Genomic DNA, 286614 nt, shown 5'->3' with positions numbered 1-286614 from the left:
AGTAGAAAGCATCTTGAGAGCAACCCGTCAAGTGCTTATTCTGGGACCAATGTCAGAAAGGAGCTTTTCGGCTGACGCGATGGCTGGTTCCCTTTTGAATTTGCGTCATTCTTGTGAGCAAGCAAGTTAGGTCATGAAGGCACTGCAGCCACCATTTGAAGACCTGCGCCTGGTTTGAGCCTCAGACGTGCGCTTTGAGAAGACCAGGCCATCGTGCTAGCTCATCATGGGTGCGTGCAGAAAACATTGTTGTAAACAGTGATAGAGGTGCTGTAGTGGTAGGTCTAAGTAAGAGTGATGACTAAGCGGGCTTGTAACTGTGTTTGTGTTCCCGGAAGGGTCACTGATGGTTCTGTTTCCTACGCCCTCTCCCTTCCCTTTCCCCCTTGAGCAGCAAACAGACCTGGAGCCCGACGCCAACGGAGCGGCCACAGCAGCGGTGCTGGCCGGTGCCCAGGCAGCCGGAGCCGCAGCCGCAGCCAATGCGGCAGCCGTGGAGGCGGCCAAGAACGGCCAGCCCAAGCGGCTCCACGTCTCAAACATCCCGTTCAGATTCAGGGACCCCGACTTGAGACAGCTCTTTGGCGTGAGTCTTTCGACCCCGGCCTCTTCCGTCTTTCTTTTTGCTGCCCGCTTGTTTCACTGTGCATGGAGCCACAAAATGAAGCAGTAACACAGGGGTGGAATTCTGTTTTCTGCAATTCATGGCTACATCACGATTAAAACGGACACGACTCGGAATTCCGGCCGTGCTGCACGTATTTGGGGATGATGGTATTGTTCATTTACATCATTCATCTTCCATTGGCAAATTGGCTCAAACGCTTGCAGCAGTTTTTAGCCCACCATTAGTAGATCGTAATATGGTCTTGGGCTGAAAACCTTTTGTACACACATTAAAAATGTTTGCATTGGTTTGAAAAGGTGCTTACTCCAAGCACCTTTCCACTGTGCACTAACTGTGGAAATTGATAGGTCCATCAATCCATCTTCGGTCCGTCGGTTCAACTGTGGGCATCCTGTCCCTCTTGTGACATCTGTAGCACTCTCGCATGCATGCTTGCAAGATATTTCCTTATATTAACAGCCCAACTTATGTGCAGTAGGTTAAAAGGTAGGGCCCTGGGCAGGTCTTGTGCATGGTACATTGTATGATACAGTGGGGATGGGTGTCAATTGGTCGCAGTAGATTGAAGGCCCATTCCCACTGGCGACACGGGCATGTTGCACGACAGCCTGCGACGCGTGTCGCGCGATGAGGCGATGACTGCATTTAACGGAACTGTTTCCCATCCTGTATGGTTTCCTTCGTGCTTCCAACATTTGCACTCAAAGAAGAATATGCTACACTACTGCGACAAGAACAGGTAGAAAGAAATTAATCTGAAAGACGTGCTACTCACCTTAAAAGTGCCGTAACCATTGCAGGTAGCGGGAGGAACCAGAAATAACGACACCTAGCAAACTCTTTTCCACGTAGTATTGCAGACAGAAATACACACATTTGCTTTCACGCTGTAACACTTTGTCGTGGCCCACAAAGGTTACTGTTGCTTCTTTTCAAAAATGCGAAAGTTCTGGCGCTTTTGAAATCCACAGTGTTTACTACACGCCGATAGATGTATGAAAAGGCTGCAAGTCAGCCTACCGTCCCTCTACCCATCTAGCTATCTACGAAGATTAGTTGCTTTTACATTTCAAATGCATTTCTGCACACTCATCAGTCTCACGTTGTGCGTTCATTTGTACAACAAAGAACTGAAGGGCAGCAGCTCGTCACCATCAGCAATGCCAGAAGTAAACAGATGGTTGGTTTCCAGCTACATCAATGGACTTTGTGGCTATGCTTGGCTATCCAGTTTTGTGATGCCATCATGTTACGAGGGAATGGTCTGAGAGTGATTGACTGCGCCGTCGAAATGTGACTCCCGTGACCATCGCACCTGTGCGATTTGCAAGTGGGAAAGCAGTTTGAAGATGCGGGTCTTCCGGCAAACTGATTTGTGTACGTAACCGTAAGGCTGCCGACTGTGTGATGTGTAACTCCAAACAAACTGATTGATGTCACAGTATGATGCAATGCTTGGGGCATATTTAATATACACTGCACGTAGTGCTTGATGGGCATGAGGAACTGATAGTGTTTTGTGCTGCTGGTGCCTCAGACCTTGCCAAAATCATTGCAGTCGATCTGGATACGCACTTACATTATGTGGTTATTGTGCATTGCATTTTTTTGTCCATCAGCAGTCATATGTCTACACAAGTGCTGATTTGTGCGACTCCTCCTACCTGGAACTTGTTCTGTCGCGCACATCGCCTGCCGTTCTTACACATTTAAAAAAATCGGCCGTCTGTGGGTGTTGACACGATTGCACTGCCTGCCTTCTCTCTATCTCGCAGCAATTTGGGGCCATTCTTGATGTTGAGATCATCTTCAACGAGCGGGGTTCCAAGGTGAGTAGTCCCAGCCCGTGTTGAACCCAACCCCGGTTCTTGCCTTTATTTTTTTGTGCTGCGTGCTACCCCCTGAGGGATATGATGGCTTTCCCGGATTCCACATAACAACTGGCAGTCCAATGCTTGCCCTGAGGGCCACAAGCCGGTGATAGCCTCTGAAAAGAACACATGCTTTGCAACAGGGGCATTTACTTGTCTTATGCTTTCCAATGCGTGATGTCTTATTGCTGTGAAGAGCACCCATTGCCCTGGTAGCTTTAAATGCACGTTGAGTTGCATTAGTGAAGTCCTTGCAGTGCTATTATGGAATGCACCATTTTAACGCACAAATTGTGATTAAGAAGCAGTTGCAATGACACCAGTTGTCAACAGCTTTCCTAAAAGCTTGTACCAATATTGCAGAGTTCTTGCATAGATCGCCAAACATTTATAGGGATTGAGAATCCGGGCAAGCGGTCGTTTCCTTTGATGGGTTGCACAGGTAGAAAAAGAAGTGTATTGCTGACCCCAGCGCACCGTTTTTGAAGAAGTCCATTTCTCCTGAGGAGGCCAGTCAGCGAAGATACCTATTGCCTTTCTGCTGAAAGGCGATTAATGAGAGGCTCTGTTAGTGTAGTGATTAGGTACTCTTTTTAAAGCGTAGTACGTGTTTTGTTTTTTTCTTGTTACGTATTCATTCAGGCCTTTGAAACTTGCCGAAACTGTGATTGCGTGCCATAAAGTCTAAATTTGAAGACTGGCATTATGTGGGCCAGCAAATTTTATTGTTCCAAAAAAAAAAAAGGCACCCTGTTAAAGCTGTACAGCACTGGTTCTAGTAGCAAGTGCTTTAGTGTGGCTGCATACATTGCGTGGCAAGAACTTGTCATGTGACAATAAAACTTCTCAAAGGTCTCTGTGGCATTTGTATCTACCCAATGAAGGTGTCATGGTGTAGTAGACGGAAGATTTTCGGCAAAGGCTTTACTAATTTCAAAAAGACACCATCTCATATATTGAGGATTTCACAGATTTGAAAGCAAGCCTTGCAGCTCGATCTGCCAGCTTTGGGCCGCTCTCGAGAAATGGACTCCTTTTTCTTTTCTGTATCACTGGAGGTGTGTATTGGTGTGGCAGAATTTTCTTTGCCGTTTGTGCAGTAATAAAGCGAGCTGAAAAATATATGCGGGTTTGGGATCCCAGAATGCGGTTATTACTTAAGGTTCCTTGTGCATTGTTGAGTTGGGTTAGCGAAACACCGTTCTTGTGTGGCCCTATCGGAAAGTAGGCATGCAAGTGTTCCTGCTTGCGGCCGTGGCATGGAGAGCTTTGAAAATTCTGCTGTACGCCAATTCTAGCTTTCCTGTAAGTGCCGTGATTGTCAAGAAGTGTGGTTACTTGGGGGCCGAAATTCCTAGCAGCTTGTTCGCAGGACATCAGTAGGGGCTAATTGGTGCGGTCTTTGTGGTCCCTGTTCCCACTGTTCAAAGTTCAAGTGCGTTCCCCTCCAGCTAGCGGCACTGTCTTGGATTTCTGAGCCATAATTGACAGAAAAGTTTTGTTTGGAGCGTAAATACACTTGCTTGCTGCCCCTAGAAGAGGGTAAGATGTTGAGACTGGCTTATGGCCATGACAGTAAGCTGAACGAATAGCTCTCGAGTTAACGCAACTTGCCGCTGGAATTTCAGGCTTACCACTACCACACTCATTCTGACCTGCTACGACCGTCATGTGACCGCCATTTGGATAATAGTGTCTGGGAATGGCGGGACGCCAAAGTTGGGTTTATTAAAGGGACCCTGCAGCACTTACCGTCGACTACGCGGAATGTTTTTTGGGGTAAAGTCTATTGTCCCAGCTATCTCTCCCGCAAGAATGATAAAAATCCGTTCACTATCATTGAAACTACGCGCGATGCGAAATCACGCGTAATTGTTCCCTCTCAACTCGACCGCGGACAACGCAATGGAAGCTGTGCGCGCTATCCTGGAGAAGGGGGCGGCTCACGCCGTTCTCTTTGGTGGCCTTCGATAGATCACAGGCCGGGGAGTTCTCTGCTTTCCTCCGCAACAAGGAGGGGTCGTCTGTTTGCGGTCTGGTGCCACAAAAAGGCAGGCATGGCTGCCGGCTCGCAAGCAAGTGCTCAGGCTGGTAGGGAGTTTTTTAAACAATAAACATTTGTTGTCGAGTGGTCTCGTTGGAAAGAGAGTATTCAGTTCGTCACTCTAACTCCGCGCACACTCAAAACACAAAATAAACGACAAAACTGTGCGTACAGGTTCAGGCACAGAAGAGGTTGGTACACAGCGCCGATGGCGGCGGATTGTCACAGGAAATATAAGAAATAAGCCGCGAAGTTGACCAGCAACAGCCAGTGGGACAGCCGTGGCCGCAATGTCTTCGTTTAGGCCATGCTAGGTGTGCAAAATGAGGAAAATTGAAGAGAGCTCGGTTAGTTTTTTCGCGTCTTTCACAGAGATTGGTGCACTTCACGTGCACGTGTAACATTTGGCTCAGGTATTCCTGGCAGTGTAATCTAAACGTCGCGCAGGTTCACTTGCACTGCACTGTGTTGCAGGGTCCCTGGGTGGTTAGTGCACAGCCAGGCTGGTTTGAGGGAGAGCAAAGCTCGTTATATTTCCTTTAACATGCAGCATCAAATTGTAGCCATAGTAACTGGGAAATTTTCAGTGTTCAGCTCGCGTTTGAACTGTCCAGTGGACGTCGTAGTGGGTCAGAATAGGAAGTGGCTGTTTTTGCGCTGCATATTGGTCAGTTGTTCTTGATATCACTGTGCCTTGCTTGCTTTCATTGACAAATGTCTTCTCATTGCAGTGCTTCTGCCTGTGCCTTATTAATGAGTGTGAATTTCTTTTTAAGGCTATTATATTGCACCACTTTTATAGCAGTATTTCCCAGCCTAATGTTATTAGAGCACTTTTTTGTATAGCAATTTGTGTGTTTAGCGCAAGCGATCTTAGCGCTCTCAATTTTTCCTTTGAACAGAGCGTGTGTACTTTTGATAATCAGTTGCTTCCATGCTCCTGCTATGTTATAAAAGTGCTGAAGCGCTTCTTTTCCTAGCTTCTTTTATCATTGTTCTCTTTAACCTTTTCTCTTTTTTTTTTTTTTTTTTTTTTGACACATTAGTTGGCAATGTTGCAGACTTGGCACGGTGGTTGCGTGGGTGCCCACTCGCTTGCGCGAATCTTAACGCTTGTATTTTGTTGTAAGGTTAAAATTTTACTTGACACGCGTTCTCTACTGAGCAAGGACTAACATGTTGCTGAGGCTTCATCATTTCATCAGGCGGGCATTTACTCCAAATAAATTTGATCGTCAGGAAATGTAATAATGACCACATTAATTAGTGTAATTAGCAATATTCTGGTATATTTTTAATTGCTTGTTGATATGTCTGTGGTAGAACAGCTTAGGAGCAGGTATTGCACAGAGCTGGCCTAATGGATAAAAGTCCATAATATTGCTTAAAGTTGGAGGTATGCCTTGCAAGGCTCAATCCGAAACTCGTAACCGTTTCACGTTATTTTAGCATGTCACTGTACGATGTGTGGAAGCATATGTTAGGTGTGTAAACAGCAAGCTTAAAGATTTGCGTGTTATATTTGTCTCGCCCGCCACGGTGGCTCAGTGGATCAGTTCTGCTGATTCCAAAAACATGGATTTAGTGCCAGCCGTGACTCATATTTCTGATAGAGACAACAAAAAAAGGGAAACAGTTGTAAGTGTTCGGTGCACCGTAATGATTTCTAGGGGGTCGAAATTGATCTGGAGCCCTCCACCATGTTCTCAGATTCTCTGGGCTTCGGTCTCGACCACCGTGCCATGTCCTGCAAGAAAGCCGTTTTTCCTAGTTCATTTTTGTTTCTGCTTAGTTCGTTCTCTCTACAGCTTCTTCCGATTTTATTTTTCTTCTAAACTCCTGAAGCTTTCCAGCCTTTTTAGCTGGCCGTAAGAGATATCAACAAAAGTTAGGCTGTCAGCTAGTGTTTCTATTGCCTCGTTCTAAACTTGCTAGCAACCAGAGTGAACGGATGTGTGTTGCTCCTCCTCTTCCCATCACCCACGCTTCCCAGACCTCCTCGACCTTCCCAACATTCTCACCCATCACTAGGAAGGGAGCTTAAAAGTGGAGACAGCTTTCTAACAATGCGCCTTCCTCCCATCCATCCAACCATCCATTCAACCAACCATCCGCCCATCTCCCATGTTTCTTTTTCCCCCCCTCCTCCCGCATTTCCCTGTTTTTGCCACGTCTCACTGTCGCCTCTGCTGCATCTTTCGAGACTCTTCTCTCACACACAACACACGCCTTATCTCTCTGTAGAGCCTGTTGTCGTTGTCTCTTATTAAGATGTACCGTCTGAGAATGCCGAGCGTTTTACCGTAGAAGGCTTGCTGCTTCTTTGTCGTTTCATATCCCCACCCTAATCTCACTTTGTCAATTCCCCCATTTTTTTTTTTTTTTCCATTAAATATAAAAGCTATCTTCTGCTCTGGATGGCTTTCCCTTCTTTGAGGACATTCAACGACTTTTACCTGTTAGTGTTTATGCAAACCAGGTCCAGGCAACAAATTAAAAAAAAAGAAGCATCAGTCCTGGGATGTATGAAGGGTTGTTGCGCTTAATGTCCTCCTGCTATGAAATATCTCTTGTGACTCTTAACATTGGTATTGAACTGAACAATCTGCATTCATCTGCGCTGCTGCTATTCATGCATTCGTTGTCGTTTAATAGTGGCAAAGTTCAATACTTCCGTCCATTGCAGTCGTGTTTGTGTTTTCGTGCTGCAACAGATGTGAAGTTGGTGGGAAAAATTTATCATGGAAAAGCTCCACGCAGTTGCTATGCATTTCTTTGCAAAAGGGGCCCAAAATTTTAAAATAAAAGCAGTGATGGCAGCGTGACACCCTTACATCCCCGTGTTGGTGCTTTTTCCTTTTCTTTTTTTCAAGGGGCTTGTAAATCACAAAAAGCACTTTTCCTCCAAAAGTTCAGCTTGAAGTTTGCAGCCAACATAGCTCTCTCTCGCCACTCTGCAGCCCCAATCAACTAATATCAGTATTGTATATTAGTCAAGCAGCAGCAAAAGGCAGTGACGAAGGGAATGCATCGGGCATAGCACATGGGGCTGTATACTGATTTGGATTCATATTTTCTGGCATTTTTGAAAGATACACTAACGTGGTGATAATGAGCTGCTACACAGAAAGGGCGGTGTAATCGTTTCTTAATAGCCTTTTTTTTTTTTTTTTTTAAGTCGTCTTTAGTTTATATCTGAGGTGCTCTAAACACCTTGCCTTCCAAAAAGAACGCTACGGGAAAAATTTAACCTTATTTGATCTGATCGAGGGACATAGTGACTGGAGGTGTGATTCACAGGCTGCTGTGTTTTGGTGGGGTGTCTGCCAGGCGTAGCTCAATACCACTACAAGAATCTCTCTCTCTCTCTCTCTCTCTCTCTACTTTTTTTTTTTCATCTCCTTGCTCATTGGCATATTTGCTTTTACGAAGCTGTTGCCATAACCCCGTTCCTTCCCTTCCAATTTTCTTTAATCCGGTCACACTTACTAACACTTCTGGATCACTACCACCTCCATTCTGCCTCCCTCCCTTTTACACCTCCCCTGTTTTGTATTTTTTTCTATCCTTGCTGACGCAATTACTTGGCGCTTCTGTCATGGCAAATGGTGGTGGTTTGGCATTGTCTATAGAGGAGCATTTGCAATGTTAGTTGGTTATGGTCTCTTCTATTTCTCTCTTTCTCGCTCCCTTTGTTTTTTGATTGTTCACTCATTTTTTTTCTTTGACATGGCCTTGCTGTGATACGGTTCTTGACCTCTTGTTGACCCTGACAATGCTCTCTTTTGACGACACACAACACCTGTTGCATTGAATCGCAGAGCTGCCCTGAAGGCGATCTCTCCGAACGCACCTTATCTCTGTGCCCCCGCCTTTCGGCAAACCTAATTGGATCGCTGTGCCAAAGATTAAGCGGATGCCTTAGGCATCTTCTGTGCCATCGTTTCACACTCTGCCTTGTGATTGGGCAATGTCGAGAGCGGGAATGTGCAGCTTTTTAAAGCAAGGAGATGGAACGAGCTATCATGTGAAAATTTCAGAAGGAAGATTTCATATCCGTGCAGTTCTGAATGCTAATGTGGAGAGGGTTGGTTATGTAGTTTAACATAATAGCAGCACAGGAGGTGTAGAACAGAATCGGAAACGCAGTGCAGGTGTTGGCTTTCTTGCTCATATTTGCTTCTTGCTCTGTCTGTCACCTTTTTTCTATTACGTTAATTGATCTGTGATTTACACATTTACAGCTGAAGGAAAGGGACAGGTACTAGAGGAGTCACAGAAGATACGCTTTCGTAGCCATAACTGGTCTCCAGACTGTAAGGTGTAGGAGCCTCGAATTTAGTTTGCTTGCACTGGCTTGCTGCAGAAGGTGAAACGATGCGCGCTGCTATTCTGTAGAGATTATTTTTGGTTAACTACAGTTTAACTGCACCCTCCTCTTTGCTCCTGTATCTCTGCACTCTCCTTTTGCATTGCGTTGCCTCTAGAGTACGCCGACGTTTGTTGCCGAAAAGTGTTTGTGTGTGCGTTGTACCCCCCCTTTCGTCTGCAAGCTGTGGAAACGTCGGAGAGGTGTCTTCAGCTGCTCGTTTACTGTGGGGTGAGGTGGCGGAGCGTCGTTTTGCACGGTGGCCTTTTTTTTTTTTTTTTTAGATATTTTACTGGCAGCATGGGGTCAAAAACATTGTGGGGTGAAGACACGCTGTCGAGCTGTCTCTGTGCCCTGTGGCAGCATTTGTACAGCAAGCTGCCATACAAGTTGTAGGCTGCACCAATTTTGAACTAATAAGTAGCTTTTGTCATTCAGACAGTTGTTTGACTGCCTACCAGAGCAGTTCAAAAGACAGGAAAACCTGAATTGCTGAGTAGTGTATTTTTAAAGTAGAGCCGTGTGGGTGGTAGCTCTGTCTTTGTAAGGTGCATTTTGGAGTCTGTTTGCAGTCGTGTCATGTTATAGGAAGGTGTGAAAAAAAAAAATTTAAACTGCATTCTCCACAAGATGATTGGCGAAGATTGCTTTGTGTGTAGGTTTTGCTGCTGGAAAAAGTACTGCTGCGATTGGAGCATACTGCAGATTCAGCGAGTTTGATTGCTTCACCCTACAGACCACTCCTCTCTAATCCAGCTGTATGATCAGCCTCTTTTCCAATAGAGCTTTGCCCCTGACTGGCTGCACGCTAACGCCAAACTGCCTAGGCGGGCCGACATGACAAACGCCGCTCTGCCATTCTCACTCTCAAAAAAACTGAGCTTGTTTTTTCTCTCTTTCGTGTGTACATTTTTTTTCCCCCTTTTATGGTGCACGAAACGCAAGCGATCATGCCTTTTAAGAAAAAGACTAGAGCGATTCACTGCTGTTACAATAACGCAAGGACGTGCGAACCGGACCGGGCCTTTGGGTGACTTGCATTTGAACGCCGTGGCGCGCGTGCGCGGTGGCGGTCGCGGCTCACGGTCATGTCTGTGTGGAATTGGCGGGTTGCAAGAACGCCCGGGTTGCTCGGAGATTGCATGGCTTCCATGTGCCTCTCGTGTCTTCTTCTCTTGTTTGTGAGGAGCTTACCTTAGGCCTTAGACGCATCGGTTGCTTGTTGGGCAGCAGTGACAAGCCGTTCCCCCCGTTCTCTCTTGTTAACACTTCAGGGCTGCCATAATGCTGGTTGCACACGGCCTTCTTTTTCCTGCCTTACAGGCTACCTCGTTCTTGTGTGCGTGTGTTATCCAGGCGAGACCAAACTTATTTTTATAGCGATGGCTTTTTCATTGCGGGCATATGAGCTATTAACAAGTAGTTGGTCAGTAATCTGCCAGTGTCAAGTAGTATTTAATGCAAAACATGACTAGGTTTGCAGTGGCTTCATTCGTACAGTCAGGTACAAAGGAAACACAAGCACGAAAATATGAACCAGAACACACAAATAGCGCCATTTGACATAGCGCCGAAATGATACGCCTTAGTTACAAAAACAAAGTTGGGAAATGTGGCTTTCCAAATAGGGCGGCATTATTGGATATCTCAACGAAAAGTATTTATCGATTTTGCGTGTTCTGGTTGATATTTCCGTGTTTGCATTTCATTTGCCTCTGACTGGACTTGGTCTTCTAGCTTGCCTTCCCATCGTCATAGTGTGAAAGTTAGTTGTTGACCTGTTACGTCGTTACAGCACCGCTAAACTCTGGTACCTACTCCGAGTTAATTTTCAGGACGGGGGGACACAGGGGGGGTTCCCTCTGTGCTTCATACAACTGGGCGTCGGGGAACGCTTGTCACTGCCTGCAATTTTTCTCCCGTGAGCACACGACCTCTTAGTGTTAAAGATCACCGCTTGCGACCCTGAGCCTGCGACCCCGAGCGCTTTGCACCTTGCACTGCTTTGTCATCGTCAGGGCGGGGGCGGCAGCCCCCGGAGGGGGAGAGGGGGCGTCCCCCTCTCCCCCTCTGGGCGGCGGACGACCTCCCCCTCCCCTCGGGGTGTGTTGCTGCATTGTGCGCGGGTTTTCTCCTCACCCGGCCCGGCTCAGTCCGTTGCGTGGTGGTGCATGGTTGACATTTTTGAAACCTGTGGAGCGAGCGAGCAGTACACACCTCTGCTGCTGTCTGGAGCGCTGCCCCTCTTTGCCTTTTGTTCTTTCTTGCATGCAGGGCTTCGGTTTTGTCACGTTCGCAACTAGTGCGGATGCCGACCGAGCACGAGAGCAATTGAACGGCACAGTTGTCGAAGGCAGAAAGATCGAGGTGTGCATGGACGTCTTTTTTTACCTACTTCGTCATCATCTTTGGCCAGTTTGCTGACCCCCCTCCCCCTCTGCTCTCCCCCCTTCCCCCCTGTGTGTGTGTGTGTTTGGGCGTCCATCCCCACCCCAACCCCATGCCGGCCCTAATTGTCATCTCTGGCGTCTTCTCTAAACCTGTGACATGTTTTTATTTGAAAACCCACTGCCTGACTAAAAAAATGCACATGGTGTTCTGTTTTTCCATGTGTTCTTTCTCTGCCTCGAATCTCACCCGCCTTCACCTACTTCCCCGGCCCTGCCCCCTCTCATGAATCCCACCACCCCAACTCCCGCAGTCCCTCCCTTCTAAAAACATTCATTTTCCCCCATTTTGTTCATACCAAGAGCCGCTGAAACCAATCGCACCCTTGGTCCTCCCGAGGCGTTGGCCTTGGTGCTGTCCCCCGCCCCCCTTCAACTATACTCCCCTCCCACCCCTTTTTTTTTTCCAGGGGTTTTTCGTCTTTACTGTGCACCCACCCCTGTTTACCTGTGGTTACTCCCACATTGCAGTGGAGACTGGTGAATTCCTTCCCCGATTTGGGAGGGTCGCCACGCATTGTTTTTATTTGAGTGTGTTCCACCATGCAACCGTAGCTGAATTGAATGCTTCAATTCAGCTACAGGTGTCTCTAACGCGGGTTGCTTACTCTACCAAGCCTGCCTGGAAAGTGCGTTTGTCCCGGGACTCCCGTCAGCTGTCAGGCAGCGTTAGTTGTGCCACTTGAAGGTGCTTGCCTAGTTAAATAATGGCTGAGAGTTGTTGGAAAAGTGCGGAAGACAAGTTTTCTCCCCATTGACTGCTGGCAAGGTGCTCCCATTTCATTTCATGCAGTGTTGGTGTTGGGGTCCTCTGTGCCAGCGGTCACTGTGGTGTGTCAGTGTCCAGATATGCTGCCTTTCAGTATTGGGTGCCTTTTTCGTTGTGTAAAACAGCCATTCACGGCACGTTTCGCCAATCAGAGCAGTGTAAAGTCTTCTGGAGGCCGTAGGCTCGACTCCAAGCAGGCTTGGTACTCGTGGGGTGGCGGGGGGTCACTTGCTGGAGGGGGCAAGCGTTGTGTCGTATCTGCTGGTACCTGACGACATGCAGTGGTTGTGACCTGTGGCCTTTCGTTCCTTCAGAGTGTCTCGCCGAGCTCCGAGGCTTTAGAGGCCGGCGTTAGCTAAAGCGCTGGGAAAAAGTATGTGTATTGGGGGTCACAGGTAAGACCTCAGAGCAGGCCTCTGCCCACTCGCTCGAGAGAGAATGTTGCTCGCCTGGGGGAACTGAGAGAACTGAGAACAAACTCCTTCCTGCAAGTTTCTGAGAATGAGCGCACGGTTCACCTCCCGCGGGGGGCTCCCTGCCCGATCCCAGCATCCTGGCCGGGTCACTAAAGCCCGGGTGAAAAGGGGACTTAACGATTCTCGTTGTTGAAATGGAGAGGTGGACAGAAGCTCGTCTTGTTAGGAACGCGCAACAACGCTTGAAAACGTACTGGCTTCATAAAAGAGGCATTCATAAAAGTTCATAAAAGAGGCATTCGGTCTTGCATACGGGAACCTCCATACGGGAGTTTCCATACGGTGCTCCATACGAGAGATTGTGAGAAAGGCTGCCTTATGTGAGACCCGCCGCGGTGGCTCAGTGGCTAAGGCAATGCGCTGCTGAGCACGAGGTCGCGGGTTCGATTCCCGGCCGCGGCGGCCGCTTTTCTGATGGAGGCGAAAAGCAAAAACGCCCGTGTGTACGAGATTTCGGCGCACGTTAAAGATCCCCAGGTGGTCAAAATTCATCTGGAGCCCTCCACTACGGCGCACCTCATCGCCTGCGTTGCGACGGTGCGTTAAACCCTACAATCAATCAATCCCTGATGTGAGCTGAATTGAGTCTTCTTTTATGAACTTCTGTGACCAGTGAATGTTTTTAAGCATTGCCGCTTCCATTGCTGAATCTAGTGAGGAGAAATTTCACATGGTTAGGGAGCTATTTGGGGACAGCGCACAGCCACCAACGGAGCAGCAACCTGGTACTTAGTACTTCTTTGGGATGGGGCAGGGTCAAAGTTTTGTAGTTCAAGCTTACTCTAGACTTGTTGCAGCAGTAGGTAATGGGACTATAGCGTAGTGCAGAAGCTTTAGATGCCAGGGCAGGTTAGGGGAACAACCTTTGACAGGTCAAGTCTCGCTTCAGCTCTACTTGTACTTGGTGCAACACTTGAAGAAGCCTATGTGAAGGAAAAACTGGTCACAATAATCCCAAGGAGTTCTTGCCATAATGGGTTGTGAGAATACATCTAAAAGACATCTTGCAAAAAGGAAAATGTAAAGAAAAATTGTGCAAAATGTCTAAGACTCCTTACAGGAAATGGCTAAAGGATATCTTAACATCTAGAAGACTTATAGTGCAAGATGCCTACAAGAGTTCTTACAGTGAATATCTGAAGGATATCTTAGACCTAAAAGATGCCTTGCAAAAATTACGTGTAGAATGTCCGGCCAGCAGCGGTTAGGGGTTGTATAGCCCAAGATGTCTGGAAGATGTCTTGCAGAAAATTTTCAAAGGACATCCTAAGACATTTCGCAAAATAAAAATGTACAGGATGTCTGGCAAGGGACACCTGAAGGATATATAGCAAAGGATGTGTGGCTGCAGGTGGCTAAAGGATAGGTACAGCTTGCCTAGATCTCACTTCCTTGAGGCAGGCTTGGAATACCACCTTCCTAGACAATTTGGGTCGGCACTAAATTCTGTGGTGTGTTGCTTGCACGGGGAGGCCACGTTTCAAAGATTGGCTTGGCTGGGTTCCACGGCGGAGGGACGGAGGGTCAGGGAGCCCCCCGCCCCCTTTTGCGTCTGCAGCTCTCTTCTGCCTGGTGGCTGTGCCTTGAACGAAACACACACGCTTGCTCGGCTCGGGCCAAAGTTGCAAGGGGGCTAGCGTGGTTGCTGGATGAATAACCACACCCAGAGAGCATTGCCTGCAGCACGGCCCAGTCTTCTTCTTCTTCTCATTCGTTTGTTGTTTTCTTCATTATTACTCTGCTCTCTCCCGCCTCCTCCTCCTCCTCACTTCCCTCCTTGCCTCCCCCGGAGGGAGGGAGGGAGGGAGGGGGGTGATGGGGAGGTGGTGGGGTACCACAGTGGACGTTACCTTTGCTTGCAGGTTATGTGTGCCCTAGAGCACGGACGGGTCGCAACCTGCCCTGCCCACACAGACCCTGCCTCTTCCAGCGATGATCTGAGCGGTTGAAACTTTGGAGTGGCTGTCATGTCAGGATGTGTCCCAGGGCTGGAGGGTTCTAGTTCGCAGAATATAGTAGTGCAGTTTAAAATGGCACTTTGGGTGGGCATGCAGTACAGACTAGGGGAGGCACTGCTTCAGGCCCTGATAGACCTTCTCTAGAGGCACATTGCCAAACTTGGTTGCTTGACTCTGATACCGAATGGACCCTGTAAAACTCGGCAGGGCGCCTTTCTTGCCGGAGAAACTTGTTCGGGAAGCACAACTGCTGAGCAATGTGCTTCTTTCTTAGTCTAACCCATATCGGCTGCGTTTGGTAAATGACAGGTTAGAGTGAAGCCCCAGAAGCAGGAAGAAATCTCCAGTTTGAAGGCAAGCTGTGTTGTCCAAGCTGTCTAAATGCATGGTAAGCACAGACTTGCCCTAATAAACCCGCCGCGGTGGCTCAGTGGCTAAGGCGGTGCGCTGCTGAGCGCGAGGTCGTCGGTTCGATTCCCGGCCGCGGTGGCCACTTTAAAAACGCCCGTGTATACGAGATTTCGGCGCACGCTAAAGATCCCCAGGTGGTCAAGAGTAATCTGGAGCCCTCCACTACGGTGCGCCTCATCGCCTGCGTTTTGTCTGTGCGTTAAACCCTACAATCAGTCACATTCGATCAAGACTTGCCCTAATAAGCGTTCCTAGCCTTGACGAGCCCTGTCGTGCGAGGGCAGGGTCTGCTGTGTGGCGTGCGGGCGGGCTGCGTCCCCTGCGTAGATTCTCTCTGTTGGCTGCTGCTGGTTGGTAGAGGCCACGGGGTGTGGGGCTCAGGTGTGGCGCGTGTGCTGCCTCTCTAGTTGTCTGTGTGCCACGAGTGTCTCTGTCGGTGCCTGACGTGGTCGGTTGTCCGGCTCCCCCTACCCCCACCCGAGGAAACGACCGAGGACGGCTGGGGACGGGGACTAACTTGGCCGCGTCCAGAGCTGCTGCTTTTGAGGCCACCGCTGGGAGGCGGAGGAGTGTAGGGCCATCGTTTGGTTCAAATGTGATCATTACAAAACTACGTGAAGGTGGGCGGAGCAGCCATTGGACAGTGCAGTTCGGGGCAGGGCTGTTATAAGCGCTCTCTACTAGCTGCCGATGCTGTGACTGCCATTGCGAGCTATTGGTTTTCTAAGCTCAGTATTTCGAGCTCAGGCCCAGTTCCGAAACTGCGTCAGTAAGGCTGTGTGTGTGATAACATCCGTTAAAGATGACGAGCTCTTTGGAGGGTAGTTTTACCAATTAAAATGCGCTGCAACATTGGTGCACAGTAGGTTCGTTTGGTGTGCTTAGAATTGATGAGTTGGTACGCAGCTCTGAAAGATTGGCTTTCAAAATTGCGTCTAGGTCATGTTGGCAGATTGGGACCAAGCACCCCAAGACTTCAGATGTTCAAGATCTGTAGTGGCCAGGCCTAAGCAGCTAGTCTGCCGTTCACCAAAATCCAGCTGCAGTTGCGAAGGGCATTTAATCCTATACTTGTGCAGGTAATCATCCCCTTTTGAGGGAACGAAGCTCTGGACGCGGCCCCGTTTGGTTTGACTCTTGACGCGGCCGGCTACAAATCCGGCCCGCCAGACGTCTCGCCGGTTTCCCCGGCTGGCGCAAGCATGATTTTTGTGGCAGCGCTTACAGACGCACCATGCAGGCCTCTCTATCCTTCGTACATGTTAATGCCACACTGGCGTGTCGCTGCGTTGTTCTAATCCTTTGTGTCCCGAGCCTAGCCGTGTTTGTCAGCCCTTTTACCATGCTTGCCGTCAGCTGGGGAAACGTGTCTCTGCCGCCGTGCGGCTTCCCCCCCCTCCCCCCTTCTTTTTTCGTGTTTTCTTGCACTGTACACGTTCATGACGCCTTGCTGTCTCCCCCCTCTCTCCCCCACTCCCCCCTGTTTCTCCTGAGCTCTTCTTTCTTGCTGGCTATTGTGTGTGCGTTTGAACATGATGGGCGTGTTTTGTTCTTCAATTTGCCGGGGTGAGTGCTGTGCTGAAGGCGTGCTGGCGTCCCGTGGTGTAGTTTGCGAGAGGGCTGTGAAGGGACACTGAAGTGATTTTGTTCAACCCCAATTACTGGCTTATTGTGTAATTTAGATCCTTGATTCAGAACACGACAAATTAGTGGCCACTTTATGGCCTACTACAGTAATTTCGGACCGATTTGCACCTCTTTTTAGGTTATCTCATTGTTAGGAGCTTTGATATTTCCGATAATAGATACTTTCTTTCTTCGCGCACACTTTTTACAGGGTAAAAGGGCTCAGTCTACAGATTTCTGTACCGCAAGGTTGTTTTGCACTGAAAACAGCACTTCAGAATGCCCTATTTTTTATTCAAGAAACCTTTATAAAACATAGAATAAATGCAGAACATGGCATGCACATTTTAGGACTTAAATCAGACAATGGCCACAACTCTCTTTAGTGTCCCTTCATGAGCCAAGAACTGCTAACTGAAACTGAACAAGAATAAAGCTCCAAGGACCGATAAGAATTGTCGCAATCTGCGCCGTCAGGCCTGCTTTGACACAAACATGCACCAGTTTCCGAGGAATGGCATTGCAAATGCAGAAAATGTAGCAGGGTGACACTTTTTGGCAGAAATAATTTTGTTTAATCCCGACTGTGAACAGCAAGCTGATGACAGCACTGGTTCGGTTCAAGTCTTGATCTAAGGCAATCACTTACGTACACATTGAAGTCTTGCTAACAAGGCCCTGGCCTAAATAGCTTAGATAGAATAGAATGCAAAATCATACAAGGTAAAAAGTTCGTACAGCAAGCATTAAAACGTGTCCCGTGGAATTTATTTCAATATTTTTACGAAACTGTCCGGAAGGCTTACTACAGTCAGTCTGTATTCTTTACTAATGAAATCATGGTTAAAATAATTGGTGCAGAAGTCAATTCTTGGAGTTCAACAAGACCTCACAGTCAAGCAAGTTAAGTATAGTTTTTAGCCTTGGCAGTAATTGAGCCTTTGCCCGAGCTAATGGCGACGCAAGCATCTGCCGAGGGAAGGGACGCCCGCAGCACTCCAGCGCAGCACGCACTCCACTATGTGGGGGACATGTTTTTGTGCAGTGTTCTTGGAAAACTGGGCTTAACCACTGTTTTGAATGACCGGGGGTTACCTGAATGATGAACGGGAGTGCATATTTGAGAATGGTTGGGGGAATGTCCAAGGTGGAGCTTAAGTGGGACTAACACTGAACTTGTGGAGCGGCAAGCATGAACTGACGATGAGGCGAGTGCACCGCACGGGCTGGCTTCTCTCTGGCAGGGGTCGTGCCGAAAGTCGCAGTCGGAGTTCTGCGCACTGCTTGTTTGTACAGTTGAAGTTTACCGTTAGCCTAACCCTTGTAAATGATAGTGCGGTGTTAATAAGATTAGCACTGGAGCTTGATGTTTGAATGCAAAGCTGAATTTTTTAATCGCGCAGTGGTCAAGGGAGCTTTCGTAACTGAGTGTGGCAAAAGCATTTGTGTATGCCCTACTTGCGAGGATGAGATTGTCGCTCCTCCCCGGGTGATGTGGCGTCTGCCTTTAGGAGCAAGTGGCCATGGAGCACGGTTAGTTGCAGCCAAAGCTTACCGGGTGTCTTGGACTGCCAATTGTTTCACACCCAAATGCAGTTAGACCAGAATTAAGCCACAATGAAGAACTGACATTCAAGAACAAGTGATCGAGTTTTATTCAGAGCTGAAGCTCGCTGAAGTTGCGTTAAATTTTTATTTGGGCCTACATGGAGGCGATGTCGGAAGTGCATGCCGCGTGCGAACAGAGAGAAGCCAGCTCGGGGCGTGGCAAGGCGGAGGAGATGTAAAGCCTTGTGCTTGTCGCATGTCGAGTACCTTGCAAGGGGTGTGCACGCTGTCGGGGTGTTTTTCTTGCTTGAGCCGTCTGGCGGCTGCTTGGGTGTTTGCCTCTCGCCCCATTGTGGACTTGTCTTGGCTCGGCTAACGGCTCTTCTTGCTCCCCACGTCTAGGTAAACAATGCGACAGCGAGGGTTCAGACCAAAAAGACGCCAACATTACCCAACGGTGAGCAGACAGGTGATGCAATTTCCTTATTTCAACTCTGCAACCCCCCACAAAAGTGTGCCTGCTGCCGCTGTGTCGCTGCGCATGGCATGTGGCCCGAGCTGCTTGAGTGGAATGATAACGCAACCACTAAAGAGAAGTTGACTAAGTTTTTTTTTTTTTTTTCTTTCTCTCTCTCTCTCTCTCTCTTTTTTTTTTTTTTTTTGTCTTACCTGTACTGAGCTTGAAAAGCACATTTTTCGGAGTACTGCATTGCTTTTGAGTAAGCAGTTATTTTAACGAAGTAACCTCGCTTCTAAGTTACGTCAGGGTGGAAAGTTTGTGTTACTGAGTTGTGTAACTCTGGTGATAGCTTTAACAGTAACACTTAACAAGGCATGCCTTCTGTGCATCGCGACGAGATGTGCACGTGCTCTCAGACGTATTGAGTCAGTGCATGATGCAGATGCTACTTGCTGCGATTGCTTGCTTGTACATTTGACCGTGCGAGTGTCCTTTGTTGAAGATATTGACTCGTGGTTCGCAAACCTGATGTTCAACACCTTGGTTTAGGAGCGGCGCGGCTGTTAAAGCGGCTACAGTGGGCATAATTGGGGGGATTGTAGCCCGAACTTGGCGTGGTTAGCCTGAAAATTTGTAGTTACGATTTGAGGGCTTGAACGGACTGTGTGAATGCGTTGTTGCTTTGAGACGAAGCAGGAGTCACGTTTGTTAAGATTCAAAGGCGAACCAAAGCTAGGGTCAGTTATTTCACGTGTCACCCGTTTGTGAAACCAACTTGTTCGCAATAAAGTGTTGGTTCTTCCTAAGGGTAAAGTTCGGTGAGAGTCGGGAAAACAAAAAGGAGCGTCCCCTTATGTAAGGGCTCTTCTTTGTGTTTGAGAACACTCTTCCAGCCCTGTGTTAAGAGCAGCGTGTAATGGTGATGTGGTGTGCGAGTGTGTCGTGTCGGTCGAAAGACAGCCGGTCTGAAGCCCCGTGCTCTTCCCGTTTCCTCCCCTTCCCCCCCTGTGACGCAGTGGCCGCTCTGCGGGGCGTAGCGATCCAGCGGGGCCGAGCGCGAGGCGCGGCCGCGGCCCCCTTCGCAGCCGCCTTTGCTCGACACCCGTCACCACTCACGGCCGCCGCCGCAGCGGCCTCCGCACTCCACGGATACACTCCGTAAGTAAACAGCAGGCTCGCTGTACTGCGCACTGCCCCCACTCGTGTTGTTGTGTCCGCACGTGCACGTTCCGGTACTCGGGGGTTGTCATTGTGACTAGCTCCTCGTCATATTCGGTCGGCACCTTTCGTAACAATCGGGTTTCCTTGCCTGTACCGTAGCTAGAGAAGAAGCTCAGTAGTTGCAGCCGGGGTAGCCCATTCTGGCAGAGTGTATTGCAGAATGCTAAAGTGCGCATCGAATTTTGCGTTACTTTCTTCTATCCTTTACATTTTGGTCATAACTAAACATCTAAATTAGAACCATCCAATTTGCGTCTATTTTTATTCTCCCCCTCAAGCAAGAGGATTGCTTGAATTTGCTACAGAAGCTGTCCTGAATGACTGGCATGTATTGTTGCAGCCTGGAAGATTCTTTTCCCCAGCAAGGTTTTATTTTTGGTGGCTGGTGTGTGCCTCTTGTCTGATACGCTTCTCTCTCTTCTTGCAGGGTGTACCAGGACCCGTTCCTTGCGTATGCAGGCGCCGAGAGATACCAGCTTCCGGTGAGTACAGCCCGCTAATGTCCATCTTGGATTGGCTTGGCTTGCTAGCCTTTGTAGTGCTAGTCTCTGTAGACCATGATGCATCACAGCACTGCTGGCGCAAGCTCGTTTTCCGTGTTGCAAGGCTGTGGTTGCGATTTAGAAAGGGTGCGGTAGTGCTCAAGGGGTGGCAGCCATGACACTCACTTTCATTGGGATATTGCCAGTTCATTTGCGTCTTGTGTACAGTCAAACCTCGGTATCATAACCAGGCACCTTCTTTTACAGGGAAAGAAATTGCTCGTTCTGCAAGCTTGTACGCCCTGCCTAACTTGTGTTTGCTTTTGCCAGCCTCAGCCAATGCCACGGATGTGCATGTGATGTCATATGTTCAAATGCGAGAAATGAGCTAGTGGGTCGCGTGGCCATTCCCTTTTTTCCAAATTATGTAACCTATTTGAGCTAAGTTTACGTTAAAAGTGGTGTCGGTACGATTTTAACAAGGCAATCTCTCGAGGGAACCAAACTTGTGTTTTGTCTGCATGGCTCCTTTAAGCTTGCCGTAATGGCAAATATTGGTTGACCCGTTATCCTATCATTCCACGCCTGCTTTTCAAGGGAAAACACAGGGCTCCTTTTATCGTGCCAGTAGTGCCAGAGTACCTGAACTGCTATTTGGAGGGCTGAAATACAGGAGCCTCGACTTCGCAAATTGTTTCTGATGGGGGTGCAAAGCAAAAACGCTCATGTGTCGAGATTTCGGCCAACTGCGCTCAAAATTTCAATCTTGGAAACACTATTTCTCTGCCGTCTGCCTAAAAAGGAAGCAAGATGCAAAATACGACAGCTGAAAATACGCACGTGGACGCCGCAAGCGGTCAGCAAAAATCGGCGATTCTGAAATCGAAATAGAGGCTAGCGCGGCCATTGAAGTGACGTTGCAGCTGTCTAGCGAGCAGCCGGACGGTCAGCAGCTCGGGAGCAAGCCTACGCGCGCACGGGGCAGCAAATGGTTGAAGCATGCACAGCAGAGCTCGACCAGCTCTCCAGCTGTGTGGCTGGCCAGAGGAAGAAGCCTGTGACGGCCGGAACATCACAGGCGCGTCATGGCTGTTTACGCAATCCTCCGTCAGGTGCAGCGAGGTCTGCGGCGGAGCCTTTTTAAACGCTTCTGACTGATTTACGAGGCGTTTCACGGGGCTACCACTTGTATCCCAGGTGATTTGGGGGTACTTACAACCCATTAAAAACAAATTTGGTCGAGGCAAAATTTGAGTGCAGTTGGCCTTTAAAGATCCCCAGGTGTCCAAAATGAATCTGGAGCCATCCACTGTAGTGTGCCTCGTAGCCCAGGTTCAGCTTGGTCACGTTAAACCCCATAATCTGACTTTGCCAGTGGATGCGATGTTAACGGCTTAGCAAAATTTTCAATTCCGGGGTGGACTTTATTATATCGAGGCTCGACTGTAGTTGGACTTCAGGGGCGGTATTCTCGTCACTGTCCCTTTTGAAAACGTCCCTTTTGCGTCCCTTTCATCGTGACGTACTTCCGGTTAAGCAGTGGGCCTTTGATTCGAATACCGTAACTGTTCTTGGAAACGCATTTTAAAGAACTGAAACCGTATCAGAGTATCTTTTATGTGTTTATTGTTCCGCGAGCGAACCAACAATAAGGCTACGAAAAATCGTCTGCTCCGAGTAGCCATGGCTCCTAGCTCCGCCATGCTTGCATGGCGTCACATCCGGGTGTTCGCTTTTAGCCAATCAGGGCTCGCTCAAAAGGGACACTTTTGAAAGGGACACAAAAGGGACAAAACACGGGAATACCGCCCCAGCAGTGAACTCGTGTATCGTATCTGCTAGCGAACTGTGCAGAGGGGGCTACGTTGCAGCAAACTGCATGGCGTGCATTGTGTGGTTTCAATGCATGAGGGGTGTGTGTGTGTGTGTGCTGTGAGTGTTACCAGTTGCCCTTGAGGAGCCGTCCTGCGACCTCACTGGTGGCGACCCTGCCCCTCCCTTGCTAAGCGGTGTGTGCGGTTGTCCATTGCCGGCGGTTTCAGGGCACTCATGTGAACCTCTCGGAAATGCAGGCCACGTACGCAGCAAGCGCCGCCTACACGGCGGCCGCGGCCCGGAGTTACGCGGCTGCGGCTGCGGCCGCACAGCCGGCTGTGGCTTCCTACACCGCCGTGGCGGGGTGAGTCCCCGTCTCTTGCTTTAGCCTGCGGGGAGCACCTTGGGGGGTGCCTCTCAACATTGCGAGCTTCGGGGAGTCTGTAACAATGGAGAAATGGCGACGCCTGATCCGCTTCGGCGAGTTCTGCTCTTTCGAGCTCTCCTGCAGCTCTTGGAGTGGCTGGGCGGCCCGATTAATTTTATTAGGGAACGTAAAATTTTGTACTAAGTGTACCTCAGTTCTGGCAAAAAATGACAGCAGACGGTATTATCTTCTGCGATATACCAACTTGCCCAACTTTCAGCGTGTCATCATAAATGGCGACAACAGCACAGATAAGCGAGCTAATATTACTTGTGGTACTAGCAGTGGTGGGATGCTGGTTTCATTTCTCATTAATGCACACTACAAAAGCCTGTTTAAGGGCACAGGGTAAGGCAAAATTTTGAAAAAATTACTTTTTGTTTTTCATCGCAATTAGGGAAGTTCAATTCCTTGTGCACATTTTCCATTTTCACACTTTCCTTAAAAAAACTTATTTCTCGCTAAAAACCAGTTTTCCCGTAAGCAAGTAGCAAGTGCCCACATCCTCTTAAGAATGTTCTCAGGGTTTATTGTCATTTTTTTCATCAAAAAACTTGCAGTTTCAGATTGAAATGCTTTTCTGGAACCAGCTGTATAAGGAAATTGCTTAGCAACCATTGCATAGCTGATTTTTCAGTGAGGGCAATCCAAAGACCCTGTTGCAGGTTTTTTCCACATTTGCCCTTCGAAGCTGAGCACGAAAAATATCTTTTTTGGGCTTCACACTGTAATGATTGCAACATTGGATGCTGTTCTTTCATTAAATGATGAAGCAATGCATGAGCCAGAATTTTGAAATCATTCAGACCAAAACCTGGGCGCAACACCACCATCAAGTGGCTTAAAGAGGTTGACCACAAGCAAAATACTTTGTGAACAGATCTGTACGATGGTGCACAAAATAGTCAAGGAAGGACAGACGACCGGGTGAAAACCAAAAAAATGACTTCGACAGTGATTATGAAGCTGGTGCTTTTTAAATGAATGGCTCCAGTGGTGTTTATGGCAAAAAAGTATTGTTTTTCATCTCTTTTTTTTACTTTAAACTCAATTATCTCAAAACAATGTTTTTTCTTACATAGGTACCATTATTTCCTATATCTTCCAAGACGACGAGCTGATTTTTTCCCCCTGTCATCTACTTAACTTGTCACACCTGCTGTACTAGAATTAAAAATATGCACGTAAGAGTTTTTTTGGTACACAACTTTTAATACTAAAATAATGCCAAACTTTATGTACTAACGAACAAAAAATTATAAAAAACTTAATTTTTTAAGAATTTTCATAATTCTAGTACAGTTAAAAGAGCACGAAATTTGAAAGAAAATGATATATAAGTTATGTAGATACCTTTCTTAGATGCCGAGAAAAATGTACCTCAAGATGGCCAAAAATGCATGGGAAGTATAGGGCTTACCCTGTGCCCTTAACCTGCTACAGAAGTCTGAGCCTATTAAAGGGACACCAAAGGGTGGAAACAAGTTGGCCTGTATTGGTATATCGCGGTGCCATGAATCTAAATACACCATTCTCGCACCTACCAGTTGTTTAATGTAAGGTGGAAAACGTGAAAACAGGTGCCTACGGTCTGTTCGCTCTTGGGTACTACAGTTTGGAAAGTCGCTAAAGCTGTGAGCAGTGAGAGCTCATTGGAGAGGCATCAGTGGGCGTTTTTCTCCAATAAGCACATTCCCGAGTGGTTGAGCAGGTAAAATAAACACGAATCTGGTCTCGATTAAAAACCACAGACTACAGCTTGATGCGTTGTGAGGCAGGCTGCTCCCCTCATGCTTCAGTCAGCATCATGCTTTGTTTCGTTTCGCTAAAGCATTGCTGTGCAACTGGGGATGTCAGTAACGTGCGACAGTGAACTCCCAAGATTCTGCAAGCAATAGCTCCGGTAGGAAGTGGCAAAAGGAACAAGATGGGGTTAAGCGACCTGCCTGCACTTCTGATCTGCCGTTCTCCGCACGTGGATGTTGCTATTGGTAAAGCATGCCTGCACCCGGTTTGAACCTTACAGAGCGTGAAAGGTGCAGAGTGCTTAACGCCTGTGGTAAGCCAACCGATCCGACCTTGTGCTCTTCTTTTCTCCACAAGCTGCTGTTGATGGACAGTCCGTAAAGGAATGCATCTCTTAGCTCTACCCTTATTACGCTTGGTCCCAGGAACCCCGCCCTGTGAGGATTACTTGACACGACTGCTGGGAAGAGAGTTTATTTCAAGTTAGATTTGCAGAGCGAGAGGAGGGATTATGATTAGGTCATGTTGCCAAACGAGGTGAGGTGAAGGCGCCCCCGCCTGAATGATATTGCATGATATTCCTAACGGCGCTTGTCGCTTCAGAAAGGGCTTTGCTCGCAGGCGGGCACACCGGGCACGCGAGCATTTAAAAGCGTCGTTTCGTCGGTGACAAATCGTAGAAGTCTCTTAGCCAGAGAAATGTTGTCGGCGTCGGCCATGACCTGGAGGTGTAAAAGCTACCGTTACCAGCGTGAGAGCACGTAGCATCCACCGTTTGCACTCTAAACCACACTGGTGTCTCGCTCCTTCTTTGTGACACAATGGCTACATCACGAAAAAATGAAAGGGAAGCGGGAGAGAGAAACGCCAGCTCTATTTACTTATTTCTCAATGAATAACGCATCGTTGCTGTCGGACGAAAGCAAAATTTCATTCAGCCTTTAGTGTCCCTTTAACATCCTGTGTGCTGTACCTTGACAGCAGTAAGCGGCTTGATGGTCGAGTTCTCTGTTCTCTCAAAATAAGCATCGAGAACGGCTTAAGCCAGTATGCAGAGCCTGCTGAACTAGCGCTGATATCGTGTGGGTCAGCAGACAGGTGCACCTATCAGTAGTTCTATTGCAGCTTCATTAGGATCCACTGCGGCATCATTCTTTTGACTTCCTGTGTTTTAATGGCCCAGATGTAAGGACAGGTTTTGTCCGCTGTTACTAACGTGAACCGAAAAGACTTGTGCTGCTTCTTCAAAATGGGCCAAGTGGATTTGTATGTTTCAGTTTGCTCTCTTTTCTGATCGGTGTTCAGACAGGCACCTGCTGAACCTTTCAAAGGCTCGCACACACCTAGAATCGTGTAGATAACAAACCCAATGCGTTCTTTCAAGATGTCCAGTATCAGGGCTGTGTGGGTATTCAAGTCCTCATTGCTTGTTTGTGTTGCCTGGTTAGTAGAGCTTTAGTAGAGTTAGTAAAGGACCCTTTTCACCCATTGTTTTGGATATCTTTGAGTGGAGAAACACACACTTTGTAACAGATTGCAACTCCGATGTGAAACTTGCTCGTGCTTCTGTGATCACAGCTTTTCCCTAAACAAGATTTTGAGAAGCTCAAGCATCTGATATTTTCGGTCGGATTACTGTGACAATGGGTCACCATAAATTTTGTGTGGAAAGTGGTATTAACACCAATAACTAATCTGCGCCCCTTTGTATTGGGAAGTGTTCTGGTATTCTTTTGTGGATTCTCAAACCTCTTTTTTATTGTAGAACTCTCTACTCCTCACGGGAAATGCTTGTCCATACATCTCAGCACTGGGCTCTGATGAAGGGCTACTGTCACCTCAGAAGTTGCACTTTTGTAAAGCCGAATGAAAAACCGGCAAACTGTTCTATTCATTTTGCTCCAAAGGCATGAAAACTTCCATAATGTTGGATCGCAAGAAGGGCCCCCCACTTTGTGCCCAAAAACGCAATTTTTTGGCGTATTATTTTCTGGCCCGCATTGTTCTTACGGTCAGCCACTACGCTGAACGGATTGCGCAACGTGCTTGTGCAGTGCAGTTGGAGTGTTTAGATTACTGTTAGGTGCCCGGCACTTGGGTGCACTCTTTCTTCTTTTGTAGGATCTTGATTCACGAGTGAGCTGAGTAGCATTGTGTGCTTTGGCAGGTGCCTGAGCATTTGTGGATGCGCGAATAATCCGGTGGGCAATGTGTTTCTCCTCCCCCCGTGTTCCTGCAGTTCCCCGTCACTGTACTACAGCTATGGGCGGGAGTATGCTGACCCCTACCTGGGCCACAGCATAGGGCCTGTCGCCGGCTACGGGGTGAGTAGCAGTGGCCGAGGCTGCGGTTTCTGTTCGTTTCGTACATGGCTACTGCAGTGCTCATCACCGTCCCTTTTGTTAGCACAAGCTGCAGGTGGGGCGGGCAGAACAGCAGCAGTGGCTTATTAAGGGGAGACGCGGGTCTTGGAATCCCGAAATTTGGCCAGAAACTCGATTTTTAGAAATCGCCATTTTCGGAAAGTAAAGCTCTTTTTCTACCTGTTAGCAAAATATCCAGACCCAGGAGTACGTATTTGAGCCATAATATCAATTTATAGCACCGACGACCGCTAAAATCGGCCAAGATTCGACGCGAAAATAGCATTTTTTCGACGACTCGCCCCTCGGGTTCTACATGCGCCACGGCGTCCATCTTGGTCTCATTCGAAAGCGCATCTTTTCGTTTTCAATTCCCCGCCAGAACCACTCCGTTTCGTCCGTTGGTTGCGAGTAAAACCGGGGTAGAAAAGAGACGGAACGCGTCGCGTAATTGGCTACTGACTGCACGTGACCGCAGGGCGCAACGTCATTGGCTGGGCGCCGTGGGTCGTCAGCTCGGCACGCTCATCACAGTGCAACGGCTCATGTGTTCGTCTATGCGAGGACCGGCAAAAGCCCCGCATGGCGTAAAAAATAAAGTAAATATGTCTATCGATAACCGAAAGGAAGAACATGCATTATTAAAAGCGCCTGAAATACGATTTTCTGCTCGTGTGACGACGACTTATCGCGAGAACGGCGCCGAGACGGAGGTAGGCTTAGCGCCCGCGCGGGCTGCCGAGACGATAGCGTAGCGATATGATTACGCCTGCGGGGGCACTAAGGTGCGTCTATCTTTCGATCAGCAGCAAATAGAAAGAAAAGAAATGATAAAGTGGAGGATGCCGCATGCAGACGTCGCAAGGGAAGTGTGTTCATTCTGTTATCAACAATGCCGCGGCGGGTCGGCCCGCACTCCGGCGCGCGCTTCCTCGTCGGCAGTTTACCATATAGATGAGCGATTTGAGAATTATAAATGTTCGCACTGTGCACAATCTGCGTTGGTGACGTGATATACGAGTAGATTAAACCGAAAACGTGGTTAGCCCACCTAGCCAAGCGCATGCACGTTACAGAACAGTGGCGGGCATTCCGTTACCAGCCCCTTCGCTGCAACTCATTTCACGCGAGGCAAATCCGATTTGATTGCTACAAATGAAGCAGTAACATAACAAAATAAACATTTACAACTGTGGTGCACGATCGGCACCTCAGCCCTAGTCGCCAAAGAGTGACGGCGCGCTGCTAACAGCATAAAAATTGAAGCAACGTTCTGGCTTTGCTTTTGTTCAGTTTTTCTGCCTAGTGCCATCTGTAGACAGAGGATTTCACAATTTTACCATCAGCTGATTTCAGCAAACTTGGTATGCTCGTGTTGAGCGAAAAGCGAGCTACATTCTAGAACCTTTCTTTTTTTCATATGCTCAATAGATAAAACTGTCACTTGTAGTAAAACTTCAACTGCGATTTTCTCGGCTTCCCTTTTTTTGCATATGGGCCTAGCCTTACAGAGGTTTTGAGATAGTTTTTTTCAAGGGATTTCTACAAGTGTTATACCGTTAAATTCGGGATAAAATGAACTGCATGCTGATGCTATTTTAATTGGCTCATTTTGCCCCAAATAAATGTTATGAGTAATAATATGAGCTCATTAGGTTTTCTGAAAACTGTACTTGGCATAATTAGACTAATTTTATCCAATCAACCAGTTTTACAGGAATATAAATAGCTTCAGCATGCATGGCAGGTCTTAAGCTACACATCCATGCCATTTATTTTTAAAAAAAGTTGAATAAAAGTTCCTTAAAGGCCCGTAAGAAATTACTTAATTAGGCTCCAGTGTTTTCTTTATAACTCAGAAAATAATTATACCACTTGAAAACTAATTACATATTTGAAATGAGGAAGACAAAACACATATGCACAGTGATTTTCATTATCACAGACCAATTAATAAAAAAGTTCATTTCAAGACCCACGTCTCCCCTTAAGTACTAAGCAGTGTTGAACTTCTATGTTCTGGCATAGAACGACTTCTAGCTGCATCTTGTGCCTCACCTCTGGCACCTGTGGGGGAATGTCGGAGAGCTGCACTAACTACCAATCTTTGATAGTTTTAACAGCATCAGTGTACCGGACTTCTGTATCACAGTGGGGACGTGTAACAAAGCCGTGAGCGTTGCCGCTGCGGCAATGGTTCAGTGCTCCGTGTAAACTGCACTGTGCTTTTTAACTTTAATATGTGATAGCCAGATAATTGAGCCACTGATTCGTTCACTGCTCAGCCTCTGTGAATGTATGCGTGTGTCCTTGTGACAAGTTCTAACACGGCGTCGCTTGTTTCAGGACAGCTGTGGTAATCGAGGCCCACGCCGGCCTAGTACCGTGAGTTAGAACACGCAGCAGGCCGTATTAATTGGGGCTGGGGAAGTTTCCCTGTGGCGGTGCCACTTCGTACTGCTCTGTGGTTGATTTGAGTCAGCGTCCCCTGGTTCCTTTAGCGCTGTGGTTGGGGCCTGTTTGTCTTGAGGCGGGGGCTGCTCAGTTCATTGTGCACCTCAAGGGGCCGTGAAGACAAAGTGCAAGTTTGGTTTCTTAAAAAGGCTGATTCATCGCGATCACAGTGGTGCCCATTTTATCGCAAACTTCGAACAATTAACGCAGATATTGCATAATAGAAACGGGGAAGCAGTCTCAACTCCCTTGCCACTTCGTGGCGACTTTCTATGGTGTCAGAGAATCTGGTTTGTGCGATTGACCTAAATCACCACCAGGCAATTGTAGAGGGGCCTCTAGTTCCTTTAAATCGTACCACTTGAATGCTAACTTGCTGTTCACAACACCCTGGCAATTGTTATTATTCAGGGTTCGTTAAGGTCCTTGAAAACCCTTAAATTTACAAGTGTCAATTTCAAGGCCTGGATAGTGCTGGAATTTTTAAATGGTCCTTGAAAACCCTTGATTTTTCTGGTGAGAACCAATGGCCCTGTCTTTTTACAAGAATTTAAAGTGTCTGTCGTGGATTTTAGGTGTTAGCAAATGTAAAGAAACATTGTAACAATCAAGTTTCAGTGTATTGCGTGAAATTACAAGTTTGGTGGATTTTCATTATTACGAGACAACATTGGGAGCAGGCACTTCTCAATCCAATCAATGTCATAATACAATCCAGTGAAAGCTGACTTCTGTGCTCTATCTTGCATCTTCCATCTAGTCTGCGGACGCTCGCTCATTGCATGTGTTCTGTGCCTTATACGCTAATGGTGGACGTGTACATAGTTCGTCCTGCCTTGCAGCAACACTTGCTAATTTCAGCTGGTACTCTTGCTGACAAAGCAGGCGATGCAGGCAACATTAACTAAGTTTTCAAATCAAACAGCCTGAAAAAACACCAAGAAAAAAGAAAAACCTCTAAATACCAACCATGAAATAAAAAATAAAGCTGGGAGTGTGCTTAGGTATTGTGCAATGAAGAACTTTTGCATTGTGTTGAAAAAGTTATAGATAATCCCAGATAAAGCATTAGATGGGCACCTTGAAAATGTGTTTTCTGGTCCTTGAAAGTCCTCGAAAACCCTTGAATTTTTGCTTTTGAAGCCTGTATTGCTTGCCCATATTACATCATGAAAGCATGAAATATGAATTTGTTTCAATACTTTTTTCGTATTTTCAGTTGAAAAAATGGCTTTCTTGGGCTACAAACTTGTGTTTGTTTAATGGCTCCTTTAAGTTGAGCTTATAAAACCATATTTGAAGTTTTGCTCAACAGAATTTGGGCCTTGCTATTTAGAGTGGGGTAACGGGACAGAGACTGTCAAAAGAACCAATCGAAGATTATTTCATTACTCAGCTGACACCATTGCCTGATTAACCACATCTTCATTCCTGCTTAGTGAAAGCAAATGCCGCCGTACAGGTTTTATAGTTGAGCGTTCGGTGAATGTTCATTTGGTCAGACATTGTATGACGATACAGTATGCGGTCACTAACCAAGTCAAGAAAGGGAAAGCTTATGCCGTCGTGCATGTTTTATAGTTGCGGTTCATTTGGTCAGGCATTGTATGATGATGCAGTAATGTGGTCACTGACCAAGTCAAGAACGTCAGCGCCGCATGCTTCTACTCTACGTCCTGTCCTTTCGCGCTGTTTCTCACATTTTTAAGATGCGCCAACCAGCCCACTTGCTCCCCATTCTAAGATACATTTCTAGTACATCGGGCTCTGTCCTTCCTTTGCTGTCTCCTTCATGTCTTCAATCCTTAACCATCTACATCAACCTCAGTGCCGCGTGTTTGTCTTCTACTCTACGTTCTGTCCTATTGTGCTGTTGCTCACATTTTTATCCAGAAAGCCTATGCCGTCATGCATGTTTTATAGTCAGGGTTCATGAAAGTTCATTTGGTCAGGCATTGTATGACTATACAGTAATGTGTTTACAAACGAATTCAAGAAAGTGAAAGCTTGTGCAGTCGTGCATGTTTTATAGTCGGGGGTCCGATGAAAGTTCATTTGGTCAGGCATTGTATGACGATATAGGAATGTGGTCACTGACCAAGTCAAGAAAGCTTATGCCGTCGTGCATGTTTTATAGTCAAGGGTTCCATGAAAGTTCATTTGGTCAGGCATTGTATGAAGGTACAGCGATGTGGTCGCTGGCCAATTTAAGAAATCTTATGCCGTAGTGCATGTTTTATAGTCAGGGTTCATGAAAGTTCATTTGGTCAGGCATTGTATGACTATACAGTAATGTGTTTACAAACGAATTCAAGAAAGTGAAAGCTTGTGCAGTCGTGCATGTTTTATAGTCGGGGGTCCGATGAAAGTTCATTTGGTCAGGCATTGTATGACGATATAGGAATGTGGTCACTGACCAATCAAGAAAGCTTATGTGTTGTGCATGTTTTATAGTCAGGGTTCGATGAAAGTTCATTTGGTCAGGCATTGTATGAAGACACAGTAATATGGTCACTGACCAAGTCAAGAAAGCTTATGCCGTCGTGCATGTTTTATAGTCAAGGGTTCCGTGAAAGTTCATTTGGTCAGGTATTGTATGAAGGTACAGCGATGTGGTCGCTGGCCAATTTAAGAAAGCTTATGCCGTAGTGCATGTTTTAGAGTCAGGGTTCATGAAAGTTCATTTGGTCAGGCATTGTATGACTATACAGTAATGTGTTTACAAACGAATTCAAGAAAGTGAAAGCTTGTGCAGTCGTGCATGTTTTATAGTCGGGGGTCCGATGAAAGTTCATTTGGTCAGGCATTGTATGACGATATAGGAATGTGGTCACTGACCAATCAAGAAAGCTTATGTGTTGTGCATGTTTTATAGTCAGGGTTCGATGAAAGTTCATTTGGTCAGGCATTGTATGATGATATAGGAATGTGGTCACTGACCAAGTCAAGAAAGCTTATGCCGTCGTGCATGTTTTATAGTCAAGGGTTCCATGAAAGTTCATTTGGTCAGGCATTGTATGAAGGTACAGCGATGTGGTCGCTGGCCAATTTAAGAAAGCTTATGCCGTAGTGCATGTTTTATAGTCAGGGTTCGATGAAAGTTCATTTGGTCAGGCATTGTATGACGAATAGTAATGTGGTCACTGACCAAGTCAAGAAAGTGAAAGCTTATACCGCCAGGCAGGTTTTATAGTCAAGGTTTCCGTGAACGTTCATTTGGTCAGGCATTGTATGAAGATACAGTAATGTGGTGGCTGACCAAGTCAAGAAAGTACAAAGACGTTACAAAAAAGTAAAGACCAAGTCAAAAGTACAGAGCAACACGTAATGGTTTTGCAACACCTTTGTCTCTGGAGGCAACAAGCTTGCGCTGAATCACTTGTTCGTTAAACACTTACCACTTCACTTAGCAGCGAGTTTCAACCTCTTAAAAAAAGCCCCATTTTGTGTACACAGACATAAAAAGACTGCAAGGTACAAAATGACGGCTAACATGTGCATGCATGGTGCTAGCAACAAGCAAAAATTTGTGTGATTTCAAAACCGACATTGAGAATTTGGGCCTGGATGAAATTATTTTTGCAGTAGGCTTTTTAAGGAAGGGTTAAGGCTTGTCATCATATCTATTGAACTAAGCTGACCCCAGCTAGTTTGACCACTTGGGGTGCCCTAGTGTCTGGACTCTTTTTATTTCGAAACTATTATTATTATTATTTCGCATTCGTGTTGCCACGAGTGCCAAAATCGAATCAGTCTTGGTAGCTCCTCGGGGGTTTCCTGTTGGCTCTGCACTAGCTACTGAGTCTTGCTGGAATAATGCCTCATTGCTTGGCTTGTAGCCCTTCAACTGGTGCTTAATCACCTCGACAGCTGGAAAGATTAAGGGAAAGTTGCATTACAGGTGAGAGTGTGGGAAAACCTTCGGCTTCTTCGGGAGGTAACGGGTGCTGTAACTTAACAAATTACAGTGCGGATATTACCAGCATTATTTACACAATTGTTTGTAATTTTCGAGGGAATACGTGGCCTGTGTACATGGGGCGTGTTTCTACAGGTGCAGTGGAAGCTGTTGATGCATTTGGGGTGTCTGTATTTGTCTGGTACTGATTTTTTTACATTTATGTTTCACAGCCGTCTGAAAAAAATATATCGATGAGGTTCTACTGTGTAACAGACCAACCTGATGATGATGTAGCAAAATCAATAGCGTTGTGCGATCAAGTGCTCCTGTGTGTTTAGCCTGGAAGGAAGCAGAATTGTCCACAGCGCTGGGGACTGCTGTGCCACTGGGTGCGGCTGTGGGTGGTTTGTTATCCATGAGGAATGCCTCAATGAGCTGCTTTATGCTTTCACATTAAAACTCAAGTTCCACTGCAGTTGTAACTAGAGATGGCAAATGTGGGGAGTGCCGCTGACAGCCCTTTGTTTTTTTCTTGCAGACGGCTGTCTACAGGAGTGGCTACAACCGATTCACTCCCTACTAAGGGTGCCCAGCAGAGCAGCTACGCCGGGTGGGGGGAGAGGCGGCAAGGGGAGGATTCAAGCGGACACACACCCAAGCAAGGAGGAGGGGGAGGAGGAACAAGTTCGTCGCCGGCGATGCTACCCCCCTCCCCACCGCCGCCTTGCTTTCCTCATTGTCTTTTTATTTGTCATTCTGTTCCGGCTGGTCGCTCGATGCAAGAGGGAGAAGGAAACGAAAAGGATGGACTCATGGACGCTTCCCCCGCCTCCCCTCTCCCCCCGAGAAATGCACTCTTCTCTTTCACATGTTTCTGTTCTTGCGTGACTTCCTTAACTTCCACGCTTCTTCATTGTCACAGTGGAGGCTGTCTTGTCTCGGGGTTTGTCGCGAGCACTTGCGGTAGTAGCGCGCAGAAGTTTTGTCTACCCGATTGCCGTCTCTTTCGTCTCCTGTAGTCTTTCTCGTCGGGGGTGTTTGTGGGGAATGTGCCCCGCTCATTTTTGCCACCATCCTGTTCTTTTTCTTCCTTTGGTTGGCTGATAGTCTTAGATACCATGTACGGGCCACACAGTTCAGTTTTTATTCTACTGGGCAGAAGGTGTGTACAGTAGTGTTCCGAACCTGCTGCTGCCGTGCGAATTTCTGTTCGTTTGTACGTGCGGCGGTTACAAATGGCAACCTGGTCAGTGCACTCAGTAATGTCTGTTCAATGTGTCATCTCCTCCTCCTCCTCCTCCTCCCTTTGGGTCAGATTACGTATCGTCCCCTTTTTTCCCGCTGCTCCCCGTCAGCGCTAGACATCGATCATCAGCTCTCCTGGGGTTCAAATCGTTTTTTTTTTTTCTACCTGTCGGTGGTTGGCTGGGCGTCTCACATCCACATATCGCCTGTGGCTTCGGCAGCAGTGTAATTTAAGTGTTTTCTCTTTTTTTTTAAATTTTCGACCAAGCAAGGGTCGCTCTTCTGTGTTACTTTCTTTGCTCTCTCCCCCCTCCCCCTCTTTTTTTTAGCAGTTTCATCCTCTAAGTGTCATCGTCTCCTTTCTCCAAGTTCTTGGTCAGTTCCCTCACAACTCTGATTAGCTACGTCGGCCTTCGTTTATCAACCTTTTTTTTTTTTTTTTTTTGTCGTTGTTGTCTTAGTTAAGGCTCGTTTTTAGCATTTGTGTTGTCGTCGTCGTTGTTCCCAGTTGTTTTTTCTCCCCCCTTTTTTTGTCTCGTCGCAGTTCAGGTCACCACTTCTGTAAGCAGTTCCTTCTCCGATTAGAGAATGGAGGCGCAGGGAGCAATGGCAACTCTACCACTCCCTGGTGTTTTCGGTTCGGGAGAGCAGAGCATTGTCTTCGCCGCACTTGTAAAATGAAATGGGAACGCCTCGATTACCTGGAAAATGGGGCATCTGGCATTTTCGTCGCCGACTACGCATAAAAAATGGCGGGTTCTGCGAATGTTCAGTTTGCCAGTTGGTGTGGGTGTTCGTGTGTCTTGGGTGCCCTTTTTTTGTGGGTAGGGGTGCGAAGAACTGAGCTCACTGGACTGACTGCGGTGTGCTGCGTCAAGCGAGTCGAAATAAACGCCAAGGTGCAAAAACAAAACGCCCTTTGCCCAGTGTCTCGTCTTGTGTGATTACCAGAAGGTTCGATGTACGCGTGCCAGCACTCTGCAAATCTGGCGGGAAAACACAAGCTAAAGTTTGGAGCGCTATGTTTCAAGTCACATTTGCCCAAAAATTGCTTCCCAAAAACACAAATGAAAAAATTACAGGTGTAGGATCACAGGATTAAAGTCGAGTCTTGTACAATGCTGAGGTGGTAAGCTTGCTCAAATTGAGAAATGCATCAGATTCTAAATGTGAATTGCATAAAGGTGGAGCCCTGTTTGGCTCTGCAGAGACTGGCAGCTGCCTGAAAAAAAACTGGCCAGCTTACTAGAGGGAGACTGGAAAAGTTCAGTTTATGCGGCTTGCAGAGCAAAGATGCTGGTTGTAATTGTAACACTCATCACAATATGTCACGAGCACGTTTTGAAGCAGTGAAGTTTGGGCAGTCCTACGCCATGTTGCCAAAGAGAAAAATACTCTAGGAAAGTCTTGCAGCGCAAGCACTTTTTTTTTTTCTACCCATTTTCTTTTGTACATATTTATTGCCACAGCTTGTTTCAGTGACTCTGCCCGCACCTTCTGTTAACCTTCGTTGCAAAACTTGCGAAGCAAAGTACAACATTTGACGATTTTGTCAACATTTTCCGTTTGCCCAGCGGGGAGAGGAAAGCATATTCGAAGACTGTGTTCTTCTCTAAATTATTCGTCGTAGGCTGAAGCACCCTCTATTCCCAATACCGAATACACTAGCTAACCCTTTCATTTCACTCGGTCCCATTAAATTGTGTGTTCAGATGTATGGTATCAAGGCTTGTGCTTCAGTGACTCCTAGTCTCATTCTTAAGAATAGAAAGTCAATTGAGCGGCAAGGCTCTGCTGAAAGACCCCAAAAGGAGCACTTTCCCAGATTGCCAACATCCAATCCAATTTCACCGCAATCAACAAAGCTTTCAGCACGTAAAAACAAGTGGCGTTCAACCGGACTGCATATTGACTTTCCAGTGTCGGGAGTTACTTTAAAATTGTCTATTCTGCATCTAGCAAGAGTTCGTTTTTGTTGGTGTGTGCAACGAGACATTGCCCAAGGTAGTTAAACAGGTGTGACCATGACAGTACCAATACCGCCATGCATCGCGTAGATTCTCTCACTTGGTAATGCTTTATTAGCTGGAACTCCCAATGTCTAGAAGCACCCAAAAGCTCCCACCTATCTTTCCGCGTCTTTCTTCTGCGATTTGTAACCAACCGTTCGTTCCCCTTCACTTTACCGGCAGTAGAGCAGCTTAACTACCACTACTCTCGCGTGCGCGCGTTTTTTAATACTGCAGCCGACGGCAGGTTCGTAAAGAGACTGGCACCTTGTAGGTGTTGCATTCAAACCGCCTGGCACGGAGTTTGTTTCTGGTCTTTTTCCTCGCACCTTGTGGATTGAGTGTGCGCGTTCCTTGCAGCTTTCCGACAAGAGTTTGTTCGTCAATAGCTGTGCATGTCCGCCTATCCCAGCGCTTGTACATTTGCACCACAGCCTGTACTGTTTGTCGTTGGCATGCTTTTTTTTTAACCTGTCAACACAGCCTTCTATCTTTCTCTGCAAATTGGTTATATGGAACAGTGCTCCAGTTAGTTTCGCTATGTGGAACAGTGTTCCACTTAGTGTTGTGGGTCCTATGTTATCTGGAACGGTGTTCCACTTAGTTTCATGTGTACTTGTTTTGCAGTCTCATCTCGGAGGGATGTTTGTGTCTCGTGAGTGAGGAATTGTAAGAAATAAAGGATGTCGCTCCAAAGCCTTTCCTCTGAACTGTCATTTTTTAACTCCCCCAAAAAGTCTGGTCTTTCATTCTCCACAAGTAAAGGCGCTATTGATGCAGCAGGCATTTGTCTGGTTTTTCTGGCTTTTGTTATCGCTGCAGTTGTCGTGGGCAAGTTCATTCTTGGGCTTCTCATTTCTGGAAGTGTGTTCCTTCGCACCAACATCTTTTGTGTCGCACCTTGGCTTAAAATTGCCATCACATGCGCAGTTTCACCTAAAGCCTATAATTTGTGTCCTTGGGATTTGCGCCATTTTAAAACCAACGGTGGATTGAGAGTTCTGTTCAGAGGTTGGTTTGCGGAATCATTTGGTGGATCTTTTTTTTTTTTTCTCTCGCCGGCGCATATGTGTCTTTTGCTTCTAGTGTGTGTAACTGTTATGTTATAGCAGCAAACGGCAGCTTTGGGCATCTTTGGACGCCCTGTAGAAGTGTTTGCACTGTGTACTCCAGTGCACTGTGACATGTTTTCTTCCTTATGTTTGTTTGTGTGTCGTGTTTCCTTGGACAAGAGTAGCAACGTTTTCATTGCTTGCATTGTTTCTCTTATTTTTTTTTTCTCTTTTGCCTCACAACATGTACAATCTAAGGTGTAATAAAAGAACGTACTGGTTGTGTGAAATAAGCAACCATATTTTCCTTTTCCAATTAGTCTTCTATCAGTGTTTCAGTTCTCTAGTGTGTTTTAAGTAAAACTTTTTTTTTTCTGTCTACCTCAAGAAACGAGACTCACTGAGATTAGATAAGTTTTGCTCTTTTTGTGTGTGGGTTTTGTGCTGCAGTGCTTTCATTGCTTTGCCCCCCCAAAATTGTGTTAGTGTGCCACTGTAGCCTCGATTGCCAGCTTATCTACATTCTATTCAGTGAAGCTTGAAAACTGACATTGTTTCATCCGCTGCATTCATGCATGAAATGTCTGTTTAAGTATAAAGAAAAAAAACCCGACTGATTCTATGGAAGCCTGGTGGAAGGAACCACCATCTGTGCGCTTGTCAACAGATACCAGTGCTTGATTAAGTTAATTTTGAACTGTAAAACGACCGAAATGAAAATTTTGCCACTGACTGCTGCAATCTGTTTAAACTCTGGCCTTATTTTTTACTTGTCAAGCTAAAGCCCTCTCCCTGCCATCACAACTAGTTGTGGGGAAAATGTCGTGATACCTTTGTTACCTGGATGAGTAGTGTGTCATTCTGAGTTCTTCGTTTCACTGTGGTTCCTTGGAAGGAGAGAGGCAGACAATACACACGAATCTCTTGTAATTACACGATGCGGAAAGAGGCAAAGGAAGTGGACAAACTGTCTTGTTTTTCTCGTGTGTAAACATGTAATGGTTGAATAAACGAAACGGCCGATGTAAGCACCTTGCCTCCTCCTCCACTTCTTCTGGCATGCATTTTCTTGCAGAGGAAGAAACACTTATGATCGGCACTCCACAATGACCCGGCTGGATAAATAGGGCACACAAGCTGTCTTTGCATTGGTCTTCATCAGTGGGCATTGCTATTGCTGAATGCATTTGACGAATGCTGGCTGATGCACAAGCAAAACCTCAGGGAAGGTGCTGTGCTGTAGTTTGACTAGTAGTTTGACTATACCATCCATGCCTGGACAATCGGTCATGTCGGGAGGCATATAGGCGTTTCCTGGTCAGCACAGCCAAGCGACGCATGGCGCCATCTAGGGGCATGCTTGAAGGTATGTCCATGTGGACGTGGCCCTCAATTTATTCGCTTGGAACCGCTTGTCCCTTAGTGTAGTAGTTCCGCTCCTGCAAAGCAAACATGCTAACCCGGGTTCAAACCCCGTTATCGCTATATTTTTGATTTTCAAGGGTTTGTCATATTTGAATATTAACATTTGTTATCAAGCATATAATCTATTTATGGCACCTTTATGCATTATAGATGGGATTTCGGGTATTTTCGTTGCCTTTTAGTCGGTTTCAGCTACTGCTTGTACGCTTTTGCTGGTTTTCCCCTGTTCGGTCGGTTTCGGCTATTTCTGTGGAATATTTTTTTTCTACACTGGATTTCAACCATTGCATGTCCGTTTTGCTGGTACGTTTATGCAGTGATATAACCCCCATAAGCAAGCTCAGGTGACGGCTGGCTGTACTGACTAGGAAACGCATATACGTTGTCTGGAGCATTGTCTCAGTCGAAGAAAGGAACACAAGCCATAAAATGAACGAACAACCGAGGTTATCAGCCAGGGACGCTCTCTAGAAGTGCGCCCTGTACATCTAAAAACTGCTTGTGAACTTCCAGGTTTAATACGCGTAGGGCTCTCCATGCTGTCCGGAAACCACTCACCATGGCTTTATGATGGGGCCGTGACTTGCAGTGACAAAATGAACTTAACAAATAGTTGCAAATACCGAGGAATTACAGGTTTTCCTGCTCAATTTAATTCTATCGCCATACGATTTTATTCCAGATGCCATTCAATTTAATCCAAGCGCCATATAATTTAATCCAGGCGCAATGTAATTTAATCTGGATGCCAGCGAATTTGATCCGAGTGACAACCAAATTATGCCAGTTATCAGAAAAATGTCCAGGAGTGTTTTTTGCGAAATTCGGCGCAGCTTTGCGGACTTTGTTGCGCATGGTGTGGTGAAAACGTGGTGCTTCTTGAGCAATTGTGTGCAAAATATATGCGGGCAGCTTAATTGACATGTACTAACACCCGCAGACCAGGAGAGCGGTCTCGTTTGATCCTTTGCTGCCGTGTGCTGATCGTCCGCGAGATCATCAAAAGTATTGTCTGCTCGCGTATTACACAAGCAGACGACACTTCGGTCGCGAGCAGGCAATATTTATGGCGATTGTAGACGGTATTATAATTTGGAAATACTGCTTAACGCTGCAGAAAAGCATTCATTATTTGAAAATCAGAATGCAAAGGGCATTTGAGTAGTGAGGGAGCTTCTGAAGGCATTGTTACGTGAAGAGCAGGCGATTCTTCTGACGTGTGTTATCTACGACGACGTTCTCGCACACGATCAGCTTAGAAGAACACGGCACCAACGGTCTGCGCGTGTTAGTAAATGTGATTGATTGATTTGATTGATTGTAGGGTTTAACGCGCCAACGCAACGCAGGCGATGAGGCGCGCCGTAGTGGAGGGCTCCGGATTAATTTTGACCACCTGGGGATCTTTAACGTGCGCCGAAATCTCGAACACACGGGCGTTTTTGCTTTTCGCCTCCATCAGAAAAGCGGCCGCCGCGGCCGGGAATCGAACCCGCGACCTCGTGCTCAGCAGCGCAACGCCTTAGCCACTGCGCCACCGCGGCGGGTTGTTAGTAAATGTACATTAAGCGGTTCGTATAAGATATTTTGCACATAATGGCTCAAGAAACACCATGTTCTCAGCACACCACGCGCAACAGTCCGCAAACCTGTGCTTAATTTTCCACAAAACACTCCTGGACATTCTTTTGGTAGCTGCATTAATATGGTAGGCGAAGGGATTAAATTGGTTAGCACTCGGGATTAAATTAGCTGGCACCTGGATTAAATTACATGGCGTCTGGATTAAATTAGATGGCGCTTGTATTAAATTGGCTGGTGCCTGTGTTAAATTGTATGGCGACGGATTAACGTGAGCTGGAAAACCTGCAGTTAGTGTATGTTTAGCTTGTGGAGGACAGAGAGGGAGATTAAACACATTACGCTAAGTCCGCAGAGCTGCGCCTAATTACGCAAAAAACACTCCTGAATATTCTTTCGATAGCTGGATTAATTTGGTTGGCACTCGGATTAAATTCAGTGGCACCTGGATTAAATTACGTGGCGTCTGGATTAAATTAGATGTGGCTTAGATTAAATTCGCTGACGCCTGGATTAGATTGTATGGTGATTGGAATAAATTGAGCGGGAAAACCTGTAGTTCACTGTAGCGTCGACAGTACCTACCAGCGGACCCAGTGTTGCTCGCTTGCTCGGACTGCAGATCCCCGGTGGCGCTGTGCACCTGTAGGGTGTTTTAAATCGTAGCTTTCTTCGCGTCGATGATGGCGACCGTACGCGCAAACTCACTGCAGCAGGAAAGCCAGCTTTCTGTTACGGCGATGATGATAGTGGGCGAAGTGAATTAAAACTCGAAGCTGCCGACTATAGGAGGCCCCTCAGCTCTTGCTCTGCTCCAAATAAATTTATTATCGCTCTGTCTCTCTCCCTCTCTGTCTGCTCGAAAGCCAATATGTCTTCCGAGTCCACGATCCAAATCGTTACGCCCGAACCGCCCTGCAGGAAAGCCGACTTACACAATGGGTTTCCTCAAAGGCGCGTGAAGCGCAGGTGCACAGTGAACACTTTATCCCTGGCCAATCCCCACCGAGTGGGTACGTTCCAAACACTTCAAGGGCATCATCATCGTCAAAGTACAGACTCTGAGGACAACGAACGCACCCCTCACACGACACTGGACTTCGATTCGTCTCGGTTTGCGGCGGACGAAAGCTTCGCGTTTCAACCATCTTTGCCGTTAGACGAAGGGGCTTTGATTTTTCAACAGCGAAACTGTTTAGCAAATCGTAATTTTTCGTGTCCGCAGTTAAAAATACCAAGAAACTGCCAAGCGCGCGCTTTTGAGGGCGGCCCTCGCGGCGAACGCCTGGCAGTTAACTGTCGCTTGTACTGTCTTTTCGTCCGTTAGTCCCCGTCTCTGCGCTGTTTTCCCCCCTGAGAAACAAAACCAAAAGATCGTACGCGTGCGTGCATCGCGAAGACCGCCCAGCGCCCCCTGCGCACGTTTGTCAAGCCATATGCATACCCTCCTAGGGAGACTGGCCGAGATTGCGGCGACCGCTCTGCCGAATATTTAAACGACTGTTTTGCGCACATCTGGGAGAAAAGTAAAATAATATAAAGAGGATCGAGTAACGATTCCTAATAAATATTAAGTGGAGAAATTATGTCAAAAAACATGTGCATTATTAATTATGCGCAAAATAACCATAATAAGAAGTCAGCACAGACACACTCGTTAGAAAAATTGTTTTTGGAGGTCTTGAATAAAAATAAATAAATAAAACGGCATCGACGAGCCATCCTTAATCGTAATTACAGGAGAAATCGTGTCGAGGAAGATTTCAATTATGGTTATACGTAATTACAATAATAACAGCAACGTCTAAAAACCTGTAAATGATTCCAACTACTATTCGATCACTTTGTACTCGGTGAAACACTGACGCGCCAGACTCTATTTGTACCGAAATAGCCCTGCAGTGAAACGCCCGGGTGCCTTACTTACCGTGGGCTGATATTGCGCGCACCGAAAGTTCGTGTAAAAATACTCCTATAGAAACGACTTATTCTATTCCTTACGTTCCGCAGATTTTGGATTGCGTTATAAATGATCGTTCTGATTCGTTCAGCGATTCGTAATCACCATTTTTATTTGAGAAATTGGTGGCAGTGAAGTTATTTCGTTACGGCGAAGCTGTATGCATCGCGCTCGTTAGTATGCATTTCTTCTGGTCGTGGTCCGTCAGCAGGATTGCGCAGCAGAATACGCTTTGCGGCAAAGAGAAATTTCGCTGAACCTTGACACATGGGCGTTTTCGTTTTTGGCCGCCACCGGAAAACGACCAGAGCGACCGGGATCAAATTGGTGTCCTGGTATCAGCAGCACAGCGTCTTAGCCATTAAAATATGGCTTCGGGTTAACCACTAAAACCTAATTAACACGGTTCAACTACAATTATTTGTCAGCCACAGAAGCTTGTTGAACCACGGCGCAAGCGAAAAGACACGAACGACAGCAATAGGATACCCGCCGCGGTGGCTCAGTGGCTAAGGCGTTGCGCTGCTGAGCACGAGGTCGCGGGTTCGATTCCTGGCCGCTTTTCTGATGGAGGCGAAAAGCGAAAACACCCGTGTGTAACGTTAAAGATCCCCAGGTGGTCAAAATTAATCCGGAGCACTCCACTACGGCGCGCCTCATCGCCTGCGTTGCGTCGGCGCGTTAAAGGGGGCCTGAGATGGATTTCAAAGTGTTTTTGTTTGTGTCAGAAATCTACTCTGTAGTTCTTGTAGAAACAAGTCCAAAAATAGTAAGCATATTCGCTCACGCTAACAAAAGTTATTACCCCGACGAGACAGAACTATTTGTTGGCTCGGCGGCTTGCGATGACGACATAGTCCGACCTCGTCCGAGGCGAAGCGCTCATTTCATGGTTGACCGCCGGAATGTCCGCGATTTTTGACGGCGGCGGTTTGGTTTAGAGCGTCGTCGTTACCATGGTTACTTCAGCGAGTGGGTCGCACATGAGACGACGACGTCCTTTTTTTTTTTTTAGCACCGAAGCCCCGCCTCGCCATGCCGAACGCCGACGAAGACGACATGGAGTACGATGCCCTCAGCGGCCGCACTCTGCCGAAACCTGGCCCCTGGCAAATTATGCTTGACAGAAAAATCACCCGGGAAACTGCCGCTGCACAAACCGCACGCCCGCCGCGAACGCCGCGTCAACCGATCAGCCGCAGCGATTTGGCGCCCCGACTACCCGACGCCGACTACAAGGTAATCTTCCGACCTCGTACCGGCCTCCGAATATCTGCATGGACTGACCGCCAAATAGCCCAAGGCCTACAACTGGCTAGCGGAATACCAGAAGAAATCTTCAATGTGCACGTGACGGTCCAATCCCAACCAATTCAGAACCTCATCATCGCAAGCACTCCCGACGCACGCTGCGCTCGGGCTCTAAGCAGCACCATGCTCGTGCACCTAGGAGCAGCAACATACGAACTGCAACCATACCTGAAACCCTTCTCGGGTACGGTCCGCGGGGTCATTCACGGCCTTGACCAGGACACTACCACAGCGCAATTGCCACACATATTAGCTCCAACCGGCATCAATGGCGCATCCATCATCGATGCAAGAATGCTCGGCACGACAACTTCGGCACTGATCACTTTCGAAGGCAAGCACGTCCCTTTTTACGTGAAAGCATACGGAACACTATACCGATGCCGTCCCTACCGTCAAACAGTGCAACACTGCTCCCTGTGTGGTGAGCTCGGACACCGCCGGGACGTGTGCCCCGAACCTGACAAAAATGTGTGCGTGAAGTGCAACGTGCGCGAACCGACACCCGACCACGAATGCACTCCCAAATGCCTTCTGTGCGGCCTGGATCATCTTACCGCGGACAAAGCCTGCAAGAAAAGGTTCAAGCCCTCCCCACCGTCTTCGAAGACCCCGCAGCGCACTGCTCAATTGAACCAACAGCACCAGACCCCGCAGACCTCCCAAAGACCAGCCGCCACACCATCAGGACCAGCACGGGAACCGCAGGTGAGCTGGTCAACCCTCTTTAAAGCCTCGCCCACTGCTCAAACCCAATTCCCCCCCCTCCCTAACACAACCCCCATCCAACCACCCCCCGACCCCCGCCTCCAGGAATTACAGCACGAAAACGCGCAGCTCAGACAACAGAATTCCGAACTACAACAACAACTCGCCGACATGAAAACGCAAATGGATCAACTTGCAACCCAGATGGCAACTATTTTACAGAATCAAAATACACAACAACCAAGCCTAGCCACTGCCCCACGCCTTGAGTCAAATCCAGAACTCCCTTCCCCGGCGGATACTACTACAGACACTCGACTCACAGCCATTGAAACTCGACTGGAACGACTGTGCGAGCAAATAAAGACCAATTTCGCCAACATTGCCCAACCCCTCACCTCATTGGATACCCGGGTTGCTGCCCTGGAAGAAGATTGGCAAAAGCAGACGCAGCACAAGAAACCCAAAAAAGACACCCCTCCGACCATCACTGATACACTTTCCTAATAACAATGACCGCTCCTGGTACACAGACCCCGACACGGAGTAAATCCCTGACTATCTGGCAATGGAACTGTCGCTCACTACGTGGCAAGAAACAATCCCTCACCCTTTTTGCGGGCCAACATGCACCGGACCTCATCGCGCTACAAGAAACGGGCACTGATAATATATCCTTCAGTGGATACACAACATTTGTATCTGATCCGACATCTCGCACCGCCATCCTGGTTAAATCCACCCTAACAGCTCAACAACTCACTGCACCCACGCAACTGGACTATACCTTCGTAGAAGTCATACCCCGACGCAAACAGCAAACCAGCCTATTTGTGCTAAATATATACAGCCCCCCTGATCACGCCCTACCCGGAATTGACCAACTAGTCAGAACCATCCGACAAAGAACGAAAGGCCACAAATTATTGATCATGGGAGACTTCAACGCCCATCATACTACGTGGGGCTATGTCCGCTCCAATAAAAAAGGTACCTCCCTGTACGATGCCATACAACAAAATCAGCTGCATCTTTGCAATACCCCCCAAGTTACTACCCGCATCGGCAACAGTATATCACGGGACACGACCCCAGACTTGACGCTCACGCATAACATCAAAGAAGCTACATGGACAAGGCTCGACGAGACACTGGGTAGCGACCACTATATCATCCAACTTCAACTACCACATAATCCGAACCAGAAGTGTAAAATTGGAACAGCCCGTCTCACTAATTGGAAGAGCTTCCGTGAGGCAACATCCGTAGACCCCATCACGAACCTAGAAGAATGGACCTCCAAACTACTCGAATCGGCCCGGCAGCACACCAAAGAATTGACTCTGACTGAAGATCACCCCGCAGCGGACGCGCACCTCCTCCACCTATGGGACGCCTGCCGTGGCTTACGCAAAAGATGGAAAAAACACCGCACTAACCGCCGTCTAAAGATTCGCATCGCTAAGCTAACCGCAGAGGCCGCAGCATACGCACAACGGCTCAGCCAGCAAAACTGGACACAATTATGCGATAAATTGCAAGGAACACTGGGTACTCGACGCACATGGCATCTGCTACGCTCCCTAATGGGGACTGGTACATCCAAGCAAGCCACAGCACACCAGCTTCAACGGCTTATGCACAACTACCAGGGAACAGAGGACGACCTGCTCAACGAACTCCGAAACCCCATTGAATTAAAGCCGACCACCTCCCCCCAGACTTATAAGACCCCGCCGTACACTGGTCAAGCCAATCCTGCCATGGACGAACCCTTTACAATGGCTGAGATCGAAGCGGTGATCAGAAAACTTACCCGCAACACCACCCCGGGAAGAGACCAGATATGTAACAAATTACTTCGCAACCTGGATTACATAGCCCTTGAAAACCTCCTCAACTATATCAACGAACACTGGATAGCCGCCACCCTACCTCCACAATGGAAACATGCCGACATTACGCTAATTCCAAAACCAGGCAAGCCCCTCACCCCCCAAAACCTTCGCCCAATATCACTAACTTCTTGCATCGGAAAGGTTTTTGAGCATCTAGTTCACAACCGACTACTTTCACACATAGAAGAGAATGACTACTTCCCAGACACGATGTACGGCTTCCGACCACACCTATCAACACAGGACATCTTACTCCAACTAAAAGAAGACATCATAGACAACCTCAGCAATCAAAACAAGAAATCCATATTGGCTCTAGACGTCAAGGGAGCTTTCGACAACATCTCCCACGACGCTCTCTACGCTGGCCTGGCTTCAACAAACTGTGGCCAACGGACCTACGACTACGTATCCTCTTTCCTCAATGACCGCACTGCAACAATAGGCATCGGACACCTTCGCTCCCCCACTTTCTCAACAATACCAAAGGGAACCCCACAGGGCTCAGTCATATCCCCCCTATTATTCAACATTGCCATGAAGGATCTGCCACCTCTCCTTCAACGCATCCCAAACCTAAAGCATGCAATATACGCAGATGACCTGACTATGTGGACCCCCATGGGCTCTACAGGCACCCAACAAGACGCTCTCCAAGAAGCAATACAGATTGCCCAACGATACTTGCAATCTCGTGGTTTAGAATGCGCCCCTGAAAAATCCGCACTCCTCACGCTATGTAAAAGAACTCGCAAAAGCCAGGAACAAGCAATCCCGGATCCTGACCTGCACATAAATGGCCAACCTGTACCTAAAGTATCTCACCTCCGAATTCTAGGCCTCAACATCCCGAAGGACGGCTCCGGCTCTCACACCATTCTTCATCTACAACAAACTCTGAATCAGTTGGTCAGCATCATTCGGCGGGTCTCTCATCGCCGATACGGCCTCAAAGAAGCCGACACCACGCGCATAATCCAAGCTATCCTGATTAGTCGAATGACTTATGGTGCGCCATACCTAGCCCTAAAAAATGCTGAAAAAGAGAAGCTAAACATTATGATTAGGCAAGCCTACAAAACTGCACTGGGTCTACCCCCGAAAACGGCCACACGCAAATTACTCCAACTTGGACTTCACAACACATGGGAAGAATTACAAGAAGCCCACAATGTCGCTCAGCTGTCACGCCTCAAACTCACCAAAACTGGACGCACTACCCTGGCCCGCTTGGGATACATGGTTCCGCCACCACAGGACCAGAAACAGCGCATCCCTCTCAACATCCGGAAAACCATCAGAGTCGCTCCAATACCACGCAACATGAATCCCATCTACAACCATGCACGACGCGCCGCCCGCGTCAGAGCCCTCCAAAATAAGTATGCTGGGCAACCTGACACCCGGTATACCGACGCCTCCCCGTACCCGCACAAACCCGCTCACGCAATCAGTGTAATTGACTCCCATGGAACAGAACTAACAGCAGCAACGATTGGCACTACAAGCACAGAAACTGCTGAAGAACTAGCCATCGCATTGGCCGCAACTACTGCCCCCCACCAGGATGAAGAGGAATTCCTCACGATAATTACAGATTCCCAAGCAGCATGCAGAAACTACACTATTGGCCGAATATGTCCTTCTGCGCTCAACATCCTGCGTTCTGCTAAGACGCTACCGCAAATCCAACTTGTCTGGACCCCCGGACACGAGTCCCTTGAGGGAAATGAAGCGGCGCACGCCGCGGCCCGCGCACATACACTCCGGGCCATTTCTCAAGAGGGCAACGCTCCAAGACCTGAGCCGCTGTTAAACTACACAGACATCTTGGCTCACCACCGCCACGAGCGCAGAAGTTACCCTGCACCTCACCCCGAACTGACCCGCACCGAAGCCACCACTCTGCGCCAATTACAAACAAACTCATACCCGCATGGCACCATTCTACACGCAATCCACCCCACCCTGTATCCCGGAACCTGCAAATTCTGCACCCAGCCTAGCACACTATACCATATGGTATGGGAGTGCTCACAAACCCCTAGCCTCTCCCCAAACCCCAACCCCACCTACGAGCAGTGGGTGGCCCGGCTGACCAGCTCAGACCTCTCCGACCAGCGAGACCTGGTACGAAGAGCAAGAGCAGCCAGCGAGGACCTGGGTTTTCCGGACTGAAGAAGACCCCCCACAGGGCAGGTGCCCCTAACATCAGCACCTAAAGCTCGTCTTAAATAAAGTTTATTCCATCCATCCATCCAAGCTACGTTTTCAGTCGACAGCAAGGGTACAAACGAAACGCTGACTTCATCCTCCGTTATCTCCTTATGCATGGCTGTCCCGTCATGGCGCTTCCCTGAACTCACGAAGGATAGTTGACACAGCGGGCATTCCGTGAGCGTGCTTTTGTGCCCCAAAGAAGCTGTCGGCTCTCTGCAGCATGAACCGCAGTTCGGGGAAGGATAAGTGCTTGTTGGGTCAGATAAAGCACCGAAAGCCGTTCGTGGATTGCATGGAAGGCGTAGTGTACGGCCTGCCTTTAGATTGTGGATAGATGCTCAATGGCCGCCTGCGGGTGCACTGCAATAACTTTAAAAACAAAGCAGGATGGCCATCTTGCCACCCACTGCAACCCATGTGGCTGTGATCCACGAATTTGAAAGTTGCCCTGTTACCGGCTAAAACTGGGGCGCGCTTACTCAGAAAATTTTCGAGGCAGCCGCGACTGAACGTTCGGGGGAGCATTGTGTCAGTGTAGCTTCAAATGAACTGACGAAATAACTGGACTATTGTAATAGGGCGCGTGCCGATAACGGTTAGTTGTGGGTTCTCGCTGTGTTTTTCATGTTTGGTTTCCATGTTTTCTTTTTTTCAGTTTCGTTTATATTGGCAGCTTCCCGAAAAATAAAGTTCATTTGTAAGTCAGCGCTTCGTTTGTCCTCTTGCTGTCGTTTCCCTTGCGCTGTGGTTCAACATGCATCACCGACTCGCCCAAATTTTTCACGTTGCCACAGAAGCTGTTTAGCGCTGCTTCTCTTTCAGTAACCATCGTGCACGGTGGCTTTCATCGGCATGCAGCGATGCCGTTTTTGTTTTTCGTTCCATCGTCCTTCCCTTCATTCGGGGTTTTCCCGAACGCAGTTCCAAAGCCGCCCATTTGTTCTGCGTCCCGACGAGAAGAGTGACTGGCAATGCTTGCAACGCTTTTAAAGATGCAAGCACTCGCGATCTGCCGGCGATAACGTCGGCGATACTACAGCGTGGTAAAGTTGCGTTTTCTTCCCGACGCCGGTGCTAGTGCGTCGCCCGCCTCGCAAAAAACGCCTCGTCACGTTTGTCTAGACAGCCAGTTGCCTTCGCTCGCAGACGACGCTTCAGCTGCATCGGCGCCTCTGGGACGCTCGCAGAACCCTGGTTCCCGTGGTTGGATTTTGAGCTGTTTTACGTAGTTGCCTGTGTGGAAACGTGTTTTGTTGGGCATACCTTCCTCGGCGCTGTGAGTTGTGCGGATATGTGTAGCAGTGCAGGACAGGAGCGCTTTGAGGTCAATGGGAGAGACCTTCGTTCGGCAGTGGACCTGAGTAGGCTGTTGATGATGATGATGACAGAGACGAGGTTCGGGCCGTTCCCTATGGACTAAGCGACGACTGACATCCTTCGGTGGCGATGCGCAGTTATGTCTGTTTTTGTGTCGGTCACAGTGGGGATGGAGACTGCAGGCGAGGAGCAACTTAGAGGACATGCTCGGGGACTTGGGCGTTGACTAACGATGATGCTGATACAAGAAGTCTCCTGCTAAAGTTTTGTGCCGCCTGCTGGCTCGAAGGATGGATCAGCATGGAAACAAGATTGCCGGTAAGCTTACCATTTAAAGCGTCATTTCCCCCTCATGGGAAATTAATAATAGCCAAAACAGCTGCGCCAGCGGGTCAGGAAAACAGCGATATGTGTTTGTTCGCACTTTGCGCACCTCGTAGTACTTCGTGTTCCGTGACTGCTATGCGAACTATGCGAATTACCGTACCATATATCCGCAAATAGCAGTGTCAGTACTGCGAAATTTTGTGTAACGGCAGTAGAGCTCTCTGTATTTTTTTTTTTTTTTTTTTTGCGATTCGAAAACTGGTTTTACGGTCGAAAATGGCTGTCGCAAACTCTCGCCGAAGCTTCTACATATACAGATGTGCGGAACATATATACCTTGTAAACTGCTAGCGATAGCTGGCGATAGCGCCGGTGGCGCCGGGGCATGGCGAAGTTGTGCTTCGTCATTGCGCCAAGTGAAGTGCTTTCTGAGCGGCGCGCAGACCTTCATTCAGCGATGTCCAGACACCCGGTCGCTTTGTGAACCTTCGTTTGTATGCTGCTTATAGCAGCACCGCTTCGCGAATGCTAGCGGTGCTGCTAACAACGAGGGATTTTAAAGACGATAGTCTTTTTTGGGCTGCTTAAACCCGAACATTTTGCTCCGTCTGTCTGTTCGTGCGAGTGGTGAGGGCGAGAGGTGAGCGTGAGCGCGAGTGAGTGCTTGAGGAAAAATATAGTTTTAGTGAATGCGACTGAGTGGCGTCCAGTTTTGCCAAGGTATGGAGAGAGAGAGAGAGAATAAGTAAAGGAAAGGCAGGAATGTTAACCAGGCTACGGCCTAGTATGCTATCCTGCACGGGGGAAAGGGGAAGAATGAGCAAAAAGAGGAAAATAGAAAAAGAAGGGGAAAGGTACGGACAGAGCGTGGAGTGGTGTGCCCAGCGGTAGGACACTATAGACATTGTCTAAAGTTCAGACAGTTCGTAGAGAGTAGTCTTGCGCTACAGTCTTTTGTGCAATTCCGTCGTTTTGAGGAAACACAGGAGCGCTTTTGTCGCCTTGTCCGCAGACGACGGAGAAGGCCAGTAGCCCAGGATTGTCTCCTCAGAGAACGGGCGCCGAGAGTCTAACTTTCGTAGAGTCGCAGAGAGCTGGCTGCGTTCGGTTGAAAACCGTGGACAATCGCAGAGTACATGTCGTATGGTCTCTGGTGTTTCACAGACGTCGCACGCCTCACTGGCTGCCATTCCAATCAAATAGGAGTAAGCATTTGTGAATGCGACTCCAAGCCAGAGGCGACAAAGAATGGTTGCATCAGATCGTGGGAGGCCTAATGGGAGGGGGCGCTGAAGATGGGGGTCCAGGGCATGGATACGAGCGCTCGTGAACTCTTGGGTGCTCCATTTCGATAGCGTGGTCTCCCGAGCAAGTTTTCGGAGAGTCCTAGCGGCGTCCGTCCTGGATAACGGAATAGATATGGTCTCCGTTTTTTGGTGTGCCAAGCGTGCGGCAGCGTCCGCACTTTCGTTTCCGACAATGCCGCAATGACTGGGAAGCCACTGAAAGGCAATGTCATGACCCGCTTGGGTGGCACGGTCGTACAGTAGTCTTATCTCGGCCAGCAGCTGTTCATGAGGTCCACGGCACAGGGCTGACTGGAGCGATTGAAGCGCAGGTTTTGAGTCGCAGAAGATCGCCCATCTTCGGCATGAAGTTTGTTCAACGGTATGAAGGGCACAACGGATGGCGGTAAGTTCTGCAGCCGTGGAAGTGGTGAGATGGGCTATTTTATATTCTGTGGACATGGACATTCGTGGTATAACGACGGCGCCGGCAGAACTAGATGTTGTTACGGAGCCATCGGTGTAAATATGGGTGCAGTCACTGTATCTCTCGTGTAAATAAATGAGACTTAGCTGTTGTGCTGCCAGCGTTGGAAAATCTTGCTTCTTTGTTAAGCCTGGGATAGTGAGGCATGCTCGAGGCTGCGTCGTACACCAAAGTGGGAGTGGCGGCCTCATCGCAGGCGTGTAGTTGGATGGCATGCTGGTCATGTTGGAGGCTACAACCTTTGCGAAAGACGCATGGGGGCGTTTAGATGGTAGACTAGCAAGGTGATGATCCGGCAGCCTGGTTAGGTGCCTAATATGCGCCCTGAGTGTTTCAATTGTCACGTAAGTGGGTAAGGGGTGATCACGAGCCACAGCCATGGTTGCAGCTGTTGAGGTGCACCGTGGTAGGCCAAGGCAAGTTCGGAGGGCCTGCGCTTGTATGCCTTGGAGTTGCTGAATATTGGTACGGCACGTACCCGAAAGTACAGGCAGGCTGTACCGTAGGGAGCCCAAGAATAGTGCGTTGTACAGCTGAAACATTGACTTTATAGATGCTCCCCACGTCTTGCCGCCGATGGAGTAAGTTATGTGGCAGGGGAGGCGAAGGGGTGTCCTTTTTTGACGACGACATTTGCAGCAAAGCAAGCCGGTGGGCGCCAACGTTTTAATCCACGAACGTGTGATATAGGGTGAATACGCGTGTAATCCGCTATATTTATCCCGACCAACTTGCGAGTGGGTCGCCATAGCCGACGTCAGCACACCAGCGGGGAGAATGGCGGAAGGTAAACGACACTTTCGAACGCACTTTCAACTTTAAAAAAATATGCGTAAACTGTCCGGAAAAACTGTGAACAAGGCCTACGCATTGCAGGCTCAAATCTCGTAACAGGATTGATGATGCTCACCGTTCACTTAAAGGGACACTGCAACCCTTCTTTTTAACTTTTAACGAAGTCTTAAACGCTTGCAGAATGTAGTCAACCAACACATCCAGTAATTAGAGTAAGGGGTCGCAAAGTACCTTAGCCAAAAATTACTGTTCTATGCCCATGAGATAACTTAGAAACTCGCTCAAAAGATTTTTCTCTCTTTCCCCGTCTTGGCGTTATTTGGCGGCCGGAATTACGTCATTACAGTGGTGTAGCGGCTACTGGCCGGTTTTCCTTCAGTTGCATCAATGAACGCACTCGATAGCCACCCTAAAAAGAAAGCCGCATAAGCAAAGCAGAAACGGAACGCGTATCTGCTGCGATGAGTGAATCCCGCAATGCCGCTCCGTGCTGGCGATTACAGCTTTCGCAGTGCTTCCATGCGTGAAGGAAAGAGTGGAAGCACTTATCGGAAGTGTTGCAGATTGCCTTTAAAGGGGCCATGAAGACAAAATACAAGTTTAATTCATTACAAAGGCTGTTTTGTCCCGATAATAATGATACCAATTTTATCGAAAACTTCGAAGAAAAAAAAAATAACGCTGATATTACATAACACGTTTGAAGGCAAGCTGACCCTTTCAGGGAACTAAAGAGCGGGAATATTGCGGAGCGGTCCTGTCAAGAACGCCAGCATGGCCGTGTAAAAAAAGATTGAAATTGATAAAAAGAACACAGCATTGCTATCACAGCGCCGGTTGATATTCAGCACCTTCGGTCGCGGCTTTGCAAATGTAGATACAACGTACAGAATCAAATACGTTCGTGAAACGATACTTTATTTCAACATTTCGGTGGCGTCTCGCAAAGTACATCTCAAAATGTCCAGGAAACGTGCAACAGAACTTTCGTTTACGTGCAATCTAGTGCGGAAAATCACTTTTTGCGGCGATTTCTCGAAGAGGATTCGTTACAAATCTACGCCAACAACATACCAGGGCTATACGCTGTGGAACAGGCGTAGGCACTTCTTACGGGCGTCTTTTTTTAGAGATAATGTGCATGCTGATCTCTCCGGCGAGGACAACTGGCGCCATGCCCGTGAGCACGAAGAACTGTGTGAAGAAATCCCAGAGTTCGAACGTGCTTTTAGCCGGCATGGCGTCACTGTCGCAGCGCGGAAGTGGCCCCCTTGCCAGTCCGCCTTCCTTCATCGCACCCATAAGCCTCCGCAACGGTCGAGACAAAATCGATTCTTTGGCGATGGGGTAGGCCGTCAACGTCATTGCAAAACGCTCCTTGAATTCCCCGAGACCCTTAAACTGTGACGTCACCCAACAGATCGGCGCCTGGTGGATAAAGCACACGCGGTTGGTTGACATCGCGCAGCGGAAGCACTTGGAAACTGATTCGCCCTCTATTCCGTGGTGTTTGTGACGGACGTAAGCAGCCTTCAGCTTCGCGAAAAAACCTCCCGACTTGCTCGACCCTGTTTCCAAACTCTCCCACGCGCTGGATCCCTTGACTACGCACGGAATGACAGAATCGTCGTCCAAAGCTTTCTCGAGCTCAGCGATCGTGTCCAGGTGGTCTCGCGGCCGAGCGGCTGTCACGAGAGAGGTCAGTTCGCTTCTGAAGTAAACGGAGAAAGGAAGTATTCCTAGCATCCAAACAGCGTACACCAAAAGGCGAATCCTTACTTTTTGTCCCGCTTTGGCGTGTGTCTCATACGACGTGCCGAACAACGAGGCCAGAAGAAAGAGCAGTTCGTGCGATGGGAAAGTGAAAGAGAGTCTTGGAAACTGAAGTCTCCGACAGATAGCTATTACAGCGACGGAAAAGGCTAAAGAAAACGCAGCCAAAGCAACGCCGGGAGAACTTCCTATGGCATCGAGTAAGGAAACTATGTATGTGCCATCGTGGAGAGCATAGAAAGTCTTATAGTTAGAGCTCACGTCGGCAAAGGATTGATTCATTAGGAATGCTTCCGTAACTTCAGTATTTCCAACTATAAGGTCCACTTTTGCGGCTTTGAGGTCGCTGAACATTGCGTCGACGCTTTTGTACGACGCCACTGTAAAGGAAACATTCTTGAACGACAGAAACCCCATGAAGGCAAGAGCTACCTTGGTTCGACAGGACCTCATGCTACCTATGTGCGCGCAAGCCAAGCGCAGGCTCTCACTGGAAAAACGCTTTCGTTTGGTCATGTGTCGCTGGTATTGCTGCAGGAATTCGGAGCTATTGTTGAAGCATCTCTTCTTTAGAGGCGCTTTCAGGCAGCGAACGGCACTGCTAACGCCTTTGCCGTCAACGACGATAGCGCTTAGCGCCATATGCGCCGGGGAGTCGTAGAAAACTTGGACCAGTCGATCGAAGTCGTTACTTTTTAGCAAAAAAACCCACTCTGTGGCTATTCCGTTCGCAATTTGTGCTCCAAGTGACTGTATTACGACCCTCACTTGATACCCCGGAACATCAGCGAACACCGTCGTTTGAGCGTTGTGCAGTCTGTTCTTGAGAATGTGTTTCCACAACCCGGGTGAGTTGTAGTTCCACACAGTGTACTTGCTGATTTGAAGCTTGAGCAAAGATGTGGTCAGTCTTTCACCGTGGTAAGCGACGAAGACGATGTCAGCGCCTGTTTCGAACCAGGGTTGGAAGCCAGTCTCGGAGTCCACTGCATTCGGCGCACGCTCAGATGCCGTTCTCTGCAACAAAAGCGCGAGGACGATCCAAGAGACTCGTCGCATTCCTTTAGCTCGGTATGACCTGCTCTGCGTCAGCCGTGCGTGGTAATATGGACGCAAGCGCCTATCAACTACAACGGGAAGGATAGGAAACATCTTGGGAATCGATCGACCGATAACGCCGTCACATAGAATTTCGCGATCCTGAAAACCCCCGACCTGTGCAACCGACCCTTTTTTCAGAAGTAAATCTTCCGAGTTCAATGAATGTAACAAACCAACGTAAGTAACGCTGGACACGAGCACCCTACAGCAACCTTCATTCTCGACTGTGCCTTGCGTAATTTCACTTGTTATATACTGGACGTCACTGGACTAGCGGGCCCAGATTTCTATGTTAGTTTACCTTCGGTCTGTTGGCGTTCAAGGTCTCTTTCCCAACAGCACTCACGCTGGTCGGAGAAAAATACCACTGATATATCTATGCATCAATCACCGAGAACAGCCCGTGGAAACGAAGGAAAAAGCGAGACAGCGCACAGAGTGATTCCCCAATAGACTACGATCAAGAGTAGTTTTCCCCGTCTGAATGCAGCTCTGGCGTGCTATGAGGAAAAGTATAGTGCAACCGTGGTAGCGCTTCGTGTTTGTCATACGATGCATTTGTCGCTCGATCGTTGGCTCCTGTGGGGTGACCCAAACTTGTGGGTGGGCATGCACGCGACTCGGATGTCGCATGGCCTCATGGGAAGGGAAATCCAACGTCGGTACTTACTTTCCTTGGCCACAACACAAATAATCTGAACGTTTCGTACCAGCGTTTTTCTGATTTTTACGCACGTTAGTAACGCTGCTCGTGAGGCAATTCTTAAGAGCGCGTGCGCTGGCAAAAAGTTTGTCTCCCAAAAGTGCCTGTTTTATTTTTCTGCTAATCCCCCCCCCCCCCCCCCCCCCCCTTAGTTTTAGGGTCGCCACTAGAAAGCGCACCAAACATACTCATGACAACCTTCCATCTCCTGTTTCTCATAATCTGAAGCTTTTCTTCCCGGTAGCTTTCGGCTCCGAAATTTTCACGCCGCTGTGCAGGAGGGTGACGTCCAAATTCAGAACGGGTATCATGCCTTTGTTTTAGCGCTGAGGATGGCTTCGACTATTGTTAGGGTTGACTGCCGGATCCATAGTTTTTTTAATAAAAACGATTCGTTTTATTCTATACAGAACTAAAAGTAAGGCGAGGTTGTGATGCGTTCCGACTGATAAAATCGTCTGCCGAATTTTTTTTAATGGTATCAACATTCTTGGGCTCTTAACCAAGTTTTTAACAGTTGAGCTGCTGTAGTTGGCCGTAATGTGTGGCGCGTAACGCGTTAAATATAGCAAGAAGGTGCATGCCTCGCGGCGACCGGCGACCGTCCCCGGCATGCGCAGTGGCTTTAGCAAAAAAAAAAAAAAAAGAAAGAAAGAACCCTCTGGAAAACCCCGAGGAGCGCCTGGCGCTGCCTAGCAACCAACAACGCCAAAGCTGGTGCAACACCTCACCCACGGGACCTCGACGCGACTCCAGGAACGGCGCGCATGCGTCGTGCACGTATACGCGCCGACGCTGCGCCCCAGCTGTCGTCACGCGCTACCGCGCATGTAATGCTTGGAATGAGGAACACGACGATATCGATGCATACTGATGATGACTACTACTATCACAGTGCGAAGCAATGACGGAACATGGAAATAAACAGTTTCAAGCTAGTACAAATGCGTGGTGGTGTGTCGGTCAAGCCTTGCCGGAATTAGGGCAAGCTTCGCCAGTGTTTATTTTTTTGCTCAATTTGTTTTTTTTTCTCTCTCCAGCCGGTTTATTTTCTATCTAACCTTTAGCTGTGATAGGACGAAGTATGACCTCCAGACCAAGAAAGGAGGACCTTCAATCCTCAGCGAAAACGGAAGCGTAGGGCGGAAACTTTGCACTTTTGGGATACTTAGGCTTCCTACCGTATGCAGCGTTTACTTTGGTAAAAAAATTAAGTCAAAACAACTTGCGTGTTAATGGGAACGGCATTGATTCTGCCTCAAACCACATAAATTGTTTGGAGACGTGGGGTTGCCACGTTTGCTGCGGCTATAGTTCTGTAGGTACCATATACTTCCGACGGCGTTAGCCGTGAGTAATCTTCATTGCATGGTATGTCAGATGCAGCTTCGTTAATAGACCGAGGGTTGATCACGCGGATCGGGGGAAACTCCCTTATTGCGTGAGAAATGAACGACGTATATCCAATCATGGTCCGGTTGACCAACTGTTGCTCGTTTGAAATGGTTGTGAGGTCCGTGGAGGTTTGCAAACGGTCAGCTGCCTTGATCTTTGGCTGGGCGAGGAGTTAGTTTGTCGTCGTAATGTCTACGCCGAGGTCGCATGCAGATGTTTGCAGCGCCCGACGCCACCCGTCTCGAAGCGTTCCTGAGGATTGTCCAGGACGCACTTGTAGCCCGCCATGCAGATGTCTTGAAGCGAAGTGTTGCACAGTTCTTCCGGGCACTGCAAACGTCGACGGGACGCGGGGGTCAGAAGTTAGGCAGTTTTAAAAGGACACGGCGTCTGCAAGGTGTACAGTGCGCAACACCCTTGTCTATAACACTGAGTTCAACTTGAACTGGTTACCTCTCAAAACTGCGGACTCAAACTTGTCACAAAAAACGATGAGGTCAAAATATATGGTCAAGACTTCAGAATGACACAATAGTTTTCTTCAGATGTTTCTCTGCTGAGGCAAGATAAGACTATAAGTACGAAACCTGTGTTATAGACAAGGGTGTTGCCCTCTGTACGAGCTGCCGCAGCTCGGTAACAATGGCAAATAACAATAATAATAACAACAATAACAATAGCAAACTAAACGCCGAACATACAGTCCCTCGTGGCGACATACGCAGATCCAAACTTACTAGAAGAACTTGTTTCAAACTTGCAATCATGCGATAATTTATTTTTTATTGCATTTCACACAGCCGCACATATCTGGCTGCAGCAAACAACTGCTGGTGCCATACGCACCGCACATAATGATTGAACCGTAGCTCAACTGCTTCCCGTTATTCGCGGTGGTGGTATCCTCTAACCCACGCCCCCGGAGCAATAAATTTGGGTCGTGATTTCATTTGTTTCTGTGCAATAAATTGGCATTAGAGAGAAAGTTAAAGGATGATTTCCGATTTTGGGAGATTAAGCGTAAGAAATCTACTCAAAATAGTACTTCTTCCAGAAGAGCAGTGGGGCTCCCGATGTTTAGGGAGCTCGGTGTCTTCAGCCAATTGGACGAGGGCTTATTGCATGAGGGGAGCTGGGCTAGAAATGGCAGCCTTCCACTCGGGGAAGGGCACGTTATGAAGGAGGGATGAGTTCCACGTGATGCCGGTATCACTACAGGCATGACCAAATGATGTGGTGAAGTGAGGGTCGTTCTAAGAAGGTAAGGGGCAAGCGTCTCTATATTCCGCATGATATATGATAGACATGAGGTGTGGAGTGGGGAATGATAGTCTAGATGACTGAGTGAACAACTCAGTGGTACCTCACCACAACTTTTGGGCAAAATAAAGTTACTACTACGGCTACTACTACTACTACTACTACTACTACTACTACTACTAATTCTACTATTACTACTACTACTACTACTACTACTACTACTACTACTACTACTACTACTACAACTGCAACTACTACTACTACTACCACCACCAGAAGAAGAGCCTGATATGGAGGAAAAGTTTATACCTCGTGGGCTCTCAACTTGAAATTTTGAACACAGAAAAAACTCCATAAACCTTCTTTCGTGCTAACGCAGTTCGCGCGAACGATTGAGCTATGTCAGGCGGGTTGAAATGACACCAGTTAACATAAATATTTTTCCCCAAAGATAGTTTATACCAGTTAACGTAATGTTTCGTGCTTTACAGAGCACAGTTCCGCAAGTTTCTGGGGCAGAGGTTTAACATGCTTGAATTTTTAGCACTTGAGAATCTCAGTCTCGCCGAGAATTCGGCTTTGATCATTTCCTTTGCTTCAAACTTACCCCCGTCTTACAACCGGCTTGATTGGGATAGGCACAGGCATAGGCACGGACTTCTGAACTTTCGTTGGCTGTTTTCAAGCTCAAGTTAGCGCTCTTAAAGCGAAACTTTCTATGCCTCAATGATGGCGTCGCTGGTCCGAGTAAAATGCACTACAGAAAAGCCAACTTTACACAATATGTTTCACATAACGACGATGATGATGATATTGATAACCGAAGTCACATCAAGCTGTTCAAGAAAAAAAAAAAACTCCTTCCGTGGTCGGAATCGAATCTGGGTCTCTCGCGTTATGAAGCCGACGTCTCTCCGGTCGGGCCATTTTGACACAGTTGAAGAAATTTGGATTTTGACTTTCACTCAGGTAGCATTGGAGAATCCTTCGCGTTTTAACCGTACTTCTTTGATTTTTTTTAATTGCACTATAGCTCTTAACATGACCCACGTAGCCGTTTTCGCTTCGTTCATGCTCAAGCATGCACTCTTGTTGGCATGCATGCCAGCATAACCTAGGAAAGGTGCGATTTTTGTCGTCGCTCGCCTTGAAGCAGAGTTCGCAGCAGCCGCAGACGCCCTCGTAGCTGCCGCACCCGCACGTCCTTTCCCGGCAGTGGGCTTGCTCGCACGTGTACGTCGAACAGTCCACCCGTGTCTTATTAGCGGGGGCGCTGGGATCGAGAAGGGAACGGTTAGCGAGAAAATAAATAAATTATAGTCGCAATCTGAAGAACATATTTACTCTATCACGTATGCATACTGGCTTTAAACTATCAGAATGTCTGTCTGATCAAATGAGTCTGTCATTTGAACTGTACTCGTTTGGTTCCACCAACATACGTTGAGGAATCCATGGTTTTAGCGAATGAGTACGCATGGCTAGTGAAAGACAGCTACAGGAGAGAGCGAGAGAGAGAGAAGGCTTGCTAATAATGATAAATATGAAAAGATGTTGGATTATGTGCACAAATTCCACAGCATACGCAAACAAGACGACAGGAGCTGGGCTCATACGTCCGGCGATTAAGAATGCTCTCTCTCTCTCTCTCTCTCTCTCTCTCTCTCTCTCTCTCTCTCTCTCTCTGTCTGTCTGTCTGTCTGTCTGTCTGTCTGCACCGTTAAAGATAAACGAGACGAGGCAGGAGTTACCGACAGCCATTTTACGGACCCATGTAGTAGCCACCACGACCATATAGCTGGGCGAAAACGAGAAATAACTGCAGTGACTACATTCCCATACACCAGAATGTTATAACTTAAATTGCTGGAATCATATAAAAAATTGTGTAACGCTAGATTCTGAGTAACGATCGTGTTGCTAAAAAAAGTACTGAGAAAAATTGGGTAACACTGGTCCTTGTCGCTTCTTCTTTGTCCTCGCTTGTTTTGCGCAATCGTTGCCATGAAAAGCTGGTTTGTTTCGTTTAAAGGTGGAGACAAATTGTCTGCCTTAGTGCACCAGAGTTGGTGTTTAATCATTCGGAATATAGTGCAGACAGCCTTTTATGTTCTGCCCTTCTCTTTGAATTAGTGAAATTATTTTCAAAATTATTTTTTCTGAAGTTACTTCTGAAATACTGCTTTTTCAAGCAAGCAATTAGGCTTTAAGACTTGCGAGAGCCATCATTCAAATTGTGAAGGACATGGGGTAACAAAAAGCACGCAGTAGGTGCATACTTGATTCTCTGTGTGAACATTTTTTATGCTATAATTATTCTACTCATTTCGACCGTCTTTTTTCAGCCTAAGTGTTTACTCGGCGTTGTTCCCTTTGTTAGCTTCATGGTGCATGAGGCCTGTAGCGGGAGGCTTCAAGCCGCTGAAGGAAAACTACTCTCGTTGAGTAGTTTTTTGATCCTGTGAGAACGCTACTCAGGAAAAAGAGGAAAGGGAAACTCACTTAGCCGTATCGCTGCCTCAAGCGATACTTGAAATAAGTGGCCCCCCGCCCAAAGCAATTCCGTTTTTACCGAACCATCCGCACTTACCCCAAAACGGTGGCAATGACGAAGAAGATTGTCACAAGAGCCAGGTTCATCTTCCCCCTGGTGTCACAAGAGAATATTGAAACGAGGTTATTGAAGATGGTAAATTCCGTCTATTAAAACGCGGTAAAGCTACGCATGTGTGCGTTATAGGCCGCGCCACATTCCACGACCACTGACAAGTTAATTGTCTCTTTATGGATTTATCGTGAACACGTGCGAGTTTCTTCGTCAGCTGCACCAGACCTGTCACAGAAACTGCAACCATCTACTCAGCAACGTAACGCAGAACCCGATCAGCCACCAGCGGGGGTCAAGTATAATTATTCTGGGCAAAGGAAGCTCGTGGTGTGGGTATATTCGTTTCGGTTTCGGAGATATCAAAGACTAACGAAAATTGATTTGCGTACAATTTTTTTCCGCCCGTATTATGAACTAGCTACAACGCTGCGAAGGGAACTGAGATAATTCACAGCTCCATCGCATGACCCCACTCGTCGTTTTTGTTTTTCTCCTCATGATCGTATGGATTGCCGCCCAGTACTCTATAAGAATATACTAACCTGTAGGTCGTGAAGAAAAAATGTCCATTAAAATATATTACTAGTATAGGTATATTGCACATGGCCCATTTTGTTGGAAGCGTGCGAGTTACCTAAAAACAGTTGGTAACAAGAGACCAATATCGTAAAAACCTCCCAATCAAAACGGACCACTTCCCACTCAGGTTTACAAAAAAAAAAAAAAAAAAGCACTGAACGCCTAATTGAGAGAATATAACCACTGCAGAAAATAATGTACAGTAAATGACAAATGAAACGCAATCACGAAAATATAAACCAGAACACACAATTTCTTTCCATGCAAGTCAAAATGGCGCCTGACTTGATTACAGCGACAAAGTTGAGAAATCCGGCTTTCCAAGTATACCAACAGCGCGCCATTGTTCGACCTTCTCAAACAGTGTTTTTTTTTTAAATTTTTCGTGCTCTGGTTTATACTTTCGTGTTTGCATTTCATTCGTCCGTGACAGCACATCTCGTTGAAAAGTGCGGACATCTGATCGCTGCTTGCAAGAAGCCATGGGTTGATACTACACAAGGGAATAAAAAAGACGTCCGACTCACCTTCTGTCTGGTACTCCGTACAGAAGTTGCAGTAGCCTTTCTTGGCTTTGACAGAAGACACTTGGTAGGAAAACGTGTTTGCTTGTGGTGCTGCGCGTTTTAAAGCCGGTTGCTTCGTCCCCCACGATAAGGTCACTTGGTATGCAGGGCGGCGCTTACAGAATTTGTTTATAGAGTTCCTACGCGCGCGCGAGGCTGTGGGGAATACAGGCGGAGACGTTCGATAGAACCTGAAGCCAAGATGACGAATACGTGAAACGCGCTGGCTTGCGAAGTTTGTATTCGATAATTGGTGGCTCGACGGGAGGAGGAAATTTGAGGCGAATGCGATAAGAAATGTCGCAAGACCTGGCTTTGCGCGATGCTCAAAGCTGGCTTTCTGTCCAGTCTTCGTGAAATCCCTTTTTGGTTGACATAACGCTGGCTTCGTTGCGTTACTTGGAACTCACGGATAGCGCCCATGCCATTGCAAGTTCTGCTAATGGAGCGAAAGAGAAGCTCTAGGTAGTGCAGTTAACCATCCGCGTTTTAAATTTTCTTTAGAAAGGTTTAAGAGACAGCATTATGCCGTCCGGAGGCGTTCGCTTTCGTTTTATTGACGGGTTCATTAGAGCTATACTCGGGAACAAGTTAAGAACGGCAATGTATCTCATGTGCGGTATCACTCCGCCTAAGCTGCGGACCCGGATGTCAGCGGGCGCACGTGTTTTGAAACGAGATTGCTATGAATGCGTGATATAACCTGCCGTTTCTCGCGTAGTTTGTTTGCCGTCGCTGCAGTATTTTATAAGCACATTAAGTCCGAAAAGTCACGGAAACGGCTCGTGCTATGTTCAAAATATTCCCAGTAACGCACTACTTGCGCCGAGCGGAGCAACATCCGGCTGCGGTGATGAGGCACAGCGGCAACTCCCGTTGCCGTTCTTAACTTGTACCCGAGTAGAGATAGACTATCTCTAAGGGAGAACAAAACTGACAAGGCAAAAACATTTGAAAAGTCACCAGTGAAGAGTTAGTAAACAATTACACTTGCATTGTACTCCAGCGAAGGTGAACCGAGTGACATAAAACCCTATTACAGTAACAATAATACGAATAAGTGAAAGTGACGGAGAAACTTAGTGTTTAATGTAAACTTGCGTAATGTAATGTAAACTTGCGTAAAATGTACACGCAACGTTGTTGAACTGCAGAGGGACAGAGTCCTCGTCAGGCGATTTAGCCTTTAGTCTCTGTCCCTGTAACACACGATGTATTTTGGTTTCTTCCAATAAAGGATTGATTGATTGATTGATTGATTGATTGATTAATCGCAACCTGTGAATTCGGACTGAAAGCCGATCAAGTAGGCTGGTTGATAGGCGCCGATTATGAAAGCGAGGTTAGCACGGTGAAAGACTGGAGGGTTAAGAAGACATGACCCAATCACAGCACTTACAACGAGAGTTTATTTTTTTCGGCCCATTTATTTACAGGGCCCCGAAAAAAAAAAAAATCGGAAGCTTGCGCAAGACTCACATGGCGAAGCTGTTGTAGGTGAGCGTTGCCGGACACACAGTTAAGCTTCAGTATCATTGTTTATTTGCATAGTTGCGGTGCTGTCATATGCATCGAAAAGGTAGTCGTATCGCGGTGAGTGGTGAATGCAAAGTTATCCTCAGCCTTGTAGACTTCCATCAGCTCAATTGTTGAAGCTTGCACTAAGTCGCGCAAGGCTTGAAACATAGCGAAGCTGCAGGATTTCTTTAAACGTGAGCACTGAAGGACACATCACCACGCATTTGTAAAAGTTTGAAATTGTTTATTTACATGTTCTGTTGCTGCTTTGCACTGGGCTACTAGTATACGTCATATGCATCGTTAACGTCGTGTTCCTCATGCCATGTTCCCCATGTTCCATGTTCCTCAATGTTCCTCATTACATGCGCGGTAGCGCTTGACGACAGCTCTGGAGATTTTTTAGATGCAAAGCATCTCTTGCTCTCGGCTCCGTCGTCCGTCGTCCGTCCATTCACCGGCCCAGGAAGACACCGGCAACACTGCCGCTCCAGGAGCCCTTTAAGGGGAAGCGTGCTCGTCTCGTGCCGGCCCAGGAAGACACCGGCAACACTGTCGCTCCAGCATCTCATGGTCGGGGCTATGTCCCTCCCTTGTGGTGGCGCCGTCCACACCCCCACTGCGCATGCTCGGCTCATCTCGGGCCGGCCCAGGAAGGCACCGGTAACACTGTCGCTCCAGCATCTCATGGTCGGGGCTATGTCCCTACCTTGTTGTGGCGCCTTCCACACCCCCACTGCGCATGCTCGGCTCATTTCGGGCCGGCCCAGGAAGACACCGGCAACACTGTCGCTCCAGCATATGTCCCTCCCTTGTTGTGGCGCCGTCCACACCCCCACTGCACATGCTCGGCTCATCTCGGGCCGGCCCAGGAAGACACCGGCAACACTGTCGCTCCAGGAGCCATTAAAGGGTAAGACACCACCGGGCGTTCAGCAAGCCGAGCATGCCCAGTGGGGGTGTGGACGGCGCCACAACAAGGGAGGGACATAGCCCCGTCGCATCTAATAAAATTACACCATCTTCCCGTAGGGGAACTCTGAGTAGTATGCGAAACAGCCATGGGCTCAACGCAATGTCCCATTTCGTAGTTCCGGTATAGTTAAAAGTGTGGTAGTTACCATGGAAACCAAACTGTAAATATAACGGTAGCTACGTACCTCAACCTAACGGAAACGACGAACTGAAAACTAATTGGCACTTGAATCGACCCCATGGCTGCTTTGCATACTACCCTGCGGAGATGGTGTCATTTTTTCTTTCTCCTAAAGCCACTGCGCGGGACGTGGACTCGGAGGCACGCGCTCAGGAGCGCTCGGCATTTTCTCGCTCCTCGTGATTTTTGCCAGATTTAAAATTTTTTTTTTTGCTAAAGCTACTGCGCGTGCCGGGATTGCTCGGCGTTCGCCGCGAAGCACGTGCTCACGAGCGCTCCGCATGTTCATGGTATTTTTTTTCTGCAACACCGAACTTGTGGCTCGTACAACAGCTCCGCTGTTAAACTGACGGCTGTTCGTTCAGCCCTTAATTTCCTGTCCTATTGCTGGCAAGATGTTCCGCTCTGTATCCTCGTTTCAAGACGCTGAGAACGTTGGTTACTGATTAAGGTAACAAGGGGTGTGACGTGGTCACGCACACATTTTACAACCCTGGAAACGCGCTATTAACGAATGAGAGTCTCCGGCGGACCAGTTCACAAGCAGTTGTTGCAGTTTTAGCAGTTGGTTTGGAGAGAACTGCGCTATTACTAATGAACTCAAAAGCAGGGCTGCAATGTTGGAAACTGCGCTGCAGACGCTCGCTACAAATCAGCTTAATTTTACTCTATTCATTCATCAGGCCATTCATAGCCAGAAGACAAACAAGTACTAAGCAGTGCGCAGAATTAGCGCCTGTGTCCCATGGTCCCCCAGAAACCAAGCTACGTGCCGGCAAGCGCTCTTGACTAGCTGCTAAGTGCAACTCAGATAGTGGTTATGCTCGTGTTTCCTTCTCTTTTTAAGGCGTTTCGAAGCATGCTTTGCTTTGGTTCTGTTTCTGTCACTTCTGGTCTAACTTCATACTTATATTCTCGCTTGCAGTGATATAGATCGGCAAGCTTTTCCATTTCTTGAGTATCGGTACGGTACCTGTGTCGCTGCGTTAGTACCTCTGTTTCGAGTAGGCCGTTGCTAAAAACAAAGATGCCGCTCAGATGGCTAGATTTATGGCCTTGCGGTTCTTACGGTTCCAGTCTAGACAATTTTGCAGCGCCTTGGTTGCAATTCTACTTGCGTAAGAACCAGCGTAAGCACCAGTGCATTTCTGAGGTTGAAATGCACCAGCATTTCAACCTTAGAAAGGAGTATATTTGTTCACATGCGTTTACAGAGGCAAACTCAAGTTGTCTAATTGAACTTACCTGCAAAACATTAAGGAGCAGTCACCTTCAGAAAGGCAGTGGCTGCGGGAAAAAGGTCACGATCAACCCGCCGCGGTGGCTCAATGGCCGGGGCGTTTTACTGTTGAGCCCAAGGCCGCCGGTTCGCCGTCGTGCCCGCTTTTTAGATGGACGCCAAAAGCGGAAACGCCCGTGTGTCGTCATTTCGGCGCACGTTAAGCATCCCCGGCTTTTAAAGATAGAATCCGCAGCCCTCCACTACGGCGCGCTTCATAGCCGCCAAGGTGAAGCTTTGGCGTGTTAAACACACATAATTTAAATTGAATAAGGCCATGATCGCCGCAATGCACAAGAAGGCCACTGCTCGGCGGTACGCACAGTTGCTTAGTTTGTCAAAACAGAGCGTAAGTACCGTTTTGAAGCTTGGGCCCAAATACGGGCAACTGAGGGAGGCAAGTAATGAGGTTCACTCGTAACACACGAAATAAATTGAAGCTGGGAATTTTATTAGCACACAGCAAATTTTTCCATCCTACACAACTGGTGGCGGGTGCAAGAGGTCTGTTGGTTGGTGTGGTGAGCACAGAGCTGCAATTTCGTTTTTCTTCCTCGCTGGGTCCTTCCATCTCAATGTGTGATGTAACGCTAGTAAAAAAAAAAAAGGCAATCTGCGCCGTTATTCTGTACTAGAGATTTCTTCCACATGGTGAATCTTCCATAGTACAGCTGCATTACAAAGCCTTTTGGTTTGTGCAATGATAGCGTATAGAAACACACATCTCTAAAGACGACGTGCCAAGAACTCAGCTGCGCAGAGTCGACGTGAATCAAGTACAAATCAAATGCTTGTCACCCATATAGGTACAGCTGCGAAGGATTTCTTACAACGACAATGGATCAAGACTGTAAGTGTTGATATTGGTGCAGTTCACTGACGTCTTTTTGCTATTCTGTTCGCAGCAATCTCTGCAGCTAAGACAACTCCGGCTGCGCATCCGAGCGCAGACAACTGCGCGAAGAAATCCCAGAGTTTGAACGTGCTTCTAGCAGAAGTAGCCTGGATGTCGCAACGGGGAGGCCTCTTCCTAGTCAGCTCCATCTCTCGGATGGCGCTCATGAGCCTTCTTAGCGGTCGAGTCAGAGTCAACTCCTTGGAGATCGGGTACGTCGTCAACGTCATTGTAAAGCGCTCCTTAAATTCCCCGACATCTTTGAAACGGGATTTGACAAAGCATACATTCATGCTGTGGACAAAGCAAACGCGGTTTTTCGACGTCGCGCAATGAACGCACCCGTAAAGCGTCCTTTTTTCGATCCCTTCGTGTTTGTGCCGAAGGTACGACGACCTCAGTTTCTCGAAAAAGCTTCCCGAGCCGTTGGACCCCTTTTCCAAGCTCTCCCACGCGCTGGATTCTTTGACCACGCAGGGAAAGACGGAATCGTCGTCCAAGCCTCTTTCGAGTTCAGCGATTGTGTCCATGTGGTCGCGAGGACGAGCTGTTGTGACAAGAGACGTCAGCTGGCTCCTGAAGTAAACCGAGAAAGGAAGGATTCCCAGCATCCAGACAGCGTACACCAGAATGCGAATTTTCCCTTCCACTCTGCTTCGAGGGTGTGCGTACGACGTGCCAAACAACGAGGCCAGCAGAAAGAGCACTTCGTGCGACGGGAAAGTCAAGGCGAGGCTTGGAAACTGGATTCGGCGCACGACCACGATTGTGGCGACGCAGAAGGCTAGGCAGGAGGTTGCCAGAATAACGCAGGGAGAGCGGCCAATGGCGTCGAACAGGGAAACTACGTACGTGCCGTCGTGGAGAGCGTAGAATGTCTTGTAGTTACACTCGACGTCAGCATAAGTCTGATTCGTGAGCAAGTTTTCCGTAACTTCGGCGGGGGCCACTGCAACGCCCACTTTGCCGACGATGAGGTCACTGAACATTGCGTCTGTGCTGGTGTAAAATCTCCTTGTGAATGAAACATTTTTGCTCCGCAAAAGTCGCATGAAGGTAAAAGCACCCTGAGTTCTGCAGGACTTCATGCCACCGATGTCTAAGCATGCCAAGCGTATTTTGTCACCGGCAAAAAAATTTCGCTTAGATATGCGTTGTTGGTACTCCTTCGGGAAGTCGAAAGTATTGCTGAAGCACCTGTTCTTTTGATGGAGTTTCATGCAACGAAGGCTCTTGCTGACGCTTTTACCGTCAACGGCGATGGCGCTTAACGCCATATGCGCCGGGGAATCGTAGAAAGCTTGGACGAGTCTATCAAAGTCGTTCCCTTCGAGCAAAAATACCCACTCTGTGGCTATTCCGTTTGTGATTTGTGACCCTAGCGACTGAATTACGGTGTTCACATAATCCCCCTGTACATCGGCAAACACTGTCGTTCGTAAATTGTGCAGTCTGTTCTTGAGGATATGTTCCCATAAACCTGGTGACCTGTAGGTCCACACAGTGTACTTGCGGTTCAGAACTTTTACCAAAGAACTGGTCATCCGTTGGTGACTGTGAACAACGAAGACGAGGTCGGCGTCTGCTTCGAACCACGGTTGTAGTCCACGCTCTTTGTCTGATGCATTCTGCGCATGCTCAGTTGCGGTTCGCTGCAGCAAAAGCACTAAGAAGATGCAAGGAGCTCGGATCATTCTGTTTCACTCGTGCTTGTCCTGTGTTCTGGTTATTGGAATGTAGAAATCAGCACGCTCGAACTACAATAGGGTGAATTAGTGATAAGCATCGGACGTAGCATTCATTGTATCATTTCTGTCACTAAGAACGGACTATTCTAGGGACGAAGCGACACCAAGCGGCTCGTCGTGACGTTTGCTTTCCCTCTGATGATCACTATCGATTTTTTTTTAGGATCACTCACGGTACTCTGAGAAAGAGAAAGTTGATGGACGTACCGATCGCTGGGAAGAGTTTGGGCAATCAAGCCAAGAAACATGGCACTTATTGAATAACGGGCCCTGATCAACTGCAGGATTACCGGCAGGGATTTATTTTTCGCGTGTCGTGCCTCCAAGGAGTCCAGCTGTGGCCCGGCTTCGTGTTTGCTACAGCAAGATCTGTTTCATATTTTTGTTGCCTGCCATAGGCTACTGTGGGGCGACCTAAAAACCAGGGAGTGCTCTGTTTGCAGCAAAGTTTGATAAGAAAAAAAAAATCCAACTTCTTTACTTTCCATTGTTGAAGAAAAAAGTAAGTAGTTTGCGCCAGAGTCTGAGTTTGGTCTGTGGCGAAATCCGAGCACTGTACGTTGGAAACTCACATGACTTGAGAGTAGTTTACTTTTTTCTGGCGGGTGAGAGCTCAGACAAAGTTTTCTGGAAGCGTGGTGCTCTTACGTTGTTGCTACGCGAGCTTTTGAGTATCGTCAGAGTTCAAAAGCACACAAAAGGTAGCCACAACGACGCTCATTGTGAGCCCAACATTAAACATTTCGTCCCATACAGACCTGAGTTTAGAAATTTCGGGCTTGTTATTTTTCGTTGGCTAAAATGCAGCGACGCCACTTCATGCCCATGCCACGTGGGATGCTTGTTTTTGGTCCTTCGAATGACTTACGCTATAATTTATTGCAGCCTGCGGGATATATGATTTTCAGAATTGAAACATTTCTATTTTTAGTGCGCAGTACTTAAGCGTCCGCTACTTTGGTTTGACGTCCTCGTCGGCCTCGTAACCGAGCGAGCGAAGGCAACACCGAATACAGAAGGAAAACGAAGGAGGATTTAGTGGCTAAGTGCTGCTGAGCATGAGGACGTGGGTTCGAATCCAGGCCGTGGTGGCCGCTTTTCTGGTGGAGGCGAAAAACAAAAGTGCCCGTGTGTACGAGATTTCGGCGCACGTTAAAGATCTCCAGGTGGTCAAAATTAATCCGGAGCCCTCCACAACGGCGCGCCTCATCGCCTTCGTTGCGTCGGCGCGTTAAACCCTTCAATCAAAACGGAGGAGGAATGTGTGGCGAAAGTGCGAGGGGGAGGGCGGTATGCCACGTTTACACCAGACATGCTGGGCGGGGGCCACGCGCGGCAAGATAACGCCATAGCAGCGCGCACCGCCTTGCGCTCGACGATGACGCTTTCACTTCCTAAAATTCAGTTCGCGGTCCCTTCCTGAGGCGCATATTTCGATCACTTCCTGAGGCGCAGTTCGCGCTGCCGACGCAAAGGCTTACCATTACTGACACTTGCACGGGAGATTCAAACACGATTTACAACAACATGCTCGGTGGCGGGAACAGTCGTTCTTTCGCAGCGGGAAGCGAAGCAGGCGTTTTCCACCGTCCGGCCAGTTGAAACAGCCCGGTACAGGGCGACACGGCATCGCTACTCTGGCTGGGGCTTTTAAGAGGTCACTCTCAACGTGTCGTACAGCCGCATTACGCTCCGAAAATCACGATCTATCGAAGAACGCGCGCACACGGCAACCCAGAGGCACCAAAATGTCAGCGCCCATGGTTCTTCCGGGGTAAACAAATGTCACGTGACGCGGTTCGCCCAATGGCCGCTGTCGGCGGCATACAACAATGAGGGACAAGAGTGCCGATACTCTGAAACCTTATCTAGCGGTTCTAGGCACCAGGCGTGCTCAACAGGCGGACTGTTGACAACACTGTAACCTCCACAGTGCTGTACGCAGCTTCTTAAATGAACTATAGTGGTCGCCTTGGAGCCTGGAGGATGTTGTCGCAGAAGCCTGCAAGAGGCGACCGAGAAGTCGAAGAAGGTGATGTTGAGTCCCACGAAAGCCGTAATCTATCGTGACCGTCATGGATGTTGACGGAAGGGGAGCTCACTCTCTAGAGCCTGCACCTCACCTGAGTGGGGCGCTGGGGACTGGGACCTGAACTGCTTCCGAGGAGCCAATAGCCTATTACATTTCTATTAAAATTTGTCACCATCACTGACCAATTCCCTTGGCCTGGTGCGTGTGGATTATGTGAAGGTTTTTTGGTGAATGCTTGACGCCAGCGTAACAAGACATCTTGGCAAAAGCTACCCTAGCAGCTTCGCGGCAAGAACTGCGATCAAGTAAGGCAGTGGCTTTAGCAGAGATAATTTCTTGGAAGCATAGATATTATTATAGCAGAGCGTAATATAGCTGCCCTCCGGCGGTGGTCCATGTCAGTCCGTCTACGCTTCGTGCCAACACAAAGAAATTTAAAGAAAATAGTCTTTCTTGGGCTACTACGCAAAAATTTTGGTCTGTCGGTCGAAAAGAGAATTTATTGAAACTAGTTACAGCTGGGGCCGACAGTGCACAGAGTATACGTAATGTGCTACACAAGAAACGAAGTGAACATTACACAAGTTCAAAAAAAAAAAAAAGGTCCACCGCACCGAAGGCTCTTTAAATTAATGTCCACGGCCCATGGTCCAGACACCAGAGTTCACGCGTGGGAGTCAACATAAGAGCCACAACAGTTCACACACATCAGTTCTACACTGTATTTATTTATGTGTATGTCCGTGCATAGGAGCATGCTCAGCCAGGCTGCCTAAACTGCGCCTTGGCCTCTGAACATACGACTCCCTCCCCTAGACAACACGCAAGTGTTACACCTATTTGTCGGTCTGTCCCCCAATTCAGCCACCCGGCCAAAGTGAAAGTGAAGCAGCACAATAAGTTTATATACCCACAGCCAAATCTAAACGTTTAAGTCCAGTGGCAATGTTCATACTTGTCAACATTGCTGAACAAGAACAAAACATTACGCAAAAATGAGGAGTAAAATCAACACACAAGTGATATTTGCAGTGTTTCTTTATTGAAAAATTCATGTATGCTTGGTTCTTGCGTTAGCAAATGAAATACTACATCAATTGCAGAAAATCGTCGCCTGTTGTTGCCAGCGCTACGATAGCTCGAGGCGTCATTTAAGGAATCAAACGGCAACAGCAACGAAACGTTCCACTAGGTAGGTTCCACGTTTCGCTTGGAACGCACGTTGAGAAGAGCAACGCGGCTCTATTAAAGTTGTAGCAGAGTCCGTCAAAGCATTGACGGACTCTGGTTGTAGTAAGGCTCCGCCGTAGGGCAACGCTCGCATCGAGGCACCCGGCCTGGAGCAGTGGAACGCGGTTAATTTAAATTGACTTGAGCAAACCTTTAGCGTATTTATCTCGGGAGGAGCGAGACGGGAGAGGAACAACATAAGAGGTGAGCGGGAAAAAGAAGGGAGGCACTTACTTGGCAGGGGCGCCAGACGACTATTGTCTTTCGTCGACATTTACAACGAAAGGAACCAATACGCGGCCAATTTTTTATCTCCACTTTCTCGTGTATTCTCTGTAGCTCTCAATCTAATCTTGCAAAAAAAAAAAAAAAAAACGTATACTAAAGCTGGGCGATAAGATGACTCAATCATTACGCCAACTTTCACTTACTTGTATTAGTTTTCACTAAAGGTGCAAACGTTACTGAATTCCGGAGGCTTCTGTCAATTCACGGCCCTCTACGGTGGGAGTATACGGTGACAGAAAACGGCTGTAACTCTGGTATCGTCGAAACTACTCCGAAATTGACAATTCGCTGCTAAGACGGCTCCAACATTGCGCCGGGTTTCACTTACATTTCATAAATAAGTAGTTCACAGTGAGGTTGCAAATGTTTTGCGATTTCCGTCTGCTGTCAATAAATGGGCTTCTACGCGTGAGGGTAACGGATAGCTCCCTGTGTATACCCTAGAATAAAACTCTAGTACTTTCAGTTCTATTAAGCTAATTAACTACGAAGTGTGCTCAATCGCAAATACAAGTGAACGTGTTTTGTTTCTTCCACTCCTTGGACTGCGCCCCGGTCAACACATATATTCGCTGGAGCTTCGCTGCTCGTTCTTTTTCACAGAGAAGACGGGCTGGTGATTTTTCTTATTCCGCTGCTCCCCCACGTAGGTGCACCAAAGTCGGTGTTTGCCCCACTATTGCATACAGCAACCATTACAATCGCCAAGGATTAAGATTTCGATACGTACAGACGTTAACCCTTTGGCGTTTTACGTTGATTTTATTTTTGCACCATCGGGATACCTTACCGGGCCCCCTGTAGAGAGCTCGATGCCGTTCTTATTATCGCTGTGAATATTCATTTCTATTCAAGTTATTCCACAATGGCGAGCTTCAGGAGCAAGCAGAATTTCTGTCATGCAAGAGCCGACTGGCGGAAAGCAGCAACGTGGTAGAGCTTATAAAGCGCCCGCATGCGTATGGAATGCTTAGGATTCCAAAGAAAGCTTCAGGGGCGAAAATTCTTGTTTGTTTCTATCCAATAGCTGAACGACGCAGTGTGAAATATTGTATCCCCTTGTTTCAGCAGCAGAACACGCGATGTGCTTTCTTTCATCGACAAACGTGACTGAGATAAAGATTTGTGCATTGACATTTCTGTTGGGATCTCTAATGCTGCTATATGTTCATGCATCAGTAAACCAATGTGTTGAACCGAAAAAAATACGGGTTCCGTTACGGTTTGGGTTCGGGCGAATTTATTTCGTTCCGGTTCAGTTCCGGTTCGACTAAATCATGTACCGAAACGGTTCGTGAACCGGTTCGGAACCTTAAACCGGTTCGCGTGCCGGTTGGGAGAGTTGAACGAGCCAAGAGAGAAAAAAATGTTCAGTGAGCCAAGTGAGAAAAGAAAATAATTAGTAGTTTAAAACGACAACAAAAACGAGAATTAAAAATGTTAGTTTCTAATAATAGTGGTGCAGTTTCAAGGCAAATGGGCTAGTTATTGGGAAAACAAATGACGTGGTGGCAATTTACCAGCTACTTTTTCGCCAAGACCTTATGTTGTCCTAATACTACATAAAAGCTACCGCCAAGAGATATCACGGTCGGACATATTTTCTACGCTTTCCTTTTTTTGTTGAAATCGCAATCCTCGTTACGGAATCGCCCATCGCGCTAACCGTTGAACCCTCGTGTTATGCCTGCGTACTGGCGCGTTTAAATATCAGCTTGGAATACCAGCGGTATGCATTTTTTATCAGTTGTAGCATAATAACTAAATACTACAGCAGTCACGCAAGGGCAGCAAATAAATTAGATTATTTTGTCATATATAATAATTTGTTAGCGGTCACCCCCTCGAGCGTGTTAGTCACAGTTTTGTTAAAAGTAAGCTTTAGTTAACGCTCAGTCATTGCATTATTTTAGTCTCTAATCACTGGAATAGATTTTGCGATAGCTATCCGGGCAGTGTGCGTAACAGCGAATATGTTATCGTTCCGCCTTACCTCCCGCCATCGTTCTGTCCGCTACATTGCGGAATCTTAAAGAGATTATGCCATTACAAACTGAAAGGGCAATTCTACGAGCGAAGCACGAGGTATAGAGGTATATCTTTTCTGGAGAGACGCTCTAGAACCCCCCCCCCCCCACCCCCTCCCAACCCCCGGAACGAGTAGCAGTAGAAGTAATGTAGCGATTTGGGCAGTCAGTGAAAGTGCACCTTAAAAACAAATCAGAGCTGAAAACTGCAGAACAAGCAGAAAGGACGAGCGCTGGGCGAATTAGACTCTATGGGACCGGCCTGCCTTTCATGCATGTGTTACCTGCTTTACGGCTCTTTTTCCTACCAAGAAGGAATACGTAGTGCCTGCAAAGTCGAGTGATGCAGTGTCTTGATAAAGAAATAAGTGGACACTATACGCGAACACTTTTTCCTGCTATATTTACTATTATTTGCATCTGTTAAAAAAACGCGAACTTTTCCGCTGTGTACCGTCCTGAAAACCAGCCGATCATGCTAGGCGCCACGACACTCGCTAACTTTGATTGATATTGATAACACGTTTGGTTTTTAAAGCTAGGACAAATGAAAGGATGTGTATACAGCAATATCCACCTCTCGGTGCTTTTCTTATTAGGTACTGCTTACTTTACGTGTAATAATTTAAAACAGCGTGCCTTTTCTTTTTGTTGTTTTTTCGTAGAAAAACACTTTTTAAAAATATTGGCGCATTTGATGCCCCGACGCTACACTTCTGCTTCGAGGCGAAGCTTATGCTGGAGGGTGTCAGAACAATTTTGACCACTTGGAGACTTACAACGTGCGTCAAAATGTCGACATATGGACGTTATTATTTATTTCAAGAATACTGTCAGCCTTACACAAGGGCCTCGGCAGGAGTGGGTGTACATTGTAACACATACAATAAAGAGAAATCTATACAGTCAGAAAAATTATAAGTAATGCAAGTTCAAAGTTCAAAGTTCAAAGTTCAAAGTTCATTTATTCAGCATTGTACTCTCATACAAAGGGGAAATAATAAGGGCAGAAACAAAAAGCTGCTAAGAAGCAACTTGACAGGGTTTCTGCCCCGTTTTTGACAGCAAAAGAACAGCAGAAAAACGAATACAAATGGTTGAACTGTTTTGGATAAAAAGAGCATACACTAAAGAATAATTGTCACGTGGATGCATCTGAATACAAATAAAAAATGTACATAAGCAATCATATGTACACTGGGATATACATATATAATAAGAAAGTAGATACAAACACACAATACATATACATACACCCGATTAAAATATTACAAATATTTGTTTAATGTACCTGACGCAGTGGTAGGTACTAATGAACATCCGTACCAAATGAAAAAACAAACAGCCTGAGTAGTAAAAAATATACAGCCAGAGAAATAATAGGTCCATGTAACAAACTAAAAGAGAACATTTTCGGTGAACGAACAGCGAAAACAAAATTGCATAATAGGAAATGTTTCGGAGAGAAATCCATTCAAAAGAATATAATTTCGGTGTGCGTGGCTGTCACAAATGTATTAGTGTCATAAGCGAATACCCATTTCTATGACGTGTTCTTTCCATTTTCTGGTGGAGATAATATTTATGTGGATATTTTTGCTTGCTAAATTATTTAAGAGACTGGGCATACAGTACTGTAGCCTGCGAAATCCATGGTTTGTACGTGAGAAAGGAGTCATCCAAGGATTTTTATGCCTGATATTATATATAACTTCCAAAGGTGGTGTAAGGTTGGATAAAGTGAGGAAACATTTGTTATTGTAATGGACAGCCTGTTTGTATTTCATCCCAAGATTATAATTATATAAGCTCGGCAGAGGCACCACGTCAAATTCTGAAAAAAGTTCTGCAGTGTGGGCGTCGTATGAAACGTTTGCAATATGGCGAAGCGCTTTCTTTTGCAGTAAAAATAATTTAGTTATATTTGCTTGAGATGTGGTGCCCCATACAAGATGGCAGTAATTTAGGTGGGGGGTGAAAAGTGCGTTGTATAGGAGCAGTTTCGTTTTTGTGGGGATAACATGTCGCAGTCTGGAAAGAATACCGCAAGCCTTAGCCAAGCTTCCTCCTACGCGTTGAACGTGTGTATCCCAAAATAAATGTTCATTGAAAGTTACTCCCAGGGTTTTGACTTCTTTTACAACCTCTACTTTCTCGGATCCAAGATATAGGTTCAAATCCGAAGTAATGTTTTTTTGTGCAGTAGAAAATAGTACAGCTTTCGTTTTTCTTATGTTTATTTCAAGGGCGTTTAACTCACACCACTTCAGCAAATTTTTAAGGGTCATATTGGCTGAGTTTGAAAGTTCATTTAGGTCATCAGACTGAAAAAAGAGGCTGGTATCGTCAGCGTAGACGACATAATGGGCACCTTCACTAATATTGAATATATCATTTATAAAAATATTAAATAAAATAGGACCGAGAATGCTACCTTGCGGAACTCCCGCTGTTACGTTCCTTAGCGAAGATCTAGTTTCTTTGATCCTGACACATTGTTTCCTGAAATTCAGAAAAGACTTTATAAGTTCTAGAGTAACGCCACGAAAACCGTAGTGTTCTAGCTTGGTTAGCATAATTTCATGATTTATCCTGTCAAAAGCTTTTGACAAATCGATAAAAATGCCTAAAGTAATTTTTTTTATTTTCGAATCCGGTAAGTATGTGTTCTTTTTGAGTTAGCAGGGCGAGTTCTGTAGACATACCTCTTCGGAAGCCAAATTGTTTCGGTGATATGATGCAATGTTTCTCACAGGACACAATGCGGTTACAAATTATTTTTTCCAATCCTTTGGACATTACAGGCAATATAGAAATAGGTCGATAATTGCCAAATTCATTTTGGTTTCCAGATTTAAACAACACCGTAACTGAGGCGTGCTGCATATTTTTTGGAAAAGCACCCGTGGATAGAGATAGGTTGAAAATATGGCAAAGCACGGGCACCAACAGGTCAAGTACAAATTTTAGCGGTTTTATTTGAAGGTCATCAATATCGCGCGCTGTGCTATTCTTTAGGGACATGAAGACTGAATAAACCTCAGAGGGAGTAGTTGGCTCAAAAAAGGCGGAGTAACTGTTTGGTGGACCCAAAAACTGTTTCGAACCACTTGTATTAAGACTTGGCACTAAGGTTGTAAAATATGTATTGAAACTGTTTGCCAGCTCGACACCCTGTATCGTTCTATCACCGATTAATAATTCAAGTTTTTCAGCCTGCCTTGACCCACGGTTTAGGAGCTTGTTTATTTCACGCCATATGACGTCATTACGGGAGCGAGAAAAAATATTGTCAAAGTAAGTTTTCTTCGCCTTACGCAGGAACTTCGACACAAAATTGCGATACTTCTTAAAAGTTTTGAAATCATCCGGCTTCTTTGTTTTGATGAACTTCGAAAAAAGGGAGTTTTTCTTTCTGATAATTTCAAGGCATTCATTTGTTAACCATGCTTTCCTTATTTTTTTAGATGTTCGTACTGTCTTTAGATTAAAGCAGTCATGATAAATTTCCTTAAGACTATGCATAAACGTGTCATAAGCCTCGTCTGCCCTATTTAATTGAAATACTGAGTTCCAGTTTGTTCTTTCTATTTCCCTCCGGAACTTTACTAAATTTTTGGTACTGGTGTCTTGCACACTGTGTAATTGGAGATCAGCTTTTACTTTTCCGAGTGTTTCGTTGCGCTTATGAAACATGTAGATGGGAAAATGATCGCTCAAGTCCGACATAATAGTACCAGATACTATGCTATCAGACATGTTATTTGTCACAAACAAGTCCAACAGGCTTTCAGAGTGGCAGGTGATACGCGTAGGCTGCGTAATCACATTCTTGCACGAAAAAGAATCGAGTAGCAACAGCAAATCTAGAGATATTTTTGTGCACTGCATGCAAAAGATCAATATTGCAGTCACCACCTATTACTATATCTAGGTTAAGAGACACAAAAGAAAGCAGCTTTTCCAGAAAAGAGTAAAATTGATCCGTTTTCCCATCGGGTGGGCGGTAAACGACCGACAAAATTAATCTATTGCATTTCAGGGTCAGAACTTCAAAATCTGATGTTATGGTTGAAAAATCTGCTAGCATGCTGCATGCCAGCTCATTTGACACCAGCTGCATGACACCCCCGCCGCGTCGAGATGATCTATTCAAGAAAAAACTATTGAAGCCAGGTAGACGGAACACTTCGTTTTCACACGTGTACCAAGTTTCGGTGAGCATGACTACTTGGAAATTAAAGTGAAACTCGTTTAGAAAAATGGTAAGGTCGTCGTCTTTATTGCGTGCAGACTGCGCATTGCAGTGCAAGAAGGAAAGATAGCGACCATCACTAGGATACTTGATATCGGCAGGTGACGCCATCGTCGAGAAGAAAAAAAAAACCTCACGTACGCCTTAACACTACATTATCCACAAGGTATTGGCAGCGGGGGCAGCGGAAGGAGCGGACGCTTATTCTCTGCCTATCTACATTGCAGCTTGAAACTGACTCGCCTCTGGAAACGTACAATACAATACAAGCTGCAGAATAGAAAGGAGGTAGTAAGCAAAAACAGTAAAGAAATGCAAAAACAGAAACAGAAATGCGTCTTTTTTACGCGCGCAGTGTCGTACACGTCAGAAAAGAACGATATGACTGAATAGACAGATGCAAGAAAATAGGTGCGCAGTCTATTTTGCAAATACATAGTCTGCACAAGAGGCGGGGCCTCGTCCCGATAATGGCGACACAGGCGGTGAACAGTCTTATTGTGAACATTTCAGAAAAGAAGCCCATGGAAAACAGACAAGATAAACCACGCCTTACAAAGAAAGAAAGAACAAATGCATAGCAATAGTGCACACTTTTAAGGCGACGCGTGCTTTTTCAGAGATGACATAAATACATCTATACCGTCAAACATTCCATAGCATCGGGGCGAAGCGCGTTCCATTATCAAGTCAAGTTTATTCGACATCGAAATACAGATATTACTACGGACCATCAATTCAGATGTCCGGAGCGCGGACAAAAAGCCATCAGAAGCGGCTTGACGGGGTCCTCACCCTAATGTATTTATAAAACAATTGTGTATACTTATGCAAACACAAATATACATAACTCAATGTAGTAAAAACATAATTCACATTTCTTGGCAGCAATATAATAAATCCAAACTTAACACACACTGACATAAGATGCTTGCACAGAACCAATAAAGCTAATTACGAACTACGAAAACCGAAAATACAAACACAACATTGTTCATTGATTATTGATTACGTGAATTCAACAGACATGGTAACGTGTAGCACAATAATTGTTTTCCGTAATTGGTACGTGGGCGTGGCACAAACCATGCTTCTGGATGACGTGTGTTATAAATGCTATGATGTGGAGTCAGGTTCGACAGTTTTCTAATAAAATTACAATTTGTTCTTGTTTCACGATTGTAGCTCTTAAAAAGTTTTTCATCATGCAGACCTTGAACGGGGCGAACCCGGAGGCTTATGAAAATTGGTTGTGTGTGAGCATCATAAGCAGAATTAGAGACGGCTCGCACGACTTTGTTTTGTAGTAGATGTAGTTTAGTAATATTAGTAGCGGTCGTACGTCCCCAGACTAAGAGGCAGTAGTTAAGGTGAGAGAAAAAAAGAGAATAATAAGCAATTTTATTTTCTGCGGGAGAAAGAACCGTAACCTTGTGAGGACACCAACGACGCGTGCAGTTTGCTGGAAATATTATCGACGTGTTTGTTCCATGTTAAGTGTTCGTCGAAAAAAACGCCGAAGCAAAAAAGCACACTTCGAACAGTTCGTGGGAAAAACGAGTTTTTAAACTACCTGATCTACACAAAAAGTTAATCAGTTCCTTAGCGAGATTTGACCGGGTCGGACACAATGTTACTGTTTGTATGTTTTTAAGCTTGTTAATTCCTAATTTATCGTGGTAAAGTGCGTGCATAAATTTGAACCTGTCCCAATACCGTCTCAAGTGCAAGCTTTCTAATTGGGCACTTTTGAAAAGACTACTGGGTGATGGATGCCAACTATATGAGTTGCAGACGAATCTAATGACCTTACGCTGCACGGTCTCTAGTTTGTTGGGTCCCATACAGCAGACGCATGTTCTAGTATCGAGAGAATGAAGGTTTTATAAGCCAATAGCTTTATTTCCGGTGGCGCTTTTGACAATGCCCTTTTAAGATATATAAGCTTCTGAGTTGACCTCTGCTGAATGAAAGATGCGTGCTCGTTCCATTTAAGGTCTGAAGTGAGTTGAACGCCCAAGTACTTGTATACCTCTGCACAAAGGATAAGAAATGACCACTAATAGAGAATGAAAAATTTACAAGTTGCCGTTTTCTAGTTATTGTCATTGCCACTGTCTCCGTGAGGTTGACGCACATTTGCCACGTCTCGCAGCATGTTTCGGTTTTACCAAACATGGTGCGAGGCGTGACAAATGCCGTTTTCCGTCTATACTAGAAAAACGGTCGCGGGGAACGCCGATCGAACCCTCCTACTTCTGGTCAGCAGCAAACGGCTTATCCACTGAGCAACTCCTGCGGGTCATACTTGTCTTTACACTTTCCACTTGTCAGGTGTGCGACCTTGTAAACAAATTATGAAATTCAAAATGTTTGCACACTTCGGGTGTGGCCGGGCCTTTGCCGTCGCGCACTGGAGCACTCTTACAACCTGACTGCTCTTATAGATTTGCAGCGAGAGAAGGGCGAAGTCGTTTTGTATCGCCTGCAAGCTGCCGAAAATGACATTTCGTTTGGCCAGCCTTGAGTTCTGCCCGCGCTACCGGCAGCAACACACCATTGCTACTTTGGTGCTCATTCGTTTTCCCGGTTGCGACTATAGTGTTTTGCATAGTGTTCTACATGTTTTAGAAGAACGTAGTGTTTTGATTGGTCTGGAAGGGAACGGCATGAGAGGGTACGAAGTTGATGGTATGTGAAAGAAAAAGGCCTGAATGGCATTAACTGCGCAATACCAACAGCGGATTGTCGAACCGTTTCGTCGTGAACCACTAACCGTTATGTATTTTTTTTTGTTCAGTTCCGGTTCGGGTTCAGCGTTCTCAAAATATAACGGCCTGGGTTCAGGTTCAGTTGCGGCAAAAAATATCGGTTCGGTTCCGGTTTTCGGTTCGGTTCGGTTCCAGTTTGACACCCTGAATTCAACACCTTCATTTGTACCCGCTTGATGTTTCATGGATGTGGCGTAAAGGTCCAACATAGAGCTTGAAAGCTCGAGCTTCTGCACTGCTTTGCACGAAGGACGCGCATACGACAAGCTCATAGACAACATAGTTGTAGCTTTCATTGATGAATTTTAGATGCGAAGCATCTCATGGTCGGGGCTATGTCCCTCCCTTGTTGTTGTTGTTGCGCCGTCCACACCCCTACTGCGCATACTCGGCTTGCTGAACGCCCGGTGGTGTCTTACCCTTTAATGGCTCCTGGAGCGACAGTACTGCCGGTGTCTTCCTGGGCCGGCACGAGACGAGCACGCTTCACGCGCCTTCGACGTTTCATCGTCGTCGGCAGCGGCGTGCGTCGGCGAGTCTCGGCGGGCCGTGATTACAAGCAGCCCACAGCCATCCGGGGAACGTGCATCGACCTCATCTTCAGCAACTTTAGGGTTCATCCACTACAACAGCCCTTGACTTTTCAATTCACAGACCATAAGGCGGTCATAATCAAAGCGGAACGCCAACCACAGCTCGACATCATCTACGTTGAACATGATGATGATAATGCCTAAATAAAGACAAACTCATACCACGTACAATGTCTCTCTCTGTCTTTAATGCCTCTCCACTCTAACCCCCCCCCCCCTCCTCCAATAAAATTACACCATCTTCCCGTAGGGGAACCCTGAGTAGTATGCGAAGCAGCCATGGGCTCAACGCAATCTCCCATAATGTAGTTCCGGTAAGTGAAAAGTGTGGCAGTTACCATGGAAACCAAATGGTAAATATAACCGTAGCTACGTACCTCAACCTAACCGAAACGACGAACTGAAAACTAATGGGCACTTGAGTCGACCCCATGGCTGCTTCGCATACTACTCAGGGTTCCCCTACGGGAAGGCCATGGGGTAATTTTTTTTCTTCGTAGTCTACATTTCGCAGTCAATGTACAACACACACCTTAAATAACGACTTGATCACTTTTGAGTGGGCAGCAGTTGTTGTTTATTGAAATCACAATTTCTGCATGCGCACTGAAGTAGTGCCACTAAGCGTGCGTAAAAATACATCTGCGCAGACAAGGGAAACTTATGTGAATGAATTTTCCAGACAGCAGTGATGTTCAGTACGGCAATGGGTGCGGAAAAAAGACGACGGTCGCCGAGGTACAGTGCATGGCCACAACTGCGCGGCTGGACTTACAGGGGTTCAGTTGGTCAAACTGAGTGTACCCACGTGCTTAAAGCCACAGCGCATATACGGGGTGGTCATAGAGGCAAGCATTAAGGTTGATGCGTAGCACGCGAAGTCAAGTGAATCTAAAAATTTTAATGCGAGAGCACAACGTACCCCGTGATCTAACAACCCGGCGTTGGAACAGCAGATGGCCCAAAAATTCCACGTGCCGTTAACTAACAAAAAAAAACTTAAAAGAACCAGGATTCGAGCACAGGAAGGTGCGGTGAAATGCAAGATTTCTAATATGCATGGGCTAATATGCACAAACAGAACGACAGTACGAGGACGTATTACATGGTTACGGGCACAAAAGAGCACAGAAAATTTGGGGCACGCACAAATACCGTATTTTTGCGATTCTGAGCACCCCCCTATTCTAAGCACCCTCTCTTTCTTTTAAGGAAAGAAACAGGAAAAAAAAGTTTGCTTGCGAATGTAAGCACCCCCTTTTCTAAGCAACCATTGCAAGGTGGATTTCAGACATGTGGAAATGGGCTCGAGTTGACGTTGGGCCAAGTGGTCTATGAAGTTTTCAATTACAAATCACTTCAATGGAACAGAAGACGACCTGCTGCGGGATAGTGAGTGCGGCGGCCCAAGCGGCACGGCGGGCTCGAATGGCAGTGAGGGTGACTGAGTATCTGACGTAAGCGGTAGATGCACTGTCTGTACCTAATTTTTTAATGTTTGCAAAATAAAACATCATTCCATGCGCCCATCTCCGAGATATTCCCGCGAAGAAAAGTACCGGAGAAACGGTAATTTAGGTTTTCCGAATCTAAGCGCCCCCCTCACTTTCGGCATCGCGATCGTGGAAAGGGGGTGGGGTGCTTAGAATCGAGTAAATACGGTGTATCGAAAGTCGGGCAAACAGACACAAGCGTTCACAAGAAGAAACCGGTCTGGTGGTTGAGCCAAAGAACTATACGTACAAACGCCACCATTTCTCCGAAATACGACTTTGTTTATCTACGTAGCTCGGCAGGCCTATCACAAAGCCGATACCGCCATGGGCTGTATAGAATAATTAAAACGAACATGTCTTAGGGTGGTTTACCAGGACACCCGAATGGCAAAAATGGGATTGAGAATAGCGGGACGAGTCACAAGTGACTCATGTAATATCGAACACATGCGAGGATGTGTTGGGTGTCCATTTCGGTAAGCAATGCATTACGAAAGTCCGGGCCACGGTATGGCTGACCCGAAAGGTCAGCATGGATGAACGTGGAGTTTAGACCGCTGTTTCCACTAATAAGACGGTGAAATACGACCTTGAAGGGTTCATTAGATCACGCAACTTGCCACACGAACCCTGACTTTGGGGTTAAAGTCTGCTTACGCTCTTAGAATGCGGAAGCGTTATAGCTCCCCCTGGAGATTTGTTAGATGCAGCGCATCTCTTGCTCAGGGGTACGTCCGTCCATTGTCGTTGTCGCACCGTTGTCCGCACGCTCACTGCACATGCGCAACTCTCCTCCGTTCTTCTCTCCGACAGCTGTGCGCAACACTCTCACTCCATCTCATTATCATAACAACAGCTGCGCGTGTGCGCTTCGCTGCTCTGGGTGCGCGCATGTGTGTGCATGCGCGCGACTCTCCTCCCCGGCTCCTCTCCTTTCAAAAGCGGGAATATAAGCGGGGGAGCGCACGGCGCCGGATCAGTCCAGCGCTCGCTCTCGCTCTCGCACTTGACTTTGCTTGACGATGCCTCCGTGCAAGATCTTCCGATGAAGACGTGATGGAAGCGACAGTCCCTTCAGCGAGTGGACTGACGCAATCCAATACCAGCGTCAGTCCAAACGCTTCCCCCCTGATGCGTCGCATGGCATCAGGGTTCCCTCGCGGGAAGATGGGCGTAATTTTATTGCTGCAAAACGTTTGTGTTGTGCTGGCTCTACGAAAAGAGAGAGAGAGAGAGAGTAAATTTTACTCTGCAAAAAAAGAAAAAAAGAACACGTGGTCGGATTCCTTATTTCAGGATCCCGTTGGGGCTTGCTGCCTTTTCCGCACGTTCCACCAGCCGAAGTTGAGTTTTGCTGCTGTAGGTTGCCAGTTCTCTCTTCCATTTACCACAATACAGATTCGTAGAATCTCAGTATGGGGTTACGCTTTGACTTCGGAATGGTTACATAGCCACTTAAGGGAATATTACGTTTACAATTCTCATTTCGTTCCGACGACACCATACCTGCGACATATTCCTAAGAGCCACTTAAAGGTACTATCAGTGATGACCGCAGCCGTTGGACGCTCACGGCTGATCCGCCAATTCCCATTGTCGTTTAGTTTTCGCATTCAAACCACGTAAGTAGAATTAGGTGCGACAGGTAATTTTATTATGACATTTAAAAAACGCGATTACACATTTTACGGCCTGCTCTAGTGGCGGCAGCAAGATGCCAGTTTAATGGCCACTTGAGCTCAAATTGCTGCAATTTATTTTGCTTTCTTGCGGGTTTCTTGAGGCTCAATGTTTAACTTTGTGTGCAGTATGACCGGCGGTGAAACACTTTTCAAGCCAATTACGAAGTGAAGAGCAAACTGTGAAACTATTCATAAATCATAGATTTCCCTTAACTACTGCATTTTCCGCATACCTCTGCATTGCAAAAGCGCTGGTCCCTGCAACGATAACTGATGCAAAACTTCAAAGCGCGTCTGTATAATATTTTTTCACACATTGTATACTTTGTTACGAATAATAAACTGAAACTGAACTGAACTGAACTGAACCTATGTGCATCTCTAAAGGTTCGCGAAACACTTAACAGGAATTAAGCTACGCAGAGAACATAAATCAAGCACAGGAAAAACATTTTGCTGCGAGTAATCTGCTACAAATCTGCGTCAACACGTAGATTAGGGATTTACTGATGCATTTTCGATAATCTGTTCGTAGCGATCTCCCCAGCGAAAACAAGTGTGGCTACGCACAAAAGCACATAAAATTGTGCGAAGAAACCCCAGAGTTCGAACGTGCTCCTAGCAGAAGTAGCCTGGATGGGGCAACCCGTAAGCGGCTTCTCAATCAGCGCCATCTCTCGCATCGCAGTCATAAGCCCCCTCAACGGTCGAGTAAGGGTCCATTCCTTGGCGATAGGATACGCCGTCAAGGTCATTGTAAAGCGCTCCTGAAATTCCCCGACATCCTTAAAACGGGATCTGACATAACAATCATGCGTCCTGTGGACAAAGCAAACGCGCTTTTTGGACGTCGCACAATGAATGCACCCCAAAAGCGACCCTTTTTCTATTCCTTCGTGCTTGTGGCGGAGGTACGAAGCCCTCAGTTTCGCGAAAAAGCTTCCCGAGCCGTTGGACCCCTTTTCCAAGCTCTCCCACTCGCTCGATTCTTTGACCACGCAGGGAAAGACTGAATCGTCGTCCAAAGCTCTTTCGAGCTCATCTATTGTATCCAACGGATCCTGCGGCTGAGCAGTTGTGACAAGAGACGTTAGCTGGCTTCTGAAGTAAACGGAAAAAGGAAGGATTCCTAGCAGCCAAACAGCGTACACCAAAGAACGAATCCTTACTTTTTGTCCCGCGTTGGTGTGTGTCCCATACGATGTGCCAAACAACGAGGCCAGAAGAAAGAGCAGTTCGTGCGATGGGAAAGGGAAAGAGAGTCTTGGAAACTGAAATCTCCGAGCTATAGCTATCGCGGTGACGCAAAAGGCTAGACATAATGCAGCTAAAACAACGCAGGGAGAACTGCCTATGGCATCGAGTAGGGAAACTACGTACGTGCCATCGTGGAGTGCATAGAAAGTCTTGTAATTGGAAGTGACATCGGCAAAATACTGATCAATTAGGAACGGTTCCGTAATTTCGGTATTGCCAACTACAATGTCGACCTTTGCAGCGATGAGGTCTTTGAACATTGCGTCTACGCTTTTATAGGACTCCACGGTGAAGGAAACGTTCTTGAGCGACAAAAGTTGCATGAAGGCAACGCCTATTGTGGTTCTACAAGACCTCATCCCACTAATGTCTATACAAGCCAAGCGCATGCTCTCACCGGAAAATATATTTCGCTTAGTCGTGTGTCGTTGGTATTGCTGCAGGGATTCGTAGCTATCGTTGAAGCATCTGTTCTTAATAGGGGCCTTCATGCAGCGCAGGCTCCTGCTGACGCCTTTGCCGTCAACGAGGATAGCGCTTAACGCCATGTGTGCCGGGGAGTCGTAGAAAACCTGGACGAGTCGATCGAAGTCGTTACTTTTCAGCCAAAATACCCACTCTGTGGCTATCCCTTTGGTGATTGGCACTGCTAGCGACTTTATTACGGCCCTCACATTATCCCCGGAAACATCGGCAAACACCCTCGTGTGTACACTGTGCAATCTGTTCTTGAGAATGTGTTTCCACAACCCAGGGGAGTTGTAGGTCCACGCAGTGTACTTGCTGCTAGAAAGCTTGAGCAAAGATGAGGTCAGTCCTTCGCCAGCGTGAGCGACGAAGACAATGTCAGCGCCTGTTGGGAACCAGGTATTCAGGACCTCCTGAGCGTCCGATGCATTCTGCGCATGCTCGGCCGCTGCTCGCTGCAGCCAAAGGACGAAGAGTATGCAAAGCACTCGCCTCATACTGCAGCTCCTATGTTTCTGGTTATGGTACTGTAGCTCTGGTTACTGTAGCTCCTGTGTTCGTGTGTTTGTGGTTATGGTAGTACTATAGAAATCAGCCAACATGAACCCAACAGCTAGAATAAGCGTTATGTGCGAAATGAAGCGGCCGTAGAATAACTCCCAAAACTCCCAAGAGGCACTAGAAACTGACTGCTCCAAGGACATGTATCTGTATATGTTCGTACTCACACAAGGGAGACCGAGCGACTAATCACGACGTTTATTTTCCTTCCGATTATCATTGATTTCTATTCTCGGCACTTAGGATGCTCCCAGGAAAAAAAGAGGATTGATCGTCATACCCCGATTTCCGGGACAACCACGCACAAGTAGGTCAGGAAAACAGAAAGGCAATGGGAAATTCTTCCACGATGGACGGTAAGCAGCACTTGTATTGTCGGTCGGGATTTATTTGTGGCGTGCCATGCAGCGGGAGAGTCTAGACATGGTTTGTCCGGCCTCGTGTTTGCCATAGCAATAGCTGTCGGCACTCCTGCGGGATGGCAAAAAAAAAAAAACAGCGAGTAGATGGGCACATGCTTTCTTTGCCGCAAAGTTTGGTAGGACGAAGCGTTCAACGTATTCGCTTTCCATGGCCTGAGGAAAAGTTTGAGTAGCTTGTTTCAAAGCGTCCCAGTCTAGTTTGTGAGAATAACCGAGCTTGCTACATTGGCAAACTAGCATGGGTTAGGAGATTTTTTTTTGTTTTTCGCAGCGCGTGAGCGATATCATACGACGCATTTCATACAATGGTAATGATTTTTTTTTTTGCAGCGCGGACTCTCGAGTGTCGTCGAGGTTGAAAAGCAGGCAAAACTAGCTACAACGACGCTCAGTATACCTTTTAACTAGGAATGGGCGAATATTCGGTGTTCTCGATTATTCGACCGAATCGCTCTGTCTGCGTTATTCGCTTCGATCCGAATTCAGGTATCCGATATTTTCGAATTGTTCGGAGCTCCCGAATAGGCAGCCAAAGGCCAAGCTTTTCGGTCAGGTCTTTCGCGATGTCATTGCAGGCTTGTTGCAAGACCCCGTCAACGCGGACACTTCTATCATTGCCATGTTGTTGCCTCGCGTAGAGGTTCGACGAGTTCTCGGCCGCCATCACGATCCGCTTCAAAGGCGACACTGAAACGACACCGCTGCCGACATGGCGGCAGCAAGCCGGTGCAATTGTAATGCCGATCCGATAAAAAGTTAGCGGAACACCTTTCAAAACGGCGGCCTGTAACTTGCGGTTTGGTCGGCTACGGCCGCGGATACTAGTGGCTACAATACTCTTTTTTTAGGGTGGTTTCTGGGTGGCGCTAAAAGCCCTGGAGCCAACTGCGTGTCATTTTTTTTGGCGACTACTAATTGCGCTTGAATATAAATATTCCAATCTAGGTGGACCCAAAACTGCTGTATTTACATTTTTTTCAGTATCTGCTTAAAATTTAGTAATTTAGAATATAGTAAATACAGCAGCTCACTGCGTGAACTGTGACAGACAGGTGACAGACTACTTGGGCGCCCCTGTCCTCCGACGGTCTGAAAACCCTCTGGAGTGGTGGAGGAACCATGGCAGCCGGCTTTAACCAGCGCTGGACAAGGGAACACAAAAGTACCTTTCGATTTTGCCGCGCAGGCGATGAGAGGCCATTCCCGATGGCAGGAAAGGTTGCAGCACCCGGCGGGAGCTGCTCCCCCCGGAGCAAGTGGAGCAACTAGTATTTCTCCACAAAAACTGGGGTATACAGCAAAAGAAAGCTCTGCATGTAATTTCTGAATAAAGCTTCATCTGCTAATAGTTCCACAAAATGCTGTGCCTACGTGAGTTCTAATGCTTAGTCGGGTCGCAGTTTGCCCATTTTTTTTGTAATTTGTTACGTCTTCGATTCGAACTATTATATTCGAAATTATTCGACCAAATGACAATTCGCTTCGAATTAGCATCGAACCTCAAATTTTCTATTCGTCCATCCCTACTTTTAACTTCAAACTTTTGGTGCCGTTACAGATTCTGGCCTGCAAATGTTTTTATCCTGCTTATTATGGTGGGTCAAACTGAAGTCAACGCTACGTGTCACGTGGCATGCCTAGTTTTGGGCGCTTCGAATGGCTTCGACTATAATTTCATGTGGGCTGCCGGGTGTTTGACTTTTGGGAGATGTCTCTTTGAACAAAATCAAGTCGTGTCACTGCATTGCGGTTGATGACTTTAGCTTTTGCTGCAGATAAACAGGGTGGAGGGTGCAGTTCCTCTACCGAGCGCTCCTGAGAGCCGGCGGGTCAAATGAACTGCCCTCCTTCCTCTCTGGAACGATTTTCTCCCCCTCCTCCAAGCATTCCACAGTGGGAGTTTACGCAAGTGTCTTGACAACACCTGGAAAATGTCCATGCATCAATCATCAAACGTTGGTCTATCGAAGCTGCCCATTACCACATGACACCAAGACCACTGTGTCTTCATGACATCGAATGCTAATTAGGACAAAGACCAATAACTCCCAACATTATTCTCGGACCATGTACTTGCCCCTCGAAGCAGCGCCAAGCTGTGAAAAGTATGTATTCTCATATTTAGATGCCATTGGTCTAATTGCGTGCTTGTAAATTCTGTGGCCCAAGCTAGCTCAAGGCAAAGTACGTGTTAGTCCGCCATCACACGTAAAGTCCAAACCAGTTGTTTTTATTTTACTATCCTGCCCTGCTCCTTCTAGGGCCTTTTCTTCCTTCAGTCCTAATCCTGAGCAGAGAGGCATGCAGGCCATGAAAAATGGCAAAACGCACTGCTTTTTTCGATAGAAAGGCCTCTCTTGTTAAAACTTTATAGATCATCATCATCGCTGCACCGATGAGATCATCATCATCGGTGCTGCCTGCCATCTCGCGGGAGCAGCTCACGCTCGGGCCCGTGAGCCCGTTTCGGGCTCACAGTTTCGAACGACCCAGCCTGAAAAGATGGTTCGACATACGGGGCTAAACCCTGTAGTGGTGTGTGTGTGTGTGTGTGTGTGTGTGTGTGTGTGTGTGTGTGTGTGTGTGTGTGTGTGTGTGTGTGTGTGTGTGTGTGTGTGTGTGTGTGTGTGTGTGTGTGTGTGTGTGTGTGTGTGTGTGTGTGTGTGTGTGTGTGTGTGTGTGTGTGTGTGTGTGTGTGTGTGTGTGTGTGTGTGTGTGTGTGTGTGTGTGTGTGTGTGTGTGTGTGTGTGTGTGTGTGTGTGTGTGTGTGTGTGTGTGTGTGTGTGTGTGTGTGTGTGTGTGTGTGTGTGTGTGTGTGTGTGTGTGTGTGTGTGTGTGTGTGTGTGTGTGTGTGTGTGTGTGTGTGTGTGTGTGTGTGTGTGTGTGTGTGTGTGTGTGTGTGTGTGTGTGTGTGTGTGTGTGTGTGTGTGTGTGTGTGTGTGTGTGTGTGTGTGTGTGTGTGTGTGTGTGTGTGTGTGTGTGTGTGTGTGTGTGTGTGTGTGTGTGTGTGTGTGTGTGTGTGTGTGTGTGTGTGTGTGTGTGTGTGTGTGTGTGTGTGTGTGTGTGTGTGTGTGTGTGTGTGTGTGTGTGTGTGTGTGTGTGTGTGTGTGTGTGTGTGTGTGTGTGTGTGTGTGTGTGTGTGTGTGTGTGTGTGTGTGTGTGTGTGTGTGTGTGTGTGTGTGTGTGTGTGTGTGTGTGTGTGTGTGTGTGTGTGTGTGTGTGTGTGTGTGTGTGTGTGTGTGTGTGTGTGTGTGTGTGTGTGTGTGTGTGTGTGTGTGTGTGTGTGTGTGTGTGTGTGTGTGTGTGTGTGTGTGTGTGTGTGTGTGTGTGTGTGTGTGTGTGTGTGTGTGTGTGTGTGTGTGTGTGTGTGTGTGTGTGTGTGTGTGTGTGTGTGTGTGTGTGTGTGTGTGTGTGTGTGTGTGTGTGTGTGTGTGTGTGTGTGTGTGTGTGTGTGTGTGTGTGTGTGTGTGTGTGTGTGTGTGTGTGTGTGTGTGTGTGTGTGTGTGTGTGTGTGTGTGTGTGTGTGTGTGTGTGTGTGTGTGTGTGTGTGTGTGTGTGTGTGTGTGTGTGTGTGTGTGTGTGTGTGTGTGTGTGTGTGTGTGTGTGTGTGTGTGTGTGTGTGTGTGTGTGTGTGTGTGTGTGTGTGTGTGTGTGTGTGTGTGTGTGTGTGGCGAATGTATGTGTGTTGCACTGACGGTCAAGAACTCGTGCATAGGCAGGTTTCCGGGTTTCAGCACCATCTAAAATAAGAGGATAGACCAAGGGCCGAGACGTCCCGCTGATGCGGTGGTGTTCTGTTTTACAAGATGGCGGATTAGATGAAGACGGAGCAGCTGGGGGGAGGGCTGCTCACGAGTGACGACGGGCGCCGATGATGATAATGTCATTGATGCCGCGATGATCATTATAAAGATTTACATCTCTCTCTCTCTCTCTCTCTCTCTCTCTCTCTCTCTCTCTTGTCAGCTACCGTGGTCATTGCTGTAGTCAGGGTGAGTAGGTTGACCCACGAACGATTTGTGCGTATGCGCGATGCACCAGTTCATCACATCAGAACGCAACGCAAGAAGAAACGAAACGAGAATCGGTGGCAAACACATCTAGTAAAATATTAAATACGGAAAAAGAACACGTGCTAAAAGAAAGAACAGCATGGCACAGATTTATCCCATAAATTAAGTATGTAAAAATGCTTGATGATTACTATACTACCTAATGCTAAATTTGTGCGCAGCGCGAACTGCACTCTTCTCGGTCACTGCGCATAGCTGCTGCGTCCTGCAGGAAATGATCGCGTATCGGCGAACGCACGGCGGCGCGCGCGACTCTGGCGCTATCTCGCAGCGTGTCGCTGCTGCCGAGCATGTTGTTGCAAATTGTTTGAACTTCCCGGGCACATGTCACGTGGTTCGGATGGACCACGCAACGAAGAGGAGAGGAGGTTGCTTTATTAAAAGAGAAAGGAGCAAAGAGGAGGGCGCCGATGGACTTACGTACGTGCATAACTCAGCCCGTGCTGGGCTTCTGTGGCGCCGCCTTGGCATACAGACCTCCCCCTCGCACTTTCGCCACACTTTCCACCTCCATTTTCCTTCTGTATTCGGTGTTTCCTTCGTGAACTCGGTTACAAGGCCGACGAGCCAAACCACAGCAGCGGACGCTTAAGTTCCGCGCACTAAATGCAAAAAAACAAAACAAAAAACACTCAGTGCCCTTTTATGCTTTGAAGATGGAAGAGGTGTGCGAAGCAAAACGAATTTGTTTGTAATTTGTGATTGCGCATACTTCCTAGTTATTAAAGGCCAACTGCACTCAAATTTCACCGCGACCAAATTTATTTTTAATGTGTAGTAAGCACCTCCAAATCAGCTGGGACACGAGTGGGAGCCCCGTGAAACGCGTCGTTATGCAGTCAGACGCGTTTGAAAAAGCTCCCACCTCCCCTCGCAGGAACCCCTGTGTAGATGCGACGCATAGGGGGTTCACGGCACGTTTCCATTGAAGGGAGCGTAGTACAGCGGAGGAACAGCGCTGGAATGATGGAGCGGAGCGGTGCAGGCACCGCGTTTTATAGCGCGCATAACGGTGAGGGGACGCGCCGGCGCCAGTGCGTCAGCCGCGGCTATGACGCAACACAATCCAACACAATCCACTTTAATCCAATCCAATCCAATGCCCCTTGCGAGAGAGTGTTTTCTATCGGAGAGGAGAAGGGGTGAGCGGCGGAGAGCGAAGCTGGCGCGGCGAGGAGAATGGGGGAGGGGTGGACGCCGACAACGACGACGACGCCGACGCCGGATGCAGGGACAAGGCGGGTTAATGAGATGCCTTCGCATCTAAAAGCTTCGCCGCAGACGACGCCGCAGGCGACGCCGCACCTGCCAGCTGATAGCGTAAACAGCGACGACGCACCTGTGACACTCCAGCCGACGGGGGCTTCTTCCACGCGTCTCAGCTCCCGTCGGGGAAGGTCATGTCGAGAGAGAGAGCTCCCCAGAGAGTTTTATTCTAGCCGACAAACATGGGGCTTTGCGTTTCCTTCCCGTAGAAGCCCCCGTAATGACAGCAGACGCGAATTTTACAATATTTATGACTTCACTGAGAACTACGTAATTATTAAAAGTAGGCGAATATAAGCGTAATGTAAGAGACGATTTAGCGGTTAATTGTCGTATAATTTGTGTCAGGCCGGCTTCGATAAACAAGAATTACAGCCGTGTTCTGTGAACACACTTTCTCCGCAGACTGCCATGTACTAACAGCAGCCGGAATTCTGCAATGTTTGCAACTTCACTGAGAGCTAAGTAATCATTTCAAGTAAGTTAAACTCGGAGTTATAATAGCGTCGTCCTAGCGGCCAATTTCGATATGTTTTTTGTAGGTTGTGCACATTAGAGTTAGAGTGGGGAGTATATTCACCAGAAAGTGGGCTTTGCAACAAGGATAGTTTTGTCGACTCGACCTTTCTGTACACATCCTGTGAGCGCACGCAGATTTGGTCAGAACCTAGCCTATAACAGCTCCGCTGCAAAAAACAGGAACATCCTACGCTTACTTTTGTGCAGTACAGTTTGCGCCCATAGTGTAGCGCTCTCCTTATTGACTAGGTTTCATATCGCGCATCGCTAAACCTATTCTCTCGCTTAACAAAACTCACGTTAAGTGGAACATGTTTTCCCCGTTCATTGAGGCTCCACTTAACCAGAGTCTGCTCCTGGCAGTCGTTTGCGCTGTTGCTTACCTCGACGAATGCGACACTGATCATCGACATCGGTCGAATACCTGGTTCCGTTTTCTGAAACTATACTGTGAGGTGATTAAGACGATAGAGGCGATTCGCTGCCTAAAAGCCGAGAGATACGGCTGCGCAAGCCGGAACCGGGCAATATATATATATATATATATATATATAATATAGGTTCGCCGCTTAGATTTACGTGAAGACCACCTCTACCGTGAGATTGGGTGCCCAGGGGGACACAGCATTAGGTGGTAATTATTGATGTCAGTTGCTTAATTAACTAAAATTGCTGAATTAACTTTTAGTGGCTGCAGTAAGCAGGCATGTTTGTATTGAAAATTTAGGCGCAATCGTGTTTCTACGTAGTTTCATTTGACAGAATTCTAGCGCATCGGTACTCAGAGATATCGAACCGCGAAGTTTAACTGCCGTTCGCACGATTACGCATGCTAGACAGTGAAGACCGGCCGAAGCTCCTCCTCTTTGTTCTGTGTTTCGATAGCGGTTGAGAGTACTGCAGATTGAGATAACGCCAGCTAGGACTGAATGGGTGCCAGTTATCACTTTCGCCTATAGATATGCCTCCGCCCCGTTGTCGAACTAAACACCGTACACAGCAGGCACGTCACAAAAGGGAGGAGATTTGCGCCGGTCCTCACTGTCTAGCATGCGTAATCATGCGAAGGGCAATTAAACTTTGCAGTTCGATATCTCGGAGTACGGATCCGAACCCACGACCTCCAGAATACCGGTCTGGTGCGAGGTCGTGGGTTCGGATCCCACCCGGCGGGCACTTTTTCACCACTTTCTTTTCGACTAAAAAAATTCCTCATCTCTTTCTATGACCCACCACAACCTCCCCTTTGCTTTCCGAGGTTTTCTTGACTGCCAACCCGTATTTTCTGTCTTATTTCAACGAGTCCCTCATTTCCTATTCTAATTCGCTACGTGCATAGCGAGGGCCTCGTTTCTGGCAGTCTTGGTGCCATAGGGAGCTTAAGAGGGTTCAACGCTGGTCGACCACTCTCGACATGTCGTTGATACTCGAGTCACGGCCCGGGAGTTAAAAAGAAGGTTCCCTTCACCCCGAGTAGTACGAGTGGCGCTGGCTACCACCCCCAAGCGAAGGAAACAAAAATACCTAACATAAATACTCCAGAAAGTGGAGGGGAAAATAGCCCCGCCGGTGGCGTAGTGGCCATCGCACCTGACCGGTTTTCTGGAGGTCGTGGGCTCGGATCCCACCCGGCGGGCATTTTTTCTCCATTTTCTTTCTTTATTTATTTCCAAATCCTTTATCTGTTTCAATGACCAACGACATTCTCCCCTTTGCTTTCCGAGGTTTTCTTGACTGCCAATTCTTATATATATATATATATATATATATATATATATATATATATATATATATATATATATATATATATATATATATATATATATATATATATATATATATATATATATATATATTGAAAGCTCGTCAGGGCAAACACTCGCCTGGCTGGCACGCCTTATATAGGGGTAGTTCCCCCAGGAGAGAAAGGTAGTGAGAGAGAAGGAATGAGAGTGTAGGAGCATGATTGGATTGGGAGTGGGATGGGGAGATATGTGGAAGCAAGGCTGCATATTTTTAGCTGTGCCGCCGGTAAGAAGGAAGTAAGGTTTGGTCGATTCATTGAAACAGGGTGTGAGAGAAGGTGCTTGCTGCCACGAAACGTGGTCTTACAGCAAGGCTGTCGGAAACGCCGGAAGCCAAACAGGTGGTAGGGGAAGTCGATATCAGATGTCTGTAAGCTGGAGGTCAAAAAAAAGGAGGAAATAACTAATAAAAAAAAAACCACACAAATGAAATTGCAAAACCGGTGTGGGCGGCCGATTCAACCGTGCTGAGGCGCTGGCATTCGTAGTTACGAACACGAAACAGCGCCGTGCCCGAGCGAATGTCAAAGTTTGGACGCCCCGAAGATTTACACTGAAGGAAAGAGGCTGCAGGTGGTCAAAGGAAGACGCCACGTAACGTCATTACTTACGTTAGAAGAGTAGATTCTGCGAAGGAAAATTTACACCCTCCGGAAATCCAGCAAATGGCGATAGGGGAAAGCTTGGCAGCTTTCTCAGACACATCGCCGTTAGATAAAAACTACTTTATAGCCGTTCGGTTGCATTTCAGGAGGATGTCAAATTTTGTTTTGCAGAAAGCTACTTCCCTTTGGGAGAATCCCCTAAATATGAATAAAAAACAGTTATTTCATGCCAATTCCAGGGTGCCGTCGGGATACGTTTCCATTATAAATACCGCATGACACTGAAAAGTTATTGCTTCCCTCCGAAAACAATGCTTTATGCTTGTAATAACACTTGATTTCTGGCTAGTTAGTTCGTGTGCTCCTTGATAAAACAACCACTGCGTGGCTAAACGAAGACAGAGCCAGAAAGGTAAAAGACAAGCGTCTGAATATGCGAAGGAAAGAGCGGTGTAAATTTGTCCCGGGGTTCTTGGAACAATTATGTGTGGAGGTTTTCTTCTGAAGAGCGGCCTGTAGTTTCATCTCCGAATGCTGCCGTCGTGTTCTACCACGTGCGCTTAAAGAAAAGTAAACTGTGTCGCTTCTGCTGCAGGGAAACCACCTTCACAAGTAGGTCCAAGCCAAGCTCTCGGCATTTAATGCCCAGTGTACTGTTTACGCGCCGTAGCTCTCGAGCAGCCTGGGTGGAATCGGTGTATAATAGCCCTTCTCCCTCCGCGCAAGTCTGACCGTCCTGGCGGCTTAACCCGCCGTGAAGAGGTCGTGAAGAGGTCGTGAAGAGGTCGTGAAGACGTCGTGAAGAGGTCACACTGACGCTCGCTGTGCGAGCCACGTGGACTTCTAGTCTTGCGGATTCCTCCCCGACCTGCCCCCACTGCCCTGCTCCTGTTGCTGAGATGACATTGGCACACTTGCTAGGGACGAGTCCAGGGCTTCAACAAGCCCGAGCACGACACATGGGGCCCACAGGATATCGCCCAGGCCGCCCTCACGATATTCATAGGTGGACGCACGGCCCACTTTACAAGAAACTGTTGCAATTCTTTTCCCAAACTGGACTCTATAGTTTCCTGTGGTGCACCCACATCACATTGTGTGCGTGTGCGTGCGTGCGTGCGTGCGTGCGTGCGTGCGCTTTTTGCTTTCCTTCTGTGTCGTACCCCTGTCATGTTTTGTCCATCGTTTTCCTGTCCCCTATGCCATGTGGCAAAATGGCGCAATTAAAAAAAAAAGCACTCGGCATTAAAAAAATTAGTGTTCTGGGTGCTATAAGGGTACAGTTGATGGTTTGCGAGAAAATGATCAGTTTAAAGATGCAATGGCATTATTAGGCCTACCAAGCACGGCAGATTTGGATTACACGGACACGCCAAGTACAACTATTCACCCACGAAACAGCTATGCACCCACGTAGCGGCAACCTTTGTGGACACTGTACACAGGGAGGAGTACACATTCCGACGGAACACAGAACAGGCATCAAGGGATTGCTGGCACAGCGTGTTACGAACGTAAATCCGAAATATTTTAGCAATTTACTAGTTCTACATTTTACAAGGCGTCTTGTAAATACCCTTCTTTAGGCGTGAAAACAACAAAACGTTGGTTTATTCCTGTCATAAGAATCGGTAAAACGCGAAAGTGAAATGTGTACGGAAATCTGCAGCTGAGCATGATTTGCGGGTCGGCGGCTGTCTTGTGGGTGTGCTTGGCGAGCGACGTCCTGCTGGCGGGTCGCTTCGGCAAAGCTGTACTGGCGTCATTTCCGTGATGGATATGACGTTTATAAAATCTTGGTGGATCCCGGCATAAAACACTTTCGTGTTAAAATATAAAACCCGGAAACGATCATCCCTAGGTATTGCGTACCCTTTAGTACTGAAGGTCGGTTCCCCGCAAGAAGACCGTGTGTGCAGGGGTGCACCCTTTACAGGCCGCTTGCTTCGTTGTACTGGCGTCACTTCCGTGACGGATATGACGTCAGCGAAATCCACGTGTATCCGGGAATTAAACACTTTCAGGCTAATAAAGAGGCATCAAGGGGTTACTGGCACAGCGTGTTATTTCTTTTTTGTTGCTTCTATATTTCACGAAATATCTTCTAAGTGCTCATATTCCGGCGTATCTCAAGTGGTTCTTGAGTTTGCGAGTGCCTATCCTATGAAACACGGCAAAAACAGCGCTGCTAGAGGCAGGACGCAAAGGAAGAAATACACGGAACTAGCGCTGGCCGTTCTTCCTGTGTGTCCTGTCTCTAGCTGCGCTGTTTTTACCATGTTTCATTGCTTCAACAGTTAGACCACATTCAAGCATCGACAAGTAGCCTTTCCCATGCCTAAGCCGCCTATTTCTTGGCTGAACAAATTGCTCGAGGAAATGGAATAGCCAGCTTCACTGCAGCCTTAGTTTAGTGGGTACGATAAGACAACACTGCCAGCAGAGTCAGCAGTTGGGAATCTTTATTTTCGGGTGTTGCACCAGTAGCTTTGACGGGGTGCTCTGAAGAGAGGGAGAGAGAGAGGGAGAGTAAACTTTATTAAAGGAAAATAACCAAGTGGCCGGTTTCCTCAGTGGAGGTGTCTCGTTTCCTGCCGGAGTTGTCACGGGTTACAGAAGCCAGTGATAAGTGGTGACGCGTCGTGTTCGTGATTTGTCATGGCGCGGGTAAGGCAGAGCGATTTCTGGAAGTCATGACATTTTAAGTCCGCCTGGGAGCACTATTCACTCACTCCCTTAGCAGAGTTTATTAAGAGACAACGAGGTGACGGCAGGAAATCAAAGCCCACGAGGAGGAAGGGATGACGTAACGTGTCATAGTGTCAAACATCGAGCAAGAGTGTGAAAATCTTGACGCTCTTGACCTTTGGGTGTAGGATGGGTCCGGTATCTATGCAACGAGTCCAGACGTGTACGCCTAAGTAGGGATCTCCGGCTTGCATTGTCCGCTGCCTCCAGACGCGAACGACTCTGCGGTGTCGTTCAGGACGCACGTATGGCCGGTGGTGCACACGTTCTGCAGCGAGGGGTTGCAGGCTTCCTCTGGACACTGTAAAGGTGCAGTTAATGTTTTTTGTCAAGACACCTGTAGTGGCGAAATGCGTGTGTAAGGCCTACAAACGACAGCAACCCCGAAAGGGCATCGGACGTAAGGACTGTGCATCGACGTAAGGACACGCAAAAGTACGCACGGTGTGAGCAACCCGCCACCGGCAGCGGCCGCCACCGCGACGACTCCGGTACGGCCTAGGCATAACGTCGCTGGACCTGCCTCAGCCAAACCAACCTTGCCTTTGTTATTTATGACCATTAAACTGCATCCCAACGAGAAACAATGTTGTCATGTGGGTAACTGCGAGCCCTCTAGGTCACAAGTCTGCAAATACTATGGGGCATGCTACCCCCTGTGAGGTGCAGGTGCCGTCAGAAGTAATTGGAGCTCAGGAGCTGTGGCCGAACCGCATAGGAACGTCGTATAGCTGCACCTGCGGTAAACGAAAGGAGCAGAACACGCATGCGCGCCTGCCGACGGTGATAGCCCATCTATACTTCTCATCCCAGTTCTTGTTTTAACGCGGCTTCCAGCATTATTCGCAGCATACTGGCCTCAGCGATGGCGCTGATAGCAGAGGCGGTGTCTGGCAGCGTCGCTCATGCACTTTCAGCGCACACGAGCTGCTCGAGAAGCGTCGCAATCGCAGGGATCTGGGGCGGTATTCTCGTAACTGTCCCTTTTGAAAACGTCCCTTTTGCGTCCCTTTCATAGTGACGTACTTCCGGTTAAGCAGTGAGCCTTCGATTTAAATACTGTAAATATTCTTGCAAACACATTATAACGAACTAAAACTGTATCAGAGTATCTTTTATGTGTTTATTTGAACGTATTTTGAAAAACTAGACGCGATAAAAATTTTTTCGTTACGACGTTGAAAGTTTTTACCGCAAGGGGAGGAACGTCCAAAGATGGCAGCTGCAGTCAGCTGTTTCCTTGTGAGCATAGAGTTTCATACTAATATATACTAGAGGGAAATCTGTCGCTGCAGTCGCGGGCCCATTGCTGCTAGCGACGTTCCTCGCCTACTTGGCTTAGCTAGCCATGCGGCTTATTTTTTGTCTCGAATCCAAAATTAACAACAAAGTAACATTTTTTTTTCATCGTACATTAAGCTTCTAAAAAACTACTGAAAATTTGGAGATTCAATTTTATAATAACAAAACAAATTACATGAACCATCTACGGTAATATTGTTGCTTTTTTGCAGCCAGAGCCAACGTTTCAACCTGTTCATGAGCCACGCCAAGGACAAGTGGAACGTACCTGCCGGGTACATGACGGAACGCTCGCTGAAGCGCGGCTCCCCTAGACAGTGGCGCCAGATTTTCCTCTAGTATATATTAGTATGAAACTCTATGCTTGTGAGCAGTGAAGTTATGGCGGCTAGTGAAGTGTAAACAATGCTGCAGCTACTCAGTTTTTCGTGGTTGGACTCAGTTTTGAGGTCGGTGACAATGCCCGTGCATCAAGATAACCGTCCAGCTACGTATTTTGGCATCGACGCACTTGTGGCATGCCGACGCGGGCTTTTCCAAGGACCTGGAATGGTAAATTACGTCGTTGAAATTTTTGTGGTGCTCTAAGAGTGAAAAAATGTGTAAGAGGGGGGATTTTTGTTTCTTAACGACGTACCTGTTGCGCGAAAAGTCTACGAACGTTAAGCTGGTATGCGTAAAGTACCGATAAAAGGTAATGAGTCTCATGCGGAGTGCTTGTGTAATTTTGGTCGTCTCCTCCACAGTTATCAAGCTCGCAGACGATCGTTTATTCCTTTGCACCTGTTGACCGTTAGCTAGATCACAGACTATCGTTTATTTCACTGTGTGATGGCGCCGGCGTAGATGCGCAGACACTCGCGGAGGGCTGCGACAGCGATATAGTTCCGTCGTTACGGACCGCTGACCGAAAGCGACCGGTAGCGAAGAAACGAAGGGCGCATAACACTTGCTCCTCGACGCTGAGCCGGCGCGTCTGCCGACCAAGTTCGTCCCGGAGCTCGTCGCACAGCCACCGCACGGTCCTCTTTGAGAGGCGGAAATGCTGGCGGAATGCTTCTCGGGGCATATCAAACGCGTCTACATTGCTTCTCGACCACTTCTTCTGCCGGCGAGCCAACAACAAGGCGATAATCGGCGCATTCATGACTGCTTCCAAAAACCGTCTGTTTGAAATTCAAAACGCCTGTTCGAAGAAGCCCGGAGCCGCGGTCAAACGCAGTAGGTTCACCGCGTTTGCGTTACGCCACATCCGGTTGTTTGCTTTTACCCAATCAGGGCTCGCTCAAAAGGGACACTTTTGAAAGGGACACAAAAGGGACAAAACACAAGAATACCGCCCCTGGGGCGGTATTCTCGTAATGCCCTTTTGAAAACGTCCCTTTTGCGCCCCTTTCATCGTGACGTACTTCCGGTTAAGAAGTGAACGTTGGCAGCACGGAGGAAGATTGGCAGTAGGTTCGCCGCGCTTGCGTTACGTCACTTCCGGTTGTTTGCTTTTAGTCAATCAGGGCTCACCAAAAGGGACACTTTTGAAAGGGACGCAAAAGGGACAAAACTCGAGAATACGGCCCCTCGTACAACGCTTGAAGCCGCGCTAAAGGAAGTGGGTTGAGAAGTATAGAGTAGCTATCCGCGTCGTCAGGCACGCATGCGTGTTCTCCTCCTTTCGTTTACCGCCGGTGCAGCTACTCGGTGCTCCTATGCGGTTCGGCCTCAGCTCCAGTGCTCCAATTACTTCTGAACCTGTACGTGCCATGTTATGTGGCACAGCAGACGAGGACGAAAAAGCGCGTTGGCTTGCGGTTTGTACTTCGGGATGTTCGCCATCTTGCCAGCCACCTCTATCTTGCCTCGCCCCACCTCACATCGACAATGACACATCGTCTAATAAATGGATCCCTTCATGCGTGCAGCCAACCTGCGTCTCTGTTTGTCAAGGCGCAACAATATAACCAAAGCTTTCTTTTAGAGCGCAGTACTTTGGCGCCCGGTACCGTAGTTTGGCGTTGGTAGAGTCGATATCTGCGCAACCGGGCGAGCGAACGCAGGAAGAAAACGGAGGAGCTCTGGCGAAAGTGTGAGGGAGAGGGCGGCACGCGCTACTAGGGCGTCATCTCTCTCACTGCCTTCCCTCCCGCTCCTCTCTTTCTGTATTATTTCTGTATTTACAGAAAGGGGAGCGGAGGCTACAGGCTTGGAGCCTGACTAGGGCCTTTGCTCCGGGTTGCAAATTGCGTTCGGGCGCAATGTACTATATTGCGCACTTGCAGTCGTTTGTACAAAACGAAAAAAAAAAATGAACAGGGCCCGCTTTCTCGAACAAACATGCTTATTGGCAGTCTTACTGACAATCTAGTCTTATTGACAGACTTCAATAAGTCTCCAAATAAGATTCAGAATAGTGCGCTTTCTAGAAGGCACACAGGCTAGGCTACAGAGCGGTTTTACTAAATAGGTCCAGCGGGTACCCACACGCGCACGGAAGGTTACCCTAAGGAGGAGCGAGGAAGGCCGCTAAAATGATGTCGGTTTGGGTTTGGCGGCCAAGAACAAGCGTCTGTTTTGTACAATTCTATAAATTTGGCCCATCGGGCTGCTTATGTGAACACTATTAAGAATCATTCACAATAAACAGGTAACCGGCCAACTCACGCGACGCGTCCTGTTTGCGTAGTTTCCGGCGCCACGCAGTGTACTCTCCCCCAATGCCTTCCCTGCGCGAAAAAAGCTATGTGCAGGCTGCGGGTGCCCGGGGCATGAGTCATACAGTCAAACCCGTTTATAGCGAATTGCAATATGCACCGCGATTAGTTCGATATACCCAATAGTTCGGTATAGCCGAACCCGCCTATAACGAACTTATTGTTACAAGTTCGCAATCCGCGGGAGCCCCCCCCCCCCCCCCCCCCCCCGGCCTTCCTGCCCCTCCCCAACTCCACCATCCCCGCATACAGAAACGAACACAGTAAAGTAGCCATTACATACCCAAAATGATCTATTTATTGCTATACTCGGATACAAGTCAAGAAAAAAGGGGCGTCGCCTAATCCCCCACTTCCACCACCCCCTTCCAGCCAATAGTGTCGCTCTATCAAGGTGACGTCGTGGCCGACCGCATTGCACCTGCGGGCAGCACTCGGAGCCACGCTTTCCTTAATGCGTCCGTGCCGAAAAGTAGTTCGTAAGGGCGCCTTCACTTTGAGCGGAGATAAAAACCTTAGCTAAAATTTTTTATGTGCCCGTTTTAATGCAATGCGTGAAAGAATTTATCGTCAGCTGCAGTAGCGAGTTTCAATTATATTCCTGATGGTGAATTTCTGCTCTTCCGGGTTTTCCCTCAGCTGCTTGCTTCTGGCAGCTTCTGGTTTTATGCATTGCCGGCCCCATTTCCCGCCATGGATCCCGAAGAAGTCGCATCTGAATGTGCTTCATCGTTCTCGACTGAGAATTGTGGTGCGTTGCCATCTACGCCACGCCGATGGTACAAGAAAAACAAAAGCGGCCGTGTCATCTGCAGCTGCGGACGGGAGATGATCCGGAACGCGTACGTTCGTTTGCGGCATCTTCACCCAGAGCGCAGCGTTGAAGAAACGGCCGCGACCGTGAGCGATCTTCTTGGAGTCAGCGTGAGCTTGGTGATGGACGTGAAGAAGGAGATGAAAAATAACGACGGAAATGTTGCGACGCCCTCCCGAAAGCGCCCGCGAAGCGCCGGAAAGAGACGACGCACAGAAGTGTACGACGACTTCACGAAGTGCGCATTGCGGTCGTCCGTGCATCGTTTTTTTCGCAGCAATGAGATTCCGACAGTGAAGGCAATTGCTGCGGATTTCAACGCTAGCGGCGATGTTACTCCTCTCAAGCCATGGACTGTGCGCCGCCTGCTGAATGACATCGGGTTCAGGTATGAGAAGAGGGGCCGGAACTCGCTGCTGATCGAGCGGGACGACATTGTCGCGTGGCAGCAGAAGTACCTCTACGACGTCGCCAGGTACAGGATGGAAGGTCGAAAAATCTTCTACCTTGATGAAACCTGGGTGAATGCGGGACACACGCTATCGACTGTTTGGACGGACACGACGGTTGCTTCCCACCACGACGCCTTCATGCGTGGTCTGACGACAGGTTTGAAGCAGCCGTCAGGGAAAGGACAGCGCCTGATTGTAACGCACATCGGCAGCGAGGACGGCTTCGTCAGTGGTTGCCTGGATATCTTTCGGGGTACGAAGACCGGCGACTACCACGAGGAGATGGACGGCACCCGCTTTGAAAGGTGGTTTGGCGCCGTTTTGCCGCAACTGCCACAAGGTAGTGTAATTGTCATGGACAATGCCTCGTACCACTCGCGGCTGGAAGAAGCAGTGCCTACGACGTCTTCGCGCAAACAGGTCGTTCAGGACTGGCTGACGTCCAAAGGACTTGCTTGGGATGAAAAAATGCTTAAAAAGGAGCTCCTCAGCCTTGTGACCTCTGTAAAGACACGGTACATCAAATATCGTGTTGACGGTGCAGCTGAAAGGGCAGGATGTATTGTGCTTAGGCTCCCACCCTACCATTGTGAGCTCAATCCCATTGAGCTCATATGGGCGCAGATGAAACGAGGTGTCGCAGCCAGAAATGCCACATTTAAGCTGGCAGATGTAGAGGTGCTCCTGAGGGAAGAAGCTGCCAAGGTAACAGCTCAACACTGGGCAAACGCAGTTCAGCATGTGATCAGCATTGAAACAAAGTTCAGGGGAGACGGTGGAGCAAGTGCGCATGTTCAACCTATTATAATCCATCTGGATGAAGATGACATGGACTCCGACAGTGACCTATCTGGTATCGAGTCCTTTGAAGATGTGTAAGGCGGCCAGCTATTCGCCAGTGCCGCCTTTGCCCCTTTCAGTTAGTGTGGAGTGCGCAATTTAGCTTAAGTAGGTGTTTCCATAGCTGCAGGAGCAAGAAACTCCATCAGACAGCAGAGAAGACCAGACATGCTGTTTGTGTGCGTTATTAAGACTTATTTCTGGAGTTAACTGAGCTGCCTGTGTGTGCTGCGTAACTTGTTCATGGTTGAATGCTTTGATATGTAGCTATGAGAATCAGAAGATGGAATTGCAGTGTTTGGTTTTTATTTCATTTGCCATTACTGAATGTTGTATGCTGTGTTGTAGAGTCGACAGGGATTTTCCGGTATGACAGTGAGGGTGACAAGTTATTTCAACAATCGATGCATGATATCATTTGCTGTAGTGAACCGAGCGGTGTATTGTGTGGTGCTGGCTCAGGACTGGTTGCCTTGATATGTAGCTATGAGAATCAGAAAAGGCTGTTGCAGTGCTTGGTTTCTGATTGCATTTGTTGCAAGTGTGGTGCAGGAATTAGGCCGAATGAATGCAGTCCTGACAAGACACTGCGTGGCAGACGTATCCATAAAAGAAAATTGTACATCTCGAGCTAGAGGAAACCCACACTGTTCCAAACTATTTTCTGGCAGGGCCACGCTTGCACTATGCGATAGTTTTCGCTGCACAGGGAGGATGGCTATTCGCATGTGTAGCATGAGGTGTGTGCAAGCACAGTCAAGCGAGTTCGCAAATTCACTTCAAGCAGAATCATCTGCAGTGTGAGGCTCTACGGCTCCTTGTGCGACACTATATAAATGGCTATAAAGGCAAGTTTCACCTACAGGAAAAGACGCTAGCTCGAGTTTTCACCCCACGTTTTTTACATTGTTTGGACACTTATGCGTGTATTGGATGCAGAAACAAAGTTGCAAATTAAATGCCTACGTGAAAGCATGTAACTGAACATTGTGTGTCCGTGTGGCTGGCTGAGCCAAGTCTTCTTGTAGAACATTGAGAACAAATAAATCTGTTTAAGTGTCTTATTGCTCGTTTCATTTGCTATGCATAATTCAGCAGTGCGTCTGTTTAGCTGTCTGAGCCAAATCTGACAGGATACAGCAGTGAGGACAAGAAACGTTGCTTCGGTGTTTTATTTCTAATTTGATTGTATTTAGCTATCTGCTGTCTTACGCACGACTTAGGATAAATAGGTTTTATCTGTTGCCTACTCCACTGGATAAAATGCAGAATCACAATGTTAAAAACAATCCCCAAAGCTTTGGGAAGGGGAAACAAGGTTGGTTTCAATCGATCCTCCCATGTATGGGAATCATTTCATGTAGTGCATATTTGGCGAGATTATAAATTTCCTCCTGAACATATGATCCGATTTTGCCTTTGCGTAGCAAGAAAAGTATGATATGCATTGACCAGTTTCAGTGCAGCGATGTGTACCATATGTGTGGTTCCATGCATCAACTCAACCGACATGTCATCAATCAGTGCAGATCACTACGTAACCCTTCAAACAGACTTCATTGCCTGTGTTATGAAGTGGGCATCAATTCATGTTCTGTCATTGTGATTTACACTCCTAATATATGTGTAGACATTGCACGAGTTGAGTTGCGAACAGTCCTGTGGCAAGCAGCAGCTTGCTATTTGACTTGGAGCAGCGAGCTTCTCGCTCCAGCGGCCACTTGTGACGCAACAGTGAGAATGGATGAAATGCTGAGCTGTTTTCCACCCTGAATGCTCTATTTTGAATTTAGAGCACGTGCATGCAGATGACCATTGCAGCAGCAGCTTCTTACTTAAGAGACAAACACAAGGCGGGCAGTGTCTATATAGCTTCAATAATGCACATCTCATGCAAGAATTTGATTTGGTGAACAATATGCATGCGCATGTGTAGAAAAAGCTGAAAGGTGGTTTATTTGATTTCAGTGCTGCGTTTCATGTCTTCACATGCATTGTTGCAGCTGGTCATACCGGTGAAATCTAGCTAATGCAATGTCACTATCGCGAACCACAGCTCATTCACAAAGCATAAACGGGACAATGAAATTGAACTTACAGTGGTAACACTCCTGTGGAATCTTAATTTAATTATCATAGACAATGCAAACTCAAAGCAGATGCCTATTCGTATTTAATTCACAAAGGTTTTTGTCCGAAACAACAACTTAAGGCACTCCAACAAAAAACAGGCGACAAAAACATACTTGTGGCAATTAACACATTTAACAATGGTATCTCAGCGTAACCGAGAAAAAAAATAGAAAAGGTGGCATATTAAATCCCATCACGTAGCTAAGCTACAGCTCGTACGCATTCACGGTCAAAAAGTGCGAAAATTCTGCTTCTTGTATTTGGCAACTTGATCACAATTTGGGCGAATACGCTTGCGCCCGACATGAACTTGGGACACACGGCTCGACATATATGCTTTAACGAAATGCAGCGCGCGCCGTCGCGTGGCTTGCGTTTCGCCCCGTGCGTACTGTCCATGGCGTTAATAACTTGCTGGCGTAATCTACGAGAAATAAACAAGGAGTTATCGCCCCCTGTCGCACAGACACTGGTGCGATAACGTGGGTAGCACAGACACAGGAGGTACTAAACGGTAGAACGGTACTTCACGCTCAAGGCCAAACGCCCGCACAGGATGACGACGACAGCTTCGTATCATACAGCGTACTGCAGTAACTGCAGCGGCGGCTGCTTACCGGCAACGCGAGCGCTCACAAAGCAGAAGAAAAAACACCGTAGCGATTGTCATTACCGAGCATGTTAAGAACACTGCACACAACACGCAAACAATGAATACGACTGAACGGCACTAAAAATCGTCCTCAGAGAGCCCGAAGACGCCGACGGTTTGACGCGAACAGCGGAGGCGGCCATTTTGGTAGAAGTCCGGAAGCGCGGAAGAACATGTTTTGTGATTTCTTCCGTGAGCGCGGCGTGGAGGCGGTCTACCGCGACGTCACGTTGATACGGCGACACCATTGACTGGAAGGGGGTCCTTTGATGAGGAAAAGCCGCACTTTTCTTGAGTTGTATCCGAGTATAGTAATAAAGCTCCTTTCCGCCTGAACTGCCTACTTTGCAACGAAAGAAACGGTGATTTTTGTTTTCACTTTCGTTTTGGCGGCTTCAACTAGCATAGCATTCTCTACACGAAACAGTATTTGCACCAGTTCGAGTCCGCGTCCTCCAAAATCGAAGAAGCATTGGCGGAGCACATGGACTGCCGGAAGCGCTTCATTATAAGCGTCGGACGGCTTTCACTCGCGACATCATCGGGAAAATTGGCGAGCTCTTCCCACAGTTCGCCAATGCTGCTGTCTTGGTCCGGACTCGTTGACTGGGCGGGTTCTGTCATGAGTCCCGCGCGTCGGAAACAGTTGCGGAAAGTGTCGGGCGTCACGTCGCTCCGTGCGAGGCGCAATCGCAGCCGCAACGCTTCCTCCGTGGTCGCGGCCAATCCACATCTCAATCGCCGCTCCGAGACCATGCATTTCGGCGGCCATTCTAGGCGCGCCGATTTCGATATATCGGGTGTGAACTTCGTTAAAAGGAATATGTTTCCCATGTATTTCCGTAACTGAATTAATTTTGTTCGATATATAGCATAATTCGCTCTAGCCGGGTTCGTTATAGCCGGGTTTGACTGTAAACCGGTGGCCTGTTTCGAAATCAAAAGCTCTGTCGAAATCGTCTGCTAAATGGCGCTGCTGTTGCGAAATCGTCTGCTAAGCTGTATTTAGCAGACGATTCTGCTAAGCGGCTCGTCCGCCGTGTCCGTACTCCTAATTGTTACTCATGACAGTTCGTGTAACGTCATGCTACCGGAGTGCGATGTCACATTGGCGCAACCTTACGGCACGTTTTGTTTCGCGAGGAATTAGTCACGAGTGGGCTTCGGGTTTCTCGTCTCCCACACGCATGCAAAAAATTAGCCGCGTATCTGCTCCTTTCGTTGCAAATGTCGTCAAAAGACGATAGTCTCTGTAGACATTTGCCACGGAAATGCCCCCCTTTGCTTTCCCGCTCACCTCTCATGCTGTTCCTGTTCTGTCGCGCTCATCCCAAGGTAAACACACTAAAGGTTTGCTCAAGGCGATTTGAATTTACCGCGTTCCACTCCTACAGGCCGGGTTCCTCGATGCCAGCGCTGCAGTACGGCGGAGACGCGCGTTAATCGAGGCGGCCGACTTCAAGGTTTATAGAACCACGTTGCCGTGCTCCACGTGCGTTCCAAGCAGAACGTGGAACCGAGCTAGTGGAACCTTTCGTTGCTGTTGCCGCGTGATTTCTCATATGCCGCCAGGAGGTGGCGCGGGCAACAGCAGGTGGCGGTTTTCTGCAGTAGATATAGATTATCGTTTGCTATCAAAAAACCATGCATCCATTAATTTTTTTAAAATAAAGGAACACTGAAAATATCCCTTGTGTATTAATTTTCGGTCTTATATTTGCGTAATGTCTTGTTCATGTCCAGCAAAGTTGACAAGTATGAACATATAAACCGGGCTTAGACGCTCACATTTGGCTGTGAGTATGTAAGACACGATTTGCAACAGCGTACTCGTCGGCGGCGAAGCGCTGCAAGATAACGGCAGAGTAGCGAGCGCCGCCGTGTGTTCGCTGATAACGCCATCACTTCCTGAGATGCAGGAGAAATGCGCCATGACTGGGAAGGCTGCCGTTCGCGCTGCGTACAAATTTCGCATTAGGGAGTGCAGTAATGGTCAGTGCTTTTTTGCGTGACAACCCATTTTGATCGCGTGAAGAAACCATGTGGGGAGTACACAGTGCCTCGCTCTCCCTGCGTACTCCGCTGGCTACAGCCGTCTACTTGGCCGAGCAAGCGGGACTCGTTTCGCTGTGCCTTTTTTCCCACGTTCAAAATGGGGTGGATATCACGATATCACGCATAGTGGCAGGCGCGTAGCCAGGATTTTTGTTCGGGGGGGGCTAAGGTTGTTCTCACCCCCCCCCCCCCCCCGAAGGAAAAAAAGTGCGGTAGTTTGCAAGCACCCTTAAAGGCTATGAAGATAAAATACATGTTTGGTTCATTAAAAAGTCTGCCTTGTCTCGTTATCAATGCTACCAGTTTTATCGCAATCTTCAAAGAATAATCAAAATATAAAATTAAACGTTTGAAGCAATGGCGAATCCCCGCCCACTTTCCGGCGGCGATTTCACTATGACAGTTCAGGATCCTGTTGGTACGATTGGCGCCCAACGACTTAAGTCACCGCCAAGGAACATGATTGCGCGGTTGTAGAACGTGCAGTTAACACACTCATAACTACGTTTAGTGCTAGCCTATATATATACCACTCCTTCCGATATCACTTCACTGCAGCGCTAAATTAAAAAAAATTTGACATTTGTTGCATTGCTTCGGTTTAAAAAACGCCTGTGATTGGAATGGAGCTGTGCGAGTTACCAAAGGCTAGTTGCTATTCAATTGAACAAGGTTGTATTTTGTCTTTAAAAGGCCCTTTAAGGTTCTCTCATGATATTGGTGTTGATTATGATTGTATTTGTGCCAGCTGAAGTTGTAAACTGGGCGGAAATCCGCAGACCACGTGGTACAAATCTCTGCCCGTGATACGGGACGTACATTGCACGCACAGGAACCTAGTGCAGGCATTGCATTAAACGGCCATAGTTTCATGCAATTACTTGCTTTATTTCAACGTGTGGAGAATGATGAGTGTGACATCCGCAATGAAATGACGTAGGCCGTAAGAATTAGATTTTTTTATTTGGTTGTCCTTGTCCAAAATGGAAAATAAAATGTTTTGCATACGCCTGCCCAGTAGCGGCCAGTGTCAGGCCAATGGAGCTCATTCTGTGCAGTATACATCGAATCTATGCACTTGCGTTATGTGTAGCGTAGATCTTATCTTTAAAAAATGAGAGGCTATGAATTATACATACAAGAAGCGTTATATCTCTAGCAATAATTTTAACAAATATCAACCCTAAACACACAGACATCATGCGCAATAACAGTGCTCTTAAGGGCGAAAATTACATGAGCATGGCAAGATTAGTCCACACCAAAGCGGAATAATTCAGCCATTGGTATTTGTTAAGTCATGCCAGTTTAAATTTGCGCTTTTGTTTTGAGTCTCAACACAATCCATTTCGTAGCTTCTATCAGGTCTCCGGGCGGACATGAGAAGCTTGTGCTTTGTAACATAATGGATCTGGTTTACATTTCGGCACTACCCAAATGTAGAGTCTGCTGTAATGAGCTTGGTGTTCTCAAATAGTTGCATTATTACCTGTCAAGTTTTCAATGCTTCGTGCATAAATTCCCTATAGTCTGCCTGAAGGCGTGTACTATCCAGTAACTTTTCTGGAGCAGCCACCCCATTTAGTTACCACTCCTAGATGAGGTAGAGCAAGTCACTGCAAAGTTCACTATTCGATGCTGTATCGAACTTTATATTTAGCAAGAAAAAATAGTAACGCAAAGACGACGATGTCTGACCATACTCTTGCGGTTAGGCATGTTCTCTGCAATCTGAGCAAAATATTGCTGCGTTTTGAATTTTGTCGTGAGATCTGAGGAAAGAGTTACAATGCGGTCCTACCATTTTGGTTTCTAACTTTAATGAAAGGAGATACTTTTTTAGCTGACACGTGCACTGCCATTTTTCAGCCGAGTACACACTGCCGGTTTTAAAGCTAAACGATAAAAAGTATCAGTGCATGAGCATGGGCGGCTCTGGAATGTATAGGGCGCACAGGAGTTTTGTAGTTTTCGTTAGAGACGCGGGAAATGGAAATTATGTTGGGAATATCCTTGATCCACCAGAAAACGGAGGATTGGGCAGCTGTGCAGAGCCAGCATGACCTTCGGGCGTGGTGCGATGCCCGAAACAAGTCAGCATTTCGTTTTCCGGAGTGCACCAAGAAACCATGCGTATTGGCATGGCCTCGTATACAGAAAGACCAAAGACTACCATGCTTCAGCATGAGGCGGACAGTAATGACATAGTTAAACTATTTCCTTGGTTGACAGCGAGCGTTATGTTGAAACTGAAGCATGGTTTCAGGCTACGACAGGATAGATTGGCTAAAAGTTGCAAAGTTGTTTACCGTGATAATTACTCAGTCATTTCGGTTACTTAAGATTGCTCAAAATGTCCTTCATGCAACATTTTAGAATGTATACGTAGCAGTTGTGCATTCAGGAAGAAAGACAACAGCGCGCACCCGTATGTGTGTGTGCGGGGGGGGGGGGGGGGGAGGTGAGCGGAGGAGGAAGGCGGAGGTGTGCTGGTGCTCTTGAGGGGACCTGCTGTCTGTAGCCCGTTTATTTAATTAGGAAATTCTGTTGTCTTGCACGACCGATTGAGCCTTGCAAGAACGATACTCCTGCGTCCACAGAACTTCAAAGAAGGCCAGGAAGAGTTAAAGGAAAATTCTACCAGAAAGGCACGTTCGTTTCTTCGCCACCAGTATGAAGGTCCTTCACTTGCGCTGTGCACGCAGCTATGGGTTTCAAATTGGGTGTAGCAGTCGATGCACGCGTAGATAAGAAACGCGATAACAAAAGTCCCGATAACGCGCACACAATGCAACAGCGTCTACATCACATGGAGTTTCGTTCCAGTAAAAGCAAGCTATTAAAACTGCAGCCAGAACAAATATATTTTTCACTCTTCATGTACTGATACTAACGCTGTCCCGATACACTCTGAGTAACCCTCTCCAACTTCGTGCATAATAAAATATTTAGGCGTTTACAGGAGTTGAATTTACGTTTTCCCTCATTAAAAATCACCTATATCAGCTCCACCGTGGGCGCTTTTAACGACCAATTCAAACGCAAATACTGCATTCGAAATAAAACGAAATACACAATTTTAGCTCGCAGACGCAAGATACTGGGGCATCGTGTAAATATAAATAAATTATTATTTAAATATCAGAGAATGCATAACTGATCTGCACTGCACAACTTAACGTACAATGCAACCTCCATCGCCAAAAGACATTAATTAGTGATCATGGAAGGATCAATCACTGGAAGGAAATGACTTACAATTCGAGGCCTCTTTTGGGTGTTGGCACTTGGAACATGAGCTTCTCAAAACCAGGGGCGCTTCTATCCTCGCGACATATTGCCGTTGTGTTTCAGGCCCTTAATCTGGGCGTCTCTGGGCAGCCGCCGTCCAGGGAAAAAGCGGCCGTGGACGCAATGGAGGGGCTTTAGTTGAGATCGAGGTAGAATATGACCACGTGATCGTTGTTACTGTCGCGACGTCGTCTGCCTGTGGCAGGGCTGGTGACCGCCGTGCCTTCACATTTAGGATAAAGTCTGGGACTGGCTCGGGGAGCTGCAGCGCGCCTTTTTTGTCGAACCCCTGTTCTCCAGTTTCCTAGATTAGAGGAGAATACCGCCGAACAAAGCTGCCTAATCGAAGGGGTGAAATTGATTGTCGCAACATCGCCGTCGGAAGGGGACACTCAGTGCGCGCAATCTGAGCCCACTCCAACAAAACCCTCCCGGGCTCGACAGAAACGTGAAAAAGGAAGAATGAAGGGCTGACCCGAGGAAGAGGGGCATACCTTGCTGTGTGTCTCATTCGCAAAGGCCCTCTGCCCGCGCACGACATTCATCCAGCTAAACTGCATGTTTCATCCATTACGTCGCCCCATCGCATTCTTCAGTTACCTTGCACGAGTATTGAATGTGTGCCCACGGCCGCTTGATCTCCCCTTTTCTAGGAGAGGGAGCGGCCGTGGTCAGCCACCGCCGCTTGCAGGTTGTTCTGCTTAACATACAAAGATCGTCTGTTCCCTTTCGGGCCTGCATCGTACCAGTCTTCAACCATCAATGACCGGCGGTCCCTCTTTTTTTTCGCCGCGAGTTAGTGCGGACCACTCCTTAGTGCGGACCAGTCAATCTCCTCTGCTGAGAACGACTCAGCCGGCCTATTATTCTCTGTGTTGCCACATGTCTCGTACAAAGGGATACAACGCATGCCTTTGTCGTCCGGTGCGCTGAGCTTACCTGAAGGCGCCGTGGCTTTCGGGGCTGCCCCCCTCCACAATCATCCCTCAGCGGTTCGCACCCTTCAGGCGCTTCATTTTGTCACGGCCGGACTCGACTCCCTTTCCGCAGCGCGGAAAAAGAGTCGAGTCCGGCCGTGGTTTTGTGTAAACACCCTTGCGTAGGGCAGACATTGAGTCGTGAATGCTTCTATTAGTGGTACTTTCAAAGGATATGCAGCTTTGTTCACAGGCGACGTACCAGGCATACAGGGAGCCCGGCGACGGCCGGAAAAATTTCGGGGGGGGCTGAAGCCCGGTCAGCCCCCCCCTGGCTACGCCACTGCATAGTGGGGTTTATTAAACACAAAGTGAAGCTTTCACAGTGGTATGACTGCGTTGTAACGAACTAGCGTGCAGCATTTTTGATGTGTTATCGTTCTTGGCGTGGTTGTTGGTATTGCAGAACGGTGAGGAGGAACGAGTGCCTCGATAAATACGAGACGTAACGAACACGTGGCCAATCGCCCAACCTGTCCTTGGCGTGGGCCGGTGGGTACCGGCGTTCGGGGAAGACGCCTATACGGCGTGCGTCTTCTTAGTCCACTCCCTTCCCACTCATCACTACCAACGTCATGAACTGGTGGTGCGATTGACGACGTGTTTGACTGGAGAATCGAGACGTTGCACGCTTCTCTTTGCAGCTCGTAGTTCTCGAATCATTCGGACCTCGGTACTATCTTTCTGTACGTCGATTCCCACCCATGGGATCCGCCCTGTTTTAATGTGGCGTTGTTAATGTTGTTATTGTACATTAAAAAGGGTTGCTCGTAAAAGCTACTATTACCTTGTTCTTAAATTGTGAGTTTTCCAACCAGAAATATGCGAATCGGTTCAGGGAGGACCGCGAGCCTTTGAATTTTCGTAGCGATCACCTTTCCTTGATCGCTTGAGACAGGCCCAACTAAGCACACTGTGACATCAAATCATGCAGTTCACTAATCATGGTTTTTTAGCTCACCCTGTAGCAGATGGTGCAGCAATTGCAGGTATCCCTGTGGCCACCGCACGCACAATCGTCGTCTCTATTTGCACATGTCTCTTCGACGCACCTGAACCTGGAGCAATCCACCGCTGACGTCCCTGAAGCGCTAGAAGATGTAAAGGGAACCGTTGATAAAGGATGCGGAGAAACAGATGGCTACCGGAGCGTCTGAGCCTACGAAGTACTCCTATCTTTTTATCTCAATTGTACATGAATACTGCACGAACGTTTGGTAGTAGCGAGGCATGTGGTTGAAAAAAATTCACGAAGCCCCGCAACACTTTTTAAAAGCAGGGGGTGTTGTTACTCGCCGTAAGTTTGGTGTCGCAGGAAAAAAAATACCAAGACAACGCCGAGCACTGGTGAGCACGTGCCTCGCGGTGACCGCCGTGCGTCCCCGGCACGCTCAGTGGCTTTCGCCAAGAAATAACTGGTATAAATCAAAAGGAGCGAGAAAATTCCGAGCGCTTGTGTGCGCGTTCTTCGCGGTGATTGCCGAGTCCTCGGCTCGCGCAGTGGCTTTAGCAAAAAAAGAAAAAAAGAAAGCTCCTGTGTTCGCCGCAATCGTGGCAACACTTTCTCGGAAAGAAAATGACACGTCGTAGCGTACACCCCGCATTCGTGGCTACGAGTGTGCCACTCCTTCCCGGGACAAATAGCAGATCTCGCCACCGCTGCCTCGAGTAGATGACGAAGAGCCGTTGGAAGCCTTCAAAGCTGAGGATGACTTTGCATCCACATTCAGCAATGCTGGAAGTAGCTTTAAGGAAGAAACTGCCGTGAAGCTTGGGTGATGCAAATGAGTACAACACAGAGCAGCAAAAGTGAACTGGTCACACTTAGCCATAGGCGTGCGTAGGGTCTGCGTTAAAATAAGACGCTTCAGTATGAAATATCCTTAAAGAGCAGGGATTCGGGCGGGGCGGTGCACGCAATTGAATCACAAGAAACACAGTTGCTGCAACATTTGAGGTGAAAAATGCAGGAAATGGTGCACAATTACAATTGGAACAATAATTTTCACGAACCAATCCACCCAAGCACCCACGTTCAGCTTAAATGCTCTTAGCATGGCGAATTTAGTTAACCTGTTACCCCCCTTTCCCGCAAGAGTATTTTTGAAACGTGGGAACGGCAATGGTTGAAACCGAATTGTTGTTTGGCGAGAGTACGGTCCTCCCGGCAACGCTATAGTGCCTGGAATATACTAGCAACGCGGTCACTGGTATAAAAAAGCTGGTTCAGAGGTATTAGTGCCTCAAACAGCAGTTTAAGCATGTAGGCCACTGTATTCAGGCATCTTATTTTCGCCGCACTTACCTCAGAACGACGATGGCGAAAAAGAAGAGTGCAACAAGATTCAGCTTCATCTTCAACCTGGAGCCACGAGAGAATAATCGATGCAAGGTTTTAGGAAAGGAAGTGTCTATTCTGCCGGCAGCCGGGAGAAATACTAGGCAAAAGTCTGCCGGCACTCGCCTTTCATTGGCTTAAAATGCCCAGTGACATTTCCCTTAGATAAGAACAGTTTATTATTCTCAGGGCACATTACCAATAGCACCAAAAGTAAGCGCCAGAAGTAACCTAGCGGAGCCTAACGTAAAGTGGCCTCACCAATTCGACCTCGCCTCTAAGCTAACGAATTCAAGGTAGCTTAACCTCACCTAACCTAACCGAACCTAAGCTAACACAAGCTGAGCTAAGCTAAGCTAAGCTAAGCCACCCTAACCCTAACCCTAACGTTTACGCGGCGTATTTGCCCCAAGGACGCTCCAAGTTGCTTGCTCAGCCAATCACAGGCTACTGCCGGGAGAAATTTCCTGCGATGTTTCCAGCTGGCTGCTTGAATAGACTACATTTTCAAAATGTTCAAATGTGTATTTCACGAAGTGAACCTAGCGCTAGAATATTAGTCCCGCCGCATTTTTGGTGTTATGGAATAATTTAAAGCCTCCGCAGAACTTCGGCGCGTGCCAAACTGTTGCGCAAACAGGTGTGCATGCTTATCGCCGCCAATATCTTGGAAACAAAGAAGCGATATTGTGCTCATCAGGACAACACATTCCTCATTGAATCACTTTTACGATTGAATCTGTAATTACAGGCACAGCAAACGCGTCTTGAGCGCTTTTTAAAGTTTTGTAGCGTAAGCTACACTGTCCGAGGTTGAGCAGTTTCGCGTGGACCGTGAAGGGCCGTACTGCGCAAGCGCGAAGAGCATGAGATTGGACTGAATTGGCTTGAATTGGATTGCATTGGATTTGGATTGGATTGGATTAAATTGGAAATTCAATCTATTTGTAGTACGGGTGTGTAGAGAATTGGGTCTCCACATTCGCCAGTCTGCGCATTCCAGAGAAGTGACGTCATAGCCGCGGCAGACGCACTGGCGCCGGCGCGTGCCCAGCTGTCGGCTCTGTTGCGCAGCAGCGCCAAGTCTGTCATTGCGCCGGAGCCGCTTGATAGCCGTTTCGCGTGGCTCCTGGAGAGCCGTGCTGTTCATGCGCGAGGAGCAGTGACTGGACTGGACTGGACTGGATTGGATTGGATTGGATTGGAAATCGTTTTAGCAGCAGTAAGCATGATAATCAGCTAAACATAGACAACCAGGAAACCCAAGAATAACCAGCTGAACCATAACTCATGCAACGTATATCCTGGCATAGCCGAGCTAAGCCACTGTTAATTTTTTAAGCGAAGCTGTGTCCCCACGGACTTTCCTATTGTGAAAATTAGTAAGAGATCTGCGCCAAGCATCATGCCAGTTAGGAACTTCCTTAAACCTTCCTTTTGCACGTTCACCGTCGAGAACACTGATATAACATCGGCCGGTGTCGGCTGAAACTCGAAATACTAAAAAACAAAACAAAAAACGATTGACATTGACCGCCGCTAAAATGATTTAACTGCGAGGCTGTTGAAATACAAATGAAAAGTAGTATTGCAAAATAAATGACAAATGCACTTTGGAGTGCAAGGTCACAATACCTTACTTTCGACAGTATCGGCCTAGGCGCAGACCAAACAAGAGCAAAAAACAAAGCGCTATTTTTTGTGATTGACGATTTAAAATACTTCTGTGTTAGCTTGATGAATTTTCGGAGCACTTCAGTTTTAATCTAGTATACAAACATGGGCTCTCCGTTTCACGGTGGCTTTGTGACGCCGCTGTAACGGCGTAGGAACGCTGGTTCCATGTTATTAGTGTCAAAAATGCGAGTGATGGTTTTACAGATGCCGGCGTAGATTCCCGCGATTACGTAGCACTGTTTAAGCAGTCAGACTTGGTTTCGTTTGTTTCGCGGTAATTCCTCTAAAACGCCAGCTACACCAGTTTTTTTTTTTTTTGAAAACACGCTCTTTCATAGATGCCTATGCAGTGACAGCAGAATTACTACTTGTTGGAGGCGGAAAGCGAACACGTCCGCGTGTTCGAGATTATGGTGCAGGTTAAAGATCCCCAGGTGGTCAAAATTAATCCGGGGCCCTCCACTACGGCGCGCCTCATCACCTGCGTAGCCTCGGCGCGGTTAGAGCTCACAATCAATCAATCAATCAATCAATCAATCAATCAATAAATCAATCAATCAATCAATCAATCAATCAATCAATCAATCAATAAATCAATCAATCAATCAATCAATCAATCAATCAATCAATCAATCAATGTCTACTTGTTTTTACAAACCCACGATGAACGAAATTACTACGGCTGCTAAATAAACCTCGAAACAATAATAGGACCGTTTTATTGGTCAATATCTCTATTTTCTACAATATATTTACACTGCATTGAGAACTACAGAGGTACCTTTTGCAAGAAAGTTTGTTTTGGCGGAAAAAAATATTCTGCTCATTAACGGTACGATATATTCAGACCATTGTACTCCTTACAATTTTGCAATATCGCAAAATTATACAGACACTCTATTTTAATTTAAATAAAGGGATCGGAGGTCCTAACAAAATGTTTCAACAAAATATTGGCGGCATAAGCGTTTCAAACGAAACTTATCCTTTCCGCACATGGTGCTGCTACTAGTGAAAGAATACTTATTTGCAAAAAAATAAAATAAAATAAAACCTTGCTAGTCGATGAATTGCACTGAAGAATGCGACAAATCTATAAGATCACACTTGAAGCTAATGCGAATAATTACCTCACCTGTTTCTGGTGCCCTCAGAGTGTCGTACTCGTCCCTTCTGCTTTCACAAACGGCCCTTCGCAGTCAGATACGTTCTGCGTCGGCGTGCCGCTTTTTAAAGTCGGCTACGGGAGTTGTTTACAGACTGGCGTGAGGAAATGCAAGGTCGTCGATAATACGGCCCGAGGACATAGCCCGATTAGGAAGCCAAGATTAAAAATACGCTGGACGCACGCGTCTGCAAGGCCCCATTTACAAGTGCGAAGGCTAGACTAGAGGAAGCATCTTGAAGCGCTTATGATTACAAATGTCACTAGGCCTGGTATTGCGCCGCGCCCACGTGGAATCCTTCGCTGGGTGATTATTACGTTTATTCCATTTCACTGTTCATTGATTTGATTGATAGTAGGGTTTAACGCGCCAACGCAACGCAGGCAATGAAGCGCGCCGTAGTGGAGGGCAGCGGATTAATTTTGACCCCCTGGGATCTTTAACGTGCGTTACAATCTCGTGCACACGGGCGTTTCTGCTTTTCGCCTCCATCAGAAAAGCGGCCGCCGCGGCCGGGAATCTAACCCCTGTCCTCGTGCTCAGCAGGACAACGCCTTAGCATCTGAGCCAGCGCGGCGGGTCATTCCGCTGTTCAATAATAACAGATAGGGCTGAATACATTAAGCGTGCATATATGCAGCGGCTCTGCTTTATTAAAGAGAAGCTACACATGGATTGACGAAGGGAAAATCCGGCGGTCCGGTATAAGCAGACAACCCTTGCGGCGCATCCCGACATGCATGCGTGACAAAATCGAAGCCAGCTTGCACAACCGTGCAAGCCTGATGCCAATGCAGAGCTGTGTTCATCTCAATAAACTAAACTCGACGAGTGCCATATGTCCGCAATATATGTGTTGCGTATGGAATTGCAAGGAGTTCAGTAACCTTGCAATTCCACCCGCAAGATGTCCCCCTTGCCCCCAACCTTCCCGGAAGCCTCCTTTCAGGTCTCCCGGCACCACCGCAGCCCAGCTTAAACCATTCCCCCCCCCCCTGTTAACCCCGGCCCTCTCGTAGTCTTCCCTCTTTCTCGCTTGCGGGGTCCTGTGGCAATAGCCATACCTCCGTTTCTCTCTCACTATTTCGCTCCTTTCAATAGACCGTTGACCCACTCTGCTTTCCTCCTTCCAGCCTAGCTCTAAACAACCCCCCTCTCTCTCCAACTCAATCTCTATCTATAAAACAGAAACAGTGTGCCAGAATGAACCCTGATGTCTTGAAAAAAAAAGTACCCTTGTCGAAACGTTGGCAGAGGTCTCAGGCCACTACTTTCCCCAAAGAATATATATATATATATATATATATATATATATATATATATATATATATATATATATATATATATACAGAAAGAAATGCCGGCAGTCTACAACGCCAAAGAGGGCATAGGGGAATGGTTGGAATATTTTTTTACCGTTAGTGACATTACTTTTTTAATAATTACACGAGAAAGAAAGAAAGAAAAACACGCGCCCAGAGTGGGGACCGAACCCACGCCTTTCGATTCGATTGGGTTCGGTCCCCACTCTGGGCGCGTGTTTTTCTTTCTTTCTTTCTCGTGTAATTATTAAAAAAGTAATGTCACTAACGGTAAAAAAAATTCCAACCATTCCCCTATGCCCTCTTTGGCGTTGTAGACTGCCGGAATTTCTTTCTGTATTTCCTAACGAGCCCCTCATTTCCAAACCATATATATATATATATATATATATATATATATATATATATATATATATATATATATATATATATATATATATAGATATATATATATATATTTATATATATATATATAGTCTGAAAAGATAAAAACTCACACAGAGCGCGAAAAAAATAAGGTTAGTAGAGACAGAGGCAAACGAGAAAGACGTAGAAAATAAAAATAAGTTTACTGACGTTTCAGGGAGGGGACTCCCTTTCTTATATATATAGATATTGTAGCAAGTATGTATGTAGCGCACATGCAAGAGTAATTGGGACGAGCATCAGCCATAACGGGGAAATCCCCACTTCTGGGTATGCGCCAGATGCTGACTAGGAAGAGGACGCTCTCGTTCAAGCTCAGCCTCGGAACAAGCTAGTCGTTTTGGCTCGTTCACGAATAATAGAGCCCATCCTTCTACAGGAACGTCGAGTATCTCCTTTACAATTTTTGGTGGAATAATAGAGCCCATCCTTCTACAGGAACGTCGAGTATCTCCTTTACAATTTTTGGTGGAGGTTGCGGTGCTGCTCCGGTTCCCATTTGCCTACCCTGGAGCTGCGAAGTCGGACACTTCCCTCGGCGACGTCTCACGGTAACCACCATGAGTCCACACCTCCCGTGGCACCTATCATCTGCCGTGGCATAATCCGTTCACGGGGTCCCCCTTCTTCAACGGCAGTGATGACCAGGACGCTGAGGACTGGCTCACCACTTTCGAACGGGTGATCACCCATAACAACTGGGACGATAAAATGGAGCAGGATAACGCCAGTCTCTCCTTACCGATGTTGCAGAGGCGTGGTATAAGAATCACGGGTCTGATCTCCGCACATGGTCAGACTTCAAGACCGAATTTACCAAAGTGTTCGGGTGCCCAGCAGTTCGGAAACTGCGCGATGAACAGTGTTTGCGCGAACGCGCTCCACGTATGAACGAAACCTTTACCTCGTACATGGAGGACATCCTTGACTTATGTAAAAGGGCAAACAACGCTATGACCAAAGAGGGAAAGATCAAGCATATCCTGAAAGGCATAGACGACGATGCCTTTCAAATGTTGCTCGCGAAAAACCCTCGCACTGTCGCTGAAGTCATCAATGCTTGCCAACAGTTCGATGAACTCCGCAGAGAGAGGGCTCTTACCCGTAAACCAGCAGAACAAGGCCATTCGATTTGCAGCTTAGCCTCTGATGATAGGGGTGTCCTCTTCACCCGGATTCAGCAGTCTGTTCGCGAAGATGTGGCTCGGCTGCTTTCCCTCGTTAGCGAAGCCACCTCAGCCTGATTTAGCCCCAACCGTCAAGAGCGTGATACAACAACAAGTCGCTGACGCACTTCCATGCACCCGGCAGCCCAATCTCGCGGTAGCTCCAGTGATTTACGCCGACATCACGCCGCAAACGCCGATGGCCGCTCATTTGACTTTCGGCGACGCAGTACAACATATGCCTCTAACCTTATTGCGAGACCGTTGCACGACCTTTCACTGGGACCGTACCGGGACCGTACCTTGCGACTGCTGCAAGCTGTGGGAGTCGTGCCACTGCCGGGGTTCAACGCATTCGGTCCACGCGTGTCGTGCCGCATCCGGCGTCTCCGTTCGGAAATCCTTGGCGCACGCCCGATAATCGCCCTATCTGCTATTCGTGTGGGATTGCGGGACATGTGGCACGCTGCTGGCGCCGTGGCATGACGGGTACGCCAACTCATCGTGGTCCTTTCCCTATGCGCCCTCACCACCCATGACGCACGCCCCAGCCCCGTTTTCGGCGACGCCTATCTCGTCCGATGACCGTGACTTCGCCAGCCGTCGCTCGCAGTCTCCACGACGCCGCTCACTCTCTCCGATGCGCCGTCGCCCTACGACTAGTCAGACGGAAAACTAGACGCCGCAGTTTCGGAGGCAAAAACTGCGTCACCGTCAAAATGCCAAAGTCCTCCTTCTTCGCCACCTAATTAAATCGAATTGTATGTTGATGGTGTTTCTACCCTGGCGCTCATTGATACTGGAGCTGCGGTTTCTGTTATTGACGATAAATTTTGACGATCGTTAAAAAAGGTGACGGCACCTGTATATGGTGTTACTCTGCGCACCGCTAATGCGCAAGCTGTGGAACCACTGGACGCATGCACTGCTCGGGTTACAATTCAAGGGGTCATCTACATCATCGAGCTCATCGTCCTGCCGTCGTGTTCTCACAATCTCATTATCGGATGGGACTTCTTGTCACGCCATCACGCCATCATTGACTGCGCGCGGGCTGAAGTAGAGCTGTTTCCGGTACTTGGAAACGATTGTGAGAAAGCCGCCGCAAAGTTGCTTGTTGCTGATGTCACGGACATTCCACCGGATTCATCAGTGCTTGTGCCATTGTCGTGCAGCAGTGTTTCGGACGCCACAGTCATATTCGCTCCTTCTGGTCTCTTTTCGTTTCGCAGATCCTTTCCACTGCCGTTCACTGTCCTCCACATCGAATCCGGTTCCTGTTCTGTGCCTGTCTCAAACCCTAATCCGTGACCCATAAAACTTTTTCGCAGTGAATGCCTTGGCCTTATAGAAGAAGATGACCCTTCCGTTCTTATCGACGTAGCTGAAGACGTTTCTTCCGTTCATATCACCGCGCTTAGCTCCGGTTGCTTAGGTGATATCTCACCTGATGCGACTATGTTGCTCAGCGCCATTGACGACGCCCTTACTTCGACCCAACGTGACCAGCTATTGACTATTCTACGACGATTCAGTACATCATTCGACTGTCCTGACACTCCTTCGGGCCGCGCGTCAACTGTTTCGCATCAGATCGACACTGGCACCCACGCACCATTGCGACAGCGACCGTATCGTGTGTCCTCCACCGAGCGTCGTGGTATTGAGGAACACGTGGAGGACATGCTAACACGCGACGTCATTCGACCATCGATGAGCCCTTAGGCTTCTCCTGTGGTACTTGTCAAGAAAAAAGATGGATTCATTCGGTTCTGCGTGGATTATAGACGTCTCAACAAAACTCGCAAGGACGTTTACCCGCTGCCCCGAATTGATGACGATCTTGACAGCTTGCAAGTGGCCGAGTACTTCTCATCATTGGATTTGAGGTCCGGGTACTGGGAAGTGCCCATGGCCGACGCCGATCGCTCTAAAACGCCATTTGTAACACCAGATGGCCTAGACGAGTTCAATTTTATGCCATTCGGACTCTGTAATGCGCCCGTGACATTCGAACGAATGATGGGCAACGTATTGCGCGGTCTGAAATGGAAAACATGCCTTTGCTACTTAGATGACATCGTCGTGTTTTCACCACATTTTACAACCCACCTAACACACCCGGAACAAGTATTGAAATGCCTGACTTCCGCCGGTTTCCAGCTGAACCTGTGGGCATACTGGGTCTAGCTACGGGGCAACAAACGACCCCGGCTAGCTTCGTTAGAGACGTTGAGCGACGATGTCAGCTCGACGCCCGGAAATGACCCATCCAAAATGCCCCAGAGAGGTACGCGGCGTCCACAAGGGAGACGCCGCGACGGGTTCGACTCACCGACACAGGCGACGACAGGCTCCAAAGGGCCAGGACGAACCATGGGGTTTATTGGCCGAGTCGTACAGTGCATAATAACGCCAAGACCGGGTTAAGAACTACACTGTACCGACACGCGTCCGATCGGGGCCAAACAGCGCCCGACCGGCCGGCGCGGCGGGGAGGAGACGAGCCGGCCGGGGGCATGGAGCGCCCCGGTATCCGACTCCCTTCTCCTGGACGTGGGGCGGCGAGGGTGCGATACGATCCGCGGCCCCTCGCGTTCCCTATACTCTATCCTCCATCTCCTTCCCGAGTCCCTGGAGTCAGGGAGACATCCAGAGAGCTCGCGAGAGAGCCGACCGAGACCCGAGAGCAGAGAGAGAGAGAGAGAGAGACCGCGAAACGGGCGCGTCCGGTTTTAAGGCGCTGAGGAGAGGAGGCAGGTTCCCGGGCGAGGAGGAGCGACAGCGGCGGCGGGACAGTCGGTGCCCGCCGGCGCGTCGGCCCGCGAGGTTGACGTCACGTGCGCGGGAAAGCGCGCTCGTTCGAACATCGCGCTCGCGGGAGGAGGAAAGGGGATCAAGCGGATCCCCACATCCCCCCCTCCTCAAGACCGAGCCCGGTCTGAAGGACCGGCTCGACAACAGCAGGCACCGCACATACCCTACGAGCTTACAACGGGTCCCCAGCCCAAGAAGTCCGCAAATGTCCGCACGTTGGAGTCCACGCCGACACACACACGCCCACACTTCGAAGACACGCCGTTCCAAAGTTCGACACGACGCCAGAGTGGTCGGCACGAGCAGGGGCCGTCTAGATGACTCGTCAGGACACCGGAGAGCCAGGCCCAAGACCGCCAGACCGCGGGGCAGGTTCACGCCGGACGCTCGAGCAACAGGCTCGAGGGTTGAAGCCGCCAGGCGTAGCTCGACCAGCTGCAGCAGGAGAGGGCCACCGGAGGTGGAAGGTAGCCGCAGCTGCAGGGTGGCGTACCGGCTGAAGGTCCCGAAGAAGCACCCAGGCCGCGCTCGTCGAAGGCGCCAAGGAGGGGAGCCGCGGCGAGCGACGCCGCACGAGGCATCGTGAGGGAGTGCCCCGAGAAAGCGCCGGAGCGCCCGAGCTGCAGAGGCGTGCCATGGCCATGGCGAGTGGCGACGTTGAAGCCGCCGGTCGGTGCAGGACGGCGTGTGGCAAGGGCGGTGTGTGGTGCGGCAACCGAAGACTGAAGAAAACCGGGCTGGGGACCGAGCCAAGGTACAGTGCTGCGAAAGGGAGACGAAAGGCGAAACCCAAAACTACCTGCCGGGAACAGCGATAGGGGCGTGCAAAGGCTCGGGCCGAAAAAGCGGCCGTAACGCCGGTGTCGCGAGAAACTGGGGAGAGCTAAGGTAGCCGGCATTCCCCGTTTCGCTTCGTCGGCGGCCATCCTCCCCCCCTTCCAAAGCGTCGCTATCGGCGACGAAGGCATGGAGGGAAGAATACTGGAACGAAGGGCGTGAGGCCCGCGTCGTTCCCTAGGCCGCCGATTGAGTGGCGTGCCCTTCTCCCGCGGTGTCTCTCCGACATCCGCCATGAGAGAGGGTCTACCTGGCGTGTCACGTGGGCTAATTGGGCCAATTCGTGGGCCCGTCGCCTGACGTGACGCGCTTCCGCCCGCCACGGAGAAGAGGGGGCAAACTCGCTGCCCAGCCGGGCGTCGCGAAGAAACCAAAGAAACCTCTCCGTGGCTGCGGCGTTGGCGCTCGCTGGCGCTCGGTAGGGTTGGTCATGGGGCGGAAACGTCGCCCCGCGCCAACGCTCCGCTCGGACGTGAGGACGCATGATTAGGCCCGCGGAAAAAGCCAAACGGGTGAATATCGCGGTCCTTTGTCCTCATCGCGCATGCCTAGCGCTTCCGCAGGGCGAAAATGTCGCCGATCCGCGAAGCAAACAGCGGCAGCCCGAAAGGAACCGACGACTACGGCTACCGGGGTGGAGTCCCCAAGTGTACGCCGCATTTTGCCGTGGTTGCGCCTCTCGATTGGGTGCATGAAGTGGGATAACTTGCGTGATCCGGACTTCGCGCTGTGGCATGCGCGGCACGAGCGAGAAGAGAAAAGCCTCCTCGCTGTGTGCGCGGCCGGACTATTTCGCAGAGTGACTCAACTTCGTAAAAGTCTTACGGTCGCTCGCTTATCCGGCCTGTCGCGAGTCGGGGAAGCCCAACGCGGCCTCCCTAGACTGCGGCAAATCGTCACCCTAGATGCGCCTCGCGGGGCATTATCGGGTGAGATTTTATCGGCAGAACTCCCATCCGCTCCTTGCAAGCACGGGTCCGAGGCAAAAAATAAAAACGCGCTTGCAGCAGCCTGGCTGCATAGCGCACGGGACCTACCGCAACACCAGCGGTCATCAGCCTCCGGCGACAGCGTCGCCCGCTCCATCTCGGAGCGCGACTCACACAGAGCCAAACGACGTACTATTTACATATTTACAAACGGACCTTACTGCTGCGTTCGGAGGAGGTTTGTTCTGCCAAAGGCGATGCCGGCGGACAACATGTGGTCCCCGGGTGCGCCTCTCGTCTGGGGATTGCCATATTCCTGGCTGCGTTCCCTTCGACGATCGCACCGACGAACACACTCGAGCACGTGGTCGTATGTTCCGTCAGGTGCGGCGCGCGTCAGGAACTCCGGGTTAGCGACGGGGGCTAATATCCGCCGCCACGTTCGCGTTTCCCTTCCTTTAGCGCAACGGCAAGAGCGAGGATAGTGGAGATCAACTCGCTACATGCTTGGCCAGGTCGTGGAGCGGCACAACTTCGTAAAGTATTGCGGCCACTCGCCCCGCCGCCCGCGAGTCACGGAAGTATCGTACACCTTCCTCAAACTGCGGGTGCTCACCACCGTGAAACTCTCAGGGGGAATTTCCTTCGGTGGGATAAACTTCAGCGAGAGACATTGAGCATGTAGCAGATACGAATCCGAGAAAAAAAAAAAAAACACGCCTGCAGCAGTACGAGCTGCAAAGCGCTCGAGGCTGACCACAATACCAGCGGTTAGTAGCCTCCGGCGACCGCGTCGCCCGCTCACACAGAGCACGACTCACACAGAGCCAGTTAAAATCATATTTACAACACGGATCGTTCTGATCACCGGGCACCTGCTCGTCTCTGCTGGATGCAATACCGGCTGACAATGGGTCTGCTCGGTATGCAATATCGCCCGGGAATTGCAACGTTTGCACGCTTAATGCATTCCCTTCGGGGCTCGCACCAACTGGCCGACGTTCAGCACGTGGCTACGGGGCCAGTCGGGTGCTAGGCGCGTTAGGAACATTCAAGCGGCCACGGGGGCTCACGTAATGTCCGCCACCACGTGGTGCTACTTCTCCCATTGCGCGCGGTGACGTTTTCACGGGCGCAGCTTATATGGCCAGCACGCGTGGTTCGCGTATCCGCTTAAGCCAGCTGAATGCCACGTGGTCCGTCTCCACTACGAACGAACTTTTGTCGAGGAAACGGTCAAACTCGTTCAGAACGTGTGGCCCGATCTCTAAGTAGTCCGTAGCACTACGCGGCGAGCGGGCCGCCGTGCTCTGGAAACACGAGATCGTAAAGCGAGCTATGCCTGGGAAACAGAGTGCTCCCCAGTGGGCCTAGCTGTGGACTCAGCGCACTGCATCTCACGCGCGCCGGCAAGATCGACAACAAAGCGTCGTACAATGCCTGCGCGGGAATGTGCTATGCAGTCCCGGCCGTGTCGTGGGAGCAAAATGCGCTCTTTTGCGACAGGGCCTTGGCGTCCGCGCGTGCGATGATGCACTCGGTAGGACGAATGCGCGTTATCGTCGTCGGAGCAGGATGCTCCCCGACGAGGCGCAAGGGGCTCCTTGGCGAAACGCAAACTTGGCCACAAAAGCCGTTTGTCGTCTGCACGTGGAGATACATTGGCCGCAGGCTAACGTCGTCCGAGCAAAAGGTGTTCTCTTTTCCGACGTAGCGAGCGTATGGCTCTGCTCCAGGTTCATATCGTACGTCAAGTTCGCAGGCTCGGGATCGCCACTACGTTGAGTCGTACAGAACACAGGAGGTGCTGGCGCGGGTCGGGCGATAACTGCCTCGATCCGCGGACAGCGGTGAGCGGCGGGAGCACGTTACGCCGAAGCGTCGTGCTCGGAAGCCGAACCGCTCACCTCACAGTAAATCGCACAGGGACTAAGGCCAGGGGCCTGCTCCGTCGCGCAGTGTCGATACCGTGTTGGGCGCCAATGTGGGCATACTGGGTCTAGCTACGGGGCAACAAACGACCCCGGCTAGCTTCGTTAGAGACGTTGAGCGACGATGTCAGCTCGACGCCCGGAAATGACCCATCCAAAATGCCCCAGAGAGGTACGCGGCGTCCACAAGGGAGACGCCGCGACGGGTTCGACTCACCGACACAGGCGACGACAGGCTCCAAAGGGCCAGGACGAACCATGGGGTTTATTGGCCGAGTCGTACAGTGCATAATAACGCCAAGACCGGGTTAAGAACTACACTGTACCGACACGCGTCCGATCGGGGCCAAACAGCGCCCGACCGGCCGGCGCGGCGGGGAGGAGACGAGCCGGCCGGGGGCATGGAGCGCCCCGGTATCCGACTCCCTTCTCCTGGACGTGGGGCGGCGAGGGTGCGATACGATCCGCGGCCCCTCGCGTTCCCTATACTCTATCCTCCATCTCCTTCCCGAGTCCCTGGAGTCAGGGAGACATCCAGAGAGCTCGCGAGAGAGCCGACCGAGACCCGAGAGCAGAGAGAGAGAGAGAGAGAGACCGCGAAACGGGCGCGTCCGGTTTTAAGGCGCTGAGGAGAGGAGGCAGGTTCCCGGGCGAGGAGGAGCGACAGCGGCGGCGGGACAGTCGGTGCCCGCCGGCGCGTCGGCCCGCGAGGTTGACGTCACGTGCGCGGGAAAGCGCGCTCGTTCGAACATCGCGCTCGCGGGAGGAGGAAAGGGGATCAAGCGGATCCCCACAAACCTTAAAAAGTGCCACTTTGCTTCTCGGAAACTCACCATTTTGGGCCATGTTGTTTCGAAAGACGGCGTCCTCCCGGATCCAGCGAAACTCCATGCCATGACGGAGTTCCCAAAGCCGACTACGATGAAAAACCTGCGAAGCTTTATCGGCCTCTGCTCCTATTTCAGGCGCTTTGTACGGAACTTTGCCTCCATCATTGCTCCCCTCACGCAACTTTTCAGTGGAAGTGGGGAAATTTCTGACTGGTCCGCTGACTGTGAAAATGCTTTCTGAGGCTACGCCGTGTCCTTACGTCGCCACCCATACTCCGACATTTCGATCCGCGCGCACCAACCGAACTCCACACCGATGCCAGCGGTGTGGGATTGGGTGCAGTCCTCGCCCAGCGACAGGACGGCTATGAGGAATACGTAGTCAGTTATGCGAGTCGTACATTGACGAAAGCGGAAGCGAACTACTCTGTAACAGAGAAGGAATGTTTGGCTGTCGTTTGGGCCATCAGCACGTTTCGCCCCTACCTGTACGGACGCCCGTTCGACGTCGTGACGGATCATCATGCTCTTTGTTGGTTGTCTTCACTAAAGGATCGCCCCGGTCGCCTCGCCCGCTGGGCCCCCCGCCTTCAAGAGTATGATATCCGTATTGTGTACAGGTCAGGACGCAAGCATAACGACGCAGACGCCCTTTCTCGCTCTCCGCTTCCATCGGACGTCGCGAGCTTGTCGACGGCAGATAACACCCTGGCGCCTCTCGCCATAGCCGACATGGCTGCTGAGAAGCGTAAGGACCCGTGGATCACCTCGATTCTCGAATATCTCTCATGCCCGCCGGCAAACGCTGCTCCAAGATCACTGCGCCGACAAGCTGCCCACTGCACCGTTCGGGACGAACTCCTACACCGCCGCAACTACCACAACGACGGTCGAAAATGGCTGCTAGTGATTCCTCGCCACCTACGCAAGGAAATTTGCTCTTCCTTTTACGATGACGCGCAGTGTGCTCACGCTGGAGCCCTGAAAACGTACGAGCGCCTTAGACTTCGCTACTACTGGCGCGGGATATATACCTTTGTGAAAAAGTTGGTTAAATCCTGCCCAGACTGTCAACGGCGCAAGACTCCTTCGTAGCATTGAAGCGCTCCACTTCAGCCGTTGCCCTGTCTGCGGGTCCCTTCGACCGATTGGGAATTGATCTATACGGCCCAATTCCCAGCACAGCTTGCGGTAACCGCTGGATCATCGTCGCCATTGATCATCTAACGAGTTACGCCGAAACAGCTGCGCTACCGGCGGCCACGCCTCGGGAAGTAGCGTCATTCCTCCTTGAGCGGTTCATTCTTCGTCACAGTGCTCCTCGCGAGCTACTCAGTGATCGAGGTCTCGTGTTTTTATCCGACGTCGTGGAGACCCTTTTAGCTGAATGCAACGTTGTTCACCGCAAAACCACATCATACCACCCACAGATCAATGATCTGACGGAGCGGTTTAACCGCACACTGGGGGATATGATCGCAATGTACATTTTCTCGGACCATTCCAATTGGGACCTCGTTCTTCATTTTGTGACGTATGCTTACAACACCGCTAAGCAGACAACCACAGGATTTTCGCCGTTTTTTTTGCTCTACGGTCGTGAGCCTTCATGCTCGCTGGACACTATACTTCCGTACCGACCCGACGCCTCCGAATTCAAGCCAGTTTCAGACGTCGCTCGACGCGCCGAGGAATGTCGCCAAGTTGCTCGTCGCTTTACATCGGAAGATCAGCAGCGCCAGAAGGCACGTCGCGATGTTTCGGTCTCAGCTACAACTTTCCCGAACGGATCCCTCGTCTTGCTCTACATACCGTGCCCGACTCCCGGACTGTCACCGAAATTTGTGTCGCAATACCACGGCCTTTACCGGGTTGTGGAGCGAACATCGCCGGTGAATTATGTTGAAGCAAAACGGAGAGACGAGCTAGTTGGTTCGCAATTTCCATGAGTGAAACTTAAGCGCAAAATTTTTTCACAGGGACGAGAAAGGGAACGACACAGGCGCTTACTATCAACTGAAAGTTTTAATGAAAACGAATACACATTTATAGCACCCCCAGACCGAACAACCCAGCACGTGTGCCCTTCGCACATGCGTACGGCCGTACAAGATAACCGCCCCATTCCCTTCTCATTTCTCTTCTCCTTTCCCTCATCCTCTACCCCCTCTCCTTGAGAAGTTGCACTTCTTTATCTAAAATACTCAGCGACGGGTGACTTATACAATCGGGACCCTTAATCCGGATATGGAAGGCTTCTGCAAGTTCCCTGGTGGCACGGTCTCTGTGCTTAAAAACTACTATCGTGTCCGTGAAGTGTGGCTGACAACGTGGCTGATAACCGCATTTTGAACAGTGCTGCGCCAGGTGTGTGTAGGGCTTTCCTTTCAAAGAGGAATGATGCTCCCTCAGGAGTACATTAAGACAGCGGCCGGTCTGGCCGACATACACCCGGCCACAGGACATGGGAATGCAGTACACAACATTAGTCATGCAACGAACAAATTGGAGCCCGTGTTTTATCAAACAACCTCGTGGGGGGGGGGGGGGGGAATCGTCCCGGGACTCGAGAGAGAGAGAACAACTTTATTTAGCCACACAAAATTGCGGCGACTACGTGCCGGATGGGGTGGTTCCCTCTTCACGGGACCCATATGCTACCGCGGCTGCCTGGCCCCTGGAGATGAGGACGAGCTGGTCTTCCAAGGCGGGGCGCCTGTTGCTCACCATGGCGCATAAACTGCCCAGCTTGTTCCTTGCCGAGAACACCACCTTGACGCCGAATCTGTCAGCTGTCTTCTTGAGGCGATGCGACAGCGCATGTACATAGGGAATGACTGCCACTTATTTGCTCTGGTCGGTATCTGTTATGTGATGCGCGAACCCTTTCAACTGTTTCACAAGACGCTGACAGATTGCCTGGAGGACGGAGAGGGGAAACCCTGCGTTCTCCAGCCGAACTACTTGTGCATTAAAGCTTTGTTGCGCCAAATGATAACAGGACTTGCTGACTGCGGATTTGAGACACGTATGGGCTATCCCGTTCTTAACCAGCTTGGAATGAAAAGAAGCGAAGTTCAAGAGTGGCTTATTAGAACGGGGCGCGTACATCCAGCATGTATGGTGCCGTGAGAAACGAAGCTCGAGGTCAAGAAATTTCAAGGTGCCTTCAACTGGAACCTCGGTCGTGAACTTCAAACCTTTACCTTTCGCATTGAAGGCATCAAGAACAGCACATTGGAAGGACTCCATTTGTACGTTGCAGCCCAGAACCAAAAAATCGTCCACATAGCGGAAAACCTTAGTGGCAACGCCCTGTAAAGCGAGTTGCAAATCACAGTCAACCTTGCCCAGGAAAATGTTGCTCAGGACTGGAGCAACCTTAGACCCAATGCACACTCCCGACTTTTGTACGTATACCTTATCTTCAAACCCCACGACAGTACTCTGAAGGTAAAAACTGAGCAGCTCTAAAAACGCCTCCACGGGGATTCCACTTCGATTCACAAAGGCCAGCTCATCATTGTCGTTTGTGATGCAATCTCTAGTACGTCTCATCATCACATCGTGAGGCAGGGAGTAAAACAGGTCCTCAACGTCCACGCTAATTCCCGAATTATGTTGTTGAGCCTGTAACGCCCACTTCAGATCGCCGCTGTCGGGGGCGTGAGACAGTTCATGTCGCGCGGCTCAAGCCCTACTATGACCCACTCGTCTCGTGTACCCCTTAGGTCGCCAGGATGGCTTCCCCTTTTCGCAGGGGGTATTGTGGCAAGTATGTATGAACCGCACATGGAAGAGTAATTGTAACCAGCATCAGTCATAACGGTCAAATCTCCGTATGTGGGTATGCGCTGGATGTCAACGAAGAGGACGCTCTTCTCAGCCTCGCGAAAAGCTGGTCGTTTCGGCTCGCCCCTCCTGCGTTGACGCCTCGTGCACGAATAAACGAGCCCATCCTTCTACAGGAACGTCGAGTATCTCCTTTACATATATATATATATATATATATATATATATATATATATATATATATATATATATATATATATATATATATATATATATATATATATATATATGTATATATATATATATATATATATATATATATATACACACAGAAAGATAAGTCGGCAGTCTACAACGCCAAAGGAGGCATAGGGGTGTGGTTAGGCTCTTTTTTTACTATGGTTAATGAAGTTAACATTTTTTAAATATACGGAAGAAAGAAAGAAAGAAAAACACGCGCCTAGAGTGGGGACCGAACCCACGCCTTAACTTTATTAACCGTAGTAAAAAAAGAGCATAACCACACCCTATGCCTCCTTTGGCGTTGTAGACTGCCGACCTATCTTTCTGTATTTCGTCGACGAGCCCCTCATTTCTTCACTATATATATATATATATATATATATATATATATATATATATATATATATATATATATATATATATATATATATATAAGGGAGTCCTCTCCCTGAAACGTCAGTAAACTCTTTTTTATTTTGTACTAACCTTATTTTTTTCGCGCTCTGTGTGAGTTTTTATCTTTTCAGTCTATATATATATATATATATATATATATATATATATATATATATATATATATATATATGTGTGTGTGTGTGTGTGTGTGTGTGTGTGTGTGTGGATCTCGTCAGAAGAATACCAAAGCAAACGTAACGTATACCAGTGCTTTAGCGTTACAGTGCCCTATTCTGTCTTCGTATACTTCATCGTCAAACGCCGCAAAGTCTACGTCGAGCGCTCCCTCAAAGTTAAAGACCTGTACTACAACTTGTTGTTCTTCTGGGCGAATCGCATTCTCGCGTGGCATAAGCCCCCCGACACATTTCCCCTTTGCTGATTGCCCCGCGTCGAAAGACTCGCCGAAAGACCCGTCATACTCATGATTTGGGCTAACAGTATTCTAGTTTTGTTTTCTTTCTTTGTTTTGTAATTTTCCTGTGAGGCATATGAAAACGGGAGAAGAAAACCAAACAAACAAGTACTGTGACCGACGTAGCTGTCTTGTCTACTAATAAATGTTTCCGTCCTCTATGAGTTCATGTCTAGCACTCGTCCATTTAATTAACAATTTTGTCGTACATGTTGCCATGGCACACTCGTTGTAGCCATTTATGAAGTGCGTATCCTGCCCTTTTTGTGTCTGAATGACCTACCTCGCCACGTAGTCCATTTCGAGCTGAATGTTCACTGCCTCTACGAGGCTGTGGCCCGGCCGACGTGGCGCTCCCAGATACTTCGGAGTAGAACCACTAGATGAGGTTTCAGAGTATCGGCACTCTTTTCTGTCATTGTCGTATGCCGCCGACAGCTGCCATTGGTCGAACCGCGTCACGTGACATTTGTTTACCCCGGGAAGGCCCATGGGCGCTGACATTTTGGTGCATCTGTGTTGCCGCGCGTGCGCTCTTGGAGAAGTCGTGATTTTCTGAGCGCAGTGCGGCTGTATGACACGTTGAGAGTACGTTTTCAAGCCCCCAGACAGAGCAGCGATGCCGTGCTGCTCTGTACTGGGCTGTCTCAACCGGCGGGAAGGTGGAAAACGTCTGCATCGCTTCCCGCTGGGAAAGAACGACAGTGGCCTGGCGTAACCTATTGCCACTTAAAAAGAGTAGCTTAACTGGTGGCTCAAGCGTAACGTAAAGGCACTAAATAACCTACGCTAGCGTAACCGAGCCTGGCCTTTTTGCACCGGAGCGCTGTCTCTAAATATTCGAAAAGTAAACACAGCTGTCATGGTTACCAAGCGGCTCCAGGACCAATTCCGCCCGTCAATGTCAGCCGCAATGGGGCGCATAAAGCTGGCCACCCTGGCGTCAGGCACCAAAATGGCTGCCGCCTTGCGTCAGTGTCGTTACTCTTTAGCGTAGCTTATTTAGTGGTTCTACTTCGGAGTGACGGACCCAGGCATGACGATGTTCACTGCGGGGTTATAACGCACGTTGCAGTTGTATTCAAGTCCATCCCACTCATTCTACGTATCCTAATAAGCGCTTCTAAGGGTGGAATACATGCTGCCCCGATTCTACAGCTCCCTTCCTTCCTCCTACCTTCTACGTTCTCTTTGACCTCTTTCTTGAGACGGTCGTCGAACATTTTGTTACTATTTCTCAAACATTTAGCCATCAAACAATGACGTTTCTTTGCATTGCCACATGATAAGGGTGGTTCGGTCCTTTTGGCACGGGAGGATTATGGCGCGGGGTAATTATGATACATCGGTATGAAGGTATATATATACATAAATAAATAAATAAATATATATATAAATAAATAAATAAATATATATATATATATATATATATATATATATATATATATATATATATATATATATATATATATATATATATATATATATATATATATAATGCTAATAACAAGCGCCATTGAAGTTGGAGTAACTCTTATGCACAAATGTTTTGCTGGGAAGATATATACATAAATAAATATATCCACATATATATATATATATATATATATATATATATATATATATATATATATTTATTTATTTATATATCTTCCCAGCAAAACATTTGTGCATAAGAGTTACTCCAACTTCAATGGCGCTTGTTATTAGCATTTTATAGGGATGCATGAGATGGTATGGACGTATCTTCTGAAAGAAAGTAGCGGTTTCCATTTTGGTTCTTGGTGTCTACCGAGGAGGAGCAGAAAGACAGATCAGTAGGATGTGGGGCATCCACTTTAGAGGCAGAGAACGAGCCTCGTTAGAGTACGAGAGTCTTATACTCTTCAAAGGAGTGGAGAATCGGGACGCGTGTCTCCAAACACTTCGCTGCACAGAGCACCCACGGGACATGTGGGATGTCACTGCGCGCGATATCCTTCTGAGCGCCTTCTAATACGGCAGGTATAGTTCTTAGTTTTTTTTTCATTGCTTCATTTTTTTAAATTCATTTTTTTCTAAACTCACATCTAGGTGTTGTTTTTGTTGATAATAGTGGTTCGGTATGTTTTAGGCCGCTTTGCGTTTGGGACGCAGCCAATCACCACGTTAAATTACCGTTCTCCTTCCAGCGAACAGACATGTCACGTGGGTGCTCTGTGCAGCAAAGCGTTCGGAAATACGCTATCGGGACACTTGACACAGATTTATAGCGGTACAGCAACGCCAAAAGACAGAAAGAAAACACGAACACGAACACTCCTAGCTCGTGTTGGTGTTTGCTATCTGTGTACCCTCTGTTCGTGCGGCTCCATTCTTATAGTCTACCAGAAGTAGAGTTTGACGCCGAGTGAAAAAGCCTGAATAGAGAACTCAAGAGACCTCTTATTGAGTAGGCTTACAGCTGAGACCTACTGAATGAGCTAAAATTCGAAAGAAGGAGTGGTATGCCATCAGCTTTTCCCAAATCAGTTTCATCAGGAATGGAGTAGCTTTTCTGCCGAATGGAACGCCAATCGGATAGTGAACAAACAGAGCGAAAATTAAGGTTTTGCTCAAAACATAAAACTGTGCCACATTTTTGGCGCGCCAACAGTTCGTGAGAGGTGTTCTTAAGCTGACAGAACTTTTCATTAAAAGAATTTGCAGAAGATATTTACTTTTTGTCCTTAAGATGTGAGACGCTAAAACGTTACTTCGTCGTCGAAGCAGCGTTTTGGGACGGTGATGCTGCATTCACTGTCCATGATTGACGCGCTGACCGTCAGCTGAAAGATAAGAGTCTAGCAGCAATGTTTTTATTGGCACGCTTCACTGCACAGAGGCTCCGCAGTATGCACCAAGTCCTTTTTACATGTGCCTGCAGTGCAGACTAGGGCTTCGTTAAACGAGCGGCAATTTCTTTGCCCGTTCACCCAGCGTGACGCGCCGTGCCAACGTTTTGCGACTAGGCCGGACTGAAAGGGACTCTGCAACACCGCCAATAAATAATTTAACCCTTTCCTTTGCGTCTGGAAGCACCACGAAAGCTACAGTATTCGCCAGCCCGGCGCGGCACAGCGGGATTTGATAATCGTAGCAGATGCGCCTTCAGTTTCTGCTTTGCTCTTGCGGCATTTTCTTAAAGGGACCCTGCAACACTTTCGATAAGCACTTTCATTCTGTCCTTCGCGTCTGGAACCACTGCGAAAGCTACAGTTATCGCCAGCACGGAGCGCCACTGCGCGATTTGCTCATCGCACCAGATGAGCCTTACATTTCTGCTTTGTTTTTGTGGCTTTTATAACGCAAAGATTTTTACCTCTTCCCCCTAAGGGTTCTTTCGCGACCGTTGGTGTCAACAGAAAACTCCCACGAACAACTAAAACGATTTACTGGCACCACCAGGAATCGAACCTGGAACTAATAGCGTAACACAGCGAAAGCCCGTTGTCTTGCCGATTAGCTACGAGCCCACTTTTTTTCTTTATTGCATGGGAAACTAGTCCGAATAGTTTAAAGTCCCACCCTAACTACAATAATGGTACATTCACTAATACATTTTAAAAGTCAGGCAGGCACACACACGCTTCAAGAAGATGCAACCAGTCCGGCGGCTGCAATTGCGCCGCCGGACTGGATACTATAGTCGTATAGTTTTATATAGTCTTATATACCCACAGCCAAATATAAACGTCTAAGTCCGGTGTTAATGTTCATACTTGTCAACATTGTCGAACGAGAACAAGACAGTACACAAATATAAGGCAGAAAATCAATACATGAGCGATATTTGCAGTGTTCCTTTATTAAAAAAATTCGCGGATGCTTGGTTTTTCGAGAGGATATGAAATACTGCATCAACTGCAGAAAACCGCCGCCTGCTGTTGCCCGCGCTACCTGGCGGCATTTAAAAAAAATCAAACAGCAACAGCAACAAAAGGTTCCACTGATAGGTTTCCACGTTCTGCTTGGAACGCTCGTGGAGCAGGGCAATGTGGTTCTATAAACATTGTAGTAGGGCGCCTCGATTCACGCGCGTCTCCGCCGTACGGCAGCGCTGGCATCGAGGCACCCGGCGTGGAGCAGTTGAACGCGGTAAATTTAAATTGACTTGAGCAAACCTCTAGTGTGTTTACCTTGAGAAGCTCCTCGAGAAGATGATAAACAGGAGACTTGTGTACTTCTTAGAGTACAACGGTCTTCTCGAGAGCTGCCAGGCGGGCTTCAGGGCGGGGCGATCTACCAACGATCAACTCGTTGCGTTAGAGTCTTATATCAAAGATGCTTTCCTCCACAAGCAGTACTGCATGACGGTCTTCTTTGATCTTGAAAAGGCGTACGACACTGCTTGGCGGTACGGTATCCTTAGCGACTTGAAGTCCTTTGGCATGTCGGGTAACATGATGAACACGCTTGCAAGTTACCTGTCTGAAAGAACATTTCGCGTGCGAGTTGGAACGGCACTTTCTAGGGTTCATGTGCAGGAAAACGGCGTGCCGCAAGGTGGAGTTTTAAGTTGCACCCTTTTTATTGTAAAAATGAATTCCCTCAGGAAGGCGTTGCCACCGTCGATTTCCTGCTCCGTTTATGTAGACGACGTACAATTATCCTTTAAGTCTTGTAACCTGTCTGTCTGCGAGCGCCAAATCCAGCTTGGTGTTAACAAGCTAGCTGGTTGGGCAGACAGCAACGGTTTTAAATTTAATCCAGGGAAGTGCACTTGTGTCTTGTTTTCCAAGAGGCGTGGCATCCGGCCGGATCCAGACATTCATCTCAATGGTGTCTCGATTCCTGTCAAGAAAGAACACAAGTTTTTAGGTATAATCTTTGACGAAAAGCTCACGTTTATCCCACATATAAAACAACTAAAACATAAATGCTTAAAAACAATGAATATTCTGAAGGTTCTGTCGCACATTTCTTTTGGTGCTGACAAACAACTTCTTTTACGTGTTTTTACCAGCTTGATAGGCTCACGACTGGACTATGGTAGCGTTGTCTATGGGTCAGCCACTAAAACATCCCTCAGAATGCTGGACCCTGTGCTTCATCTAGGGCTCCGCTTGTCGTGTGGTGCCTTTCGGACTAGTCCAGTCGAAAGTCTGTATGTAGAGTGCAACAAATGGAGCCTAGAACGTCAGCGAGCCTACACAGACCTGCTTTATGCTTTTAAAATCTCATCAATGCCTCACCATCCTTTTACGTCAGTTTTTTATGATACATCAATATCTCAACTTCTTGCAAATCGCCCATCAGTCTCTGCTCCCTTCGCTTTCAGAGTAAGAGAAGAAGCGTCACAACTTGATGTCATGTTCTCAGGCACCATCAAAACCTCCGCTACTGAACTTCTAGTACCGTGGCAGCTTCGCCCGATATCATGTGATGTATCTTTTACAAGTGTCGAGAAAAACAGAGTGCCTAGAAGCGCGATCGTGCAACATTTGTTCCTTCAGCACAAATACAAGTGTGCTGAATTTTACACAGATGCTTCTAAAACTGCCACAACTGTTTCCTGTGCTGCGCATGGTGGTGGTACCTTTAATGTCTGTAGAACTATGAATAGAAATACAAGTATCTTTACGGCAGAGGCCTATGGCATACTTCTTGTAGTTCAACATATTGTTCTAAGTCGAATTCCGAAATCTGTAATTTATACTGATTCTTTAAGTGTTGTGCGTGCATTATCCTCACAGAAGTCTAAAAACCATGTGGTCAGTGCTCTCATTAGTACTATTATGTCTGCGCATGCGTTAAACCTTGAGGTGACCGTGTGCTGGGTGCCAGGGCACTCTGGAATTCCAGGTAATGAGACCGCAGACCGAATGGCGGCCGCTGCTGCCCTTACAACAACAGTTGACATAACAACAATACCCTACACCGACCTCAAATCACACATCAGACAACACCTTCGCACAACATGGCAAGCGCACTGGAATCAACAGACTGACAACAAACTACACATTATAAAGCCACTCTTGGGAGCATACACCACTGATACTCACAACAGACACAACGAAGTTACCCTGGCTCGATTACGGATAGGCCACACGCATGCAACACACTCCCACCTGCTCACGGGATCTCCAAGACCCCTGTGTAGCAGGTGCGGGGAGGGCCTATCCGTAGTCCACATACTAATAACATGCAAGGCACTTCACACAACACGACACAAACACTTCAGAGAACTCTACAGACAACATATCCCACTACACCCATCGCTGTTTCTAGGTGACGATGCCAGTGTTTCTATGAAACGTGTGTTTGATTATTTGTCAGATGTTAAGTTTTTAAACCTTATCTCATATCACGCATAATCAAATCTGGCCCTATACACCAGCCATCACCATTACCTTTAATTGATTTTACAATGTCCGATTTACATGTTTTTATACCTACCTTTTTATGGTAATCACTTCGCTTCATTATATAACTTCTTTTCTGGCGCTCTTTGCCCTCGCTGGCCTTGCGCCATGAAACACCAACCATCATCATCATTAGTGTGTTTACCTTGGGAGGGGCAAGACGGGAGGGAAAGGAACGGCATGAGAGGTGAGCGTGAAAGAGGAGGGAGGCATTTACTTGCCAGAGGCGCGGGCTACTATCGTCTTTCGTCGACATTTGCAACGAAAGGAGCAAGATACGCGGCCAGTTTTTAATCGCTAAGTGAGTCAATCATGGCGCACTTTTACACTTACCAATTCATGGAGTGGGGGCTCGTGTCCACTGGCGCTTTCCTGCGGGTTCTTGCTCATCCCAGCGGGCAGTATTACGCAGTCGTCTAAGCTGGTCTATCGCAGTGTAGAATGACTGAGCACAATGACGACATCGGGCGTATATGTGGAGAGACGAAGTAGGACGTCAATATTATCGCATTACTCACTCACTCACTCACTCACTCACTCACTCACTCACTCACTCACTCACTCACTCACTCACTCACTCACTCACTCACTCACTCACTCATAAGCTCACGCTCTCCTTCGCTCGCTCACTCGCTCACCCCTTCGCTCATTTACTCACTCGCTCACTCAACCACTCACTTACCCGGTCACCCGCTCACTCACTCCCTCGTTCACTCACTCACGCACTCATTCCTTCGCTCACGCACGCACTCACTCTTTGCTCACCCACTCGCTCACTCACTCCGTTACTCACGCATTCACTCACCCACTCACTCGCTCGCTCACTCACTCGCTCCTTCGCTCACGCATTCACGCGCTTACTCATTCACTCGCTGACTCCTTCATTCACTTACTGACTCACTGACTCACTCAATCGCTCCTTTGCTCACACACGCTCGCTCACTCCACTCATTCACTCCCTCATTCACTCCCTCCCTCCCTCCCTCACTCACTCATTCACTCACTCAATCCTTCGCTCACGCACTCACTTGTTCACTCACTCACTCGCTCGCTCACTCACTCGCTCCTTCGCTCACGCATTCACGCGCTCACTCATTCACTCGCTGACTCCTTCATTCACTTACTGACTCACTGACTCACTCAATCGCTCCTTTGCTCACACACGCTCGCTCACTCCACTCATTCACTCCCTCCCTCCCTCCCTCCCTCCCTCCCTCCCTCCCTCCCTCCCTCCCTCCCTCCCTCCCTCCCTCCCTCCCTCCTTCCCTCCCTCACTCACTCACTCACTCACTCAATCTTTCGCTCACGCACTCACTTGTTCACTCACTCACTCGCTCGCTCACTCACTCGCTCCTTCGCTCACGCATTCACGCGCTCACTCATTCACTCGCTGACTCCTTCATTCACTTACTGACTCACTGACTCACTCAATCGCTCCTTTGCTCACACACGCTCGCTCACTCCACTCATTCACTCCCTCATTCCCTCCCTCCCTCCCTCCCTCCCTCCCTCCCTCCCTCCCTCCCTCCCTCCCTCCCCCCTCACTCACTCATTCACTCACTCAATCCTTCGCTCACGCACTCACTCGCTCACTCAATCACATACTCACGCACTGACTCATTCCCTCACTTACTAACTCACTCCCTCCTTTGCTCACTCACTCACTCCTTCACTCACTCGTGCACTCGCTCACTCACTCTCTCCTTCGCTCCCTTCACAGAAACTTACTCCACGTAGGGAGAATAACTTAAATCTGGATAAAAAGCAGTTCGTTCACGCCAAAAACAGGGTGCCACGGGGATGCGTTTCTAGTATGTATATACAAATACCGGATTAAAGTAAAAAGTGTATTGCTTTACGCGTGTAAAAAATACATTTCTGGCTAACTATGGCCGTTGCTAAAACAATTGCTGTGTGGCTAAACGAGGCGGGTTAAGAGACAAGCGCCTGAATTCGCTGAGAAAACGAGCGATGGTAAATTTCTCCAGCGGTTCCTTGAACAAACATGTCTGGAGGTTTTCTTCCGAAGAGTGGCCCTTAGTTGCACCTCCAAGTGCTGCCGTCGCGTTCTACCACCAGCGGTTAAAGGGACTCTGGAACGCTTTCACTCTAGTCTTGGTTGCTGGAAGCACTGCGAGAGCTATAGCTTGTATTCACTGGCGAGGCACGCATGCAGGCAACCATGTGAGTGCGCCGTCACTAGTTGCGTCGGGCTCCGTGGGATGGCGGTACTTGTCCGTGCTAACCACAGGATTTGTGTTAGACGTTCCGAACTCTCCTCCACCGAACGCAAAGTAAGGCCTCGAGTACAATGTGAGTGCAATTAACAACATCTCTGTTGACACCACTGTTTAGAATCGGATTGAAACGGAGCAGACGACGCACGACGGTGTTTTGTCCTTCTTCGGCGCGCGGGCGCAGTGGCACAAGCCGCGCCACGTCCATGACGCATCGGCCATGTCCGTGGCCGTTTCCAGTGTCGCCAAACGAAGAAATTGACAGCCAAACTTTTCAATGAATACCATCTACAGGTTGTCCCAGCTATCATGCACCAAGATTTAAAAAGAGAGCAATGGCGTTACTCGAAGAAAACCTAGTGCATAATGTTTGCAGTACTGTGGAGAAACAGGCATCATTTTTTTCGTTAATGAGACCTAACTAATTAATTGTAATTAATTATCTAACTCAAGAAGTACTGTCCTAATCACTAAAGTCTCAATGAGGCACTTGTAGGTACCCACGAGGGGCATCTAACTGCGGTATTTTCAGCGACGAACTAATTACGTACTCACTTATTCTGACTGATAAAGAAAACTCGGGAAATGTGAAAAATACCACGTTACGGCGCTTCCGCGCGCATTGTAAAGCAGCGTCCACAAATAAGCTGATTGAAAGCAACTGCTTCGCCTGTCACCCGCCCGAAGAGACAGCGCATCACCTTGATAATGGCACGCATGAAAGGAGCAGCAACAGCAAGATTCGCGGGACACTTCTGGCTGATAAGGCACAAACTCGGTCGCGATTTCTTCTTTCTTTCTTTGATTATTTTATTCTGGCTAACTCAGAGGCAGCCTGTTTGAGGGCATTGCTTTACAATGCGCGCGGAAGCACCTTCACGTGGTATTTTTCATATTTCGCGGGTTTTCTTGATCAGTCAGAACAAATGAGTACGCAGTTAGTTCGTCGCTGAAAATATCGCAGTTAGGTGCCCCTAGTGTATACCTACAAGTGCCTCATTGACACTTTACTGATTAGGACAGTACTTCTCGAGTTAGATCGTGGTATAGGGTTGCCCCGACGACGTTGCCTCAATGCAAGAAGCGGAAGAACGACCCGTAGTCTTAGCTCTTTCGCAAACGAAGGCAAGTGTCATAATTACTGACTCGCAAGAAGTATGCAGCAGTCTCACGTCGGGCTGGGTGGTTCCATTGACATACCGCATACTGTCAAGCAAGCCACCAGACAGGGTAGTCGAAGTGATGTGGGCGCCGGCCCACTCCTCCATGGAGGGCAATGATCAAGCCCACCCCAAGGCCCGAGGTTTCGTCAACCAGGCCGCGGAGGATTCACCAGAACCTACGCCACTCAGGACCCACCAGGAAATTACAGAGCACTACAGACTCGGTCGCAGAACACTTTCACAGCCCCACCCATAACTAACAAAGACATAAGAAACTACGCTCAGACTTGTGCAAACAAACACGTATCCCCATCCAACACTGATGCACCTTATGTTCCCAAATCAACACGAAGCCCAATGCAAATTCTATACGCCACCAGGAACACTTAGGCACATTATCCTTGAATGTACTCAGAACCCTGATTTGCCACCTCCACCTCCTCCCCATTCCCCCGAGCAGTGGGAGACGCTGCTGTCCAGCTCCCTCCTTTGCGATCAGCTCCCGCTGGTTGAGAGAGCGGTAGCATCAAGGACGGCACATGGCTACCTGTAAGAAGGCTCCACTCTCACAAGGCTCTGCAAATAAACAAGTTTCTCTCTCTCTCTCTCGAGTTAGATAATTAATTACAATTAATTAGTTAAGTCTCATTAACAAAAAATGCTGCCCGCTTCTCCACAGTACTGCAAACATTATGCACTAGGTTTTCTTCGAGTAACGCCATCGCTCTTTTTTTAAATCTTGGTGCATGATAGCTGAGACACCCTGTATAGTTATCGCCAGTACTGAGCAGAACTGCGTGATTTTGTAGCCACAGCAGATACGCCTTCCGTTTCTTCTCTGTTTTGTTGTGATTTTCTTAACAGTGGTTATCGAATGCGTTTATTGCTGCTACCGAAGGAAAGCAGGCCCATAGACGCGACACGTTGTCATGACGCAATTCCAGCGGTCGAAGAACTCCAAGACAGGGAAAGAGAGAAAATGTTTTTAGCAAGTTTCTAATGTCTCTGATGGGCATAAAGCAGTTATTTTTGGCTGGGTTGCTTTGCAACACCCTAATCTGAGTACTGATTACGTTCTGCAAGTGTTTAAGATTTCGAAAAAAGTTGAAAAAAGTGTTGCAGGGCCTCTAAAAAAAGCAGAAGTTGTGTCACTTGTGCTGCAGGGAAACTATTTTCACAAGTAGGTCCAAGCGAAGCAATCGTAATTTAAAAAAAACTGATAAAATTATGAGAATTGTGTTATTATTACGCGGAGAAATCCGCACGCCCCTTCTGCGTTCCTGGCCTCCGCACCTGCCGTAAATGCCTCCGTACCTGGCATTTTCGCGGGAAAAAACACCCTTTTATGATTTCATTAGTTCAGTCTCAGTTTTTTTGTATTTAAATGATCGCATGATCGCGCTCGATTGGGTAGAAGTATGTGATTTTGTTACTTCATTTCTTGTTGCATTTTTGTGTGCATCATTTAGCCTTCCAGACCATTGAAAACACACTGGAAAAAACGTGCCAGCGTATCAACCTTGCAGTGAAAGCGATACCGAAGGTGCAGTCAGCCACTTATCAGTTAATGATTGAAGTTAGATCGAGGGCTAAAACTCTGCCTCCTTGGGTTGTTTGGGAACCCTAAGTGCGTTTTATTTTGGCGAGACAAAAAGGAGACCCATAAAGCTGCACATTAACGGAAAAGGCATCACTTCTTCCACTCTCAGCAACAATACTTACCTGAAGGTATGCAATAGCCTGCTGCAGCCTGATCACAGCAGGTACGAGCGGAAATTACTGTCAACTGTACTAGCCCTTATGAACCTGCATTTTCAGATATTTATTTGCATCGTTAGCAGTGTGCGGTCAAGGAACGCGTCTCCTCTCCTTCTCGAGTTGTCGTGGTCCACAGCAGGCAGTGATAAGTTACGATTCCAAGTGTTTGTGATACGGCATGGCGGCACTCCGGCAGAGCACTTGCACGCAATGCCACGCCCTCTTTAGTAAACGACGCTTATTGTCTCACTCAATTAGCAGGGTTTATTCTGAGACAAACAGTGATGGCCGAAAATGAAAGCTCTTTCTTCTGGGAAGATGGAACGTTGTAACAGTACGCAAATTTTTACTCGCTGACGCTCGGGAGAGTCTCCTGCTTCGCTCCTTAGCTGGAACATGTGTACGGTGTCTCGGCAACGACTCCAACCGCTCACACCGAAGTAGCGTTCCCAGGCTTGCAGTGTCCGACAGCCCCAAACTCGAACCGGTCTTCTGGGTCTTCCAGGACGCACGTATGGCCGTTTATGCACACGTCTTGTTGCCAGGTGTTGCAGGCTTCGTCTGGGCACTGTAAAGGTACAGTTGACGTTTTTTAACACGAAAGTGTTTTATTCACTGATAAACGAAGCTTTCGCTGACGTCATGTCCGTCACGGAAGTGACGCCACTACAACGAAACAAGCGGCCTGTAAAGGGTGCACCCCTGTACACATGGTATTCTTGCGGGGAAGAAACCTCTAGTACTAGAGAGTACGTTACACCTATGGTCGTTCGTTTTCGAGTTTTATATTTTAATACGAAAGTGTTTTAAGCTGCGATACCTCAAGATTTTGCTGACGTCATATCCGTCACGGAAAATAACGCTAGTACACCTTGGCCGAAGCGACCCGCCAGCAGGACGTCGCTCACCAAGCACACCCACGAGACAGCCGCCGACCCGAAAATCATGCTCAGCTGCAGATTTCGCTGCACATTTCACTTTCGTGTTTTACTGATTCCTATGACAGAGGAATCAACCACATTTTTTTGGTGAGAAAAAGCGTTGTTGTGAAACGCTACAGCATGCATGCGTACACCAACCACAACAGTTTTGTAAGAGTCGTACGAAACGCTCCGCGGCCAAACCATGGACACAGGCGCACAGATATATCTACACACAATACCAGCGAGAAAAGTGTCCGCTAACTGGTAATAAACGCATGTATGGGTTCCGCGTGATCATCTATCATTTAAACTGGGTTTCGAAGGCTCGTGGCAAGGCCCGTTTTGAGACACTTTGAGTCCTCTGAAGGCTGTTCAACACCATTCAGTGTAGCAGTATATCTCTGGCATCTGCAGAAAATCCGCGGTACCCCCTTATGTACGTTGTGCAAACATTGAACCACAGCCTAATTGGTTATCTCTTATCTTTTAATCGTTGTGACAGCATAATAAGGCGTCGTACGTCAGGTTACTCATGAATATCACCAGGAACTTCGGAGATAAATTTCTTCCTCACGATTTTATTGAATTTGCTCGCCTTAATATTGATGATAAGGAAACTCTTGAACGTATATCCTTTTTTCAACTAATGAAACGCGACATTCATAAAGAAGATGAAAACGTTGCAGAGCATCAAAAGTTTAGAAAAAGTTAATATTCCGCGCACCAAATTTGAAGGTTAACGTGGAGACACTTCATTCGAGTTGCAGTTGTGTTTGAGATCTCTCGCAAATGATTAAAACATGGGTTCTAGTGAATTGATCATATGTATTAACATACGAACATACGGATGTTTTTTGACTTGGACGTTCTGAAAACAAAAATTTGTAGGTTGTTGCAAATGAGGTTTTCCTAGTTTATCGCGCCGAGTTTTTCAATGTGGGGTTATTTTGTATTCGAAGAGGTAACGGTGAATGCGAGTATTTTGTTTCCATCAATTCGTTAGTCCCGAAATTTTCAGTTTCACAACCAGCGATATTGTAATCGGTCCAGGGAGGACGTACACGAATTAAGCTCTTTTGCGTTTTATGAAAGACACAGGTTTAGCTGAGAGACTCTAGTGCCCACGAAGGGACTAAAGTGTATGCGCGACCCCGCTCCTATCCCCCCTTTTTCGCCTGCCATCTCTTTTATTCCCTGAACACCCCTTCCCCAGTGCCGAGTAGCAATCCGGGCTCTAAGCCTGGATAACCTCTCGGCCTTTCCTTTCGCTTTTCTCCTCCTCCTCCTTAGAATTATTCCATTGCGAGCTGGTCTCGTTGATCGCTAGACTCGGGCCTAGTGAGCACTCTTTAAAATCACACAGTCCGCTGAATTGAGATTTCTTTTTCGATCACCTTGTAGCAGATGTCGCAGCAGCCGCATTCATCCTTGTAGGTGCCGCACGCGCAGGTCTGTTCTTTACAATCCGCTTCGGCGCACGTGTAGGACGAGCAGTCCAGCGGTGACGTCGCTGACACGCTGGAGGAGTGGAAAGGGCTCAGTTAACGAGGACGACCATTAAAAGGCACTCAACTGTTATCATTCCTATGAGGATTACTGCTTCATGACGTGCAACTATACGAAAAGTTTCGCAGATGCATGAAAATGCTGCAAACGGCTTAATTTGCTCATTTTGGAAGTATGTACCCTCTGTACTGAAATAAAGAAATAAAACTCGCGTGTTTGACACCTAGCCCCATCTAGTGATAACTAGATAAACCAAAATGTGTTCCTTGTATAGACTTTTTTTGAGTAAAGGAAGGATATATTTTCAAAAGAAGCAAACTAGGTCGTTGGGAACTGTTCTTTGAATTCATAAAACCTTTCGTATCGGTACACGAAGCGCGTGCGTCATGAATTCGTTATCCCCATAGGGACGTGATTAGGTGAGTCCCTTTTAAGGGGACAATAAAGGCGGAATAGCCTTTTGTTTCAGTCGAAAGATCACACGTTTCGTAGCTCTCGGCTTCCGCTCGACCGCCAACGACGCCTTGTTTGCTGATAAACACGTAATTAAAGCTGGCAGTTCGTCCTACTGTTCCACTTCCATTTTTTGCGACGCTGAACAGCACGTCACAAAGTGCACACAGCGAGCCGGGGCGCGATTTCCAAACGTTTTGCTGCACAGCACCCTCTCTCCTCCCCCCACTCTCACCCCCACGTGACGTGTGTGAGTCCGCGTCGCGCAATTCAGAACGGTAATTAAACGTCGGAATAGGCTGCGCCCCGAAACTAAAGCCTCCTAAACGATACCAAACCACGCATACGAAACAACGTATAGAATTTGATCTTTAAAAGCGTTCTTGAAAAACAAAAAAGAAATAGAGTACGTCCGCTTGAGCTCGAACCCAGGCCGTGAGCACCAGTAGCAAGAATTTTGCCTTGAGGCTAGAGAGGTCGAACAGCGGGCCTTTTTATAACTTGGCACCATAGAATAGCGCACGAAGTGACATCGCAACATATCACGTGCATGGCGCTGTGCTGAGAAGCGTTTGAAAACACGCAGCGGGGCACTGTATTGAGTTTTGCTCGATCGTCGACATCTTACTCGGTGCCGGTTCTCATTGTCTTTCAATATCGCGGCGAATATTAAGAGCCAATAAAAAAATCCCGGGCCACCTTCACTAACGTGAAACCTGGGGAGGAGCGAAGCATGCACTGTATGAGTATTCTTGGCGCCTTGGCGTTTTGCCCTCGGGGATGAAACCGTTGGGGTGTAGAGGTATACAGCTTTGCTGCAAAAGTCTCTTGTCCTTGAAGCACGAAACGTTCTTGCGCGAGCCGTTGGAAAACGAGTGTCCCGGTGTGTTCTCTTAGTACGCGTTTTTGCACACGGAGATGAAAAGTTCTAGCGCGAGGTGTTGGAAAGCGAGTGTGCCGGTGCGTTCTTTTAGTACGTGTTACGGTCTAGCGCGAGGCTTTGGAAAACGAGTGTCTTTTGTTTTAGTATCGTGACTACATGAAACGACGACGATGACAGGAGACGCCGACACCCCGAGCCCCTAAGGTGCTTCCCCCCTAAAATAAAACCACCGGTCTTGCGAAAATTTCCGCACTGCTGGGGCTCCAATCCAGGCCATTCGCGCCCAAAGCCGTGGTTCTGCCAATTAGGCTGCGGAGGCCGAACCGCTAAGGTTTTTTAGTAGATGCTCAGAGGAAGGAGCACAACGCTCGGAGTGAAAGGTGGTTGACGCTAGTTGCGTACACAAAGTGGCAGACTTCAATCTACAGGGGACCGGAATATCGCTTCCCAGTGGGCAATAACCCTCTTGTGGTTGGTTCAGGCGTTGTGCTACCGAGCCCAAGGACGCGGGTTTGATCCCGGCCGCAGTGGCTGCTTTTCTGGCGGAGAAGGGTGAAACCGCCCGCGTGTTGAGAATTGGGGCGGATGTTAAAGATACCCCAAAGGTAGTCAAAAGTGTTCCGGAACCGCCTTCTACTGCGGCACGCCTCATAGCCCACGTGTGGCTTCGGCGCGTTAAATCCCACCACCATCACCACCAATAACACAATTGTAAGCAGAAACCAGAGTTGCCAGGCCCTCAGAATGAAATGTCGCCGTGAAATAGCCAAAAGTAGCCACGAGTGCCACATTAATCAAAGTGAATGTTTGAAAAGAAGCCAGAAAAGGCGCCATTTTCAACAAGGCGAGGCTAGTAAATACGTTTTCATTACCTTTGCGGAAAAAAAATGCAGAATTTACGAAACGCAGAAAACCGTATTACAAATTTTTATTCGTCTTCTCTGGTGCGGCAAAGTGACAGCGGTTGACTACTGTCTACAAAAAATTGAAATGTTCAGGTATGGGGGAAGAATTCAAAGAATATGAATGACTTCGAATGGTCGTTCGCTGCACACTGTGTTTTACCACTTTGACTGACTCTTTACATTCCTGTGCCTAATATACAACGTCATACCCACTTCCCACCACTCAGCATGACATCTTAAGCTCCCGTAAACTACTGGAGCGTTACACTTTAAACAGATGGCGTTGCTTGAAAGCTTTGACGCTATTCATACGACATCGGGTGCAGGATACTAAAAGAGCAAGGCAAATTTTGACATCTTGCGTTAAGTAGCGCCAGAGTCCTTCAATGCTTTTGCATTGAAGGACTCTGGTAGCGCTGTACGTATGGTGGTGTGTTTGAGTGACTGAATTGTTGAGGCCTATCCTAGACTTTGCTAGATAACGGACATCTGCCTAGACGTTTGTTCATTTCTGTTTATTCAGTTTGTGCCAACGGCTGAAATGCAATGAAAGATCGTATAAGGCCCCCTTTTTGGGAAGTGCGGCACCAGAAGCGCCCTGAAATATACAAAACCGCCAATGCTCGAAGGAGCCAGAAAGTAGCCAAGTCGTCACACTGACATTTTCGTCGCCACGATTCTCGAAAAGTCTCCAGTGTGGCGACAGATCGCCAAACCTGGCAACTCTGGCAGTAACGTTCCTGGATGATTCGAGTGGCAGAGAGATAAACATTTTTCACGTTTAGCTGGCGTAGGAAAGACATCGTCTTTAACAGTAACCAGGCTTTGACGTGCCATAGCTTCGAGCGGAAATTTAAACGCGTGAGCCGCTGTCTTAAACATTTTCTTCTCACTAAACATCAAACGTTTTCCAATCCAATTCAATCCTTACCTCAGAACGGCGATGACGACGAAGAAGAGGGAAGCAAGCGCCAGCTTCATCTTCACCCTGCTTCCATGGGAGTGATACGAATACAATGCTTCTCAAGATGTTCAAGCCGGTATTTCACGTGGTAAAACTGCACATAGATCATACTTTTTGCCCCTTTACCGAATGTCGGAATAGTTTAAACCACGCGGAGTACTTAATGTGCCCCAAACCCTCGGGCACACCGTTGTGCATAAAACATAACATAACATGACATAAACATAACGTAACATAACATAACATAACATAACATAACATAACATAACATAACATAACATAACATAACATAACATAAACATAACGTAACATAGCATAAAATTGCATAACATAACATTGTATAACATAACGTAACGTAAATAACGTAACATAATATAACAACATAACGTAACGTTAACATAACATAACGTAACATAATATAACGTAACGTAACATAACGTAACATAACATAACATAACATAACATTGCATAACATAACGTAACGTAACGTAACATAACACTGCATAACATAACGTAACGTAACGTAACGTAACATAACATAACATAACATAACATAACATAACATAACAAAACATAACATAATATAACATAACATAACGTAACATAATATAACATAACATAACGTAACATAATATAACGTAACGTAACATAACGTAACATTGCATAACATAACATAACATTGCATAACATAACATAACATAACGTAGCTTAACATAACATGACGTAAGATAACATAACATAACGTAACATAAAATTGCATAACGTAACATAACATGACATAACAACATAACATAAAAGCAACCGTATTTGTCTTTTTTTCTCGTAGTCAGCAGAACACGTCCCTTACTGGACCACTTGGGCGATTTTGTTTTTAAGTGAAATTGATGATTGATTGATTGATTGTAGGGTTTTAACGCGCCGACGCAACGCAGGCGATGAGGCGCGCCGTAGTGGAGGGCTCCGGATTAATTTTGACCACCTGGGGATCTTTAACGTGCGCCGAAATCTCGTACACACGGGCGTTTTTGCTTTTCGCCTCCATCAGAAAAGTGGCCGCCGCGGCCGGTTTTAAGTGAAATTGAGGCCGCACAGATATTCTTGCGGTGTTATTAATTGCTACGAAACTACCGCAAGCACCATGCCACCTAAGCCCTCTCGGTCACGCAGACTCACGGAATTTTTCTTCTTCTAGAAACCTTCGTATGGATATTATATTGAGCGGCCTGTGCCATTTAAGAAAAAAATTGAAGACTCCCAAATGGGTATTGTCGATCGAATAAATGCTTTTACCCATTCTGCTCTCCACTGAGGCCCTTTAAAGTCGGCTTCGGTACTGAAAACTCGTGCATTGCGGAGAAGACAATTTTCTAGGAGCCATTACACTGTCTGATATCAAAATAGGATTGCCCGAAAGTCTTTTATTACTATAAACATCCATAAGAAGCGCTGTACACAAGCCCGCTTAAAGGCAACTTCATTTTAAGACACAAATGCATTGCAGAAACGAAAACTTTTAGTAGCAATAGGAGGAGTGCGATTTCAAAGTATGAGAGCCTTAGCGCCTTTCGTACTCGCATTCGTACTCGTAATAGCATTTTCGTACTCGGAGAAACTGTGGCACACCAACCGCTGCAGACGGCCAGGTCAGACGGGCTTCCTCCCCGAGTTCACAGAAAAATGTCAAGGCATTTAACGATATTCTTACAAACGGGCGCATCACGTATTCGGCTGGAAGAGTGCGAAGCGTTTGAGAAGAGACTTTGACAAAGGTTGTCGGTAGACGCGTTTCAAACAAAACTAAGGCTTCTGGCCACTGGCGCTGATAATAGAAAATCAAACACTGATTTGCAAAAACAAAAAAGAAATGTCGCTCATTTGTAACAAATTATGCATTAAACTTGAAAAGTGAGAGGTAAACGGTAAACCCATAAAAAAGCCTAATGGGAGCGGATTCATTCCTGACGTAAAATGTAGTGAAGAGTCACCTCACCTGTTTATGGAAGGTCCCGATATACTCGTCTCTTCTGCTTTGACACACGACTTTTCACAGTGGGATACGTTTTGCTTACGCGCGCCGCTATTTAAACCCGGCTACAGAAGCTGTTTACAGGCTTGTGCGGGGGTTGTACAAGGCCGTCGGTAATACGGCCCGAGGAGATACCCCAAGTTTGAAGCCAAGATTATAAGTTCGCGTTGCACACGTGGGTCTACAAGGTCTGATTCACAACTGCGGAGGCTAGACCAGGGGAAGCAACTTGAAGCCGCCGTGATTACAAATATCACCACGCCTGCTATTTTGGCACGCCCGACGGAATCCCTCAGGCGGGAACGTTATGGCAACTTCGTTCCGCTGCGTATAGATAGCAGATAGAGATGAATACATTTGCTAAAACAGAAAATAGGGCAAGCAGGCACGTTTTGAAAAAGCGTACATGGCGCGAAATAATCAAACACAAGAGAGAGAGAGAGAGCAAGAACAGCTCCATACCGTACTTTGATATGGGACTACTTGTAATGCTCATAAAAATGTCTTTCCAGCAACGCTTTGCGTACCATAGTGGAGCTGACTCTATTTAGTCTCTACCTTTCGCTCCATTAAAATGCATGGGGTTACAAAATTTCTGCAAAATTTCCACAAAATTTCAAAATTCGAAAGGACCCCTTATAGAGCCACTGAAAAAAATGTCTGTCTAGCAAACCATTCGTGCATAATAGTGGTCAACTTGAATGGCGCGCGGTATATAGCTAACTGAAATTCAAAACAGCGCAAAAAGACGGGACGAGAAACGACGACTCACGGCGCTGAATAGCAACTGGTTGGTTTATTCCGCGGCTTGCGAAATTTACCCAATGAAGGAAGGCGAGAAGGAATCATGATAAACAGTAAGTATTTCACAGGGATGCGTGGGATGTCAAGGACGGGTTTGTAAAGGGCCTAGGGGTTTTTATCGGGCTTCTTGATATCCACATAGGATGACAGGAAGGCATCTCAGTAGCGTGTGGGTAATCCACTTTCGAGCTACAGTACGAGCTCATTAGAGCATGGGAGCCTTGATCTATTAGAAATAGAGAGCGACACCGAGTAAGAAAGTACAAATTCGAAACTCAAGTGGGCACTGAATTTGCAGCTGAGACCCAGTGAAAGCGAGGGAGGAGTAACATCAAACAGGTGCTAAAATTCAATTTAGTTAACATCATGCCAGTAGCTTTTACAAAATCGAATTGATCTACAATGGAGGAGCTTTGATATCGAATGGAACGTTAATGGAATAGTTCAAGAACCCAGCAGAGATTTAAGTTTTGCTTAAAACTTTCCATGCAAGCGAATGTTTTACAATACTGTGCTACATTTTCGGCGCGCGTACACTCTAGGGAACGCGCCCACAGATACCATAAAAGGAAACACTGCACTGCATGGGCGAATGTCTGTCTGCGGTGGGTTAAAGATGGCGCCGTTGTGATCTGCAACTGTGCATACGGGCGTGTCACTTTCAAATGCTTTGCCTCGATATCTGAAAAGCTAAAACGCCTATACAGCGGCGATGTAATTTGTCACTACAGATATCATACTCTCATATCGTACGAATTCCGGATTTTCAAGATTGCAGTATCGTGTACTGTGTTCATTAAACAAATTACGCAGAAATGGTCTGGATTTAAGTTGTGCCTGAAAAAAACAATTGAAATCGCATATGATTAAAAATGGAGGCCTTGCCTCAAATTGGTGAAAAGTAATCTTTTGTGTATTTTTCATTGGCTTGTATTTCTGCGTTTCAAGTGTATATACCTGTGACTCGGGCTGCGGCCTATGTATAATTTTGTTAACCCAATTTTCTCTGGTTGCTATTTTATGAGATATTGCTGTACATTGTGCAGAATGTATGTGCTTTTATTTCTTCCCTTAGTGTGCAAAACATTGTATTGATGCAGCAAGCTACATATATATGGCAATACTATTACGCTCGTAATACTATTGTGTGCCGTACCACTGTTGTGTTAGCTATAGTGTGAATGAGATAGTATTCGTACGCTACACGCTACACGCTTGCTACACGCTTGTTGTAATATTACTGTATTTTTGTATGCATGAAAGAGTCCATACGGTGTATCAAATGCGCGTATTGTCAAACACTGCAGCCGTTGCCAAGACAACGGGGCAAGGTCCTCGCCAAGCTGCTGCTTTGCAGCGTTTTGTTTTGTCCCAGCACTCTTATGAAAAGAAGGCTAAATAGAAAAAAAGAAGGTTGAATTGTACACTAGAATTTTCAACCGCCCCGCCCTTTCGGCACGTATTATCGTAGGCTTGTTTTTGGTATAGTGGGAAGTATAGTGTAATATTTTTGCTATGTGCAGGTTAGATTTAAAGTAAGTAAAGAAAAAGTGGGTCAGATAACCGACTTAGTACAGGCTTTTGCTGTGTGAGCTCAACTTCGAGAAAAAAAAGTTTTTTTTTTCTTTTGTAACTGTCGTCCTCTTTATCGCTTATGGTACTTTTATTTAGAATATAACCAGCGAACATGAGTAGAAGTATTGCTCTTGGCTTTGCAGTCGAATGTTCTTCAAAAATGACAGAAAAGGCAAAATTCTTTGCTTATGTGGTATCCATTTTTATTGCTTTCGTGTTAGTGGGGAATCACTCGTGATATCAATTAAAAAATATAGCACTACCTTTTACGCAAACGACGTCCTGCAATTCTTTAGCGTGTTAAAACACGGCCATTGACTGAAATAACCTTTGTTTTTTTAATGCCTATATAACAGTTTTCTCCTGAAGCGAACGAGCAGAAAATATACAGGGTCGTTGCTTGCTGCATTGCAATCATGAGAAAGCATAGCTACAGGTAGTAAGTTAATCGTTGATATTCATTTCTTTGAGAACGTTGCGAAAATCGAAGAAGATAAAAAAAGTCTTCACTGAGTGGCGCAGAAACGCTCGATAAAAGATTGACCGCTAAAACGTCGAATAATTGTTGGACGAAGTAAAAAGAAAGCAGGGGCCCAAGATGCGCCGACGCACAGCCACAAGTCAGGCTTGCAAACAGTCGTAATATGCAGACGTTCGCGTGTAGGTCTCCCTGAGAAAGTCCACGAGACTGCGCAAGTGCTCAACTCTGCTGAAGTTGCCGGTGTTGAACTTTCCAGAGCACGCACCGGGTCCCTGGTCGTAGTTGACGTCGTAGGCGGCGATGCTGAAGACACGGGATGGGTTTTTGTCTTTTACGGCGCAGTACTGAAACGACGAAGAGCCGTAGTTCAGGTTACATCAACTACGCGCATATCGGTAATGTTCACAACGTACCACTATCGCTCAAAACCTGACGTTTCCGTGCTCCTCATCTGGGATAAGGCAAGAAAAATTGGTTCCATTTAAGCAGAGTTGATAAGTACGAGCGTGGTCATACGTCTTATCTTAACTCATAAAGCACGGCGCTGATTATCAATCTATGTATCAATCGATGCATCCTATGTATTTTTTCTGTAAAGTCACGGTCTTTCAAAGGTTTGGGCAATTAAGTCAGTTGTTAGTTGCGCTTCCATCTGTCGTTTCTTTCCATTTTTTTTCATCTTGCGGGTTTTTAACACTGATCCTGGCAGTGTGTTCGCAGTTATGATGCACCAACTCAGCCCACAAGCAAGCTTTCCTGTTTCGTTCATCAGAAAATATCTAATTGGGAGGCAGAGCTTCAGTCTCGCTCCACAGAAGCGTCAGGTGTGCATAAAATAAGCTAGACAGGGACGCCCGTACGCACGAACGCAGAAATACCGAGGGAACCAGGAATATCCAGGTAATTAAACAGTGTAGCTACACTTGTAGCAGGAAAAGCAAAAACGCCCGTGTGTACGAGATTTCGGCGCACGATAAAGATACCCAGGTGGTCAAAATTAATCCGGAGCCCTCCACTACGGCGCGCCTCATCGCCTGCGTTGCGTCGGCGCGTTAAACCCCACAATCAATCAATACACTTGTAGCAGCATGCGTAATGGGGAGGCAAGGATTAAATTTTCTGGACAGAGATGCAAAGGGATGAACCGATATCCTTACAAACAGCCTGAAATACCATAACCTGAAATTCAAATGGTCGCGAATTAACTTCAGCTTCACAACTAAAGAGTTCATGACTCAAGGTGACCTCAACATCGTTTAGCCAAGGTGGTTTGAACATTTTATGCCTCATCCGAAACTTGACCTCACTCCAACCCCGAGTGCGCAAGATGTATACTTGCTAATCTCAAGTTCTTCGAAACGTTTATCAAACACACACATTTTCCATGCAAGCGAAGCTGATAGCTTGCCTGCTCAATGTTGGTTGCTACGTATTTGCTGCGGCACAGTAGCCATAACGGGCAAAAATGTTTTAATCCAATACTTGAGAATTAACTTTCCGGCGCATCTTTTCGTCATTTTTGGTGTTCAAATAACAACGCCAATATGAATCTTCGTTCTTGTTAAATCAAAACTTTACCTAAGTTAACACGGTGTTAGCAGATAAGACACGAAGTGAATAGCTGTCTGAAAATATTACTGGTAAGTGTAGCACACCCTCTCAAACATCTGTATGTCGTAAACTTGGAATATTAGATTGATTTCGTCATGCACCTTATATATCGTGACTAGAAAGAGAAGTGCTCGACCGGGAAAGTGCGTTATCAAGTCTCAACTGAGCTACAAACTCTCACTCAACTTCAGGCTTTACTACGGCGTATGACGTGGAAATTGCAAGCCCGCTATCAACAACCATTGCAAACCGCCATGCGATCGGAACATCCCCACATTATATTGCACCTCAAAGAATGACGTTAAGAAGAACCTGGGGCTCGTGCCGACTTCGTGAACTGTAAACCTGATTACAGTGCCGAGGTCTGGTTGGTAAGGAAAACGTTTTCAATGAGACTCTTATCCAGTCCTCAAGCACTGTGGAGCGATACACGAGATCTTACTTGTTTTACCATCGAAATTTATGAGGTCATATTCGACTTCTTATCATCACCATCATAATCATCATCAGTTTGATTGTGTCCACTGCAGGATGAAGTATCATCCCAAAGATATCCAGCCACGGCTATCCAGTGCCAGCTGAGTGCACCATTTTCCTCGAAATTTTCGTACCTCATCCCCCCATCGTGTCCTTGGCCGACCCCTGTTATGTTTAAAGGAGTACTGACACGAAATTTCAAAGCTGTGATAACTATGCAGAACGCTTCCTTTTTATCAGGAGATATCTCCCAGCAAGTTTCAACAGCAACAGTTCAGCGAAACATATTTAAAATCCATTTTAATCTTCGCCCGCAAGAGAAAGCCCAGAGCGGGCCGACATGACATCATGTGCTACTTGCCCCAAACTGCCGACGTCGGGGCTCCCGTGACGAAGCCGACGCGCTGGCTGTGGTTGGCGCGCGCTGCTCGGGCGTGTGTCATGCTGACGTCATGCTGCCCGGGCCTGTGGGGACGGCGAAGACCTCGGCCGGTCTGGGCGCGCGCGTGCGCTCGCTCGCGCGCGCTTCCAGAGAGGCAGCGATGCGGCAAGAATGGTGTCGTCATGTGATACATCCTGTTATGGCGGCCGCTCGGCGTTTTTCAGTCGAAACAGAAACTGGCACGAATAAACGACGCCGTAAATGAATGTTTACGCTGCGCTCGACCGTCTAATCTGTCATTCTATGTTTACGCTGCGCTCGACCGTCTAATCTGTCATTCTATGATTAGTGGGCTGGTATGCACGTTTAGCAGCGAAAAAAACGTAACACGAAAATTTCGTGTCAGTACTCCTTTAAGGTCTATCGGCAGCCACTCTATTAAGCGAAAGGCCCACCTGTTGCCGCATGCGCATGACGTGACCCACCCATGCGCGCTTCCTTCGCCTAATTTGAGCTAGGATTTCTTCCATACGAGCATGTTACCTAATCCACGCACCTGTTTTCTTATCCCTAAGCATGACCCCTAGCAGTTTTTAACACGAAAGTGTTTTATGCCCTGATACACGAAGATTTCGCTGACGTCATATCCGTCACGGAAGTGACGCCTGTAAAACGAAGCAATCGGCTCGTAAAGGGTGCACCCCTGCGCCCAGATCGTGTTGTTGCGGTGAAGCAGCCTTTGGTACTAATGAGTACGTTATACTTTGGGTGTTCGCGGCAGAAAACACGGAAGTGTTTTATGCCGCGATGCCCCAAAATTTCACTGACGTCATATCCGTCACGGAAATGACGCCAGTACACCTTTTCTGAAGCGACCCGCCTGCAGGACGTCGCTCGCCAAGCACACCCACAAGAAAGCCGCCGGTCCCCAAATCATGCTCAGCTGCCGATTTCGCTGGACATTTCACTTTCGTGTTTGACTGATTCCTACGACAGGGGAATCAACCACAGTTTTTTTTTTCAATCGCCCGTTGGGCGATCCATGTTTCCTTTCAAGTCGTTTAGTGAGACCCCATGTTTGTGCCCCGTACGTCATTACTGGAAAAACGCGCTGGTAATATAACAGCTTCTGAGCGACAGTAGAAATTTACTATTCATGATATCATAATATCTATCAAAATGAAGCCCACCCCATACTTATCCTGCGGGTAATTTCCTTTTCATGATTGGGATCAGCACTTATGACTTGCCCAAGATAGACGTAATCGCTTACTGTTTCCAAGATTTTATTACCTACCTTGAAGACACGTTCCTTCGCGTGCTTATGGAACATAACCTTTGATTTTTTCTTGTTTATTTTTAATCCTGCAAGCAAACTTTCCGAGGTGCGATTACACCCCTCTACGATAGCGAAAATCCCGCAGCTATTTTGTTGTGTACGGGGCCGTGGCGCATGCGCACTACGTGCTTATGCGGACGACGTACCTTGCGGGCGTTGGTCTCCCTCACGTCGAATGTATACAGCAGCCGATCCTGTGCGTCGAACGTCAAAGCCACTGTGTCATCGAGATCAGTCTTCAGGCGTCGCTCGTATTCTTTGCTCTTGTCATCGCAAAGCTGTAGGAGGATAAGGTTATGAGGCCGGAGAGGGTACAAATGCGTAATTTGTCTGCATGCTCTCGAAGCAGACACGGAAAATCGTCAATAGTGTCAGTGGTCACTGGGGAACACGGTCAATGGAGATTTCAGCCGCCCAATTTTCACTTGGTTTCACGAGCATCGTAGAGCGCTGGCGAAGCTGCGGCTGCCATCAACCAATAAGGAAGCAGGAAGCGACAGTATGCACAAAAAAAAGAAAAACATATTTACCACTCCTGTCTAAAGAAAGTTGAGAGAAGCACGAAAGCGTTCTGATATCAAAACTGCGTAAAGTTGCGTCAATAACTTCGCTAAAAGTGCGTCCCACCTTCTCTGAAAGTGCCTGCTATTGATAGTGAAACCAGAGTCCTTCAATGCCTCTTTGGTCATGAAACTTCGCCATCACGCTATGGGAGAGCTTCGTACGCTGCCGCGCCGCGGCGCTGGTGTTGATCGGAGGGCAGCCGGGGGCGGGGACAGAGCGCGTTTGGCAGGGAACGGACCATGGAGTAAGATAAAAGAGACTTTCGCCGCCTTATCAGCAGTGCGCTTTCGCTTTACGTGTCGTGGGCCACTCAAATGGATTTGCCATTTTGTGAGCGGCGAAAAAATTTGGTGCGAACAGGCATGCTTCTACTGCGTTCCTGCCTGCCGGTCTGGCTACACAGCAGCGGAGGCCGCCCGATGCCCCCCGATCTGCAGCCTTTGTCCCCGTAGGAGACTTGGCCGGGAGTTTCATGACCAGAGAATCATTGAAGGACTCTGGTCAAACCTTCAAAAGGCCCAAATCGCAAACGAAGAACGAACTCATGCGACGATTTTTCGCGCACTAAGTAAACGCACGGTCAAATGCATACGGATACGTGGTTTGTCAGATAAAGGTATACTATTGTACTCCTTCTTCGTGGTCGATGCGTGCATTGTCTTATCTAAAACCGTTCCTTTTTCGCGACTTTCAAGTTACCCTTTCGACACAATGGAAGCCCTGTGTCACGCATGCGCAGTGTGTACAGAGATCTTATCGGAGCTTTTCGGTCGACCAATCTGTTTATGGAGAAATGCATTTAATTTTTGAGGGGACACCGTCGGTGCCAATAAGAAATATATCGCTTTAAAAGGGTGTTCTCTTGAGCTGGCACGTACTACATCTCCTTTCATGAGTAGCTCTTACACAACTCGGCTTTGGGCTACTTTCTTCTGCGGATTGTTAACGCCTCTGCATACCTCGGGGCTTCGGCAGCGCTGCACCGAGACGTGAAAAGGGAAGGCGGATGGTGTGTCATGTGAAGTCTACTACCCTGTCCATTTGATGGTCCCTAGCCGGTCCAGTTGCAAGTATCTCGCGAGGACGGACATATGACTGCAACTGTACCTTGACACCTTCAGCGGAGCAAGTTCTTGTACGCCAAGCACTATCGACCAGACGGCACACACATACACAAAACACATGTGCAGCTTTCCCGCTCATGGCAGTCCTTTCAACAGTGATTACTCTGTAGTTATTTGTTGAAATGTAAAACATTTTCGCCCAGCTAATATTGGGGGTTAAAACGTGCTTTGTGTACAGTTTCAAGTCTTGCACGTTGCGCGACTAAGTTCCAGAGCCGTGGAAACTATCCCATACAAATGCATGGGGAGTAAGATTTGGCCGCATTACACAACATATATTCAGAATCCCGGGAACGTATTTGAGAGTTTTCATCTTCACGTTGACTTCTTGCTTTATGTCAAATATCACTTTTGATATTTGGAATTTCGAGCGAGAAAGCTGGGTATGTGCTCGTGGCGTGTTACCCACAAAAAATATTTTACTAACTCGCGTTGCTGCCAGTTCTTGCAAGCAATTGTGCGCTTCCTTCATGCACAGCAGCCACGCTGGCTCAGTGGCTATGGCGTTGTGCTGCTGAGCCCAAGGACGTGGGTTCGATTCCCTGCCGTGGCGACTGCTTTTCTGATGGAGGCGAAAAGCGAAAGTGCCAGTGTGTCCACATTTCGGTGAACGTTAAATATCCCCAGGTGATCAAAATTAACCAGGAGCCCTTCACTACGGCGCGCCTTATAACCCAAGTGTAGCTTCGATGCGTTAAGCCCTCCAAATTTTAAGGGGGACCCACGTGATCACGTTCAAATAGGACTTGCTAATCGTCACCCACGGGCTGAAAAATCATCCTGCGCCAATGAGAAGAAATCTTTACAGATCCATGAAAACGATCTTAACGGTCTGTTTTGCTTATTTCAACAATATAATATATTCTTTACTGAAATAAAAATAACACGAAATGAAATCAAGTTTTGCTAGTTTGCACCAGATCCCTCTGGCTGGTTAGCAAGCAGGAGAGTTTAGTTCAGCGCAGAAGCGATATATTTCTAAAATAGACAAACTAATTGCTAGTATCACTCTTATAAATTTGTAATAATTTTTATATTGGTGAACAATAATTTTGAAGCCTGTGAGTCATGAGGTAAATTTTATAGACATGAAATCAGGTTAGTCCACCTTAATTTTCCGTCAGGCTACTGCGCTTGTAGAAAATTCGTGAAGTAAATTGGCGTAATTCCGTTATGGAGGCGAGCGCATGGGCTTACGTGCACTGGCGAGGCGTCCTGGTCGAAAAAGCTGGTTTCGCAGGATCCAAACACACGGTATTCGTTATTGATCAGTGGCCTGTAGCGCCTGGCTTTTAACGTGGACGCCAGAGCTACCTCCACTGTAATCTCGTTCACCTCCATGCATTGAACCATTTGTGCGGCTTCAAACTGCCGATGGGAAAGAAAAAAAAAATACACGGAGCACCTTTTATCTCGGCGGCCTTAAAATGGCTTTGTACAACGTTGTGAACAGCGATAGCAATACTATAATTTTCGCCGTCATCATCATCAACTACAAAAACAACAGTCCACTAGATCCACTGCACGACAAAGGTCCCTCCTATCGACTTCTAACCGCTCCTGTCTGGCGCTGCTAAGTCCGTTCTTTGCCTCTGAATTCACTAATTTTGTCTCTCTATCGAATTAGTCGCCTTCCCCGTCTTCTAGACCGCTCTCGTTATCCACTGTTACGCTGGTGCTCCACCGCTTTCATTTCGCCTAACTACGTAACCAGCCCAAGTCCATTTGTTTTTCTTTATTTCAACTATGATACAATCAATATTAGTTTGTTCCCTAATCCACGAAGCTCGGTTCCTGTCCCGAAGTGCTACTCCAGTCATTATTCGTTCCATGGCCCGTTGATCCTACTGCAGTTTGCGTTCATGTTGTTTAGTAAGGCGTCAAGTTCCTGTTGCATATTGCCGCGAACCATGTATGGGTTTGTTTATTTGTGTTTTGCTTTGCCGCCCGGCTACGCCGGTCTGTGTTATCGGTGTTGTGTGTGCCAAGAGAGACGCGTGTTCACTTCTTTCTTTCTGTGCCGCATGTGTATCTCTTGATTGTCTTCTGATAGGGAGAGCACTCCGAACTAACGCGAGCAGCCTAGAATAATCTTGGTTGATCTACAGTGTTCTGGATGCAATTCGACTATTCCAGAAACCCTCGCGCCGAGTGATGAATTCCCGCTGAGCAGATGCCGCGGCATTCGACTCTCGACGCTCAACTACGCACGTCGCTTTTTTGTCTGCTGTTTCACCGCCTGTGTATTCTTTGAGTTGTTAGGTGAGCACAAGTTCGCTCCAATAAAATTATTTTCTTTGAAGACAACTGCATCGTCTTTGGCTTCGTGACATCTGGTGGAAGTTCGGGGTACGCACCCTTCATGAGCTCTACAACCTCTGGAAGCCGCCAAGCCAGTCCAACAAGAGCCAGCCTCCGACTACAAGGCCTCCCGGCCGAGTTGGGTCTCCTGCCAGACGGACCCAAAAGAACGACCGCTGCAACCACCACCATGGTGCAAGAAGCAACATCACCAATCGTCCTGCAGCAGCCACGGGAACCACCATCCTTCCGAGGAGCCCCCGCAGAAGATCCAGAAGAATGGTTGGAGAAAATGGAGCGCGTCCGGATCTTCAATAGGTGGGACGACGCAGAAACGTTCCGGCATGTTTTCTTTTTCTTGGAAGATTCAGCTCGCACTTGGTTCGAGAACCACGAGAGCTCCTTGACCAACTTGGCTCGCTTCAAAAGCGAGTTCCTGAAGACATTTATTACCGTGGTCAGAAAAGAACGCGCGGCACTATTGCTGGAAACTCTAACGCAGCACCCCCAACGAACGGGTCATGATCTTCGTCGAGGAGATGCAGCGACTTTTTCGCCGTGCGGACCGAGAAATGACGGAGGAAAAGAAACTACGGTTTCTGATGCGAGGTGTGAAGCAAAAGCTCTTCGCGTGCCTTGTTCGCAACCCCCCTAAGACCGTGTCCGAATTCACGTCTGAGGCCGCCGCGATGGAGAAGACGCTCGAAATCCGTACAAGGCAGTACGACCGCCCAATCAATGCGCTGGTTTCGGAGACGATTGGTGCCGGCGCTATTGACTCCGACTCACTACGCGACACCATCCGTGCAGTGGTGAGGGAGGAGCTGCGGAAACTTTTCCCTACGACGACGCCACAACCTCAAGTCGCTTCCCTGACTGACGTGATCCGGGAAGAAGTACAAGCAGGCTTTGGGAACTTCTATGCCAAACGAAGCACCCCGCGAGCCAGAGGCTATGACCTACTCCGCGGCTGTTCGTCGACCCCGCCCTGTTCCAACACTTCGTCAAGAGGCCCCGCCGTACCGCCGCCCAATGTCGCCCGCCCGACCCCCTGTAACCCGAAACCAGGCCCCAAGGAAGACCGAGGTGTGGAGAACGCCCGATAATCGCCCGCTGTGTTACCACTGCGGAGAGGCCGACCACATCTACCGTCGCTGCCCATACAAGAGACTGGGACTTCGTGGTTTCTCCGTCGACGCACCACGCCCCCGACCCGGCCAATGCCCATCTAAGATTGCAGAATACCTGTCCAATACTAGCCGTGGACCAGCCCGTTTCAACCGTTCGCCGTCGCCCTACCCGTACCAGTCGCCGGACCACCGTAGCAGTGCTGACTTCGCACGTGGAAGGTCCCCAGCCCACGCGGGGCAGCTAAAGGCAGCAACTTCTCGAGGTGAAGTTGCACCACGGCAGAAAAACAAAAACCCTCCAACGACGCAACGATTCGCCGAAGACTGTGACTCACGACATGCCCTCATCCCGACGACCCGACCTAACCCTGATGTGACTCCCGAACACGGCCACAAGGCGCGACGCGTACCCGACATGACCGATCCTGCTCCTGAGAAGACGATGACGACGACGCACAGTGCCCGACCGTCAACACGCACAAGCCGAGAGGCGATGCCCCGACGCACCCGGAACTCGAGGAAGGCGGCGTCCGACGTAGGGGTGTCCATCGACGCTTTGATGTAGTCGCCCTCGTAGACACGGGAGCCGACTACTCAGTAATGAGCGGACCATTACTGGCCAGCGGACAGTTATTGGCTTTGCTTCATCGCTACAGCGAGTGTTTTTCATCGAACTCAGAGTTACGTCAAACACCTCTGGCGAAGCACCGGATAATAATCGAAGATGGAGCCCGACCTACCCGACAGTGCACCGTACCGCGTGTCTTCACACGAGCGCGAAGCCATCCGGACTCAAGTAGACGACATGCTCAGCGACAACATAATACAGCCATCTAAAAGTCCGTGGGCTGCGCCGGTCGTACTCGTGAAGAAAAAAGACGGCACTTTAAGGGTTCTGCATTGACTACCGGAGACTGAACAAAATCACCAAAAAGGACGTGTACCCCCTGCCACGAATCGACGACGCCCTCGATCACCTCTGCCACGCGAAGTACTTCTCATCGATGGATCTGAAGACCGGCTACTGGCAAATTGAAGTGAACGAGAGAGACTGAGAGAAGACTGCATTTATAACCCCGGACGGTCTATACGAGTTCAAGGTGATGCCGTTTGGGCTGTGCACGGCACCAGCCACGTTTCAAAGGGTCATGGACACTGTGCTAGCTGGCGTGAAGTGGCACACCTGCCTCGTATACCTTGACGACGTTGTGGTATTCGCCCGGACTTTCGGTGAACACATTGCAAGGTTGGAGTCTGTACTCGAGGCTATTCGCTCGTCGGGGTTAACGCTGAAGCCCGAAAAGTGCCGCTTCGCTTACGAGGAACTCAAGTTTTAAGTGCAAATGCACTTTATAAGCGACCCCAAACACCCCAAACCATCCACCGCCGGCGGCGGCGGCGTCCGCAGTGCTCCTCTATATTTAAAAAAGAAACAGCATCCGGCGCCAGGTTTCGATCCGAGGACTTTGCGGCCGCAGCGCGACGCTCTACCGACCAAGCCACGGACGCGACGCTGATATCAGTGTTAGTGACGCGCCTTGTATCTTTAACGCATTCAAACTACGTCGTCAGCGGCGTGCGTTGGCGACTCAGCGGCGTTATAGCGGCTTGATAACTGCGTGGTGTACACGTGATACTACAAACCCGATGGAAGAGATGGAAGAGAAGGCGGCGAGGCGGTGGGCTGCGGGGGCCGAGCGCAAGCGCCGCAAGCGGGCCGACAACCGTGCATTCGCACTTTCACATTCTCCCCCTCGGGGAAATGCGGGGGAATTTTTTTGTGCCACGTCGTCAACGCCGCGGGAGTGCTGCCTGACCCGGCGAAAACATCAGCCATATAGCGAACTTGCCAAGACCGAAAGACAAAAAGAGCGTGCGATGATTTCTCGGACTATGCGCATACTACCGGCGCTTCGTCGCAAGCTTCGCACGCATTGTAGAGCCACTCACGCGCCTGACAAAAGATAGCACCCCTTTCGCCTGGGAAAACGCCCAAGAAAAAGCATTCTGCGAGCTGCAACAACGCCTGCAAAACCCGCCCGTGCTCGCTCATTTCGACGAAAATGCCGAAACGTAAATGCACACGGATGCCAGCGATATAGGTTTGGGTGCCGTCCTCGTCCAAAAGCAAAGCGGTTGCGAAAAGGTAATCGCCTATGCAAGCCGTGGTCTGTCGAAGGAGAAAAAAACTACTCTGCCTCCGAAAAAGAGTGCCTGGCTATCATATGGGCCATTTCAAAATTTCGCCCATATGTGTATGACAGACCGTTCAAGGTTGTGACAGACCACCATGCGCTGTGTTGGCTCGCCAATTTGAAGGACCCCTCTGGCCGTCTTGGGCGGTGGAGTTTGCGCCTGCAAGAGTTCGACGTTACAATCGTCTACAAATCCGGCAGGAAACACTCCGACGCCGACTGCCTATCCCGCGCCCCCGTTGACCCCCCACCCCAAGACACCGATGAAGACAGCGCGTTCTTCGGAGTCGTGACAGAGAGCAACCTAGCCGCCAAGCAGCGTGCCGACCCCGACCTGCGCGTCATGATCGACTACCTCGAAGGACGCAACGTCGCCGCGCCTGGGGCGTTCAAGAGGAACTTACCAGCATTCACCCTCAAAAACTCCGTCCTCGTGAAGAATTTCAGCCCCGGAACGAGAACGAATTATCTACTTGTCATCCCCGCAGACCTTCGTGACGAAATTTTGGAAGGGTGCCACGACGACCCGTCTTCCGGACATCTCGGAACAGCTCGCACTATTGCAAAAATCAAGGCGAAGTACTTCTGGCCCCGACTTACATCCGACGTCACCCACTACGTTAGGAGTTGCCGTGACTGCCAGCGACGAAAAACGCCTATGACAAGACCCGCCGGAATACTGCAACCAATCGCCGTCTCGTCGAGGCCACTTCAACAGATCGGAATGGACCTTCTAGGCCCGTTCCCTACGTCACGATCACAGAACAAGTGGAATGTCGTAGCGACAGACTACATGACGCGCTACGCAGAGAACACCGCTCTTCCGAGGGGGACTGCACAAGAAGTCGCCAAGTTCTTCATAAACCAAATTGTGCTGCGACATGGAGCCCATGAAGTCCTAATCACGGACCGCGGAACGGCCTTCACTGCGGAGCTTATGCAAGGAATCTTACGCTACAGCAACACGGATCACCGAAGAACTACGGCGTACCACCCCCAAACGAACGGACTAACGGAACGCCTGAACAAGAAAATCGCGGATATGCTGTCTATGTACGTCGACGTTGAACACAAGACTTGGGGCGAAGTCCTTCCGCATGTCACGTTTGCGTACAACACGGCTATCCAGGAAACCACACAGATGACACCGTTCGAGCTTGTCTACGGAAGACGGCCGACTACGATGCTTGACACCATGCTTCCCCACGTGGAAGAAGACGACCTCAACGCCGACGTCCAAGGATACCTTCAGCGTGCGGAGGACGCCCGACAGCTCGCTCGAGTTCGCACAACGGACCAGCAGCTGGTGGATGCGAGACGCTACAACCTCCGACGCCGAGACGCCGAGTACCGCCCAGGGGATCGTGTGTGGGTTTAGACTCCCATCCGACGACGTGGACTCAGTGAGAAGCTTCTACGACGGTATTTCGGACCCTACCGTATTCTACAACGTGTTGGATACCTTACCTACGAGGCGATGGTGATTCCGGAACATCACGACGACGCACGCGGCCCCAAGTCGTTCACGTGGTTCGCTTGAAACCTTAATATGCAAGATGAAGGACTTTTTTGTTGTTTGTTCGGACTGTCTTTTATTTTAGTATTGGGTCGATGCACTCTTAGAGGAGGGGGGGGGGGGGTAATGCCGCGAACCATGTATGGGTTTGTTTATTTGTGTTCCCCGCCCTTTTGCTCAATAAGTGTTTACTCCTCCTCCTCCTGCTTTGCCGCCCGGCTACGCCGGTCTGTGTTATCGGTGTTGTGTGTGCCAAGAGAGGCGCGTGTTCCCTTCTTTCTTGATAGGGAGAGCTTTCCGAACTAACGCGAGCAGCCTAGAATAATCTTGGTTGATCTACAGTGTTCTGGATACAATTCGACTATTACAGAAATCCTCGCGCCCAGTGATAAATTCCCCCTGAGCAGATTCCGCGGCATTCGACTCTCGACGCTCAACTACGCACGTCGCTTTCTTGTCTGCTGTTTCGCCGCCTGTGTATTCTTTGAGTTGTTTGGGGAGCACAAGTTCGCTCCAATAAAATAATTTTCTTTGAAGACAACTGCGTCGTCTTTGGCTTCGTGACAATATTTCACCGCCGGTAGGACGCATTGGCTGCATATTCTTCTTTTCAGTGATGCAGGTATACTTTCCTTTTCATTATTTCGGAGTGCTTGCCAAGTGCACAAATGCCCATGGCTATTCTGCGCCGGATTTCTTTTTCGTGGTTGTGATCAGCTCAGACAACCTGTGCGAGATAGTTATAATCTTCTACGTGTCCTATCGTTTCGTTGCGTATACTCGACAGGGCGCTGTCGGCATGTTTATTCATCATTACTTTAAATTTATTCCTATTTATTTTTTGTCCCACTGTCACGCATTCTGATTACAGTTCCTCAGGCATTTTTTGCAGGTATTCTGTGGACTGGCTGAGCCAGACAATGTCTTCTTCAAACCTCAAACGGCTCAAATATTCTCCGTCTATCCATAATATTGTGTTTTTTTAGTCAAGCTTCCTGAATACCCCCTTCAGACATGCTGTGAACAGTTTTGGCGAGATAGTGCCACTGTGTCGTGCTCCCTTTCTGATCGAGAATTTGCTACTTTGCTTGTGAAGAATTACCCTGCCCGTACATTGTACACCCTGTATGGATGTCTTCTAGAAGTTTTACGTAGGTTTTGTTTTTACTGTAATAAAACAAACTGTGCTATAAACTGGCGCACAGCTAGGCCAATATACTGAATTCTGCCGGAGTAGTGAGTCGACCACGTTGTTCCGTTCTTCAAGGTGCTGCAAACGAACGCGCGGTATTTCCACCTCTTCCAGTTATGCGCGTTGAAAAGTTATAACGGTGGTTATGGTTCACGTAACATTTACAGTTCTTTTTGTAATCACTAAGCGGGTCAAACATGGGACACTTTTTCCACTTACCAATTGATGGGTGGGCTCGTGTTCACTGGCGCTTTCCTGCGGATTCTCGCTCATCCCAGCGGGCAGTATTACGCAGTCTTCCGAGCTGGCGTATCGCAGTGTAGAATGACTGAGGACGATAAGGACGTCGGGCGTATATGTGGCCCTACAAGACAGGCAAGATAGGACGTTAATATTAGGGCACCAACACTCACTCACTCACTCACTCACTCACTCACTCACTCACTCACTCACTCACTCACTCACTCACTCACTCACTCACTCACTCACTCACTCACTCACTCACTCACTCACTCACTCACTCGCGCACTCACTCACTCACTCACTCACTCACTCACTCACTCACTCACTCACTCACTCACTCACTCACTCACTCACTCGCGCACTCACTCACTCACTCACTCACTCACTCACTCACTCACTCACTCACTCACTCACTCACTCACTCACTCACTCACTCACTCACTCACTCACTCACTCACTCACTCACTCACTCACTCACTCACTGACTCGCTTGCTCACTCCCTCCTTCTGTCACTCATTCACGACCGACGAAGCAAGTAATCCCCTTTCGTTTTTAAAATAACAATCGTGCTAACTTGCCCTAATTATTACCAAATAAATAGAACGTCAAATGTCGTTTGTTCAAATCAAATAATGGCATTATGTTTTTGACGCTTGCATAGAGTTCTCTGGCGGTTGATCTGTATAATCAGGGTAATTCTGTTAACATTTCGACGTCGTACCACAGTGTTCACGTCCCCGCTTTAGGGGAAATCCCCGAAATGTAGTAAGTTTGTTAAAACTTTCACCTCATGGCAGCGGTAACGTCGAAACACGTCCTGTGGTCACTTGCTTGCACACCGAGTACAGTCAAGGAGTTGGTTGAACTCGCTTGGCTGTCGGCTAGTTCGGCTATTGCCTGAAAAGAAGAACATAGAAAAGAATCTGATTGTGAGGACGAAAAAGAAAATTTACCAGCCCGTCCTAAAATAAGCTGAGAGAAGAGCGAAAGCTTTCTAACAGCAAAACTGCGCCATAGGTGCGTCCAAGATTCGCTGAAAATGCGTCCAATCGATCGTCAAACCATCGAGTGCCCAAGTCGCAAACGAAGAACGAATCCATGCGAGGATTTTTGGCGCACTAAGTGTACGCATCTACGAACGATCTAAAGGTATTCCGATGCATGTGTTGTGAGACAAAGGTATGCTATTGTACTCCTTCTTGGTGATCGATGCATGCATTGTCTTATCTAGAACCGTTTCTTTTTTCGCGATTTTCAAGTAGCCGTTTTGGTACGATGGATGCTCGGTTTCACGCATGCGCCGCGTGTCCAGAGATCTTATCAGAGCTTTTCGGTTTACCAACCGGTCTATGCATTTCCCATTAGCTTTTTGACAGGATGCCGTCAGTCTCACTAAGAAAGCGTTCAGTTGAAAAAAAAATAGCACCGTTTTAAGGCCGACCTCCACTCACTAAAACACCAGCGAAGTGGCGAACGACGCCCGGCCGTCGGCGGCGGCAGATTGCCACTGGAAGGCATCTTTTCGCAGCCGACGGCTAACCGCCATCGCCGGACGTCATTGGCCACTTCTTGGCTGTTTTTTCGCCGCGTTGAGGTCGGCCTCTACTGGGTGATTGCGAGTGGTGCACTCGAGCTGGCGAATAGACGCTTTATAGCCATCCGGGACTGCAGCAGTGGTTAGGCGTCTACTCCCTGTGTTCTAGAGCCAGAACTTCGGCAGCGGCACATCTAGCGCTGTCGCACTTAGAATCCGTCTCATCTCCGAAGCGACCTAACCGGGTCAAACCGGTTGACCCTATGGGGATATCGAGGAGAGCAACAGCAGAACTAGGTTATGAACCGCAGAGCCAGGAACGTTTTGGCCTGCAAAAAAAAGGATGCGCCCTCCTCTTCATTGGTGGCCGCTCCTTTATTCAGAAGGAGAGCGGTTCTCCGCATGGGCAGGCGTTGCCAGGTTGCGGATGCGCACGCTTGCCTGTCTTGTTAGCTCTGCGCTCTTTGGGGGAGGTTGGCTTCGCACATGGGACGGGATTGTCGCAAGTGACACACTCAGCCCTCTCCGTCGGCCGAGTAGCCAGCGTCAGGACCACCGGTGGACTTCAGCAACCACATTTTCTCTCTTCCTGTCTTTACTCCGATGTGTCTCTTTCTTTCGGTCTCTCCCTGTCTCACTTTCTCCACCCCTTCCAGTCTGTCTGCCCCCCCCCCTCTCTCTCTCTCTCTCTCTCTCTCTCTCTCTCTCTCTCTCTCTATGTATATATATATATATATATATATAGTATAAGTAAAGAGTCGGATACACAGCAAGAACAGTAACAATGTTTACTTACGTAGCGGCAACGGGACTTGCCTTCATCAGAGTAAAGTTACATGATTTTGCTGTCGCAAGCATTTTGAACACATTTCTTATATAGATTTGCATAAAACTGTGAGAAAGAGCGGAAAATGTTTCGGAAATGGGGAGTGTGCATACAGTCAGGCTACGCCTATGTTACAACATCAACAAACAAACAAGAAAAATAAAAAGGGGGGGGGGGGGAGCGAGAGAGAGAAAAAGGGGTCGTGTTAACAATGCAGCGTTCAAGGTTGCACCATGACGGGTCAACGTATGCCGCGCGGGCTGCAAGTTCAGACAATGGGGGAAACTGGACAACCGCGGTTTGAAAAGAAAGGGAAGAGTATACACTGAGGTATTCAGTGACTGCTGAGACTGGTTCGGGGGAAGCGAAGGTGGGTGTGCCCCCCGCGGGTCAAGAGAATAGATAGGGGGCACAAAAGAGCATTTCACAGAAGCTAGCAATTGAACAGGAAATAGGTAGGGTCACAAAAGGTTAAACATGAATAGATCACAAAGAGTTAAACATTCTTAAGTGATGGTGGGAACGAGGCCTCCCTCCCCAGGACAAATGGCATTGTTGAGCCGCATTAGGCTAATAAAGCTGCTGTATTAGGAGAGTTTCTGCGAATTCTGATGGCAAATTCGAGGGTAGGAATAATGAACATAGTTATAAAAATTATGAAGCCGCTAATTTTAATCGAGGGATAAGCACGTTAGTTTTTCGTAACTTTCATTAATTCCAAGCGTGGCTGACCCAAACTTATAAATGAGATAAGATTCCCGAACCTCGTGGTCGTGGTGCGTTTGAAGGCGGATTCTAAAATCGTTGCTTTAAGATGTTCAAATGCATGCCCGGGACTGTACACATGTCTTGACAGGGGCAAATAAGGGCAGCTTTTTGCATGAGAGCGGTGATTATTGAACCGTATTCGGAAGGGCGTTTCAGTTTGGCCGATATATTGTTGCCTACAAACAGTGCACTCTAGAAGATATACGACATTAGCGGAGTCACAGTTAAAGTTACCTTTCATATTTACGTAGTAGTCTGAAGCCGTGCTGGTGGCGCGCTGTGTAGTGGTCATGTGTGGACATACTTTACATCGGGGTTTATTGCAGGGCATGCAGCCAGTAGTTGCCGGTCGGTTGATACGAGAGTTAGTAAGAAAGTCACCTAAATTCTTATTACGCCGGTAGACAACGCGTGGTGGTTCGGGGAATATGCTTTCCAAGCGGTCACTTTGCATTCGGATATTGTGATGTTTTTTGAGCACGGTTGACACTCTTGGAGCGGAGGATGAGTGGGTTAAAACTAAGTTAGTTCGCGGGTTCCCGTTGGGGGCTTTTTTCTTACAGATTTCATTACGGTCTAATTGGTTGGCTCGCACAATAGCGTCGTCGATAACTTTTTCCGGGTATTTTTTATTCAGGAGGGCGGTCTTGAGTTCTCGACAGTTTGAGTCAAAGTCGGCTTGGTTTGAGCAAATTCTCCTAAATCGGTGGGCTTGGCTGTAAGGTATTGCTGTCTTGCAGTGTCTGACATGGCTGCTTCGGAAGTGCAAATACTGCCGCGTGTCTGTCGGTTTTCTATACAGTTTAGTTTGAAGCCGACCTTGGAAGGTAGTAACGGTGACGTCCAGAAAGTTTACACTGTGTTCCGAATAGGAATGAGCAAGGGAAATACTAGGATGGGCTAGGTTAAATGCCTCAATGAAGGTGAGGAGCTCCGCCTCACCGTGTTGCCAGATCATGAATATGTCATCAGTATACCTTTTATAGTACATTGGCTTTTAATTTTGGGTGTCAAGAAAGTTTGATTCGAGGTGAGCCATAAAGATATTTGCGTAGTTAGGTCCGATTCGAGTTCCCATTGACGTTCCGCTGACTTGCACGTAATCAACTCCGTCGAACTCAAAATTGTTAAGTTCAAGAATAAGCCTAAGGAATGTTTCGAGAGCAGAAGAATCGATAGGTTTGTCGCACGATGACTGCTCATACCCAAGGGATACAGCGGCGATGCCATCTTCATGGGGGATGTTAGTATACAGTGACGCAACATCAAGGGTGACTAGAAGGCAGTTATCAGGAATTTCAATTTTTGAGATGTCTGAGAGAAAGTCATTGGTATCCTTAATGAAGGAGGGAAAGCTGGGCGGAATGTCGCAAATGAGATTATCCACATAGCGCGAGAGGTTTTCGGTAACAGTGCCAATGCCAGAAACAATGGGGCGCCCTGGGTTGTTCACCTTGTGAATCTTTGGGAGAAGATAGAATTTACCGGCTACTGGGCTTAAGGGGATCAGGGAACGAGCCGTGGTTTCATTTATTGTTTTATTTTTAACAAGCTCAGCAAGTTTATCTTTGACAATTTGCTTATAATCTTGAGTGGGATCATTAGGTAGTGCTTTATAGAACGTCGATACTGATAGTTGCTTATTGGCCTCGTTAACATAGTAGGTTTTGTGAAGGATTACGATTGCGCCTCCCTAGTCGGCAGGTTTAATAATTATGTCGGGACAGCTTGCGAGTTCCTCTAGGGCTTTCTTTTCGTTGGTAGTCATGTTGCGGTGGAACGAAATTTGTGTTTGGTAAGCTTTTCGCACATCGCGTTGGACAGCTTTGATGTACATGTCGAGGCAACTATCACGCTGTGTGGGAGGGGTCCAGTGCTTATAGCTAGGTAGGGATCTGCGGGCTTCTTCCGTCGCGGGGTGATCATATATATATATATATATATATATATATATATATATATATATATATATATATATATATATATATATATATATATATATATATATATATATATATATATATATATATATATATATATATATATATATATATATATATATATCCAGCGCTTTTGCGCGATAGAAAAGGGAATGGAATCAAAGTAAATCCGCTCTGCACGCTCTGTCATGAAATCTGCTGGAGGAACACCTCTGTATCCTTTTAAGTGCAGAGCACTTTAGGCGCTCGCCTTGTCGTCCTAGCTTGCTCGCTCGACCCAAGTATATAGAGCACCAAGGCGGCGTCCCGGGGTAACGCTGTTGTTCGCGGCGTACCCCAGAGGCTTCGAAAGCCACGCGTTTTATATAGTCATAAGCGTTCGAAACTCGTGAAGCGCTGGCGCTTGCATTACATGTTCCCGTTGTTTAGCGCAAAGAAAACTGCAGGTACATTTGAGGAAAAATATACGTCATTAACCGCCAGGGCCCGGGGTGGTTTAGTTAAGGACGCTCGTTGGGTTGGTTTTACGATAAGTGAAAGAAAGTGGGAGTGCAACGCTGGCACGTGCGGGAGTAAAAACAAGCACAAAAAGAACAGATCTTCCGCTGGCACAGTTTCAGGCAGGGGGCGCGCGAGCACTGCGAAGGCGGGAAATTTGAATTGCATGGGGTGTTAGCAGTGAGCGGATAACGGCGGTACAGAGAGAGAGAGAAAATGACATTTGTTGAAAATTTCCGGCGGGGAGGCGGGTCAGGCCACGCAGGGCTTCGCCACCCCTCGTCTATGTACTAAGCAGACCCCGAAGCTATGCCTGGGCACCGGTTCAGGCTACTCGGCGAGTCCCCTCCCGAAGGAGGGTCTCCTTTTCGCCTTTGCCGGGCCAGAGCAGCCTCGAGCCGCTGGACTGCCAGCAGTTGCCGCTCGTATTCGGTCGAGCTCACGAGTCCTATAATGTCCGGTGGTAGCTCTTTTGGGCTCCCCACTGCACTGTGTCTTTCACATCCCCACATGATGTGGGCCAGGTCTGCAGTCACCAACGCGCACACACTGCACACTGCACTTTCGTAAGTTCCAGGGCACATGTGGCGCGCGAGCAGCCCATTATGGCGAATCACTGCTCTGCACTTCCTACAGCTTTCCCATTCAGTGGAACGGCTTCGATTTTTTCTTTAGTTAGAGCGGCGAGTAAATACATTACAGCCGGGGCGCGTACCTTGACTGCAAGGAGAGCCAGCTTCACCGATTCCGTGGAGAGGTGAACATCGTTGATGCTGAGGACGCCGTAGCCAGCGATGTCTACTTCCCTTAGGTATACGAGAAACTTCTTAGCCGCCGGCTGGCCGATGTCCTTGTTGAACGCGAGAAGTCGCCTGGGAGCGCAAAGAAGAATGACCGCCGAGTCTATTTATACATCGCCTGCAAGGTTGGGCAAAATTTTTCTCCACAGCTGTCAAGCCGAGGTACCCTGACGGGAGGGGGGAGTTTCTGGAGTTGCGGTAGTAAGTGCGCCCATTCGCGCGCCAGGATGCTTCCTTCTCTCTGAGTGCTCAAAAACGTGTGCCAACGGAGCGTGTTCCGTGAAAAGATCGCTTCTTGGCGGAATAGGGCCTCAAAATTGAGAGTTTCAGAATTTGTTTTATTTCCAACAAGTGTGTTTAGGGCCACCCAGACAGAAAGCGGTTCTGTGACCGCTTGAGGGGACCTGGAGGCCGTCAAAGGCAGGATGGGTTCACAAATACACAGGACATGATAAATTATGACTAAACGAATGTAAAATATGATGGAGGGTCAAAGAAAGAAATCCCGGGCCATTTCCACTAACGTGAAACTTGGGGGAGCGGCGAAGCATACAGTGTGTAAGTGTATTCAAAGATTGCAAGTCTCTCGCAACACGGCGCGCGCTGATTGGGCGCCAGAGGGAGAAGCAATAGCGCGCTTGCTGAGACGGCGGTGACCTCTCTTGCGTCGAACCGGATTTAAGCAATTTAATGCGAGACAGACTGGCCGTAACTTGTCTTCGTGTCACACGCCGCAGCATGCTAAGAAGTATGCTTTACACGAGGAAACCTGAAGTTTGAAACCGATTTAGAGGCGGAATTTAACAAATTTATGCAATTAATGATATTAAATCCTGAATAATCGTGTATTTTAAATTAGTTTACATCATGTTAGTTTATTCTAAACCGGTATTATTCATTATACACTTGCTCTTTGACCATCGTTTGACAACTTGATTTACCATGACACGAGGCGACGACAGGGAACGCCGGCAGTCCGAGCCCCTAAGGTCCTTCGCCCCCCCCCCCCCCCCCCCCTCCCAAAAAAAAAAAAATTGATCACCACGCAGTACCAGGGTTGAAGGCAGAAATCAGGAACCAAGGATAAGTAGGTAAACACAGGTAGCTCAGAGTTGGGAAGGAGAGCTGCGCAAGATACGCAATACCCAGGAAGGACGACCAGTGTACAAAAAATTGGGCCCATCTCCCCGCGAGGGGGACTCGACTAAATGCGTCGCATAGGGGGTGGGTGTATTGCGTTAACGTTTAGTGTTTGGGGAGTTGGTGGTAGTGAATGCGTTGTATCAGCAGCTTCTTGACGTAGTTTGAATGAGTCAAGGATATAAGGCGCGTTTGTAGCCTTTGATTCTGTGTCGGTTTTGTGGCGCAGTAGGAAGAGCACCATGTACCTCGCGTTCCGCCCACAGGTAGTGAATGCGTTGTATCAGCAGCTTCTTGACGTAGTTTGAATGAGTCAAGGATATAAGGCGCGTTCGTAGCCTTCCATTCTGTGTCGGCTTTGTGGCGCAGTGGGTAGAGCACCATGTACCTTGCGTTCCGCCCGCAGGGTCGTGGGATCGAAACCTGACGCCGGTAAGTATTATTTTTTTATATAGTGCAGGGCGAGGGGTGCGGACCTGTTGTTGAGAGCGAGGAGGGTAGCGTGATGCGGGAGAGGAGGAGTGGGGGAGAGGGCGCACCTGCGCGCTGAGCTGTTGCGGACGGATGGCGGACGCTACATGTGAGTTAAAGAAATGCTCTGCATTTAAAAATTGGCTCCAATACACGCTGTGAAGGGTGGTTGGAAATCAAAGCTTAAAACGACGCGGCGTCACTCGAATTCGCACACGTGGCTTTGCAAAGAAATTCTGCCAGCCGTTATCTGGAATTCGCGGGGGCGGCGTCCCGAACGCAGCAGCAGCGTTGGCCACGGCCGGGCTCGAGCGGCGGACGCCACCGCTCTAGGAGCGGTTTCCGAAGGGGGAGACAGCGGAATCTAGCCATCCTGATGGGCTAGCTCGGGGCTACACCACCGCGCGACACAAGCGCAGACACCCAAACAATTCGGCATGTGAGCTGAGTGACTCCCATTTATACCGATTTAAACTAGTTAGGTTTGTAAGTCTGAGTATTGTGAGAAAGCTGAGGGAACTTATATAATCGCTATTTCCGAGAACCAGTTGCTCTTTTCGCCTTTTGTAATACCTCTTAAAATACAACCGAATTGGTAAACAACAATTTAGAAAACGGTGACACATTCGTGGCAAACAGTGCGCAAAAGGTACCGTTTCTCTAGCGGCCAGATGTCTGTATGTGGTCACTACATTTTGTTTTCCTGCCCTGCAAACCAATCCTTAACGTACGTTTGCCGTACAACCACTCAATTTCGTCGGGTCCGGGTTACCCAGGAGGTGCTGTCGAACAAGTTAATCAAGCCGTGTGAAGGAAGCGCGCAATAGACGCGAAGTTGCGCCAAAACAGGCCCGAAAACAACCGTCGCTAAAGCAGACGACAAAGCCGCCCCGCCGACGCGCCCGCCGGTGTGAGCAGGCACCTGCGCCCGGGAAACGCTGGGTAACCATTCGCCGCGCCATCTACATTGCGCTCCGTGAGTGAAAACCGCCCTCTCCTTCCCCGGCCGCGTTGGGAGTTTGTCGCGCACGCCACGACGGAACCGTTGGCTGGGGAAGTTAGAAAGCTTCGCTTTAAAAAATGGTGTATCTGTCTTCATAAAAAAAATTACGCCCACCTCCCCTCGCGGGAACCCTGGTGTGATGCGACGCTGAGGGGGTACAAGCGCAAGCGGAGAGCAACCGTCGACCGAAAGGCCGCCGGAGAGCGGCACACCGGTTACATGCGCAGCGCCCCCGAAGGAGAGGAGACCGCGGAGAGAGAGAGAGTGCCGCGGCTATGACGCTACACAATCCAACACAATCCACTTTAATCCAATCCAAGCCAAGCCAAGCCAAGCCAATCCAATTGAATCCAATCCAATGCCTCTCGCGACAGAGTGTACGCTATCGGAGAGGAGAGGGGGAGTGTGGCTGCGGACAACAACGGACGCACGCGGACAACAACGGGCGCACGCAGGAAGGACAGGGCCGCCGACAATAAGCGTCGCATCTAAAAGAACCCCAGTTCCAGCCAGCCTGAAATCTGCTGAAAGTGCGGAACCGTGGTTTTCTTGTGTCGGCGCGAACGTCAACGGGCGCTTGCCCGAAAAGGGCAGCACCGCCGCCGCGCAAATTCTACGTTTTGCGCAAAAGAATCGGCAGCTAGACGTTAGCGGCCGGGTGGGGAAGGGGGGGGGCTCCCTACACTCACACTCTTCTAGCAGGAGTAAGGAGGACCCGCCCCTACGGGACCACTGCGTCCTCTACTGGTGTCTAAACACCGTATAGCGCAGTAGGCAAGACACAGGACGAAGGGGACACGGACGAGCGCTACGGTGTCTTGCCTGTCCTGTGTCTTCGTCCTGTGTCTTGCCTACTGCGCTATACGGTGTTTAGATGGAGTACCAACTAGCTCGTACCCATACGTTGTTAAACTCTACTGGTGGTTCTTGGAACCGGTTTCTACGAGGCCGCAGGCGGGCATGAGAACCTGCTCATAGCTTTGCGTTACGCAGGACCTTCAAACGATTTACGAAAAGGCTGTACCTATAACAGCTCCGCTGTTGAACAGCTGCAACAACTCTCAGTGACTTTAGCCAGGCACTTCAAAACAGCAGCGGAAGGGCAGCACTCACTCGAATGCGATTCCGACGCCGTACTCGGTTCGTGTCGTTTGGCGCGCTCGGCGTAGAAACTCCCATAGCTCGTATGCTGGGACATCGTCAGTCAGAGTGAAGCGTCCCCCGGCATAGAGCGAGTCGAAGAAGATGAAGTTGCACACGCCGTCTGGTGGAAGTGCCATGGCGACGACGCCCACGGAAGCGGTGCAATAAAGGGCCTCGTGCGGCACCTCTATCGCTGTAAAGGAACAGTGGGACACATTAATTGCGTCTCAGTCAATTTTTGGCAAGCTACCTGAAAATGGTGTAATGCTACTTGAGAAAGGTTTAATGGTGAAAGGTGTAGGGTTACCAGGTCACGTTACCTGAGAAGGTGCAATAGCGCAAGCCGATGGGGCCTCGATCATACGAAGCTGCTCGTGTAAGAACAGGGGCGGTATTCTCGTAACTGCCCCTTTTGAAAACGTCCCTTTTGCGTCCCTTTCATCGTGACGTACTTCCGGTTAAGCAGTGGGCCTTTGATTCAAATACCATAACTGTTCTTGCAAACGCATTTTAAAGAACTGAAACCGTATCAGAGTATCTTTTATGTGTTTATTGTTCCGTGAGCGAACCAGCAATAAGGCGACGAAAAATCGTCTGCTCCAAATCGTCTGCTCCGAGTATAGCCACGGCTCATAGCTCCGCCGTGCTTGCATTGCGTCACATCCGGGTGTTCGCTTTTAGCCAATCAGGGCTCGCTCAAAAGGGACACTTTTGAAAGGGACACAAAAGGGACAAAACACGGGAATACCGCCCCAGGTAAAGAAGGTTCCAGACGCGCCCCACGGTGCCGCCTTAGCATCTGCTGGTGCCACCGAACTCTCACGGAATTAGCGTTGGCAATGCGGAGAGTTCCGCGTTCTTTTCCGGAGGCTGTTTTTAAAATGACGAAACGCTACGCGAACACTTTTTACGAGAGCGGCACGTTCAGCTGGTGTTTTGGCAGCATGATGCATATGTGCTGCTTCTGTCTCGCGTCGCTAGGCAGTTCCGGAAACCATTATGTAGTTCAAAGCCGTAATCAGTGAGAAAAGGAGGGATGGTATGGTGGCTGTTCCCGAATGATCGCTGCCCCTAAAACGATGTGCTGGCCGTCAGCGCTAGCCTCAATACCCTCGTGTTAAAGCGAAACCACCGGGGACACACATTACCTACCAAAATCAATCACCCTAAACACAACTTCATACGCGCCAACACGCCTTCGCCAAACACAACGATGTGTACGTAGCGCCATAACGCCTTGCGCGTTTTGCCTGACTCACGTTCTCGGCTAGCAGGTACGAACGATTGGTTCCATGTTTCCGTCATCGTAGTTGTCTGATCAGTCGCCGTTGTGTCAACAGAGCTAAGTGTAATCCTGGAGGTTGTCATCGTAGCGTTGTAGTCGAAATTCGTGGCTGCAATAGTAGCGTTAACCGTGCTGATTGTTTCGGGTGTAGAAGTCGCACTAGCAGTGGTCGTAGTAACAGAAGTCGTCATAGTCGTGGTAGGAGTGGTCGTAGTGGTTGTCGTAGCAGAAAAAGGTGTGGCTTCCGCGGTCGACTCTCCAAGCTCCATCGTCGTCTTGGGCGGGGAATTTCGCAGGCTCCCTCTGCGGCTCATCTTCGTTTTCGGGTGAGCAAAAGGCGTGATCGCGACACCAGGTCGACGACTCGTGGGTTGCGCTCCGGGGCCGGACCTTCTTGTTTCGTGGCGTTTCGGCGGATCGCCATAATTAATGTCGGCAGGAGCAACGCCGGCTCCATCTGGAGGGCCCTCTATGTCGCCTGCACCAAGCACAGAGGTAGCTCGTGAAATTTAATTATGAGCCCGTTTGGTACCCGTACTAGCTAAAGAAAATAGCGAACAGGAAGCCACCTTCGAACAGTAAGGTGCCGAAACAGCCGTTTTAAAGACGATAGCCTTTCTTGGGCTACTTAGCCCAGAAATTTTGGTCTGTCTGTCTGTCCGTCTGTCTGTGTAACTCGATTCAGCCACCCGACCAAAGTAAAATGCTTACTGCGCAATAGTCTTATATACTCACAGCCAAATGTAAACGTCTAAGCCCGGTTTATACGTTCATACTTGTAAACTTTGTTGAACAAGAACAAGACATTACGCAAATATAAGACAAGAAATGAGTACACAAGGGATATTTAAAGTGTTCCTTTATTAAAAAAATTCCTGGATGCTTGGTTTTTCGATAGCAAATGATATTCTACATCTACTGCATATCAACGCGTACCACCTGCTGTTGCCCGCGCCACCTCCGGGCGGCATATGGGAAATCACGCGGCAACAGCAAAGAAAGGTTCCACTAGCTAGGTTTCACGTCCTGCTTGGAACGCACGTGGAGCACGGCAACGCGGTTCTATAAACGTTCAAGTCGGCCGCCTCGATTCACGCGCGTCTCCGCCGTACTGCAGCGCTGGCCTGTAGCACTGGAACGCGGTAAAGTCAAATCGCCTTGAGCAAACCTTCATAGTGTGTTTACCTTGGGATGAGCGCGACGAAACAGGAACAGCATGAGAGGTGAGCGGGAAAGGGAAGGGTGGCATTTCCTTGGCAAATGTCTACAATGGGGCTCTTCGATTTACAGTCTCGGACTCACCGCGGATAGTCCGCGGGTAGTCCGAGGATTCCCCGAAGCCATAGGGATACATGGGAAAATCGAATGCCGGACTGCTTCTCGGGGAGTCCGCGGTGAGTCCGAGACTGTAAATCGAAGAGCCCCAATGACTATCGTCTTTTGATGATATTTGCAACGAAAGGAGCAGATACGCGGCCATTTTTTTTTCACCCCGTCACGTCACCGTCACGTCACCATCCTCAGTCATTGGCGACGGTTTCTCCGGCGATTTATCGCGAAAAACGTTGCGACGGTGACAGGAAGCCGAGCTCTACGTTTCCGTTCCGTCAACGTGACAGGACCACGCCCCGTGGTAAACCATCCAATTAGAAAACAAATTTTTACGGCTAAATTTAGCGAAAAGTGAGCACACGTAAATATCTAAGCAAGTTGCTTTACTCTTCAGATTAAGCGCGCTCAATTCTAGGCTAAACTGATCGCAGACGACCGTGTACCCTGACGGAGAGCTCCAGTACGAACGCTACTCCGTCAGGTATCCGTCGCGTTTTTTTTTTTTTGTTTTTTTTTTTGACGTCACGGTGCCGTGACGGAGAAGGTGACGGCTGTGTGAATAAGGGCTAACGCGGCCCTGATTGTAACGCGCAGTGAAATTTAACTCCCCGAAACCACAAAAAATGGCTTGGGGCCGATTCTACTGCGCACACTAAATAGTGCCATCACTACGACTTATAATTGTGCAAAGCGTTTATTTGATCATAAATCGGCACACGCTGTGGACAGCTAAAACTCTTCCTTGAAGCTTTCTACTTAAAAATGTGGTTCTCTTGTTTTCTCCAGTCGCAAATGCACGACTCCGGGACGCCTTATGCACGGGACGCTGTCCCGTTCCCTTCCTTTTCCGCCGAGATAACTATTTTGCGTTTCAGCGAAGCATCCGTCATTAACTTAGCCGCTTTGTCTCGGTTTCAAGTTGGTGATTTTGGTTTTGAGGTTTTTGTGTTTTGTTTGTTTGCTTGTTGTTCAAATGCAATACAGGAGGAGGTCCCCAAGTTCCAGAGAACTGTCCGGGGGACCTCCCATGAAAAGATATCAAACATTGTTACATTTGAAAGCAGCGACAATTATACATTACTGAATAAAGTAACCTGATTAGTACGAAAAAAAAACACTTCATAGACAAGTTAGTTTGGACATTGTACAAGAATAATATATGTCATAAAATTTAGAACAATACAGTCATCAGCATACTCAGAGCATAATTCAAAAGTTAACTGTCAACTCAAAGCTAAAAAAAACTGCGTACAAACAAGCGTAATGAAGCAATGACGAATCACTCAGAAACTTAGACAACATGATATTTGAGGAATCCTGTGAAGTTATGCATCGGTGTGTAATAAGAGTGTAATAATATATTGCTTCACCCTTCTACTTAACTGTGTTGACGTGCGAGAGGATTTTATATGGTTAGGGAGGCGGTTCCATATTGAAATAATGTCCATGAAGTAAGCCGTAAATTGACCAGACTTTGTTTTGGCTTTAGGTAGTAAAACATTGTTATTTTCGTAAAACCGCGTGTTACTGTAATTAAGCAGGGCAGTGGCTGTTAGGCTGTCAATAAATATTTCCTGGGCACGAGTACGGTAAATCACTGTGGTTAATTTTTGCTAAAAAATATTTATCAGAGGCAAAATATTTAAGCTGTGAAAAATCGGTTTCGCGTGAGCCATGAAAGGACTAAACGTAATGAGCCGCAACGCTTGGGTTTGTAAATGCTGCACATGCGCAAGATGAGTGGCGCATGTGTTACCCCATGTAGACACGCAGAATTTCAAATGGCTATGAATGAAAGCGTGATAAAGAGAGATAATGATGCGTCTCATGATCTTTGTCTCATGATGCGTTTTGCGTCTGATTGTAACGCGCAGGTGTTTTTAAGCGCTTATATTTATTTAAAAAGCGTGCGCGTTAGATTCCTGCAAATACTGTATGTGTTACAACATGAGGCTGTGTTTTGTTTCCAGAAATTGTATTTTAAAGAGGCAGCCCACAGAACCCGCTCTCGTTGATGATAGTCGACTCGATGGCGGCCGGTAGATGACGTCCGAGCAACTCCGTGACCGTGACGCACGATCTCCTTTTTTCATGCCCCTACCTAGCGCCACTAAATAGAGGCTTTTAGAGTATCGGCACTCTTTTCTCTCATTGTTATGTGCGGCAAGTATTTTCATTGGTCGGTCGGCACCACGTGATATTTGTTTACATATGGGTGCAGTCATTTTGTTTCTGGGCGCCTATCCACTCCCTCTCTGCTGCACGGACGCTAGAGCAGCCGGTCACACTCTCCCCGTCACAACCGGCGGTGGTTTTGTTGGAAGAGATGGCAACACTGCAAGCCAGAAACAAAATGACCTTCAGACGCTTCAGATGCACGAAGTGGCGGTGCTCTTAAGCGTAGCTTATTTAGCGACGCTACCCCTACCCACCTTTACGTGAGGCTTGTTGACTCCGGAAAGGACTCACCTACCGGATCACCCGCGGGATATGCGGAAAGCTGGGCCCATCAGAGGTCATTTCCACCATTTCCACCAAGCCGCTCACATGAGGACATGCTGTGGCGACAACTCAGAACGCAATGCAGTAGCGACAACACATGGGCTAGTTGGTTGCTGACATCTTGAGTACCAGTCCTAAGAATACGGGACAACCGAATAGAACACAGCAAAGGGCTCGTCCATACGAAAATTTCCCTCCCGTTGTAGAAGGGTTTGCTGAAGGGCCAGTTGGTACATTGTATAGTAGTACGATGTCCTCCCGCGATGTCTTCCATTGGCCTGTGCTCTTCGCGCTATTGGAATCTACACAGGAATTCTTTTTCTCCCACGAAAGGCGCGATGGAAAGAATAGATGAAAGCTGTATCGTGAAGGAGTTGCAAGAGAAAGGACCTCTTTTATTTTGTTTCCTCATGACTGGCGTAAAATAATAAAAAAATTGTGATTGATCCCTCTTTCATACGAATCGGTAAAACACGAATGTGAGATGTGCCTATGACAGGATCAGTTGAATGTTTATTCTGCATCGACATGAACTTGCACATCGCTATTTATATTTCGTCGGTATGGCACCGTCAGACTTATCAACATTAGACACTGGATTGCACGCGCCGGAGCACTGCGTAAACCGGAATGAAACCACACGCACTCGCATATCATGCGAACGAAACCGGACGGGTTGTCAGCGAATCGTTTGGTAACTCACGGTGCGCTGCAGCGAAAGAGCATGATTTTCGGGGCTCTTTTGTGGGTGTGCTTGACGAGCGAATACCTGCTGGCGCGTCGCTTTCGCAAATGTGCGCCCACTGCGTCCCTGCTTCGTGAAGTGTACGGCCAACGGTTGCGTTGCGACGAGCTCAGGTGGCGCCAACTGTCGGCGCTCATTAGCATCGTGATGCGCTACTTCGCTTCACCCTTCTTAGACGGCAGCACTGTCAAAATAGGGGAGGTTATCGGAAAGATATATGGCACGTTCATACGGCTTCAGCGCTTCAGCTCGTAGCGGAGTCTGTAAAGCGCCTGGCACCTCTCGTTGCGGCGACGGAGCACCCGCCCCGAATCCTGGCGGAGCCGCGTTTTTCTGGCGATGTCATTTCTGTGACGGATATGACGTCGGTGAGATCTTTGTGTATCCGAGAATAAAACACTTTCGTGTTTACAAAATTTTCCGCGGGAATTTAATCTTGGTTACGTGCTTTGAAGGCGAAAGTTAATCGATCATCAGAATTCTTTTCTGCCACATCCCGTTTGAGTTTCTTTCTTCGCCTTCGTTTCTTCGTCTTTTGACGCGAGCTATCCGACAGGCAGACCGAAATTCACGAGGCAGAGCTCTGCTCCGCGGGTACCTCTTCTACTCACGTGCTTTTACGTTCACCGCTCACGGGGCACGCACGGGGGACTTCCATGTTCCTTCCTTGGCGGAATATACACTTCGCTCCTGCTCTGGGGACTCGGGTTCGAAACCCTCGATAACCCGAATTAGCTTTTGCTCGTTCATGTTCTTTTACCAGCGGCAGCCATTTTGGCACCGTTCGGGTTGACGAACGACGATGACGGTATCTTTTTGGGCTTGATAAGGCATCTAAGGCATTCGCCTTTAAAAAATTTCCCGCGTATCTGCTCCCTTCGTTGCAAATGTCGTGAAAAGACGATAGTCTTTGTGGATATTTGGCAAGTAAACGCCTTTCTTTTGCTTTTCCGTTCACCTCTCATGCTGTTCCTCTTCCGTCGCGTTCCTCCCAAGGTAATACACTCAAGGTTTGCTTAAGTGAATTTAAATTTACCGCGTTCCACTGCTCCAGACCAGGTGCCCCGATGCCAGCGCTGCCATACGGTGGAGACGCGCGTGAATCGAGGCACCCTACTACAGCGTTTATAGAACCACGGTGCCCTACTGCACGAGCGTTCCAAACGGAACGTGGAACCTATCTAGTGGAACCTTTCGTTGCTCTTACCTTTTGATTATTTAAGTGCCGCCAGGAAGTGGCGCGGGCAACAGCAGGCGACGGTTTCCTGCTCATTTGCTATCAAAAAGCCCAGGAATCCATTATTTTTTAATAAAACAGCACTACAAATATCACTCATGTATTGACCTTATGCCTTATATTTGCGTAATGTCTTGTTCTTGTTGAACAATGTTGACAAGTATGAACATTTACACCGGACTTCGACGTTGAGATTTGGCTGAGTATATAAGACTATTGCGAAGATTTTTTTCACTTTGGCCGGCTGGCTGAATCGAGTCACAGGCTGACAGACAAACGGGCCAAAATTTCTTGGTTTAAGAAGCCCAAGAAAGACTACCGTCTTTAAGGGCACAGGGTCAGCTTTATACTTCCCATTCATTTTTGGCCATTTTTAGGTACCTTTTTTTCGGCATCTAATAAAGGTATCTACATAATGTATGTATCATTTTCTTTGAAATTTTGTGTTCTTTTAACTGCAGTATAATTGGAAAAATCCATCAAAAATGCAGTTTCTTATTATTTTTTTGTGTTAGTACCTAAATTTTCGCATGATTTTGGTATTAAAAGTTGTGTAACCAAAAAAAGTGTTGTGTGCATATTTTCAGTTCTAGTACAGTAGGTGTGCAAGTTATCCAGATGACAGGGGAAAACAATCAGCACGTTGTCCTGGAAGATATAGGAAGTAGTGGTACCTATGTAATAAAAGACATTGTTTTGAGATAACTGAGTTTAAAGTAAGAAAGGAGGTGAAGAACTACTTTTTTTGCCAAAAACACCACTGCAGCCATTTATTTAAAAATCACCAGCTTCGTAATCATCGTCGAAGTCGTTTTCTTTGCATTTCAGCCTGTCGTCTGTCCTTCCTTGCCTACTTTGTGCACCATTCGCAAAGTATTTTCGCTTGTGGTTAACCTCTTTCAGCCACTTGATGGTGGTGTTGCGCCCAGCTTTTGATCCGAATGATTTCAGAATGCTGGCTCGTGCGTTGCTATCATCATTGAATGAAAGAACAGCATCCAATGTGGCAACCTTGAGAGTGTGAAGCCCAAAAAAGGCGTTTTTTCGTGCGCGGCTCCCAAGGACAATTGTGGAAAAAACGTGCAACAGCGTCTTTGGATTGGCTTTGCTAAAAAATCAGCTATGCAATGGTTTCTAAGCAATTTCATATTACAGCTGGTTCCAGAAAAGTGTTTTGATCTGAAACTGGAAGTTTCTTGATGAGAAAATGACAATAAACACGTAGAACACTCTTAAAGAGGATGCGGCCACTTAATACTTGCTTACGGAAAAACTGTTTTTGAGCGTGAAATACGACTTTCTAAGAAGAGTGTGAATATGGAAAATAAGCACAAGGGACTGCACTTCCCTAATTGCGAAGAAAAGAAGTCTTTTTTTTCTTAATTTCGCCTTACCCCCTGCCCTTAAAAAAGAGATGGGACACCCGGCTTACAGAAACCAAACGCTAGATCTAAGAAAACCTTGCTCGCGTCCTTGGCCGCTTTGAATGCCCTTTAGGAGGAAATCTCCCTGCACTGAGCACTTGGGGCCTGCCACTGCATGCGTTCATAAATTCTACTTTGCGCAGAGCATTGTGCCGGTACCAAGCAAGTCCTAACCGTCGAATTATCACACAAGCGCAATTGCCCTCAAAATCGGAAACAGCCATGCACATTCTTAATGATCACAGCATGCTATGCAATAATACCCACTTTCAGCACGTACGTCTTAAGATTCGCTTATATTGATTGTGTGGACGATCTAGTGTAACCTGTGCTACGAAGAAAGCAAGCGCAGTTATTGATTTCCGCGAAACTTTCTGTTAAAATTGAATCCTTTCGCGTGCTCCCAATTTTTCAGAATTTCACAATTCACGAGATACACGAAAAACATGGGCACGGAAAACTACAGGGTCTCACGGTATGCTAACCCTTCATATAATCTTATGTGTGACCATGTTGAATATTTTCGGCCGAAATTTCACAAGGGCATAACCTAGTAGCAATGCTGCTAGTGGCACATTTCCTGTTGCACGTCTAAAATATCGTCTATATGCAGCTAAGTAGAAATTTTTTTATTGTCCTTCTGCTGTTTTACTGAAGACGGCTAATGGTGACGATGGTACAGGTTACCTCTCTGTGTCCGTTTCGATCAATTAAGCACTAGGATGGCCAGTGCCTAACAATTTTTTTTATTTTTTTCCAAGTACGCTAAATAATGTATCGCGTATCTTTCTTTCTGATCTTCAGTGAGACTTTATTCGACTTGAACAAATCGTGCAGGAGCGCTTTTTAAGCGCTCGCAATGTGGGAGCTCAACAAAAGACGCGACCACGTTCAAAGCACACAGGCGAGTGCCGCGTTGTTCGTTTAGTTCCCCATTTTTGCACGCTTCTTTCACGTGAATTAGCGTACCTGCTACCAGCGAAGTCTGCATCTGCTCCGAGACGAAGGCGATGACCAGGCAGACGACTACGACGGTGCAGATGGAGAGCGACATGATGGCCAGCCCACGGGCACCGCTGCCATGCGCCATGGGAAGAAGAGTTATAAGTGATGATGATGATGATGAGGAGGAGGAGGAGGAGGATGAGGAGGAGGAGGAGGAGGAGGAGGAGGAGGAGGAGGAGGAGGAGGAGGAGGAGGAGGAGGAGAAAACTTCATTTAAACGGAACATTGAGCGTCGAGAATGTCTCGGGCTAGGTTCACCAACGCTGGCTGGTCCGTCAGCTGTCCTGAGGTAGTTAGCCACGTCCGCCACGTTGAAGGAGGAGCTAGGGCGTGGAAAATGTCTGGACTGAATTCTTTATTCTGAAATTACCCCACATTACCCGAAGGCGCTCCGGCGAAGGGTTACAGCATTCACATAAACAGATGATTTCTGCAGCACACTTGCGCTTCACACGACGTGTTGCACTCTCTAATGGTTCTAATAAAAAACGACTTGGCGAATAGGTCTGTATGGGTACGGAATCCTTTTATTTTGAAAACAAGGTCAGTTCTATATGAACGGTAATCAGGTTCTTTAAAGTATCTTTGTTTGTTTATTCCTGTTTTATCACTACATACATGAAAAAAGGGTTTCAACCACCATTTTTGTCTGCGCGAGGAAAGCTTTCACTCAAGTTTGTTTTTTGTATTGTAGTGCAACTATCTCTCCTGTTGCACCGTCCGAAGACGAACCTAGAAGCCTGGTTTTGAATTTTGTCTCTATCATCAGTCAGTGTGACTTCAGGCAGGATCCCGTAAGGCACAGTCATAGTCAGGTCGAACACATGTAAAGCAGGTCGCCTTCTTTAAGCTTTGCTCTGAAGTTTTGAAATTGCGTTGCATAAAATAAAAACCTCCACAAACAAAGGGGTGTCAGTTGCATGTCGCCAAGCGTGCCGGCTCCAAATCCCAAAATTGCAACGGGGCAGGAGAAAATACAATGTTCTAAATTAGCGTATGGTTCAGGACAATTGGACATACTGGGGAGAGTCGGATACGGTGGAGAAAGGAACGAGTAGGTGTAAGGAGGGTATTTAAGTGTATCCGTCGAAAAATGCGTAGCTGCGTGGTGGTTAGAGATTTCTCTGGAACACAAGTGTACGGAGAGTCTGTCTGACGTTTTCAAAGCGAAACTTAAGTTCTTGTTTGTGGTGGAGAGTAGTGCCCCACGTGAATGGATAAGGCCGGAGAATCCCAGGCACCCGGTGCAGAAGTTCGCGGGCGAGGCTATGCCCTAGCTCATTCCGACGTGACCGGGAATCCACCTCAGCGTGCAAGTGTGGGGTCGTAGTTTTGTTGAAGCTTCGCGTTGATCATACTGCAGTTCTTCTGGAACACTATCCCTGTGAGTGGCGTCGATAGCTTGAATTGGAATCAGTGCATATACCGTATTTTTGGTATTCTAAGCACGCCCAGATTGCTATTCTAAGCACGCCCTACTATTAGAAAAAAAAATGGGATAAAAAGTTTGCAAGCGAATCTGAGCACCCCCTGACCTAAGCAACCATAGTGAAGTGGATTTCAGACGCGCGGAAACGGGCCCGAGTTGACATTGTGGGCAAGTACTGGTGAAGTTTGAAATTGCAAATCACTTCAACGGAACAGAAGACAACCTACTGGGGGATTTTAGGAGCGGTGGTCCAAGCCGCACAACGGGCTTGAATGGTAGTGAAGGGGATTGAGTATCAGACGTAAGCGATAGGTTCATTGTACCTATTATTTTTGTTTCGAATGTTTGCCAAATAAAACATCATTCCTAATTTGGGGGGAGGAGGGGGGGGGGGCTTATTTAGGTTTCCCGAATCTAAGCAGCCACCCCCCCCCCCTCCCCTTCGCGCATCGCGATTGTGGAAAAACAGGGGTGCTTAGAATCGAATCAATACGGTAGTATATCTTGAGGGGTTAAGGGGCGGGGGGGGGGAGGGGGGGGGGGCTAAGGAGAGGTCCTAAATACTGGTTGTTGAAGACCAGGAGGCAGACACGGTTAGAGGAGCACCAGTTTACTGGCGACCTTCAAACGGCTATTTTGAGGATGATGATGATGCCACGAGCCTCGTTGCTCGTGCGGTGGCCTCTCGCCGCTTGCTTCGATGTCGTCTGCTTTACAGCCAGGTAACATTCTCTAACAATGGCGTTTATTGCGAGAGTCTCTATAGAGTCGCTGTAGGAGGCGGATTAGTGAAAGGGACTGAGTGTGTGTGACTCCTTCGTTGCCACTTTCGATTAAATAAGCGGTTGCTCCGACGTGAGTCCGTGATCCATCTGTGAAGACGATCGTAGAATCAATAGGATGGACAGGATTGGCAACGCGAACAGAGCGTGTCCTTGGATTGGTGTCAGGTGCAACATTTTTTCGGGATGGGAGTAATCCTGACGTTATCCGGGAGCGGTGGAGGATGGGTGATGATAGGGAGGTCAATAAATTTGAGAGCCACTTGGTGAAGTATCCAGTGTCCTTGTATAGAAAGACGCGCTATTTGCCGGTCTTTATGTTGTTATATGAGATTTCCCAGGGGCAAGAACAGCCCTGTGGAGTATATACGTAGATATATTAACGGGAATGTTAAGGGAAGTGTGAAGCGCAACCTCAATCTGATGTCTTTGCTGACAAGTAAGAGCAAGATAAGGAGTTGCATGAACAATTTAACCGAGAGCTAAGGCATGTAGGAGCTGCCTGACTTGACCCTCGCGTAGACCCGCGTGCTTGTTGACGATGCGGCGCACTAGATGCATAAACAAATGGCAATATTTAACGGTAGTAGCCACATTGAACTGATTAGATGACTCACGGCTATGTAGTCCGAGAATTTGGCAGGATAGTACGCGAGGGATGGAGTTACCTACCATTGTGAGAGTGATGAGATGGTTGTGTTGGCGTTGATAGCGAGTTCTCGCAATGAGCAACAATTCAGATTTTTCTCGTGCGGGAGACAGCCCTACTGTGTTGACATAACTCTAAAATACGAGACAGGGTCGCCATTCCGAGGTTAAAAAGGGTGGGCAAGAGAACAGCTCCCTGCGGTGTACCACGCGTGAGGGGAAAATGATCGGAGACCGAAACCGGAGACGGAACTTGGGCCCGCGGTAGTGCAGAAATGCAGCGATGTAACCGTACATTTTCGGTCCACAGCCGGTAGATGCAAGGATATTTAGGAGAGAATCATGGACAAGGTTATCGAAGGCTTTGCGGACATCTAGTGTCACTATAGCTTGGATCTGGAAAGAAGCAGGAGGGTCGAAGTCGTGTGTTAGGAGAAAAAAGAGGTCTTGTGTAGACACACCCTTGCGGAAGCCAATTCGTTGAGGGGAAAAAAAATCCGTGGACTCAAGATAGTCCTCAAGTCGACTGAGAACCATCCGTTTCATGGTTTTTCCCAGGCAAGAAGTTAGAGATATCGGACGGAGGTTTTGAAAGGCAGAATTCTGCCTGACTTTGTTAGTAGGGTTATAAGGACTATTTCCATGCTGCCGGGAGGATGTCTCCCTTCCATTGGGAGTTGATAATGTCCAGAAAGGGTTCCTTGCCCTTGTCGGTTGGGTGTCGTATAAGTGCTTACTGTGAGCATCTGCTAGAACTTTACCTGTCTGCTCTGCACACAAAGCATCATCATTTCCCAGCCACAACTGGTCACTTTGATCTTCGTTCCGCAAGCGCGAATGATCATCTTCAGAGTGTTCGGTTCGTTCTGACCCTGCAGTCACTCGCTGAATAAACGCCACCTACCAAGCCTCCTTGCGTGGCCCCTCAATACGTAATTTGGCCATCACCTAGGGCCGACTTGATATTGACTGATTGATCTAAACTAAACCTGATCTATATGGCGCGCCGTAGTGGAGGGCTCCGAGTTAATTCTGACCACGTGGGGATCTTTAACGTGCGCCAAAATGTCGACACGTGGGCGTTTTCGCTGTTCACCTCCATCAGAAAAGCAACCATCGAAGCCGGGATCGAATCCGCGTCGTTGTGCTCAGCAGTAGAACAGCGCCACCGCTGTGGGCTGCAAGGTTATAGTTGGAAGCGATTCGGAACAGCACTAGTTGGATACCGCATCAAGCAATGAACATTAGCCGGGCAAAGTAGGTTGTACTTGTGATTCCGGCGTCTAGGGGCCGGAAAACAAGAAACAAAGTCGAGTCAGCCGTCAGCGTTCCTCGGGGAACCCGGAAAGTCCTTCCTTTCTGGTGTCGGATTTTTGCGTCGCTTTCTTGCACCTGGTTTCAGCTAACGGTGAGTATACATTATGCTAAAACAAAAAGAAAATGCTAATATACCAACAGTGTGTGAACAATATGTTTACATGAATGAACGACTTTCCCAGCTGTTAGAACTCGCGTTGTAGTCCTTTTTGTTTTGCTCCGTGATCTTTCCGTGTGGCACATGAAAACAGGCTTAAGAATGGAAAGAGCAGGAAATAAAAACGTAAGGGAATTAGGCAGATATGATAATCAAAGATAGTAAGTAAAGCAAGAAGAGGGCTGTTGCGGGAGGGCAGGTTTTTTCGAAAGCACGCAATCCGGTTCTCAGTAAAAACCTCAGTAGAGGAATGTCGTACGTGCTTTCCTGCAGCCAGGGGTAGTCGTCCCGTTCGTCCAACCAATCACTCTGCGCGCTTTGTCTCAGACGGTCTTGTACCGCGAGCTGCTTGCCTTGGTATTTTCTAAAACCCGCCATTCATTCGTGCACTCGAAACTTGAGCCCCACATGACGCATAGCTCTGCAGGACAGTAGTTAAACAATCCACGCATATGGTCCAGCGCCTATAAATAGGATGAAATAGAGCTTTTGTAATATTTCTCAAAGGTTTCAAGCTGACACTCCCGGCACACATAAATCACCCTTGGCGTGCATCCCATTTCTTCCGAATTTAAGCTCGATGTATCATCTATTCTTCCACAGAAATCAAAATACATGCGTATGACGCAAATTCAGAGCGCCCCTAGATCCATTAACCGCTTCGCTCTTTAAATTAAGCACCGAAAAGAAGCTACGGCAATTGCGAAGGAACAGGAGAATTTCTACTTACTCATCTATATCAGGATCAGCTACAACGCGCAAAGAAAGCAACAAAAAGGCGTTAAATGAAAAAGAAGGCAGAATTGATTGGCTCTAATTTCGGAGACTATCCACAGAATTCGGCTCAGTTATGAAAAGCCGGAACACTAGTTGCTATTCTAGCCAAACAAAATGTGTTTGAACTGTTGTAAACTGCGCCAGAAAGCGAGATAAAACAATATAAGTTTTGGTAATAAAAAGATTGCTTTGTCCTGATAAAAATGACACCAATTTTATCGCAAACTTCTAACAAATAGGGCAGATACCACTGAAAATGTGTGAAGTAGTCGCGACCTTTCACTGTTTCTGACAACTTCTCTATGACGTCACACAACATTACTTGTGCTATAGGCGGCCACTAACCTAAGCAACCATGGACAAGCATAACTGGGTGACTGTAGTGGGGCCTCTAGTTTTGTTTGGACGTAGCACTTAAATACTAAGGTGCAGTTAAACACACTATGATTTTAGGGCTGGTCCATATCAAGTCACTCCTGCGCTTATGACGTCACTGTGTCGCAAAACTCGAAAGTTTTTCAGTGTTTCTTGTGTTGTTTTGGTTAAAAATAAAAAATGAGTCTTTCGTGGCTCGAATAGAGCAGAGGGAGTTACCAAAAGCTCATTCTTTCAGAGTGAACCAAGTGAACGCTTTAAAACAGCATCTGCAAAAGTTGACGGCTCCGCTTACCCACGCCTCCTTCAACAAGCGCCAACTCTTCCAATTCTGCAACGCTGGGATCGTAGAGCGGATGGTGCCACCGGCCTGCAATCATTGAAAACATTTTTGAAACGGTGGTTTAACTGCTCTACAGAAATCGTATTGAGTCTGGACAAATAGAGGTCATGTGAAAAAAAGAACATCCCCAAAAAACGAAAGTTGAAACTTGAAGCAAAGCAGCTTTTTAGTGCAGGACACAAAGGGGACACAAAATATAGGCGACAGGTACGGGGAAATTTTATTGCTCTTGGGCTTTGCCGGCAGTCATACCTAAGAAAGGCACATAAATACATGCACATCCCTTTATTTTGGGTACTGGTCTTGAAAATAGTGTCTAATAATGATAACTAATACACTCCTAATGCGTACACAAGTGATGAGACGTACACGATTGAGGCACAGCCTTTGTCAAAATTTTCTAGGTCATGGCGAAAGTACTTAGGCAGCAGAAATTTCAAAGTGCAGGCTTAGCTCTCGAGCATGGCCGACATGTTTTTTTATTGGAAAGCTAGAGAAAACACCTTTCTGTCTTACTGTCATAAATATCTTCGTCACAGTTAAACGTTAAGCTTACGCTGTGAATTTTGTGGCCCAGAAGCCTTTCGCGTGCCCTAGAAAATTTTGACAAAGTCTGTACATATGTTTTGAACAGTGCGCGACTTTGCCGTTGATCGCGTTCTGATAGCACGCACAGCGGAGCGTTCATTATTCAATGTTTCGCGCTTGCTCGCCTCATCAGGCTCACACTACGCTATGCTCTGCGTCGTGCATTTACAGACGCACACAGCTCCGACGCGAGCAGCGATATGCGATGGCTGTGCCCTTAAGCTTCGTCGCTGTAAACTGGCTGTCCCACATTGCATTTCACCGCGCGTGCGCGGACGCCATGAAATCCCGGATCCTAGCCATAAAAAAACTTCGCTTAAAAGGTTCTGACGGCTACAATTCGCAGCGTAAGCATGCATACAAGCGATTGAAAACTATGTTAGCCCGTAGGTGTGTAATTAAAAACCACCATAACAAAATGTTGAGGAACAGGTCCTAAGGCATTAGCTCGGCTAAAGATGCTCATTAATCGTCTATCTCTGCAAGCTCATGATGATGATGCCCCTCTTTGTCACATGATCTTTGTCCTTATCGCGAGAGAAGACGCTCCACTAGTGCTCTGTTCCCTTTTCTGCATAGCACGCTCAAATGCGAGCGCATATTTAGCTGTCCCTTATGAATTTTGCTGTTGACTACCGCTGTTCGTTGCTATTGGTAGTCGGCAACTCCTGTTAATTGCTGTCGTTCGCTTTGCGAAACGACTCTAGTTTCACAACGACACGTTGGGAAAGTAGGGTCATTTGCAGTTAAGATAAACAACGTCTGTGTAGATGCTTAACCGTAAAAGGGTGCACACAAAAGAGAGAAATTGTTAGTGTGGCAAAAACAAAAACAAAAATTACGGGGGTGTCAACGTGCCAACTTGCTTTGAAGGAGAAAGCTCGGCATACCGTTGTGACGGGAGGCTTTTGTATGTATATACGTCCACCTATTGTCATTGCAGCCATCCTATGTACCATCCTTAATCCATCTCAACTTACGTTAATCCAGCTTACTCTTAATAAATTTCACTTATTCCCACCTCAACTCACCTTAATCGACCCTAATCCGCCTTCATTGGTCCCACCATCAGTCTAGGTTAATGCGTTTTGTTGCACCTTAACCCGACCTTACTAATCATTACTATCAATTATAATTAATCATTATTCCAGATTAATTCACGCTAACTAAACTCAATACCATCCTTCTATTAATTACTATTAACCACTAATAAATCATTATTAACCTTGGTAATCACATCTGGCAACCTTTGGTTCGCTCCTGGTCTCCGTTGGTCACTGCAGTAACCGTCGACTCCGGGGACATTAAGGTCACCTAACAATGAGACATATGAAGCTTTCACCCTAGCAATCGTCCCCTGGGTATTTCTAGCGCCTTTAACGCTAGGCTGTGTCTAGAGTGCTGTTAGACGGTACTATAAGCACACCACTAAAGCGACGTCCATCGGCGTTTCGATGGCACAATTTCGCGTCTGGCACTACTTTTCCCTTCAGTAACGTAACGTGACGCAAACTAACCTAACATAATCCAACGAACAAAAAATATCATTTAAAACACTGAAAACCAACCTAAAACATGCAAATTATAATTAAAACTTAATATGTGAAGAAAAAAGAAGGAGGCAGGAGCCGGACTCGAACCCCCGCCCTTGGGAGTAGGAAGCTGATGCGTAACCTCTACGGCACGCTCTTTTTCTAGTATCTGGTTTGGGTCAATACATGCATACAAAACGTCAACAAAACTGCACCACGTATAAAGCACTAGCACATATGTTGCTAGTGTGGCAGGTATAAAAAATTAGCAGTGGCTTAGCTGGGCTATGCCTGGATATACTAGCGTGAGCTAAGGTTCAGCTGGTTATTCTTAGCTTTCCTGGTTGTCTAGGATTAGCTGATTATAATGCTTACTGCTGCTAAAACGATTTCCAATCCAATCCAATCCTATCTAATCGCGGCGGCGGCTCCGGCGCGCCAGCTATGCGCCGAAGACTTCACTGCTCCTCGCGCATGCTCAGCACGGCTCTCCAGGAGCCACGCGAAACTGCTCAACCTTGGCCAGTGTAGCTCACGCTACAAAAAGGCGGTAGCTTCGGCACTCTATCCAGCACTCGGGTGGACTAGGCTCGGCTTTCAACACCTTTACTGACGCTCTGGCCTGTGTCAGCCGAATGTGTCATTCGAATGTCATCGGACGGCACTCTATCCAAAGCTGCAGCGCTGAACTGGAGTGCCATCGGACGGCACTCTAGACACTGCGTTAACGCTACAAAAATTGACTCGCGCGCTGAAGAACCGCCGGGCGAGAAGAAGCAGATATGTGCTTCTAGCTAGAAAGAGAATCGTTCCCCCAAATCCCACTTGATGCGGCTAACGCTCCCTTCCTTGCACGACCGAGAATGGCAACACTGAACGCCATCCACCGCGTCCGCGGCTGACGAGAGCAGTACGCAGGGCCTTCAGGCGACAGGTTTGTTGGTTGCCACTCACACAAATCGTTGTTCCGTCTTGGAGTTGAGCCTTTAGCGCGGTGTTCGGTCATTTTGGCCTGGCTATCAGGAATTGCGAGGTAAGATCCTGCGAGCTATGGAACGAATGGGGGTGGTGGTGGTGGTGGTGGTGGTTCCAGTGAAATGGCGCGTACCCACTCAGGGGGATTGGCCAGGAAATGGGCGCCTTACCGAAAGGAATTTTGTAATTTTTTGTGGGGAAAGAAAAATATTTAAATATTACAATGGATTAGCAGTAGATGACTAGAGAAATAAAAGTAAAGAGATTAAAGAAAGAAATAAAAAAAGGTAAAAACGAACACCATTTAATGAGAATTGGAAGTAAGAAACACGAAGAAAGAAAGTGGTACAGACGAAGCAGTCAGCTAGGCGCGCATATACTTGACAGGGAAATCCAGCAGGGTAAAATGATGCCTAACACGGCAGACGGCCGAGCTAAACTGCCCGGCTTCAGAAAAGTTGAAAATTGATCTGGTTGCTACATAACTTTGAGGGTAAGGTTGGTGCATGACTTTGAGGGCTTGCTACGCCAGGTAAATGCCATGGCGATTACGATTATAACGAAGGGGAAGACATGTGCTTTTAATTATTTCCAAGGTCTGATCAATACCTGTGTCCTTTAGGTACGCGAATAAAGCTTTTGTAGCTCGAGAGGCACGTTGGGAACTACTCCAAGGACCTAATACCTCTCTCAGTTCTAGTCCAACGGAGTGCGGCGGGCACAGAGACACTGGGAGAGACGCTCTTTGTGTACCAAATCGCGCACGATCACACATGAGGTGTTGCAGGCCTTCACACACGTCGCACTGTGCACACAGGGGCCAAGTGGATTGATTGGTTGATCTTGAAGCGAAGGTATGGAGTGTAAGCGACATTCAACCGCATACAGTGGAGTACTGCGTCGTTGTGCTTGCATAATCCAGGCTGAATCTCAAAATTACAATTCGGGTCGACAGGGCAGAGAGGCGCGCAATGATGGGATGCGTGTGCCCAAGTGGATCGCTGCATGCTCCATACCACACTGGATGCAAGTCCTGAAGCATCTCGCCGAGAGATTAGTACCGGTATTTCGTAGTGTGAGCTACACTGGCCGAGGTTGAGCAGTTTCGCTTGGCTCTGTAGAGCCGTGCTGCGCATGCGCGAGGAGCAGTGACGTGTCACGGCGCACAGATGGCGCGCCGGAGTCACCGCCGCCACGATTGGACTGGACTGGACTGGGTTGGATTGGATTGGATTGGAAATCGTTTTAGCAGCAGTAAGCATGATAATCAGCTAATCCTAGACAACCAGGAAAGCTAAGAACAACCAGCTGAACCTTAGCTCACGCTACGTATATCCTGGCATAGTCGAGCTAAGCCACTGCTAATTTTTTGGTCCACGTTGGCCATGGGCGATGGATGCTGCAGCGCCCGCCTTCACATTACCAGTCTGTGCACTGGTAGCGCATGCCCGCTGCTGTTGTGAGGAAAATGCGTCCGGCTGTCGCTCGGCGTCGCTGAGCGTTGGAGGTGGTCTGGACGTGCACACGCTGTGGCAGTACCGCTCTCAGAGCAGCTGAAGTGGATCGATGAGCTAACTGAATCGGGGGTGTGGAGGAGGCTCTGTTACTATGGAACCATAGGAGTTTTAACAGCAAAGCTGTTTAGCAAATCGTAATTTTTCGTGTCCGCGGTTAAAAAAAAAATCCCGCCATCTCCACGAAGTGAATGATGATGAGTGGGGCGAAGCTCCAATGCTTATGGGTAAAACCATGAAATATGCGCCCACACATCATATAAAGACTCGACATGTTGTGATAGGGGTAATTGTATGTACACTTATATAGGCGCGGCACTCTGGCGGTCACCTCTATCTAGCGCGCGCGCCCGAGTATGCAGCAGAGCAGCGGAGACGCAGGAGTACAGGTGTGTGCCGCTCCGATGATGATAATGATGATGATGATGATGATGATGATGGCGATTGCTATTGGTTTCCCCTTTGAAGCGGGGTATGACATGTCATCTTACTAAAAAGGACTAATATCACATGTCTTACACTCTTGGTTTAATACTAGAGCTGCTTAGGGCAGGCACCAAAAGCTTATTAGGCACAAAATACTTTTTTCCCTGTTAGAGGTGGTAACTGTCCTAGGCAATATTCCCCTCTCTGCTTTTCGTCCCCCAGCATTCTAATCTTCTTTTCGTCCCCTCGACAGCCTTGATGTTAACTTCCTCTGTGATACCCTTAAATCCTAGGGCTTCTGGAAGCCCAATATTCCCTTTATGTAGATTTGGATGGATACCCTGACATTCTAACACTATGTGCCGCATAGTTTCTATGCGGCGGCGGCGCGCCCCATAGATGGCGGCGGCGCGCCATCTAGCGGGCGACCTATGAACTATTGCAGAGCTGCGCCTCTAGCAGTCGTTTCAAGAACTAGTGGACACGGCGCGCCGAGGGACTTGTCCCGAGCAAGAGGAGCTTCGCCCCTAAAATACCAAGGAACTACCGAGCACTCGCACACGTGAAGCGGGCCTCGCGGCGACCACCCCGCGTTTCCTGTGCACGTTTGTCAAGTCAAGCATACCCACTTAGGGAGATTGGCCAAGATTGCGGCGACCGCCCGGCAGTTTAAAAAAACCTAGACGACAGCGCCCCTTCTGCGCGTGCATTGCGGCGACCGCCCAGAGTCTCCGGCGCAAGTCTGTCAAGCCAAGCGTACCTACTTCGGGAGATTGGGCAAGACTGCCCCCCCCCCCCCCCCCCCAAAAAAAAAAAAAAAATCGCCAGCGCTCATGCAAGGTAGACACTGCCGAAGCCCAAGCAATCGCCCACGCCGCAACAACCCACTCAAGCCTTCACTCCCTAACAATCATCTCCGACTCCCAACAGGCCTGCCGCCTCTACCAAGCAGGCCTTGGCCCACCTCAGGCCATCCCTCTCCTACAACGGCTGCCCGAAGATCTTACCATCACACTCATTTGGGCACCTGGTAACGCTGGACTCCCAGGGAAGGGAACGAAGCAGCGCATGCTTCCGCCCGAGCGCTTCACTCCCAGGCATTCCCATCCAAGGAACCGGAGAGCCGGACACCTCAGTTATCTCCACTTGACTTACTCACACCCCTCGACACCACTTCCAATGCCCTTATATCTCACTATACCCACACACGAAGAACATACCCTTCTCCTCATCACACGCTCACCAACTACGAATCTTGCACATACCGCCGACTACAAACTGGCACATTCTTCAATCACGCCATCCTACACCACATCACCCCCACCATCTACCCTTCCTACTGCGAGCACTCCACTTGGCTGCAGATCTTCTTCTCAAGCAGGGCACCCAGGCCCGGGGGGCCATCATCCTGACTGACTCACGGTCTGCCCTCCTCCGTCTGCGTGCCGCCGACCAGCCAGCCAGCTCTAGCGCCTACGTTGAGCGGTCGCTGGCGGCCAAGCTTCATGCGGTGGAAGCGCAGGGGTGTCCACTGCGACTTCACTGGCTGCCATCGCACGTGAACATCATAGGCAACGAGGTTGCAGACGCCTTGGCCAAAGGTGCTGCTCGCCAGGCAGGGGTTCCAGCCTCCCGGGATGTGGTGTCATTTGACGCTGCGAGGACTATCCTGGCACGAGTGGTGGAGGCCATGCATCCAGATTCCCGAGTAGTCAGTGGCCAGGCCCCACGGGTCTTGCCCGGACGCATTAGCAGAGACGCCCGGTCGCTCCTTCTTCGCCTGCGGCTCAATTGCTGCAACGTGGGAGCGCGCTTGCACCACCAAGGCCGCCGAGCATCCCCCACCTGCGCCGACTGCCCAGAGCCTGAGACGCTAGAGCACTTGCTGTGCTCTTGCCCGCAGCACGACACCGCAAGGGCACAACTCCGGGCCGAACTCCAGCGACTCGGTGCCCCAAGCCACAAGCTAGAAGACTTCCTGTTCCCCACGGGACCGGACGCCATCCGACGGGAGGTCTTCCAGCACCTAGTCAACTTCCTGGTTACAACAGGACTAGCGCTGCGTTTGTAGCCATCGAGTCATGGACTAAACGAACGCGATATAGACTATCTCCCACTCTCCTACCGCTCTTCTTTTCCCCCTTCTCTCTTCCTATCCTTTGAAGCCCCAATCCCCTTCCCTGGACTGGGTCGTATGAGGGTGAACTCCCCGTTGAGTTCAACAATATCCCCAGGCCTTTTCTCTTCCCTCCTTTGTTAATAAATCACCACCACCACCCACTGCAATACCCCTCTCACCACTTACCATCTAGTATTCTCCTGCCCATACTCACCTAATCCCCTCCCCTCCCCCGCCCTGGAGCAGTGGGAGATTGAGCTGACCAGCCCTGACCCATTCCCGCCAGCAGGCCCTGGTCTCCCGGGCTCTCCAGTCGGCGCGGGCACGAGGCCTTCTGGGCGAAGGAGGCTTCCCACACCCCTTCCTCTTCCCCTATTGCTCCAATAAACGCTCACCACCACCACCACCACGGTCGTCGTAACCGTGGCAACACTTGCTCGGAACGAGAAAGCCACGTCAAAGCCTACTCCCCTGCAAAGTAATATCCAATAATTATCACTTTAAAAAATGAAAGAATCTCCCAGTGATGGCTACAACAATGGAGTAAAGGTTGTTTCGGAAGCGAAGACACAAATCGTCTGCAATCGTGGGCTTAAACCTTCGTGATGGTCATGAAGGTTGCGTACAGGGTTCGCTACCTTCAAGCCTTACGCGCTCGTGGAAGCTTCACAATTTTGCCACAAAACGCCGGTGGACGTCGATATAGTGGAGTGCTTATAATACCGTCGGAAGGCACTCTAGACACGGCCTTTTTTAATCGCAGTTAATCGCAGTGTCTAGAGTGCCTTTTTTAATTGCCTGTCAGTATCACTATTAGTACAAGACGATGAAGAAGAAGGAAAAGGAGGCACGTAAGTGTGTACCTTCCTTCAACGAAGATGTGCTTTGCAGACTCTAAAAATGATCTATAACAGAAATTATCACCACGGGAAAGTGGAGGGTACTGTTAATGAGATGCGCTGAGAGCGATTCCGGACAACAAAACGGGTGGGGAAAGCGGGAACGCGTGGTAGCCTTCTTGAGGCGTGGCGTTTAGACTAATTTTACGGGCTTGAGCTCAGAACCCGTTGCCAGGTAAGCCCCTGTTCGCAACGCAAGCACAGTCACTCCCCGTTTTGTAGTAGGCAATAATGTGTGCGTGTAAAATTGGCAGCTCCAGTTTTTACAATACATTCGCCCATGAGAATTACCGTCAGAAATTTCTCACGGCAGTCGCCACTCATTGGGTAAGCACGCAACGCCGATATTTTATGGAATAAATATTCCCTACAGACCCGTGTTTTTAGGTGCCCCCGTACAGCTGTGGTATTGTACTTGGTTTTAAACGAGAAGACTCATGTTCGAGTCCGACAGTGCGATGTTTTTTTTTTAGCTTTAATACTTTTTTGGTCATCGTAATTTCGTTAATACTTTTTTACTCTGGTTTTTACTATATCAAGAGATCGAAGCGCAGGACTTCTAGAATGAGTTGAATTACGTTTAATACCGGTTGTGTTCTGTATCGTTGGGCTGTGTTACGTTAGGTTTGTTGCAGTTTGGCTGGATTTGGGCAGGTTATGACGCGTTCGGTTACGTTTCGCCAGGTTCGGTGAGGTTATGTTATGTTAGGTTACGTTGGGACGTAATATTATTCAGCAAATTTTAGGCCAGCCAGCTTTTATGGAAACTGCCGTGAGAATTTCCCGGAGGTAATTCTCACGGTTGCCCTGAGAATAGACGCCGCCTTTTACAATACGTTCACCCGTGGTCTTAGTTCTTTAGTCTGATAGTTGGTTGTTACCAGAACCATTCTCGCTGCTTCAGTTGGTATAGAGCACGTGGCGGGGGTTTCAGAGTGCAGAGAGGTTTCTTGTGGCCGGCTTAAAGCATGCTGGCGAACTCCTTGTAGGGTACCATGGCCGACGTAAGCAAAGGTGGGAGCAAGATGAAGGCCAAGTCGAAGCAGCAGCGACGAGCATCCAGCGCTTCGTCCGCATCGTCCAGTTCTGGGTCCAGGCGACAAGCTGCAGCGGCCGGAACTAAGGTGTGTTAAATATGGTGCTTTAGATTTTAGGCTGCGTCTAATCTCACGACAACCGTGAGAATTACCTCCGGGAAATTCTCACGGCAGTTTTTATAAAAGCTGGCTGGCCTAAAATTTGCTGAATAATATTACTTCCCAACGTAACCTAACAAAACCTAACCTAACGTAACCCAACCTAACGTATCATAACCTACACAAATCCAGCCCAACTACAACAATTCTAACCTAACCCAGCCCAACGACACAGAATACAATCTATATTTAACCTAATACAACCTCTTCTAGAAGTCTTGCGCTTCGATCTTCTGATATATTAATAACCGGGATAAAGTAGCATTAACAAAATCACCTTGAGCGAAAACTTCACAAATTTCGAAAGCTAAAAAAAAAAAAAAAAAGAAACACACCTCGGCCATGCCGGACTCAAACCTGAGCCTTCTGGTTTAAAAGCAAGTGCTATAACACAGCGAGCGCCACAGGAGCATCCGCCGGAAAGAGCCTTCAGGAAATATTTGTCCCATAAAAATAAGAGGCGACTGCAGTGAGAAATTCCTGACGGTTATTCTCACGGTTCCCGGGATAACAGACACTACCTAGATTTCAATAAAAGCTTGTTTAGGAGATAGTGGGTATAGTCTAGAATTCAATATTTGCGGGCGCTGCAAATATTTGGACGAGAGCAAACCGAAAAAGGCAAACCGAAAAATGGGGCGCGACATACATGCGCACCATCGTTTGATTTGTCTTTTCCGCTGTCCCTGTCCCTCGTCCAAATATGCAGCGCACGCTAATATTGAATTCTCGTGCCTTTAGAGAATGTGTATCCCTTTCTCTCCTGTTCCACTTGGTTATCGCTTATTTGCAAAGGTCTTCTTAAACATAAAAATACTAGAGATTCAGATGTTCACCAGTCCTGCGCAAAATTGAGAAAACTAGTATTAATGTATATACTATACCAACTGGCTTCCGTAATCAGTCAGAGCTTGGTGTTCAGGCTTTCACTCTCGAGGTTCAGCTTCGAAAGACTGCACTCTTTCCGATATCTTCGAAGCATAAATACGCATCAGTGATCAAGTGAGGTCGATATGCAGCGAGCATGCACTGCCCCTTCGGTACCTTCCAGAAGTCGTAGGGGATTCATTGAAATTTATAGCAAAATATGCCGCCCCTTTCTAAGGAAAGTTCAGGGAAGCGTGAAAGTTTTCTTGTCAAAACTGCGCCAAAACCTTCGCTAAAAGTGCGTTCAACCTTCCCTGAAAGGGCTTCCAATCGATCATCAAACCTTTAGAGACCCAAATCGCAAAACGAAGAACGAACCCATGTGACAATTAATGCATCTACGAGCTGTCTAAATGTGCACCGATATGTGGTTTATGAGATAAGGGTTGCACGATTGTGCTCAAGCTCCTTGATATGATCGATGTGTGGGCTGTCTTATCTGAATCGTTCCTTTTTCGCGGTTTTCAAGTTTTGACACAGTGGAAGCCCGGTTTCACGCATGCGCCGTGTGTACAAAGGTCTTATCAGCGCTTTCTGGTCGAGCTACCGGTCTGTGGGGAAATGCGTTAGCTTTTTGACAGGATGCCATCGGTTCCACTAAGAAAGCTATCGCTTTAAACAAAAAGAAATGCAGTACAAGGAACGTGGATGAACAGCAAAAAATAGCAGGGTGTTTTTTGTTCGCGACACGTCATTTTGTCCTACTAGTTGCAAACTTTTTCATAGTGCAACGTATCCCAACACATGCCCAGGGTGAATCCGGAGGGAAGCCGGCTTCGAAGTCGGCATCGAGAACGTCACCCTCAGACGCAGCGCAGGGAACGTCGGCCTCCAAGTCAGGAGCGGGTGCACCCGGAACTTCCGGGGCTACCGGGAAGCCCGGGGCCGAGGCGGAAGTCGGCTCAGCTTCGTCAGCTTCATCGCCCTCTTCCCCACCGCTGGTACCCGCCCTTAATATACGCCGATCGTCCAAGTCCTCGACGTCTTCCAAGAGGTCTGCCAAAGACGAGGAGCGCGCTGAACGGGTCACGCGCTACGTGCACGGGGCGCCCATGGTGAGACGGCCTTCCCAGCACTCTAATCAATTAAAAATAGGCAGATGGAGTTTCGATTCAGCACCAACACCACCAACATCATCATTATCATCAGCTTGGTGATGTTCCCTTCAGGCTTCAATTCAAATTCGGCGCGCTATGGATGCTTAGATGAGGGACAGGGACAGTAAAAAAGAGGAACCATAGGTTGCGCACCAACGTATGGTTTGTGTCTTCCACTGTCCCTCTGCCTCGCCTAAGTATTCAGCGCGCGCTAAATTTGAATTCACGCCTGCACCAACTAGCCCGTATAGTCTTTGTTAGTTTCACTTTAGGTTGAATGCAAACCGCTCCAATCATCTGTCGTGTCTGTCTCAAACTATTTGCCCATTATATCGCCATACAAAACATCATATAGCAGCTGAACATTAAAATCTCATTAGAAGCTATTTGCCCTTTGTATCGCCATATAAAAACATCTCAACAGCTCAACGTTAAATTCCCATTACAAGAAAACGGAATCACCGCTCAATTTTTCCCCGTTTAGAATAAAAAATGAGGGCTTTATTTATTTTTTATTAACGCATTTAAGTATCGTGGTGTGAACATAGAACATCATTGCACGATTGGTCAATTACCGCATAAAACACGAAGATAGCGTATCGCTACTATTGTCGTATACTGTGCTTTATTGTCAATACCAGTACAGTTAAATCTGTATTACCGAAGGTGACAAAAGTTAGAAATTTTTTGTGGCATCCAGGTTTTCGTTGCATGCAGGTTTCGAGTTAAAGCTCGCGGGAATAAAGCAGAAACGAGGCCAAAATGCTAGGAATCAGGATTCCATGTATTTATTTCACAGCGATCCCAGTCTAAAATCACAACAGGAATGCCGCAAAAACCTAACAGGAATTCCTGTCGTACGACAGAAAACTTTGTTGTGACAACAGAAGTCCTGCTGTTACGACAAACCCATCTGTTGTTTCGACACACATTTCTGTCGTAACGACAAAGTCAGTTTTCTCAACGACAAACATTCCTGTAGTTACAACGGAACTGTCATCCCCGGAACATTGCTGGCGCTAGGCGGGACAAGGACGACGAATAACACACAACTGGAGCGCACTCGTCGTCCTTGTCCCGCCTAGCGCCAGCAATGTTCCGAGTAAGAAACCAACTAGCCCCATTTCAAGCTCTGGGAACTGTCATTTACGTTACTCTCACAATGGGCAATAACAATCAAACCATATGCAAATACCGATGGAACATCAGGATCATGACAAGACAGGAATTCGGCACGACGGAACATCAAAATCAGGACACGAATACGAATCACGACAGAACACCAGAGTCCCGACACGGCAAGACTACGACAATACGACAGTACGACACGCGAAAATACGACAAATCTACAGAATTTTTTTCTGTCGTCTTTTTCGACTAAACTGCGTGAGTTGCGCCTCCTGCTTTCGCACAAGATTAGGCACTACACGGTACTCCAAAGAAGCAAGCTCACTTACCTCCGTGTTCACAAAAATTAAATAAGTATCACTTTTTCCTGTTGTCATTTTTCGGCGCCTTAACTTGTTACAAGAACCAAACTTATGCTGAGCGGGTGCCTTTTTGCGAAGTTGATGCTCTTTAGCGCAATCAAGATTCTTGAGAGGGTCCTAGCTGGGATACTATACCAGGCGACGACATTCTTCTTCCTCGCCAGCGGTGACTGCATTTAAAATTGTGCGCTTTTCTTGAAAACAGAGAACTTTTCGTTTTCTAGCAGCAGCACTCATCACCGACGGACCGATAGCACAGATAAAAGAGGAGAAGCGCGACTACACGCCGACAGGACGGCCTAGCACCTCAAAACTTAAGTGTGGTACTGAAACCACACTCACACGTGGAAACGCACGGTAGATTGCTGTGCGGGCGAAAAAAAATGTGAAGGGTAGTTACTCTTGTCCCGCTACACAAGCTGAACCAGAAGTGACTGATACGTTAGCCACGGAATGGTGTTAGCCCCTCCTTTCATCATAATCATGTTCATTATCATCATCATCGTCACCACCATCATCATCATAATGACGAGTTTCTGGTATAGGCGACTCCAGATGTTTTCATTGCTGCTGGCTTCTTACGGTAGTGCTAGTATTCGTTAAATTAGTTCATTTCTCCGGCAGATTTTTGAGTAAAGTGCGAAAAACAATGACTGATCAGCTCGCCGACTTCATTACATCAAGATTCACTACCGCAACGTTTCGTTACGTAGAGGTGGCAAGCACATGTACTTCAATGGGGGTGGCAATTGGACAATGAAAAACTTCGTTAAATCCGATAATTCGTTACATAGATGTTCGTTACATCCAGATTTAACTGTACTATCATTTGGGAATAGGTTTGAAAATAAACCTTTAGACTCAGGATATGGCGCACATCACTATCACAAATACGAGGCTTTGGAAAGGAGAATACCGTCTGTTGGAGACTCCGGGCTGTCCAAAAGATGCGTCAATAGGTCACTCTTATTTATGGCTGATTGCACATTAAGGTATCTTGTTATACTTATATCCGTACTCTGTGACATTGGAGCGAGGTTACATAGGTAGCGTTAGAGAGGTGGACTATCCATCTTGAAAGTAAGGAAACATAATATTTAAATCAGCCCATTTATCTTTTCGAGGTCTGCTTCAGAGCCCTTATCGGGATTGCTTAAAGAGGTACTTGCAAAATACATCATCGTTTGGGTTTATGCAGGTCATTTAACCCCGAAAACTAGGCTAAGCGACTACGCTGATGCAAATCTAGAGCCTTCTTTTGTTTCCGAATAGATAGTGCAGGGAAGCTTGGTCATTGTTTCAATACAGCTCGCGGAGCCGCCCAATGTGTTTCGTGAAATCTCCAGCCGCTGAAACATCTCTTTCTGGTTGAGACGTCTCTTTGCGGGGCATCACCCCATATGTGGCAATGCCACAGGAGAAGATGTATCCACCGAAGGGGCTGTGTCTAAGGTGTATGATAGAGTAGGAAAAGGTTAACGCGTTCTGAGGCTACTTTGATGAGCGCAGGGATTGAGAGTTTAAAATGTTTGGAACAAACTCTTTATGTCGCCCTGGCGGATGGACTTACGGCAAGCAACGATGTTTATTCAACGAAGGAGATATCTGTAACGTCTACAAACAGCGCATATGCACAGAAAACCAGGGCACTTCTAGAGCAAATTTAAAGCGCGATTAGAGCCCATACCGGAACTGTCCTACATATCTAGGAAATTTTTCTCTGTGAACACACCTCTCCTTATGGCGTCAGGGATGTACCCACACGTTAATTGATGTACCCATAGAAGGAGAAGGTTTAAAGATATCCACCATTAGCGCATATTTCTGGAAATTTTATCCCTTGAAGAGAGAAAAGTGCTCGGCGCGGATGCCTAAAAATGTTAACGAGAGGACACATTTCAATCGCCACACTTCACACAAAGCAGTCCCTCCTACGGGCTTGGTTGATGCCGTGAAAGAATCTGAGGAGGAAGATCTTTGGAACATGTGCTATCAGTTGGGCATCTCTTGAAGGAAGTGCAATCCTCGCAGGTGCCGGAAAATTTGGACATCTTCTCCAGAGAACACTCCTCCTTGAACCCCTCCCCCACAGTAGCCTCTCCGCCTGCGGTCATCTCACAACAGCATCAAGCACCAACGCGTGCTGCTGCCAAGGAGAAAGCCACTGATGCGAAGAAACGTTGAAGCATTCCCACGAACGAGGGGAGGCCGAAGAACCCCTACGCAGCAAAATCGACGAACTTGTAGTGCTATTAGATTACTTTGAACATGGATATAGCTGTATCCTGTGGGTTTTAAATACCCTACCGGATCAACTCAGGGGTTTCAAGATAATGCGTGAGCTCGAATACAAATTGCAACACGTGTGGAAGGTTACGACTGATGCCGGTTTTACTGAATTCCGGTGTTACTGTACCTGTATTTATGCTTCTTTGATTCGATGAATATACAAATTGGTGACGTAGATGCATGTCTCAGTGCAGAGACTAAGATTAATTTCAGGTAATTGTAATCAAGTGCTTGCGAGCACGAGCGCCCGAAAGAGAGAGTAATAGGGGAGAGAGAAATGTATTTTCCAATCGGCTGAGGTCTTTAATTCCAAGAGCTAGCTAGGCCACTGGGTTTTATCGCTGAGAAATCATTGGGGGGTTTGTGCTAGTCAGATGGGGCGGGTTGCTCCCAGGATGATGCCTGGCGGAAACTTTTGTTGCTGATGGGTGGCCAGCTTTGTCAGACATCCCAGAATGACAGACCATCGAATAAGAACAGGACATCCCGATTAAATAATGATCCCAATAAATTGGTCTGTCGCGTGTGGCAGTCACATAAGTGGAGGTCTGACTGTGTTCCCTCGGATGACGTATAACCTTGCAGGATTTAGCTTGGCGGGATTTAGTAACAGGATTTAGCAGGATTAAGTACTGCCGAATTCGTGTCGGTTGTCACCATGAGAGCGATTTGGGGGGATCGGTCAGTGTCTGCCGTGCTTCAGCATATGTCCTGAACAAGAGGGCCGGGCAGTCATAGTTCGCCATTGTTGGCAGGAACCCGGAGGAAAACTCTGCCTTTGCCTGCCAAATCAGTGTGAAGAGGCACCTAGTGCCCCCCACCGTGCTTCCCAGGTGATGGAGAAGTGGAAACGGCCACTTGTATATTACGCCCTGGTCCAGAATTACAATTGCGGGATCTTTCCTACCATCACATGACCATCCCTAATTAACAAGATGAGGATATTCGTTAGTATTAAAGGGTAGCTTGCTTACGCCCGCTACCTGAAGAGCTACGAGGAGACCTAAGATGAGTTGTGGTTAGATAAACCTTCATGTCCAGTGAAACGCCGCTCAGTGTGCAGCTGAACGCCACAGGATGCCTTGCACCCCGCAGAGATAGCAGGATTACGAGTGACTACTGCGCCGCTGGGCGTGAGGAGAAGAAGCGGATGAATGCGAAGCATGGTGCGGCGCCGGCTGAAATCAAACCTGTTTTTAACAAGAACTATTATCGAGGAGAGCGACAGGCGAACAGTCGCCTCTGGCGGGTCTGCAGTCTGCTTTTCCACGTGGCTCTGCACATGCCCAGGCGCTGTCCTAATAGTAGGGCGCTGTTCTTTTCTTTGTGTTTTATTTATGAGGCAGGCGGTATCGAGAAACATGACGCTGCACAGCCAGTGGTAATTAGGTGCATCTTCGCTGCTACAGAAAACGCTGACGACAGCTTTTTCGCCGAATCGGCCAATAAACGCATTTCGCCCTCAGACAGTAATGTCAGTCTTTACTGGCCGCATAGAACTTGACAGACGTTTTTTTAACTTTCACCTTTAAAGGGACACTGAAGTGATATGTAAACATTGCGGGATTACTAGCGCAAATTGTAGTCCGGAGTCCCCAGGCCATGTTTCGACCACCCTGGGCGCGTTTACGCGATTTTATTTAGTAGAAAAACTAATTCGAAAATGCTGTCCTCCTCTCTTTACGCTCGCCCATTTTCTGTGGCGTTTTCGTGTGACGTCAGGAGGGGATGAGCTGGCAATTGGCTGCGCCACGGCTGCGCTACTGCACGGCTCCCCGGCCGACAGAGTCAGTCGGCCCAGCGTTTCGTCCGCCGGCCGCCGGCGGGTCGTCGCAATCAAGGAGGTTAAAAAAAAATTGCTTGGTCGTAATTCGTTCGCTTAGTTGAAACGAAGCCAGGACACGTTTGTGAATGGAAGAATGTGCCTTTCTTTACTTGGTTTGTTTGTACACTGTATCTAGCTCCGGGTCGCTTCACACAAGCGCTGCACAAGCGCACATGCGACGCTTCGCTGACTGGTACGCCAGTAGGAAAATATAAGGCCTCTTGAAGGCGGGAGAAGAGTCAGCGAAGTCAATATAGGTACTAAGGAAATAAAATCAACTGATATTTTTACCGTACAGCGTAAAACTAGGGCGCGGGAAGCACTTTTTTGCGCTGGGCGAACAAGCACAGCGGTCAGCAGCACGACTACGCATCTGCGAACGCTTTTCCGTCTACGAAATGCAATTGCTAGACGTGAGCTACTGTGGAAACTCGGGCGACGCTTACTGCACGATCGCAGTACAACAAATAGTCACCTAAGCTGCTTGAAATGCCAAAACTAAATAAAAGTGTAAACCGGTTGTACAATATATACCCTATATTAGTAGGGCCTTCGCGTCCCGCTCCGTGGCTCAGCGGTCTGGGGCGCTAGGTATGACACCACAAATGTTTTGCAAGTCACGAGTTCGATTCCCCGAGGGTATGTTCTTTTTTTTTTTTTTTGTAAGTTAACTTTTTTGTTTTCCACCGATGTTTTCTATATTGAGTTCACCTTTTTTTGGGCCGCAACGTTCATGGCTACACAAACTAGTTCACAAAACGCGCGCAGGCTGGCACTGGCGCGCTAGCGAGGTCTCGTTGGCGTGCTGTTGCCATAAGCACCGACTGCTTGCAGGCAGTGGGCACAGGCCAGAATGAACAGACCCTTGGCCTGGTGTGAACACGCTTTTTACGATACAGGCATGAGGGAGGCAAGCTCCAAATATGGGGGAAAAGCGCATGACATTTGGGCGTCTGCGGGTACGCGGAGGGCGTTCATGCACTGGGTAGGTCTCGGCTAGTGAATGCTACGACTACAAGCCGTCCTGGGAGGCTTATCTTGTGCATTTTACAGCCGACAACATGGCAGAAGCGCGGTACGATGATTACTGAGATATTGAGAATGCCCATCCAACAACGCCATTGGTTATGTTTTACAGAACCGAAACCGAAACCGAAACTTGTGTGATTGCTAACCTTGGGCATCGTCCAATCACGGCGCCCCTCCTCCCAACGTCACAGCCTTAGTTGGTGCGGCCGCCGCAAACCGCGCATGGTAGTTTTTCTTCTTTCGCGCTTTGTAAAATAATTACCGATTTGTCAACCGGATAAACGATGAAAAGTGTACTAATTTGAGCCAGTCTACGCAGTGCAAGCAAAAACGGGAACTTGACAAATTCACTTCAGTGTCCCTTTAAAAGCGGAATCTGAGAAAATTGCCATTAAAACCTTCATGAAAATATATATCAATAGAAGGAATTCAGAAACATACTTTCAGACACCGTATTATGTATCACATCAAATTGACCATTCTCTCAATCCTATATATCGTGCAACGTCTGAAGTATTTGCCAATTCACTTTTTTGTTCAGTCAATGCATGAGTAGAACCGGCTCGCAAATATACAGGTGTCATTACTGAATAAAAAAAATGTTTTTTCCTAACCGGTAACCACGCTGCTCCTTCAGGCGCTGTAGTATATGTGCTGAATAAAGAATGGCCTAGCAGGAGCAGACGTAGATTCGTCATCGCCCTCGAAAAAGACGATGATTTAGAACAACACCAGAAACGGGTAGACGGCCCCCATTCATCGTACACGTGTTCTATCATGGCGGCCGATCAGTGGTCCAGCATTCTTCACAGAAGAACAATGACGTCAGATTCGCAGCGCCACTCGGCGGACTTTGCGACAGACGGAATCCTTCCGCTCCTCCGCGTGACTCGTATTCGTCGTTACCTTACCGACCAATCACGATTTTCGCGTACCGCCACCGACGCTGGCTTTTTTCAGCCTCAACGTCCCAACGCTTTTAAGCTAAGAAAATAAAATAAATGTACGCCAGCACCACTGAGCAAGTTACGGATAGAATATCAACTGTAAAATTAAGAATGACATAACCGCAGCTGGGGAATACGAAGAAGGCAAGTCATGTTACTCTTTGGCAGCTACTGTGGAATGGGACCGTTAGGGATGTGGCCCACATCCCCGAATACCACATTCCTTAAATAGCGCAAAACAAAATACCAAACTTCCAAATAACGACTTTAAAATTCAGCTTGAACGAGAACCATAGGACTTGGGAAGAAAACACAGACACAATGCTGACTATGAACTGAATTTACTAACAAAAGGGTTAGTTTACTAACCCTAAAAAGAGTTTACTAACAAAAAAGAGTTAACTAACTAAAAATGTTGCAACTCATGGTACGTTGTTTTTTTCCAAAGTTCACTGCTTCGCCGCACTGCGGAATATTGTTTTAATAATTCCTGGCTTGTATCCGCTACTGTATGCATATAGAAACCATTGTTTCGTCTTCGTTTCGAGCTGCAGTAAAACAGCTGCGCAAAATATCCGTCATTGTTGCTTAGCGCGTGAGGTAGGTGAAACGCTCGTGCCTGGGAACGGTTGGCCAGTGGCTATTGTGTTCCGTCCAATCTATATTCAGTCTTCTGTGCTATGGGCTGAAATTTCCTATAAAATATTGCTTAAACTGATCAGTTGGCGTGCTGGTCGACCTTGGCATCCTATGCACGCAGATGTTCATACTGGGTACAGGCTGCTCAACTCGATCCCTTTTTTTTTCATGAATGAAAGCTTCGAAATAAAAAAGAAAGCATGAAATTAAAATACGGTACCATTTAAAACTGCACCCTGCGCTAAAATAAGTGAGGTAGCGACAGTGAGGTGACAAAAAACTGGTAGAAGTAGCGGTTTTTATATCTTTTTTTTTCAGTTCAGTTCAGTTTATTCATGTAATACGGTTACAAAAATATTCAAGACAGTGTTTGGACCCATAGCCGATTGGCTAGTCGTGGGTCCAATACTAAATACGCTATCTTTACAGCGGCAAAAACGAACACAATGGTTAGTAAAAAGCAGGGAAATGAACATATCAAACGTTTAACCCATCACAACAAAATATTTGACACATCGTATATCATAACATACATAATCAACATACCCGTAACATATCAATAAGAAAGACAATTGATCATTATTTATACACATTTATTAGATGCAGTTTTAAAGCCAGAGAGAAGTTAGTTTTATTCCTGACGTTATTTGGTATACTGTTCCAAATATGGGCGCCATTGAATTGAATTAATCTTTGTCCGTAGGTGTTACGGCAAACAGGAAAATTAAATTGGTTATTAGTTGCAGCTCTGGTGTTTACTCTTCTTCCTAAATGAATTTAGTATAACCTAAAAGTGTTTGCTTTCATTCCGACCTCTCGCGCGAATGGGTCGTCATAAAGCGAAGCTTTAGTGTCCTGACTAGTGCCGTTGAGCGCAAATACGCCCTGCAGGAAAGCCAACTTTTTCTGACGATGATGAATGATCGTGGGTGAACTGAAAAAAAAAAAAAAAAAGGCAGGAAGCTCACGCCAACACGTAAGACTTGAAGGTCGTGAAGCTGTACTCAACGGTCACGACCATAGCGAAGGTTTAAAGGGACACTAAGGATATTTGCAACATTGCAGGATTACTCCCGCAAATTGTATAGTCTGGAGTCTCTAGCCCATGTTTTGACCACTCCCGCGCCATTTACGCGACTTTATTGAGTTTAAAAATCAATTCAAAAATGCTGTCCCCTTCTCTGCAACCTTCTTGCCGATTTTCTACGAAGTAAAAAAAAAGATGGCTTAAGCTTGACTGCGCTACTGCACGGCTCCCCGACCCTCCTAAAGAATCAGTAGACCCAGCTTTTAGTCGGGTGGCGGGTCGTCGCAATTCGTTCGCTCAATTAAAACTAAACCACGACAAGTTTGTGCCAGGAAGAATGTGCCTTTAGTTTGTTAGTTTGTAGACGGTATCAAGCTCTAAGTGCAAGTCGCTCCACACAAGCGCACATGCGACGCTTGTCTGACTGGTACGCTAGTAGAAAAATCTAAGGCCGACTGAAGGCGGGAGAAGAGTCAGCGAAGTTAATATAGCTACGCAGGAATTACAATCAACCGAAACCTGTATCGTAAAGCTTAAAACCAGGTCGCGGGCAGCAGTTCTTGCGTTGGGTGAACTAGCACAGCGGTCAGTGGTACGACCGGCGAGTGCTTCTCCGTCTAAGGAATGCAGTCGCTAGGCATGAGATATTGTAGGAATTTGGGGGATGCTTACTGCACGAGCGCTATACAAGAAATAGTCATCCAGGCTCCCTGAAATGCTAAAACTAAATAAAAATATAAACTGGCTATAAGTCATATCATTTATATTTTCACACGTTGCATCGCGGGCGTATGTCCGAGTTGTCTGAAGCTCTAGGTATATTGTTTTGCAAGTCGCAAGTTCGAATACCCGATAGCACCTTTTATAATTCTGTGTTCAGAGTGCCGACGAAAAAGCCATATCGTGATCTATGGACGTAAAAAAATACGCCTTGTCACGCAATTCGGTTGCCTGAGACGTGAACTGACGTCATTCTTTAAAGTTATTACGGCTGTTGCGGCAACAGTCTGAATCCGACCTAAGTAGAAAATCAGCTTATAAGCTTATAAACAAAAAATGAGCTTCTGATGAAAGTAATTAGCGATTTACAGGCATGAGATATAATTAAGTCATCAGGCAAGTGATGAAAGTAATTAGCGATTTACAGGCATGGCATGTAAGTCATCAGGCAATTAAAATGTACAGCAGGCATCAATTTTGCTTGATTTCCTAAATTTCGGAAATGAGTAAGCCCACAGAAGGGAAAAAAGGAGGTTTGGAGTGCAGGTATCTTTCAAAAAAATTCCCCGCATTTCCCCGAGGGGAAGAATGTGAAAGTGCGAATGCACGAGTTGAATTTGCGCGGTTCGGTAATGTTCGCGAAAGAGAGATCACACACACACACACACAACTACAAAGAAAGAAAGATGCATTTATTCACAGACACCTATTTGTGTTGTCGTTGTACTTGATTGCTAGAGCGGATCTCAGCTTTGAAATTTCGTGTCAGTACTCCTTTAAGCAGGGGCATTAGCCCTTCTCACGCCTGATTCTGGGCCAATCCCCCACGTGGGTATGTGCCATGTCAGCGGCCAGGCAGCGCGCGCCCATCTCCCCCCGTTGCCAAGGAAGACGAGGAGATTCCTGGCCAATCCCCCACGTGGGTATGTGCCATGTCAGCGGCCAGGCTGCGCGCGCCCATCTCCACGTGCGCGGACATCGCCGGTGGACGCAGGTTCAGGGTCGCTTAAGAAGTGCATTGCACTTAATACAGCCATGTCATCAAACTAGAACTTCGGTCCTTGGGGTCACCCTGATGTCAGCTTTGCCTTCAGTGCAATCCCTTCCTCTCTCTTGCGTTCAGCCAAAGCAAAAAATGAACAATGGTGATATCTATAGAAACGGAGAATCCTTGAAGAACTATTTCCTAGAAAACTAGTTGCTTTTGTTTTCTTCTCAAATTGCTAGAAGTCTTCTGGTTCATGTCCTAAACATAGAGCGCCGGGGCCGAAAGGGTTAAAGGAGCCATGAAGACAAAATACAAGTTGGGTTTATTAGAAAGATCCCGATAGCAATGATACCAATGTCATCGCAATCTTCTTACAAACAACGGAGATATTAAAACGTACGTGCGAAGCAGTCGCGACCCCCTATCCAATTTCCCGCAACTTTTCTATAACGTCACGGAACCTTGTTTGTGCGATTGGCGGCCGCCTAACTGACCTGTCGCGACGACACATGACTGGACGTCTGTAATGGGGCCTCTAGTTCCATTTGACCGCATCACTTGAAGGCTAACGTGCAGTTAACTCACTGAAAATTGTTTTATTGTTGGCCCGTATGACGTCATTCTTGCTCATAACATGCCACTGTGGCACAAAATTTGAAAGTTTTTAAATACTTCTTTCTTTTTTTTCGTTAAAAAACATCTTTTGTGGCTGTAATGGAGCTGAGTGAGATACCGAATTCTAGTTCTTTCAAACTAAACGAAGTTGTATTTTGTCTTCATGGCTACTTTAAAGGGGGCCTGAGATGGATTTCAAAGTGTTTTTGTTTGTGTCAGAAATCTACTCTATAGTTCTTGTAGAAACAAGTTCAAAAATAGTAAGCATATTCGCTCACGCTAACAAAAGTTATTACCCCGACGAGACAGAACTATTTGTTGGCTCGGCGGCTTGCGATGACGACATAGTCCGACCTCGTCCGAGGCGAAGCACTCATTTCATGGTTGGCCGCCGGAATGTCCGCGATTTTTGACGGTGGCGGTTTGGTTTAGAGCGTCGTCGTTACCATGGTTACTTCAGCGAGTGGGTCGCACATGAGACGACGACGTCCTTTTTTTTTTTTTTTTAAGCTACGTTTTCAGTCTTTACGGACTTTGAGCAGGAGATACAGGTGATTGCGGAAGTCGACCTTGCATGCGCGAGAGTTTCCGTGAACGGTAACTTATTTTTACCGTCGCTACATAGCGATACAGAGGCTAGAATTTCTAATGACTGTAGTAGCGAGCCCCCTGCGCCGGCGAAATGTACGCTCGCGTTTTGATTAGATTACCGGAAAGTTCCGAGTGAACGCCCTCCCCCGAAACATCGCCCACCCCCTTTTACGGGTGAAATATTCAATTTACTGAAAGACGCGCGCCCACCCCGTAAGATCCATGGCTTTAGCGCCGATGAGTGAACAAAACAAACCCGAATCATCTCTTCACGTGTAGATGCGGTCACTTATTCGTCCTTTCCGCGCTTGACCCGAAATTTCACCCATCTCGTATTTTTCACTTGATATCACTGTACTTAAATTTGGGTGGGCGTTCTTCCGGAACTTTACGGCACAGCAAATGCGCTGTGCTCTGCGCTTCATGCAAGCAATCTTAGTTGATGTTGTTTACTACATTCTTGCTAAATGATGATCAGGAGCACGATAAATGACAATTTTTTTTAGAATGAGCGAGCAAAATTTCCGCCCCTACTCCAGCTTCCCACGCTTCCAATGGTTCAGATGCCTTTATGAACTAGCATAGCTCTTTTATGCTTTCAAAATCGTCTTGGGCAAGGTAATATAGGTAACTGCGGAATCATTACAATATATCTTACTCATTTTATATAGAAATATTTAGCGGTGGCGTGAATTCTGGTTAATGCAATACTTGGTCCTAATTCTTCCCCCTAGATGGCGGCGTCAACGTCATGTTTTCGATTTTTTAAGTTCTACAGTAGAAGTATACGGCTCTTTTAAAAAAAATTATTGTATTGTGAGAGTTCAATCTAAGACGTCTAAGATTCAAGCCATTTCAAGCGTAAGCGAACAGTTCTGGGCAACAAACGTTTGTGTCATTTGCTTTGCAACAAATTCGCCAGATGTCGCTACTCGACAGAGCCGGTAGCCGGAATGCAGAAACCGCAGAGTGCAATCCTTTCGTTTTCAGCGGTTAACGGCTACTCTTGCTTCATTTAACACGGTAAACGGTAAAGCGCGCTAAGGACACTAGGCAACAGGTTCATTCAGAAGGCCGGTGCAGCAAACCACACTTTCCTGCGATCATGACTTGATGGGAAGCAATGAAATGAAACTCTTTGGCAGTTGTCGTTACGGGATGAGCATGCTCTTGCCCTTGTCGCGACCGCCGCAGAGAATCAGCTGCGACAGCGTTTGGGCTTGAACTGATTTATTCAGCCCGCGTGAGCGCACTTGAGCGTGCGCCTCGTGATCACGAGCAGTGCCCGGCGTCGTCCAAGCGCTGCGTGCGGAGCTCCTCCTTCGTCGTCGGCGCGGCGCTCCCTTGGCGCGCCGTTCGTTACCACCTCTGAAACAACGTCGAGGCTACGCTCGAAACACAGATGGTGCAAAGAATCCTTTCGGATACAGCGTCCAAGAAAGCAAATGCAAAGGAAACTGCAAGCGTCGTTGCTCCTGCGCTCACTGTATCCTTCCGCCAAGAACGGAGGAGCGTCAAGCCCGGTTTGGCCCAGTGTGTAAGTGCTTTACACTCCGGTATAAAACAAATATGTGTGACTGTGTAAAAGCACAGATGTTTTAAATGCAGAGCATTTCAGTAACTCACGATGTCACCCGCGTTGGCGTCCGTAGTCCGCGTCCGCATCGCTCCCCCTACACTATATAAAGAAATAATACTTGCCGGCGCCAGGTTTCGATCCTACGACTCTGCGGGCGGAACGCAAGGTGCACGGTACTCTACCAACTGAGCCACAAAGCCGACACAGAACGGAAAGTTACGAACGTGCCTTATATCCTTGACTCATTCAACCGTCGGCCAGAGGTGCGCCCTCTCCCCCGCGTCCTCCTCGCCTTCTCTTCGCTCGCAACGCCCTCTCTCGCCGCGTTCGGTTCGGGCGCACAACAGGTGGGGACGTGCGCAACACCCTCTCTCGCCGCGTTAGGTTCGCGCGCAAGAACAGGTGGGGCGCTCGCATCGCGCTCTCTCGCCGCGGTCGGTTCGCGCTTAAACGACATATCGTTTAAGCGCGCTGCAGTCGCTAACATCTGTGGCGTGATCGTGACGTCAGCATCACGCGTTCGCGTGGTGGCGATTTCGGCGCTATAACACTCTCTCGCGAGGGGCATTGGATTGGATTCGATTGGATTGGCTTGGATTGGCTTGGATTGGATTAAAGTGGGTTGTGTTGGATTGTGTTGCGTCATAGCCGCGCCACGTTGCGTCATAGCCGCTCCACGTTGCGTCATAGCCGCGGCAGGGGGTTCACGGCACGTTTCACCATCGACTTCATCGACAATGTCTACGCTGGAAGAAAACAATTACAACAACAACCAATACGTAATCCATACGACTTGCAGGCGCGCCCTCCCGCAGAAATGCTCTGCATTTGATAGTGCCCCTCGCGAGGGGGATGTTTTAAATGCAGAGCATTTTAGTAACTCACGATGTCACCCGCGTTGGCGTCCGTAGTCCGCATCACTACGTAGTCCGCACGCTACACTATATAAAGAAGTAATACCTTCCGGCGCCAGGTTTCGATCCCACGACTCTGCGGGCGGAACGCAAGGTACACGGCACTTTACCGACTGCTCCACGGAGCCGACACAGAATGGAAGGTTACGCACGCGCCTTTTATCCTTGACTCATTCAACCGTCGGCCACAGGTGCGCCCTCTCCCCCGCGTCCTCCTCGCCTTCTCTCCGCTCGCAACACCCTCTCTCGCCGCGTTCGGTTCGCGTTCATGTGGTGGCGCGATTTCGGCGCTGTAACACTCTCTCGCGAAGGGCATTGGATTGGATTCGATTGGATTGGATTGGATTCGATTGGATTGGATTTGGATTGGGTTGGATTAAAGTGGATTGTGTTGCGTCATGGCCGTGCCACGTTGCGTCGTAGCCTCTCCACGTTGCGTAATAGCAGCGGCAGGGGGTTCACGGCACGTTTCACGTTTCACCATCGACTTCATCGACAATGTCTACGCTGGAAGACAACAATTACAACAACAACAACCAATACGTAATCCATAAGACTTGCAGGCACGCCCCCCGCGGAAATGCTCTGCATTTGATCGTGCCCCTCGCGAGGGGGATGTTCTGATTTTTTTTGTAGCTTTCTGATGTTTTTACGCTCGTAAAAAATTGATTAAATCAAGAGCGCACAAACACGTCACGATTAGTTCAAGAAATAGCCGTTGCGCTCCGATACCATCGACCCCCCCAAAAACCCCATCTCAGGGGCCCTTTAAGTCCATGACTGCAACCGATTAGTCTACTTCGCTGCCACAATGACTTTTACTCCATCATTGTTACTATTTGTGTGAGTTCTTTTCATTTTTTTTTGGAAAAGATAAGCATTGGACATCACCTTGGAGAGGCGTACCCCATGGCGTGTCTTTCCCGTTCCGAGCAAGTGTTGCCACGATTACGGCGAACGCTGGAGTTTTTCTGGCCAATCTCGGCCAATCCCCCTAAGTGCGTATGCTTGGTTGACAAACATGTGCTGCGAGGCACGCATACACGAGCGCTTGGCATTTTCTTGGTTTTTTGAGGCTGTGTCTAGAGTGCCATCCGACGGTATTATAAACACCTCACTATATCGACGTCCACGGGCGTTTTGTAAACGAAATTGCCGAGTCTGGCACTACATCGCTCTAGATAACGTAAAAAATGGCAACCTAACCTAAAGATAACATTACATGGCCTAACGCACACAAAGAAATAATTTAAAACAGCAAACTAACCTAAGCAATAAAAATTATAGTTCAGGAGGAACAAACGTTTATTTTACATATTTAGAGCAGATGGGCGGCCGCCTTAGTCCAGGTAGCCGCGTTCATAGTTCAAAAAAAAAAAAAAAAAAAACACCGAGGCAGAAGCCAGCCTCGAACGACCGTCCTTGTGACCACTAAGCTAAAATGGATACTCTACACTACAACGACAGGCGCTTGGGGAGGTGCTAGCCTAGTGTTAAATATTCGAATGTCGTCGGACGGCACTCTAGACACTGCGTTTTTTTTTTAACTGCCGGGCAGTTGCCGCAATCTTGGCCAATCTGCCTAAGTGGGTATGCAGGGCTTGACAAACGTGCGTAGGGGAAGCTTGGCAGTCGTGGAGAGGCACACACGTAAGAGCGCTAGGCATTATCTTGGTTTTGCTAACCGTCAGCGGTCGCCGCAAGGCCCGCGGTCATGTGCGCGCGCTCGTAAATTTCGTGGTGTTTTTAACGGCGACACGAGGAGAAAAAAAAAATAAACGTTTATTGTACAAATTACGTTTTGTGATACAGTTTCAATGTTAAAACGTTTCTGGGGCCGGAATCGAACCAGGGTTCCTCGCGTTATGAAGCCGGCGTCTATCCGATAGCTCCATTTCGACCTGGTCGAAGTGGTTTGGAAAACCCAAACCTAAACGTTAGGCCTACGGAGTGTACACCCGTGAGTTGCTGTGGGTTTTTTATAAAAGTTGCGCGCACCCCCAGAGTAGCACATACTCGCAGGGTAATATTAGAAAACCAAAGAATCCATCCCGAGAACGCTTCGTGTTCAACCATCGTCGTCGTTAGACTGAGGAGTGCATGGTTTCTTTTTGTCTATACCATTTTCCAGGCTTAGTTGAATAGGGCTGTGGCCTTGTGAAAAACAAATATTTTATCTGGTCTCAACAGACCCACATCTATGAATGTTGCAAGCGTGAATTTAACCTAAAATTTTTGTCAAATCGACGGCTTCCAAGATCCCAGACCCCAGGATCCCAGCATCTTCCAAGGACGCTTCAAACGCTTCAAGATAATGCCGAGAGAGCTGACACAACCTTGAATGTAGACTAACCGGAAGTGACGACACCGGTAACCTTGTTATCATCAGCGATATCAAGCCATTTGTGACGTCCGCAGAGTGGAACGCATTATGGTGGAGCAGCGTGGGGCCGGGAGTAGTCGATACTGGGCTAGAAGAAAAGCTGGAATGAGCAGAAACGTTCTTTTTCACATCATTCTCATTGCCTAATCAATTACCTGATCGTTCGACCCGATATGTTTACTGGCCAATCATGTGTTGTGTTACGGGAGTCTCAAGAATTTTTTTCGTGATTTTGCCGAGCTTTTTGTGCTGCTTAAGCGTTTGTACACTTGTTTTGCTTGTTTTTGTCACATGGTTCTGTGACACCACTTCATGCATTTATTCCCTGCACCCGGACATTGAAACTAAATGGAAACTGAGCGATACGCGTGGTTTTATTCAATCTCATGTGCAGCTTTCCCGCTCATCGCAGTACTCTCAACCGTGGTTACTCTGTAGTTATTTATCAAAATGCAAAATATTTTCGCGCACCTCATATTGGTGGTGAAAACTTGCTCTGTGCAAAGTTTCAAGTCTAGCACATCGCGCAACTAAGCTCCAGAGCCAAGTAAACAATCCCGTACAAATGCATGGGGAGTAAGATTTGACTGCGAATTACACAAAAAATATTCAGAATAGTGTAAAATTCTTTTAGAGTTTTCATCTCCACTTGCTTTATGCAAAATATCACTTTCCTGAAGCCGCTTTGCTAGGTTCCTGAGAGGTCAGAATTTTGAGCGAGAAAGCAGAAAGCTGGGGATGTGTTGGCTCTCGTCATCGTGTCATCGGACAAGCGGTTCCCCAAAACACTACTGTGAACGTAGGAGCAGTACTTCATACAATAGGTAAAGAAAAATACAGTACATGCACCAACTGTAACACAAGTTCTTTAAGAAACTGCGAGTGTTTAGACTCCGAAAAGGGGCACTCGTCGGGCATTGTAGTGAACTCCCCATCTGCTTAAGGTTTGTTAAGCAGAGAGGCACTGCGCCGTATCTGCTTGCTTTTTTCTTTCGTCGACTGCGTTTAACTGCATTTCGTACCGAACCTCAGTTCATCTCCGTCTTTCATGTTTTTCTCAGCTGATGTCATTGCGGAGGGATATTTTTAACGATAAAAACGATGAAGGGACACCACCAAAAAAAAAAAAAAAAAAAACCCGCTTTCTCTCGAATATGCTGCACAGTTCAGCGGGCGTATCTCTCTGAAATCATGTCGTTGAAGCAGTTCAGTTCTCTCTCTCCCTCTTTTTAACTTTCAATCTGTTTCCGGTTTGCGCTGATGCGATTGACGCAGCCTGCGAAGCTAGCGACTCACCATGCAGAATTGCCGTTTCAATCATTCTGACAGAGCACGTGACCCTCACAAAAATAAACCACCGACCTTCGGGAAGCGCAGTGAGGCTTGCGCTGTTGCTTAGGTGCGTTTCCTCCTGTTTGGGCGAGGCTTTCTTGAAGTCTTAAAATTCGAGGCCTTAAACAGAGACGCAGAGTCTATTTGCCGATTTGCAGCCATGGCAAACCAGGTTTTCTGGTCAATAGCGTTTTTTGTACTCTCAGTACAGGCAGCCATGGTCCTTTGCAGTCAACTCTTTGAAGTTGATCCATCCTGGCAACAACGAGCCCTACCTTTCCAAGAATCGTACTACTCACCCTCCTTCCCTTGGTACGGAAATGCGTGGAGTGGTTACGGCAGCGTGGGTCCAAGCAGATTCGAAAGTAGGTGGTCCGGCTACGGGGGTGAACGAGTTCCAAGCAGAAGCTACTTCGATGGTAAGTAAAAAACTTAAATGCACCCGCGAAAGAAAAAAAAAGAATACGAGCTTGGTAAAAAAAAAAAAAAAAAAAAGCTACGTTTGAGTCGACGAGTGGCGGTCCAAAAGTGAAGCGGGTAGCTGTGTTTTTTCGGATCTCACAATGGCTCCTTTGAAATAGCTGATCACCGATTACTACTTTAGACGGGCGCTTTACAAAATAAGATACCAGATACTGCGATCATTCACTCAAGTATTCTTGAGTTCCGAGTATTTGCAGCACGAGCTGGCAGCCACGTTTGTCCCTTAAACCTAAATTTTGTAAATAAACAAAAAAAAAGGTGCAGCTTGCACAAGTGGTGGTGCAAGGCTGGAGAAACAGCCGAGCAGGCGGCTCCTCTCCCTTCGTCGGAACCCCAGCTGTTGCACCTGGCATGGATTTCCGCACTTGCCGATGAACGTTATCCGTGACTGGCAGGCCCGGATCGTTTCGTCCGCAGCCTTTCACATATCCCCCAAAGTGAACCGCGTTAGCACGCGCTACATCCCGCTGCCAAGTCGTAAGCCAACGCCCGTGCTATACAAACCCAAAGAAAATGCTTTGCGCCCGGAATGTGATGATAGCTCGATGATAGCTCAATAACTGTTTAAAGCCTGCTTATAAAGCTTGACCTGGAAAAGACGTTTGACTGTGTGTTCCGTCACATTTCGTATTCGGTAGTCCAACATGTAAACGTAGGTAATGTTATTAAGAGGGTGTGACGGTTGCACACAGGAATTGCACTACTCCTTTGATCGTAAATAAGCAGTTGGGAGCACCCATCGATGTGCGTCGTTCTACAGGGTGTCCCAGTTATCATGCACCAAGATTTAAATAAAAAAGAGCAATGGCGTTACTCGAAGAAAACCTAGTGCGTAATGTTTCCAGTACCGTGGAGTAGCGGACAGTAATTTCTTCGTTAATGATAATCAATTAATTAGTTGTAATTAATTATCTAGCTCCAGAAGTACTCTCCTGATCATTAAAGTGTCAATAAGGTTCTCAAAGGTAGCCACTAGAGGCGTGTAACAGCGGCATTTTCAGCGACGAACTAATTGAGTACTCATTTATTCTGACATAAAGAAACCCCGCGAAATATGGAGAATACCACGTGACGGTGCTCCTTCCCGCGATATCGTATGTGTCAGTTCGCTTTAATTTCATGGCGCAGCCTATTACCTCGTTTAGTTAACGTTGTGCATCGCGCGAAGTCACATGTCACGGGGTGCGCTGAGCAGCGAAGCGTTTGGAAATACGCTGCCCGAACCGGAGGTATCGTCTAGTAACATTCCAAGTGGCATTTACGGATACTGTAAGGACATCGTTATGTCTACCAAGTTTTTAACGGTGTTATTTTCTATGCGATATTTGACTACTGTGACAAGAAAAAAATACCGTATTTACTCGATTCTAAGCACCCCCCTTTCCCACGATCGCGATGCCGAAAGTGAGGGAGGCGCTTACATTCGAAAAACCTAAATTACCCCCTCTCACTACCTCTTTTTTCTTTTTGCGGTCGCATCTAGAGGAGACGGGGTGAAGAAATAACGTTTTATTGGGCAAAAATTCAAAAGATAAACCGGTACACACAGTGAACCTACCGTTTAAGTCTGATACTCAGAAACCTTCTCTACCTTCATTATTTCACTATGAAACTTGGTAATGACTACCCTGATGTAATTTCGATTGCCAAGAGTTGCAGGAATGTTCGCAAGTACAAACGTACTTCTTGAGTCCTGTTTTTTTTTTTGTTCCGCGGATGAATTATGATTACAGTGATGCAATTTTGTATGTTCTAGTACTTATTAAGCGTCATTTTGGTCCTTGTGATACCTTGTATAGGTTTATGTTACCTGCGTTGATGTGTGCTGTTATTAATAATTATTATGAAGGGATTGCTGTATATTACGTTATCCTACTGGTATTGAAGTGAAATGTGTTTTTTTTTCTTATTTCTTCATATGTCTGAAGACTATTTGTATATTGTATGTCGTTTGTGCACTACAGCTGCTTCTGTTGCTGCTCAAGCGGGGTGAAGCCTAGTCAGGAGGGTTTACCTCCTTTTGCTTTGCCTCGCCGTCATTTCTGTACTGTACTTCCGAAATGGAACAATAAATACAATAAATAGAAATACAGTACAATGGCACTCGAGTGCATTGTACCACTTGGGCCGCCGCTCTCAGTATATATACCCCAACAGTTCGTCTTCTGTTCAGTTGAAGTGTTTTGTAATTGAAAATTTCATAAATGACTCGCCAACAATTGTAATTGAAAACTTCCTTAATGACTTACACACAACATCAACTCAGCCGGTTTCCAGGCGTCTGAAATCCACCTCACTATGGTTGCCTAGATCAGGGGGTGCTTAGATTCGCATACAAACTTTTTCACATTTTTCCTGAACGTAGGAAAAGGTACTTAGAATCTGGGGGTGCTTAGAATAGCGAAAATATGGCATATAAGGATGTCTACGATGTTGTTTGCAGTACCTTTGTATAGATCGTTATGTTAGGTATTCCGAGGCCAAAATGTCTTCAACCGCGTGAAGCGTATGGAAGCACACCCTGGAATGAAGTCATCCTGTTTTATGTTAGACATACCTACACTGTCTGTTAGTAAATGGATAGATGAAAGGAGGCGGCCTGTGCCGTGGGGGTTAGAGTGCTCTGTTTGTGAACAGCCTGAGACCATCAAGCACGTATTTCTTGACTGCTGGGCGGCGGATTTACTTTGAGACGTACTCCAGAGAACGACTCATAAAGAGCTGCCACTGCACCCATATGCCATAAGGCCTTTGTCGGTAGAAAATAAGGAAGCTGTACCATTTGATGTGGCAATACTGATTGGCCTCCCATAGTATTCGAAGTTCGCGCATGGCCTGGCTCCACAATGAGGCGGACGTGAGGCAGACGCGACACTGCGTCAGAGAAAACGTATCGAAGTTTGTTGAAGTGCAGAGAGCAAAAAAAAAAAATACTCTGTTCCTGAGGGGATCCCAAGGGTTGAATCCCTGATTATACCAGAACCTTAATGACAAAGCTAAAGGGCTATGGGCACATTACATGCTTCATCAGTAAATATTCTTTAGTTGTGTTGGTGGCATACGAACATGTTTAATCTGCAAATATTGTTTGCTTGTGTGATGTTGAGTGCCATGGCAGAAACAGGTAATAAAAAAAAAAGCGCAGATACCTCAATCGGATATGCGCCGGTTTCATAACGCGAGGGACCAAGGTTCGTTTCCCACCACGGAAAGCGTTTTTTCCCTTTCCGATTGGCTGCAAATGTTATTGTTTCGCCGCTGCTAAGCCCGTACTCCTTGGGACTTTGGGGTGGCCCAGTGGTTAGGTTGCCGGTTTGACGGCGGGAGGGCCCAGGATTAGATCCGCGGGACATCCCTAACCTCATTTTTAAAGGTTATTTTTGGTGCGGCGGATGGACAACGCTTAGTTTAAACAGCTTTATAGGTTAAGAAAAGTTCAGTTACAAACATTTTCTGCCCTTTCATCTCATCAAGTGTTTGTCCGATCGCTATTACGTCTATTTTACGACATTATGTAGGTACGAGCTCCCAAGTTGCAGGCCCAAGTGAGCTTTCTTTTCTATGCCGACAGCCCACAGCAGTTAACAGAACATACTTTTACCGATGACGCGCGCCAGAGTGTCGGCGCATGTCGGTATCAACCCCGTCACGGCGCATGCGCTGCGCATTGCGGACGTAAAAGGGGAAACACATGATCGGTGCTGTCGCACAATCGGCGCTGCGCATGGCCGTGCGCTCTCTACGTTCCAGTGACGGGCCATGCAAAGTTCGTCTCGGGCGTTATGTATCCCCATTTAAAGTAGTTTAACAGTGGGAGTTGTCGGGTGGCCCTAGTGCATGTTTACACGCCTGCTGAATGATTGTATTTTTTAACAGCAGAGCTGCTTAGGTCGACACGAACGCGTCCGGCGTAAACAGGAAACCCCGAGCGCACGTGAGCACGTGCCTCGCGGCGACCGCCCGGCGTCGTACAGGCTCGCCCGTCGCCGTCGTCGTCGTCGAGTCGCGACGGGCGCGCCACGGGTCCACCGCGCCGAAGACGGTGACGACGAATCTGTCAAGCCATCCCTTCACAATCTGCACGGGCAGACGACCAGCAGTGGGTGACCTTTTTGCGTAGCTGCGACCCGAAGTGCAGATCAAGGCCGCCCAACTGGCCGAAGATGCCGCTCATGCCACAGGGTTGCGGGCCGCCATCTGAGAGGGAGAAATCGAGGAATATTCCCACCTATACTTCCTCCTTTCACCCAGTTTTGGGCAAAATAAAGTTATTATTGAAAGGCGAAGATTCGAGGCAGCCTTTTATTCCGGCGATCGGGGCCGAAGAACACCAGATCACACGATGATGATGATAATCTACAAAATGAAGAATTGGCGGAGGCCACTCTGTGATGATGGGGATTTACAGGTGATGCATAGAAATGCGCCCTTGTGAGGGGATTGGCCCTCACACTAGTTCGTCCCTCCAAGCGATGCAGCCACCCGACTCAATCCGTCCCCACACAATTTCCTCCCTCTTCGCGAAGGCAGGCGCCCGTCGCCGTCAGTCCTCACACTATTATTATTATCATCATCATTATCACCAGCTGACGAAGAGGTGGAGGTCTACCGGGGCGAGCACGCGCTAGGAGAGGATTTACCCTACGCGTCTGTACCGTCGGAAGACGACGACCAAAGGGATGACGACGATTGGCACTCAATAAAACGCTGTGCATACTTTAATAATATTTGCTTTACAGTACCTTCCAAAACGGCCTTGCACTGCTGGAGTTTGGCTGCTTCCCCTCTTTAGGGATCCGCTGTCCGCGCGGGGAGAAACTATATAGGTCAACCCCGAGCTCTGCTGCTTCTCCAGCCTTGCACGACCAGTGCAAGCGGCGCCATTTTTTTATTTCAATGTTTTTATACGCCGAATAGGGGTCTTTATTAGGTGACGCGGCTAAAAAGGAGGGCCCGAACAAGCCACCAGATCGGTTTATTTGAGCTCTTAAAGGGACCCTGCAACACTCTGAGCAGTGCAAGTAAACATGCGCGACGTTTAGATTACACTGCCAGGAATACCGGAGCCAAATATTACACGCGCACGGGAAGCGGTGAGCGCGCAAATCGCTGTGAACGGCGCGGAAAAAGCAACCGTGCTGTCGTCAATTTTACTCATTATGCACCCCTGGCATTGCCTAAAGGACGTCATTGAGGCCTGGGCTGTCCTATTGGCTGTCGCCGGTCAACTTAGCGGCTTATTTCTCGCATTTCCTGTGACGATCTGCCGTCGTCTGCGCTTTGCACCAACCTCTTCTATGCCTGAACCTCTACGCCCACTTTTGGCGTTTATTTCGTGCTTTGAGTGCGCGCGGAGTTTGAATGGCGAACTCATTACCCCCCTTTTAACGAGACCACTTGACAACAAACGTTTTGCTCTAAAAACGCCCTACCAGCCCGAGCGCTTGCTTGCGAGAAGGCAAGCCGTGCCTGCTTTTTTATGGCACCAGACCGCAAATAGACCCCTCCACGTTGCGGAGAAAAGGAGAAAACTGCCCGGCCTGTGATATATCTAAAGCCGCCGAAGAGAACGCCGCGAGCCGCCCCCCCCCCCCCCCCCCCCCCCCAATTATGCGTGATTTCTCATCGCGCGTAGTTTCGGTGATACTGAAGGGATCTTCATAATTATTGCGGGAGGAGATTGTTAGGACAATACACCTTACCCCGAAATACATTCCGAGTAGTCGACGGTAAGTGCGGCAGGGTCCCTTTAAGGGTGGTGGGCGATGCGTTGGGTGAGATGCGTGATTTGTAGCAGCGTACCCTGTAGTTGGTGAATTACGGATGTACCTGCACCGTTTGATGGTATTGTGAAACCGGGACGCGAGTTGGATAAGGGAGGAATATATTTGGGGGGAGGGGGCGCTGTGAATCACCATTGGTATTGTGCTGAAGTATTTGCGCGGTAAATACTTGCGCTGGCTCCGTCGCACAGCAAAAGTTTGAACTCTTTCGCCCGTCACTAGACGATGTTTACAGCTTTTCCGGCGTAATCACTTGCTTTATCGAGTTTTGGGATATACGTAGTACAGAAAGAAAGATAGCTAAATTATGACCAGTTTGACAGGCGTCAGCTTGCAATTCTGGCTGCGTTGGCGACAGAGGGAAGGCAGTAGTAGAGAGTGTTTAATTAAAGCGATCGGAAAGACAAAATACAAGCTTGGTGTATTGAAATCTTTGGATAGCATTAATCGAGAAAACTTTAACGCGTGCTACAAACAATGAAAACAGATAGCATGGAAAACAGACGAAGCAGTGGCGATTCACCGGTCAGTTTTTTGACCCCCCCACCCCCCCCCCCCCGGTGACGTCACAGCAGATAGTTAATTATGATTGTGCAATTGTACGTACTGGTGCATCTTCTTTCGTTCGATCACACCCCTTGAAGGGTACCATGAAGTTAACACGATGATTACTCCATTTTCTATATGTGCCCAATGACGTCACAACTCAGGTAGCCTAGCGGGAAATTGGAAAGTTTTTGAATGTTCGGAATCTTTTTCTTCATAACAACATCCTTGTGCTACGGAACGGAGTTGAGCGAGTAACCAATGGCTAGTTCTTTCAAATAAAACAAGAGTACGTGTTGTTTTTATAGTCCCTTTATTTCCGCAGCGGTGTTTTTTTCATGAACACGACAGACATTATTCCGTGTTTATGCCAAGCAATATATGAAGCACTAAAGGTCCCCTAGCCCCAGCCAGCCGTGCTAAGGGAATTTCTGAAAACGGAACTATCTTGAAACGTTTTCAGGCTACAAATGCTTAGATTAATTTATCCGGTTTAGGGCACAGCAGGAAACCAGAATGAAAATAGCATTGCTTATGGTACTTGAAAAGGTTGAATTGCTGTTCATACATGTGTGCTTTGATTTCGTTTACAGATTTTGAGGACGGTGGGGAACCTCGTTATGGCGGCGCCAGTCGCATGAACCGTTACGGATACTTCTACGGCGGTCCGCGATATTTTCCTGCACGTTATGACTTGCCCATTGCTGGCTATTCTTCTTCAAGACCGAGGAGGCTGGTTGGTAGTGGCCGGGAACATCCTTCTTCGCCACTGTGGCGCTGGGAGTAGCAACTGTGCCTACGTTTTGCCAACGCCTGCGCGCGCTGGTTCGGTCAGCTTGCAGTCTCTGGGAGAGTTCACTAAACAAGTTGTTAACCATGCATACCTCAATAAAGAGCGCCTATTTTTGGAAGTATGTTTTACGTCGGCACACTTACGTACGTACATTCATGTACGAATTAAAAGCGAACACAAAAATGTCAACCGGAACAAGCAAAATCGTAAAAATATATAGGGTTCGTGGAGACCACGTAATGGCACGGTTGTGGTATATTTGGGAAGTCACATTTCAAAATTTTGTTACTGTTATGAACGTACGTGACCATTTCACTTGCATGGAAAGAAAATGACGCTATTAATGTGTTACAGTTCATATTTTCTAGTTTGCATTTCACTTGTCCATGACTTTACAACATGTCTTCATTGCGCTGGTGAAATAGACTTTGTTAGAGACACATTTTTCATCACCATTTCAGCTACCATTTTTTTTTTATTTCGTGCAGTTTTCGTTTTTCAACTAAAAAAACATCTATTGCATGATGCGGCACCCCGAAAACGGGAAAAATTGGTCGTTTTAGACGTAGGCCTGCATTTTGTCGATCAAGATGCCGGCCTTAACAAAAAAAAAAAAAAAAAGAACTAATCAGCATAACCAAAGGTAAGGAAGCTGTATACACAGGAAACAAGACGCCAAGCTAAATGGGCTTGTTTTTATATTTGTGTCATTTTAAACAACTTTTTAATTACCCAGCTGGGACAGGACATCCTTTTTGAAGAATGGTACAGAATTGCAACTTTCAGCACGCGCCTAACGCTGCCTACTAGTAGTACCCATTGAAGACGGCCGACATTCTATTGGACAACTGTGGAAACCCGCACGTACGCACGCTCACACTCACACATACAGGAAACTGCTGTGTAAACTGTAGAATTCATATTTGAAACATGACGCCGGATGGTGGTAAGCCTTGTGAACTTTTCCCTGGAAAGTACATCGGACCTCCTACCAAAGAGATGACATAAACAAAAAAGGAATGCATGCTGTTATTTGCTGCAGTGATGACGCCGAACAACGTGAGCCTACGACAAGAAAACTGTTGTCGATTCCTCTGTCATAAAAATCGGCAAAACACGCAAGTGAAATGTGCAGCAAAATCTGCAGCTAAGCATGATTTGCGTGTTGGCGGCTGTCTTGTGGGTGTACTTGGCGAGCGACGTTCTGCTGGCGGGTAGCTTCGGCAAAGGTGTACTGGCGTCATTTCCGTGACGGATATGACGTCAGGGAAATCTGGGTGTATCCCGGCATGAAACACTTTCGTGTTAAAGTATAAAACCCGAAAACGAACAACCCTAAGTATAAGGTACTCTTTAGTACTTAAGGTTGCTTCCCCGCAAGAAGACTCTGTGTGCAGGGGTGCACCCTTTACAGGCGCGCTTGCTTCGTTGTACTGGCTTCATCTCCGTGACGGATATGACGTCAGTGAAATCTTGGTGTATCCAGGAATAAAACACTTTCGTATTAAAAATGCGCCCATGCACTCGGTACAGGTGGTTAACCAGCGAAGCTGTAACGTGCGGCCGGTGTTGACCCCTGTGTTTCGCCCCCTCCGATGCGCCGTTTCCCCTTATCAGTGTCGGTTGATGGGACAACGTAGCCACGTTACATTGTACTGGCTACGTCATCTATCAACCTAGCCAGGGCCTCTTCTTTCTTGTAACGTATTTCCAATTTGGTTTACTCGCCCATCGGCACGAAGTTGCGCTGGAGGAGTTGTCTGCGGTACGAAGGGCAGGAATGTCGTCTTCATTGTCATCATCCTCAGTATACCCTTGTCTGCTGCAGCAGGAATCAAGGCAGGCCTCTGTTGTAGACTTCCAAGCGCTCCTGTCGTGTAGCAGTTTCAGTTTCGGTTTCAGGTTATTGTTACAGTTGAAATGGTACAGTGCACACATAACTCTAGGAGGTCCCATAGTCATAGACTGGGGAGGGACCTCCTACCAACAAGTACAAACGAAATGTGGATGGGGATTTGGCCGAGTTGGTATTCCGACACGGTTATTTGGAAACAACGCGTTAAAATAGGACCACAAAGAAAAGAACCAGACAGGACGAGCGTCCGGTTCTTTTCTTTGTGGTCCTGTTTTAATGCGCTGTTTCCAAATAACCATCTTTATCGTGTGTTGCGCGAACCAAAACTTCGCATACAAACCGCTATAGGAAGACAATAAAAAACGGAAGAGAAAGGTGGGAGGGTGAACCTAGCGAAAAAGCGCAAACCTGAACCTGGGGAAAGTCTCGCCTGCTAGCTCACAGGATGAACAAAACAGATTTTTGCAGGTCTTTTGCATTATTTAGCCGTATTCTTTGGGATTTAAATGCCTGATAATATTTCGGGGGGATATTGTACTTGGTTGCTAGATTTTTTCGCGCAAGTTTAAACTATAGACATAGATAAACACCCGTCCCTCTTCGCACAGACATTTAGCTCGCCAGAACCACTACTGGTGTGCGGCAAGAAAAACATAAAAGCCTAGTCGTACTAAATTTCTTTACCAACAACCAGATATGCCTACATAACGTACGGCAACGAACACTACGCGGGCCCTACGCCGCCGCGCGGAGCCTATTACACCATTGAAGAAGTAGGTAAATAACAGGAAAAGTACGCCTTCCTGAGAGTACACATTGTTTATTTTACACAAAACAAACGTTATTTCGTATGTACCCTAAAGTGTCCACTATGCTGTAGTTTTAAGCACTGTCAGTTTGCAATTTTTTTCTACGGACCTTATTGATTTCTTTTTCTTCTCAGTCTTATTCATTGCTTCTACGTACTGCTTCTTTCTTTTCTTTTTTCGCGTCACTATGTTCACCCCAATCCGAAGTAGCAAGCCCAGCTGTTCGAATGGTTAACCACTTAAGTATCCTCTAAAGCTTTCTCTATATGCTACATATTCTATATACATATATATTAAACATGTTCAATGTTTTCTTTATATTGTCTACATTCGATCGGACGTGGTTACGAAGTTCAGTGCGGGCGCTGCACCCTATGGACTGCAGGACCTAAGAATTTTGGATTAAGAAAACCGTAGCCATATCCCAAGCCGTGTCCGTGTCCGTGGGCGTATCCGTAGCCAAGACCGTATCCTTGTACCAGCGACCAGCAGACATCGGGGTGCACGCATCTTCCGTACCGGTCACGCACCGTTCCCGTTACGCAGAAGCAGCCGGGCACGCAGTGCCGGATGCAGACCCGGGGCCGAAGGTCGACGCCGTAGGCATAGTGCGTCACGTAGAGGCAATTGTCTTCGCGGCAGTTTATGCTGACGCATCGGCGGAACACCTCGTTAGGCCCACAACCTGCAATTGGAAAAGAAAGGAAGAACGGTTGCCTGCCTTTACGTTTATGAAGCCAAATGGCTTTGGGGACACACGAAACACCTGTGCGTCCGCTTACCGGACACACAGCGCGGTTCGCCTTTAGCGGTTGTCGATAGCCATAACATATATTTTCACCGTGACGAGAGAAAGAGAAAGGAATTTATTTAGGCTGCGTTCCAATTCGCGGACAGCTTGGTAGATAGGTTAAGAATCAGTCTAACTAGACGAATAAAAGAATAAGAATTAGAATGGCGCAGCGGTGAAAAACGCAACCCAAACGCAGACGACAGCCTCGTAGTAGACATGTTGAGAAACGCGAGCCGCAGGTATCGTAAATAACATTACCGTTATTATTACAAACATTACTGGATATAATAATAAAATAAAATAACCTTTACCACTACTAAATTATAATAAATATTTCAATAAAAGAACAAGTAGGTTTGTAACAACATTACTACGCGAAAAGGTGGCGCTGGCGTCGTTTTTCAGTTTAGACAGGAAGGTAGCCTGCATCGTTGCCGACTTTGATGCTGTCTTCTCGAAGCAGTCTGCTTCGTTCGAATTGGAACGGGGCTTTAGAAGACCATGTCCCGGGGACAGCTTGGTTTCTTGATAAGGCTACGGAGCCGTTACTAGCCCTGGTGTGTTCCGGATATGAGGGCATAAGTTTAGCAATGTTCTCCAATAGAGCTCTTGAAGCTCCATATGGTGCATGACCCATACCTCCCAGCTAGAGGCGCTCTGTAGCCGCAATTTGTTGGAGGGAAGTTCTTAGATATGTGTGAGTAAAGGAGGCGAAAAACAAAAACACTCGAAAAAAATAGTTGACACACATCAGAGACACCCAGGCGGTCCACATCAACCTGTAATATTTGGCTACAGCGCTGCTGATAACCAAAGTGTTACTTGGCGCGTAATACATCAGTCGCGTGTCTTGTTTGTGGCGCTTAATTGTGTGAGAGGCAAAAATACCGCACATTTCGAATGCGATAACTGTAGGCCTCAGTGGAATGCTCATGGCACTTAAAAAAACTTTACTCATTAGGCTGCACGAATTATCACCCGCATTCAAACTACGTGAAGCCGTTCGTTGGCCTTTTCGTACGTCTATTCATTTGGTGGTTACTTTCATTTGAGCCATCTTTCGCCTTCCCGAAATTAATCGACAAACAGAGCCGCCGTTTTTTCATGGTGTTTTCTTCAGAGAAAAACAGGGATGGAATACACCTTGTTTAGCTTCACATGAAACTTATGACCTTCTGGTCATTGGAGAACTAGTTATTAAATTTGAATGACACAGTTCTTTTTAGTAGAGCTTAAAAACATTAAAAAGGTGCGGTGGGAAAGGTAGCTTAAAAATCGATTTAAAGGAATAGTTTCATGAGTAGTACAAGAATAGAATACTTTAGAAATGGTTCCCCGAATTCTCCTTCGTAAATCGGTATCTTATGAGCCTCTCCAGCTAACTCTGGCAGCGCAGCTACTAATTCACTGCAGGTTACGTCTATTTGAGCTTTCAAATCAGATAAAAGTGCCTCTAAAGTTTCGTCTACTTAAAAACCTAACGAATGAGAAAAACTGGGCGTAAGACGTCCTCAGGCACGCTCGCCGACTACACCACAACGCTCCCAAAACCTCATCATCATTATTATGACTTGATATTCACCGCTATCGTTATTATCGTCGTCATCGACCTATTTATCTCTGCAGCAGGACGAAGGCCTATCTCATAAACAAAACCGTTTTATTCCTGAACCACGCATCTTTATTTATTATTTTGATTCCATCTTTTACCTACTGAAGGCAACAAAGCAGTGGAACCCCCCAGAATTACTAAAGATATTCTGCGCGCCCCTTGGCCTTCCTGAATGGGAGGCCAACTTATCACCTCTATGTTTGAAAAAGTGCGTTTTTCCTGCTACTACACACGCACTCTTAGTGGCCGTTATAGTTCGGGGTGAGTTCTTAAAGTTTGTAGTTTTCGCCCTGGTGCCTCGCTGTTCTTCAATATTTTTCATTTCCCAACCCCATACGTAACCGTTGCTTTCCGCTACTGCTATATAACTGTAACAGTTTCAATAAACAACCTGTAGCTGGCAGTAAGTGCCTTCAAATAGAACGGAATATTTTCACTTACGATGCCGTGGTGCCTGAAAATCGTCCTCTAATAAATTTGTCGACGTTGGCGTTGTAGGAGCCGGCTCAGCGCCATTTTTGCTGATAGGCTCGGATTTCACTAAAAACGCTTGAAAAATCGCAAGTAACACAACCGCATGCCTTAACCTCGGCAGGGACATGTTTTAATGTACCTCGCCGAAAAATTCGGTAGCCTAAATGTATTCACTGCTTTGCAAAAAACAGTCAGTTATGCTTTTATATATATAACGCATTGCGTCAACCGAACAGGCGCTTCCTGTGAAATACACTAGGCCGTTTGCTTCCTCGGCTTCGCATAAGCAATTGTCCTGTTGAAATTAAAAAAATAAAAATGAGAAAGGCTGTCTTCGCCAGCGCAATTTATTTCTTGCCTTACATTTCACACTTATGAATTCCTTCAGGCGGGAACGCAGTGTTACACCGAATGCAACAGGAGCATCCGCGGAATAAGCACCTGCTTCTGCTCTTACAATAAGGCTACCGATGACGTCACTCTGTTGAGCACAGCGATGACTACAGCGCGACCGTCAGAGCGCCTTCGCTTTTCACGGACAAGTGCTCCATTGTGTTTGTTTGGATTGGGATTGGAGAGCGCCTCGCAGATATCACACGAGGAAGTGCGCCTGGATTTAACTCGCCGCATTCGCTTGCACCGGGCCATCTGCGTGAGGAGTTATATCGGTGCATGTGTTTAGAACCGCTTAAGCCATTTTTCGGTCGCCCAGAAGTTGAAACCTTTCGCGTTAGAACGCCCACAGCTGCTGTGGTGTATTTTCGCCGAAATGGATTCCGGCTGAAAGGCTGAAAAGCGAATGTAGCTGATTTGACTCAGATCGTCTTACAATGGCCACACTTGCGGCTTTTGTTGTTGGTGGTGGTGTTGAAAACCACCTTACTGTGACAGCCCTAGAAATAGAGGTTCTGTGGTTGAAAGGGTTTTGCTGAAGTGAGAGGCAGCGCGTCCTTTAATTTTTTCCCGGTGGTATTGACTGCGAAGATTAATTGGGACAACCTTCTAATTTTATCAGCGTCTGGTGCGTGACTAAGATTCTTTACTCGAATTCAATTAGATTCCTTACATATTTTTGGTATATAAAATGACAATTTCAATACGCAACACTGATACTCATTTTTGTTGGTCCCAGAAATTCGATTAGAAATGCTTGGCGGGGCGGAACCTTTAATGTATCTTCAGTGAAAAGAAAGAGTACCCCGCGATTACGCTTAATTCTTTGTGATGCGAAATTTCATCGCAGCTGTCGCGATATTTTTAGCGTGGTAATATATGAATTCAAATCAAGCCGGAACAAAAGGCGATCGCAACTCAAATTGAAACAGGTTGTCGAGTAGGTGCGCCTCCGAAAATCTTTATTAAACCAACGAATTCCTGCCCAGAAGTGACGGACGACGCCGGCATCAAATAAGATAAAGCCAGGAGTTTCAACGGATACGCTATAAAGCATATGCGAAAGAACTGAATCGCGGTGTCTGTGAGCTAGAAGGTCGTTCTCGTTTTAAGGCGACAGCCTTAAAGGGGCCATGCAAACGAAACACAAGTTTGTTTTATTCGAAAGATATCGTGTTTTATACTGCCCCCCAGCGCTTGTCCGGGAGCAAATGCTTTATTTACTGAGAAGTAATTCAAATGAAGTTAAAATTTTGATATCCCACCATATCGTGTGTTTTCATGGTGTTTGCAATAATATCACAAGAACAGGTCTTCAAGCTGCTGTGGAGCCTTGTTTACCGCTTGTCAACCTAGATGACGCCACCATACCGCGGCGGGCCGTTTTCTAGAAGCAAAGGCTTTGCTTTGTTTTGGCCGTATTTGACCTCGCTTGTTTTTGTTCAGGTAGAAAATAATCGTTTCGTGAAACATGGTGTTCGTGCGACAAATATGGTCGCGTACTTGGTCGCGACAAATATGGTCGCGCCGGTTGGCGTACACCGTCACTTACGCCAACCGGCCAGTGTCGTCTGAGACAAGCCCAAAGCGCCGCAGTGCTGTGCAGCTAAAACAAGCATAGTGCGCGCAGTACCAACAGCAGTACCCATTGGTACTTCTATGTTTACGTGTACTTTCGTAACTTCCACTGTTTACCCCACCATTATTACTACTATAAAAAGAATGCGCCTAAATGTATACGCGCAAATGGCTCGTTCAGTAAGCTTATAAGGTTTGCCTAATTTGCGTTTGCTTTTGCCGGCCTCAGCCAATCGCAGAGCTGGCCCTTAACATCATAAGTTCTGTTGCGGTGAATGATCTAGTGGGTCGCATAGAAATTCCCTTTTTTCCCTAATTATATAGCTTATTTGAGTGATGTTTAAGTTAAAAGTGGTGTCAGTATGATTCTAACGAGGCAATCTTATCTTTTGAATGAACCAAACTTTTGTTTTGACTGCATGGCCCCTGTAAGTGATCCATTGCGATAAAAAACCGGCGTCCTTGCCGGCACACCAAAACGGCTTCTGCAAAGAGTAAAAAGCACATTTTAATCCATTGAACCCAGGTATCCTTAGTAAATGCTGATGACGATGATAATTAGTGGGTCTCTCTTTGAATCGGGGCGTCGGTTGTCAGCGAGCGACCTGCCTGTTTCATTCCACTTACTTGCCCTACTTATTCTACTGCGTTAGCGTCACCTTCGACAGCATTTTGACACCGGCAGCACAAGAGGTAACGTAATGACTGCCTCGTTGCAGCCATATCGCGTGACAGGTGAACGCGACGGCGCGTGAGCAGAACAGCCACATCTACGGAGGGATACGATTCTGGAAAAGCTTTAGCGTGAAGTATCGCCAGCCAAAAGACGAAGAAAAGAAAGGGAGGAAAGAGACGCGAGCATGGTTTAGCAGTACAGAAGTCCTTGATAAATGTTGTCAGGAGAAGCCGCAATGCGTTCAGCTTCAAAGCACGTAGGATGAGTTAAGTGGCCCGAGGAATTTCACTGCGGGGTCAGTCGCCTAAGTGTGAATGAACTTCAAATTTATTCAGTCGCGCCAGCTGCGAGCATTCGGCATTGTTAGATTCCGCTTTCAAGCTAGTTTAGGTCCTGCACTTTGCTGCGATGCGGAACTTTGATAAAATCGAGATAGGCTGCACTCTGCACCTAATCTGGCCTAAAAGTACTAAACCACCCTTATTTACCTCTAATTTACGAAAAGAGTGCGTAGAACTGATTTAAGGGTGCCTTATTTTGATGAAAAAGAAATCCCTATAATACAAAAAATTAAAGGCACAATTGCTGCGACACGAACACAGGATGTAAGTGTAAGAAGCCAAGACGCTACCAGCAAGGCAACAGTGCATAGTCTCCCATGCAATAAAGAAAAATGAAGGAATCGGGGCGGTCGCCACAACATTGGCCAATCTTTATTAGTGGGTATGCTTGGCTTGACACACATGCGTCGGCGACGCTGGGCGGTCGTAGCGATGCATCCACACACGAGTGCTGGGGATTTTTTTGGTTTGGTTAACTGCCAGGTACTGACTACAGTGACGGGGCCCGTCGCTTTAAAATCTGCACTACAGTGACGGGTCCCCGTCACTTTAAAAGAATCACTACAGTGACGGGGCCCCTCAATATAACAATCTGTTCATGCACTACACGTGTTTTGCCAGTCAGTCGTTCGCACGAGCTGCCTGGCGCACGAGCTGCCTGGCGCTTGTTTATGGAAAGGCTGTGTCTAGCGTTCCGTCCAGACGGAACGGCAGCTCTCACTAAAGTTCCGTCCAGAGGAAACACAACTCGCGTTGAGAGCAGTCTCTCTTGATTTTTACCCAACCGGTCAAACCGCTACCGCTCACTGACTAGCCAGAATCACTGATAATTATTAATCATTATTAATAATTACAGATGGTCGGACTAACTCTAGCTCTATCCGAACGGATCTCCAAGCCGCCACCCGACGCCCGCTTCACAATATTTCAGCGAGAGCAGTCGGTCTTGATTTTTACCTAACCGGCCAAACCGCTTCCGCTCACTGACTAGCCAGAGTCACTGTTAATTATTAATCACTGGTAATAATTACAGGAGATCGGGCGTAACTGTCGATGGCTACGTCGGCCTTGGCTCCAGTGAGCGGGAGCGGTTCGGCCGCTTGAGTAAAAAACCAAGACCGACTGCTCTCACCCCGCGTGAATCGTTTTGTTGTTACAAAACGCTGACGCTAACCACGCGGCCACACACACACACACACACACGCACACACACACACACACACACACACACACACACACGCACGCACGCACGCACGCACGCACGGTGCGAGAATCGAACAACGGATTACAACGTCCGTAGTCAGAGGCAGAACCACTACACCAAATCCCAGAACGAGAAACGGCGGCTAATCGGCTGGTTTTGATTTTGTTATATTGAGAGGGCCCCGTCACTGTAGTGATTCTTTTAAAGTGACGGGGCCCCGTCACTGTAGTGCAGATTTTAAAGCGACGGGCCCCGTCACTGTAGTCAGTACGTAACTGCCAAGAGGTCGCCACGAAGCCCGCGCTCACGTGTGCCCATCGGCAATTTCTTGGTATTTTTAACTGCAGACACGAACGAGCAGCCGCCGTGTCGTACGAGTTAATTAAGATTGTGGCAGTTCATACAGCTAAACACTAGACGCCGACGGGTGTAGCAGGGAGTGCCGGCTGCGTATATGTGTTTCCTAGTCACCACAGCCACCCTTAATCTGAGGTTGCTATGGGGGCTATATCACAGCAGAAACGTACATAAAGCACACAAAACCACCCGAACTGAAATAAATACCAGCCAAAACGGACCTAAAATGGATGAGAACCACGGTGTTTGAAATATCCAACAGAAATAGGTAGCCGTAACCGACCTAGAAGACGCCCAACCACAAAAACGTACAAAAACCAGTAGCTCAAACCGACCTAAAGGGAATAAAAATGCCCGAAATACTATTTCTAACACATTAAAATGTCATAAATATATTAAATCTGCGATAAAAATATTAATCTTGAACTATGAGAAACCTTCGAAAAATGAAAAAGAAAACAGCGGCAACGGGATTTAAACCCGGGTTTGGATGTTTGCTACGCGGGAGCGGAACGACAAGACCATTTTTTGTTTTACCGAAAAATCCTGAGCTTATAAATTGAGTGCTCAAAGCACGTGGATATAAATTCAAACATGCCCCTTGATGGCACAACGCGTCGCTTGGCTGTGCTGTCTAGGAAACGCCCGTCTTGCACTGACTTGGATACGGAATGTCGCGGTACACACAAATGGAGTGACGTTAATGATTAACTGGGGGCTAGCCAACGCTTTGTAAGAAATCTGGGCGCATACACTGAATCCTGTCTGTGTAGTTTGCAGCCGGTAAAATTGTTTCAGCTGCGACCCCGAAATACAGATCAAGGTCGTTCAACTGGCTAAAGAGGCCGCTCTCGCCGAAGGGTTGAAAAGGGTAAAAGCGGGATGAAAAGCGTGGATACACAGTGGAGGAAAAGATCAAGGTCGTCCAACTGGCCGCAGAGTCCGCTCGCGCCCAAGGGCTCAAAAGGTGAAAAGCGCGGTGAAAAGTGCGGACACACAGTGGAGGGAAAGATCAAGGTTACGACTAAGGCGGCTGTCCAACGCCACCCCGTTACAAAGGGGAATCCGCTAATCATCATCATCATCATAATCATCACGCAGACCGCCATATGAGGGGGGTGGAATTTAGGAAGACTCCCACTTTGCCTTACGCCTTCCACTAAGGTCTGGGTAAAATAGGTGAGCGCCAAGCAGTATCACCCTAACCCAGATGTCTGCTACGTAGACACGGCGATCTACCCTGGCCGAAGCGGGGGTAACGCCAGTGGTGGTTGTATTGCGGTATCCTCGTGCTCAGTCAACACGTCCCGCCCAGATACGGGAGAAGAAGTGGCCATCCCAATCGCCATCACGGGTACACGGGCCAGCATAATCATAGCGGATTATAAAACCACCCTGCGCAATTACGCAAGAGGGAGGGTTTCTACGGAAGCGGCGCATATACCACGGACCCGCTCTGAGACAACAGCAAGGCAAGTCCGTCTGGTTTGGACACCAGCGCACTCGTCCCTCCCGAGGAACGAGATGGCGCACGAGGCAGCCCGAGGATTCTGCAACCAGGCTGACCCCGAGTCCGAAGAGGTGCCGTATGACACGTGGGGAAGGGGTAGGCTCTGGTCATATCAGGAAATTACACAGCACTATAGGCTGAGTCGTCTTAAACTTCCGAAATCTCACAGATCCCTCGCAAGAGGACAATCAGTAGCGTGGCGTAGGCTGCAGACTTCACTCCCCCTCCCCCCTCCCCCGTTCTATGCCATCGACAGTACCCAGAAAGGTACCAGGACGCATGCAAATGGTGTGGACTATCAGCTGCTTCACTGACCCACATGGTTTGTGTCCTGCCATCTCAAACCCCAGTCCGCAAACCCCGGATTCCACATCAGCAATTCCGACCAGTGGGAGGCCGCGCTGCTCAGCTGCATTCCCGAAGTACAAGCTGCGGTCATCCAGCTGGCGGAAGACGCCGCCAGGGTTCATCGGCTCCTGGCCGCCGTCTGACGAAGCGCCCACCCGGAACCTCCCTCTCGGGTGGTTACGCTCAGCAAAGATAACCAATAAAGTTTATCTTTCTCTCCCTCTCGTTCTCTCTGGACGAAATAAACTTATTGTCATCCTCATCATCACCTACAGAGAGGCACATGCCCACTGTGGATGAATTGAACCACAAGCTTTATCGGGAGGGATGTGCGCTGCTTTCGACGGATATTCCACTATATTGGCGCAGCCAAACGACATTTCAATTCAAAAGCAAGAATTTGCATCATGAATACAGCTTTCGTGCATTAATTTTGAATTTCGCGGCACTTTTGTACCGATTTTGCTGTTTTCGGTGGACAGCTTAGTAACCACCGGGTTAAATTACGCGTACCACGTCCCCGTGAATCCCAGTTGCGAGAAACAAAGTGGTTCTCTTATCTTTTCTCTCTCTCTTCTTGGAAAGAGGGAGTCACGCTTTCGCTCCTGCGCCGACCTTACTTGCCCTTAAGACCATCCGCAAATGTTTAACCCCGTTTTCTGGGCCTCAGCATCGTCATCGTCAAGAGCACTGACGAACAGGTCGCGAGACTGAGAAGGAAGAACAGAGGGGACGGTTTGGAACCTCCGGGTGGTTAAAGGCGCTGCCATGGCGTTCCTGGACGCCGAATCCATGGAGGACTTCGTGCCCCTGCTTCTCTTTGTGCTCTGCGCTCTGCTGGTGGCCCTGCTGGTGTGGGTGCTGCTGCGGCGCCGCCGGCACGCCTACCGAGCTCAGCGGGACGCCGAGGGCACGACGACGGGCGAGCAGAGCCTGGCGAAACGCCCCAGCATGGACGTACAGGCCGATGGCGCAGGTATGCCGAGCGGAGCGCGGATCACTCCGGATGCGAACGGCCCTGCCGGTACAGGCCAGGGCCCGAGACTCGTCAGTGGGTCGGACTCGGAACGAGCCGCAGGAGTGAGTACAACCTTTACAAGGGCTAAGCCAGGGTCACGGGGTTTCGATCTCAGAACTCGGAACGCCTCCAGAAATTTAATTAAAGACTAAAATTGACTACAGCATTGTTCGGGTTAGGCAATTTTTATTGTTTTCTTTGAGCGCGTATACCCCCCTTCCCCCGACGAAAGGAATATTTCCGGCTTCGACACTGAAGCTTGTAGTAGCTGTCGCGAGCTGCATGGAGCACCATGGATGTTGCATTGTTGTCTAAAATCCACCGGTCCCCAATGAGCATGCCTAACTCACCGTGAGAAAAGCAGCAGTGGGCGTTGGGGCTTTGGAAGCATATTTTCGTCCCCCGCTAAGAAGTTGAAACTGCAGAGCCCCAATGCATACTGTGTGCTTTCTTTACACCTAGTTAGAAGTGCTGAGTAGGCGTATTCCCACACCGGCCAGCGTCGCCTATGCTAGGGTTGGCGGGTATCGCGACCCGACTGCGCATGCGCACGCGGGCGCGTCTGAAGGACCAGCCCTCACCGGAACGAATGCTCGGGTTCGGCGAGGCGGGACGATGATGCAGCGGAACGAATGCGCACCTGCCCAGTAGGGTCGCGGTACCCACCGACCGTAGCGTAGCGTACGCTAGCCGCTGGGCTAAAACTCTCTAACACTTAACTATCCACGGTGTTGCACGCAGCTTGTGATGGGAGCTGTAGGATGAATTAGCGTAATAAATTTTCATTTAAATGCTGAAGCAATTTACCCGCTCAAAATAGTCGAATTTAAGGCGATAATATTACGCGGTGGTCAAGAACAGCATTTGGGGTCAGAAAGATATGACTCTGTAGATACAGCGAGGACAGAAAGCAAGGCGCAGGACCAGCCACATAAAACCCAGCAGTGCACCCGGCAAGAATTCAGCAGCAGCAGCTGCTTGGAAAACTAGACGCACAAAATAAAGAATCGCTTTAGAAGGCATTTTGTGGATGGGAAGCAGTGGGTTGTGGGAACGTATATGCGAGCTCCGGTCCTTTTAGATGCGACGCTGAGAGCATCTCTTGTCGGCGGCCCTGTCCTTCCTGCGTGCGTCCGTCGTCGTCGTCGGCGTCCGCACTCTCCTCCGCTCACCCCCTCTCCACTCCGATAGCGAACACTCTCTCGCGTGGGGCATTGGATTGGATTCGATTGTATTGGCTTGGCATGGCTTGGCTTCGCTTGGATTGGATTTGGATTTGATTGGATTAAAGTGGATTGTGTTGGATTGTGTTGCGTCATAGCCGTGGCAGACGCACTGGCGCCGGCGCGTGCCCAGGTGAGAGCGAACACTCTCTCTCAACATCTGCGGGTGTGCGGCCCAGCGCGCTCTCACTCCGCCGGTGGGCGGCGCTGCGCGCGGTGCTGCGCATGTGCAGTACTCTCTCGCTCCGCGGTCTCCTCTCCTTCGGGCGCGCTGCGCATATAACCGGTGTGCCGCTCTGTTGCTCTCCGCTTGCGCTTGAACCCCCCTCAGCGTCGCATCACACCAGGGTTCCCGCGAGGGGAGGTGGGCGTAATTTTTATTTACCTCCTCTATTTTTATTTACCTGTAATGTCCTCAAGCCGGCACTTCTTTGTGCCAACTGCTACAAAACTTATTCTTTAAGGTGCCAGGGCTGGTCCCGAGAGTCCCCTGTGCAGGGTTATATCTGGATGATTATTGGTTGGGCAAAAGCATAACAGCACTATTCCTAAAAACCCTTTCTCTGCAGGCGGGTGCTTTCTCGACCCCCAGTGGTGAGGCCACGTCCAAGGGCGCTCCGGAATCCTTCGCTTCACCGACCGGCTTAGCTTCGAAGGAACTGTCGTCGGAGCGTGCGACCAGTGGTTTAAGGTGGGGCTTGAAAGAAAAACGTAGCACAACTGCTATAGCGCCAGCGTCTATAGCAGTACTTTTAACTGTAAAACGTAAGGTGTCTCGTACCCCTGTATTTACGTCTCGCGAAAACGGCTTGCGTTAAAACTTACCCGCTTGTAAGATTCTCAGCACCATTGCAATGAAGGAATTTAGTCGTGTAACATACGCATATTATTGTGCCATAGAAGACGAAAAACAAATTATGGCCCGATTTCCCGAAACCCTCGCTCGGTCTGAACGTCTGGTAGTCGGTGTCCTTACGCAGTGCTGTGGGTTGCGAATTTACCTGAGGATTCGCTGCTGCGGGTGCCGCTCGTGCGGCAAAAAGATGTATTCTCTTTGATAGGCAAATTTTCAAATGTCAAGCGGCGTTCACAGAAGAAGGAGGACCGTTCCAAACATTTCGAAATTTGCCACACTACAGAAACAGTATCTTTGTTTCCTCACGAGCGGCGCCCCAGAAGTGAATTCCTTGGGAATTTCACACCAGTAGAACGGGATTTAGACGTCAAAGCGAAGTTTTCTGTTAATTAGCGGTAATCGTAAAAGTGTTATCCCACATCAAAGTCGAATCAGTAACTTAGCAGGACGATTGCCGTTGCAGTTCCGTGGACAAGCACCCAAAAGGCGGCGCAACCGGCGCGCATGCGTCGAAGTCCAAAAGGCGTAAGGACGGCGGTAGCCGAAGCAGTGGCGGCGGCGGCACGACGTCATCCTCGAGGCGGGCTTCCGTGCAGCGCTCGCAGGCTTCGTCGCTGGGCAAAGCCGGCAAGAGCTCCTCGTCGGAGCTACCGGCCGTCCCTGCTCTGCTCATCCGCCGGCCGTCCACCGACTCCAAGAGCTCGCAGCGATCGAGCCGTTCGACCCGCTACGTCGGCGACAAACCTAAGGTGCGCAGTCACTGGCGTCAAGGCATCGGTAATGGCTGGCGATATCTACAGCTCTCGCACTGCTTCCAAGCACGAAAGGTTTACCGGCTGTGTTGCAGGGTCTCTTTAAGCCTCAACACAAAGGTTCACAACAGGGCATATACATCCGTAATCTTCATTTAAATCAGTATTTCTGAGACGATAGCTCCACGTCGCGTGTTCCCGCGTCACATCCGTGGGACTGCCTTCAGCCAGTCAGGAGGTTGCCGAAGTAGGCGCTTTTTGAAAGCATTCGCCCGCACGAGAAAGCAGACGACGCGCCTTGGAGTGCCTTGTCCAGCGTCTTCCACTGAAGCGCGTGTGGCAATGTGCAGACGTGTCTACACGTCACGGGGAACGTCTACACGTCACGCCTCAAAAAGGTTAGCAGTTATGTGGGGTGTGAATGACTTCAGGCAGCGTGGTGTGCGTATATACAGAACCGTCACATCCGCAGGGTTGGATACTTTTATTTGTCCACGCACGCACGACGCTATGCTCTCAACAGGCTCAAACAGGCTCGACAGTTGAGGCCCGATTACGCGCGGCGTGATTGCGGCAGAAACTTTGCAGGCTTTAACGAAGAGAGCGATTGCCCTTGCAGGTTCCGCCAGCACTGGACATTTTCTCGAGAGAGCACTCTTCGATGGCCGAGTCGCCGCCTTCGGTTATGTCGCCACCACTGGACGCAGCCCCCAAGACAGCCCAAGGCCCGAACGAAGTGCCTTCGCCTGCTGCCGACAAACCAGCGACTGCGCCATAGGGGGATGAATGGCGGCGAAATTTTGTCGCGGTTTTTTTTTCATTTTGTTTTTCATCATAATGTTTAGAAGAACGCAGTTTCATGCCCACGGCTTCGAGTTCCATTTTCCGCTGCGGTCGTTTTTTGAAACGTATTTGTTTCCTTCGCCTGCTTTAATCAACGTGCGAGAACGCCTTGAACGTCTAAGACATTCTGGAAATTCAGTTTTCAAATTTTGGTGAGCTCGGCGGCAAAAGAAAAAAAAACATTCTTTGTGTAGCGTACAATCTGCACTAATTCTTAAATGAATACCGATGCTTGAATTGCGCGTGCAATCTGCTGATATTTTGTAGTATTCGGTTTTGTATAGTACTTCTTGGCTAGCAATTTCTAGGCTCACGGGGCTATATCTTTATGGTCGCTTGCCTTGGTTGTCGTGCCTCACAGGTTATTTTCTGGGGCCCAAATACGAGTGTTGGGCAGGTGTACCACTTAGCTGGCATAGCTAATAGGATCGGTAAACGCTGGATAAAAGTTTGATAAAAAGATCGGTAAATGTTCGATAAACGTTACCCCGGAAAAACCCTGCTCGCCATGCGCGTCTAAAAGGTGTGACGAATGGAAATTGCGGTGTAGTCTGAACGCCAACGCCGACACCAGCGTACATACACTGTTTTGTTGAGTGTACTCTTCTAGGCGAATCCCCCTGAGTTGAGGGATTGGAATTGCTCCATGGCACCGCCTACACAGGCGGTGTTGTACGTCTGTTGCGCAGTGCAACTCTTTGCTACTCTTTCCGAGAAAATGGAGGACTGTGGAACGCCGTGGAGAATATTCATCGGATGCGACGACGCTTGCTGTGGTTCACTATCATATTTCGCGCCCTGTCCTTCCTCTTCATGCCCAAAGAAACTTGTTTAAGAACATCTCACGATTACATGTTCGCAGAGTCTATAGCGCCGTACGAAGGCACTCTAGCTGATCGCTGCAGGCATGGCTAGAGTGCCGCCCGACGACCTTAGAATGTTGAAGACCAGGCTAGCACCGGGCCGAAGCGTCTGTCGTTGTAGTGTAGAGGATCCGCCTTAGCGGTTCGAGACCCGCTCTTGACTCAGTTTTTTTTTTTTTTCATCTCTAAATTGAAGTATAGTTTTTATGCCTGGCGTTAGTTTTGGTGTTTTAAATTTTTTTTGTGTGTGTGTTAGGTTATCTTATGTTTAGGTTAGGTTGTCTACCTTTACGTTATCTAGAGCAATGTAGCGCCAGACGTGGAAATTTTGTCACAAAACGCCCGTGGACGTCGATAATAGTGCACTGCTTATAATATCCTCGGACGGCACTCTAGACACGGCCTTACATATTTTACGTGTAAATATGTTAAACTTCGCCATTTCTATTTTTAGCCATAGCCAGCTTTACATCCTGTTTTGGGCACGCTTTAGACACACAGCGCAGCTCTTTCGCTTTCCTTCGGTACCTGCGGCACAACCTAAATGCATGCACTGGACATTGCACACACTTCCGAATCCTGGCCCGCATTTAAAACTGTAGTGCTTATAACAGACCCTTCCGCCGGTAAAAGAAGATGCAAGTGTAATAGTTTTAATTTTATGGCGTACTTTCGTTTAAAGGAGACAATTCGCTCCTTGATATCCTCGTTTAAAAGTACGTACGCTACGGTAGGAATGTTCTATGTAACAGTTATAGCTACTGGCATTCGGGATGCCTAAAATTTTGAATGGGCCAGGTTAAGCAAGAGTTCGATAAACGTTACCCTGAAAAAATCATTGACTGTTCGGCGCTTACAACAAAGCGCACGTGTCACGTCGAATACCGAATGTCCTAGAGCGCACAATTTGGGCTTCGCATAAGCATTGTCTTGAATTCATTAAAATCCTGGATATAATTGATTCTAGATAGCAACGTTTCTGTTAGAACGGGATTTTTTCTTCGTTTTCCACGGTACCACGTGCTAATGAAACCTATACTGGGATGAAACAAGTTGTAGATGCTTTTGATATAGCGTCTCTGTGTGAATATTAGTTTTTTGTCAGCCTTTTTTGGCTGAAAAATGAAAGCATCACCAGCTTTTTCTGTGTTTTGAAAAGTGATTTTCTTGAAAGGTACGAATATAAGACGATGACACAACACAGAAAACTTGAAGCCGGCTGAAACACCCGTTGTTTATTTCTGAACAAAGAGCCAATTCACTTTTCTTAAAAAAACTTCATTGCGAGGACACCAACCGTGCCTTTATTTCGATGTAAGATTTTAATTAACCATACAGTTTTTGATTGAATTTGTGCTCGTGTCACTCGGAACGGCAGCCATGAATAGCGGAAACAGTGAGCTTAACTTCCAAGGGTTGACCCGGGACTGGCGCCAACTTCCGCGTCGTCAAATCTGCCCAGAGAGACCGGAAGTCGCTCCACTCTTCGTTGGGAATCACCGGCTTGAACGGCAGCAGTGTCAAAAACATGTCTGCCAGAAATCAATGGGAACATAAGAAAAATGGTAACCTTCGCAAAATAAAGCAGTCGGATAAGACGAGATATCGCAACATAATTGAAACGAGTGAACACTGTTATTTTTGTTTTATGTCTGCGAATGCACACTATAGGAAGCTCCTATCTGAATTGCGGTGAGAATACACAAACCAGGCAGACTGACCAGCATAGGGCAACGACTTGACAAAGGTGAGGAAATGATGGGTATCGTTAGCCCAGGAAGGCGACCATTATTCTACGACTTGTGCCACACACACACACACAATGGGCATTGTCTGAGGACGTCCTGTTGGGACCCTGGCCAGACCCGCAGTGTTCAAACTAGGCCTTCCAGGCAGTGCTGGCACTTTTAAAAAGCACCGCTTTGGCAGCCAGGTTCTAGCTCGATCCCGTTGGGGTGAACTATTGAACATGTATAGGCATTTGGTACATACTTATACTATCACCTCTGTGTCAATCATCATATGCGTCACCCTGTATCTATGGTCTTTCCCACTGGCTAACGCTGGCAACGCTGGTAACCCCTACAGTGAGCACAACTAGCCGTGAGAATAGCGCCAGCTTCCGAAGCAAGCACCAGCAGGCCGGTTTGTAACATGGATGCTGCCATCCGGACGCTCCGCCACAACGCGATTGAGGAGTAGAATTATATTATGCAGGACATTTACTTGCTCAAGTAAACGTTGTACGACGAAGCTGTATATCTCTAATCCTCCAGTTCTCGCACCCGTGTGGAAGGAAGTGTCGGGGACTTGGCAGGGTTATGAAAAATTCAGGACGCCTTAATAATTCAAATGACGTTCTTATATACGCGCCTTCATTTTTAAATACAGCTGTGTATTTTCGTTTTTATTTTTACTGCATGTCGGTATGTAAATGAATATCTTTGCAAACCAATTTTCTTGACATGTTCTGCATATGTGAATCAATTTCCATGTTTCGTTCTGTCTGGGTACCCATGTACCTGCATGACATGAGAAAGGCTCGAAGAGGAGGCCTCTGTCAGGCCATCCGTCCTTTATGTTCCCTTTGTTTGCCTGTTTTCTGTATTCACACACAAAAAAGAACATATCAAAAACAAGAAAGGTGCTGGGGCCTCCTTATTTTTATACGGTGTCTCTTATTCCATCTGAAAAAAAAAATGTCTTCCAGCAAAGCATTGTGCTTTCAAGTGAAGCCGGCTTTAATAAGACGGGTGTAAGATTGGTTTTATGTAAGCTGACTTTCCCACATTGCGTGTTGCGCAGTGAAGCATGGCCATGTCCGGACGGAATATGGTTACCGACCCACAATAGACTACTCTCCACTGTCTTTTCTTGAGTCGTGTACATAAGCTGCTCGCCACGGGCGGCGTCTCTCTCTTCCCCCTGCAACTGCGCAATGCCATGCGCTCCATGGCGGCCACGTGTGCTGTGCAGTACAGCCGGCGCTGTGATTAAAACGTCATATTGTTGCGAGACGACAAAGTAAAGGTAAGACGAATACATGACGATGCAGCAGCGATGTATTTACATGGATGAACTATGTACAAGCGGCCATGACAGCTCGAGCTGAGCCCGCGCAACACACTGCTTCATCGTCGTAGGCGTGGATCCCCTGGTGCTTTGTGCCAGCGTCCCCTGCTGCTTGAGTTCGTAACAATATGTATCTACCCGACAATCGTGTGCATCCTTAACCTATTACTTAGGGATTGCGCCACTGTCTTTACGATTCAGTGTAACGAATACACCATAGAGGTCAAGCCTAACGTTGCAAATCCAACCTGGCCGCCAGCTTCCTGGACTTCCCCCTTATCAGGGTGGAAGTAATAATAGTAACAAATATTTTAAGTGCGATGCACTTCTTAAGCGACCCTGAACCTGCGTCCACCGGCGATGTCCGCATAGCATACCCACGTGGGGGATTGGCCAGGAATCTCCTCGTCTTCCTTGGCAACGGGAGGAGATGGGGGCGCGCTGCCTGGCCGCTGACATGGCACATACCCACGTGGGGGATTGGCCAGGAATCGGGCGTGAGAAGGGCTAATACACCCGCTTAAAGGAGTACTGACACGAAATATCAAAGCTGAGATCCGCTCTAGCAATCAAGTACAACGACAACACAAATAGGTGTCTGTGCATGGCACATACCCACGTGGGGGATTGGCCAGGAATCGGGCGTGAGAAGGGCTAATGCACCCGCTTAAAGGAGTACTGACACGAAATTTCAAAGCTGAGATCCGCTCTAGCAATCCAGTACAACGACAACACAAATAGGTGTCTGTGAATAAATGCATCTTTCTTTCTTTGTAGTTGCGTGTGTGTGTGTGTGTGATCTCTCTTTCGCGAACATTACCGAACCGCGCAAATTCAACTCCTGCATTCGCACTTTCACATTCTTCCCCTCGGGGAAATGCGGGGAATTTTATTGACGTGTACGGGCTCTGATTTATTGTGCGCGTGTGCAGGTGAGAGCGGGCGTTCGCGTAAGTTTTGAGTAAAGAATTTAAAATAAAGTGTACGTATGATCACCGCGGCCCCAAGAAGAGAACACCACCGGCGCCGGGACGAACGGTATCGCTTCGCTCCACAACAAAGTGAACCTAGGGAATCTAGCTGGAGCGCCTGTTCACAAACTTTATGCAGGCTATCGTGCAAAACGGGGTGCAGATCCGTAATGAGCTACACAATGCAACATGCTTTGCGTCTGCTGCAGAGTTGTAGGCCAACTTCACGTTTCGTGAACAAAGTGCGAACAATATGTACGAATTTGCCGCTGTAATGAAAGTACTGTTGTATACGGGAGATTGGGCGCTGTTGCGTACGGGAATCAGTCGTATATTGATCCTAATATTCCGTGTTGCTTTGCATTCCGCTCCCACAGCGGTTTTCGGCACATGCGAGTGAACTTGAATATGGTGTGCATGTTACAGCAGAATATTCGTAATGATGCTGATCCCCGTAGTATCTGACAAAAAGAAACGTATGTAATTAAAAACAGACGAGATACAAAGTTAGCTTTACATTGTGTCTTTTTAGCGTGTATTACGTTGTACCGCCCCAAGCTATCCAAAACGAGTTTGTGTTCGTCCATTAAGGTCTTGGGCCTCATTTTAAAATGATATATTTTCTCCTCGTTTCCTGTTAGAGCTGAAACATATTGCAGTTAGTTAGAAGTGCAGCATATTTCAATACAATGTATACACTAAAATGCAATTAATTGGGGTTCTGCTACTGCCTGGCGGATTTAAATTTTTAGTGCAGTTAATGGTTGTGTAATGAAGTATTCACGAACAACAATGCGAACAATTTTTCCGGTCACCGATATACTTAAAACAACACCGCTCAGTTTTCCGCGGTTTGCAAATTACGGGGTCATTTCTGCCTGAGTCCATGAAAAGAAACAGTATAATACGACCGCACAATTTTTGTGGCAACGCGGCGCTAAATCAATCGGTGCGTCCGCTAGCGTGCTCTGCGGGCTGGGCGCGGCCGCCCCCACCGTGTGACATCACGGCGGCACTCGGAAGGCCTTGAAAGTCAACCCAATTAAGACAGTCTTTGTCTGGACGGAGAAGTTGGCAACGGCATACGATGTATAGGCTGTCACCATACTTCCCTCGCTGCAATTTGTCTACCTGACAATGACGATGGTAGTTGGATTTTAATAGCACAAAGCCAGTTGCGGCAAAAAGACAGGGTAGCTATCAAAGATGCAAAGGAAAATAGTAAAATCGATGAGCAAGAGCTAATGTAAAATCAATCAAAGACAATGAGGATGGCTGGTGTAAAAGGCCAGGTTGTCATCATGTGTGATATAAAATGAGGCTTAGATATGAAACGTCTACCTGACAATGAATATGTCCTTTCCACCCACCAACTTACCCTTGTGTGTCTGCATTTCAGTGAAGCCGAGTGCTAAAACACGCCTCCTCGTCATCGCTATCATCAACCTATTTAAGTACAGGTGCCGTCATATGTAATTAGAACAAGGACTTGTGAATATCACGAAATATTTCCCTTACTGGCTTTATGACAGCCATTAACGGTGTACAGGATGCTTCTTCTATTACAAATGACTGCTTCTAACGCACACCAATGCAGCCAGGCAGCTTGTGGAAGAAGAAAGAGAGAGAGAGAGAAAATAAACGTCTAATATAGCAAATGGTGGTCGTTGAGTCATCACTCGGTGGGGTGTGTTCGCATCTGCCAGGTACCCTTGGGCCTTGACTGCAGCCCTGGCACGGGTGACCAGAGATATCTAGTCAGCGTGACGGGAGCTGGTCAGCAGGCCCTCCCACCGCTCTGGGGGAGGGTTGGGATTGGGGTGAGCGATGGGGTGTGTTGACAGGCCCACCATGTGGCAGGAAATATTCCTCTAAAATTTCGAGACCGTGGTCCAATTACTTTTTACGGCATCTGTACAGTTCAGGAAGAAATTTGGCTCTTAAATGGACTTTTTAACCACTCTTATCTTCCCATCTTGTCGCCCCTCTCTTCACCTTCTGCCTCTGCGAACCATTTAACTTGTAGTACACTGCCTTCCTGTTAACATACGGAACCTGCGAAATGCTACGATTTCATATAACGGTGCTCACCTAGCAGCGAGTCGATGTCGTCGTATTTCCACGTCGAATCGTACACTTCGCACGAGATGCACTTCAGCCCGGTTCCACGAAGCCTGTTCCGCACTTCGGCTTCAACCTGAGCCGCTGGCTTTATGCAGTTGAAATTGAACGTTTCGTTTGCGATCGTCCTCGGATCTTGCGCAAAATGATGAACCAAAAGAAAGGCATCGCAGTGAAAGACTGCGAATACAACCACATTTGCTTTCACAATACTTTCATATTACTACAATAATGCCTTTCAAATAACAAAGTGACATCACACACGCATATTAACCACAAGCCTTTTGGCAAACTACACGCAAATTAACCACACGCATTTAGGCAAGCATTTAGCAATATGGCACTTACCTTTTTCAGTGTTTAAGGAAACCTATACAATAATAGGCTCCAACAAGCGCGTTTAACGTGCGAAGACTACACATAGCGTTCACAAAAAAGTTTGGGACACACGCTCAGGTGGCTTTATTCAAGTTTACATGCTTTAAACTAACATCTCCATACAAACCAGGCCCGAATCTCAAAGACATGTGACGCCTTGCTTACAAGTACAAGATATTGGTTCTTTTTAGCAAAAGAATAATTGAAATCTTTGCAAGAATCGGTTGTGCTTACCGGTATGCGCCCCCTCCAGGCGTCGGTCTCACACACCTCCGCCCACACGTCCGCAATGTCGAAGCTGCTGAAGGCGGTGATGAGGCACTCGCCTCCTTCATTGAGCAACTTGGCGACGTTCGCGTAGGCAACGTTGATAGGGTGAATCATGTGAAAGGACAAGAACGAAAAGATTCTGTCAAATTTGCCATACTTGTCCAGAAACGTATCCAAGTTGGGTGAGGCTATATCCAAAACATCGTGCACGATGTCGCTGTGGGAAAAATTCTGCCTCCTGAAGTCGACCATCTCCGGCTGAACGTCGGTGACGACAAGCCGGCGGCATGGCTGGCAGCTTGGCAGCAGGAATTTCTGGGCGAAGTATCCCGTGCCGCAACCGATTTCGAGAACCTGCTTTTCCTTGGATAAGGTGTTCTTGAACTGGGTTTTCTGCAATGCCTTTTGGCTTTCACGACTTGGAAAGTGGTCGTACTTGGTGTAAGACTCTGGGAAGAGCTTCATCCTTGTTAGACAGACTTCGGCTGCGTAGAGGTGGACACTTGCGGCTTAGGTTGAGCCTGCCTCCGAGACAGTAGAGGAATACCTGATATCGGCAAGTGGTCGCTGATAAACGGGCAAAGGACGGCCGTAGAGGTGCGGCACGATTGCTACGGGAGTCACTGTTTTTTTGTTATCAGGATAGCTCTCGACAGCCCCTTATACAAAGGAAACACCATTACGGTGGCCAGCGCAAAAATTGCCCTGTGTTTTGACTTGTTTTATTAGGGTGTTACGTATTAGGCTGTCCCTCTGAACCAACCTGCGTTCTCGCCAGGCTCATGGTACTTAATGACTTTTTACTGCTATATGTGATTGGGTCCCTTCCTTCGTTTTTATTTCTTTGTCTTTCAAAGTACCAGAGTACTAATGGGAGAAGTAAGATGGTCGAGGAAACCACCGTGGATTTGGCGGTACTGTTTTGGTCTTTCATCTCAATAAACTTGCGCGTAGCACAGCTTGTAGTTACGTGCCCGAACCGAGCGCCAAACGGGATGTATGGTTTTGGGGGTGTAGGAGTGAAACCATTACCATTGTATGAGGTACACGGGTAGTCAGTCGACCTGGTCCCCTTTCCCTGCTGGAAGACCCACAGGAATCAGGCGTGGTTTTGCAAACGGCTGAGGGAGAGTGGACACTCCTATACGCCATCAGATCAGCTAGATCGTCGACCGGGTTAATTTGTGAGTGCGACCTTACATATCCTACGCCTGACATTTGTTCTGCCTTCAATCCCCTCCCTGCATTTCTACGATGCCATACGACGAAGACCTAGAATCTGCAAAGGGGGAGGATATATTTTGTCCTCCTCATTCAGGTCGCAAAGCGCTTCCCACTTCCTCCAAGCGCGACTGAATCCGGAAAAGAGCCACCTCGGCATCTACAAGCCAAGCAGCGTAAAGGAGAACTATACTCTCGAACCCTGAAAGAGCGTCATACTCAACGCAATCAAAAAGAAGAGCAACCGAATACATACAATGATAGGGGACAAGTCTCGAATATAGATGAGGAAATCAAGACGATGTTGAAGCAGCTTATAGCTGCCCTGGGTTTGGTATTGGTCGGGATCAAAACACCAGTTGCGCAGACAGCTGTGCAAATCCTGGATGCTGTGAAGCCCTTTTCTGCCTCGTTCAACCGATAACCAGCAAAATGGCCCTGATATCGCGAACACCTACTCTGCAGGAAATATTTCGCCAGTCCTTCATTCTCCAATGGAGTGCTCTATGTCTAAAAGGGCGCCTCGAAGATTTCAAGTAAACCGTGTTGAAATATCACTTTCGTCTTATTGTGATCTGTGGGCCAAATATGACGTCATCATTTCGTCTATCTCGATACGAAAAAAAAGGTTCATCGGATGCGAATGGGAAATTCCAGCAAAGTGTTACTCTGCATTCGGTGATACTTAACCTGTATTAGGCACCAAGTTCCGGCCCACAACAGTATTGAATATGTTGATGTCATGGTGCAATATAAAACCGACACATTTTATCACAGCTGGATACGAGTCACCTTGTGCACAATTCGATGATAACCACTTGGACATGATTATTGGTGGCTGCCCTGGATCTGACATCATTGTAGGTGACTTTAGTATGCACCATAAGATCTGGGGAAGCATCGTGAGCACCACCAGAGGGCGACGTCTCGCCAACTTTATCCACAATCATGATTTGGATATTTTGAATGATGGTTCGCCGACATTTTTCCAGCGTGCAACTTACAACATCTGCCTAGACCTCGCACTCATATCTAGACGCCTTTTGTCCGAAGCTCCTCCAACTGGGGATAGCCGCCTAGACGTGCTGTTTAAGCTACACGAGCTCATTGTAGCGCTCTCTGCTTCGGCTCGTTCTACAGCTCCTGGGCCTCATGGAATTGCGAACTGTGTACTCGGTCATCTCGCACGCAAGGGAAAAAAAGATTTGTTGGGCCTCTACAAGTTCTATTGGTGTTCTGGGTCTGGTCCAAGCCGCTGAAAAAGAAGTCGTTTAGGGGCTGTCCTGAAGTCTGGCAATTCTCCACGAGACATTTCTTCCTACTGGCCAGTACCATTGGCTAGCTGTGTAAGCAAAATGATGGTGCGTGTGGCCCTCGCTCGTCGGAATGGTTTCTGGGAAAGCATGGCTTGTACCCAGACGCCATGTCAGGCTTTTGCAAAGGAGGTTCATCTATAGACAGCGTTATTGTCACTACCGTCGAGAATGAAAAACAATGACGCCGTATGACAGCTGTCGTGTTTCTAGCATTTTATAAAGTATCCCATGATGCCATTCTGAATGCCCTTGAGACCATTGGTATTGGAGGAGGGTTGCATCTGTGGATAGCAAGCTATATCCGCGGACGGATGGTTTCATGTTCACACTTCTGGAGAGACATCCGATCACTCGCGGCGTGCCACAAGGACGAGTCCTCAGCCCTCCGCTATTTACCCCGGCTCTCATAGGTGCTTCCCAAGTGCTTCCCAAAACTGTCAATATCTGCCTATGCAGATACTATTTTCATTTGGGCATCATGTGTAACACGACTTGCAAGCACGACTTCAGAAAGCAGTATCTGCCACTTTGACGGTCCTACGCCGCCAGGGACTTGACATTTCAACGTCATATAGTGCAACATTGGCGTGTACCCGAAAATCCATGATATGCTACCCGGTAAAGATGGAAGGGGCGGTTATTCCATGTGTAACGCATCAGAAATCTCTCGGCGTGACAATTGATCGAGATCTGTCATGGTCAAAACATGTCTCTGCACTAAAAAAGGGAATTACAAAGTTTCACCCACGTCCTAAAACATATGGCAGGGAAATCATGGGGCCTATCGGTTTCATCGCTGTAGCGCCTTTGGGAGGCCTCTTTATTGGCTAATTATAATGCAATGCCCTCATACTTTGTAACCTTCGGCGTTCGTCACGACGTGTGCTTCAAAGCGCACAGGCACAAGCCCTACGAATCTGTTTGTGGTCGCCTCTATGCGCATCAACTTGTGGAACCATTGCAGAAGCGTGAGCCTTCCAAGTCCACCTCGCGCAAGGTCTTCGTGTGCACCTCCGACATGTGACAAGACATGAGTGTCATCCACTGTCGAGTGTTTTCAGGGAAGTATTTGGGCTCACTTTTTTCACATTTCATACAAAAACAGCGCTCAAGAAGGGACACAAAAAAAGAGTTACACGCATAGCGCTGTGACACACAATGGCATTGACCATAGCGCAACAGACGCAGCGCTATGTGTGTGACTCTTTCTATGTGTCCAGTCTTGAGCGCTGTTTTTATATGAAAATGTACAGCACCACGTGTTTAGGCAGCGCCATGGAGCAATGCCAATCCCTCAACTCAGGGGGATTGGCCTAGAAGAGGAACTTCAACAAAACACAGTATATGTACGCTGGTGACGGCGTTGGCGCTCAGAGTCAGCCGCAATTTCCATTTCTGGCACCTTTGCATGGCGAGCGATCCTATTGGCTACGTCAACTAACTAGCACTTCGCATGGCGAGCGATCCTATTGGCTACGTCAACTAACTAGAACCTTTGCCCAACAGGCGGAATCGGGCCCCGGAAAAGAACCTGTCACGACAACCGTGACCTGCGACTATAAAGATATCGTCCTCTGTCTCTAAAAATTGCTAGCCGAGAAGGAAAAAACAAAACCGAATACTACAAAATATTAGCAGATGGCACGCGTCATTCATACACCAGTATTCGTTCAGGAATTAGTGCACGTTATAGGCTGCACTAAGAATGCTTTTTTTTTTTTTCAGTTCCTGCGCCCACCAAAATCTGACAATGAAATGCCCTCAATGTATTCTTAGACGTTGAACTCGGTTCTCTCACGCTTACTAAAGCAGGCGAAGGAAACAGATAAGTTCCAAAAAGCGACCGCAGAGGAAAATAGAACTCGAACCTGCGTACAGGAAAATTCGTTGTTTTAAACTTTATGATAACATATAAGGAAAATAAAAACCAGCGGCAAAATGTCGCCGCCATTCCGCTGCCTATGGCAGAGCCGCTGGTTTGTCGGCCGCTGGCGAAGGCACTTCGTTCGGGCCTTGTGCTGGCTTGGGGGCGGCGTCCAGCGGTGGGGACGCAACTGCAGGCGGCGACTCGGCCATCGAAGAGTGCTCTCTCGAGAAAATGTCGAGAGGTGGCGGAACCTGCAAGGACAATCCCTGTCTTAGTTAAAGCCTAGCAAATTTCTGTCGCAATCACGCCGCGGGTAATCGGCCTTCCACTGTTAGGCCTGTTTGGGCCCGTTGAGAGCGTAGCGTGGGAGCGTGGGCAAATAAAAGTATCGAATTTTGTGGTTCCCACTGTACTATATGTACCCGCACCACGTTTCCTAAAGTCATTCACGGGCCAAAAAATAACAATTATACTTTTTGAGGCGTAACGTTCCCGCGCACGTTTACACATTGTTTCACACGCTTCTCCGGAAGCTGTGGGGCTAAAGAGACTGTAGAAGATACCCAAGGCGCGTCGTCTGCTTTCTCGTGGGGCGGAATACGGGTTGCCGTCTTTTAAAGAATGCGTGCTTCGGGAACCCCCTGACTGGCTGAAGGCTGACCACATGGATTGTATGCGAAACACGTAACGTGGAGCTATTGTGTCACAAAAAAACTGATTTGGATAAAGATTAAGGATGCATATGCCCTCTTGGGAACTTTTGTGTTGAGGCTAAAAGGGACCCTGAAACACTGCCGCTAAAGCCTCCGCGCATGGAGGCACTGCGAGAGCTATAGTTATCGCCAGCCATTACAGGTGAAGGGCAAAGGGCGATGTCTTATCGCCAGTAGGCGCGCACCTTGGGTTTGTCGCCGACGTAGCGCGTCGAACGGGTCGATCGCTGCGAGCTCTTGGAGTCGGTGGACGGCCGGCGGATGAGCAGAGCCGGGACGGCCGGTCGCTCCGACGCGGAGCTCTTGCCGGCTTTGTCCAGCGACGAAGCCTGCGAGCGCGGCACGGAAGCCCCCCTCGAGGACGACCTCGAGCCGCTGACGACGCTGGTTCGGCTACCACCATCTTTGCGCCTTTTGGACTTCGATGGAAGCGCCCCGGTTGCGCCACCTTTTACGCGCTCGTCCGCGGAGCTGCAACGGCAATCGTCCTGGTGAGTTATTGGTGGGAGCTTGATGTGGGATAATGTTGCCACAAACGATGTTTGGGGTTTGTTGATGTTTTGCTTTTGCCGACCGGCTGCGCCGGGGTATGTTATCTGTGTTGGCAGTCGGTCAAGTGAAGCACATGTTCTATTCTTTATGCCGCACGTGTTATCTCCTTCGATAGAGAGAGTATCGCGAACTAACGCCACGAGCGTAAAACAATCCTCTATTATCTACAGTGTTCTGAATGCAAATCGACTGTTCGAGAAGCCCTCGCGCCGAGAGATAAATGACGGCAGAGCAGACGAATCGCCGACGCTCGCATGTGCACGTCACTTTATTTACTGCCGCTTCGCCGCCTGTGTATTATTTGAGTTGTTAGGGGAGCACAAGTTCGCTCCAATAAACTTGTTTGCCTTGAAGACAACTGCGTCGTCTTTGGATTCATGACAATATTTTTGCGAGTGGGGTGAATAAACGAAAAACTTGTATTTCGCATCTAAAACCGTTCTACTGGTATGATTTTCCCGACGAATTCACTTCTGATGCTGCTGCGCTCGTGCGGAAAAACAGATATATTTGCTTGGCTGTTTAAAATTTACAAATGTCTGTGACGGTCCGACTTCCCCTGTGAACGCCGCTTGGCATTTGGGTATTTGCTGAGCAAAGAGAATGCAGTAGCCGGACATATTCCGGACATTCCTGCGGAACCGCCAGTTGTCCGATTGCAGTAACGTATATCAACAACGGTTTTTGGACAAACTGAAGCCAGAAGTTCGATTTCCCTGGACAGAGCCGTGGTGCGACTAAAGGACGACGCCATTTTGAATCCTAAGCCATCTGGCCAGCTTTGGATGGGATGGGGATTGGCTTGACTCCCGCCCACGTTACAAACTTCGACCTTGGATGCCATGATTTTGCCCGTAGTCTGCGGCGGAAGCAATCTCGAAAGTCGGAAAGGAGTCATACGGAGCCAGTTTTTTTAGACACCACTTCTTTTAGGCACAAGGTGACCCTGACTTTAAGCAACACCATCATCAGCTTTGTCCTGAACCATTCACGATTTTTGCAGTCACATTTTAATGAAATAAAGTTCGTTTTTGCAACTCGCAGGTTTATCGGACTGTTGTTTCATTCAGTCTGTTTTTTGTTCACGCCCTGGTCCGGAAAAAATTGGGCCCATCTCCCCGCGAGGGGGACTCGAGTAAATGCGTCGCATAGGGGATGGGTGTATTGCGTTAACGTTTAGTGTTTGGGGAGTTGGTGGTAGTGAATGCGTTGTATCAGCAGCTTCTTGACGTAGTTTGAATGAGTCAAGGATATAAGGCGCGTTCGTAGCCTCCCATTTTGTGTCTCAGGCCTGGCTGGACCGGTTTTATGTCTCAGGAGACTTACTTTCACGAATGCAAGACTACGCCGTGACACCCGTCCCACTGTCTGACCACGGCTTAGTGACAGGTGAAGTTAGGTACGATGTAAACCAAAAGCATGGCAAACTAAATCCCCGTTGGATAATGAACGCATAGATCATGCAAAACCCAGAATTCGTAGAACGCGTGCGGGAAGAAATAAAATGCTTGGGATCCCGCACGATAGGGGCTAGCGAGTGGGAATCTTTCAAAACTAAAATCAAAGAAGTTGCAACCACCATAGGCAGGCGAGAGGCCGCGCGTGGTAGAGCTATTTAAAACCGCCTCATGTCAACGCTCCGAGACCTCATCGAGGCGGATGAAGAGAGGCCTGGGGAATTTCGCGAGGGCATCCGCGTAACTAAAAAAGAGCTTTTCAGTGAACTGGAACATCGCTACTGGGGTGCCTTGGTCCACAGCAGGGAGCAGAGAGTTGAGCAGGAGGCACAGCCCTCGAAAATCTTCCGCACGCTCGAGAGAGAGAACGCTACCGGGAAAACATCACCAAGGTCCAACACCAAGGGCAGCTCGCGCGGGGACCGCGTGAAGTGGCAAGCGCCTTTGAGGACTTTTACTCCAGCCGGTTTAATTTGCAGACCGGATTGGACCCCGTCCCCGAGGAAGTCCTTAGCGAGCTCCCGAAGCTATCGGAGGATTTGAGAGAATTAATTAACTCTCCAATAACTGCAGCGGAGGTAGAATCCGTAATTAAACGGATTCCCAGAAACACAGCTACCCAGAAACAAGTCCCTAGGTCCAGACGGGATTGTCTCAGAATTTTACATGACTTTTCAAAAAGTATTAAGTCCGGTACTCGCCTCAGTTTTCGAGGACACAATGCACAAAAAGCTACTTCCTCCTTCCATGCGAAATAGCCACCTGGTCCTCCTGCCGAAAACACCACAATCCGGTCCAATTCCAAGCACATCCGATTTCCGCCCGATTTCCCTTTTGTCGTCAGACTACAAAATCCTGGCTCGGATACTGGCTCATCGACTCGAAACGGCCCTTAGTACGGTGGTGGGCCCACACCAGACTTGCGGCTTCAAAGGGCGAACAATAAATTCCAACCTTCACTGGATGAGGACCGCTTGTGAGGCGGGAGAGCTAGGGTTAGCTCCACTGGCTGTGCTACAGCTCGACCTTAGGAAGGCATTCGACAGGGTACAACGGCCTTTCCTGTTCACACTCCTCAGGCACTGCGGAGTAGGAGACACCATGATGGAGTGGATCCAGATATGCTACACTCAAATCACGACGAGCATAATCGTTAATGGGCAAGTAGGAACCCCCATCACGGTACAAAACTCTGTCCGCCAAGGCTGTCCAATGTCTCCACTACTTTTTGCTCTTTACCTGGAGCCGCTGTGTCGCATGGTTGCTGCGGCCACCAAAATCGAAGGACTCGTTATGGGCGGACGGGAACTCCGAGTGTTGGCATATGCCGACGACGTTGCCCTTATCTGCACAACAGCTGCCCAAGCCGGAGAAGTACTCCGACTGGCACATCAGTTCTGCGGTTTCTCCGGTGCAGAGCTCAACCTTGAAAAATCCGAGGGAGCCTGGTTGGGGTGCTGGGAAAGAAAACCGCGCAAGTGCTTCAACATGCGTTGGTCGGACCGCGTTGAGACATATCTAGGGGTAAAGATCGGAGTGGGCCAGGCGGTGGCGCCTCGATGGAAATCAAAAGTTGACGCGGCCGAATGGAAGCTTCACCCCTGGATGAACCGTAACATATCCATTTACGCAAGGTCCCTCTTGTGCAACATGGTAGCCTACCCCGCAATTCTGTACGCAGCGCGCATTACCACCATCGATGCCAGCTCGATACAGAGGCTACACCGGTCGTGGGCAGTGTTCGTTTGGCGGTCGCAATACGAGCCCATGCGCCGCACCAATCTCTTCTGGAGCGTGGAGGGGGGTGGAATTGGACTGATAAACGCAGAACTCAAGCTCGTAGTCCAGCGCTTCCTTTTCTTCCGCGACCAGGTCGACCCGTTTCTTCAGGCAGCCATCCAATGCCTAGGCTCCTTTCACTTGCGGCCGTGGCTTGCCACATCAGCGCCTGTAGATCATGGCTCTCGCATCACCGGGTTCTACAGGGAGATAGCCAGCGCGGTGGCTTCACTTCAGACGTGTTTTTCTTGGGAATACCTGCTCGCTGTGAAGCCGCGAAAGTTATACTGGGACCTAGTTGCTCAGACACTGCCACCACCCCTGTCACATATATCACTCGACATATCTAAAGGAGTAGGGGAAACGCTATTTCCAGGAGACTTTGCGCTTTACAAACAAAAGTACTGCTATAAGCGATGCCGCTAAGTTTTGTTTTCAAGTCCTACCTGAAAGCACTGGTCGCACGATCCGGCGACCGTTCCTTCGAAGCGAAGCCGGTCGGTGTATCGAAGGGTTCCGGAGCGCCCTTGGACGTGGCCTCACCACTGGGGGTCCAGAAAGCACCGGCCTATAGAGAAAGGGTTTTTAGAAGTACTGCTGTTACGCTTTTGCCGAACCATTAAGCATACAGATATAACCCTGCACATGGGAGTCCCGGGACCAGCCCTGGAAGCCTTAAGAACACGTTTTGTAGCTGTTGGCACAAATAAGTGCGGGCTTGAGGACGTTACAAGCAGCATAGGAAAAAATGTTCCCGTATGAGAGGAGGCAAATAAAAGTATCACAGCTCGCATAGGCGTTCCCAGTATACGCACTGCTTCACATCTACAAAATGCTTTATAAAGCGAATATTTATTTTGTACTTCTAATTTTCCAAGAGGCTGGTGTTACTGAATTCCTGCCGGGTGCACTGCTGGGTTTTATGTCACTGGTCCTGCGCCTTACTTTCTGTCCCCGCTGTATTTACAGGGTCGTATCTTTCTTGACCCCAAATGGTGTTCTTGACCATCGCGTAATATTATCGCCTTAAATTCGACTATCCTGAGCGAGTAAATTGCTTAAGCATCCAAATGAGACATTTAACACGCTAATTATTCCTACAGCTCATATCACATGGTGCATGCAACAGCGTGTATGGTTACATATTAAAGAGTTGTAGCATAGCGCCTAGCGCACGCTACACTACGGTCGGTGAGTACCGCGACCCGACTGCGTATTCGTTCCGCGGGACGAGCGGACAGCGTCGCCGAGCCCGAGCATTCGTTCTGGTAAGGAGTGGTCGTCCTCGCCGTGATCGCGTGCGCATTGGCAGTCGGGTCGCGCTACCGTGGAACCCTGGCATAGCCGACGCTAGCCACTAAGAGCATGCTCTGTATTGTTGTCAACAATACTCCAACTAAGTACGTCTAACTCGCCATTAAGAAAGAAGACAGTATGCGTTGGAGCTGTGCGGTTACAGCTGCTTAGCAGGGGGGGGGGGGGGGGGTGTGCTTACAAAGACCCAGCACCCACTGCTGCTTTTCTCACGGTGAGTTAGGCATGCTCAGTGGGGGCACCGGATTTTAGATGCCGAGTACCTTAGGACCGTACAATGACCGTCCGCGTACGTGCGCATAGCATTTACGACCCCCCCCCCCCCCCCCCCCCCAAAAAAAAAAAAAAAACACAGGCCCCGGCAAGATTGGAACCTGTGTCCGGTAGACAAGACATCGTTAGTGTCAGTCATCTTACCCATTGGGCTACGATCGTGAGTTAGTAACCGAGAGTCAAACGTCTTACTCCCTCGCCTGTAACGGTGTGGAGTACTTTAGGACCTCCCAATGTCCGGCCGCGTCCATCCGTGAGCACACCATCGTCAAGCGAAATTCAAGCGAAATTCGATTTGAACCGTGAGTTGCGGTTTCATTTAGGGAATAATCAAGGTGCAACTCAGGCTCACTTCGCATGACGGTCGGAGCGCAAATCGCATGTCACTCGGGCCGCAACTTCGATGTCATTTCGAGTCCCCGTACTCCGCACCCTCGCCATCATCCACGGAGTGGACACGCTGCCATTTTTTTGACAACAATGTGACATCCATGGTACTCCATGCAGCTTGTGACATGGACATCCAGCATGGACATCCATGGACATTCATGGACATCCACATGGACATCCATGTCCACATGGACATGGGCGCGCAGCTTCAATGTAACATCCAGGGTACTCCATGTAGCTCGTGTGTGATACGGACTATAGGATTCAGTGTCGAAGCCGGAAATATTCTTTTGAGGGGGGAGGGGGTATACGCGACGAAACTAAAGAATAAACAGAGCCTAACCCAAACAATGGTGTAGTTAAATTTAGTCTTTAATTAAATTTCGTGAGGTGTTCCGAGTTCTGAGACCGAAACCCCGTGACCCTGGCTACGCCCTTGTAAAGGTTGTACTCACTCCTGCGGCTCGTTCCGAGTCCAACCCACTGACGAGTCTCGGGCCCTGGCCTGTACCGGCAGGGCCGTTCGCATCCGGAGTGATCCGCGCTCCGCTCGGCATACCGACGCCACCGGCCGGCACGTCGATGCTGGGGCGTTTCGCCAGGCTCTGCTCGCCCGTCGTCGTGCCCTCGGCATCCCGCTGAGCTCGGTAGGCGTGCTGGCGGCGCCGCAGCAGCACCCACACCAGCAGGGCCACCAGCAGGGCGCAGAGCACAAAGAGCAGCAGGGACACGAAGTCCTCCATGGATTCGGCATCGAGGAATGCCATGGCGGCACCTCGAACAACCCGCAGGTTCCAAACCGTCCCCTCTGTTCTTCCTTCTCAGTCTGGCGACGTGTTCGTCACTGCTCTTGACGATGACGATGGTTAGGCCCAGAAAATGGCGCGTAAACATTTGCGTATGGTCTTAAGGGCAAGTAAGGTCGGTGCAGGAGCGAAAGCGTGACTCCCTCTTTCCAAGGAGAGAGAGAGAGAAAGGATAAGAGTACCACTTTGTTTCTCGCAACTGGGATTCACGGGCACGTGGTACGCCTAATTTAACCCGGTGGTTTACTAAGCTGTCCACCGAGACCAAAAATATGTGTGCGAAAGAACCCCGAAATCCAAATGTAAGGCGCGAAAGCTGTATTCATGATGCAAATTCCTGATTAAGAATTGACAGGTGGTATGGCTGCGCCAATTTAGCGGAATATCGGACGAAAACAGCCCACATCCCTCCTGATGAAGCGTGTGGTTCAATACTCCACAGTGGGTATGTGCCACTCTGTCGGTGATGATGTTGATGACACTGACTTTATTTTACCGAAAACTGGGTGAAAGGAGGAAGGAGAAGTGGGAGTCTTCCTGAATTCCTCCCCACCAGATGGCGGGCAGCCCTTGGGCGCGAGCAGCATCTTCGGCCAGTTGGACGACCTTGATCTGCATTTCGGGGTCGGAGGTGAAACTATTTTATCGGCTTCAAACTACACAAACAGGATTCAGAGTATGCGCCCCGATTTCTGACTAAGCGTTGGCCAACCCCAGTTAATGACATGAGTTACTCAATTAGTGCGTATTGCGACCTTACGTATGCAAGAATGTGCTAGCCGAGTGCTTCGTAGTGAGCGCATCCAAGCGACGCCTGGTGCCTTCTAGGGTCATGTTCGAAGCTATATCGGCGTGCTTGTGGCGCTCCATTTAATCGCTCAGGATTTTTTGCTAAAGCAAAAAAGGTCTGGTAGTGTCGTGGTTCCGCTCTTGCGTAGCAAACATCCAAATCCCATTACCGCTATTTTCTTTTTCGTTTTTCAATGGTTTGCCATACTTGAAGATTAATATTTATTTTTTTATAACACATATAATCTATTTATGACATCTTAGTGCACTACAAATGGCATTTTACTACTTTTGTTACCTTTAGGTCAGCCTCAGCCAGTTCTTTGTACATTTTTGTGGCTTGGCCTAAAGTCGGTTTCGGCTATTTATGCTACACGATGCGTGGTTTTTGTCCATTCTAGGTCCGTCTTGGCTGTTATTTGAAGTCTCTAGGTACGTTTCGGCTGTAATTTAACCCCCATAGCAAGTGGAGATGACGGCCAGCTGTGGCGACCAAGCATTGCAAATCCGTCAACGGGCACTCCGTGTTACACCTATCGGAGTGTAGTGGTTAGATTTATAAACTGCCGCAATCTTCTCAATTACGTGCTATATTGCGGTGGGTCCTCGTTCGCCTGTTTTTCGTTATTGCATAGAAGAACATGCACTGTTGAATTGCGGGTACCGTCGCGGCTTCTTGCGGTCACATCCTGGGTGCGATCCTAAGGAAGTCTGCCTGTAATATTGTTATTGGTGGGATTTTTTTCATTAAAATAATGCGCCCTTAGATCAGTTCTACGCACTTTTTTTCGTAAATAAGGGGTAAATAAGTGTGATTTAGTACTTCTAGGTCAGTATAGGTGCGGAGTGCAGCCTACCCCCACGTTAACTGAAGCTCCACATCGCAACGAAGTGCAGGGCCTACACTGGCTTGGAAGCGGAACCTCGCAATGACGACGGCTCGCAGCTGGCACGACTGATTACATTTGAGTTGCATTCACACTTAGGCGATTGACCCCGCAGTGAATATTAAGTGCCTTAAGTGCCTCGGGACACTTAAGTCAACTTACATGCTTTGAAGCTGAAAGTATTACGGGTTCCCCTGTCAACAGGTATCAAGCACTTCTGTACTGCAAAACCATGTTCGCGTGTCGTTCTTCGTCTTTTGGCTGGCGACACGGCCCGCTAAAGTTTCTCCAGAATCGTAGTCCTCCGTAGGTGTAACTGTTCTGCTCACGCGCCGTCGCGTTCAACTGTCATGCGATATGGCTTCAACGAGCCACACATTACGCTAACTCTTGTGCTGCCGGTGTCAAATGGCTGCGGTAGGTGACGCTAACGCACTACGCTTTTACTCAGTCAACCCGGGTTCAATTCCCATATGGATTAAAACGTGTTTTATTTCTCTTAGCAGCGGCCGTTCTGGCGTGCCGGACAAGAACGCTTGTACTGCTCTCTTATGTTGCTGTTACGCCAAACATACAATTTTTATTTTATTGCAAAAATGAAAAAAAAAATATGATCCACGACCGCTGACTAGGAAACAGTCAAAACTATTGTTTCTATTTCGCGCGCCATGCGAAACTGCGCCTGCTGCAAATTCACGAGGCTTCACGGTGGCGAAGGTTGGTGAAATATTTTGCCTTATTTCATGGCAACATGAACTGTAATTTTCAAGCTGTTACCTAAAATAATCTCACTTATACGACGACTGAAGTTGCCAATGTGTGACGTAAGCATTCCCGCCAACTATTTAAATTACGTTACGTCTTATCAGCCAATCACATAAAAGGCGTGCCATACAAGCCGCATTGTTATTTAATAGCAAAGACAGGCCTACGTTGTCCTGTCCTCTGAATTTTGTCTAGTTTTTCATTGCCCGCAAAAAACTATGTACTTTCTGTAGAAACAAATAAGGCAAACTTTATAATTGGGGCTAGTAAACGTCACGAAACGTAAAAATGACGAAACCACATACAACCGATTTGTCAACCGGAAGCACGTGAACAAAATGGAAAGCCAATCAGAAAACACTTCCGCAGAATTCAAACTTCAGGGTGAATTTGTTGCATCGACAAATCGGTCGTCCGGTCATCAGTTGGATTCGCGGACCAGGGAACCGCTGCTACTTGATGGTTCATGAAGGTTTCGTACTGCTACTAAGCAGGCTGTTGTTGATGGCGATAATTGTTGCCTCTTAGAGCGAAAAAAGGCTACAATAGTATATTCTTCTTTTCCCCTAATTGGTAGTTTTTAGTCCGTCTGAATGACTTCATCTCTATATTTACAGCGGAGCTATTTAACCCAGAAATTTTCAACGTGAAAAGAAAACCTTCGATTGGAAAAGAAAAACTGCTTCGAACGGTGAGAACCGAACTTGGGTTCCTCGCGTTATGAAGACCGCGTCTATCCTCTTGAGCTGATCGCATTACGGCGCCCAGCACAGTTTCCGTTACGTCATTCGTAAGGTTCGCTTTGAAAAGACGGGTCGGCCTACTTTCCACCTCTGTTTTTCCAGCCTTGCACTGGTAGTGCAAGCGGCGCCAATTTGTTTCCATGCTGAATTCTATGCAATCGTATTGGCTCCCCGTAAATTGTATCTATGTAGTCATGTTTCTCATGTGCCGCGATGCAGAGTCACGTCTGATGCTAATGGGATGAACTGACGGAATTCAGGATATTTTCAGCGAGTGAGCCATATGAGATACCCACCATGAATAGAAAAAGGCAAAGGCGCGAAATACCACCGGTGATAACGTTGGAAACAGCACTGTGGGGTTGGTTAGACGTCATAATGAAGTGTTTACCGAAAACAGAAGAGGCTGCCCAGGAAAATCTTCACCCCCATGAGTAGGATTTAACGCATTGCTCGCTCTGAGATTCAAGTAAAACAACATAAAGTAAACAGTCAATTCAAAGAAAACCACAGAATCAATTGTGCTAAATCGTTGTTAAAAGTTTTCTTCACGTCATCGCTATAAAGTATGATTTCACCAGCGATAAACATATCTTTCGAAAAAAGGGTGGTAAAAATTCACAGAATATTTTTCACAAATGTATTTTCGGAATGAAAACAGGCATTGTCATAAAGCACCGAGACACTAAAATTAAACGGGAACAAAGATATCTTAGCAGTTCACTTAAACAAATAGGCAACTGTTATCATCAGAGATGCGCACTTGACACTTGAACGCCTTCCGAAATTCGGACGCGTTCATGGCGAGGTCACACATATCCCGGGCGCCGTACTGACCGCAAAAGTGGCTGCAGTAACTGACGTAGAACGTTTGCTCGGACGTCCAGTCCTCCAGCAGCTTAAGTCGAAGGGGCGAAGCGTCCACCGTTGAGACGTTTTTCATGGTCGAGAGGGCTACGGTCAAGGCGAATAAATCTCTAATGTAAGCCTTATACTTTGGTGACTCAGCTCGGTCGAACTTGCAAAGCTGCTCATGGGCCCACCAGTTGGCCTTTTCCCCACTGTGACGCACCAGCCGGCCGCGCTGGTCCATTGACTTGACAAGCTGTCGGGCAAACTGGAAGCCCAGGCCAGCGTACGTCATCACGCGAGAGCCGTGCCACGAGTACGACGGTGGAAGGATTGTGACCAGACCGATGAACATGAGGTTCATGGAATACGCGTACACGATTTCTGCCGCGTACCACCTGGGCTTGGCTGTCAGCACGTCACCCGAAAATCCCGGGGTGAGCTTCGCCCTCAGTGCTTTACGGGACTCTAACCAGGATTGGTAGAAGTCGTGGACTGTATCCGGGGAAGGGAACGAGGCGTAAAGAGAGTCTATGACCTCGACGTCCTCGATCAACTTCAGAGGCAACAGTCTGCGGTGACTGAATGCGTCAATCTTCGCACTGAATTCAGTCCTTGTGGCATTTGATGCGCCCTCTGAAGCCCGCACAATCGACCCGAGCTGTTCGACGGAGGCGTTCAGTAGGCTGGCAACTTCTTGGCGATCCAGGGCTGAAAGCCTAGTGTTGAACAGCGGTGCCATTGTCGCCACGCTGAAGGCCTCTTGCACAGCAGCAAGGCAGATGACATAGGTGAAGGAGTTACCTTCTAGGCCTTGCGTAACGCCTCGTGTTGGCGATGTGTAGTCTTGAAGGTCGTCAAAATCTTTGCTTAGGATCCAAGAGTAAGAATACGCAAACATCCAGCCCAAAGTGTTCAAAAGCCTGTAGGTTGGAATGTCATTCATCAGCCGCCGAACGGCGGCAAGAAGCGGCTGGTTGAGGAGTAAGATATTCTCGAGAGGAACTTGGGCACCGACCACAGGCCGAATGTACTTGTCCTGCAGCATCACCCATTCCCGAGGAGAGACGGCCGGCCACACAGACTGCACATCGCGGAGCGACAGGAGGTCATCGAAGACGTCGTCTCCACCGAGTGCAGACAAGATCGCTTCACGAGACATTGTCTCATCGCGACGCAATGCTTCAATCGCTGCTAACGGGAACTCACTGCCGTAATCGGTGTCACTTGTGCTCGTCAGAAACCGGGCGATGCTTCGAACAGCGCTTGTGTACGCGGACTCGTCAAGACCAGCAATTTGTTCCATTCGCAGTAGAGGCACATGGCCGGGCTCGTCCACGACAACCAGAGGGAGGGAAACATTGCCGCGGTCATCGATGTACGTTACCCGAACGTCGAACCATAGTGAAACCCTCCAATTGACGCTCAAGTCGAGCAGGACGTCTAAGACGTCTGTTAGCGTGATTTTTATCCCAGACTCTAGGTAATGAGGCCACAACAGCCCTCTGGCTTTCATGAAGGCCAAGAGAGAAGTTGGCGACCCCTTGCCACTCCTTTCCAGACAAAGCGCAAGTGAGTGGGATATCTTTTTGACGGTGGATGATGTCTGCTCTGCGGTCAAGTTTCGTGGATTTCCGGCGCCCCTAATGATCTTACCGGTGTAGACGCGAGCGAGCCTGCGGGGAGAAAAAGCGCATACGCTTAAAAATGCGCAAATTCTAGCAAGTGTAATTGCAGGAAAGGTAAAAAGACAACGTACGGGTCACCCCATTACCTACTGATAAGAGTTTGCTGATGGTTTACAAGAGTTACAGTTCAGGAAGGTTGCTGGGGCGGTGCTTAAAACTGCACACTATTTCTCTGGGAAGCTGAGTTTGTGTTCGGTACTAAGTGTTCCATCAAATATGACTCGGCAGGCAGCACAAAACCGTAGCTTCAGTGAAACTGTGCGTTAAATCGTAAAAAACGATCGAACTGAAACGATGCGATTTTCAATGCCACGCTCTTACAGGTTCGATTAGCGGGCATGTTGAGTTACATCTCCCCTAAAGTAACCGTGAGCAATCTGAGTAATTAATCTTCTTGTCCAGGTGGTTGGGTTGCCCTAGAGAACACCGTCAGGATTCGAAAACATGCGACGTTCGGCCCCGCATTGCCACAAGATTTGCCGAGACGCTATCCGGAGCTTGAATTTTACATTTCATAGGCCTCCTAGCCGAGGACTACCCTCGAATCGGATGCGCACTACCCAGGACTCCTCTACATCGGTTGCGCACACGTAAGATGCAGACATTGAAGACGCGAACGACATCATCGCCACTTTCGTCGCCATCCCCATGATGGCCACTGCCATCATAAAATTCACTACCATAATCATCATCGTTTGCAGGCTTTTGGCGCCCAATCTGTGCCTCTTCGAAGGAACCATACCAAGTGCTTTCCTGTCTTGACCGAATTCGTTTTGCACTATAATTGCTTTCGGAAATCCCCCACCTTTTACTTTTTTTCCCCTCCAATTCTCATTCCATTCATTGGTATCACTTCAGCTAGGCTAAAGGCCCACCTACCTCAGCATGCTCTTCTGGAGCTACGATTTTTATTATATTTTTTTATTGGACAGCCTCCTCACATGTTGCTTTCTCAATCCCGGCCACCTGATGTGTATCCCTAAGATACAACGGAATAATTTGCACAGCATAAAGGGACACTCAAGCGATTTCTAAACATTACGTGATTACTTGCGTAAATTCTAGTCCGGGGTCCCTATGCCATGCTTCGAGCACTCTCGGTGCGTTTACGCAACTTTATTTATTAGAAAAATAAATTTCGAAGTGCTGTCGTCCTCTCTGCAGCATTTTTACCGATTTCCCGTGACCTGACGTTAGACGCTCACTCGTGAGGGATTTGGCTTCATTGCGCTTCTGTGAGGCTAGGCGACCCTCTTAGCTCCGACAGAGTCAGTCCGTCCGCCGCTGGCGAGTCGTCGCAATTCATTCACCCAGTTGAAACTAAGCCAAAACACCATTTGTGCCTGGAGGAATCTGCGTTTAGTTTGTTAATTTGTAGACTGCATCAAGCTAAGTAAAGTAAGAGGTTCCATACAAGCGCATATGCGATGCTTAGGACACTTGTGCGCTAGTACAAAATATAGGGCCAATTAAAGGCAGGGGAGGAGGCAGTGAAGTTAATATAGCTACTAAAGAATTAAAATTACAGGAAACGTTTACTGAAAAATGTAAAAGTAAGGTAATAGAACCCCGTTTTGCGCTGGGTGAACTAGCACAGCGGTCAGCGGCACAAGACATTTGCCACCGCTTTTCCGCCTAAGCAATGCAGTCGATAGAGGTAAGATATTTTTCTGGAAATTCGTGTCATCTAAAGTTTGAGGAATGCTGATACAGAAACAAGTATACAGGCTATTCGATATACACTTTATATTTCCGTTCATGGCAGTGGTGCGGGCAAAGCCGAGTGGTCTGAGGCACTCAGTGCATTGGTTCGGAATTCGCAAGTTCGAGTTCCCAGTAGCACATGCGTTTCTTCTTTTGTGAGTTGATTTTTTAAAGACGATAGTCTTTCTTGGGCTACTTAAACCCAGAAATTTTGGTCTGTCTGTCTGTATGTCTGTCTGTCTATCTGTCCGACTGTCTGTCTGTAACTCGATTCAGCCACCCGGCCAAAGCAAAACAATGCCTACGCAATAGTCTTATATAGTCACAGCTAAATCTACCCGTCTATGTCCGGTGTAATGTTCGTACTTGTCAACATGGTTGAAGAAGAACAAGACATTACGGAAATATGAGACAACAAATCAATACAAAAGTGATATTTGAAGTGTTCCTTTATAGAAAAATCAAACATGCTTGACTTTTTCGAAATTAAATACTTCATCAACTGCAGAAAAAAAATTCACTCCGCCATCGCCTGCTGTCGCCCGCGCCACTCTATTCGCCCCGAGCGCGAACACAGTCGGCCCCTGGCGGCGGCGGGACGAACCGCTCCTAGTGTGGATGGCGCTCTCGGGTCGTCTGCTTGTTCACGTTGCGCGCGGCGCAAGACGCGTGCTGCACACGACAAAACAACCAATATGTGTACTCGTTTGACAGTAAGCAATGACATAGTTACCTCTGCTTGCGCATTTCCTCTAGAAACGCAATAATTAGCGGCCGTTGCGGGTTAATGCGCTGGTTTAATTCCACGAAACATCTTCGCCGTGGTCACCGCTTGAGTGTGAAACGTGTTATTAACATTGCTTCCACACATTGCACTTTTCTTATTCTTGAGTGCAGCCGTCTGCCGTTTCGGGAACGTCGAAGGGTGCTTTTCGAAGGTGGCGTGGTGATTATTTAAAGGATAAAATTTAGTACGCGAAACGGGTAAGAAGCGAGAAGACCTGTGCATACCCGTGCATTTGACATACCCTTCTAAAATTACGCTGTTTCCTTATAGAAAGAAGAAACAAACAAAAACAATTACACTGCCCACGACCCGTGTGCTATCGCCCGTACATTACCGGGGACGTATTTTACACCCGCAAGCGCCTGTGTGATCGTGTTCTTCCCGTACCTTTTCTAAAATAAATACCATTTTTGGACAGTCGTTGTTTATACTGAGTTGCTAATTTTACGTATTATTTAAAACACGTTTCTATGGATGCGCAAGAGTATTTAGGGGGGATTTCTCGGTAAAATTAAGCAGTTGTGAGTTTGCGTCTGTCATGTGGCATTTCGTGTGTCACTTTCATATATAACATTTTCATATCCCGACATGAATCACCTTGTCCAGAAATGTGTCTCACTCAGCATAACCAAATGCCTAATATGTCACGTCTTAACCTCTTAAGGTGGACCTAAGTTTAAAGAAAGAGGAAAAATCGCGTAATATAATGCACGTTGTTGCCCACATGTGTGAGGGGTGTGTGCCACGGCTCGCTGTTTTTTTTTTTTTTTTCCACAATCCTTGCTTTCAATACAATTTTGAAAAAGGTGAGCCACAATTCCTGGATAATCTCGGACCGAAGGGGGTTAATCAGTTTTGAAAATACGTGTTTTGAAGTAATGCTTTTTCACCGCTACAGAACACGATGCCTAGCTTACTTTCGGTTGTAATACTGATAACCAACGTTTGCCTTTTCGCGTTACATGCGTTCTCTTCTCGCTGCTCTTGCAAAGTTGGCAGACCCCCTCCCGAAAAAAAAAACAAAAAAACGAAATGCACAGAAAAATTTTATCCTTGCAGTTTTTTAAGCAATCCTCAAGAATTAAATGCCAAAACAAAGGCGATGTTCAGTTAACAAAACACAGTAATTACCGGGAACTCGTCCCGCTGATTCGCAACGAGAAATAAAAAGGGAACGTTTTACTACATCTGCAACAGCGCAACTTCATTTTCCATCTTTAGGGTTCGTAAGCGACCTTATACGCGAGAATGCAAACACACCTCGCTGTTGCAGGCACCTGTTAGATTTTAATAGGAACGCAAATGGTCAAAAGAGCAGCCGTAACAGAAAATTTGTGCTCACTGTGAGGTCCCAGAAGCTTGGTTTGAACACTGTAAATCGCTTGTCACTTTGCGAAAACCTAGCTAAACATGAGATGTTGCTTGTACTGCGTGCGTTGACAATTCAATTCGCGAGTTCACTTGCGACGAAAGCCGTAAATAATTGATCCGACACCGTTATTCATCAAACCTTCCTTCAGAGTCGCTAAAATTTCATTTAAAAAACCCGTTAGAGCGGTTACATTTATATCTCTGCGCTGATCAAAATTCAGTAATTTTATGTTGCCTTTCGAACACACAAAAATATCGTAAGCTCTTAGAAAGAATGTCGGGGCTAGTAGGTGGTGTTACCATTTCAGGGCATCCCACAAATGCAAGAATGCGTCATGCTACCAGTGAAAGCGATTGAGATTGCCATTGTAAACTGGATTTCAGAGATCGAGGCTTCATGATTTGTTTCTGCTTATGCTTTCATTGAAGGCTCAAAGCTATAGTCTGGAAAGATCGAGCTTGCTACGAGCCACGGCGTACAAGTTCATTGTCACTATTACGGCCATTCTGAGATTCCCGATGGATCGTCGCTTTTTTGGCGTAGTAATGAATACTTACTGCCTCTTCTATGCTATACATTGAACATTGAGGAAACAAACTACAGCATACCACTCTTGTTTGCGCCTTTCGTGCGCACATAAGGCGGAAAAAAGGCACAAAGCGCGCCCACAGTGCGCATTCTTACGGGCCTCTCAGCGGAGCATCCACACTAGCATCGCGACGCTGTCGCCACCTACATGTCGATCTCGCGGCGAATAGCTTCTGGCGCCGTTTTTATTAAGAAATCAACCGGCAACAGTTACGCAAGGTTCCACTAGATAGGTTCCGCGTTCTACTTGCAACGCACGTGGAGTAGGGAAACGCGGTTCTATAAACGTTGAAGTAGGGCGCCTCGATTAACGCGCGTCTTCGCCGTACGGCAGCGTTCGCATCGAGACACCCGGTTTGGAGCAGTGGAACGCGGGCAATTAAAAATGATTTAAGCAAACCTTTGGCGTCTTTATCTTGGGAGGAGCGCGACGCAAGATGAACAACATGAGAGGTGAGCGGGAAAGCGAAGGGAGGCATTTACTTCGCAAAAGCCGATAAATACTATCGTCTTTTGACGGCATTTGCACCGAAAGGAGCAGATACGCGGCCAATTTTTTGTACTTGGGTTATGTTTTCTATACTGCATTCACCATTTTGCTCTAAAACCTTTATTGCTCAACGAGCGAGTTGGCAGAATGCGTCAAGACTGACAATGACTCGCTGACAAGTTCCCGTTGCCGTGGTGTTGATGTAAGCACCGACTGCTTGCGGGCGAAGTGCCGAATTACCGTACTTTCGGCCTGGTGCGAACGAGTCTCTTACGACACAGGGACGAGCCATACAGGTTTCAAAGGTGGGGGAAGAGCGCCTCGCATTCGAGCACCTCCTTGAGGCGTAGGGCGTTCTGCCACTGCGTACGCCTCCGCTATAGGTGGTATTCACACAATAGTTTAGCGGCAGATTTCTTCTCTTCTAAGCACTGAAAACCGCAATGACCTTGTCCACCGTTCCTGCGCATGCGTCAGTATCTCGCAAAAACAAACAAAAAAAGATCAGACCTCGGCATTCGTCACCCGGCACACTTAGCACGCAATTCTCGGCCGTGGCTTTAGCAGAAAGGAATAATAGCAGTCACAATGCGCGGTAATGCTTCCCCTATCAGAACTCCGCGTACCCATTGGAGAAGTTATTCAGTGGTTCTTCCCAATATATTTTGCTCTGTGCTTCTCGCACTTCAAAGGAGGCCCATCTCATGTCTCCCTGCACTGCCTCATTTGTTGTCTTTCTGTGTGCTCCTAATGCCAATTGACCTATCGCACTCTGATTTACTTCTAGCCCTGATTGAATCTCTGATTTGACACGCACTACTGCGTTTGAAAAGGTGAGTGCAGGTACCATTACTCCCTTCGAGGTTCCTGTCACTACTTCATATCTGTTATATCCCCACAGTGCTCTATGCTTCATGATAGAGGCGTTAATTTTGCCTTTCATTCTTACATTCTCCTAATGAGTTTTTAGATTACGCCTGACCGTCGTTTATCCATATGCCAAGATATCTATATTCCGTTACCCGCGGTATTGCTGCTTGTTGAACAAATACCGGTTCGTTACGGGCGTGGTCATTAAAAACCAGAACTCCCGCCGCTAAACTCTAACCCCAATTCAGTGGCTACTTCCCCGCATATATCTGTGAGCTGTTGCAGACACTGCTTGCTATCTGCTGGTAGTACTATGTCATCTGCAAAAATCAGTCCCCGAATATGTTGTTGCACTTCCTGTCCTTTGCGGCTATAACACAGATTGAAACCTATTTTACTGCCGTCAAGCTTTCCTTCTAGTCTTGACATCTACAGCGTAATCAGGAATGGCGACAGAGGAGAAACCTGCTTTAAACCTCTATTTGTGACTACCGGTACCGTGCACTTTTGGTCCTCCCAGGTAATTTGCACCTCGTTCTCATTGTATATTCCCTGCAACAGCTGTATAACGCCCTGACCTAATCCCTCCCGCTCAAGTATGCTCCATACACGTTCTCTACCTACATTGTCGCAGGCTCCCATTATATCGAGAAATGATATCCATAGTGGCCGCTTCTGAGCCTCTGAGCCATTGACACCTCTATGCATTGGGTTAGGACAAATAAATTGTCCTCTAAGCGCCTGTCTCGTCTGTATCAATTTTGTAGTTTTCCTAGCATGCCGTTCCCCTCTATCCCCGCCAGTAGTTCCGCTTTTATGGCTTGCATTTCCAGCCTGTATGCCACTGAGGTAACTGTAACAAGCCTGTACGATAATAGGCATCTGTAATAGGCATCAGCCCTGTCTTTATATATCGTCTTCATCCTTCTCTTACGCCAATTGTCCGGTATTTGCTTAGTTTTCATCATTTTTTCAATTGCCCGGGTCAGTTGTGCCTTGCTATTTGGGCCCAGTAGGCTCACCAGCCGTATAGGAATTTCATCCGTCCCTGTGTCATCCATCCCTGTTACCTAGGCGACTGGTGACATCTATCGCCTAGTGGCCGAACTGCCGAAGTGTAAGCGTTTGCCGATAGCTGAGAAATCTGTGGCGGATGCCAAATCACGGTAGCTGGAATCAGCTGCCGGCATCTTTCAATAACTTCACTAGTGTCTTGCGACAGATAGGCTGTATAGGGCGCTGCTAGAAACTCTAGTTAACGTCGAGGTAATGCTTTCGAGCTTGCTGGGACGGCTTCATGCTTGCGCCGCCATGCCCGAGCCCACGCGTCCCCGTTGCTAAGGCGACACAGACGGTTGCCGGCATGCGCGCCACGCTACTCAATTCAACCTGTATAGTGAGAGTTCCGGTTGCAGGCAATGATGGCAGGCTTATCTGAAGCATTCTACAGCCGACATGGCAGAATCGTGGTATTCGGATTCCTGAGATATCGAGAATATCCCACCAAAGATAACATCGGATCGCAAGCATTTTGTTTCATAGAACCGAAACGGGGTTGAATTCCAATCTTGGACATCCTCCAATCACATCGCATCTCGAATACGCGTAACTGGGGTAAGTTGTTGCGGCCGCCTGAAAATGTCGCATGGTCTTTTTTATTCTTTAAGACGTTTTAAGTTAAATACTGCTTTATCGACTGGATAAACGATGAGAAGTGTGTGTGTGTGAGCCAGTCTATGCAATACAAACAAAAACGAAAGTTCCACAAATTCATTTCAGTGTCCCTCTAAAACTGTATTCTGAAATGGAGATGTTTCTGGAACCAACTGCAAATTTCTGCGCGATTTGAGACAGGACACAGGCGTGTGAATCAAATTGTCACAATCGTCGCTCGCATACTGGTATGGAAGCTCTACCTGTGTCCCAGATGTGATCCTCTCGTCTCGCTGCGGTCGCCGCCACAGACGTAGTCGTGGAAGTTGAGGCACGGGCTTTTCGACCTGTCGAGCCTTTCAAGAATCTGTCTTGCGTGCTCCAGACAGTCATGGGTAGTGCAGACATTCCGCTTGTCGAAGTACTTTGCGTTGTGCGCAAGGATAAGCAACAGTGTGGTGACGGCCACGATACCCACGAACACTGCGCATCCCAGCATGGCCCTGGAGACCGAAGGCCCTGGGACGGTCACAGGGGGATGCTCGCCAGTGCTCGAGGACTGCGGGTCGACGTTTTTGGAAACGATAAAAGCAGAAAAATCTAAGTACAGCCCTTCGAAGTACAGCCTTACAAATACAGTTTTATGCAGTGCTCCCAGAAGAAACGCTTCATAAAACCAGAATCCTTGAATAGTCATGCCATGCTGAAGTTTGTGCTGGAACTCTCACTTTTGATAAATTGTGGGTCACGAGACCAGGACGCGAGCGTCACGTGCTAGTCATGTGTCCAAGCGAGAAAAAAATTCTAAAAGAGCGACGCTAAACTATGACGTCAAAAAACCTCCCCTGGTTCATCCGTGTATGCATCGGATATAAATTATTCAACAGTGTCTTTGGTTTCTGCCGCGAAAGTACAATTTCAGTTTCCAGCCAGGTCGTCCCATGACGCCTAACGCCTGAGTAGAGCCATAGTAGAGATTAGGACCATAAGGCGTGCCTTTCGAGTGAAGGACTCTCTTTTGTTGTAGTATAGGAGCATCCTGGACCTGTTATCTGGTGCTTTATGGAAAGCGGGGTCCTCACCAATTCAGTGATTCATCTGGGCCTCAAACCTGTACTTTGACGCCACGAAGTTTCAAGAGTTTCATAGGTCTGCAGTTCTCTCTTAGAAATCGTTGCGGGTGTCGAAAATTAAAAATACAATCTGCATGCTCTGTGGATTTATTGAAACACTAAGCAGGATATATGATAATTCAACCAAAATAGTGACGATAAGGGAGGCAAAGCCGATAGCAGAGGGATCACACCAGATATTAGAGCATTGTGCTACTTGAAGGACAAGGCCTTGCAGAAAAGCAAGACGGAACCTCAGGATACTGCGAAAAGGGCAGAATACTGTTCACTAAAAAACTTGGTGACAATAAGATTGTGGCCTGCTAAAAGAAGATAGTTATCAAAACAGTTTTCGCTAAATAAAAATGATGTAAAGAAAATGGGGAATTTGGTGAATTATCCAATGGGCAGATCAAAACCCGCATGTTTCGAAGATGCGATTAAAAACAACTTTCCCGCTGCCGACGCGAACGTAATGTGTGATACATTCAATGACACGTTCTTGCATGCTGCAAAAAAACTAACCAAATCATGATATACCAACCGAACACAATCCTATACGCACATACGCGAATACGACTTTCCTACCGGACATGTGCGAGGTTGAATTGTGGAAGATAATCAAGTGTTTTAAAGGATGGTGGCCACCGGGTTTCGATAGGATCCGCAATCGAGACTTGCATAGCAACTTTATGGTGGTTACAAAATTCCTATTAACACTATTAAATAGAATATTCCACATCGGGGATACACCCAAAGAAATGAAGATTTCGGTCGTCAGTCCAATCTACAAAACTGTAAAAGAGGTAAAAGCAAATCACAGACCAATTTCTATCCTTTCAGAACTTTGGTGCATAATGTAGAAATACGTAGCATCCGTACTACTTTCATTCTGTGATCGGTTTTCACTGCATAATAATGCTGAATTCAGCTTTACACCCAATAAAAATACAACTTCCTTGTTAGAAGAAAATACCCGAGTGGTTCCGGCTTTAATGTTAGTTCGATAGAAAATACCCGAGTGGTTCTGGCTGTAATGTTAGATTTAACAAAGGATTTTGACACCTGTAGACCACAATAGTACGCTAAATAATTGAAATGTCAAGTCTTCAGGGGGCATTTCTCAAAGTTTTTTCAAGCTACTTTACTGACAGATGTCAGTGTGTTAGTCTAGGAGAAGCGTATAGCAGTTGGGGGCCACAAATATGGAGTGCCTCAGGGAAGTACATTAGGACCATTGATTTTCAACATTTATTATACAGACCTCGGCTTTCTACTATTAAACTCAGAAATTACTCAGTGTGGGCATGACACAGCGATTACTATAGGTGATGCCAACGTTGATGAAGGGTGGTAACGCCTACAAGGCGACATTTTGATATTAATTAATTGCTTGCAGCAAAATTGTATTTTTGTAAATAAGCAGAAAACAAAGCTTGGGCGTTTAGGAATCCACACAAAGCTACGACAATAACAAAATAATTGTTTTGCATTCTTCAGACTAACTTCTTACATGTACCGCCTGTGTCCCTTGAAACAACCATAACATATTTAGGCATGTGGTTTGTTCAATGTCTAAAAAGGCAAAACCACGTTAAACATATATGCAACAAGCTAAGATCAATTGCTGCAATGATGTATCACCTCCGAGGTAGAGCCCCGTTCGAAGTAAAGGTTACGTTGTATAAGGCGCTAGCTGAATGTTTACTGACGTATGGGATCTCATTATAATGCACTTGCTCGGAAAACCATAAACCGGAAATTAACTGAGCATTTCGAAAAATAGTCAATAGCATAACTTACGGTACAGCGTTAGATAGCGCAGGCACGAAGGAAAAATTCCAAGCCTTGTGCATACTACCAATGAAAGAACTGTTTAAATATGTAGTGCTGAAGAATCACTATTTCACTAAAGAATTTCGCGTTGCAATAAAATAGAGTGTGGCACTGCGCTAACTCCAGAGGTGCGTAAAACCAGGAGTATACACTAGAAAAAGAATACATATCTGCTATTTTTCGGAAGTATTCAATCAATTGAGGGATGAATAATGCACGATACACACGAAACTGAAACGGAACCAAGCAGTTTGAAAATTCTGTGCGAATTTGTTGATCGGCTTGTGTTCAACGTCTTCATATTCATGTTCCTTTACGTCTGTATAATTTCGACGTTGCATTGAATTGTTGTACCGTAAGCGAGCGTGCTATTGGTGCATTGATTTGATGCGAGTTACTATAGCATTCATTTTTTTTATTTCTCTCAATTACAGTATTGAATAGAGAAAAACTAGTTGAATTTTCTGGAGCAACAAGACACTCCTTTTTTGTGTAAGTTTTATGTTTTGTATTCTGTAATGCACTGGGAAGTGTTCAGGGTATAGACTCAAAAAAGTATTATTGTGACATTTTGCATGATATACATTTGAAATGTGTATTTGCCAACTGCCTGGTCACTTTATAAGCACTGCGGGCTTAAATTAACCACAATATTAATGCTGTACAGAAGAATTGGATGAATAAATGAATGAATGAACATAAGAAAAAATCAAGAAGATGCACTTCTGCCT

At 47.8% G+C, this 286614-nt stretch overlaps 11 protein-coding genes and 2 long non-coding RNA genes across 15 annotated transcripts in view; 3 read left to right on the top strand and 10 right to left on the bottom strand.

Moving 5' to 3' along the window:
• The window catches only part of LOC144139006 (uncharacterized), a 221424-nt gene extending 183074 nt beyond the window's left edge, over positions 1 to 38350 (top strand). Inside the window, exons 6-14 of the mRNA XM_077671508.1 lie at positions 395 to 586; positions 2404 to 2457; positions 11187 to 11279; positions 18550 to 18604; positions 19624 to 19765; positions 20256 to 20310; positions 22353 to 22489; positions 26538 to 26622; positions 33555 to 38350. Coding sequence (XP_077527634.1) covers positions 395 to 586; positions 2404 to 2457; positions 11187 to 11279; positions 18550 to 18604; positions 19624 to 19765; positions 20256 to 20310; positions 22353 to 22489; positions 26538 to 26622; positions 33555 to 33599 — 858 coding nt within the window. The 3' untranslated portion in view covers positions 33600 to 38350. The remainder of the gene's footprint in view (positions 1 to 394; positions 587 to 2403; positions 2458 to 11186; positions 11280 to 18549; positions 18605 to 19623; positions 19766 to 20255; positions 20311 to 22352; positions 22490 to 26537; positions 26623 to 33554) is intronic.
• Positions 38351 to 49525: 11175 nt separating this feature from the next.
• On the top strand, positions 49526 to 213071 carry LOC144139081 (uncharacterized). The gene is made up of 4 exons (XM_077671563.1): positions 49526 to 50060; positions 205542 to 205676; positions 207428 to 207730; positions 211294 to 213071. Exons 1-4 carry the CDS (start codon positions 50043 to 50045, stop codon positions 211444 to 211446), a joined length of 609 nt encoding a protein of 202 aa, XP_077527689.1. The 5' UTR covers positions 49526 to 50042; the 3' UTR covers positions 211447 to 213071.
• Positions 57161 to 62817, bottom strand: LOC144137926 (8.6 kDa transglutaminase substrate-like). The gene is made up of 4 exons (XM_077669948.1): positions 62584 to 62817; positions 61460 to 61516; positions 60016 to 60142; positions 57161 to 57939 (listed from the first exon to the last, which is right to left on the bottom strand). The coding sequence occupies exons 2-4, from the start codon at positions 61507 to 61509 to the stop codon at positions 57802 to 57804; spliced, it is 315 nt and encodes a 104-aa protein (XP_077526074.1). The 5' UTR covers positions 61510 to 61516; positions 62584 to 62817; the 3' UTR covers positions 57161 to 57801.
• Positions 99263 to 123004, bottom strand: LOC144137925 (uncharacterized). Of its 2 annotated transcripts, none has more exons than XM_077669947.1 (4): positions 122935 to 123004; positions 116843 to 116899; positions 115499 to 115628; positions 99263 to 99617 (listed from the first exon to the last, which is right to left on the bottom strand). In XM_077669947.1, exons 2-4 carry the CDS (start codon positions 116890 to 116892, stop codon positions 99486 to 99488), a joined length of 312 nt encoding a protein of 103 aa, XP_077526073.1. In that variant the 5' UTR covers positions 116893 to 116899; positions 122935 to 123004; the 3' UTR covers positions 99263 to 99485. The 2 variants fall into 2 exon arrangements, with proteins under 2 accessions (XP_077526073.1, XP_077526071.1); XM_077669945.1 differs by lacking the exon at positions 122935 to 123004 and adding an exon at positions 119688 to 119811.
• LOC144139079 (uncharacterized) lies at positions 146674 to 154186 on the bottom strand. 2 transcript variants are annotated; one of them, XM_077671561.1, is made up of 4 exons: positions 154048 to 154186; positions 152025 to 152081; positions 148741 to 148864; positions 146674 to 146991 (listed from the first exon to the last, which is right to left on the bottom strand). In XM_077671561.1, exons 2-4 carry the CDS (start codon positions 152072 to 152074, stop codon positions 146854 to 146856), a joined length of 312 nt encoding a protein of 103 aa, XP_077527687.1. In that variant the 5' UTR covers positions 152075 to 152081; positions 154048 to 154186; the 3' UTR covers positions 146674 to 146853. The 2 variants fall into 2 exon arrangements, with proteins under 2 accessions (XP_077527687.1, XP_077527688.1); XM_077671562.1 differs by having other exon boundaries at positions 152025 to 152084; positions 154048 to 154146.
• On the bottom strand, positions 156706 to 163803 carry LOC144139078 (uncharacterized). Its single transcript, XM_077671560.1, has 3 exons — positions 163638 to 163803; positions 160899 to 161030; positions 156706 to 157287 (listed from the first exon to the last, which is right to left on the bottom strand). The coding sequence occupies exons 1-3, from the start codon at positions 163791 to 163793 to the stop codon at positions 157084 to 157086; spliced, it is 492 nt and encodes a 163-aa protein (XP_077527686.1). The 5' UTR covers positions 163794 to 163803; the 3' UTR covers positions 156706 to 157083.
• LOC144138934 (uncharacterized) lies at positions 164860 to 182446 on the bottom strand. Its single transcript, XM_077671450.1, has 6 exons — positions 182401 to 182446; positions 181112 to 181334; positions 177300 to 177456; positions 171806 to 171915; positions 170994 to 171138; positions 164860 to 164889 (listed from the first exon to the last, which is right to left on the bottom strand). Exons 1-6 carry the CDS (start codon positions 182444 to 182446, stop codon positions 164860 to 164862), a joined length of 711 nt encoding a protein of 236 aa, XP_077527576.1.
• On the bottom strand, positions 182718 to 196528 carry LOC144139077 (uncharacterized). Its single transcript, XR_013316034.1, has 3 exons — positions 196452 to 196528; positions 190636 to 190742; positions 182718 to 182904 (listed from the first exon to the last, which is right to left on the bottom strand). It is a non-coding gene; the product is annotated as an uncharacterized LOC144139077 (long non-coding RNA).
• A 23333-nt stretch (positions 213072 to 236404) lies between the features above and the next one.
• On the bottom strand, positions 236405 to 240171 carry LOC144139076 (uncharacterized). Its single transcript, XR_013316032.1, has 2 exons — positions 239256 to 240171; positions 236405 to 237094 (listed from the first exon to the last, which is right to left on the bottom strand). It is a non-coding gene; the product is annotated as an uncharacterized LOC144139076 (long non-coding RNA).
• A 6116-nt stretch (positions 240172 to 246287) lies between these two features.
• Positions 246288 to 251408, top strand: LOC144139075 (uncharacterized). Its single transcript, XM_077671559.1, has 4 exons — positions 246288 to 246775; positions 248506 to 248627; positions 249256 to 249541; positions 250164 to 251408. The coding sequence occupies exons 1-4, from the start codon at positions 246464 to 246466 to the stop codon at positions 250320 to 250322; spliced, it is 879 nt and encodes a 292-aa protein (XP_077527685.1). The 5' UTR covers positions 246288 to 246463; the 3' UTR covers positions 250323 to 251408.
• Positions 251409 to 252556: 1148 nt separating this feature from the next.
• LOC144139005 (juvenile hormone acid O-methyltransferase-like) lies at positions 252557 to 258663 on the bottom strand. The gene is made up of 3 exons (XM_077671507.1): positions 258008 to 258663; positions 257385 to 257549; positions 252557 to 252782 (listed from the first exon to the last, which is right to left on the bottom strand). Exons 1-3 carry the CDS (start codon positions 258525 to 258527, stop codon positions 252613 to 252615), a joined length of 855 nt encoding a protein of 284 aa, XP_077527633.1. The 5' UTR covers positions 258528 to 258663; the 3' UTR covers positions 252557 to 252612.
• A 3858-nt stretch (positions 258664 to 262521) lies between these two features.
• Positions 262522 to 269711, bottom strand: LOC144139004 (uncharacterized). The gene is made up of 3 exons (XM_077671506.1): positions 269400 to 269711; positions 263365 to 263688; positions 262522 to 262717 (listed from the first exon to the last, which is right to left on the bottom strand). Exons 1-3 carry the CDS (start codon positions 269709 to 269711, stop codon positions 262559 to 262561), a joined length of 795 nt encoding a protein of 264 aa, XP_077527632.1. The 3' UTR covers positions 262522 to 262558.
• Positions 269712 to 273658: 3947 nt separating this feature from the next.
• On the bottom strand, positions 273659 to 274945 carry LOC144139003 (neprilysin-11-like). The gene has a single exon (XM_077671504.1). It carries the CDS (start codon positions 274943 to 274945, stop codon positions 273659 to 273661), a length of 1287 nt encoding a protein of 428 aa, XP_077527630.1.
• Positions 274946 to 286614: the final 11669 nt, after the last annotated feature.

The sequence above is a fragment of the Haemaphysalis longicornis genome, unplaced genomic scaffold, assembly GCF_048455015.1.
Source record: "Haemaphysalis longicornis isolate Haplotype H1 unplaced genomic scaffold, Haemaphysalis longicornis Haplotype H1 scaffold_5, whole genome shotgun sequence".
Lineage (NCBI taxonomy): Eukaryota > Metazoa > Arthropoda > Arachnida > Ixodida > Ixodidae > Haemaphysalis > Haemaphysalis longicornis.
Note: the sequence above shows the minus strand (reverse complement) of the source record. Positions and strands in the feature narration are given on the sequence as shown.

Coding starts and splice junctions, on each gene's coding strand:
- LOC144137925 (XM_077669947.1), bottom strand. CDS start 116,892: ATGAAGCTGAATCTTGTTGCACTCTTCTTTTTCGCCATCGTCGTTCTG. Junction 115,629..116,842: donor TTCGCCATCGTCGTTCTGAG/GTAAGTGCGGCG, acceptor TACATCTTCTAG/CGCTTCAGGGACGTCAGCGG. Junction 99,618..115,498: donor GCTGCACCATCTGCTACAGG/GTGAGCTAAAAA, acceptor GCACCTTTACAG/TGTCCAGAGGAAGCCTGCAA.
- LOC144139005 (XM_077671507.1), bottom strand. CDS start 258,527: ATGAAGCTCTTCCCAGAGTCTTACACCAAGTACGACCACTTTCCAAGT. Junction 257,550..258,007: donor GGTAAGCACAACCGATTCTT/GCAAAGATTTCA, acceptor ATTTTGCGCAAG/ATCCGAGGACGATCGCAAAC. Junction 252,783..257,384: donor CGACATCGACTCGCTGCTAG/GTGAGCACCGTT, acceptor GATTTCTGGCAG/ACATGTTTTTGACACTGCTG.
- LOC144139075 (XM_077671559.1), top strand. CDS start 246,464: ATGGCGTTCCTGGACGCCGAATCCATGGAGGACTTCGTGCCCCTGCTT. Junction 246,776..248,505: donor ACTCGGAACGAGCCGCAGGA/GTGAGTACAACC, acceptor CTTTCTCTGCAG/GCGGGTGCTTTCTCGACCCC. Junction 248,628..249,255: donor CGTGCGACCAGTGGTTTAAG/GTGGGGCTTGAA, acceptor TTGCCGTTGCAG/TTCCGTGGACAAGCACCCAA.
- LOC144139004 (XM_077671506.1), bottom strand. CDS start 269,711: ATGGCATTCCTCGATGCCGAATCCATGGAGGACTTCGTGTCCCTGCTG. Junction 263,689..269,399: donor ACTCGGAACGAGCCGCAGGA/GTGAGTACAACC, acceptor TCCCACATCAAG/CTCCCACCAATAACTCACCA. Junction 262,718..263,364: donor ACGTCGGCGACAAACCCAAG/GTGCGCGCCTAC, acceptor TTGTCCTTGCAG/GTTCCGCCACCTCTCGACAT.
- LOC144139003 (XM_077671504.1), bottom strand. CDS start 274,945: ATGTCTCGTGAAGCGATCTTGTCTGCACTCGGTGGAGACGACGTCTTC.
- LOC144137926 (XM_077669948.1), bottom strand. CDS start 61,509: ATGAACCTGGCTCTTGTGACAATCTTCTTCGTCATTGCCACCGTTTTG. Junction 60,143..61,459: donor GTCATTGCCACCGTTTTGGG/GTAAGTGCGGAT, acceptor TCTCGATCCCAG/CGCCCCCGCTAATAAGACAC. Junction 57,940..60,015: donor GCTGCGAACTCTGCTTCAAG/GCGAGCGACGAC, acceptor CGACGTTTGCAG/TGCCCGGAAGAACTGTGCAA.
- LOC144138934 (XM_077671450.1), bottom strand. CDS start 182,446: ATGACGGAAACATGGAACCAATCGTTCGTACCTGCTAGCCGAGAAC. Junction 177,457..181,111: donor GGCGTCGGAATCGCATTCGA/GTGAGTGCTGCC, acceptor TTGCGCTCCCAG/GCGACTTCTCGCGTTCAACA. Junction 164,890..170,993: donor ACGAGCCCACCCATCAATTG/GTAAGTGGAAAA, acceptor TCCGTCTGGCAG/GAGACCCAACTCGGCCGGGA.
- LOC144139079 (XM_077671561.1), bottom strand. CDS start 152,074: ATGAAGCTGGCGCTTGCTTCCCTCTTCTTCGTCGTCATCGCCGTTCTG. Junction 148,865..152,024: donor GTCGTCATCGCCGTTCTGAG/GTAAGGATTGAA, acceptor CCACTCCTCCAG/CGTGTCAGCGACGTCACCGC. Junction 146,992..148,740: donor GCTGCGACATCTGCTACAAG/GTGATCGAAAAA, acceptor GTACCTTTACAG/TGCCCAGACGAAGCCTGCAA.
- LOC144139081 (XM_077671563.1), top strand. Junction 205,677..207,427: donor CTGCAGCGGCCGGAACTAAG/GTGTGTTAAATA, acceptor ACACATGCCCAG/GGTGAATCCGGAGGGAAGCC. Junction 207,731..211,293: donor ACGTGCACGGGGCGCCCATG/GTGAGACGGCCT, acceptor CAATCCTCGCAG/GTGCCGGAAAATTTGGACAT.
- LOC144139078 (XM_077671560.1), bottom strand. CDS start 163,793: ATGGTTCAATGCATGGAGGTGAACGAGATTACAGTGGAGGTAGCTCTG. Junction 161,031..163,637: donor AGGACGCCTCGCCAGTGCAC/GTAAGCCCATGC, acceptor ATCCTCCTACAG/CTTTGCGATGACAAGAGCAA. Junction 157,288..160,898: donor GGGAGACCAACGCCCGCAAG/GTACGTCGTCCG, acceptor TCGTCGTTTCAG/TACTGCGCCGTAAAAGACAA.